General features: G+C 40.5%; 3 protein-coding genes across 6 annotated transcripts; 2 read left to right on the top strand and 1 right to left on the bottom strand.

Moving 5' to 3' along the window:
• The first annotated feature begins 23510 nt into the window (after positions 1–23510).
• Positions 23511–73993, top strand: CRMP1 (collapsin response mediator protein 1). The gene is made up of 14 exons (XM_061992432.1): positions 23511–23882; positions 40207–40295; positions 46084–46268; positions 47774–47938; positions 52937–52998; positions 54631–54711; positions 58040–58108; positions 60608–60728; positions 61992–62148; positions 66154–66295; positions 67846–68016; positions 69240–69419; positions 71995–72160; positions 73874–73993. The coding sequence occupies exons 1-14, from the start codon at positions 23511–23513 to the stop codon at positions 73963–73965; spliced, it is 2052 nt and encodes a 683-aa protein (XP_061848416.1). The 3' UTR covers positions 73966–73993.
• A 6054-nt stretch (positions 73994–80047) lies between these two features.
• On the bottom strand, positions 80048–136022 carry EVC (EvC ciliary complex subunit 1). Its single transcript, XM_061992912.1, has 21 exons — positions 135852–136022; positions 132159–132269; positions 129382–129465; positions 128636–128868; positions 127701–127785; positions 125361–125459; positions 123014–123151; positions 120941–121099; positions 119192–119408; positions 114098–114237; positions 111986–112084; positions 99349–99561; positions 93786–93895; positions 92296–92506; positions 89009–89215; positions 88081–88225; positions 86162–86270; positions 84074–84200; positions 83741–83834; positions 82107–82218; positions 80048–81092 (listed from the first exon to the last, which is right to left on the bottom strand). Exons 1-21 carry the CDS (start codon positions 136020–136022, stop codon positions 81071–81073), a joined length of 2886 nt encoding a protein of 961 aa, XP_061848896.1. The 3' UTR covers positions 80048–81070.
• Positions 136023–136122: 100 nt separating this feature from the next.
• EVC2 (EvC ciliary complex subunit 2) lies at positions 136123–216961 on the top strand. 4 transcript variants are annotated; one of them, XM_061992561.1, is made up of 22 exons: positions 136123–136366; positions 139177–139231; positions 146387–146544; positions 147069–147134; positions 152256–152442; positions 154793–154902; positions 155738–155800; positions 161994–162128; positions 163566–163717; positions 173817–174141; positions 177442–177681; positions 179779–179954; positions 188201–188360; positions 189619–190092; positions 192798–192998; positions 194290–194403; positions 200758–200985; positions 203943–204151; positions 205384–205471; positions 213164–213357; positions 214544–214645; positions 215123–216961. In XM_061992561.1, exons 1-22 carry the CDS (start codon positions 136130–136132, stop codon positions 215394–215396), a joined length of 3948 nt encoding a protein of 1315 aa, XP_061848545.1. In that variant the 5' UTR covers positions 136123–136129; the 3' UTR covers positions 215397–216961. The 4 variants fall into 4 exon arrangements, with proteins under 4 accessions (XP_061848545.1, XP_061848544.1, XP_061848546.1 ...); XM_061992560.1 differs by having other exon boundaries at positions 146384–146544; XM_061992563.1 differs by lacking the exon at positions 136123–136366 and adding an exon at positions 136435–136462 and having other exon boundaries at positions 146384–146544.
• The last annotated feature ends 36956 nt before the right edge of the window (positions 216962–253917 follow it).

Raw genomic sequence — 253917 nt, 5'->3', positions numbered from 1 at the left:
AAGTAGGTGTTTGAAGAGGCTAAAGTTAGCTTGCCTGAAGTCCAGGTCACGGTCCTGCTTGGTGTCCTGTTTTTTCCACACAGGATCTTGATCTCTGTCATCTCATGGTCACTGCAGCTGAGGTTGCCTCCAACCTTCACATCCTCAACCAGACCCTCCTTATTTGTCAGCACCAGGTCCAGCAGCACACCCCTCCTCATTGGTTCCTCAATCACCTGCGACAGGAAGTTGTCATCAACAATCTGTAGGAACCTCCTGGACTGCATGTGCTTGGCTGAGTGGCTTTGCCAGCAAATACCAGGGTGGTTGGTGTCTCCCATGAGGACCAGGGATGGTGCAGTATCTCTCGGCTATTTGTAGAAGGCTTCATCCACTTTCTGCTGCTGATCAGGTGGCCTATAGTAAACTCCCACAATAACATCACCCACACTACCCTGACCTTTAATTCTGACCCATAAACACTCAACTACCCCTCAACCCCACCCAGGCAGAGCTCTGTGTGAGAGAGCAACTCCACCCCTGCGCCTCATTTGCCTACCTTTCCTAGATAGCACATAGCCATTCACGGCTGTGATCCAGTTATGAGAGGTGTCCCGCCATGTCTCTGTAACTTCAATGAGATCATGGCCCTGCATCCTCATTCACATCTCCAGTTCCTCCTGCTTATTGCCCAGGCTGCATGTGATGCTGTACAAGCAACACAGGAGCTTACTCGAGTAGCTGGGTTTCCCTGGATGTGTGCAAGAGGATCTTCCCTCATTTGGTAGTCCCTCAGGGCAGTCAGCCTTCTGCATCTCATCTTGATATGGGGCTGAGGAGCACTCATCATTGCATTTCCTGCTCTGACCCATTTCCCTATTAGATAGGATGACATAGACTTTGCCATTTCACACCCTGCCTCCAAGTCCTTCAGTTTAAAGCCCTCTTAATCAAGTTGGCCAGCCTCCTGTCCATCTGATTGTCATCATCAGATGACTGAGTTCTTCAGTCCAAAAATCCCTGAAGCCACTGTATGCTTTATGAGGCTCCAAGGGCAAAAAAGATTCTGCTTGTGTCAAGACTGCAGTGATTCAAGATTCTTACAGCATATTTAGTTTATCCCCATCAGCTTCTCCACCAATACTGGTGGGATTTTTTATAGTGTATGGCTTTGAGGCACTGCATTTTGAAGCTCTATTTCTTTCCTTCCTGAAAATAGAAAAGTAATCCTCCTGCATTTGGGAGAAGGAATTTGTTCAGAGAAGAATTATCTTAGCATGACATATATTAAAAAAGAACAATAACAAAGAAACTTACCTGTGAGAAAACAATGAACATTTATTTACTGCTTCGTGGAGGCAGAATATCGTGACTGTGTAGAAGGTCACCAGATGACTTATGTGCTACTCAAGTCTCACTTGGCCTCCTGTTTTGTCTCTTTTGCTTGAATGGTTACTCAGAATTGAGAATTTCTTGCCTGCCCTGGACCTGAAGCAGTTAAAATCCAGAGTTACACATGCCTTTCTGATATATGGTCATGTGTGCACACAGGCAGATTGTGAAGTAGGAATGAAGGAAATGCAGACTAAAGCTATGCTTATTGCCTGATTTTCTCACAGTGTCTGAACCTGTATTTTAATGACACTCAAAAGAAAAGGGGAAAAAAGCAAAAGAAAAGGAAAAAAAGCAAAAGAGAAGTATCTCCCTCCACATACATCTCCTTCATGTCACCACCTTCGTTATGCTAGCAACTTTTATCCAGCTTGGATCCAGCATCAATGTCTTTTGTCTGCTGAAGAACTGTCAAGCAAACTTTTAAACTTATGTTGTTCTGTTACAAACTTGTAGTAGACTGTGAGAAAGCAAGTTTCTAGTTGGATGAAACTGTGACTTCTTAAAGAGAACCTGTTGACTAGAGAAAAATAAAAAACAAATTGAAGGAGGGATGTACTTAATATTCCTTAAGTTGGCTAACTAAATTTGCTTATTTTAAATATTGCAGAAATACCTATCACCTGCAAGTCTGGTTCAGAAATCTAGCTTCTACGAGATGCTAAAAAAATTGGTCATCCATATCATAAAATTTACATTATTCTTTGGACTTTATGAAGTAGTTTAATTGTGTGCTAAACTGAAAATAGAAAATAAACAGCAAGTTTAAATACTGTTGTCTTAATGTATTTTATCATATACTTTAGTTCAGCATTTAAAGAAAAATATCTTTAGAAAAGGAGATGAAATGGGATAAATGTTAACAACAAGAGTAGAATATATATGAATTTCATAGGCCATTAATCTTAAATCTTTAAAGTTTCCTGTTCAAGGCTACAAATACTTCAGCTATCACCTCTCCTCTAATATCTTGATTATGCAGGTCACAGAGGTTGCTATAGTAACCTTGCATTAGCAATGTAAAGACAGTGAAGGATCTGACTATCTAGATAAATAAAGTAATTGAAGGGTGCTTGCAACCAGCACCCTGATTAATGCAATGCCTAGGTCCACTGAATGAGTACTTAGTCCCATCTGGATTAGGAGTATGAGAAAGGCTGACACTGGAAGCCAATTTCCTGTGGATGAGTTTAGTAATTACAGAGGTGTTAGTTACTGGGAAAGCCCATGAATTATGGCAGATATGATGTTCATCTGTTGCAGTCTGCAATCAAACTGTCAGAAGACAGTCTGGTACGGATCTCATGTGTGAACCTGCTCTTAGGATGGCAGATGTACAGATAATTGGGAAACTCAGAAAAGGTGCTTTCTGTGAAGCTGAAGGCAGTCCACATTATTGAATATAGTCGTTGAAGCACACAGCCTGGTGCTACTGGGGACTAGGAACTTTATCTTATGGGAGAAAAGACTAGATTACTCAAGAGTTAGGTAATGGGCACCATTAAATGATAGTGCTGGTCTGTACATGTGGAGAAGCAGCAAATTCTTGTATCATGGGCAAAATAGCCTGTGAGTTTAATGTGTCTGACAGTCAATCCACAGGCTTGAGTCCCAGCTGAAGCTTTACAGTATTTTGGTGTGCAAAGGACACACATGAACCCTGTATGGGAAAAATCCTAACTTGTGTAGTTTTTTCTATAGTGAGGAAGCTTATTGTGATAACTGCTTTCTTTTACCAGACCTCTGAGTTCTTGGAAACTTGTAGGAATTTTGAGGCTTTTCCCCCAAGTTGTTTTTAGTTAAATACAGCCACTGAGTTCAAAAGTAATGCGGGAATGCGGGTACAGAGGCACAGTAGTGATGAATGCTCCGTTTCCATTGGAAACCAAGCCTAAAAATATCCCTGCAGCCACAGTTCAGCTGTGCTACCAATTGAAGTTGCTGGCTAAGCCTGTGAAATAACACTCAAGCTTGAACCAATGAAATAAGAGTTAAAGTTGTAGTCTCTCATGAGCCTTCGTTCAGCCTTCAGTGCTACAAAGGAAACTTCTCGTTGCTTTAGAAGGGTCTCAGCTTTTTTCCTTTTTATCTGGCCCTGAAAAGCCAGATCCGTTTTGTGACTTGCTTTCTTGAGACTGTCAGCGTGTTCCCTGCGAGAGGCTGCTGCTGTCCTGGCAGCTTTCTGCAAGCAGAGAAAAGGGGAAAAAAAGATTCTGCATCAGTAATTCCATTCGTATATCTTTCCTTCTCTCCTTCCAGCACAAAGGTGTTTTTGTTTGTGTGCAGGAACCAACTAAAAAGTTTGGCTGTGAAATGAGCTCTCCTCTGGAGAAAAGGGAAGGGATAAAAGATGTAGCACATGATTAAGAGATACAAACTTCTACCCACCCCTTCCTCCACGTCATGGGCTAGAGATGGCTTTTACATGAGCTGGTTGTTGCTATTTCACACAGCTGCAGAGCAGGTAATGAGACAGCAGTTGCTAATTTTGAATACTTGACAAAAGTAGTTTAGTAAATTGTAATATTTTATTCTTATTTTGTGACATAATTAGGCAGGAGAGAACTTGAAAGAACAGATGTTTCCTCCTTGTTGGTGGGTCATAAGGAATGGCTGGATATTTGGAATTTGCTACCATTGGGTGCTGCAGAAAGGTGTGAGAGAGACAGAGCAGTTAAATCTTGCAGTTGACATCCACTTATGCATCTCAAGGTAATCATTACACACCCATTCTCTTCCTCTTAGCTGCCTGCACACAGATGTGAGCCATGGAAGAGGCTGCAGACTGTGGAGCTACTCTCCATAGGAGGAGCACACCAGTTGAACTGGTTTGTCATGGTGCTGTTGATGAGTCTTCTGAAGACATCACATGAAAATTTTATTTATAGTGGAGTGAGGAAAGGTGGAAGGAGATAAGAGTAAATTATCCCCTTTCAAAAAAAATTGGTTCATGCTTTCAGTGAAGATCTATTTTTCCCTGTGAGCTTGCCAACATCCCTTAATTCAGATCACTTAAAATAAAATGACTTCTGGGTATAAGGAGAATTTGAATTGTCTTTTCTGTATTGCTAAATAATGATTACCTGGGGAGATACAAAATGTAAATTGGAAATGAATGAGGTATAGCTGGTAATATGTTAGATGCATTAGCTGCAGCCTGAGGCCATCAGTCAAAAGAGAAGGTCATCTGTTATTGTTAAACAGCACTGCAGAAGGTATTTCTATTTCCTTTTTATTTTATATTTTTAGTTTGATTTTCTCCTCATTCAACACTTTTCTAAGGAGTCATGTGCCATGACTTCTTAGACTTTCCCAATTATGTTACTTTGTGATATAATTTATGAGATCGAGGGTGCAGGGGATGTATACTTTGCTAAACGACTGATCTTCTCTAGTTTTCTGGAAATGTGTAATTTTCCCCTTTACTTTCTTTTCTGAACAACTTCTCTTTGTACAATTTCTGTGTGAATGTTTCAGACCATGAAAACAGTAAACCTCACTTCCAATAATATGTATTCCTGTGTTCAAACTGATTTTTTTACTTTTCTTTCAGGTACATCATTACAACTTATCTAACATTATCCTGAGTCATAAAGCGGTGTAGAAGAGGTACTAATTAGTCCCATGAAGTATCTTTCATGCTTTTCTGGACAGCTGAGGGAATGTTTCTTAAACTACAGACTTTATTTTTCACATTTAGAAAATAGGACTGGAATTAGTGTATAACATAGCAAATCCTAGTTAGTTGGGGAAGACTGTACTGGATAAATGTGCTGGAGAAAGAGGAGTATAGCCTGCCTTAAATTCCTCTCCAAATATACCCAAAGAGAACAATCAAACTGGATGCAGATGGAGACTTGTCTCTTCTCTCCTGTTTGCTGAAGTGAAATGGAACAGGCTGTAATTGATCTCCTTATAAACCTCTGTACTGAGTCTGATGTGGTGCCAATTTTCCACAACAGCCCTTGTAGTGCTGTGCCTTCTGTTGGTAGCTAAAACCATGTACTGACAATGCATCAGTGTTTTGGCTACTGCTCGCACAGCATCAAGGTTGTTCCTCCAACATTTTTCACCCATCTTCACCAGTAGCTGTGGCTGGGAAGGATCCTGGGAGGGGCCATGGCCAGGACAGCTGACCCAGGCTGACCAAGGAGATATTCCACATCATATGATGTCAGCTCAAGCTATATAAACTCGGGGAGAGGAGCAGGAAGGGTGATATGATTCATTTTGGCCTTCCAAAGCAACCCTTACGCGTACCACAGCCCTGCTTCTCAGGAGGTGGCCAGACATGGCTGCTGATGAGAAGTAGAGAGTAACAGCTTTATTTGCGTTGCCTCGCTTCTCACGTGCATGGCTTTGCTATTTTCTTATTAAACTGCTTCTATCTCAACCCACAAATCTCCCATCTTATTTTCTCCCCTCCCTGTCTTGCTGAGGAAAGGGATGATAGACCAGCATGGTGGACACCTGGCATTCAGCCAGGGTCAAACCACCACAACCTCTGGATTTGTCTTCCCATGGTGCAAGAGGGAATCTTTGAGCATATCCTGAGGCTAGAACAGTTCTGAACTGCTGAAGACTGGAGTTAGTTGTGTGGATCGTCCACCAATGAAGTGCATAAGCAATAGTGGAATTGCTGTTTAACTGAACTCTGTTTTTCTAGTTGTTAATTATGCTCCTTCTATAGTTTTTCATATTTAAGCTAGATCATTATGCCTAACAAAATGTTTGCTGTTACCTGCTGGGATTTTGAATAATTAATGGTATTAGCATAAATTTTGGACCATCATATCTTCTCCCTGGAGAAAAAAATGGTTGCTTGACTGTTCTTTTCATATTTGAAGATAAATGGAAGGCAGGTACTGGCTCCTGCAGTCTTTTATCAGAAAGTTAATTTTGAATCAACCAAGCAAATTAGAGAAGGTATAATGAGGGTATAGTATGAATGTTTGAAATACTTTTACGAAATCATTTGCTAAGATAAAAATAACCTGACTAAATCTGCCCAGGACCTCTGTAAACAACAGTGTCTCTTACTTTCAGTTAATTGTTTCCACAGATGTCGTCAATGTTAACGCTATGTTTATCCTGTGACAGTGTTACTGCAACTCTCAATTTCATTTGATTTCATTTCCCTTTTTTAATGGCTGGATTAACCCAATCTAAAAATAAAAATCTATTTTTTCAACTACGACAGCAATTTCCTTACATGAGTTTTGTGAGTTGCCCTGGAAACAAGAAAACAATGAAGTAAGGTCATGGTGTCATGCCAGCCGTTGGTCCCAGCTTAGTACTAGATAAATGACAGGGCTGAAAGGTCCAACTGTTAGCTGATACTGACAGGTAGCTTCTGAACAAAGGGAGATTTTGAACAATTTTACATAATTTTTAAACCATGTTTTTCTCTCCCAGCCTCGTATGTGCTCCGGAGTTGCTTCCCTCTGCCACTGCCTGTGCTTCATCGCAGTTTCAAGACTGCATTGATTCCATCTTTATGCAGTCTGATTCAGCCAAGATCTTTCAGAGTGCAAGGCTGAAATCTTTCTGTCTATCTTCTTAATTATTTATGGAATATTTTCTTATTTCTCCAAGTGATGAAAACACTGGCCCTCTGAACATAAAGTAGACTGGTTTAATGTTAAAACAAAGGTCATTTCCAAAGGTTAACTGCCTTATAAATAGACAGATTGTTCCCTCCACTCACTACGAGTTTGCAATCTGCTTAATATATGCACAGTCAGGGAAAAGCTGCAAATATAATGCTAAAGGCAGACACTTGGAAGTACTGCTCTTGCTTTTCTTCAGCTTATGCAACTGTTTGCAGTAGCTTATTGCCAATAAACTGTTGTGTCCTAGTACTTTGGGATTAATCTTTCCAACACTCTTGAACAGATCTATGTGAGGACAGTTTGCAAGACCAAGTAGTTAACTGAAAGCCACAAATACATCACCACCTGCTTAAGCCGTCAGTCTAGAACTGAGCTAACTTCTGAAGTTATGCCAGCTGAAGTCCTGGATACAAAACCCTTGTAGCCAAATGATTGAATTTCCCTGTCCCAGAGGTTTTCCAGAGTATCTTGATGATCTTTCAACTGCAGCTTTATGTCCACTGATAGCTGTTCTTTTCAACACAGAGCCTGAAAATGTAGAGGCTATCTGCATCCATAGCCTTGTTTCTGCAGACAGATCCAGATCTCTGACAGTAAATAGCATTCTCACTCCATATGCATGTCTGTCCATTGAAGGTGACAGATCCTCCAGGAAATTGCTGCCCTCATAAATTCCTAGAACTGTGTGCTCAAGGCATAATGTCATCTCTGATACCTGTCTGCCACTGGTAATCTCCTAGAACTCCTTATAAAATCACAGTCTAATGCATTAACAAGGTGTAGGAGGGAAGGTCGTATTTTATGTAAATTTAGTCAGGAAGTCTTTGAAATTAATTGCTTAAAGTGAGTGGGGAAAGCTGATGGAGTGTGATAGACATACAGAATTTTTTTCCTTCCTTTCAGAATAGATGGTGTTGATTAACTGGGCTTAGTATAGCACTGCATATATTAACTGAACATAAAATCGCTCAGTGGATGAGCCTGCTCTGTGAATGAACATAACAGGCCATGCTCTGGATATTATTACAGATGTAAATTCTGGAACTTTTAGAGCTATACTTCTGCAGATAAAACCACTGCTTTGGGTGAACTTGGTATCCAATTGTTGTCCTGGCCTAGTGTCAGTATTCTCATTTGTGGTAAAAATGGAATCAAATGAAACAAACAAACATGAAAAATGTGAAGCCATACCTATAGAATGGACCATTGAAAAGTCTCACAAGTAATGCTAGGCAAATCCTCCTTCACATATGCTACTCAGCATAGGTACTTCTGAGAGATATCAAAGGCTTGTCTGTCTATCAGCCTGCTAGTTTACATGCCAAATCCTGTTTACTCTTTTTGGTTTGTGATTGTTGGTCATGCTGATTTGTCTGCTAGAAAAGCCTCTGATCTTTCTTTAGTGCTGTTCTGGACATGAGCTATCATTCTGCAGGCATGGGCTGCAGGCCTTGCTCCTAGTGTGTCACCTTGCATTTAACCGTGTTAGAACATTTATAAAAAGCCAGTGATTTCATTTCCTCACTATCTGGAGTTAAAAGTTAGAGTTACCTTCTTGATCTAGAACTGGGATTTGCATAGATGTCTACCTGTATTTGACACCTGAATAGAACACATCATGGTGCTTACTGTAGTAGGTCAAATCTGTTATTCTCAAGTATGAGTATGTGTCATAGATCTATGCATGCATCTATTTCAGTGTGAGAAATGGGTACATGCTATTGGCTTGTGTTCCCTTCCCTTCACAATACTTTGACTTAGTTTTAATGCTAAAATGACTTAGTTTTAATGCTAGCCTAGTGAGCTAACAGAGACTGCATCCAAGTCTGGATAGACTCTCCTTCGTGCTGTGTCCTGTGGACATGGATGAAGTCCCTGAACATTTCTCAGAGGCAATTGATGGATGTGTGACAGAATGGGAAGAGGTGAAAAGAAAAGGCAGAGCAAGAAGATGCAGTGAGAACATGTGAAGGGATGAACTCACAAGTTAATAAGTGCACTCTAAAGCAGTATATTAAAATACAACTAACACGAATCAACTCAAAATCATTTGATTTTTGCAGAAACAAAGCTGCACTTAAATGGATGGACAGTAGTGAATTAAAAAACAAAAATAAAAAGCTTCATGAAAATGATCCGGGATGTCTGATTGCAAGCACCAGGCTGAGAACATGTAACATGTACAGGTCTTTGGAAAACTCAGGACTGAGATTTCAGCTGATCTCAATTGATAGGAAAAAAAAGATGGATGTGATGAACAGCTCATAAGGTTAGGTAGCAGGCACAGCATATTCTGCTTTACTTATTTGGGACAGAGAGACAGATGCATCACTGTTACATAAGCCTGCTGACCTGCATATAGAGCTTTGTGATAATAGGAGTTTCATTTAAAAAATCCTATTCAATTTAGCCAGGATGCAAATGTGAAATTAGTGTATTTTTAAGTTTCATTGTTTTCTACTTTCTTTCTTTGGAGTTGTATAGCTCTACATATATGTCTAAAGGGGAAAACCCCACAAAACATGTTCTTCCATAAAGGACTTGGTTTTGAAAACAAAATTAGGAGGGCATGAGTACCTGGGATAAAGAGGAAGGATGAGGAGGCAATGAATGTCATGAAAGTGCAGTCTGCTGAGTAATAGTACAATCTGTATGTTTAGGGAATGAGATCACAACATGTGTTGTACACCAGCCATAACAGCCTGTTATTTAAGTACCACAGTATGAAAAAAAAGATCATGCTATTTTGCAGAGAATTTTGATGGATCTGATTAATTTTATTTTCATCTGCTTTGAAATGAAAAGGAATATTTCTTCAATTCTTAATGAATAGAATATGTTATTTTCAGTTGAAAGAGACTTACAAGAATCACCTAGCCCAAAGTTACTGACACCTGGAACTGGAGGCATCAGAAGTTCTGGGGTCTCCAGGTTGAGGAATTCTATTTGGATCCTCTGGATGCCCAGGATGCTGAGGGGGATGCTGAGGAGTTGCACATTTCCAGAGCTTCCAGACTCTTGTTTCTTTTCTTTCTGCCTGGTGGGCTAACAGAGAGTTGGCAGCCTTGTAGTTTATGAGCAGGGATACTCTGCTCTGAGTTTCTTGGCATCCTGCCTAATGAGATCTGTAGAGGAGCCAGCAGCTTCGGAGTTCTGCAATCTCTGAGACAATCCTGGAGCAATAACTTCTTTCAAACTCCCACTCTCTGTCAACCTGCCAAGAGTACTGTTGAAGAACAGGGAAGGGGACCTGGTAGGAAATGAGGTGTGATTCCTGCAGCCTCATCAAAATCAGATGTTCCATTTGAAATGTTTTTGATCATTTTTAGTATCCTCACACAGAAACCCTAATGTGTTAGCACCTGATCCCAGAGGTCCTGTATCCCCTTGTTTTAGATATAATGGGTGCAAAGCTCAATGAGGCAGAAAAGAAGGTGAAGAGATATTTACACCATCCGAGTATCTCTGTAGGGTCAGCTGGGCTCTGCACATAGAACTGGCCTGCCTGTAGTCAGCCTACAAATCCCAGTTGTCCTAATAGTATTGGAGGACATGGTTATTCTAGGAGGGCTCTTGAGTGGGGTAGCAGCTAATATGATGGCACTGGAAAGGCAGATGAAATACATGTTGGCATGCTGTGCTTTTTACCAAGCTTGCTTTATCATTGACCTTGTGGTCTGTGTCTGAGTAGAGATATTGGTCCAAACACTGCAGACAGGAGAACTGCCCAGGCACACATTTGTCTCAATCCAATTAAAGTTGTGTAAGTTATAGACTACAGCTACAGAGTGATGTTTCAGCAGCTGGGTGTCTCTGGAAGGTGAGCATTCTCTCTCTTTTTCTAGCCATAGAGCAGGAGGGTGATAATACAACAGGCCTTGTGGCTTACTGTCATGACTATGGCCCCTGCAGGGTAAATGAGGACTAATGATGCAATACAAAATTGCCCAAATGACAGAGTGAATCTGGGCCACTGCATTCATCTTGTCTGATTTCCAAATTTTTCAGTGCTCAGGGGGACAGGATTATAACAAAGTTTGACTTGCTGCTATGTAGGTCATATGTTGTATGCTAAATCCTCCACCACAGTGGTAAAGCTGGACTGGGAAAACTTGCTTTGTCTCTGTAAATATTGATGGGAATACCAAATATTTTTCTTTTATTAATAATTTTCAACTAGTTAGAGTTTTGATACAGCCATTTAGACTTTTTTGTTGGTGGTGGTCATTAAAATATGTTGCGGTTGCGCCCTAGTGCTCCTGTGACTATGCCATACATCCACTGTCTTGGGCAGACAGGGCTGTCTGTGCAGGCTGACAGAAATCTACTGTAGGTTAATTTGGGAACAGGGTAAGGAAGTAACCACAATGATTTGCTCACAGACTTGCAATGATGCTTTGATTACTACTTAAAAAAAAAATAAATCAAATCTACTCCAATCAAAGAAAACAAACCAAAACAGAAACGCTCAAATATTTGTGTGCTCCTGTCTTCCTCATCTTTTGCTATGAGGTGCAGAGCATCCTCTTCCTCAGATGCTACTTAACGTGTTCTGGATGCACATACATCATTTTTCCCCGAGTAGCTGGAATGAGGTACAAAAAAGCTTTGCTGCAATGTGAATTCAGTTGTTCTGACAGCAGCAAGGCAAATCTGCTGATCAGTTACTTGTATGACTGTGCATTTTAGACAAAGATACTTTTTTTGTTACTGCTGCAGCTCTGTTGTAGCAATTAAAAAAATGTGTCTAAGAGGAGGCAATAACTCTGAAATTGTCTTTGGTGACTAAACATTATACTCTAAATATACAGTGTTGCTGCTGATTTTCCCAGTCTCCTGTGAGTTATAAACTCCTGTCTCCTATTGAGTAAGCCATTCTTAATGACCTTGACTTATTTAAAAAATGCCTGTAACTCTTCCTAAGTCAAATAATTTAAATAAATGGTTTTCTGTAGGACATTAATAGTGCTTTTCAGATCATTAAAATTCCTGAAGGACATTGGACATGTCTGCATTTGCAGGCATCATCCTGTCCTGAAGGACAAAGCCCCTCTGGCACAAAGGTTGCTGTGGCTTAGATTAATGCAACCTTTGGTCTTCTTCATAGCCTTTACCCATGCAAATGTGAATAGGACTGCCTGGGAAAATCATCTGCTAATGAGATAGAATCCACCAGAGACTGAAGGGCTCATATGGCCTCTACTTCCAAGAACCTTGCGTTATCCTGCTCACAATAGTGTTCTTCGGTCCTGGTAGGTCTGTCAGATTTTGGTTGTGCTTACCTGCTTTGGCTTCACCAGCACCTCCCACAGACCAAGGTGCTGCTCTGAGGCACAGACTTTTCCCTCATACTCTGTGATGCCTTGCTGCAAGGAGGTTGAATCCAATTCACCAAATGTAGCACATTTTTTTTCAAGATTCATGGCTGTGACCTACTGCACATATGTCTGTTCCAGTGGTGTTCTACAACAGGTCTATGACACTGATACTCTACATTACCAGCAAAACCTTATCACCAAGATTTCAATAATTAAAGATGCTTCTCTGAGAAACTGTAAGGGAAAGGAGTGGCCCAATAGCCCAAAAGATTTTGGAATAACCAAGGCAAACATGCTTCTGTCGCATATTGGGGGTTGGGAGGGTTTGTTGTGGGTCCACCTGACTGTTGCATATCCAGCACTGGAAGCAAATCTGTATGACTCAGTTATAACTGGATGTATTATGGTGTTAAATCATACAGTGAAGTACATTACATGTGAAGTATTTGTTGTGGTTCTTGCTACTGTCTGTTGCTGTTGGCAATTTTTTGATAATGCTCACTTCTTGAACTAACCTCAGCGAAATATGCACATGATAGGGATTGTCTCCAATTTTTACTTGACAAGATAATCCTTCTGGAATTTGCTTTTTTGTTGCACTGAGTTTCATCATTGTTTTGAGATGTTTCTCAGAAACAATATGTCCACTATATAGAAGGTACCACTCTGCCATCATATTTGGATGTGTCATGCTGCCGTTACCGTCTCTATACTGTAACCATTATAGTATTTAAATCCCTTATAGCTGTCTTAACAGGAGAAATGTAAATAGCACTAAGTTCATGTCCTTGATTTGCCTTAGCTCAAAAAAAGAGGCTATATCTATTAAGTGTCATTAGATTTTCATGGCTAGGAAGAGCTCTGGGATATATAAATGAGGTGCTGCCTATATAGGGAAATGGATTCCATAAAGTAAACAGAGTTCTGTGAAAGATAATTTGAATGTAAGGGTGTTTTAATTTTTCTTATTTTAAATTGGACTAGGGCCACTCTTCAATTAGGACTAGCACTGGGTGAACTCCATCATAAAAAAAACATAAAATATTCCAGCTGGTTTTTATTTTTTTTTTCTGTGTTCTCAACAATCTGTGATCAGACTTTGAGGTTTCCTAATTTGTCATTTTAAATTGTTGGACTGCTTCATATCAGTGTGTTTCACCCCAAGCTTCTTGGCAAGCTGTCTTGCTTTGGCTGCGTTTTCAAGATTTTGGGTTAGCAATTGATCTCATAAGTGTGTACGTTACTGCTGCCTGCCTGCAACGTTGTGGCATATTTCATGAGCAGGAGGTTAGACCTTGGGATTCTTCTGGAAGCATTTGCATCTCAAAGCTGCAAAGTTTTTTAAAGATATTACTCTAGAAGACATTTCTGTAAAGCAAATGTATTATTTCTATACATATTGATAGGCCATTAACAAGAGAAGTTAACTTCCAGAAAGATGCTCAGAACAGCAGTGAGTTCAACTGCCCATGCACATCTGTAAGGTTCACATTTGCAACTCCTGTTCCTTGAGGTTACCCAACCCTAATTAAGACTCTTAAATTGTTCTTCTCCAAACAGTATGAAAATAGGTGTCTGCATAACATCTTTCCAAAGGGTTCCAAAACATTAGAATGCAGCACTGCTTTTATGTTGTATATTGATTATATTCAACTGTTAATGGAAGTAATGCATTTTGCATAGAGTATGATTAAGACAAACCTCATTCATTGCTGCATGAATTCACTTTACCAGAGTTATACTATCGGCATAAAGCTAGAGCAATGATGTTGACCCTCTTAACTATATATATGACTATATTCATTAGTGTTGAAGCCTTTTCCAACCTAAATGAGTCTATGATTAATTAAAAAAGAGAGAACGGACTCTCTAAAGATGTCACAGAGACAAATCTGCAGCTGTCTGTTGGGGTTTTTTATCTTCCAGCTCTGCTATTGTTTGTCTTTAAAGTCTCTGTATTGGCTCATTTCTTTCTGACTTTGATGTATATTCTGAAACTTTTTGCAAAGCATTTACTACTGTACCTTCTTAAGAGGAGGAGGATGGCTTCCACACTGTGCTTTGCAAGAGACAGAGACCATGCTCTCTGGATGTGGACACAGAGCTCTGCTCTCCAGGGAACTGACTGAAGTGGAGGAGTTAAACAGGACAGTCCTCTTTAGGAGAAGATATTTTTGGTCAGCACTAGTTCTGTTCCACCAGTATGAGATGGGGTGTATGAGGTTGTGCAGACCAGTCAGTACTATTTTGATCATTGCATTCTTTGTCTTGTCTGTGTCTGAACAAGCTGAGCTGGCCAGGGCATAGCAATGGCCTTAGTTGGCAGTACTGCTGCTCTCTGAGCTTCTTAAATATGGGAGTTTAGATATTTGAGGGATCATACCAATTGCTCTGTGAGGAGAGGCCAAGGGATCTATGCATGTTCACATGAAAAGCCAGCTTTGGAGGGACCTCACAACAGCCATCATGAACCTGTGAAAAAGTAATTGGGAAGACAGAGCTGGATTCTTTAGAGTGGTGCATGGCAAGAGGATGAGACATAGTGGGCATAAGCTGAACCTAGAGAGGTTCAGACTGTATATAGGAAAAGTATTTCCCTTATGAGTTTAGACAAGCAATGGGACAGACTGTCCAGGGAGGTTGTGCTTTTTCCATCCCATAAGATTTTCAAGATTTTTCTAAGTAAGACCTGAGCAAACAAATCAGATTTCAGAACCAAGTCTGCTTTGAGTAGGTTGATTTAAATGACCTTCCGAGGTTTCTTCCTGTGATCATATAGTTTCCTGATACTTAGCAAACAATGAACAAGGATAGATGAAGAGGACTGGAAGCAGACAGGACAAATAAATACATAAAAAGACTGAAGAACACTAAGTGAAAATGGATCATTGAGCTTTCTTATATTGGAAAGGATTTGGATAGCAAAGTCTGTAAGTGTTTACTGTTGGGTCTTGTTTTGATTGCACTTAGACTACAAAAACATTAGTGTCCCACAATATCCTGTCTAGCTGCTTCGAAAATAATGGCCTCTCCTTTATTGCTCTGCCTTATTCTACAGGAGGGGTTTTTTTTTTCAGTTCTGTTCTTCACACCTGGAAAAAACTTTTCATCTTAAAGGCTTTCTTCTTTCCCAATTTTTAATTTTTCTCTTTTGGGTGCATGGCACTGAATGGGACAGGTTTTAGTAATGTAAATTTATTATCAGCAGTTGGTGATGATGATTATGATGATAATAATAATAATAATATACCATTTTAAAAAACTTGAATGTTGTAATATTTTCCTATATGCCCGATATACTAAGATGCATGTTTCTCCAGCAGTTTTAGCTAGTGTTAAATATGCAGGCAGTGCATCACGGTGATATTTAACAGTAATAATGACAGCCTTAGTGGAAATTGTAAGGCCAGATATAATATTTTTCAAGCTTTGAAACTTAATATCTGAGGAAGAATTCAAATGATGAATATTACTTTGAGAAGAGATATAGAAATATAACTTATTTCTAAGGTCAGATTTGTGACGGCTGTCATCCCTAGGATGACTTTTGTCCATGAGACTACTTCTGTCATCCCTGCCAAGGGGATTGTGAAATGGTGTTGGGAAGATGGCAAGGGAGTATTTATTCCCATATTGATATACGGATGACAGGAACTTGTTTACAAGAAGGAGTAGCAAAAGAGAAAAGTATGGAATGTGCTTATCATCTTAAATTCAGTAAAGCATGGGAGAATGTCTCAATGTGTTTTGAATGGTTTCTACAATGTGTTCTCTTAAGGACACCAATCTGTAATGTTGTGTTTGTATGGAAGCACAGTACTTCCAAAATACCTTGTTTTGAACTTGAATGAAAAACAAATGATTCCTTAAATTGTGAAAATCCAGATACTTATGCTTTTGTCTTTTCTTTTTCTTCCCTCTTATCCAGGAAAGAATGTATCAGTTACATAGAAGAAGCAGTACTGCTCTGAAGGAATGATAAAAGGTGCTTTGACCTGGTGGTAATTGCAGCTACTTCATTATGGGAAAAAATGAGAAGCTGGCCTGAGTTACCATCTGCCATGTTTTAGCCACCTCCTGGAGTGGCTTGGAGTGATCCTGAGGGCCAGACAACTGTGTGGTTTAAGTTCATTCTGTTTTGTTTTCTTAGGATCTCAGCATTTGCATTTTAAAGAAATTATCAAGTTAAGCACAGATCTCAGTATTCATGGGTCTGCTTGTGTGGGCATGTAATATCTTCAGCCTCATGTGGCTTTGAGCAATCCTGAAAGAGCCTTTGATCTGAGTTAGGATGTTCAGTATTTCTGACTCTGTGGTACTTGAGGGTACAAACTGTTTAGGAAATGAGACAGAAATGAATTTTTACAAGGGTAAGTAGGAGTTGGGAATGTGCACTTGATGTGCACTGAGAGGCACTTGGAACATCAAAGCGCTGTATCCTAATACACCAGATTGATTACTACAACAACTTGAATAGGCCATGTTGAATAGAACTTTCAGATAAGGTATTCACATGCATACACGTTTCTCCTGAAACAGATGGGTTTGTGCACCCTGGCAGGTAATAGTACACATAATTCAAACACATTTTGCAACCACATTGCACGAAACAGGTTTATGCACCCATAACCCCTACTATTCACATCTGAGTGCTCATTTGTGAAGTCAGAGAGATGTGAACAGAGGCACAAGACTTGTGCATAAGGGATCAGATGGGTGCATCCGTTCCTTCTTTAACTAAAGGCACACAGCACTATCAAAATCAGTGGCAATACTCATGTTGACCTGAACAGGAGCAGCTCTGGATATTGCTCTCTCAAACTGTCTCTTAGTGTTGTGCACTTTCAGTTTTGATAACTGCTTTATGACTTGTATTTCCTCCTTTTTAAAAAATAATCTTGAGCTAACTGTCAGACTATGCTGTCTTTACAATGCTTAGTCACCCAGTAATTCGAGATATCCTTTGGAAGGAGGCAGAAGGATAATAAACTGTAGAATCTCAAATGAGATTAATGTAACATACATTTCTAGGTTATGATTAGTAACAAGATGGCACGTTGGCATGGTAACACTCGACTTGAAGCTTAACTACAATTTCTTAAAATAAAGCAATGACATATGTGTAGGTTTTTATCCCTTTGCATAGCATCCACCTGCAAACATACATAATTTCCACAACACTCAGGCAATTAAACCTTACTTCTTACTTTTGAATTAAATGTCAAACTAAAACATCGTGCCTCTTTCCTAGAATTTCTACATAAATTCCCACCACAAATGATAAATGTTGATAATGAACCTGTCCATTTTGCAACATCTCAGGCTTTCTGCCTTTTGGTTTAATTTCAAATCAATTGGCATAAGGAATGTAGAATATACTTCTTTGTGGTTTATTGTTCTTCTTTAGATTCTCTTCTTTAAATTCTACCACCTCCTAATATGAAAATTGTCTCTCTGATATTAGAAAAGTCTGTTTGTTACTTAAATTGATAGATCAGTGAGTGCAGTTCATGTGTCTGAGGATCTGAAGTTAACATCCCAATTTTACCTCAAATCATTGTAAGAAAGCAGTAAAAATTTTAATGTGGGATTGCTATCTGAGAGAGAGTCTAGCTCTTATTTTCCAGTTGCTTTATGGTGAAGAGGCAAGCTTTCTTTCACTAAGCAGAAGTTAACTTTTTCTGTGGTAAACATGCCAGGGGATGCTTAACGTGCATCATTGTTTTGTGTTAAAACTTTCTCAGAATGCAAAATTAGGCACTTTGTTCTGATTGCTTTATATGCACAATATTGCTTTGGCCAAATTCCTTACTGCCAAAATTAGGATGCTCCAAAAGTAAATACAATTTTCTTCTGTCACCCTAAATAGACAAAATGTAACACTGGAAACATATGATTTCTTTGACAGTTCATTTATGTCTACTCTACTGTATAGAACATTGCAGCATCGAAAATATAGCTTATAGTATTTCCACATCTCCTTATGCAACCTTTAAATCCCAAATTCTGTTCTTCACACCACTATGGATGGCAGATGCTGGAAATCCAATGATTGACTCTAGCATGATAATCATGTTACGTTCAAAATAATACAATTGCCAGGAACTATTTCACATACATAGCTGAGTTCCCAGGATAAACCTGCTAAGTCATAGCTGACGTTTGTCCTTGTGGCCTTTTAAAAAGTGGAAACCCTGACCTATGTTTCATAAATCTACCTGAATTTCTCACTTGCAGACGAAGGATTGTAGTATTTGAATTTCCTGTGGTTGTGGGGTGGAGGAAGGGACATGTGCATGCTGGGTTTTGCCACTAATCCTTTGGAAATCCTTTAGTGCCTTAAGGAGGCAGAGGGGGAACAGACCTTAGGATTACAGAAACTTGTTCAAACCTCTTTCCTGCTCTAGCAGAATTCCTTTAAAATATATTGTGCCTTTGGCTCCAAATGTATTTGCATTAGAAATCAGTAGCCATGGGATTATGGACAGGAATCCTTATCCCTAAACAAATGCTTAGGAAATAGATTATTCTGTTTCTTATATAGGATGTGAATTAAAAATATAGCCAACTTAAATTCTACCATTGTGATCCATGCACACTGGGAAAGTTTTAAGTTGAAGGTAAAGGCAAGAAAAAAGGAAAAAAAAAAAGAGGAAAGTTTAAATGTACTGGATTAAATGCTTATATTGATTTCCACTGGCTTTCCTGGATTTCATGCTTGCTTCTACTTGGCTTAGGAAATGCTCACATATGATAAATATGATATGATAAATCATATTCTCTTTAATGTTGTCTATGCACATAGGAGAGGAAAAGGCAGATTAATAGTTTTAGAGACATGCTTTGGTTGGGAGTTGTTGGGATCTGTGGTATAAATCTCTGCTCTCTATTGTTTCTCTGTGTTACATAGACTCTTGCCTTGGGAATATGAATATGCAAATGTAAATTCCAATGTGAGAGGTTACTGTGCAGCGTGCACTAACCAATGCTGAACAACTACATCACTCTCTGAACCGTGGTCCTGTGAAAATGTAGTTAATAGGTGAAAATCACTCCCGTGCACAAACTGTCTGTGTGAGGCAATTAGTGCACTCACTGATGGTCCTAAGCAGGTGTTTGGAGAAGTCGAAGAAACTTTTAGTTTGTGAGTGAATTTTATTGTTTAGGAATTAAGATCAACTTTTGTACAGAGCTACCGAAAAAAAAAAAAGGAAGGGGGAAGGGAGGGCAAAAATGAAGGCCTGAAAATCAGAGTGGTGGCAGTCTTCTGATTTTTGTCCTGTGATGACAAGCAAGTTTTAAAGAATATGCAAATAGTTCAATGAAAATCATTACACAGCTCACAGGATGTAAGACAGGACACAGAACAGAACAGATTTTTATAGCTTGCTTATAAATTATGCTTCTGTCTTTTGTTTGGACTTAGAAAAAGAAACTATGTAAATTAAATAAGGAGTAAAGATTTACTGCACACTCTTGTTTGAAACAAAGATATTTCCCCAGCTCCTGAGTTATTAATGAGTGATCTGGGATGAATAATATATGGAGATCTTGCCTTTTGCTGTGCAGATATTTAACTCTTTTACATGGCCAACAGTGGGAAGGTAACAAGAAGCCATGAAGAGCAGTTGTTAGGGCCACAAATTGGGATCCATTTGAAGAAGCACTAAAAAATGCACAAAATAGCTGGGGTTTGTGGTGTGATACTTATTAAGTAGATGTACCAGCTAGAGGTGTTTGTAAATAAATGCAAAATGTTTAAGCTCCAACTGAGGACCAACCTGTAACTGGATGTCAAATCCGTCTTGGCTAAATAAGAAGATTCAATAATGTGAGAGGCCACTCTCATTTGAATATGTTCCATTAAAACCTTCTGGATACATTTTCTGCAAAGACTTCCACTCTAAGACATTTGTCATGGATATCAACTGTACATATGTATTGATTTTCAGTGTAACTAGGGAGGATACAGAATTGTAATGAAGTCACAAAGTCTACTTGATGATTATCACAAATTTGTAACTCTCAAATTATGTAAGATATGTTGACACTTTATCTTGTTACCAAGATGTATTTTTCTATGTTAGTTAAATGTATAATTTGTATAATTTTGTATATTAAATGTATGCATATTTTAAATTAAAAACTTTATAATTTTAATTATTTTAACTCTAAAATGGTGGCAGAGCTTCTGAATATACTTGTAAATACCACTGTATCCATGGATAGCAACCCAGGAAGTCTCCATTTTGAGGAAAAGGGGTCACCTGGTTTAACAGGGTAAGGAAACTGTTATGCCTGAACTCTTGCTCTTGGTGGAGTAGCTGCCATTGTGCTGTTGCTGATTTAGCAGAATTAATATGAGTTATAGAATGCTATGGGCTGGATCACTGCTCAAGGAAGTGGGAAACTTGAGTCTCCCCCAGCTTGTAGAGTTTTAGCTTGCAGGTTTTTCTTGCATGTCATGCTTATTTCTAAATTGAAAGTTTAATGCTGTTTTCCAAAACATTGATCTGATGTGTTCCCTGAGTCTTGTGGTGTCCTTATATATCAGCATTAAGATGAATATCCTAGCTTAATACTGGGGGGAAAAAGCATTATTTTTTGTTATTTAAAAAAACCCAAAAAGTGGAGTCCTAGAAATCATAACAATGTTATCTAACTAGATCTCAAGTGTAAATACAGCCCATCTTTCTTAGCCTTAAATAACAGATCTGTTAAATAACATATGCATGCACTATGTACAACACACTGGACCTACTATAGCACCACCAGAAGATTTTTTTCTAGAGGTTCAAATTAATCTCTTGATTGGAAAGAAATATCTCATTAAATGAATAATTTTTCCAATACTTCCTGGAAGAGAGGCAGATCACACATTGCACTCCATGTGCCACCTGCATATTTCACTAACTGTCAGGGGATGGTGTCCTGTGGAGGAACAAATTGACTTTTCTTTTTCCAGCATAATCAATAAATCTCAATGTTACTATCAGGAACAAAAAAAAAGAAATCAATATTTGTTCACAGAAGAGAGAAGAATTTAAGGAAGCAACAAAGCAATGTCCTATAAGCTATGTTTATATTTTCAAACACTGCTGAAATCTCCATATGATATTAATGTAGTATCACGGTTTATGAAGTGAGATGTACAATGCTGGGCAATATACACTCAGAAATGTCAGTCACGGTGCTGTAACTACTAAGATCAGTGTGTTAGTAACCAACGATCAGTGAATTTCTGACTAATTTCCTAACTCCCCTCATGTAAACAACACAGAGTGTTCAATGCACATACAGGATATTCAAGACAGGAGGTACCATTGCATTAAAACAAATGCAGAAAACAAAGATGTTTTCCAATGGTATATTTTGGCAATGCTCATGTGTTACATCACTCTTTCACTTGGGTTTGGTCCATGGGTAGTTGTTAAGAAGAAAGATGGTTATCTAGGCTTGCTTCTGATGAAATTCCTGGGACCTCTGTCTTTAACTTCTACTTTTCCTGATTAATTTATAATAATTTTTAAGCATTTTTTTTTTGTGCTGGGACCAGCAGGTATACCTGTGGGCCATAGATAGTGCTGTGTGACTGGGCTTGCATTCAAATGGCATGTCCATGTTGGAAGTGAGCAGTAAACAGACCTTGTGATTGATCCACTGCTTCAAATCTGCTTAGTCATTTAATCAGTCTCAGACCAGTTCCAATTTATTATTTCAGAGCAATAGAAAATGTCCCTTATGTAACTGCTAGCGCATCCAAAGCCTGCCAGGATTTTCTGAGATTGGTTGTGTGTGTGGGAGAGGAGTGTCCAAGGTTTCAGCAGATGATCTCCTCAGCAATTTTAAGACAGGTAGGAGTGTAAAGGTGGACTTTCTGAAGTGGGCTGTGCAGAGACCTGAGGGTAGTACATTCTCCACCCCTCCTTCTTTTAAAAGAAAACAACCCCGCGATGATTTCCGTAGCCGCGGTACGCAGCCCCCGCTCAGTGCGCGCCCAGGCGCAGGCCGGGCCGGCGCGGGGCAGCGCTCCCGCCGGGTGCTGAAGGGACAGCTCCACAGGGCTCCGCGCCGGGGCGGGCCGGGCCCCACACCTGCCCTGGGCGGCCGGCGCTGCGGGGCCCCGGGCTCCGGCGCTGTGGGCTGCGGGGCCCTGGGGCTGCGGCCTTTGGCGCTGGGGGCCGCAGGGCCGCCGCCCCCCCGGGCACAGCCCCGGCGGCGGCGCGGGCAGCACTCGGCGCGATCACTTCCGTGTCAGAGCCGCCGCCGCGCCCGCTGCCTGCCGGAGAGCTGCGGGACCGGGCGAGTGTGGGTGGCCGGGGGCGGCAGGGCGGAGCGGGGCCGCCGACACTCCCCCGGGCACCAGCTGCTGCGGCAGGCAGCGGGCGGGGCCAGCTCCCCCGCACCGGGAGCTTGGGGCTGGTTGTGCTTCCTGCTCCCACCGCGGCCACCCCTCCCTCTTCTCCCCGCCGTTGCCTCTCGCAGCCAAGGGCCGGCCCCAAGCGGCCCCGCACCGCGGGCAGCGCGGCCGCGCCCCGCGCCCGGGCTCCGCCGCAGCCTTCTCCTGCGAAGAGAGGCGTTGCGGGGAATTGTGAGTGTGCAAAGTGGCAGAAACTCCCTCTGGCTCGCTCGAAGGGTGCTGGGGAGATTTTTAGCTTCCCCCCCCCCCCCCGAAGCCACGTAGCAGCAGGTGACTGGCGCTCGCCCGCCGGGAACGACCCCGTTTGCACCGGCTGTGTGTGCATGTTGAGGGCTTCCTCCTCCCCCCGCCTCCCGCCCCCCGGACCATTCTTTACACTGGGGGAGCGTGTGCACTGCGGTCCTTGCTCTGGGAATTGCTGCCGCTCTTCCTATTCGTCAAGGGCTTTCCAATCACCTGCCTCTGCCACCCTCTCCTCTCCGCTCTTTGTACTTTATTTTCACGTGCTCTTTACTAACACGGCTATTTTTATATCCCGCTTGGATTTATTTCTTTCTCTCTCTTTCTCTCTTTTTTTTTTTCTTTTTTTCCCGGGGAGTGGGTGGGGGGAGATTAACGTTTACATCTTCCTAAGGGAAAGATCCCACCAGCCAACCCAGCTCCGTCACTGCTGCATCCATCCATTCATTTTTATGGTCACTAGCAGCTTATCCCGGTAGTAGAAGGTGCAGAGAAGTGGGAGGCAGAGAGATAGAGGGAGGAAGGGACGGAGATATCCGGACAGCGAGAATGGCCGAGAGAAAGAGGAACTGGAATAAAGAAGATGATCTGCCCGTGTATCTAGCTAGGCCGGGTACGACAGCCCAGACACCGCGGCAGAAATACGGGGGGATGTTCGCCTCCGTGGAGGGGGCCTACGAGAACAAAACCATCGACTTCGACGCCTACAGCGTGGGGAAGAAGGGGTCCCGGACCCCACGGAGCGGCAGCCGGCACGATATGCTGGACGGAGGGGACAACTACAGCGAGACCGCCAGCGACATCAGCGAGGTCTCTGGCTCCGTCATCAGCTCCCCGGGCGACCGGGAGGACAAGACCCCGGGCGTGGAGATCAGATACCCCGTGGGGAAAGAGCTGCTGCAGGGCCAGGACAATGGGCAGGTGAGCGGGGCCCCGGGCCGGGAGGCGGGGAGCCGCCGCCCCCCGCTCGCCGGGAGAGCCGTGCGGAGCTGAGCTTTGCCGCAGAGCCCCGCTCGCCGGCGCGAGGGGACGGGGGCTGCCTTCGCGGGGTAGTTCGGGCACTGAAGGTCGGAGAGGCACGGACCCATCCTCTCCGGCACCGCGATGCGATAGGAAGAGCCTGGCTGGCTCCTAAACTAACTCACTTGCCTGAGCTTAGTGGGGGCAGGGGGGAGGGAGGCGACCCCAGGAATCGTTTGCCTTTGTAAGTGATGGCGATGAGTTTTCTCCGTTTCCTTGCCTGCCGGTAAAACGCTGCCTGGTGGGCTGGAGGGCAGCCCGGGCCCCTTCGGCGCCTCTCCGCAGCCTTCCGGAACAAAGCAGCCTCCACTGCACTTCTCGGCAAGCCGGGCAAACTCCACGGAGCCTGTCCCAGGTACAGCCCCTGGCTCTGCCCCGTCCTCGGCTCTGCCCCTGCCTCCCTCCTGGCTCCCCAGGAGCCTTCATTGTCTCCCTGGCAGAGAGCGCGTGAGCCGGGAGGATCTGCTGAAACCTTTGCCGTGGGTTCCCCACCTCTGGTGCTGCAACTTAGACTTACAGTGTAGACTTCTGGAGAAGGTGAAGCAGCTGTGCTTTTCCATCCTTACCCCTGTCTGAGGCATGCAGACCGGAGGCGCAGACCCAGGGGCTGGCTCTTCTGGGAGCCAGGACTGTCATTGATTTCCCCTTAGAAGAAAGATGTGGCCTTGCACTTACCTCCTTGCACAGATGCATCCTTTCTCTTAGCACCCAGCCTGGAGGCTGTACGGCCTGTTCACTCTTAGCTCTTTCCACAGTCTAAACTGAGAGTTTCCACTTTTTTTCCCCCCCCCTTCTGTTCAACTGGAGCATGAATGGGGCGCTGGTCCTCTCTAGTGTAGGGGCTGGGTGCAGGAGCCACAAGGCAGCCTGATAGGTGCCTGCTGTGGTGGGACACTGCGCTTACAGTGGTGCTGCTTCACTGCAACCACCTGCAACCACTGCAGCACCTCAGGGCTGCCTTTGGAGACCAACAGCCAGCTGCAGTGCAGTTTTCTCTTTCCCGGCTCACCTGAACCCCTGTGTCTTTTCCATCAGGACAGAGAGGGCACAGCACACCCTAAAAGTCCCCCATCTTCTGGGACATCTTTGGTGCCTCCTCCCTATTTTCGCTGCTTCCTAGTTCAGCCTCTGACTCAGGGTAGTGGGCACATCGCACACTACTTCCCTGGATCTCGCTGTGCTTCTGAAGTTGTCTGGCTCTGGATTGGAGTTGGTGGGGGGGAGGAGGAAGAAGCTGGGGGTAAAGTAGGCAATATTTGGTTACTGGCTTAGGAAGGTGCACTGTAAGCAGCAGCCATGTGCCTGACCCCTGCACAGCGGCAGATGAAACTTCTTGCAAGCTCCAAATGGTTATTTTGGGGAGGATGTGTCAGGGCTGTGAGCTGGATGTGAAATCGCTTGTGTGTGTGTGTGTGTGTTGCAGGGGTGTGTGCACTAAGAGCCCCTGGCTGCTTATGGGGGGGATTAACTTGGGTGTAGATTTGCAGTTCCTTTTACCCTTCCTGAAGTTGTTCATGGAGCCTTAACAATCACAATAGGTGGAGGGAGGCACTCTGTGAATCAGAAAAACTGGAAAGGTATCAGTTTGCCACTTTTACACTTCAGCAGCTGTTGACATAGTATTTAACTAGCCTGGCCTGCTTGCACCAGCCCCCACCCTCTCCTGTGCCTGGGGCAGAGACGGGAGTGCCACTAGGACAGTGACAAGGAGGGCACAGCAGGGCAGTGCTGTTGAGGTCAGACATTGATGAGACAGAGCTGGCAGTGCCATTGGGGTCAGAGCAAGGCAGTGCTGTGGGGACAGCGCTGGGCAGCGCTATAGGGACGGTGCAGGGTAGTGCCGTCAGTGCCATGGGCACAGAGCAGGCAGTGGCATGGGGAAAGCGCAGGGTCAATGCCGTGGGGACAGAGCGGAAGGACACGCCACCGGGGGTTACTCCCCTGCCCCGGTGACCACCCTGCGGAAGCCCACGCGTGGGACCCAGCTGGTGTCCTCGGCGTGCGAGCGGGGCGGCGGCGGAGCTGGGGAGGGCGGCGTTTCCCAGCGCCGGTGCAGGAGGGAGGGAGGCTGCGGCTGGATTGATGGGCTGGGAAGGGGGGCTGAGGGGGTAGGGGTGGGGGACAGGAGGGAAGGAAACGCTTCCTGGGTTGAGCTGAGCGAATCCTGCTCCGACCTGCAGGCGGGAGGGCGCTGCTGCCGCCGGGAAAGGCAGCGCTCACCGAGCCCCCCCTCGGGAGCCGCGTCCCTGTTCTATTGCAGCCGGAAAAAAAGGTGCTGGGTTTGCCTGCCTCCCCCTTTCTTCGGGCGAGGAAACTTTGCCTCCATTGCACAGCTCTGCCGGGTCTCCCCCGCCCCGCCCCATCACCCGACCGGGCTCTGAATTTATTATTCCTCTTACTACCACCGCTATCTTTCTGCCGGGCTCAGCTCGCTTCTTGGGGTGTGTGGCGTGCGCCCGGCGCTAGCGGCAGCCGACATGTCTTACCAGGGCAAGAAGAGCATCCCGCACATAACGGTAAGCGGATCCCGAGGCCGCTGCCCTCGCTCCTTTGTTAGCGGGGCGCGGAAGAGCATGAGGAGGGAGCGCAGCGGCCGCGGCCGCGCAGAGCTCCGCGGATGGCGGCGGAGCCCGCAGGCTGCGGGGCCGCGGTTCCGCGGGGCGGGGTGGGTGCGGGCGCCGATGCCCTCTCCTTCTCCGCCTCCTGTTGCAGCTCCAGGCGAGGAGCGATTTCATTGTATTCTTTGTTTTAATGTTATATGTTTAGTTCTGTTTTTTTGTTTCATTTTCCCTTCCGCGCCGCTGGGGCTCGGCGCTGCGTGTTCTCCCGGCAGCCCGGAGCCGGCGGCGGTGGGTCGGGGCGGCGAGGGGAGGTTTGCCCCGGCACCGGCGGGCCGCGGGGGTCGGAGGCGGCGGGGCCGACCTCCCGAGGAGCAGGGCCCGGGGAGGCTCGGCCGCCGGGCGAGGCAGAACAAAAGAGGGAGGGGACGAGCCGCAGCACAACGTGCCCCCGGCGCCGCTGCCTCCCGGCGGGGGCAGGGGCAGCGCAGACCCCCGGCGGGAGCGGGGCGGCCGGCTGGGGCGGGCTGCGTACGCGGAGGCGCGGGAGATGGGGGAACGAGGGCTGTATGGTGGGGAGGGAAGCGTGGAAAATCAAAGAGCGCCATGATGCCGGCATCCACACCTCTGTGTGCTATTAATACACCAGACGTGGTGGGGATCAGGAGTCAAGGAGTTAATCATAACCATCCTCTTCCTATCCGTGCCTGTCTCCCGCTAGATGCTTTTATCCCCGAGCAAGAGTACAATAGAGCATGCTTTCCATGCCAGAAAGAAAGGATCTGGGTCTTTCCATTCAGTATATTGTTTCCCACAGATGCACTGGATCGACAGAGGCTAGGGATAAAGAACAGAGGGAGCTGGTGGGGAGAGGGGTTTCAGGTGAGATCTCCCCCGGAGTTTGGTCATGCAGAGGTTTTCTTCAGCACTGGTGTCAGGTCTCCAGGTTGGTGCCCTCTTTCCTCCTGGGGTCTGGATCAGTAGGTGATGAGGTCACTGCTGCTGTGGCATCTAGGGCAGAAATGAGTGGAGAAATGGGGTGAGCTCAAAGAAGCTTGGGTTTGAGGAGCTTTCCCAGGAAAGCTGGCACCATCGAGGTGCAAGGCAAGTTTCTGTAGCTGAGGAGAGGGCTGACTGGTGGGTGTGGCAGCTTCCCGAGCAAACCTGATGGTTAGCAGCATTATCAGAGCTAGTGCTACAAGGCTTTTAAGCACTTGGAGGTTTTCTTGAGAATTAAAAAGAAAAAATTCTTTAGCCAAAATGTTTGATCAGGATGGGAACAGCCTCCTTCTAAAAGCAGAGTTTTATGATACCAAAGTGCTGCATTTTTGTAGTTTACCTCTATCAACAGGCTGCAGTGCCTGGTGACTAAGGGTGTGCCTGGGTGTTGCAGTGGCTCTTCAGGTGATGGCTCCTCTCTCCTTGGTGTGACTTGCAGTTATGCAAGGTGCTTCTGGAATAGAGGATGCCCTGACTGATGACTGTCACCTTTGAGTGAGTGTCAGGTGCTTTGTTAGCAGCTTGACCTTCATTTGCAGCTGGAGTATAACAGGTTCCCACCCATAGTTGGTTGGTTGCTTTCCAGTTGGGAGCAAGAGAAGAAACTGGAAGAATTGCAAGTGTTTGTCTTGGAATCAACAGTTTGTTTTAATTTCTTCACTTCTCACAGATTTGCTTCTCTGTGCTGGGGAAAAGAAAGCCCAAACCTAAGCCTGTTTTCTTTGAAATGGGATGTGTTGAAGCTTCTACAAATGAATATTCATTAACGCTCTCATGTTGTGTGACCAAATCAAAGGCATAAATTAACATTAGTGAAGTTGACAGGCATTGGACTTGGACTGCCTTTTTTATTTGAATGTTTTACACTTCTGGCCCTTCTTTTCTTCCAGCAACAGCCAAAGAGGCACTCTGTATTATACCTTGTATGCACTGTCCATTCCCCAAGAGCCCACTGAATTTCTCTGCTTGTGTCTTCTGAAAGCCCCATTCCAGTATGGTAAATGAAATATTGCATCCTGCCACTAAAGAAATACCTTGGAGCTTCAAGCCTTCTGGGCTCTGAGATGTGATATCTCTGTAAAGTTACACAATGACAAAAGCAATGATGAAAATAAAAATGTCATTTTTTACTGTGCTTAAATTAAACATTTCCCCCCACACATACACTGCCTTTTGGACCTACTCCAGCTCTTGCATTTTTTAGAGTAGTGAGAAACTAATTTTTAGCAGTATCTTATGTGCTGATACTTTGCTGTGGATTTTCCTTGTACCAAGCCTCTGTTCCTTGTGTGTGGCACATAAGGGCAACAGCACCCAGCATCCTGCCACAGCATCCAGCCACAGGTGCTGCCTGCAGTGAGTTCCTGGCTGAAACAGACTTTGGGAGCTTACTGTGGGTCAGGTGTGTGCATCAGGGACTTTGTGAAGGAAGAGTCAGAGGCTGGGTTCAGCTCTGATCAGTGTGGGAGCAGATATCACTCTTGGAAGACAATTTAGTGGTGTCCCTATTCCACTTGGTGCATGAGCACGACTGTCTTCTCATTCTTTTTCTAACGGTGCCTTGGCTCCTGTCTCCATCAGACTATTAGCAGTATCTAACAGTACCCCTTTCACCACTTTTGCTCCAAAGCAGGTTTTTTCCTGCCTCCCTTTTCCTCTTTCTCCTGGAAGTATCTGGGACAGTAGATACACTGTGTTGCAGACAGACTCCTCTGGCATTGAGCATCTCCTTGCTCTCATTTACCAAGTTTGCCCATGCTTTTACAATTTATTTTCACCTGCCTTTTTTTTTCATTTCAGTCTCTGAAAATTCACATTTCTTGCAATTTATTCTGTTTGTGACTCTCCTGTTGCCCTTTATACATCCCACACAGCATCCAGGCTTGCTGTTGTTAGTCAAGCACCAGCACTGGCCCAGTGTAAGGTGCCATTTGGTTGTGAGTCAGACTGGAGAAACTGAGCCCCTTTCTCTGTAACTACTGTGGGAAGGACCACTGTATTTGAAGCACTAGTCCAGTCTGTGGGTGATGTAAAATAGAGATGCACTGAACCAGTAAGTAAGCACTTCAGTCACATCCTCTGCTATGGTCTGAAATCCTTGGGGCAGTCTCACTCCCCTGATTCAGGAGTGTTAGCTTGAAGTGCAGCAGGGTGTGCATATTGTGATGGTGGCCAAGAATGCATCTGCAGGAGCATATTTCTCAGGCTGTGTAGTACAGTGAGCCACCACATCCATGGCTGAGGTATTTTTCTGCAAGAGGTGGCAATCTGTTGTGCTTTAGTTGTGCAGGCATGCTGTCACACACACCAGATTTTCCAGGATCCATCCCACCCATTACTTTTAACATTGCTGTTAGTCTCCTCTTGAGCACCATATTACAGGGAGGCCATAACACTGAAAATGTTACAAATGGTTTGGGCTTGTGTTTTGGTAGTGCTGGGCATTTTTGAAGCAAGGCCTTAGCCCAGATGAACTCAAAATTGCAGTAAATACAGAGCACAGTTAAAAAAAAGGCATGTGGCATGTAAAAAAATGTCTGTTAGAGGACTTGTTTGTTCCAGTAGCAGTTGCAGCCATTAAAACATAACAGCATGAGCTCAGTGAAGAGGAGGTGTGAAGACAACTCTGCTGAGCAAAGGGAGAATAGTCACCAAAGCAAAGGCAAAGAGGGATGTGGGAGGGGTAAATGGTGCATAAATCTCTTAGAAAAGGGAATGATATTTCTGGGAATGGTCCAAGGGTTGGTATATGAATGGGGGAAGGAGATGTTGGTCCTGAGCTGGCAGACTGTAAGGCATGGAGAGACAAGAGACCTCAAACATGTGGTGTTACAGAGGGAGAATCTTACTATTGAGCTTTGCAAGTAAAGGGAAGAGCTGGCACAAAATGAGAGAGAAGCAGATGCAGAAAAATGAAGAGAGGCTGGAAAAAATCAGAGAAGTGGGTACAGAGAGTAATTTTAGTTGTAGCCTTTTGAATTGACACAGAGGGAACTGAGAAATGTAGGCTTCAGCTGAACATGGCAGAATACTTTGAGAGGGAAAAAATGCATTAATCTGGACTTCTGCTGTGTAATACTTTGGTCTCAAGCTAACTGTTGAGGATCAGGACAGAAACTTTCTGTTTGGCTAAGCAAAGTTCTAGGTTAATGTGAGGTGTTCTGGTGTGAGAGAACAGCAATGTGAGAGCTGCCAGCTAATTCACTTTGGACAGCAGATGAGACATGTCCTACATATACAAAGCATGATAAGTGCCTGGAATGGGGAACCAAAGTCCTCATCTAAGTTTGATTCTCTTCCATATCTCCCTAGGCTGTCCCTTTTTTCCCACCCACTGATGTGTAACAGTATGAAGCTACAAACAGATTGGTGTGTGACTTGTCAAAAGTGTTTGAAAAGCCTACTGAGTGCTGGGCATGGGAACAACGTCTCACATTATTATTCTGCTATTGGCACAAGATTTGGACTGATTTAGACAGCCTTTTTTGTCCTACTTTAAAACACCAAGGCCTGGGACTTCTGAATCCTCTTTTAAATACTTACTTAATACACAAAGTTATACTTTTCCATCTGTAGCTGTTTACCTGTCTGCCAATGAACTATTTGTGAATTCATATTGCATATTGCACTGAACTTGGACTTGGCAGCTGTAGAGATGCTTTAGCTGCTTCAGTAGAAGTTGCTAGACTTCAGCCACCTTTTCTGTTGCTCTGTGATAAGTCTTTTCCTTTTTTCTGCAGGAGAAAATGTGTCCATAGTGTTTAAGTCACTTCTATCTGATGTCATAAATTACACTCAGATTGAGTCTTTCTAGGAACATTTCTATGGAGACTGAAACCTTTGGCAGAGGGACATAAAAAAGGGTTTGAGGCAGTGATTCCTTTGAGTGCCACAGCAAGTTTGTCAGTCGGTGCCTTCAGCAGGGCATCAGGGTTTTCAGCATCATAGCTGGTGCCACCACAGGGAGCTGAGCTGCATTTTGCTGGAAGCTGGGCAGGTTTGGAAAGGGGACAGTGGCTGTCTGGGAAGACAACTGATGCAGTGAGGTGATTGTTCAGCAAGTTTGAATCTATGTCTTGCAAGTGCCGTGAGCAACCAGTGCCAATGAACCACTGCCTTGGCAAGAGATCAGGGTCTGTTTTCTTCTTTGCCGACATTTCTTTTCTAAGGGAGTTTCTAAATGTGGTAAAAGGGAAAGGTTTCATTTTCCTTTGTGGGATCCAGGAGATCCCACTGGCTTGTGAAGCACTTGGGCACTATGGGAGTTAGTTGGAAAAAAATTATTGCTGCTTTGGTGAGGAATGAGAAGGATGGAACAGAGATGAGCAGCAAAATCATTTTCAGATTTCTAATCTTACTACATGTAAAGATGATGGCATTGTCCCTTGGGACAGAGATGATTTGGGATCACACTTGCTTGTCACTTGATGTGTCATGGTTTAAGCCCAGCTGGCAACTAAGCACCATGCAGCCACTCACTCCCTCCTCCTCACCCCCAGCAGGACAGGGGGGCAGAGTTGGAAAGGAAAACTAGTAAAACTCATGAGTTGAGATAAGAATGGTTTAATAATTGATTTTTTTTTAAAGGAAGGTAACAAAAAGAGCAAGAAATAAACCCCAGGAAAGACAACTGATGCACAATGCAATTGCTCACCACCCACTGACCCAGCCAGTCCCTGTGCAGTGATTGACTCTTCTTGGTCAACTTCCCCCAGTTCTATGATATGGAATAGCCCTTTGGCTAGATTGGGTTGGCTTTCTTGGCTGTGCTCCCTCCCAGCTTCTTGTGCACCTCTTCGCTGTCAGAGCATGAGAAACTGAAAAGTCCTTTACTTAGGATAAGCACTAGTTCCCAACAACTAAAACATCAACTTTATTCCCATACTACAATCCGAAACAGCTACTAGGAAGAAAATTAACTGTCCCAGACAAAACCAGGACAACTTGTCACCAGACAGTTTTGATGTGTAGTGCATGTCCTGATGACTTTTAAGGCCCTGACTCGTGCTTAGGCGAATAATAAATGTCACTGAATAATAAACACCCCCACTGATTTCAGTAAAATCTACACTAAGTGTCTTTAAACCTGATCACTCTTGCCCACCTTGCATGTGGCTGGCTAAAGGAGTATGCAGTACTCCCAGCTAACAGGTTGTGGAAGGGTTCTTCATGGACTGGCACTAATATCCAGGGAGGTGGAGCAGCAAGCATTGCAACTTGCTGTGACTTGCAGGGGAAGTAGATGCATGAAGCAACATGAGAGCAAAAAGTATCTTAAGGGCAAACAGTGCACATCTGTGTCAACTGCATTTAGTCGATCATGAATTACTGTTGTTAACATCATATTAAAGGACATTTTCTACTGTTCTGCTTCCTTTGCATCCATCTCTGTGTCCAGAAAAGGGATTCCTTATGGTCTTAGCTGGATTTCGATTGTGAGTGGTGCCAAAGCTGACGTGTCCCAGTAATCTGGGACAAGTTTCTGACCAGAACTGAAATAAAACTCCTCTTCAGTGCAGTGGCACACAACAGCCAGCTGTGCTGTGAATTACTGTTATTTTTTTCCCCCAGTTTAACCTTTCCTAGCAATGGCTTGCTGACACTTTGAGCACTTTCAGCTCAAATTGATGTAACCTGTGAGTAACCCAAGACATGGCTATAACAACACACAATGCAATGGGTTTAACTCCCCAGCCCACACTTAGGTGAAATCGCTGCTGATGCCAGTGAATGTTGTCATCAATAAGATGTTTGTTGTGCTTCTCTTCTAAAAGCAAAACAAAGATGACATTTCCATTGAAGAAATCCCCATGGAGTTAGTAGCTGTAGGAGTATCCCTTTTAGACTGTGTAATTAAGGAGTGAAATTGCCAGCTGAATAAAAGTCAAGTCTCAAAAGGGGAAACAAAAGAACATCAGATCTTTTAAATGAATAAAGATGAATGAATATTTTGGCTACACACCAAGATACAGCATTACTACAATCAACATAATCCTTCCTAAATGAATTGCCATATAGTGGAGTGCACTTGTTAAGAAAATGACCTTAAAAGCACAATTCTCTGTTAGTGGCCTATTGGAAGTGATGCCTCAAGGATACAGTGTTTTACAAGCATTTCCCTGAGCGGATTCAGGGATCACTTTAGCTAAAAATGACTTCCTATGGAGCGTAACCTAGATGTGAAATTTAAAAAGAAGGACTGTGCTGATTAAAAGCAGATCTTCCATACGCAGACAGTACTTCATGAAATCCCATTTACAGCTCTTTGATCCTTATGAAAGGATTTTAAGCAAGCATTCCTTGTGGGAAGAATATCTTTCTTCTTTGCTATTAAGTTTAAAATTGTTCCTTGTTTGTTAGTACTTTGCTATAAGCAAGATAATGTAATGATACTGGTCTGAATCTGACTAGTGCTGATTGTAGACAACCAAATATATCTACTAAAAAGAAGATATTTAACTCTCTTCTATATTATGGGAAAAAACTGCAAGAAGAAATGCACAGAAAAGCTCTGAAGGTTTCCCTCCATTATTTGCCACTGGGATTTTTGCCTTTGAGAGACTGCTCCTTCAAATAGTCATTTTGTGGAGATAGGGGTAATCAAGGAGAATACAAACACCAGCCTGTGTCTTTTGAATCTTCTCTATAAATTGGGGGTGCAGTGTCTTTTCTAATTGTCAGTGGCATCTTTAAAGCCTTGTCAACAAAGGATTCTGCCTCTCAAATGCTAAAACAGGAAAGATGAATGCCTTGGCAGAAAGTGTGATAACATAGCCTAACATGCCTTCTTATGTCTATTTCATTTAATCTGATGGTTTTTAAACCACACAAGTTTATAGGCAGAGAACTGGAACTACAGGTGGATTTGGAATTTAAAGTGTTTTCAAATGACTATTTAGCATAAAATCCTTAATCATCTTCAGGGCCATCGACTAATCTGGATTTTAGAGAATACAACCATTGTTGCACTGGAGATGTAGGGACAATAGTATATTCTAGTAAGTCCTTAGAGTTACACAAAGGATGAAATCACGCTGAGTGTTTCTTCCTCTTTTAGGTTTGGAAGATCTGGGGCTATGAGTGTTGCAAAGACTTTTTCAGCTAGCAGTGGCTGCAGTACATAAATTGTAAAAGTCCAAATCCAAAGATGAAGCAGCACTTAGATCCATATGCTGGGCATGTCATATGAAGTGAATTGTAGATAAATTGTGAAGCAAATTGTAAATAATGGAAAAGATAAGATTTACTTGATTTAGGGGTGAGGATGTAATAGGTAGACATCCCATTTGTGGAAGAAGAGCAAGAATGTAACAGCATATATTGCAACTACAGTCTCAACAGATGCTGCTCTTTGATGAAAAGACCACTCTTGAAATCTCTGAATCTTTTTGTGTGTGGCTAGAATACATAATAGCAGAGTAAGACTTCCTTTTTTTTCCTTCCCAAACTCTATCTTGTACGATAAGAGGTGTGGTTTTCCCTGAAAGGTGCTTGCAGGGGCAACACTATGGGTATCGATACAGTCGAGAGGTGTGTGATTTGCTATAACTTGTGCAGCATTGTATTTTGACATACTGTGCCAGTTTGAAATAATTATTATTTAGCAAATCTTATGTCAGAAGATGACAGATTTATTTCTTCTGTTACTGTGGGTTTTTTCATAGTTCCAGAAGCCATTTGGGAACTGCGTGTGTAAAAGAGGAATTTGAATTTTATTGTATGTAGTATTTTTAGATAACTCTTGCTCTGAGTAGGTGGATGAAAAAAGGCTAGTTTTAAATTTCTTTGCATTGTTCCTATTCTGAGATTTGGATCATATTTTCAAATAAAGCAGGGTGATTCAGCGACCAAAAGAAATTGACTTCACTTGTGATTGTGTAGAGCCCACTGCAGAAGTGGGGACCGCAGCAGGGTGCGGGCTCATCATGTGGCAGGTTGGTGCAGACGCTGCTTGTGTCTGCTCGCCTTGTACCATTGGGAGTGTATGGCAATATGGACACGCTTCACGAGAGCTGAGCCAAGCTGATTTTTTAAAAAACCCAGTGAAACAGGCAATTTGTACAGATTGTACCAGTCACCAGTTCACAGATGTTTTGTGTTGCTGTTACTATAATGCAAACAATAGTTGTAAGGGAGCTGAAGCCACCGCCTTGTGTCTTAGCAGCCGGCCCCTCCTCCTGCAGCAAATGATACTGAACGTGTGGCGTTTCCTTTGACTGCCGTGTTCACATTTCTGTCATATCACAAACTAAAGCTCTGTGGCTTTGCTGTCAGATTAAGCAGAAGCTATACCACAGTTAGTAAAAAATCATCAGGAAAGCAGTGTGCAGGGTTTGAAAGTGAAGAGCTGTGATTAAAGGGAATGGTTGTATCATACTCAGCAGCGAGCTGAGCTGGGAGGTGCCGGAGTGCTTGTACAATGGAGCTGCAGGGAGGCAGAAGATAAGCATCATTGCATGCTGATGCTGTGTCATAGCCAGGCACAAACCTTGAAAGCAAACAGCATTGCATTCATGCGATCACATCGTCTCAGCAGCAATGGGTGGAGGAGAAACAGCTCAGCTCCCACACCCTGCAGTGGATGCTGAGCAGTGCCTGGATTTTCAGTGGTGCTTTCTGCATCTCTTATGTCAATGAGAACAGTTTTTTTTTTTCCCCTTGAATGTTGGCACCTAATGAATTGCTCAGTTTATACATTCAATATAATACCCGCTTTCTGTTTTACTGTGTTCCCTCTGTCTGCCCTTGGCAGACTGAAGGGAATAGGGGGTTCTGGGAGCTTTCCTCGGCTTGCACCTGGAGGAGCTGGGCTGACAGCTTCTTGTGGCAGGCAGCACACTGAAAATTTGGTACAGAGCCTTTAGGGCTCAGTACCCAGGGCAGCAGTGACTGACAGACAGTGACTGTTAGCTGAACAGAAAGGTGACAGCTACTCTATAAAGGCTTACACTGTTATCACCTCCTGAGCTGAGTAATGTCACCTCCTGAGCTGAGTAGTGTGTTGATTGTACTGTGAGAATGTGTAAAGGCCACCCGAGTGACTGAGGGTCCTTCTGGGAGCTAGGCAAAGTGTCCTGCCTGGAAGGATTTACAACTGGGAAGGGGAAATACAGGCCATGCAGTGTGATTAATTCATGAGCTTCAGGTCACTCCTCCCTCCATCTCCTTGGCCTTCCCCCGAGTGCTACAGAGTCTGTCTGTCCTCCCGCCTGGAATATTGTCCAGGTAGAAGAGGGCTTTGTCCCTTAGTTTTTTCTGGAAATTTGGCACTTGGTAAGAAAACTGTATCAGCCTGTGTGACATCAGGCCTCTCGTAAATAACAAATAGCTCCTGACCATGCACAGCCAGGCTGTGTACTCAAGGAGGGCAGTCTGCCTCAGGTTCCTACTTAGGCTATGTTTGGGGATGAATACTGACATGCTGACCAAGGGCATGTATGAAAGTTTAGTTCATTAAGTGTGCAGCAAATTGCTTGACCAACTCACACATCCCTGCTAGTCAGTTGTGTTTGTGTAATTTTTCCAGCATGTTCCTGGGAATGCATCTATACATACAGATGTACACAGACCTTTGGGACCACTGCTTTGGCTAAGGACAAGCTATTCCTGCTCTGGAGCACAGTGTATGAGGCAGCGCCTGTTTTCATGAGCACAGCATGCTGCTGGGTTATCCACATGGAACTGAAACCCCACCTGGGTTGCTTGTGCCCCCCAGCAGCATCTGTGTAAAGGTACCCTGCTTTACTCATGCTCCTGACTTGCAGTGATCTGTAACATATCAGGCAGACACGTTGACAGCTTGAGCTAGTTGGGACAAATTCCAGTAAAACCCTTTTTCCTCTGAATTTGCTGATTTGCTAGGAGGGAAATGTGTATCAGAGATGTTTTTACATCTATCAAGCCCTGATGAAAGCTGGGAAAGAGTCCACGATGCCCTCCCTGGTTGCTGCTATCCTCCCTGGTCGTTTGGCAGACTACCTGGGGAGCATCAAGATTGTGGCTTTTTGACAGTCTCGTCTCCCATGGCTTTCTGTTCCTGAATGGGAGAAAATTTAGCCACAAGCCTTAGCTCAGGTGCAGGACCTGCTCTATTTTGCAACAATTTTGAATGGTTTGTATTTTCTTCTGAGTAAGAAGATATCAAGAATTAAATGATTGGAAGTGCAGTTTTCTTTCTTCACCAGAGTTTCTGAGGGTCTCCAAAATTCTGAAGAAGGCGAGACTTTGTAGCAAAACATTCAATGATCCTTTATAAACTGTGAGATTTAATGTAATGGATGACCCACACAATTGAGTGCTTTCTTGAAATTACATTTATATCCTTTTTAGTTTCAGGTTATTCTAAAACCTAATTTTGCCATGTCTATTAATGTATATAAACATACAAAAATCCTTATATCTATAATTATTTTTCTGGGGTTGTACTTCCACTTTATTTTAATCTGTCTTATTTTCCTGGCCTCTTACATTTGTTTCCGTTTGTTATGCTCCTTCTCCTGTTTTAAAGGAAAGAGAATGTAGAACATCTTGATGAGTATGCTGATTTTTGAGTCATTAGCAGTGACAGATGCAATGCTCTGGTAACATTCCCTGCCAGTATCAATGAGCTTTTGCCTCTTGTAATTGGCCAGTATTAATGTTTAGGAAGGCAATTGAATGAGCTTAAAAAGATGGCTCACAAGATGATGGTCTCTGCAGGTCAGCAGGCAGTCTAGTAAATCGTCATGGTGAGGAGATGTAACCGCCAGCACAAGGCAAAATAACTTATTATTCTAACTTATTACCATTCAGGCTGCTGATTCACAAGTCCTGCAATTACAAGTGGCAGTACAGAGGCTGGGGAGAAAACGAGGAGACTGCTTTAGCAAGTTGCAGACTGAGAACCTTCATTCATCTCCATCCATTAATGAGAAAGTACCAACATCTGAGGCAGGTCCTAGGGACATACTTCATTGTAGTTCTGTGCCTCAGTTCTCTCTCAAGGTCATCTCTCTGTTGTGGCATTTGAAGAAAAGCCTTCTTTTAACATGCTCTATATTTAAAATGTCTTTTCCCCCTTTCTTTCTGCTCATAAAATGTTTGTTTCTCCCTTTTTGCTTTTATAGAATGATATGGAGGGCTATAGAGACTTTGAGCCAGCAAAATGTTCAAATACAAGCTGAAAAATAAATAAGCTGCTTATAACTGAGAAGTTTCACTGAGAAGGGGTTTTTATAATAGCCCTACTTCTGACTTAGCACTTTTTAATCAATACAGTTTCAAAAGATCTGTGTTGTTGCCCTGATTTTATAGATGAGGAAATATATCAGCTTGTTTAATTGTTTTCTAAACTAGGAACTTGGGATATGCATGGTTTATATGTGTGAGTCATCCTGTAGTTAAACTAAGAATTGAATCTGGAATGAAGAGTATAAAACATGGGCAAAATTGAGATTTTGAGTTATTATTTAGCGAGCCAGGGAAATAATTTACAATAAATGGCCTCTTTTTAGAAAAAAAATATATGTGAATGGGAAAATAAGGTTCTGACTGCTTTAGAGTTTTCCAGCATTCACAGTCACGTGGCAGAAAAGTCTTTTCAAAAGCATTATGTACTGAACTTACAGACTTGCTCTGTGTCTGAGTTGGTGACAGAGTGATGGCATTTCCAGTATGACTTCTCCAATGAAGGAATTAAAATACTGGTTCTCAGGAATATGCAGTGGTAAAATTTGCTTTCTGTAAAATGTATTTTTTGAGAACAGAGTGTTACCATTTGAATAGAGAAAAATAAAACCAGATGATTGCTATGAGCAGTGCCCCAGTAGCCTTGATATTTGAACACTTCTTCACAGGAAAAAGTGTTTGCTTCTGGGACTTTAGAAAACACTGGGAGGCAGTAGATTTCTCTGCTGTTCATATGATATTTCATGTAAACTAAACTTTGGAGGCTGCACTCTTGTTCACGGTGAGACTGAGATATGGCATGGAGAATCTCAATACAGTGTCTCCAACTCATCAGTAGCCTTTGACCTTCAGGAATCACAAGTTAGACAACAATTCATTCTTCATGCCCCATAGAAGTTAGATGTTCTGCTGTCAGTCTGTAGGCACAAGCTATGGGCCATGTCCCTTGACCACTTTGGTGGGGTAGCTGAGTTGATCCTACTGAGCTGACATTGCTTAAAGCAGCTTGGTGGGCAGGAATTTCTGCGTTACATAGCTCAGCAGCCTCTCCTGACCTTCTTTCTTTCCATTTCAAGCTCTGTTACTCTTCCAGGGGTGCCAGGAGTCCCAGATGAGCTCAACTTGGCCATTCCAGTGTTGGGCAGTTGCTCCTGGTGGTTCCTCTTTCCTTTTTGGCTTTTGTAAAGTGGTGACAGAAAGGAAATGTAGCAGGATTTCAAGTGTTTCCATGCACAATGAGTTCTGCTTTGAGGAAAAACGACTGTGATGAACATGAGGCCTCGTGTCCCAAAAGTCAGAAATAAACACTCAGTGAAACTATGGTTTTCCTCTCCACTGTCTATGTACCTACCTGAATCTACAAGCATAGACCTCTTTGTTGTATGAATGCTTTGATATTAATAGCTTTCTATATAATATATACCTATTTGATATCATCAATACATTACTATGTTTATTTATTCCAACAAACCCACATTTCTTCCTTCTTTTTCCCCCCCCAGAGTGATCGACTACTCATTAAAGGTGGAAGAATTATCAATGATGACCAGTCCTTCTATGCAGACATTTACCTTGAAGATGGACTTATAAAGTTGGTTTCTTTAAATATTGAACTTTTTTTGCATGCATACTGGTATAGACTACTGTGATTTCTTGATGGTACAGACCTGAAATTTAGCTGACAACATCTTAGTTATGTCTAAACGTTGGGCTGTAGTAGAGGGATGTTTAATTATAGAGTTGTGCCATTTTATCTTTACTAACATTAGATAAGTTGAAGATTTCTTTACTGTAAATTGAAGGTAATTTCTTTTCTAATAGTTCAGTCCCAATATCTTCCAAAATAGTCATGGCAAGTAGTCTCTCTTGACATGAGAAGTAATGGTAAGGACAATGGATATTATTTGAGCCCATGTATGACAGAAGGCTCACTGCAGCTTTTCCTCACCACAGCTAATCAGGGCAAATGCAGCCATGCTGTAAGGGATTGTATGGCACAGAAATATACCGAGTTGCACAGTGCCAATGGGGACCTATTCCTTCTCAGTCACCCTGTTCATTAATGCTGAAGCATAGCATGTGGTTGGCCAATTCTGTTGTGCATTGCTCATATGTCCCTTTTCTTGCTTAGAGAAGGTATATGATCTCAAATCTTCACACAGCGATTCTGACTGATTTGTTAGGGTATAAAATATAGGAACTGGGAAAGTATTCCTTAGGTGAAAAACATGAAATATATGTGACTGATAGCCTGTGAAACAAAGATGTTTATTCATGTAGCTCTTATCTTGACTCAATAGAGATGAGGTCTCTAGTTTTGCCAAGTTACGTAGTGTGTACAAGCACGCTGATGTACGCAAGTATCAAAGCCTTTTTCTTGACTTCACTGCTAAACATTTTCACTAGTGATGTAATGAATTTGGTCTCCAGAGGCTACAGTTTAGTGCACATAGATGTAATTATGGTTATCTGGTAAATAATTCATTACCTACTTGTTTTCAGAGCTCTTTTCTTGAGAGATTATCATCAAATTAAAAGTCTGATTCTTAATATATCTGTGGCTACTTATGTTATATATAATTCAGGTTGTGGTTTAACTCCAGCCAGCAACTAAGCACCATGCAGCCATTCTCTCAGTCCCCTCCTCCCAGTGGGATGAGGAAGAGAGTTAGAAAAAAAAAAAGTGAAGCTTAGGGGTTGAGATAAGAACAGTTTAATGACTAAAATGAGATAAAATAACAACAATAACAATAATAATATGATTGTAATGAAAAGGCATGTAACAAAAAGAGGTAAATAAAACCCAAGGGAAAAAAACCCAAAAAACCCCAAGTGATACACAATGCAATTGCTCACTACCTGCTGGCTGGTGCCTGAGCAGTCATCCACCCCTTTGGTCAGCTCTCCCAGTTTAAATACTCAGCATGACATTTGGCTAGTTCAAGTCAGCTGTCTTAGCCATGCTCCCTCCCAGATCCATGTGCACCTGCTTGCTGTCAGGTTTTGGGAAACTGAAACATCCTTGTCTTAAAATAAGTATTACTTAGCAACAACTAAAGCATCAGCGTGTTATCAACTTTATTCTCACACTACATCCAAGATACGGCACCGTACCTAGCAGCTGCTAGGTAGAAAATCAATTTTATCCCAGATGAAATCAGGACAAACAAAAAATTCTGAGTACTTTTACTCATGAACTATGCAGTTCTCTTAAATACTTCATCATGCCTTTCCAGTTGTAGTGTGACTTCCATTGCAAAAATGGCAAAAGGAGCATATTGTTTTAACTGCAGAAGGCACAAAATTTTGAACACTCATCTTTAATAGCAACAATCAACAAAGTTGTGCTCTCTTTGGTGGATATTTTAGTTGAGTTTTGCCTCTGCGTTTGTTTGTTGAGATGTAAATTTCCTAGTAACACTTTGAAGCATAAGAACTGATTTAACAACTAGACGCATGAGACGCTGAGAGTCTGAAACTGCTCTGAGTTTCTGGCCTGGATTCCAGAAATACAGTGGGCAGGTTAGCAGTGCCAACCTTTCAGTTGCCCTTGGTAAGTGCATAGTCTCTCTCTGAAATCAAGTGCATGGATCCATTCCTCCAGAAAGTATCTCAGATGCTCAAGAAAGCAGATTGGTAATGAATAGACAGGGAAGATCTTAATTTTAAAAATGCCTTTATCTTTGACCAAGGAAGCAAGTTTATTGTTCAGCACTCCAAGGCATACATCATTTTCTAGATTTAGATGACTGAAGATTTTTCTTTGTAAACTATGCAGTAAGTCTGGCTCTGAAATAGCAGCTAATTTGTGAGGGCAGCCTGGTGTGAGATGGGCTTGTGTCCTAACTGTGCTCAGATGGTAAGTCCTGCAGTCTAGGAAAGGGGTATGTTTTCTGGGATTGGTCTCTCTTGGTTTCTCCAGCAGGAACTGCCCATTGAGTCTGAGTATTTAATATAGTTGGAATCATAGAATAGTTTGAGTGGTAAGGGACCTTTAGAGGTTGTCTTTAACCCCCCTGCAGTAAGCAATGACATCTTCAACTAAAGCAGGTTGTTCAGAATCTTGCCCATCCTGACCTTGAATGTTTCCAGGGATGGGACGCCTCCCACCGCTCTCAGCAACATACTCCAGTGTTTCACCAACACTTAAATATTCCTCAAGATCCTTTGGAGTAGGACATTGAGCTTCAGGCATCCACTTTTCAGCTGGTGTTCTATCTCTCCAGCTGCAGATTCTGCTGATAATACAGAATTCTTTCCACGGAATGGAGCAGACATCAAACCACTCAGCCCAGAATAGGCAATAGTGTCCTGGTTTTGCTAGGATATAAAAGATCTGGGTTCATTTTCTTACTTTGCCGTGGAAACTAAATGGAAAATAGAGGGTTGGGTTTCTCTTGCAGACTAATGAAATGAAGTAAGGTCTTTTAAGGTTTGTGTCCCCGCAGAGTGTCTTGAAGAGAGGAATGTGGCTATAACCTTGAATGTGTTTGAAGATTAGTTATAATTTGGAGAATGGTAGATTTTTCTTCCTGCCTATGAATGCTCAAACTGCCTCCCAAGGTACAAAGATGCAATGGTGCAGTTGGGTTTTTCCAAAGTGAAACTTAAGGCCTGCACACTCGGGTGACAGCTGAGAGGTAGTTCCCTGGTGTCCAAATAGTAATTTAGATACTTAGTTATTTAAATTGCCATTGACATGTAAATAGTATCTTTTGCCTACATCTACCCTGTCTCTGTTATCCACAGGAGGAAATGAGTCCTGGTCTCTGTGCCAAGCAACAGGTCATGATCTGGTGGGGTTGGGTCCCTCCGGACTGGAGGCACTAACAAGTGTGGAGGATGGGTGGCTGGGGACTGGGGCTCCAGAGCTGGGCAGGTGAGGAACTGAGTTAGAGGGAACTTGGATGCCTAAAGGGGGTCTGGGCTTGATAACGTGAGAGATAACTCTGTGGAGTTCTGGGGGCAGTTTTCAGCTTTCTCACATTAAGCTTACGGAGGGATGAAGCCTGCTGTTTTCATTGTGCTTTAATCAGTTCATGTATGAAAGAATTTACCAGTGTTCAACTGAAGACTGCAGATAGCATCAGCTTTCTGTGAGTCCGAGTCTTCTAGTTGCTGGTGCCTCAGCAAACCAGATCAATCATTTATAGTGTCTGTAATATAGTTATCTGCACTATTGCATTTTTTTACCCACAAGTAACTGAATCCCTTTCTTATTAACATACACTTTGAATTAACCAGTGAACAACTGAGGAGTCCTGACACATTATCTCTTACTCAGTGTTCTAGTCAGTTAGAATAACCTTGAATACTGAAGATCAACGTTCTCCCAGCCTTAATCTTGACATCAGGGCAAGAGAGGAGACAGGCTCCTGACAGGTAACTGTGCAGCATTTATCCTATGTCACATCAGCATGGATGACTTCAGCCATTGCCAAACAGGCTGTTACTCAACCATACACTGAGAATAATGAGCAGTGAGTCATCAGTTCCACTTTAGACGTGTTTAAAGAGGGTTGGGCCATAGTAATTTTTTCCCCTTGTTCAGTTTTGTAGCCACACAAACACTCTACAGTGGTTGAAGATTGTTCTGACAAAAATCTTAGGAGTGGATTCAACTAAAGAAAATCAGTGCAACGTCGTTATTATATGTGGGGCTCCCTATCTTTATGCAAGTGCTGAGTCTGCTCATGGATTGGAGTGCCTTATGGTCAGATTTTAACAGCAGAGGAGCTTCTTCCAACTTGTTTGTGCAGTTGGATGCACTGGGACACACTGGCTTTTGCACACAGATCAATTCCCTGTTTGCCATGGTATCCTTAGTGCTCCTCACAGCTGTAAATGGGCTGTGACATGCCCCTAGTGCTACATGTGTTGATGAATGTTAGACACCGGGCACGGAGTTGTACGGATTCTCAGCTCTGGTGAGCAGAGCCCTCTGGGTTTGTCAGGGCTGTGGCTTGGGATGCTGCCGGGATGTTCATTGCTAATCGAACGTCTGGGCTTCCCTCCAGCCAAAACCCCAAGTGCTGGTGGAGCCAAGCTGCTGGAGGTGACATTTTTTGCATAGCATATGAAACAAATTCTTGACCTCTTGGGGGTATTTATTAACTCAGGCAATTTGGCCAGATTCCAATATGAATAATGATTCCTGGCTTTTTTTTCACTGGTTTTAATTAACAGTTATACTCATTTTCTGTTCTAGCTTGTTATGATTGGCTGCTAATCAGTTGTTGTGTTTTGCTCCATAGATAGGAGTTGCATTTTAATATGAGAGAAACAGATTCAGCAGCTCAGATGTCTGGATTATTTGTTTAGCTGTGGATAAATGTTATTTTATCCCAGACAAAAGGAAATTAAGACAAGGTCTGTGTATCTAATACAAGATAAACTTAGTGAACTTAAACTACCTTATAGTTCTATATCTGTAAGCCCAAAAATATTAGGTTTACCAATGCAGACACAGGGCTTCTACATAGAACCTTACCTCTTCCTGTTAGACACCATACAAAATTAACAATAAAAGTGTAATGTGACTTTCAAAGTTAAAGGTTAACCTACTCACAGTTGTGTCTGTGAACACTGAAAGTATTTTCATTGTAAATATTTGAGGGTTGGACTAGATGATCTCTAAAGATCCCTTCTAACCCCTAGCATTCTATGATTTGCAGTTTGCTTGATATTAGCATGTGGTACAATATTTTATTAGTGAGAAAAAAATTCCTTCTTCGAAGAATGAAAGGGGAAAGGAGAGCAGTGGTTAATTAACATTTTTTTATACACAGGCAGAATGCTTCACTAAGTTTTAACTGTAAGAGGAGGATGAAAGATAAGTGACACGTTAGATTAGAGGTGTTTGGGTCTCTTAAATATGTATGTCTGTATCAGCATATTTAGATTTCTTTTAAGGATAAATTTGCATTGCTTGGTTACAAGGTAATTGTAACTCCTTTCTGATGTGCTGTGTGCTTCTGCCATGTTACAGTTCTAGCTTGCTGTCATATTTGATCTACATTTTTGTGGTTTCATTTAAGAAACTAGTATACAAAACTGGAGTCTCCAAGAGACTATTAACTCTAGGTATTTGTAGTTGTTTAAAGAGAGGACAATTAAGTGTCATCCTGAATCATATTAAAAAATAATCAGTATCTAATGCTGTTGCATTACAGCTTCTTTATTGGCCACTGGAGCAGTGCAAAGCAACCTGAGCACATGGTCCAGCCAGGCAGGCTTGGGGATGCTTTGCACCTTCCCTTTGAGGTCCCAGTTCTCTCTATATGGCCCCAAGGTTCCTCTGCTCCCTGTGCCTCAAATGGCTTCTGTCCCCTGTGCTGCTTTGTTTAAGTAAAATAATATTGGCTTTCCTTGCTGCCTAGGCAAATAGGAGAGAATCTGATTGTTCCTGGAGGAGTCAAGACCATAGAGGCTAATGGGCGCATGGTTATTCCTGGGGGAATAGATGTCAACACTTACCTACAAAAGCCTTACCAAGGAATGACTGCTGTCGATGACTTCTATCAAGGCACAAAAGCAGCGCTAGCAGGGGGCACCACCATGATCAGTGAGTACTAGCAATGTTAACTCTCCCCACTCCAGGATAAATGAAGCTCGTGTACCGTAGGTGGGGATAGCTACAGGATGTTCCATACCAGTTTTCTGAGAGCTTCTGCAATGAATTGTCCCCCCCCAACATTTCTGGGCACTGTGTTGGAGATCCATTCATCATCGTCACCCAGGGCTGGCCTGAAAATGAACCTGCCCTCAGAAAGAAAGAGTCATACAGGGAGTTGTCTCTTGGATTTCCTCTGAAATACAGAGCAAGCACTGGGGGATAGTATACCTACTTTTGAGATTTTTGAAAAACAATGTAGTTAGTGCTGTAAATATATGGCACAGAAAATCTGACAAAGATCTGCTGTTCCCACCTGATGACTTTTCAGGGGCTTTGAAGATAGCGAAGTGCTTATTTACAAACTTGGAAGAACATCTTGGTGGAAGGGAGAAGTGTTTCTAGTTGTTAAAGGCCTTACTTCTGTCTACCAGACAGCAGGACAAGATTTAGGTCTTTCTTCCTAGCAGTGGCTTGGCCCTTGGTTAGACTTTGTGAGACAGTTATTCACGTGACATAAATTTTCTTAGCTTCCTTGTACAGAGGAACTGCCCAGTGGGGTTTTACTCCCACTGAATTGGAATGTGTTTTTTTTCTCCGAGTGCTGTCATTTATTACCTGTGTTCAGCAGCAAGTATCACCTGAAAGGATCTCTGGCAATAAGCACAAAATGCACATTACTTTTGTTAATAGATTTTTCAGTGTATGTTCTTCAGTTGAGGCTTCCTGTGCAGCATTAGGTTTGCAAATGACACTGGTAAGCCCATCTTGCTTTGTTTCCATACTGTGCTTAATTTGAGCTAGCCCTGCCAAGATAAGTAGATATGCCTAATTAGTCATGTCTTTATTTTATATCAGTAAAATGTGGCATCATGAGATGTAGAAAGCCTTGAGACAGTGAGGATGCATAGTTGCAGCACACTTGATCTGCCATATATAATCTGGTTGAGTGTGCTCTACATCATCTCTGTTCAGACCTTTGGCTGTATTCCCAATTCTGTCTGCTGAGAAAGCGTTCTCCATCTCTGTGGATATATTGGTAAGGCAGAGTGGGCCCATTCACTGGCTACGAGACAGTGCTTAATAGTAATGCCACAATGAAATACATAGAAACAGACACATCAGACAATAAACATGGGTAAGGTCAGAACTTGCAGTCTCTTACAAAACAGTAAAAGGAAAAACAAATGTTCCCTTAACTGGTATTTTTGGATCTCCCACTGCGTGCCTGTTGATGCTGCACCAAACAGGTTGCCAGACTCAGCTGTGATACAGGCTGTCCACAAAGTTTGTTATACCCAAGACAGCAGCATCTGACTAACGTCCCAAAGTTGTGATCCACACACAAAGTGCATCCAAGGCTGCCGTTTTGGCTGAGTTGCTGGAAGACTCACAGACACTGAGGAAATCCGAACAGTGCACAGCCTGGGTAACAGACATGGAATCTCTTTTTTCAGTTGACCACGTGTTTCCAGAACCTGGATCAAGTTTACTGACCTCCTTTGAGAAGTGGCATGAGGCAGCTGACACCAAATCCTGTTGTGATTACTCTCTCCATGTGGACATCACCAGCTGGTATGATGGGATTCGAGAAGAGCTGGAAATACTGGTGCAAGACAAAGGTTAGTGAGTGAAAATGAGCAGTATTGTTCTTCTATTGAAATATCATATGAAAGTGAAATTTTGAAGTATGTTAATTCATGCATCATCCAGAACAGAAATGCACAGGTGCTGGTTATGCTGCTCAAGGTTCCACACTACCTAGAGCTTTTGTATGCGTTTCCTGCTTTCTAAAATGGACCTAAAACTTTGTGCATTAGTGCTACTCAGCAGTAAGGCTAATGGAGGGGGAGGGTTTACCCCTATAGAGGCACAGAATATTAAGATGTGCATGTTGTCAGATACAAATATATCATTATATACTTGCTTTTCCATGTGGAAATGGGCTCAGGCTTTGCACACTTAGGTTGTATTTTATGATACACCTCAGAGATCAGCGTTTAAGGTCATCGGCCCAGTTACCTTATATACTCCCTTTCATAAATGGAGAGAATGAGACATCAGAAAGTTCAGATTTTAACTAGATTGCATTCTGCCTATTTAGCTGCCTCAAATTAAGCCCAAATAGGAAGGCTACGTGTGTCTGAAAAACAGTCATAATGGACTATTGTTCATTTCTCAGCAATGGCTTAGGATAATTTACTTACAAGACTAGATTACTTTTTACAAAATATGCCCATATATTTAGAATAGGTTGAAGTTATTTGAAAAAAAGCAATGCTAAACTTAGGTACCTAATATTGAAACAATGTCCTGATTTTCCCAAGTACTTGGTCTCCAGTGATTTTCCCTGAAGTTACTAGAAGAGCTTTGTTTCTGGACTTACAAAACCAGGTCAATTACTTGGGAATCTATTTAAGACGCTTATTGGCTTGATTCAGTTCAATTAACAGGTCTTCTGCCATGTGAGATGCTGTGGGATACCCTATATGAACTCCAGCTGCCACTGCAGAATAGCACAGATAAAACCTTTTATAAATCTATTTGCATACATGCCAGGCAGTTTCATATAAGGAGGGTATCATAGTGGCACCAGATATGTATATGTAGGCAATTGAATCTAGCCCTCAACAAATAGTAATTATGATCTAGTTCCTTAAAAATCTGCCTTAGAGAATGGATTTTTGTTTTTCCAGAAATATCTCTTATTCAAATATTTTTTCACTTGATACTTTCCTTCAAAATGCATGGATATTAATTAGGAAATACTTTCTGAAATGGTATTTAGTTACATGGGTAAATCAGAATGACCCTTGTGTTGAGAAGTCTAAGTAATGTGTGTATGCAGCATGCTTTGTAAGGTGCAGTGCTGGTGATGACTTAGATTGGAAAAAATCTTTATATAGAAACGTACTGGCAAAGCAGAAAAACAAAGGAAAATCCTATTTTGGAGTGAGCAATTGTTCACTGTGATATAATGGAGGTGCAGTCACACAGAGAAGTTTGCCTTGTATTGCTGCATGCTGGCAGTACACGTGCTGTATAACCACATTTTAGGCAACAAAACTGTTCAATCAGCAAGATTTCACCTAATTTAGAGAAACTGCAGCTGATCTTAGGTAGATCTTTATAACATAGGTGTTTTTTTACAAGGTGCTGACATCTGTCAATGCTGATGATGCCTAATCTGTGCTGTTTCCCTGCTATCAGCATTAACATGGATATGCTGGTGTGTGTTAGCAGACTGTACTCACAGACAAGTGTTCTGTGCCTGGTTTCAAAGGTCAGGTATTATTTTCCAGAGCTCCCAGATCACAGATGGCTCAACATTCCCAAATTTGCCTGAGGGCTTACATTAAAAGCCTAGTGCAGACAGTTAGCTTAATAGTTTTCTCCCAGTATTGAAATGTGAGATTTCAGTGTAAATCTGACCTGCCTTTCACTCTGCAGGGGAAGCAGGAGTCTGTTCATTGGTTCCTGAGTGGGGATGTGTGATGGGGCCCTTGATGGCCTCTTTGGTGACAATAGCATTAGGAGGTCACCTTTGTTCCCATGGATGCTGCAAGATGTCTCAGGCAGTCAATGTGAATTATTCTTACATGTTAGGGGACACAAAGGTAAGGGTGAGTAATGAAAGCACAAGCACAACAGGAAATAATTCAGCATGGCAAGGGCTTTCAAATTAATGGATAGTATCTGCTGGTAATTAGAAACATTTGAGCCTGCTGGTGCAAACAGACTTGATGTCAATGGAGTGACACGGGTTTTCATCAGCTGAGAATCTGGATTGGATTTGTTGTCTGGTGGGTGAGTTAGTAACAGGGCTCGACTAATCACGTTTCAATGCTGCATATGCCTAATACAGTCTCTGCATGAATAACAGGGGAGCTCACAGAGCTGCTGTTGAGGTGCCTTGTCATGAGGTGTAATTGGATAATTAATCAGTTTTAAATCAATACACAGCTAATTTAAGGAGACACAGGCTTTGGAAGGGCCTGGAGATTTCATAGAACCAAATGTTGATTATATGCTTGTAGCACTTTGTCAGCTAACTTGGTACTGGGCTTCTTCAGTGTATGCGAAGGAACAACAGCCTGAAAAGTGTTGGCAGATGCCTCACTTGTTCCTTTAACTACTGCAACTTGTCACTGTTCAAAACAACCCAAAACCTTGTAGCACTGTCTGAAATTTGGAGAGTATCCTGTTGAGCACTGCTGGTGTGAGAGCAAGGAGGACATTGAGTGTAGTATGTAGAAAATGTTAAGCATAAAAGTCAATAGGCCTTTTGAATCCTGTTTTCAATGAGTAGATCAAGACACCAGGCCAAGGCATTATGTAAAGAGTCTAATCTTGGATATCTGTATATATAAATTGCTGTTATTAGATATTCTCTTGGCAAGGATTCAAACAATCTCTCCTCTTAGCTGTAAAGGCAGCTTGTGAGATGCCTTTCAGGTTGTATGTATCTGATGCAGCAACTGAGGGCACGGATGTGCATTTAGATGAGAGAACTCTGCTTCTGTGCTGTGGGAGCTGTCAGTAAGAGTCAAGCTCAAGATCCCACAGCAGGATCCCTGCTGGGATCCCTTCTACTCTTATTGACTTCAGGGAGAACATTAACCTGAGTGGGAGCAAAACTCATAGGCATTTTACCAAGGTCAGAGAAGGGCTTAAGAAGGTACAAAGGCAATAAGAGAGAAATGACCAGTTATGTCTTCCAACCACATTACTCAGAGAAAACTGTCTTATCTGTTGTGGGTTTATGATTAAATGAATTACCTTTGGCTAGATCCCTGTGGATAAGGAAGAACAATAGCTAACCCAGCACTTTGCTTACAGAGAAATGTGTATGAGAAGATCTACTCATGTGCCACCACTGAAACTGGTTGGCGTGGCTCAGAGCAGCCTTGACACATCTCTCATTTCTTCACATGTGTATGGTTACCCATGCAGAAGGGTGGCCCCCAGGTGCAGCTGACATCTGTGGGTTTGTGAGGAGAAACAGCTTTTCCCCAAGGCAGGCTGGGCAGATGTGATCAGTCAGAGGGGAGCTGGTGCTGCAGGCATGAGGCTGTAAGCATTAGGCCCAGGGAAGGCATAGTCAAGCTTAATGTTTCAAAGCAGGGGTGTGCTGAGTACATGAAGCTGTGCGATGAGGAATAGGCTGAGGGATTACAGTTAGTAAAGCCCATACATGTTTTCTAGGAACTTGAGAAATACGAGAATAGGAAGAAAAGGGAAGCTGGCAGGCTGACGGCACTCCACAGTCCAGGCTGGATTTGCTCAGCGTGGAAGTCAGCAAGGAGAGGCTGTTTTCTCCTTTGTATTTACCTTTGAGCTGCCTGGATTTAGCAGGAAGACCTAACACCAGGGATCGCATCAAGGTTTTACCCTGCATGTATCCTGAGGTGTTTTAGTCTAGTAATGGTGAATAAACAAATTCTCTGAGCTTGAACAGCTGTACCCTCTGCCTGAGGATTTATCTGCGCTTTCTAGTCTCATGAAGGAGTTAAATTTTCGTTAGAGAGCCTTATTCATTTGATGTAACCAGCATGAATAACATAAACAGATCTCTTTTTCCTCTTGCCCCAGGGAGCACAGCTTTCATGACAGTTATTTTGAAATGCAGTATATAAAGCTTAAACATCTTAAAATTTACTTTTCTTATAAGCCAGAAATCTCTGATATCAGTCCCTGTACCAAACTGGGGCCATTGTCAGTAGGCTAAAGAGTAAAGCAAACTTACAAACTAATACGAATGCATATGTACCGAAACTTTTAACAGAAGGTGTTTGGAATTCCCATTTTATTCTGTTAGAGTAAGAAGTTGTGTAAATAATTGAACCTTTGAAATAAATAACTTGTAGAGGTTTGAATACAGTTATCTCTTTGCAACTGATGCTCAAGACTAGCGTTCTTACTGATTTCTAGAATTTGGAGCTGTCGTCTTTCATGGCTTTGTGTGTCTGCCAACATAAATCCTTCCATCTTTGAAGGATGGAAGGAGAGGTATAGTGAGCTGCCGTTGTAGCTGGTTTCAGTCTTTGCTTCCACTCCTTCCCAGTGTCTGCCATCAGCTAAGCTGGGCAGTAGGATCAAGAAAAAGTAAGTTTGGATACAAATTCGGTTACACAGTTTCTACAGCTTCTCAGCACTTCGGGGAAATTTAGCTAAGAAGTATATCTACTTAAAAGAACAGTTTCAGGTCAAGCTGAAATGTTTTCCTGATTAGTTAAAGAAAGATGAAAAGAAAACCAGGGATTCACAGAACCTCACACAAGTTCTTTTAAACTTCACAAACTTTGCAGGGTTGTTTGAGCCACCACCATCTGTCTGGAATTTGGCTACAGGCAATGTTGTTGGCCATGGTGGCTGGGTTGTGCCAGAGTGATCAGAGACAACCCACAGAGTCCAACAAATTCCCCCAGAGAAGAGGGGATTCACACTTCTAGTCCTAGCAGCTGCAGTGCAGTTGGGGAGCCATGCTTCATTTCTGGTGATCACTGGTGAAAAGCCTACTCTAGGCATATTCTATGACTTATTTTTCCTAAAGTTTTTGTTCAAATGTAGTTTAAGAATCCACTTACATGGCAGCACCTTTGAATTTTGTTTTGGAACAGGTGTGAACTCTTTTCAAGTCTACATGGCCTACAAAGATCTCTACCAGATGTCCGACAGCCAGGTATGGCTCTGAATGCTTTTCATTGCTGTGATCTTTCCTCTCTTCTGTCATCTCCCAGCACTTCAGGAGTTGCTAAGGTTGAATACTGAAGTATTCCACTGACTTGAGTGGTACTGAGGGAAATGTGCAGTGGGAGAATTCTCTCTGGAGAGTCAGTGCTGATCAATGCTGAACATTTGCATCTGCTCCTTCAAGCATATGACATGCATTTTCTGCAAAGATTTTTTGATATGTCCCAACACTGCAACCACTCAGCACTGCTCAGGGTTTTGCCCTCACTTTATTTTGCTGTTATCTTTCAAGAACTATATGTCAGAGAGGGAGGAAAAGATGAAGTGCTTGAGGCAGTGGCAGTTTTGAGGTTTCAAGAGTTTCTTGGTTGCAGCAAATGGCTAAATGGAGTTGCTCTTTGGGAGAGGTGGCCTTTTCTCATTAGGGCTGGAGATAACAATGAGCTTGTTTGTCCAGAGCTCATTACAGATTCCAAACTCTTCAGCTTTCCCGTTCATAAGTATCACATCATTGTAAATGGACAATGGCATCTGTTAGTAATAATAATGTTTGCTTATTCAGTTGAGAAAATGTTTCTTTCTTACTTATTCCCAAAGCTATAACACTCAGTCTCTTAAATATCTGTTGTTACAACTCCAATACATGTGGTTTTAATTGGAACTTTAGACATAATAATATATACATATTCTCTGAGAATCAGTGCCTGTTAAATTCAACTCCCTGTTGGAATTGCCAAGGGAAATAGATCAAAATGCTTAATATGTGGCGAGACTAATGCCTATTACCTTGTTTAAATGTGTATGTTGCAGACTGTGTATTCTCTCTGCTCAATGCTAGCTGAAGTACCCTAGTGCAAAAGTATTTGATCTGTGTTTGAAAACTGGGCTCACCTATTACTGAAGTTAGATTTAAACAGGAAACTCTTAACTGAAGACCTTTTGGAAAGGGAACTGAATTTCAGTAAATCTGTGATCAGAAATTCTCAGCAAGTGCAATAGGATCAGTTATTTCCCTTCTGTATGGATGGGATTTGAATTTTAGAAAAGAATTTTAAAAAGGATGCTCTGGAGAAAATACTGCAACTTTTAACTGCAGAATTAAAAATGTTGGTGAAAGCTTGTACTGTCTGCTCTAAGAAGATGCTACAAAATGCCTGTGCTTTAGAAAAGAGGTGTTCTAGCTGTGTTAAAAGTGCTGTAGTCCCTGGGAATAATCCCATTTTACATTTGCTAAAACTTAAGTAGAAGAGTCCACTGGATAAGCTTAGGCCTGCGTGGAGGGCGTGAAGAGGTAGCCCTACAGTACAAGGGGCTGGGGAAGGCACTGCATCTGAGGGAGATGCAGCCCTCCTCAGGGAGGGCTTTTGACCCTGTGTTAGTGCAGAAGGTCAGAAGCTTGTCCTGGGGCTGGCTGGTGTGTAAGGGGGTAAGTAAGTCAACACCCAGCTGTGAAGCTCAGGCTCTGTGTAGAAAGCTGAGAATGGAAAAGGAAGATAATTTGCTATTGATCTAGATAATTACCAGTGTAGAAGGTGCAAAACTGAGGTGAACATAGAGGTCTGTTTGTTAAGTAATGTGTTTTCCTTATTCAGCAGTGTTTCCTTCTTTGTACTACCTGCAGCTTTATGAAGCCTTTACCTTTCTAAAAAGTCTTGGGGCTGTTATCCTGGTCCATGCTGAAAATGGAGACTTGATAGCTCAGGTGAGTGAACTGTTGTTTTTGCTTCAGTTTGTGAGACTTGATAGCTCAGGTGAGTGAACTGTTGTTTTTGCTTCAGTTTGTGAGAAGATAGAAGTAAAACTCTCCAGTCAGAGTGTGGGTAGGAGGATGGGAAGTACCTAGTGGGTGCCCTAACTGAGCCTGATGCCTTACATGCTGCTGGTGTAAAGCCTGGAATCATAGAATCATTTCATTTGGAAAAGACCTTTAAGATCATCAAGTCGAGCCACTAACCTAACATTGCCAGGCCCACCACGTGGATGAGAGGATGGAGGCCCCTTTGCATGCTTTGGCAGAGCATCTCTGAGTTAGAGCAGTGATCCAGACAGTTCCTTACCTTGGCAGCAGATGAGGATTAGATGAGAGGGACAGAAGGAAGCAAGAAGATTTTGTCCTGTATTTGGCATAGACAAGTGAAGCAGACCACTGTAGCACCTTGCTCAGAGATTTTGGGGACGAAAAGTGGAGCTTTGTGTTAATGTCTGCAGCTATCAACATAAGCTGCATAATGAATGGTAAAGCTCTCAAACCTATTTCTTTTTGAGAATATTGTTATAAATCTCTGAAGTTTGAGAATAAGGACTCACTGTGATCTTCTAAACATTTCAATAGTATGTATTAAAGCATAAGTTATGCTCTTTGGAGATGCCTCTCAGAGCCAGGAAACTGGACCAAGTTCAGTATGCTCCATCAAGATGTCCTGGATAGCCCATGGAGTCCTTGCAGATCAGGTCCCCACGTAGATACTGTCCTCACACTGGCATGTGCTGTAGCTCTCATCTGTGCCATAGCTCCTCAAAAGAGATATCTCAAGGACAACAGTCTGTAGTAAACATCTGCTGGTTTTCAGAGAGCAGGATTCCCCTATAAACCAGCATGGGTGGGTTTGGGTGGCTGTTGTTGTGACTCTATACATACAGAAGTACAGATGAATCCTTTAAGGCTGTTGCAGAGATGTTTCCCTCCTCTGATCCCTTGTATGTACATTGAACCCCTCTGAGGTCCATGAGGCTTCAAGTGAGGTGACTGCTCTATCTGCTGAGCTCTTTATTTGCTTGCTTATCCGCTCAGGACTAGGGAGCAGAACTGACAGGGAAATTTCAGTAGTTGAAAACAAGTTATGTTTGATAACTGGAATAGGGAAGTCGCCTTGTCTCATAGGTAAGGGAGAACCTCAAGTGAATATTTGAGTGACTGAGGAATGTCTAAAGACTGTTGCCCACATGGGTTTATTTTGTTGTTTTTCCCTCTGTGGGATTCTGTCCTTTATCTGCCTGATAAGAATTTACTCCCTTTGAGAGCTTTTCTTTCCTTTTTCCCTTCAAATTTGAATGAAATAGCCACTGGACTGAAAAGTTACTAGTGAGGAGTCAGCAGGCTTATACAGTGCAGTTCTGTTCTTGCCTCACTGAAACCAGGTGTAAACCCTCATTTGGATTCAAGAGGGGGGAAAAAAAGCCTGATTTCTCCTGAAGTTTAGCATGATGTAAAGCTACAAAAATATATAGTTTATAGTTTTAATACAACATAAAATATCCACTAGAAGGAAACTGAATAATAGGAAACATAATAAGTCAATATTGCTGTAGGAATGGCAAAATGAATCAAATCAAATGGCACCCACGATGTTTTGGTATGTTCCCCGTTAAAATCAAGGCACACTCATGGAATTGCATTTCTGGTAGGGATTGGTTTCAGTTACATTTTTCTTTGATCAGCTTTAATATAGTGCCATGGTATATGAACATACAGGACAGAAAAACTACCAGGAAAAGAGGAAGTAGTAAAGAAATGTGAATTATGTTATACATCAACATGTTTCTTTACCATTGCCATGTCTCATCAGTCTTTGCTTGTGCTTTTATTTAGAAGGGTTATTTGAATAGAGAAAAGAATTCGGAACTCTTCTGTGTGAAAATAAAATTTGATCTTATGAAACAAATATTCTAGCTTATTAGCACTATCAAATCCTCTCACTGTGGGTAATTTAATCATGTGATATGATTTTATGGCTTCCTTCAAGGTGCAAATCCATCCTCCTTTGTGTAGCCATTCTTTGCTATCTTGATTTTTTTTTAATATGGGTGTAATTTTATTTTTTGGTGTATTTTAATTATCTGACATCTTTAAGTGGCACTATTCAGAGCTGTTACATGAATGATTTAGAGCAACCAGTTTTAAGAATGCCTATGAAACATAATGATTTTCTAACTAAAATATTCTTAATTTCACAGTCAGATAAATGCATTCCTATTAGTGCCTCTTCAGCCTTCATTGGTTGCAACAAAGAATATGTGTGAATATACACTTGCTCAGGTTTTGCTGGAGCGTGTTGGTAATATGTGATCTTTTCACCCTTGGAGACCTGGGATCAAATATTTATTAGATGGCACAGTAAAGCATGTTTGGTAACTTCATTCTGGTCTTTAGAGAGACATTCATCTCTATCAAAAAGTCATTACAGTTGTTGAACTTGGCTCATTAGAGACTCGTGGGCAGGTCAGGCTAGGGTCAGAGGTACATCAACAGCTCTGGTCCCACTTCTCCACTGTCAGACCTGCACCAGTCTCAGATGAGAAGTAGTTGACTGTCATTTTCTGCAAAAAGGGAAATTTATTCCAATACCACTGCTTTACCTAAAATCAAATGATAGATGAAGCTTTTTGTCCATCTTAGAAAAAATTACCTCAGTGCTGTGAAGCTGCATAGCACAGATTTTTTGTGACAAACCCCTATTGGTCTAAAGATGGGCTTTTTTGTGTGGATACAGTGCTCTGACAACTAGAGGGCTCTGTTTTGCTTTCATGAAAGCATAATCCTAGAGATCACTCTGTAGGAAAAAAGTGTTACAGAAAACTTGGGATGACAAAGACAAGACTTTATTTTTAAGTGATGCTTAAAAGTTTAAGGAAGGTAACAGGGCTTTGTGCATTGCAGCCAGAGAGGAAGTTGTGCAGGTGAAAGAAAGAATCTCAGACTGGAAATATCCATAATTATATGTCAAATAAGACTTTCAGGAATGCAGAGGAGATTTCTGAAGGTGCAGCTGAGCAGCTCGAGGCACAAATCCTCTCTATGGCACTGCAGGGACAAATCTTCCCCTGGAGTCTGTGCTGGCCGTGTGAAGCAGACACTGAGGGAACATGGAACCAGTGTAGAACAATGTTTTCAGTCCTTCTCTCCCAGCAGCATTCTGACACAACTGCATTTACACAGACAAAAAAGGATCAGTCAGATAACATGACTGTGAATCTACCCAAGGATGCCTGCATCCTGAAGCAGCTGTCAGCATTTCTCTCTCATGTTACAGGAACAAAAGCGTATCCTGGAGATGGGAATCACCGGACCTGAGGGACATGCCCTGAGCAGGCCTGAAGAGGTAAGAGGCTTCACTCTGTTGTTCATGGAAACATTTTGTTCAGCATGTAGCATCAGAACTTGGCTTCTGTGTGTGCAGATGATAGGTGGGTGAGTGGGGAAAGGCAATGGTCTGTTTCTCCCTCTGCCATAGAATCAGAGAATCATTTCAGTTGGAAAAGACCTTTGAGATCATTGAGTCCAACCACTAGCCTCACACTGCCAAGCCCATCACTAAACCAAGTCTCTCAGCACCTCATCTGTGTGTCTTCTGACTATCTCCAGGGATGGTGAGTCCACCACCTCCCTGGGCAGCCTGTTCCAATGCTTAATAACACTCTCGCTGGAAAAGTTCTTCCTGATCTCCAATCTAAACCTCCCCTGATGCAACTAGAGGCCATTTCCTTTTGTCCTGTCATTCATTACTGGGGAGAAGAGACTGACCTCCACTTGACTACAACCTCGTTTCAGGTATTTGCAGAAAGTGATCATGTCTCCTCTCAGCCTCCTCTTCTCCAGACTAAACAGCTCCAGCTCCCTCAGCAGCTCCTCATTAGACTTGTTCTGCACACCCTTCACGAGCTTCACTGCCTATCTCTGGACACGCTCCAGCACCTCAGTGTCTTTCAGTGTTACTCAAAACCTTGAAAAATCCAGGCCCCTTCAGCTTGTTGGTTTGTCTGAATACCTTTTTGCTACTGCAGAGGGTGCATTCCCTCAGCCTAGGAAGTCCCTTGTACACTCAGGAGTCACAGCACCTTGGTGCCCCAGGCACAGGCATGCATGCATATTTTGAGTATGATTTTTGTGATTTGATTTGTGATGTCAAAAAATGGGCTTTTCAGGGTAATAATCATCTGTGCAGCTTTGTTAGGCTTTGGAGTAACTGCATTCATTAAAATGCTTTGTCTGAAAGCCTCCTATTAGGTGCATGTGTATATATGATACTGTGCATATGCATACCCCCACAGATAAATCTGCATTTATGCCAGCAGATACACTTGTAGTAGAAACGCAGCCTGTGGAAATGGAAATATGTGAGAGTGGAAAGATGCTGCAAAGCAGCTCATTTTATGCAACTGTCATAATAAAACCCAGGCTCTGGCATGAATCATCTCAGGCATCTGGAAAGTGTTTCTTTAATGAGAGGGAAAAGGTGGAGACATGTGGATAGCCCTTAATGTACACAGTTCAGACAGTTAACTGAATGATGGAGGGTGGTAGTGGGAAGCAACTGCTTTCCTTGAAGACTAAAGAGACAAGGTTCTGGGGATTTGAGGCTAAACTTGAAGAGATCGTTGTGGTTTATAGATCTTTATATAACTCTCCCCAAGGCAAAGGAATCAGCTTAATTGGTTGCATACTTCTCTTGAACTGTTTATGTACTGTTTCATTTTGCTGTTTAACTTCCACCTAAATTATTCTAAAAGAATGGAGTAATTTCTTTTAAGGATAACAAAAGGCCTAGGGAAAATCTGCATTGGCAGTTTTCAGGAAGGAATTTTGAGTCTTTCTGACTGTCTTTTTGACCAACTCAGCCCTAACGCTGAAGTTCAGAGGTCCTGCCTCTTTCCTTATTCTTTTGTGGGTCTGTTTGGGCTTCCAGAGCAAATGTTGTGTTAAAAGTCCTTGGACAATCTTGAAGCAGTAGTCTGATTTAACAAAAAAATGTTTTACAAAACTAGGAAGAATGAAATCATGTGGATTTGGAAGGGATCCAGCTTCTCTGGCACACCTCTTGGAGAGAAATTTCAGTACCATAGAGTCAGTACCTTCAGTCATAGCAGAGTTTTAGGTATTAAAATGTTGGTACTGTGAGACTATTTGGGAGGGAAGTATAAAACTGATGACTGGGGAAAGGAGCCTCCAGAGCCACAGGGAAACATTGCTCCTCTGTCTGTAGATGACAGCTTTGAGGACCTACGTCCCAGATGGCTCCTCAGGAGGAGACTGCCTTTACGCATGGTGACAGAGGGGACTTCCTGGGCAATGCTTCAAAGGCTTTTATGGATTACGGACTAAACTCAGTTCATAGTGCTGAAGTTGCTGTTGAGAATTATTGACATTCATTGTCATCTTATCCTTATGTAAAGATTGCACAGGGTAAGCTGCTAGGGAGAGCTCAGAGGCTGTCTTGAGCTGGGGCATTGCTGCTTTTCTTTGTTCTTCTTCCAACTCTGGGGTAGAAATCTAAAGCAGAAAGATGGGAGGGAGGTAAGGAGGAGTCCCATCAACTGCTTGGATGTGATCTTTCCTGAAGTTCAGGGAACCAGGGAGCTGTGTCTGTGCTGAGGCAACTGTACCCTGTTAGCAGATACAGCCTTGCTGTGGTTACTCGTAATGTTAAGTATCTGAGGTTGGGTTGACTGTTCTCCAGCACTGTCTGTCTCTCTCAATGGAGAAAGTAGAATCAGCCCCTGAAGAGTTGTTGCTGAACAGTGAGAAATATGGCTCAGTCTTTCAGGTACTTTTTAATTCAGTCTACTTGGGCACTTAACTTCTTCTTCCTTGTTTTCCTCAGCTTGAGGCAGAAGCAGTTTTCCGTGCTATCACCATTGCCAGTCGAATAAACTGCCCTGTGTACATCACCAAGGTGATGAGCAAGAGTGCAGCTGATATCATTGCACTGGCCAGAAAGAGAGGTAAGACAATTTTCTCTCTGAAACTCTTTTCTTTCATTGTTGAATAGAAGCTCAGTGGAAAAATCTGTACCTCTTGACTCAAATTACAAGATATAGGGAGAGGTTACCAAAGAATGGTGACACCATCACAGATCCTAAATATTTATGGCTGGGAAAGATGAAGAGAAATCCTTCTACATTTTTCAGTTGAGAAACTCCCCACAAACTGTCTCCTTGAAGACTGTTTTGTAACTCTTCTTTATCCTGTCTTCTTGTTTACATTTCCTTTAGACTGCTGTATCTCTATGGAAGGGATATATTTTCTTCCTAACAGAATCTAGCACATCCTTTCTGCCTTTTGAGAGTATTTCAGGGTGTCACCCTCTGAGGGATGGTTTGGGCAGTGAACTTGCTGTTAGAGATGCCTTGCTGGTGGAGGCTGATCCCATCGGATGTGCCCTGGGGACATCCATGAGGCAACACTGCTTGCTGGGGCTATGGAAGGATGGATCATGGAATCATACAATGGTAGGGGTTGGAAGAAGCCTCTAGAGATCATCCAGTCCAAGCTCCCTGCTAAAGCAGGTCCCCTAGATCAGGTCACACAGGAACGTGTCCAGGTGGGTTTTGAAGACCTCCAGAGAAGGAGACTCCACACCCTCCCTGGGCAGCCTGTGCCAGGGCTCCCTCACCTGCAAAGTAAAAGGAATCCAGGTTACACTCACCCAAAAGGGACTTGTGAGCCTGGAGGCAGCTGCTTTTGTAGTTGCATTTCAGAGACTTTTCTGCTGTTTGGTGCTACAAAACATTTGAACAATATGGGAAAGGCAAAGGGCAAAATATCGTTTTGATATTTGTGTTCTTGGAGACCTGCGGTATGGTGCTGGGGACCATGTGCTGCTCTCTGCTGGTGCTGTGCCCAACTTGGGACTAGTAAAAAAGCATCTGTCTGCTGAAGCCCATCCTCCACTTAAATGCACTCCAAATGGGAGCAACAGAGAGAACACGGCTGTGATTAAAACATTACAAATGAAACCCAGATCTGAACTGTCTACTTCTGGTTTAGAAAGGGAGCTTTGTTAGTATACTGATCAAAAGCATGTGATGCTCCGAGAGCCTCCTGATTAATTTTTTATCATACAGACAAAGCCAGGGCTGCTTAATTTTCTGGGAGCTACACTGGCCACGTAACAATGTGTAAATTAGACATGGCTGCATGCAGCAAGCAGTGTAATGTGCTGAGTGTATTATAATCAGTTCTTGTATATTTTTGCTTTCCCCAAGGTCCTCTTGTTTTTGGAGAGCCGATCACTGCCAGCTTGGGGACAGATGGGACACATTACTGGAGCAAAAACTGGGCCAAGGCTGCAGCTTTTGTGACCTCACCACCTCTGAGCCCTGATCCTACCACTCCAGATCACTTAAATTCACTCTTAGCATGGTAAGGCCATGGTTTTATTTTTTACAGGCAGATGGCCAGGCAAGTGCAAAAGCCACATGGGATGCAGCACCTAGGGATCAGCTCAGTTTCCTTTAGACCAGTCTCATACACAAAGTAGCAGACGAGAGATGTAGAAAACCAGGGATGGTTCTATCATTATGTTTAGACTGTCAGTCAGGTGAGCAGGCATGAACTCTCCAGCTCCTGGTTAGCATGATAGGCAACTGCTGACTGATCAGGATTTTTTTGTTTTTCTTTTTCTTTCTGTTTTTCAAGTGATTTGTAGTTGTACAGCTGGATAGTCTTTAGCTCAGGACTTCAAACTGGCTTTCTCACAAGTTCTTTGTTTCCTTCTTTCACTGTTAATACATGACTGGATGGCATCCTCACTACCCAGCAACAGTTGGGTAGACAGAACCCCATCTATGACAATGGACTGAGTTTTAAGCACTGGTCATATCTGACAAGCACAGCTCCTGTCAGGGACTTGGGTGGAGACAGTCTGGTGACTGGAGGGCGCCACTTGACACGATAGGGATATGGGCTGATTGTCTTCAGGTTGGCAGAGAAAGGGTTGCCACTAGAGACTTGAAAGGAATGTGGACAGCAGAGGGAGGAGTGTTTTTCTTATGTAGAAAAGAAGACATCAGCAATACCTTGCCAGCAACCCAGACCATAAACAGCCCTGAAAGTATTTCCTGCCCGTAGCCAACTGTGGGTCTTCTCTAGCTTAAGCAAAAGACCATCTGCTTTGAAGTGATACAGAAATTCACAGCTCAAGTCCCACAGGGACAGATTGCTAATGCTGGAGTGAGGGAATCAACTTACCATTCAAAGCCTTATTGAACAGCACATGGTGACGCTCATCTCACCCCCTGCTGCCCCTTTCAAGTCCAGTGCTGTACACAGACAAGGAAAGTTTGAACCCTAAAAGTGACCAACTGGTCTTCAGAAAGCATTTCATCCTGAGGTTAGCTCTGCACATGGCTAACTGGCAGGCTGCAGGGCAAGCAGTGACCTTGAGGCTGGTAACAAAGCCTCTGCATGTGCAATTAAGTCTTGGGCAGAGCTGCCCTTGAGGTATGTGGGCACACAGGGATGATGGGAACTGCGCCCAGTCAGTGCCACTACTGCACCATGCACATCTCTGCTTGCACACAGTGGGTCAGGCTGTGCCACCCACCAAAGCAGGTTTTCCCTCAGCTGCCCTGAGGGTGCTGGATGGGCAGCGTGATTAATAAATCCACAGCTGAGCTCTGGGTTCCATGTGGTTCTGTAAGAATACACAAGGAGTTGGTTCTCCTGAGACAGTCTGATGGCAGAAAGTGTTTTCCATAATTGAGCTTTCTGTTCCTTAAAATAAGAACAACGAAGAAAAATGACTTCTCGGGTCTGATCCATCACTATCAGCACTGTAAAGAGTGAAACTCACTGCTTGAGCCAACATGTTTGGCTTTTTACTATCAGACACAGCTACACATTTTCTAGAAGAGAGTCCCAAAATAATAGTATGTAGGTCAAAACGATTATCTAAAATAGCAAGAGAATTTTTAGAACTGGAATCCAAATAATGACTTTTTTTAACACTAACATCAGGAAGACAAACTGAGGAGTCTCAGAAGTTTTCATTATCCTCCAAGCATGCTAAAAAGACATGGTTTTTTTTTTCTAGTGGCTTAAAGTCCTAGATCTTAAATGACAGGAGCTTAGCCTGCTTTCAGTTTTAATACTTTCAATCTATACTGTGAAACTAAAAAAAGAACTGTGTATTTTATCTGTCTGCCATGTATTTGTGGGGAATTTTATGCAAGGATGATGTTAAAGATAGTATCACACTTTTCTGTCTCATTGTTCATTAGGAGACAGATATCTTCCATTCATTAAAAACTCTTTGCAGCATTCTTCCTCTGCAAGTACACAGGGTGCTGCTTGTGCTATTTGCCATGGAAAGTGTTGGTTTTTCACTGAAAAGCTGAATGCATAAAAATCCAATTGGGTTTGCCTCATGAGATTTGGTCCTTGCTTCATCCATGAGCCATGTACCTGAAACAGCTTTAATCTTCCATGGCATCCTGTGTGTTGTTGCCACTGTGCTGTGCCATTTCTTCTGAGCTAGAGATGTGAGGTCTCAGTGCTCTGTGGAAGATGTAACCTCCCATTAAAGTCTTGCTTATGCTGAAGAATAAGATGATGAGGTATTGATGTGGCATTTAAAGATATGTCCATTGTTAATTCCCACCACTCCCTCTTTTGACGATGTTTTCTATGGTGATCTCCTCTTGTCAGTCAGTTTTTTAGCTGATGTGATGCTCATCTCCCATTTGACAGTGGAGTGTATCTAGACAGTAGGAGTGCCCATGTGGTTAGTCAGGAGGTGTTGGACATCTCTTGAGTGATGTGATTCAGCTTCAAAAGTCTTCTATTGATTGGATTGGGGAGTGCAGTGCATGTCATTAAATGTCATGAAATTTATCTTTCAGGTGTAGGAATTAATAGCGTGGTGTAAGAAGCTCAACATAACCTCAGGGAAGTGGGCAGTGATACAGGGCCTGGCTGTGACATTCATGTTTTCATGGTTGTATTCATCAGAGTGCAGAAAAGAGAGAGGGTAAGCCACAAGAAGCTTAGCTGACAGAAGAGCAAGAAAGAGGAAGAGTGGCATTTCAGTCTTCTGACTTTATTGTATTAGAATAAATGAATATTTCACTGGTGGATTTGATTTAATCCTATGCAGTAACAGCAGTCATTAATAATCAGGAATAGCTAAAACAGAGCTGCCTTTTCACTGTTAGATCCATGGGTTTGGCTTCTGCTGAAATCTGGATGGATGGAAGTGAGCATGGTGAAGAACAGAAAAGAAGCGAGACGTTCTCTGCCTGTCAGCAATCATTAAGGCTAGCAGCACAGAAAACTGTGTTAGAATTACTGATGACAGTTAGAATTACTGTGACACTTTTTTCCTTTATACTTGGCTTTTTGTTAGCTTGCTGGAATCTAGACTTGTGGACCAGAATAATTCAGATGTTTCAGAGCTGGACCTTACATAATCAGTTAAAGAAAAGGATGGCCGGCTCTTGAGGACATCACCCTTCTGGATTGATGGCAGAGAAAGCACAGCATGTTTTAACATGCTTGCCTCCTGTAAGCCTAATCAAGACCTAAACATATCACTGGTTGCCTGTGGATATTGAAGAACCTATCTTCTTTCTTTGTCTGTTTTTAAAAGATTCTGTATATTGGCTCTGTTCTTCCTCCTTGTTACTGAGAGCAGTTGTGATCCAGTTCTGGTCTCTCAAAAAAAATTTTCTCTAGGCTGAAAAAAATGATTTCTTAAATAAAAGCATTATTATTAGTTGCTGTTTTTGTGCTTTACTCTGTGCCTTTTTGTAAATAAGATCTTTAGGTTAGATAAATCCAGAGCACCTGTTTGACATGTACTATGCCTGCCTTTGTTTAATTGGAAGACTACCTGATAAAAAAGTTCCCTTTTGTTTTTATTTTCATGGTTCTGTTTTGGAAGGTCAGACAAGGAATACTTGTGTAAGAATTGCAAGAAACATGCATCTGCAGAGGAGAAAGAGAGGGAAACAAGCTTGATTGATGGTCATGACTTTGCATTTTTAAATTTGCCATTATTGTTTAACATGGTTGTGAATTAATTTATGTTAGTAGCAGACATTTCATACAAGCTTCTCATCATTTCTTTAATCCCAGAGCAATCCTTTGTCCTGGTTAGTGGACTCCTGCCTGATCTCTGTTGATAAGCAGCCTGAAACCCGAGAGCTGTAATCGGGGAATTCAGGGGGCTCCTGGGGGAAAGTGGAGATGTCCAATGCCATTGTTGCTCATCAGTGATCTGTAGCCAACATGTAAAGGCTGCTGATGGGATTTACAGCCTGTGCCTTTGTTGTGTAGGCTCGAAAGATCCATTTGCAGCTGATCTGAGAGCAAAATAACCTTGGCAGGGCAATTCCTGGTCTAAACCTCTGTCTGTTCCCTCCCCAGTGGGGACCTGCAGGTGACGGGGAGCGGACATTGCCCCTATAGCACTGCCCAGAAAGCCATTGGAAAGGACAACTTCACTATGATTCCCGAAGGAGTCAATGGAATTGAGGAGAGAATGACTGTTGTCTGGGACAAGGCTGTAGTAAGTAATTACTTGCTTTTATGGACTAAAAAGAAATTGAGTGTTGGCTGAGTAATGAAAACCATGAGATTCTTGGTCGGTACTTAAGTGACTTTATAATATATTTCTGAGAATTTCCTGAGAGAGTGCTACTAAGAGGTAAATTGTTTATTTCAAAAACCTTCTCCAGTTTTATAAACAGGGCTGTGTTTCACTTTTGACACTGCAATGCCATCATGTCTTATTAGACCTGAGGCTTCACAGACTCCACTGCTCCGTTTTCCAGCTGTGTCAGAGTGGAGGCTTCTCGGAGGTGTAGGATCTGGAGCAATTTAATGGTTTTGAAGTGGACCCCATATAAACATGATGAATGGATTGTTTGAATTTGGGAAGTGTCTCATCGTTTCTGAGAAATAACAAATGGGTGGCAGCTGAGCCTGAGGCTAGACAATGAAATGCTTTGAAGAGGAACATTGCATGTTATTGGTACTGGCATATTTTGTGGTGAGGTGCTGGTATAAGTTAGCAATTTTGTGATGGTTTCGTGGATCTTAAAGTATAATGATGTTCTTCCTCCATTGTCTTCATATACACATTCATGCACACACACTCTTTTACTCTCTCACACACATGCTCGTTACCTTACATTGCATTGTGCTCAAATCCGTATCTGAGTGGGAAGTGGTAGTGCTTACAATTCTCTCAGCACTTCTCCCAGACTGTGTTTAATAACCACTTTCTTCAGGGACCACTACTGAGATTCCAGGCACAGAAGCAGCTTCACATATCTGCCATAAAGGAGCAAAGCAGGGAAGCAAGCAAAGTGCAGCCAGACAGTGATATTAATCTTTTGTTGCTCTCACAAAGGGAAGGAGCTGCAGCAAGGACTGGAAATGGGATTTACAGGTGGTACCAATTCAGTCCTGCACCATGGAGTAGCTTATATTTTGCAAATCTCATGTTTTACCAGGCAGAAAGTGTTTATTTAGTGTTCAAAAGTTTGGCACTATTTAATACTAAAAAGTTTGGCACTGTTATTCTTCCTTGGAATATTGTTCTTGCTTATTGCCAGGGGAGAACCCAAAATATTCTACATCTATTGGGAGTTGTGTTACTTAGATGTATAGGTTTGGTAATACTAGTAGAGTGGACTTAAGTGGCAAGGAATGTTTCTAAAAGAGTCTGAATCTCAATCTTTTATTTAATCTCATAATACTCATAGAACTCTCTCTATTTTGAAACTGTTAAATGGAAATTACTAGGATTAGCAACAAAACACACTTAGGCATCAGTGTGTTGAGAAAGGAATCTTAGATAATGGAGCAACTTGTTGATAGTGTCTGCATTCATTGGCTGTTCTTTGGGATGCCAGGAGTAACACATTCATTTATGTGAAACTCCCAAGTAATGTGCCTTCTATGAAGTGCTGCTTGATAAAAATCTCTGTTTCATGAAGCATCACCATACATAGGCAATCTGTGTGCTTTCTAGTATACCTCTGATTGTTCAGTACTCCCAGTAGCAACTCCCCAGTTCCTAAGTGTGCTTTGTTCAAATCACCTTGTTTTTAGGCCACAGGCAAGATGGACGAGAGCCAGTTTGTAGCTGTGACCAGCACCAATGCTGCCAAAATCTTTAATCTGTATCCAAGGAAAGGCCGGATTGCTGTAGGTTCGGATGCTGATGTTGTTATTTGGGACCCTGATAAGGTGAAGACTATAACAGCTAAAAGCCATAAATCGGTAAGGGGAGAAGGAAAACTGAATGTCACTGTTGCTTTTCATCTGTTGATCTAGTTCATGTGAACACCAAATGCACAAGATACAGAGGAGTGGGGTAGCTGCTTAATCCTATTCTGAAATGGGTAAATGTTTCAAGAAATAAGTACTGAAGTCTTGCATTAGGAAGATTTACTTTTCTCTCTGCATATTGCTTTGCATTATTTTCTGTATGCTTGCAGCAGATCTGTAAATAAGTGTGAATCAGCAGCTCTGCAGCTGAGGTTAGTAAAGCTGTGATGATAAACTTAAAATCAGGTCACTTTTTTTTTTTTTTGCTTACCAGAAAAGCACCTGGTATTGTAAACTGCACAATTAAATCAACAATATTCTAAACTCTGAGAGATGATTAAATATTTTGATAATACAGATGTGATCAGCTTCATGGCTGGGATTTTCTGTTTAATTCCAAAGCTTTGCTGCATACTTCTCTGCCCCTAATGCAGAGTACCAGTGGCTCACAGTCACATTGGTTTTGAATGAGGCAGTTTTTATCTTATGTGTTGTCTGTCTCAAAGTTGCTACAGTTCTGTGCTTTTGTCTTTTGTATTGGGGAATTTTACAAAAGTTTTACTGGAAATCCAGTAATAATTTATATTGAAAAGGCAAAAACCTATAGAAACCTTTAAAAAGTAGGTTTAGGTGATTCAGTTGGTATTTCTATATCTTAGGATCTCTCTTTATTTCAAGGAAGAAAGTACCAATCACCTGCCCTTTGACAGTTATTCCCATTTAGATTCAGGCTTTACTGGTCCTTTGAGGGCTTTTTTCAGACAGAAATATGTGTGCTGGCCCCTTGGAAATTCCCTTACACAGTCACAGTAGGTGCATGGTGGGACCATATCATCTGGGTGTGTGGCAACTGACTCAACATTTCCCTTCTTATTAAGGCTTACTCCTTGATCTGGATGAATACAGAAAGTCCTCAAAAACAAAAGAGGTAACACCTTGATGGCAAGTGAGGAATGGAAAGGAGAAGTCTGATTCAGGAAAGTCTGATGAGAGAGATTCTTTTAAATAATTTGTTTTCCTTTAGCAAAATCATTGAGTTTTGTTTAGACAAAACATTTTGATACACCTCTTAATGACAGTTACCTAAAACTGTGACTCCAAAGACCGATTAGAAGTTACTAAACTGAACGAGATCTTGTACCAGACTTGCAGTGAATATGTTGGTTGATCCTCAGGCCGTTGAGTACAACATCTTTGAAGGAATGGAGTGCCATGGTGCCCCACTCGTGGTCATAAGCCAAGGGAAGATTGTGTTTGAAGATGGAAATCTGCACGTAAATAAGGGAATGGGCCGCTTCATCCCTCGCAAAGCTTTCCCTGAATATCTCTACCAGCGCGTCAAAATCAGGAATAAGGTAATGTCACATATTATTTAATCTTCTTTATAGCCATACACTCTTGGAACCACAGTAGCACATGGGAGGGGTTATTATTGTGCTAATACAAGTCCATGTCAGATGAACTATATATGGTTGGATGGGGCTTTGAGCCACCTGATTTAGTGGAAGGTCTCCCTGCCCATGACAGGGGGATTGTAATTAGATCACCTTTAAGGTCCTTTCCAACCCAAACCCTTCTATGATTGTATGACTTGTTAAAAACGTGACAAAAAAACTTGTTCTTCTGCAAGTGTGAACTGGTGTTACTTAATTAACATCATGAGCTTCAGTGGGTAGAGCATATAATTGCCAATTGGGCTTAATTACTTTATGTCCAGCTGTGTGGGCTTTTGAAGGGAGATGGAGCAGTTGTGGAATTTACTTTTGATTATAATTCAGGGAAAAAAATAAAATAAAGCTTCATTGGGAAGAAGGTTAGCTAGAAGAAAAACCAGAATTTTAAACTGTTTCTGAGCTTTGAATACTGAACAACCACACTGCAGAGAAGAAAAGCGTGTGAGCCAGAGATACTCATTGTATTTGGCATCTCTGATCTGTTGCTGCTGCATCTGCTGAACTATTTGTAGCATTCACAGCTCAGAAAGCTTTTCTCTTCTATATAATGAGAAGGTTGGGAAGTGACCAAGATTAAGACTGGGTCACATGTGGTTTTGAATTATGTCAGTACTCCTGTGTTGAAAACCAATGGTCTGGGCTCTAGTTAAGGGTTAGTTCAAAATTGCTTCTGGACATTGAGAAGAAAGTAATTGTGTGAGGACAGGTAACAGGACAAATTGACTAAGCCCTATATTTTCTTCAGCCAATCATATATCATAGCCTGTGAGGATGGCAGCTGAAATGAAGTCCATGAGCAGCTTAAGAGGTTTTATCTTTTATCAGTTGTTACACAAATCCTGTCAAGCTGTGGGAAACAAAAGGTCTGCACTTCTAATGAGAAGGGGCACTATAAAAGTCAAATGTATCTGCAAAGAGTTTTGCAAGACAGTGATGGGTTACAAATTTTTTCACTTTCTCCACTTAGATGACATGGGCCTTCTCTTCACAGCTGCCTCTCAAAGGCTCCCTGCATGGCAGTGCTATATAAATTAGTAAAGGTGTCATGTAAATACTGAAAAGAACCCTTTAAAAACAAGTATCAGGGGGTGGTGGGTTACAGCAGCAGTTTGCACAAAAGAAACTGGGCTAAGTAACCTGTGCCTTCCTAGTGAGCCTGGATTTTGGGAAAGACTTTTGATGTTAGATACTTGAGAAATTCTTACCTTTAGATACTTTGGTGAGCAAAAGGACCCAGAGAAGGACTGGTATTTTTGCACTTGCAGCTCCCTCTGCTGCTGACTCAGAGGAAGGGAGAGCAGATTCATGTCCTTTTCCCACTATGAAATTTTATCAATTGGAGATAATGCAGAAAAAAGCCAATGATGGTCACATCAGCCACCATTTGAGTCTGTCAGTGCATGACAAAGGAACAGAGAAAAAGACATGTCAAACAAGGAGCTGCAAAACTGTAACTGCCACAGGATAGCAGTATAAATGTATCCCTGGAACAAGGACTGCAGGATAAATTCCTGTCCTGGAAGATGGATTCATTGCGGTGATGGGCAGCTGCTCTTTTCTGGGCTTTAGTTTTGGCTCAGGCTGTGAGACAGGGGCTCTTTTGATCTTGATGTCCTCATCACTGAAAGCAAGGAAGATACACTGATTTCTGTAGAGCTGGATTAAACCTCTGTGTCTTTCTTTTATGGGATTTTAATTTCACTGTTAACCTCTTGGCTCTGAAACAATAATCTTTCAAGCCACAGATTTCTGATCTTTTTGATGAGCCTTGGATTCTGCAATTCAATGGCTTCAGGCTCTTCCTGAAAATTGGAACTGTTGTTTTAAACTAGTATTTCCTAGCTTGCTGTGATTTTAAAGCCAGTCAGGCTGTTTTGATTGTTGTTTCTCACATTCCCTATAGGAACTGTATCTGGATAAAATCTAGAGACTTCAAACTGAAATCAGAGCTCAGACGAAACTCTGTTCACAAATAATGAAGGATGGGTCCCATTCCACAGTCTAGTGTATAATTGTCTTTCTAGTAGATGACAAGAAGGGGAAACTTTTGAAATCTTAATTAAAAAAATGTTACCACTTTTCAATGAGTTCTGATAAAGATAATGAGATATGTGAAGGGGAGGAGCAGAGGAAACACAGGTAGGAGTGAAATTGCTGCAGTCAGTGTAGTGGGTATGAGAGAGGTGATGGGGAGGGACTTGATGTTACTTAAAATCAAGATCTTAAGTCAGATCTGTTCTTTTGTACCTAATGATGCCTAATAAGGGCATCTTATAATTTAGATATATTATAAAAAGGGATGAGGAGGCTTTATAATTTCTATATAAAGCAGACTGTAGCTTTGATGAGAACACAGATCTCAGCTAATGCAGACTGTAGCTGTGTGCTCAGTGGCCTCTGTGTATAGGCATGACTGCCATTAGTAAGCATTAGCAGAGCATTCAGTGTCTGGGTTTTTGTTCTCCTCTTGATGTAGGTGGGAGGACTGCAAGGAGTCTCCAGAGGAATGTATGATGGGCCTGTGTATGAAATCCCAGCTACGCCAAAATATGCAACTCCTGCACCCTCAACTAAATCCTCCCCTGCCAAAAACCAGCCCCCACCCATCAGAAACCTCCATCAATCCAATTTTAGCTTATCAGGTAAGTCAGCCTGACTCAGCAGAAATGTTTAAAGCCGTGAGTATGGCTTATTGGCGATGTATCTCAATTATAATTACCTCTCTTATCAGATGTGATAGGATCACATAGACTCGTACATATGCATGTACTTACATATGTTTGTATGTGTCTGTTTTATACATTCTTTCTCTAGGAATATTTTACAAATTGACAAATACTCAGAATGTTTACAATCTAATCTTTTCTGTGCATGCAGCCTTTTAGGGTTATTTACCTGAGCCACTGCAGTTAGCTGAGGTCTCTGGTTGATGTGGCTGAGGCCCCTTGGTAGTATATATGGCTGATGGGACTTGGGCCTGGTGCAACTCAATGTGGCTCATATATCTGAGATTTCTTCCTTGCTGCATCCCCAGAAACTGCTACACGTGGAAACCTCAACTGTCCTTGTCCATGGCCAGAAATCGACATGCAGAATCTATTAATGTTCAGATCAGCGTATTTCTTGTCCTCTTTGCTCTTGGTGCCCAATATATTTTCCATGACACGTTAGAAGTAGTCTGGAAAATCACCCTTTGGGGTTTTTGGAAATATTTCCTGTCATTTGAAGATAATTACAAGTGTGTCAAATCCTTATCCTTCAAAAGTCTACAGCCCAATGGGTAAATAAGAAACTCCTTATGTTGTTATGAAAGTCTCTGGATTTTCTCCCCTGTGACAGCCACTGGTGGAATTTTCCTCCCTGACAGATCCTGTCTTTAGAAACTAAATACAACATGTAGAAGAAAGCCCAAGGAGAACTAATACTTTAACAATATTGGAGTGTAGTTTTTCCCCACACCTGAGGCCATGGTGAGCACATACAGATATGTAATTGTCCATAAAGCATAAAACGTGCTTACAGATTTGACCTCTAACTATAGTAACTGACAAGTGAGATTTTCAGCAGCACCAGAAACTGTGGTTTCAGCTGCTGGATCTGGGTATTACCAGGACATCTACTGGTATCGGTTTGATGTGAATTGGACAAATGCACATTATTGTGCTCCTGTGAAATGAAGCAGCACTGGAGACCGTGATAGCATTTAAAGTAGCTTTTAGGGTAGTTTTATATTGTCTTTGGAAAGCTGAGTGTGATCAGGCATTATTTAGCCTGGCAGAAAGCTTGCTCTCACCTTAACCTTTCCACATTTTAAAGTGCAGTTTGAACTGGGTGTGAGTTTACATCAGCTCAATGCTCCTTTCCTCACGGATTTATGATCATTGACATCAGATTTGCTGTACTGTTGATGGGTGGACTCAGCAGGGACAGGTATTCTAAATTTATGAGGCAGGTTAGAAATTTCCTCCTGCACATAATGTGTTTTGGTGTCTTTTCTGTTATTGTGACAGTGATATTTCCTGTCAGGGTTTGATCTTGTGAAGGGAACCCCGTCTGTAGGCTGTCAGTCCTGTATGGGCTTTTCTTCAAGTCAGTGGAAAACAATTCCCCATGTAGGGTGAGCATCAATATGACACCAAACATGTAGTGGTACATTTCTCATTGAAGGCAACTGCTGCTAGGCACTGAGATGTGCCTTGAAGGTCTGTTTAGCACTTCAGTCAGCGGTCTGGCTCAAGGGAAGCCAGGTGACAGTGGTGCAAAGGAAGCAGAGCCAGAACTAGCCAGGTAACAACCTGACTGCTGATGCTTTATTCCTTTTCATAGCTTTGTTTCCTGCTTTCCTGTTGTTGCAGGAGCTCAGATAGATGACAATAACCCACGCCGCACTGGCCACCGCATCGTTGCACCTCCAGGTGGTCGCTCGAATATTACCAGTCTTGGCTGAAAAATGCTGATGGACAGAAACACGAGGATGAAGGATCATGGGAATAATGTCCATTCCCTTCAATATCTGTGTTATGGAACCCACAGTTTTATTTGGTACTAATGGAAATAAAGAACAAAACGTCTTTCTTTCTTTTTTTTGTATAGGAAGAGGTGATAATAGTGTGGTGTGTTTGCTTGGAACTACTTGCCTCACAATTGTGCTTTCATGCCATAGTCACCTTGAAGCATGGTGCTTCCATTGCCCCTTTAGTGACTACAGGTTTTAGCTTCGTCTCGTAACTGAATGATGGTTCCTTTGCACCCTTTCGCTGTATTAGAGTAGTTAATGCATGTTACTGAGTTATTTATGCAAGTTGCATTCTGTGAGTGAGTCCCTTTAGCACACGTTGCCAACGATTGACTAGACACGATGCCAAGATTAATGTCTGTATTTGAGAAACGTCACCAAAAACACCCGTGAAGGAAGAAAATGGCCATCTTGAAAGTATGCAGTAGAGTAGTATAGGCAGCTTCTGTTTCATCTTTAATTTATTATAAACCCAAGAAGCACTTCTCTCAGACACAGAAAATCACTGGGACACGTAGTGAGAACTGGTCTCCGTAGCACCTGTCTGTCCCCACTCAGTACGTTCCAAGTCTGTGTCCTTCTCGTTTCCATTTTAGACAGAGCCATAATTTCTCCATGCCAATGCCGTTGCCACCCCTGCAGGGATTCCTCCACCTGGGCAGTAGTGCTCTCCTTCTGCATGAGATTTTTGGTACTTACAGATAAGCCAGGTTGCTGTCAGGTTTTTAAAGTTTTTTGTACAAAGTTTTTCCTTTGTAATCACATGCATTTTTACTTACTCTACCGTATCAAGATCTACTAGTCGTGGTTCAATTTCTGAATTCAAAGCTTGTGAAATAAAGGAAATGAATTGCTGGGTGAGTGTCTCCCTCTGCTTTTCAGTGCTGCTGCTCCATGACACAGAAAAATGAGAATGGAGAAACTCACGTGTTTCTGTGAGTGAAGGAAATGCTTTTTCCTTCTCTTTCTGTTTCTCTCTCACAAACTATGTAAAGAAACCTTTTCTGTTGCTTTTTACTTGTCTTATTGTGTTGTGGGAGGTGTGGCCGGTGGTGGAGGTGGGGGTGCTAGGAAATCAAGCTTAAGTTGGCAAAACACCTCCCTGCAGCACTGGGCCACTTTGCCCTGGCCTACACTACAAAGCTGCACCTGGAAGCCTTAGAAATGCGGTGCCAGTGGAATGGTTTCATCAGCCTGTGATACTTGACTGCTTAGAATCCATCCATCTTTTCCCTGCAGCAACAAATTGTGTTGGCACAGGGCATGTAGTGCACTCCAGATGTGTGTGGGACACAAAAGTGTTGGAAAGTAGCCTACCTGAAGCCTGACATGTTCCTCTGAAGCCAGTGTGCTGTCACCTCCAGCCTGCCAAGGAAAGGAACCGCTACCTTGGAAAACCCCATTTCAGCCAGCTTGCTCTGAAAACTTGGCAGCAGAGCTGGGCTGATTAAATAACCAGCTTTTCTTTTTGCTTTGGCTTTACTCAGAACCGGTGAAGAGACACTGCAGTTCAGCCTGCAATGAAGTGATTGCTCCCAAAATAAAAATAAAGCCTTTAATGAGCAATCCCTTCCACAAAGGATTCAAATTCATGTTTCCTCTTGCCTGGAGAGTGCCCTCATCCCTAGGGTTGCTCACTTGATGGTTCAGGTATTTGATATGATATGAAGTAACATCATTTGCTCACTTGGTGGTTCAGGTGGTTTTCGGTGAAGTAACTGGCAGAGAAGCCTGAGGACAACCTGCCCTGGGATAACCCACAGCCTAGCAGGTAAGGCAACCTTGAAAAATGCCAAGTTTCTATCTCCACTGTCCTATTCCAACTCATTTGCTGTGAGTGTTGACAGAGACAGCAACAGTTCTGGCAGTCTAACCCTGCAGTAGAAATAAAGCCACTTTGTGAAACGAGGCAGCACATTTGACATAGTGTGAAAATTTTGGAACTGCTGGCTACAATTCCCTTACTGTTTTTCTTGTGTATGTTTGTGCAAGTAGCAAGAGTTGCACACCTCTAAGTAAAACTTTACTCCATCTCCAAGGCTTGTCATGCTTGAGGGGACAGAACTGATTGTTGTGTGAATAGTACTGACAGATTCCACTTTTCCTACATGCTGAGCGGCATCCCAAATCAAAGGAGCCTTTGCTCACGAGGTAGTCAAGATCCACTGTTGCTTCCATGCATTTCTTTTTTGAACGTGCAATGTCTGTGAATAAATACACATGTGGGTGTTTGTGAGGCACTTCATGGTTCAGTGCTTCTGTGCTAACAAGATTGTACTTGTCAGGTCAATGTAACTCTGCTATGATTTCTCTGAGGAGAAACAAGCTAATGTGCCCACACTGGTCATGAGCCCCCAGCCCAACTGCTGCTGCCAGAGGACAGCCTGAAGGAAGCCTGTGGATCCTGTACTGTGCCTGTGTCTTTCCACTCTGGACATGCAATACTACCTGGATGTGACTGAAGCAATGGTTTTTTGGAGCAGAGTTACCTTACTTGCAGGGTCACCAGATGAGGTGAGGGATGGTTACTGTGATACAGCATCAGAGATATGGCATATGCCATTGCTCATTGAGGATTTGAGCAAAGCAAGGTAAGTGGTGTTTCTCTTACCACCTAGAGGTCTATTCACAGGAATGCCCCTGCCCCTACATCACTTACCCACCCTTAACAAAATTAAACAGTAACAGTAAACGTGGATCAGCTGGTAATCCTGAATACATCCTTCCTGAATAGGAAACAGTACTTGAGTTTGCTCCCTTACAGGAGCACCAAGCTGGGAGATGTTAAAATTACACAGAACCAGAGAATTGTAAGGGTTGGAAGGGACCTCTAGAGATCATCTAGTCCAACCCCTTGCTAAAGCACAGTCACCTAGATCAGGTCACACAGGAATGTGTCCAAGCGGGTTTTGAAGACCTCTAGAGAAGGAGACTCCATATTCTCCCTGGGCAGCCTGTGCCAGGGCTTCCTTACCTGAACAGGGAGGAAGTTTCTCCTCATGTTCAAGTGGAGCTTCCTGTGTTGCAGCTTGTGTCTGTTACTTCTTATCCTGACACTGAGCACTACAGAAAAAAGACTAGCCCCATCCTTTCAACACCTTGCCCTTTGGGTATTTATGTGTTGATGAGATTCCCCCGAGTCTCCTCCAGGCTAAACAGCCCCAGGTCCCACAGCCTCTCCTCACAGGAAAGACATCCCTTCATCACCTTGGTAGCCCTCCACAGGACTCCCTCCCGAAGTTCTCTGTCACTCTTGAACTGGTGAACTTCTGTGTGGGGAGCTGCTGTTATATCCACTATGAGAAGAAAGCAGTGCAAAGCTTTCATGCTTTTTGAATCCTCCAGCTTCTGAAAATTGGCAGCAGGGCTATGACCTCTTGATACCCAGTGATCTAAAACTGGCTCTTCACTGTTGCTGTTTGCAGACCCCTTAAAATGAGTCCCTCTAACTGGTCTGATGACTTTGTCAAGCAAGTGATGTGGAAGTGAAGGCTGGATCCATGGACTGTTTCCTGAGTGATAGTTTGGACTGGTTTGTTTTGTGTGACAGTTTGTCTGTCACCAGAGCAATGCAGCTACATGTTTGAAATCCAAGACTGTACCAAAACTGACACCTGTCCCAGCCATTGAATGTTTCTCTTAGCAATACACTGATCTTCATCCTTAAGAAACAAACACACAGATTGGATTGGCCAGGTGACCATCTACTCTGAGTTCCAGTACCCAACAACACAAGCCTAAGGAGAGGCCAGAAGAACAGAGCAAATATATTATGCTGGTACTCCTGAGAGTTTCCCTTACTTCCAGTGCTTTGTAATTTCTTGAGAAGCAGCATCATCTTTGTAGGTCTCAGTGATATTTTTCTTCCATGAATTTGCCAAGATGCTTTTAAACCTAGGAAAAAATCTTGGCTTTTATGGCTACCTGGAGCAAGGAGTTGCACAGTTTAGCACATTATGATGAAGTGTCAAGCTAGTCCTCATGGCAACAGCTAATTCTTGCTATTTAGACCTGGCCAGTACTGAATTCTCAGTGACCTGAATAAACTGATTTGAGGATAGTTTTTCATCATGGTTGTGGTGACCTTTGCACAAGCTTTCCAGGTATCTTTCAGTGATAACAGTTTTTTTATCTTACATCATCACCATCATCGTTGTTATTGTACTTATTAATCTGTTATATATAACATATATGCGATATATATTAAACTGTTCTTATCTCAACCCATGAGTTTGACTTTTTTCCCTGACTTTCCTCCCCCTCCCACTGCAGGGGGAGTGAGTGAGCAGCTGCCTGGTGCTCAGTTGCTGACTGGGCTTAAACCACAACACTGCCCATATCACACAGCAACTGTCACCAGCTCGAAGGTCCCCAGTACAAGTTTTTTAAATTGCACACCTCTTCAGTGTGCTCCTAGGCAGCCTTACAGCAGGGCATCTGCCCCGTGAGGCTTTCCAGAGTTGTTTACAGCAGAAGGACCATTGTGGGCAATACTGTCACGTGGTACCCAAGGAAGGACTCCAGCACCATGCTGAGATGTTTGAGTTACATGCTTGTCACAAGGCTGTGAATGAGGCTAAGTACAATGAGAAATGACTGTAATAATTGTTACCCTTGATGTTAAAGAAAGGGGAAAGAAGGCATGACATTTTTTCCCTAAACTTCTATAGTGAGTGGTTTTGGTATGTACCTGTAAAGCGTGATCAAAGCTCCTCATTAACCTCTCTTGAATAAAGAAAGGATAATTTATAGGTCTACACTATAAAGCAAGTGTTTTGAGCTGTGACTGGCACCTGGGTATCACATTTTCACCCATCTGACAGCCACTACACTGCAGACCTCTCAGCTGGCAGACTGCTTAGCTGTTTACCCCCCAGGGACTCTCTAGGCACAATCCCTGGCTTGCAAGCAATTTCTACCATCCCTTAAAACACAGGAAGAATATAAAGGTGGGCTGGAAGAGAAGCACCAAACATTTTGGTAGCACATCAGCAGGAAGGAATACTAAAATCATGGAAAGATTTAGGTTGGAATAGGTACCATCTGGAGTCCAGTCTCCTACTCAAAGCAGGACTGATTTAAAAGTTAGGTTGATCAGGACAGTGCCAAGCTGAGAGCTGAAAGTCTCCCAGAATGAATGTTCTACACTCTCTGAATTTTCTGTTCTAGTGATTCACCCATTTCATGGCAAACAATTTTTTCTTCCTGATGAGTAACTGGAATGTCTGTGCTGAAACTTGATGCAATAAACTGCACCCATCTGGCTGGTGATAAAGCATTTCACAGCAAACAGAAATGTCTGTTTGTAGAAACCCCATAGCAGGGCTGTGGGAGCTGCCGTAGCGCCAGGCAGGGACCTGCTACAGCTCCTTCCCTGCTCCTCATCACCCGCTGCAAGGGGATGGAAACCTGCCAGCTGCCCGGGAGAGGGCACTGCTGTCCTGCTGCTGGGATAATCCCAACCTTCCCGTTTGGTAACAGAGAGAAGAGGCCATTTCAGGCGTGCCTAGGCAAAGGAGGGACAGTGCACCATCTGTGGAGGCCTCGCTGGGGTAATTACAGACACGGTTTCTGTGATTAGAGACCCGGTGTGTGTGATTAGAGACCCTTTTCAGGAGATCAGAGACCTGGCCTGGGTGATTAGAGACCCTGCTCAGGTGATTAGGGTATATCCTGACTGTGACAGGAGCTGCTGCAGTGGCAGGGTGGTTTAAAACATCAGCAACTCTCATATGAAAAGCTTCCTTCTTGCTATCTACCCAGAGCCCACTGTAGAATTAAGACATTCAAACAGAGGTAAATGGGCTGCATCTGTTTAACAAAAAGCACAGCAAGCAGCAACTAAAATGTCCAGATAAGGAAGGCAGATAGACCATAGAGCCCAAGTACTGAAACACCAGAATGAAATGCTTCAAGTGGTACAATGTAGAAACAGTGTAGGGAAAAACCAAAGAATCTTTATGATGACTGAAGTAAAAATTAACCAATTAACAACTGTATTTAACAGGCCTGGTACAGTCATTTGGGTGACAGCGCTTTTGTGTGAGGTAAGTGATGTCCATTTTCCATCCTGGGCCAAAGGATGGCCTTTCATTAGCAAAATGTATGTTCAATTTTAAAAAGGCAAAACATTTTCATTTCATGAAAGCTGTAGCATTGCTTAAGTGGGGCAATTTATTAGACAATACAGGTGCTCTATACAGCCAGTAAGAACTAGCTGCTTTGCATGACAGGAAGAATTTCCATAGGAGATGTAATGAGCATAACAAAGTGCGTTGCAAACAAAAAGAGTGTACTTCAGACTAGAAACTGAAATATAAAAAACAAACCAGTATTTTGTCTCATTCTTCTTAAAAATACTAATTGTAAATCTAGGACAAATGCAGAGAAACGCATTTATAAAACTCTTTGTACAAATGTAAAAAAGCACAGGCAGCCTTGGCAGCACTCAAATATAAACACAGACCAAATGTAAGCTGTTAACGTAGCAATACCAAATAGAGTCTGTTTACATATTTGTTTACATTTCTGGTTTTGTTACTCCAAAGCAGCCATCACAAAACTTTAATACCAAATCTACCACATTCAGTGCTCCAAGAGATAGTACATCAGTATGACAATGAAACCTCACTGAGATACACGGACCTGGGCAACCAGGATCTGTGCTTCTACAAGTACACTTTCCTCATGTATAGTCCTCATCTAAAACCATCTCCCCTCCGCATTCCCCAAGAGATCTGGAAGAGCTCATGTTAAAGACTTCCTTGTTCCCCTGTATCCAAACCAAGTGGGAATCATTTTATTAAGAGCTAAAGGAAGTTGGGATTGATTCTTTGTAGCTAAAGATTTCTCAGTTATTAGCAATGTTCGTCATTGTTCGTCAGCAAGGCAGCTCATTAAGTATTTATAGCTGCTGAGGCTCCCCAGCAGAATGCTTTGGTACACGGTGTTCCAACAGCTTGGATAAATGCTTTTACTACCTGTTGCCTGTTTTTTTTAGCATCTTTGAGTTTTTCCTTGGTTCAGGCTCCCCTTCTTATGGACTCTGTAACCTCTCTCTGAAAGAAATAAACAAGAAAAATAAAAAAAAGTTGCAGCCAGTCTTTAAAATGCTACAATTTTCTCTTCCACTAAATTAACTTTGATTTTAAAAAAGGGAGGTACATGCTATATAATTGTAGCTTCTGCACTTGCTGGTTTCAGCTGCCTCTGTTGAGGCTGCCAAAACAAAGTTGCATAAAGATAAACGTCCCTTTGTTGGGTTTCTGTTCTCTACACACATATCCCTTGTTGGCTGTGGGAAAGAAATGTGTGAAAAGGGTTGATGGCATCAGGGAAAGGAGCCATCTCCTGAAGTCAGTCCCAGGCTGAGGTCACTCAGGGGATAAATACTTTTCCCCAAAGGCCTGTGGCTCCTGAGAACCAACTGTTTGCTTTGCCTGTCAACAGGATTTTCTCTGCTCAATATATCAAGCCCCCAGTGACCAGCTGGCTGGTTTGATCTGCCCGTAGTAATCAGCTGGCATCTTTCAGGTTTGTAGCCGTTTCTTCTTCTCTAGTTAGTGCCCCAGCATAAGTCAACTGAAACATCTATCAAGAAAATAATTGTGCTGCTACCCTCATCAGCCAAAGACTGGCGCTTGCCTTTGTTCCTGAAATAAAGGTGGAAGTTGAAAGCCTAAATACCAGAGTATATATTTTGGTTGCTACATGTCAGCCCAGTTCCATTGGATTCACTTGTCGCTGCTGATTTATGCTGTCTGTGGCTCAGGTTTTTAAAAACCTAATTAAAGGAAATTTGGAAACAATATTTCTCATCTCGCTACCTCAAATCAAAGTTATTTATAAAATATCTGGCAGCACAGACAAAATCAGATCATTTCCCTAAATTTAAGAAATAATATGAGGAAAATCAAATTCAAATACCTGTGAGAAATAATGATTAAGGAAGAAGATCAGCTGCTGTAGGCATTATATTTTGGGTTTGATTGATGTATCTGCTTATGAAGTAGACTTTGTACTGCTCTTTATAAATAGTTTTTCACATACCATTTTTTTAGCTTCTACAGTACCTGCTTAAACCAGAAGTCAGTCCAGGGGGTTCTTGAATATTTTCATGAGAATCATCTTTGTCTGCTGATTCTGGTGACTGAAAGGTCTTTCTTTTCGAGTTGTTTTTTTTCCCTGAATTGCAAAATGCAAATGGATTAAATAAAAAAAAATAACTAAAAAATAATTACATACAGTAGAGTTTCACAGAATCATAGAATGGTAGGGGTTGGAAGAGACCTCTAAAGATCATCTAGTCCAACCCCGCTGCTAAAGCAGGTTCCCCTAGATCAGGTCACACAGGAACGTGTCCAGGTACAACTGGAAACCTCCAGAGAATGAGACTCCACATCCTCCCTGGGCAGCTGTGACAGGGCTCCCTCATCCTCACAGGAAAGTAGTTTTTCCTTGTGTTTTAGTGGAACTAACGACAACTAGCAGTTGTTCCTCCCCAGGTACAGGACTCTGCACTTGTCCTTGTTGAATCTCATGAGGTTCCTCTCTGCCCAATTCTCAAGTGGGTCGAGATCTCACTGATTGGCAGCAAAAGTTTCTTTGGGTTTGACTAGGCCAAGGTCAAAAAAAAATACACTCTCAACACTTAATACACACACTTTTTTACTCCAAGGAAACCACTCCATTTGACATTAGCCTACAATACTGTTTTTTCACCATCATGCTCACAGAGCAGCCCCTGAATTTTCACACTTGCTGCACCCTGAAGTTTCCATGAGGTGCAAGAGTTGAAAGTTCTATCATATATTTTCAAGGCAAGTAATTGAAAATGTCTTTTTACTGCCAGCAAACAAACATCAATTCATAATTTTGTGTGATTTGAATCAGAACAATTTGATGTGAAGAAGTCACTGGTTTAGGGCCCAGAGCTAAGCTTCCACACATGACATCTGGGGTCACGGTGTCTACCAGGACAAACAGCTTTGCACGCTTGAGGAACAACCAACTGGGCAGATTTCCAAATTGTGCATGTGAGTGAGGTTTTTTTCCCTTCAGGCACCCACCTCACTTTTCAGCATCTTTCAAATATAATGCCAAACATCTCATTCTGATAATGACAGAAGCACTGCACAGCTCAAAGGATGAGAATTTGCACACTCCTGCCGAATTCTGATCAGGAAACACAACTGCGATTCTGACAATTAGGCCCCAGGTGTCTCTTGAATAACAAATTTACCTAATTTGTTAAAATACAAATATTTTGAGTTTCCTGATTCAGTAAAATTTTACTTTTGATCACATGGCTGGGAAGGCATTCCTTCCATTCCACCAGGAGAATGAAAGCTGGGTGATTCAGCCCTGCTGTCTTCCAAAGGACTGACTGATTCAGGTAAACAGGCTCATTTCTAAAGAACATGATAAAGATACTAAAAATATTTTTAGGTGCAGCAAGGCAAAGCCTTACCTCTGTGTTCCTTGGCTGAAGGAATGCTCTGGAACGAGGAATGGTCATACTTATTTGTGGCTGTGCTACTGGTGAGCTGGGTGACCGTGGAAGGTCACCTTACATTTCTACATCCTAATCAGGGAGATGGCATGGACGAAAAAACTTATTCTCAAACTCCATTGTGTTATATTGCAAAATATACACTGATTTGTGGAATGAGGAGGGGTTTAAAACATAATTTGGGATTGTTCCAACCTGCTTGCTTGCTCCTTTTGGAAGACTGCTTCTTCAAAGCCACTGGAACTCGGGCCAGCGCAGCCAACTCACTCACAAAGGCCTGCTCTGCTTCCTGCACACAAAGATAAACCAGAAGCCAGCTAACACAACACAGCTCAGTGCTGGGTTATGTTATCCTACATGTGGCATGAGAAAAAGGAAACAGAGGAAACAATATGACTAGCATCGGGGAAGCATTTCCTACAGGACAGTGGTTAATCTTAGCACGGATTTCAACTAGGACCCTTACAACCTGTATGATGGTTTGCCTTGGACTGCTTTGTATTTGTAAGTCACTTTACCCTGATTTACCTTTAGCTGATTCTCCAGCTCAGTTTCTATCTGATGCAATCCCAGCAGTTTCTGTTTCAGAGACTCCAGACGAATTTGCTGCTGGAGTTCAAACTGAGACAAGACCTTCTTCTGCTGCAGCACCATTCTGGTCAGAGAAATTTCAAAATACAGATGTTCAGTTCAAGGGAGGAATGTGATCCTGGAAAAATGTAGTTATATTTTGTAGGGAGAAAAGCTCATTAACAATATTGGCCCATCCAGTTTCTGCTGGGACAAAAATAGAAGTGGCATACTTTTAAACTGATAGATTTACTTACTTTAACAACCAGCCTTGGTTCTTTATGGAATACGAGCCCCTTTTGGAGGGAGGAATTGCAGCAGGAGTTTGGGTTGTTCATGCCTGGACTTTGGGAGCTGGAATTCAGCTCTAATGTTGAAGTCTGCCTTTAAAACCATTGTGTGTTTCTAAAGTTGGCTTCACTGTCTGCTGCCAGAGTCAAGCCATTAGAAGATGAGGTGTGATGATAAGGAATTAAGACTCAGGCATTTCACTGAGAGCTCTTCAGCACCAGGTTGAGACTCGGCCAGAAACACAGTAACTCAAAACTTGGCAACTGGGAGCATTGACAAGTATATTCTTTGCTTTATTTTGCTGCTTAAAGATTTATATTAACACAGTAGAATCTCAAGGACTGCAAACTATGCTGATTCTGTTTTTGTTCTGCTCTCTTGCCTGATCTACCTTGAAGCAATGCTGTCAATCAGCCATCAGATTCCTCGGGGAAGGAGATAACACAAATTGTTTCTGACATCTACACATAATGAAATTGGTATTGTAATGGCCAATGCTCACAGAAGGTTAGCTTTCAAAATTTGCTCTTTGAACTCAAACTCATAACCTTGCAACAAAGGCAACAGGAAATATCGATTCTAAAATTGAAAAATGGATTCTATGATTTTAAATAAAACATCCTAGGTTGAGTTTAATAAGAATTAGACAAAACTACGGAAATGTTGTCATTAATTTACACAGGACTGGGATTTGAGTGTAAAAGAAATCACAATGACAATAGGAAAACAGGTTTGATTACTAATGGTTATGAGACCAGCTTAGATACTGAATAGTAACATTATTCAATACCATATTTCTGTTTGCATGAAGGCCAGGCTAGTTTGTCTGTATTTTGTTTGAAAACACTACAAAAGATTATGGGAGAAAACACTCGAAACAACACCTAGAAGTGAATTTACATGTCAGAAGAAATTATAAACTTGACAATGAAGAACTAACAGTTCTTTTACATAGCCCTGTATTACATGAATCCATTTCTATGTTAATTCAATCAAGGATGAAAAACAGGAAGTGGGCAACAATTTCTTTCCATTTAGAAGTAACAGAATGTCAACATTGCAGATGCCATATTGTTTTGGGTAATAAACCAAGAGCAAAGAAATAAAATTAATACAAAATTGTATCATGTACATGCCAAGTCATATAGCTTTTTATGACAACTTTTTCCTTTGGAACTGTGGTGCTTTTGGCCTGGACTCATACTCAGTGATGAATTAAATATAATTTTTAATTGACATTTGAAGAATTCCACTTTAAATTTAGTGCAAGTAATCTTGATTGTCCAAGGCATTCACTGAAATCTTCTTGCCATTTAGAGTATTATTTACGTTTCAAACATTTCCTCTTCATTAAGGCATATGTTTACTCAACAGTAAAATAACAAACACTTTTAATGTTCAAAGCAGAAAAAATGGAATGTAATGAATTAGACAGCATCAGTTCCCATCCTACATTTATGTTCAATTTCCTTTAAAATCTGGCATATATTTTAGCATTGTTTTTCATTCTCTTTTCAAATTGTCTATATACAGTTCTTCAGTCTGTAATTAATGAGCATCAAAAAGTCTATTTAATAAGAAATAATTCTCTAAGATCAAAGGGTAGATGTAATTTGGCAATGAATACTTCTTTTCCATCAAAGACAACTATAAAATACAAACCCAAGACATTTATTCAGCTTGACTTTTATGTAGATCTGCAAACACTCACAACATTATTTAAACAGAGTCAGCAGTGCTGCTGCCTGCTCTTACCTTTGATGGACTGCAGATGATACGTTCAGGAGGCCTTTGGTCTGTTTTTCTTTCAATGCCAGTTCATTCTCTTGTTTCCTCCTAAGTCTGCTCTTGTCACCTCTTTCTGCTGAGATAATGTTTTTGTAAAATCTTCTGCTGAACTGCTTGTTGTGGCAAACTTACACACTATGGTTTACAAACTAATCTTTGTTCTGGGTAGTCTTTCCAAAGTCACTGCTCCTTAGAGGTATCAAGCACTTTTTACACACTCCTGCTCTGCCACTGTAATCTGCTGCACAGACAACACTTCGTGCATCATTTATCTGAGATGGTAATGTCACTGAGTTCCTATTCTTATATACATCTCCCATTAGGCTCACTGCTTAACATAGAGTTCAAAGAAGAAATTTTACAAAAAGACCTTGATGCCCTAAGCTTCAGATCAGAGAAGCATTCTGCAACAGGGATCAGGTTGAGCTCCTGTTTAAAGAAACTCAAACCAAAGGGATTTTAGACACTATAGTTGACTGAACCAGGGCTAAAGAGGTCTTTAGAGGGACTTTGTGAGAACTTAAGTAGCTGACTGCCTTGCTAGCTGCCAATGTCTAAAATACAGACTGTCAAAAATCCCTGTACAGGTCTTGCCTTACCCTAGCACTTCAGCTTCCAATATTAAATTCTTTAAGGTTCACAACAGGGCAGTGCAGAACAGATTGGTTCTGTCTTATAACCAACAAGCACATCTAGCTAGTACTGATGCTCACAAATCCTTCCTATCAACTCATCTCTGGATCTCAGCCTTGAATGGATTTGCCTGTTTTTCTTCAAAGACTTTCTTTTGTGATTAAATAATCTTTTCTACTTAAAATTTCTAACTCTATTTTTAGAAAAAAATATTATCCATTCCATATGTCTCAAATATTTAGCTTCTGATGCTATGGCCATTTTACTAACTTCCTAACTTCTTTTCATGCCAACAGTCTTCATCCAGAGGAGGGGAAAGGGTTTGCAAAAGAAATCAATAATCACAGCTTGCTTTTATTCTCCTGTCTTGAAAGAACTGAACAATTAAAAATAATTTCAGGAGAAACTGCCCGTGTTTATGTGAGATCCAACAGTTATAAACCTCTTCAGCACTTTTGCAGCCACTGAGAGTCATGGTTGACAGCTAAGAAACAATGCAGCAGCTCACAGAGCATTCTAGGATGGGCATGCTTGGCTTTTCGGTGTCTGCTGGAATGCACTTCAGAGACAACTTTTCACTGAGAAAAAAAAAGGAATGAATATAAGGATCTACTCCCCAAAGCTGAGGGTAGCTGTCTCAGGGGAAGCAGACTGCCTGTTATTATGTTTATGTTTTCTACGATGGGAGCAGGGATTGTAAACCAACATCTCCTCCTTTCTAGGGAAAATAGTCAATTTGTAGGCACCTATCATATGCTCTCCCATATGAATATTTGACTCACTGATTCTTTTTATTTGCATATATTAATGTGCAAAGCTGAACAGTGTTTATGGCAGGCATTGGCTGTACAACCTAATACCTGTACTCTTCTGCCTTGTGTTGAGGTTTAGAGCACCAGAATATCAACTGCTGGTGGTTGTGACTATGGTGGTATCTCTGATCTTAAGTTTGGTGAACAGAAGTTCATGGTTAAACTATAATCTCCAACACTGGGTCATCACTCTGTGTGTATCTGTACCAAACTTTGACTAACAGGGTCCTAAATCTCTGACTGTAATTCAAGTAATTATTAATAATAGCAGTTCTACCACTTCTTCAAAGACAGAAATGGACTTACAGATTGATTTTACTTTGTTGCTTACTTTAAATAACAGATTCTGTTATCTTTAAAAGCAGTCTTCACACTGATAAGAAAAGTATTTTATCTGTTAAAAAAACAGAATTAACTTAAAGTTGTCAGTATCATACATACCTTGTAAGGATCTCAACTGTTGAAGCTTTTTCCCTTCATAAGCTTCTGTTATTTTTCCTAATTGCTGATAGTAGTTTTGCACCAGTCGATTGATATTATTGCTGGTCCCATACACACTTTCTACTGCAGCTTCCACCAATCTCTCCTGTATTACACAGTACAAGTCACAATTCATTTTCTAAGCCCAAAACCAAAGTGGTTTTTTGGGTCTGAGGACCCAATGTAATTTTGTATGTGCACACAAAATTGTGAATTTTGTGCTTTAAAAATGTAGCAGTTTGAGAAGATGGAAAACAGGTATTCCTCTTCATCCATGGAATACTCCAACACGAAAAATTACAGTAAAGTCTTTCTAACGTGTCTCACCTCTATCTGAGAAGGGGACATTCCTCTACCTGTTCGATCTCTGTAACTCATTTTACCTGTCAACCTAACTGCCAGTGAAGTAAATCAATATATGTGTAGCTCTACTTTTCCACTACAGAAAATCCAAATGTCTACTTTGGAAAAATTTTATTAACCTATGAAAAAAGTTTTGCTTTTATTTTGCTATTAACCTAGGAATTAATAAGAAGATTTTAATGCACACATCCTGTTAATTAATCACAAAATCTCCATCATTACATAACCATCTTCAATTTTCTTCATTTCTGTTATTCTCTGTCACCAAGAAGTCTCTCAATTTTTTTATCTTCCAGTGTTTTGCTTGACAGAACCTGTTTTGGCTGTTACAGCAAGTCACTAGAAAACACTGTATTTCTACGTAAGCATTAGTCTGTAAACACTTTACAAAGTATCTTCAGATTTAACATAGGTTGCAACGGTCTCCTGCTGCCAGGCATAGGGTAACTCATAAATCAAATTGCCTTCCATTTTAGTAAAACAGCATCCCTTTTGTTTGGAAAACTGCTATTGAACATTTCCATACCTTGAGGTCCTGTCCATCATCCCAACTCTTGTTTCCAGCTTTCCGTCGGGCGTGCTGCAGGAGTGTCTGCCCAATCACCTGCTCCATGTGCTGCTGAAGAAACTGAAGAGCTTCTTGGATTTCTGTGACTAGCTGCTGGTGAAATTCTAAATGGGTTTGCTGCGTTTCTTCCTCAAGCTTCTCCTCCTCTTCCAGAATGTGGGACTCCTGACAATCACACACATAAAAAAGCACTGCTGTTTAAAAACAGTTGACAAACTTAGTCAGCTTCACTTTAAAAGAAAGTGCTACAGCCATTCAGAATGTTACTATTTTGATATTCAGAATAATCCCATTTCCAGTACAAGTTTATTCACAGTCATTAAACACATCTATCTTTTCAACAAAACTATTTCCTCTGTCATAATACAAACCATAACAGCTGCATTCTGTCCCATTAGTCAATTCTAAGGGTGGTGTGCCCATCTTTGTATTCTTTACTGTTGAATTTTTTCTTATTAGGGATATGAACAAAACAGGTCAAATATCCTGAGCCCAGTAAGTGAATATTGCTGATGCCTTGACAAAATGCACAGGAAAAAGGCATGTAAAAGTCTACCTGAGAAAAAGTTGGTATACTGGTACTTAAAGCTCCTGGGAGATGTCACGAATATGTTTAATAGTGCTTAGAAACCATCTACAGCATCTTGTGGTGGTGAATGCTACAGCTTATCCACACATTTTAAAATTTTGAACCTCCTATCTCATAGCTAGAAACTAGAAACAAGGTTCAACAAGGACAAGTGCAGAGTCCTGCATCTGGGAAGGAACAACCCCATGCACCAGTACAGGCTGGGGGTTGACCTGCTGGAGAGCAGCTCTGCAGAGAGAGACCTGGGAGTCCTGGTTGACAATAAACTAAACAGGAGCCAGCAATGTGCCCTTGTGGCCAAGAAGGCCAATGGCATTCTGGAATGCATCAAGAAGAGTGTGGCCAGTAAGTCAAGGGAGATTCTCCTCCCCCTCTACTCTGCCCTGGTGAGGCCTCATCTGGAGTACTGTGTCCAGTTCTGGGCTCCCCAGCTCAAAAGTGACAGAGAACTTCTGGAGAGAGTCCAGTGCAGGGCCACCAGGATGATCAGGGGACTGGAACATCTTTCACACATGGAGAGGCTGCGGGAACTGGGGCTGTTTAGTCTGGAGAAGAGGAGATTGAGGGGAGATCTCATTAACATTTATAAATATCTAAAGGATGGGTGTCAGGAGGTTGGGACATCCCTTTTTTCTACTGTTATCTAGCAACAGGACAAGGGGTAATGGGATGAAGCTGGAAAACAAAAAGATCCATTTCAATATAAGAAAAAACTATTTTAATGTTGAGGTGAGGAAGCCCTGGCACAGGCTGCCCAGGGAGGGTGTGGAGGCTCCTTCCTTGGAGGTCTTCAAGACCCACCTGGACATGTTCCTGTGTGATCTGATCTAGGTTGACCTGCTTCTGCAGTGGGATTAGACTAGATAATCTCTAAAGGTCTCTTCCAACCCCTACTCTACTATTCTATAATTCTATGATTTAAGGCTAAATAACATTATTCTAGGGAATTCAACAGTACCCCTATTTAATGCCCTATTGCAAGTAAGAAACACAAGTAGAAGAAGCAGCTGTTCTGCCCATATTCATCTGTGGAAAAGAATAATGTCCTTATTGGCATTGGGTTATTCTGACATGTCTTTATTTAGAGCTCGGACATGTTTTTGATGGGCTTTTTTTAGAGAGTTGGAATGTCATTAAACCATTTCTCTTTTTTTTTTTTCAGAGAGCCAACGTCCTGTTGTCATGTCCAAGTGAGGAGTCTTTAGTGCTTTACATTTTATATGAAATCAACAGATGGATGTGACACTATCTACCAGTCTAAAATTGGCACAAGGTAAAATTAAGTTTAGTTCAAACAAAACAGTATCTCTAAAACTGGTGCAGTGTCTGTAAATTTCTTTTACTTAACTCCTTATACATTGGTTCTAGTTTTGGAGGTTGTTCAGAAGATTTTTTTGCTCTCTGACTTTCTACAGTTTCACACTTAGGGCCTATTTCTTTGTCAGCAAGCATCTTATGTGTGTATTTTTAGGCAATTTCTTGTGAGATGGGTTTGAGCTGACCTTGGAAAGAGGCTGTAACGGAGAGAGGCCAAAGGAACAGTAATACCTGGGAACATTTCGTTTTTGTTAGGGAACATGGTGATTGCATCAACTAACATCCCTGTGGGAGCTCAGTGAGAGTAGTGGAAAGCACAGAATGAGAGGAATGCAATCCTATGCATTTGTATTTTATTATTTTGTATTTTATTTCTTCTGAAGGTTAATGAGGTTTTCACACTGAACAGGAAGTACTTGAGCAGCGGCATCAAATATGAAAGAGGCAGCAGATAATTTCCTTATTCCTCTTCCCAGTGGAAAATCAGGGTTTGTATTATGCAAATCAAGACTGGAGTGACATAAAATATTAACTCCTAGCTAATTACACAGCAACAGCATGGAACGCAGAGCTGCAAAGTGCTGCATGGGTTTAACACATATGTGCAGCAGCAGTGGGCTGGGCAGGAGCTAACACTAACTCCTGCTAGGAGAGTCCTCTGGGGTTCAAACTGAAATTCGGTGTTGTTCTAAGTAAATATGCAATGCAGGTAAGTAAATAACCAACAACACTGAATGGATATAACCCTAAAAAACAGAGTCACAAACAGATCTGAAAGCAATCTGTGAGAACATCAAGTCTCTAAGTTTTCTCATATCTCCTTGTCCTACAGGAGCCAGATTATTTGGAAAGATGCCAGGGGAATGGATGATGAACATCATTTTGACAGAGGAGAAAGAAAAAAGAATGAAAAATGGTGACAACATAGAAGAAATTCCTAGGTCTGGCAGAGGGAAGAAGTTCTTCTGATGCTTAAGCAAGAACTTTTCAAGTGCATATTATGATCCCTAGCAGGATTAGTAGTTTATAGAGATGCTGGAATACCTTCTTTCACTAGTACTTTCATATAAAATAAATAGCTATATAAGCTTGCTATGATAACACAAATCTCAGATAGCTAGGCAGTACATCAAGTATTAGGGAATTTAAAATGTCTGCACAATCTAACCCAGGCACTCTCAGGGACCTCATATTCCAGTACTGGTTGCATTTTTGCCAGAGAATATTTTACTTTCTATGTGGAACTTGAACATTTTTATGTTTTGAGATCTTCTACAGCTGATTCTAATGCCTGACATCATAGCATACAAGACCGCTGGAGAAAATCCACTGTACCTACCACTGCCTTCTGTAACTGCCACTGATCCTCATCTTGGCAAGGGGAGGATCCCTTCTGCAGGGTCTGTTGCTCTCTCAGTTCCTGAAGCAAGCTCTTCTTTCTGGACAGTCTCATGCGGGCCAGGGCTGCCATTCCAAGTCTTCGGAGGGTTAACCTTCTGAGTACCGAACATAGCAGAAGTCGGTGTTTTTGCAATATATAGCTAATAGACCTGTAAAAAGGACCATTAAAAAAAGAATCAATCAGCTAAGCTGCTCACTGATTTGGCACATCTGTGTTAGCAAAACTATCGCTCAAAGATGATAAGAGTTACTCTGTGTAATGTCTTCTTGTACAATGCGTGCCTTGGAAAGCTGCTCAGGTGTAAAGAATAGGTATTGCTGTGACAGACTTACAGTTCTGTCACACTGAAGATAAATGTAAATAAAATTAGGAAGAAAACAGATTAATAATAATCTGTAATTACTTTTTGTTTTTTTAATATGAGTCTCAAGATGAAAAGCGAATGTAAACAGAACTATAGGAAAGTTATTTCAAGAAAATGCATGACTGTATCTTGGATTAATAACAAGGAGGCACACTGAAGAGACATAGAAGAGGCTAGCATTGGCTAGCAGGGCAGACACAGCTGAAGCAAGTTTGTGATGAATTTCAAACAGGAGAGCAAATTTTGAAGTTGATTCTGGACAAGGTGACTGAAATCTGTGTGCACATTTGTCATGATATTGTTTGTGCCTGTATCTAACCTGTGTGTATGTGTAAGGCATTATGAGCTCTCAAGAGAACAGATGTTGGGAAATACTGAAGTAAGAGAACATGGAAATGTAAGTCTAAAGTGAAAAGAAAGAAGTGCAATGGCAATAATAATATCAATATTCCAAATAGACAAGTCTTCAATGCTTTGATCTTTGGTAATGTGAAGACCACGGTAAATGAAGTAATTTGATATCTTAATCAAAATAAAGAAGATAACACAAAATTGTGGTGTTTTTGGAGAATTATCTCAGTCAAAGAGACAGTTAGCTGTACAAAGATTAGATAAAAACAGAAGCTTCCTTGGCAAATACAGACAGAATGCAAGAGATGACTCATGCAAAGCTATAGTCAGTGGTATTGGAACAGCAGAAAGCAAAGGGAGAGCTGAATGGTGTTGGACTGAATATTTTATCTTGAAGAATATCCAACTTCAATGTGACATACACATGCAAAGAGAGGCTGCTTTGAGATTAGAAATCACTCACTAACATAGGAGTAGACACGCAGAAAGCACATAACAAACCACAGAAGACTATTTTTCCTTCTTACCAAGCATTATGATATCTCTGGATTTTTTTCATTTTGATACTCAGATAAAAAAACTAGAATAACTGCCTCTGAAGATACTCAGAATCCCTCAACACTGCTTTCCAAAATGTAATGTACACAAGTTTTTATCTGTGCATGCAGCAGTGCAGTTTTACCCCACTGCTTACTAACAAAAGCATGCTTACTCATCACTGAGGCATCCCAGTCTGCTTACGACACCTTGAATTATCTTCTCTTGTTTCTCAGACAAGTGCTTTTTCATCACAGAAGACAGAGCATATTCCTTTATCCATAGCTAAAAGCAGAGGGAAAAAAATTACAATCATAAGATACTCTGATTTCAGTGATGCAATCATCACATTAAGAAAGAGAGGTTTATTTGATGTTATTTTACTAAAAACAATCATCCCCCTCTTTCAAGCAACAAACTCATGCTGAATTAAAATTATTCTACTTAGGAATATTTTTTTTTTCAATGTTACAATTCTTAAGCAACACTCACTGAAAAGAAAGAGAGGCTTTGCACTGGTTTGGATCAGTCCTGAGCTGTCTCCTACAGATGTTCTGGTTTCAGCAACAGAGGAACAAGAGAAAAAGAACAATATTGCATCGATTCTTATCAGCAGGCTGCAGTGGGATTTTTGTTTGGGTTTTTTTCACTAGTAGAGAATGTAGTTTTATTGTCACTGAACAAAATGAAGATATCATCTTCCATCACACTTTTGTATCTAGTACACAGCGCTAATAGTCAGAAATGGAGATTGTGTGATTAGGTTTACTGACTGCAAGTTTGTGACTCCTTCAGGGTGACATTTAGATCAAAAGATTTAATCTTTAAATGTTTCGGTAGATTTGCCATTAGACTGCAAAGTTTTGGAGATGTGGACTTTGTTTAGTGTATTGCTGGAATTTAAGGAATACTAAGCCATAAGATGAAACAGTTTTAAGGTCCAAACGCTGTTACTGTGGGATGAAGAGTATATTTTAGGCCACGCTGGCAGTTGGATCAATGCAGGCTGCCTGCAGATGTATGCAGAGCCCTAAATTAAATACAATACCCAGGCTCTCTGAGAGTTTCACTTCATGTTCTAGCTTCATTTAGAACACAAGGGACTAAATTTTCTATTATTGCAGACAGCAAGGTTTCCCTAGATCAGCATGTCTATCAATAATTAGATGTGTAATTTCATAACTTGAAAACCCACCTGGATGTGCTCCTGTGTGACCTGATCTAAGTGGACCCGTTTCTGCATGGAGGTTGGACTAGATGACCTCTAAAGGTCTCTTCCAACCCCTACCATTCCATGATTCTATGACTATGATTCTAACAGTGTCAGGAATTAGGAATGCTACTGGACTTGATAGCCTTCCTTGGGATGTGCAGGAGAGAGGCTTTACCTGTGAGCACAGAATGAATTCCCCCAGGAAGTTCGGAGCATCAGAAAAAATATCATCTTTGGCTTTAAAATAAAAAGATATTTCTTTCAGAAAACTTTACCACAACACATGCTTCTGAGCAGGATGCCTGAGAGGGAAGGGCAGGCAGTGAACAACAGGTGACAGATGGGAAGTGCGCAGCTGAGCTCAAGAAGCAGAACCCAACAGAACGTTTTGTGCCAGGTTGCCCACCGGGCTGCTCATGGAAAGAGCCGCCAGACGTGCCACTGCAGCCAGAACTCAACTGATCCAGGTGGCTCTTAGAAGTACAGAACATAGCTGAGCTCAGCGTCTTCTTTGGTTGCATGTTTCAGATGTCAAATAAGGTCTACCAGGTCTCCAGGTGTCATTGTGACTGACAGCAAATACTTGCTTGAAGTAATAACTGTATCAGTATTTCCCTTTAGCAGCTCTGCAGATATAAGCTTCCCAGTGTTTCACGTTCCTCTGCATACACCTCATAGATCCACCACATTGTGTGTTACAACTCTTTCAGCAGTTAAAAGAAGGGCTGTAAATGACCTTTTACTTCTAGAAGTATTTTCATTTTTAATGAGACTGGCTGTGGCTCAGATGTGGCTTCCCATCACTTTGGGAGACCTGTTTATTCACTGAGAAGTTGCTCTTCAAGGGCCTGTCTCCACAGTTGCTGTCATGAGGGTATAGATCACCAGGACACAGAAAACAGGAGATATTTTCTGAATTACAATTGGAAAGGTAAATGGTATTGGACAGGGATTTAGTTGTTGCTTACTTCTGTTTATGAACAAATAGGTTAGTTCTGTAGTGAGCTGAGTTTCTTTTAAAGGAAAAGAATGAGTCATCTTTTCACTGGAGACTGCATTTAACATAAGCTGTATGCAAAATCTATAAAAGGTCTCCTGTGTGAAATGATCTAGGTGACCCTGCTTCTGCAAGGGGGTTGGACTGGATGATCTCTAAATGTCCCAACCCCTACCATTCTATAATTCTATGATTCTCTTCATCTCCCCGAGACCAATGGAAAGCTGTGAATTTAGGAGAAAATCCCCCCAGCGCAGTTATTAAACTGAACAGTAGAAGTACATCAGCCATATAAGCAGTAAGAGAACAAAGAGGAACAGAGGGGGATTATTATGCATTTAAGATGAGATAGTAAAAAGATTGAGATTTGGCCCAAATACTAAACCAGTGTTTTCTCTTAAAAAGGCCATTAGCAAGATGATCACCTGGGCATAAAGAGAATTTTGTATGTTGTATTGGAAGCAGCACTTCAGCAGCTCACAAAGATGGGCTGGGAAGGCTGAAATACTAGAAGAACTCAGACATACAGGTACAAATGCAACAGCAAACATCGTCTACAAATCTTAATTTAAGGCTGCTGGCATACAGCTGAAATCCAGCAAAACAGAGAACTGTTTCATCAACCCAGGTCAGGCTTTTTGCTGCAATCCTGGGTCAAGTTGCCAGTTAAACTTCCAAAATTTCCTGTTCTTGGGAATGGCCTTATTTTTCTCAGAGACAGGTCATATGGAATAGAGAAAATCAAGATGCTTCACAGATTCAAGTGTCTGGAACAGAGCTCAGGCTCTCTGATTCCTGAATGTAACCAGTAAAAACAGTGACAAAAGCATGGTAGACAGGGAAGTAAAGTTTCAAGGAATGTCTAGCTTCTCAAGAATCATTCCAGTCGCTTTAGTTATAAACCAAAGAGAAAGCAATAAAATAGACACCATCTCAATATTGGTAAAGAAATGTCAGTTCAGTTTTCTGGATGTCAAGCAACTGATGTTGGATTGGAAGGAAATTTCCTCACCCCGTTTTAACTCTGTGAGCTTCTCAGTGTTTTGCTCTGTGGGAACAGGTCCATTACAAGACCTTCTGGAGGACTATTACCATCATCATTCTCTGGCAGTGAAAGTGAGGAACATGACTTTTTTAGGTAATGAAACCCATGAAATATTTTGATTTAGACCTCATATACAGCAGTAAATGAGATCCAAGTAAGCCCACTCTTTTTTTTTTTTTTCTCATGGCTCTCAGTTTGACGTTTTTAGCTCAGATTGTTCAGGAAACTGAAGGAAAGCAAGTTCTCCCTACAGCCTGTAGATGGGGTGCGATGTACACTGAATGCCAAGTCTTGGTGCAGCACTCTACTCCCAGTAACCCGTGCCAGGGCAGGAGAGCTTGTCTGCAGAAATAATGAGGCAAGGAGCTATGTGGGAAAATGCTCAAAATTTAGTCATTTATTCCCATTCACCTCACTCCCATCCTCAAGTGTATAAGGCAAAGTTAAACATGAAACTGATTTGTTATTTTCAATTGTAAAAGAGATTCTGTTCTCCCAAAGGACATCATATTCCAGATATGTATAAATGCTAGGAAAGACAAATCTACAAAAAAAGCAGTTTAAGTAAATAGGAAAAATGTCTTTTTGACACACATAAACAGCTTGGTGAAAAGCCTTCTGGTGTTAGACTTCCCATGTCTGTACAGCAGGTGACTATGTAACTCTTAGTATAGTACACTTATCAAGAGGCATATGAAAGATGTATCTCCTGCTAGAAAATGCCTATTAAATTAAAAGGGCTGTCAATACGAATGTTGAAGACTCAGGGGGGAACCTTATCCACACTCATAAACACCTAAATGGTGGGTGTTGAGAGGACAGGGCCAGTATCAGGATAAGGAGTAACAGGCACAAGCTGGAACACAGGAAGTTCCACTTGAACATGAGGAGAAATTTCTTTCCTGTGAGGGTGAGAGTGCCCTGGCACAGGCTGCCCAGGGAGGGTGTGGAGTCTCCTTCTCTGGAAATTTTCAAAACCCTCCATGACATATTCCTTAATGACCTGCTCTAGGTGAAACTGCTTTAGCAAGGAGTTGGACAGGATGATCTCTAGAGGGCCCTTACAACCCCTACCATTCTGTCAAAAATGTCTGGTATCTCTTCTTCTAGATTACTACCTCTTCTACTAGAGGAGGCTGCTCAGGTCATTCACATAAAGACAGGCAATTTGTGAAACCTCAGTAAATATGAAAAGAAACAGCCACACAGAGATTTAAGCTTGCCAAGTCAGGTATTGAATCTAATCCTTGATCAAAAGGGGGAAAATGAAAAAAAAAAAAAGTTGAGGTCAGATACTGTTCCATTAATCTCTTAAGTTATAGGTTTGCCAAACTCCAATACTAAATACCAGCCAGCAGTTCTAGGAAACACAGCCCTAACTTAAAGCATGTAAGCTACAGGTGAGTTAACAATGAAATAAACATAAATTGATCAGAGAAGTGCTTGTTTTAGAATTCCAGATTAAAGAAAATAGAGAAAAAAATAAGGAAATGGCTAAGAATTTCCAAGAAACACTTTTCTATTCCTAAGTGTCTTCTAAAACCACTGGTCAGCAAACCACTCATTTAGTATGAAGCCCACAGTTTTCTGAATCACAGAGTTTTATGAAAGAATCTTCCATGAATGGGTGGAAAAGCTAAACACCAGATTATCCAGGTACTTTGCACAATGAGGGTAGGGAAAAGTATGATTTTATCAGTATTGAAGAACTCAATATTTTATTTAAGAAGCTCCAATTACTCTATATGTTGCAGCACACATTTAACATTTGGGAAAGGGCACATCATTGTGTAGAGAAGGTATTTCTTTGACAAAGCTTTCCTAGTCTTCAAGCAGTGTTAATAGAGATACAGCACTGCATGAATAAATTGAAGGTATATCTGAGTTCTAGCCTAGTACTGAAGATACCTGCCTCTGCGTTTATTGTTGTTGCTTTTCTCCCCTGGTGTTAATGCTGGGTGCAAACAGCAGGAAAGCTGGATGTGTGTTCACCTTGTCAGAGTGAAGAATAAGTCTTCTATAAAGCTTGTATCTTATGTTTCCAATTATTATAGCATTAATACATAAAAATAGTCACCTATTTATCACTGTAAGGCCTCCTCTCCTCAAAACTGTACTCATATGTATCCCCTCCAGACAGACCAGATAGAAGGGTTTTTTAAACTGTTTCTGTAGATACTCAAGAGTTGAGGACATCAGAGAGTAGCCTTGACAAAATATGTTTATGTGCTGACAAAGCCACTAAACCATGTGGACATATGTTCAGTGATTACTCTGCAACTCCTCTATGCAAGTCTACACGCACACCACATATATTCACTCCATACTGCATGTCAGACTGCCTATCCTAGGTCTGAACCTGTGTCTGGACCTGGGCTCTGCATTTATACACAAAAATACACCCCACAGTTAAGTATGCTGATTTTTTTTTCCATATCTGTATTTCCAGACACTGAGGTTCCAGAACAAAATATGGGACTTACGTTTTTTTCTTGCAACAGCTGTTCCTGAAAAAGCTTCCAGCGTCTCTGGTGGTGGGTCTCCCATCTCTCCAGTTGCGGAACCAAGCTCTGCTGCCATTCCTCTTTCAGAAGCTCACATTCTTTTACAGAGAGGCCAGTTACAAGAGGCAGGGTCTGAAGAAACAGCTTTGTCACCAATTCTGCTAAAGCATGGCAAGCTTTAGAGTACAACTCCTAACAGAGGGATAAAGAAGGACAGAAAGAGGTGAGAAAGTGAATCCCTTGGCCCTTTGGAGCTGTTTCCTGTCATATCACCAAGCTGGGTGGAAGTATCGATTTGCTCATGGGTAGGGACGCTTTACAGAGATATCTCAATAAGCTGGATGGCTGGGCCAAGGCCAGTGTCATGAGTTTCAATAAGGCCAAGTGCCAGGTCCTGCCCTTGGGCCACAACAACCCCCAGCAGCGCTATAGGCTTGGGAAGGAGTGGCTGGAAACTGCCAGGCAGAGAGGGATCTGGGAGTGTTGGTTGACAGTGGCTGAACATGAGCCAGCCGTGTGCCCAGGTGACCAGGAAGGCCAATGCCAACCTGGCCTGTATCAGGAACAGTGTTGTCAGCAGGAGCAGGGAGGTGATCATTCCCCTGTACTCGGCTTTGCTGAGGCCACACCTCGAATACTGTGTCCAGTTTTGGGCCCCTCTCTACAAGGACATTGAGATGCTGGAGAGAATACAGAGGGAGGCTGCCAAGCCAGTAAATGATTTGGAGCACGTCTCCTATTACGAACGGCTGAGGGGTCTGGGGCTGTTTAGTGTGGAGAAAAGAAGGCTCAGGAGAGACCTTATCACTCTCTATAACTACCTGAAAGGAAGTTGTAGTAAGGTGGGTGTCGGTCTGTAACAAGCAATAGAACAAGAAGAAATGGCCTCAAGTTGCACCAGGGGAGGTTCAGGCTGGATATGAGGAAGAATTTCTTTCCTGAAACGATTGTCAGGCATTGGAATGGGCTGCCCAGGGCACTGTTCCTGGAGATGTTTAAGAGACAGGTGGATGTTGCACTTAGGGAAATGGTTTAGTGGTTGCTGGGGCTCGGATAAAGGCTGGGCTCAATGATCTTAAAGGTCTCCTCCTTTTCATGTATTATCAACCCACTTACTTTGCATGCTGCTGCAGAAATAAACTTCTGTAGCACAACACCTCATAGACATATTCTCAAAGGTGTGGCTACAAGGTGCAGGCAAAAAAGAAGGAAGAATTAAAAGGGATGGTATGGCTTTCAGTTAGGCAAAATTGGCATTATTCATATTAATAGTTGGTGCTCCAAAATATGACATGCCTCAATGTCTGAAGGACCTTGATGCAGAAGAGGTTCAAGCCTAGGAAAATAAACATCTTCTGGTAGTTCTACTAAAACTGGTCCTGTAAGATTGAGTTTCAATTGCTGAGGCTCTTTCATTCATGAGATGAGTTTGGGTGACTTAGTCAGGTGGCATTCAAGCTAAAAAGTCTGTTCAAAACACATAATTTCACTGTCAAATACATATATTTGATAGGAGTTGTGCTTGTGAACTTGCTAGTATTTGAGATAATCCCTGAGAAAAAGGAATGAGGGCAGGTAGCTTTCTGCAACAGAAGAGAAAACAAAAACACACTGGAAAAGTCACATGGACTCTAGCAGTACAAAGAGGTACTTCTGTGTGAGTTCCACACGATTTCAGCAGGCCAAAAAGCTTTATTGTCTTCTTGGTTTCATTGTAAATCAGTTAGCCCCTTGAAAAAGTTTTTCTTTCTTTTCCTTAAAATACAGTTAATAATTTTAAAGCTCTTTTCAGCATTCCTGTTGCAAGCACAAGTCAAGTTTAATTACAGGTTTAATTACAATCTCTTAAGTGATAAAAATATAGAATCTCTCAATAGAAACAGAGATCAGGATGCCAAAAAATATTTGTTTGCAGATCACAGATAGGAAAAGTTCTCATGGATTTCTCTTTTCAGGGAGATACACTGGTATAATGTACTGTTGTTATACTGTACTGCCTATTCCAACTGCTAAATTTATCATTGTAAAAAAGAAAATAAGAAGTCAAGAACTCAGAAATAAAGGATGACCAGAACTTAGGCTGCATGGGAAGTCTAGTTCTGTGCCCCTCTAGAATGATAAATTTGAGGCTCAAGTACTGTTTCCACAGGACCTTTGTCTGTTCTGTATTTAGGTTTATCGATACCCACTGACTGATTTATTAAAAATCTTTACTTTCTATTTCTCATTTATTATAAAACATCCAAACTGTGCACCAAATACTAAATGATTGTTCTCCTCCTAGGATCCCTCTAGGATGCTAATCACCATATTAATTAGCTCTTTCATAAACAATAAGTAACTCATCTTAACAGCTCCCTGCAGTAACCTTTTCTTATAGATAAAATTGAGACAAAACATTATCAAAAGTGTTCACTACACCTTGGAGTTGAATTGTCATGATTTTTTCCACACCTGTTTAAAGCAGGCAGGATTTTCAGAATCCAGCTCCCACTGGCTTTGTTTAAAGTGTTCTGAATTCCCGTAAATTGGACTATAGGTTTCTGAAACTAGGTACTGGGCCTAGATATGAGAATTAGTAGCCAAAGACCCAACGATCAGATACCTCATTTCTGGTGACACTTCTCCCATTTCTAGCAATTGCTCATGATCTGGACAGGACAGTATCATTAGAGTAACATTTGCTACAGAGGTACATCCTGTGCTGAATGTACGATCTCTCCTGCTTCTTAATTATTATAGTTGCCAGTTCCTGTTACAGAGGTGGGACTTATACCACCTTAATTATCTATGTCATTGTGGGCCAGGCTTAGCTTGCCAAAACTAATGCAAAATAGTTTGTTCAAATTCTGTCTTCTGCTGCTATTTATTTTAAAACTGAAGCCTCCAAATTCTGAGACTTAACATAAGCTCAAAGATCCTACATTTCTAATCTCCATATCCCACACAACATTTAAAGAACAAACATTCTGTATCTGTAAACCTTTTCCTTCCTGAGCTTTCCTAGCCTTTCAAGAGGAGTTAACCTCCTGCCTTTACTGGGTGTTCAGGGACGTAAGAATTTCTCTTGGGTCAGAGATAGTTCAGAAACAACCTAGAGGAGTCTGTGGCATTTCTAATGCAATCTCAAAAGATCTCAGGTAGGGTGCTAAGGAACTCTATTCCTAAAAAAAACCCAGAGTTTCAGCTATGGCAGCTAAATCACATTTTGCTACTTAACTGATAGCATTCCCCTGGCATGCTGACAGCTATTATTATTTACTAGGAAATCTTTGTCGCAGAATACAAAGAAGGTATTTTGTTACCTGCCTTTGTGCCATTCTGTTAAAGAAGAGGTGAAGAGAGTTCTGCTTGCTCTCCCTGCAGCTACAAATCATGCTGTATACTTACCTTTGGCCCTACCAGAGTGGGTACACAGTCCATGAAAAATGTGACTAGATTCTGTCATGGTTTTGCATGGAGCCGTTTCTGATAGTGGGGAAGGGTCTGCAAAGATGCCTCCTGTAAGAAGTTGCTCAAAACTCTCCCCAGCCAGAACTACTTCTGGGGCTAAGCCAATTAGGTACCTCCACAATCACTTTTTAAGAAGAAGAAGCTGGAATAGGAGGGTTCTTTCTGTTCTTCTTTTTTATCTTTTTTGCTTTTCTTCCTTCTTTTCTGGCTGGTGGTGGTGCAAGGAGTTGTAGGAGAGAGAAGTGACCATGCAGACCCCAAGGTCACTGAGGGAAGAGAGGAGGAGATGTGCTGGAGCAGAAACCCTCCTGCATCCCGTGGAGAGGAGTCATGAAGCAGAGATTTGTTTGCAGTTCATAACAGACTGCATGTCAGGGGTAGTGACTGTGCTCAAAGGAGGCCGTGTCCCGTGTGAGGGACCCTGTATCGGCAGAAGCCACAGCTGTTGGGAAGAACCCACACCAGAGAAGTTCGTTAAGGACTGTGTCCTGGGGGAGGAACCCTGTATCAGAGCAGGGGAAGAATGCCAGGAGTCATCCTCATCTGAGAAGAGAGAAACAGCAGAGCCCATCTGTGAGAGAATGACCACATCCCCCATTCCTTGCCCCTCTGAGCTGTTGAGGGGGGAGGAGGTAGAGATATCAGGAGCAGAGAGCTGGGCCTGGGAAGAAAGGAGGGATGGAGAAGAGAGATGTTAAAGTGATGGCTGTATTTTTCTCATCATCCTGCCCTGTATTTGCTTTTGTTCTGTTCTGCTTCTTGTAGGTAGTAGAATAAACTTTCCTACTTTCCTCTCTAAGTGAAGTACTGGGGTCTGTTTTGCCAAGAACTGTAATTGGCAGTGAACCCTCTCTGTCCTTGTCTTAATCCACAACATCCTTGGTTATCTCTTTCCTGCCATTTTGCTGGAGCCTCCATTATCCTAATGAGGGTGGGGGTGAATGGGGGGCACCAAGCAAGAGATTGTCGTGGTGCTTCGTTGCTGGCTGGACCAAATCACGACAGGTTCCCACAAAATTTCTTACTTATATTAACTCACTGATCTGATGGGCCAAGTTATTGTTAGATCAAAGATGCTGAACTATATGTTTACACAATACTTCATGGCCCTTTGCTGAAATTGGTGTAATGAAAGGACAAGAAAGTGGGATTAGAATCCCAGGATCAGATTTTCATATCGACAGTCCCTTTAAAAATGAAAAAGTCAAATGAATACATGGAGGGGAAGTAAAACTAAGCAGTATGTTCTTTATGCCTCATGAATGTTGCAGACTGGCATACAAAGCCACAGGAAGCCTGATCAGGTGCTGTAAATCCCTGGGACAGAGATTCTTAACAGGACTGAACACATTCCCTTTAAGTTCTGTTAGAAATTCTCCATTGTGCAGGATATAAATCTTGCACTTATTGGTCTCATCTGCGATCCAGGATCACAAGATAAATCACTATCTGTGATGACCATCAAAATACTTCCTTCTCTTCAGTGTTCAACGAACCACTGTCTGCTGATTTCTTTAAATCTGTACAAATAATCATACGGACATTAGAGCACAGGCAGTTCTTGCAGCTCAGACCCTAATAGGGCATGATATGATGGCCACAATGTTTAATGCAGCACTTGGAAAAAAAACCACAGAATAGACTTTTAAAATTTGAAAGGGGAAATAACATTTAAGTCCACATTTGGGACTGGAGATATGATTGAGTTCCACCAAAGTGACTCAAGCCAACAAAACTGTTCAAAGCTATTTGTACTCTAAGGAATGTGCTTGTTCTGAAACAGCAATAAAGTCTATCTGTGAACAGGGACAGTATTATGTATTATAAAACTTATTTTCTATAGGAAAGAAAGAAAATCCTTAAAAAATCTATTGCTTCCAGGACTAGAACCCCAACAAAATAGTTCTTACAAGCTTCCTGATATGCTGTCTCTTGTTTTTAGAATTTTTACTTAATGAAATTTATTCAAATTGACTCCATTAATAGAACAGCTGATTGCAGCATTGAATGAACTTGTTTGTAGTACCTGGCAGTCAATCTCAAAGCTTTTCAAAAAATCTCCAGAGAAATTCATCAAGCATAAAGAAATACCACGAGGTATATGCAGAAATAAAATGGGCCATATTAAAATGCTGACTGCATCTCCATTTCAAACCAGGCAATAAATATACAATTTTGTCAAAACCCAGCTTATATACACAGCTTATCAGATTTCACTACAAAACCAAAGAACAATATTCATGCTCCCCTGTAAACCCAAATGATTAAAAGGTTCCTACATGCAGATGCCAATAAAGTGAATAGAGAAATTGTGAAGCAGGAAAATGTATTTATAAAGGCTGGTTGTACTGTATTTTATACGCCAGACATTGACTAGTATGTATTATCTCCAGGAGGCAACTGTACAGCTATTTGTTAACTTGCGATGGCTATTCGTTACCTTAGAATCATAGAACGCTTTGGGTTTGAAGGGACCTTAAAGACCATCTAATTACAATTCCTCTTCAATGGGCAGGGACACCTTTCACTAGAAAAAGTTGCTCAAACTTGTTATACAACACCATTTCATGAAAATAATTAAAAGCTGTGTTCAAAGCTGCAGAATGGTCTCACATATATCTACAGAGGCTCAAAGTCTATGACACTTGTTTAGGAAGCAAGAGATTTATTTCCCAACTGATATTGTATCTTATTAAGGAAAGACTCAGTACTCAGATAAATATTCCAAAAATTCTTGGGACACCATTGGCCACTAGAAGATACTTCACATGATAAACTCAAACTGAATGGTTCCCAGTCACAAACTCACTGCATGTACTGCTTCCTCTCTTCCACGTGAAATATTCTGGAATGTTAATTGGCAAATGAAAACATTACCCTGCTTTCAAGCATCCTAACACCAATAAAACACAGTGTCACTGAAGTCATCCTTAGCTCAAGCTAATTAAAAAAAAAAAGTTTCATTTTAATACATTTAATGTGGAGGTTTCATTGAAATTCCAGTCTGGCCCCCTTCACTGCTCCTTGATTTATTCAGGAGGCAGTTTCAATCTTCTCTTTCTGTATTCCCTTTTTAGAAATGTGCCTCTGAAGATAAGGTTATGTCCTTTACTAAATCTAACTCTTAACAAATTGTGAATCCATATGCACGTAAAATACATTTCTTATACAATAAGGCAAGAAGCAAACTTCAGAATGAAGGATTTCCAGATCAGACATCTTGTACCAGCTTTCATTGAAATCACCAGATCAAATTTAATCAGCACGTAAACCCAGATCTAGATTGAGCTTGCATGGGAAGAGTTCACAAATTTCATCTTTTAGATCACATAGACTGTCTTTCAGCCATTTTCAGACAAATCACAGGGTAAAATTTTCTGAAGTGAGCATTTGAGGTGGAGGTCTCTTGATATGGATTTCCACTTGAGACAAGTTGTGTCTGATTCACTTTGAAAAGAATAATTCTTGGTACAAAAAAAAAGAAATCAACTCTATGAAATCAACCCAAACCATATCCATATATATATAACTCATGTTAATGGATTTGCATAAAGAAACTACTGAAAGAGTTAAGTCTCTGAGAATCTGTACTTTTTATTTTGACAAAAGTAAACTTTCCCCTGTTATTAACAAAGGAAAAAAAAATCAAGTACTTTGCTTCAATCTCACATTCATGTTTACTCAATCATAAAATGTTTATTGCTTTGCCTGTTGATAATACTACTAAATAGCTTTTAGTCTAAATTCCTGTGCATTTCTGTGTTCTGACAAATTAAATGAAATAACATTCTGGTGAACTGCTATCAGCAAAGGGGAATTATAAATAACACTAAATTGTGTGTTTTTATGGTTTTGATGTTCAGACTGAGGAAAAACAATTATCTTGCCACAGACTGTGTAATTCCTAGCTATTAATTGATTTCCTTTGTGCAATCTGCATGTCTGTTTTCTTAATAATGAACTGTTAACCACCAGCCTCTTTTCACTTCTATTGAATTAAGCAGGTAGCTCAACAAAAAAAAGAGAAAGCAAAGATTAAAAGTTCGTGAACATCTGATATGCTTCTGAGATAGACTTCCAAAGTAGCTAGCCACTAATTTTTTTTCAAGAGATCAAGAGAAATGAGAAACAGAATAAGACATACTGGGGGAAGGGGGTGCTTTTGCTACCACATAAAAGAAAATGATGGTAAAAAGTCTGCAGTTAAAAAGCTCCCCAAGCCAATACAAAACTGTTATTGCAGAACAATATCCCTTGTGTATGGGATAACTCTGCAGACTGTTTATGAAAATATTAGGTTGAGTCATTCAATTACCTCTGACACAATTCCTCCTTCAGTTATGATATACTGTGATAACATCACTTGCCTCCATTCCTCAAATTGCACTTCAAAGATTAGTTACGGAGTCTGTGTCTAGACACAGGCTATTCAGCTACAGTGCACTATGTTAATCCACTCCTATGGCTGAAAAGTCCTACACTATCCTCCAGATACAACTCATTCACTCACTTCAGGCATCAACAGATTCCATTGACCTTGGTTAAATCATTTTAATTGATTTATTCATGTGTACACAAAACAAACCTACTCAATTATTCTATGCAAACGCATTCAGCTTCCAGATCATTGCATTTTTACATATTTATTCAGCAATTTGGATAAGTCTTTGAGGTACTGTAGCACTACAGGCCATAGTTATGCTAGAGGGTTATACAAATCTATCTTGATGAGCTCACAAACTGTTTAAAAGGAGGGAAAAATGAAAAAATCAGAAAAGCATGGAAATTTGAGAAGTGCTTAGAAGAACACTGTGAGAACATGGAAAGATCTTCTGCCACAAGTGAGTGGCACTTACAGGTAAATGACATCTTTTCTTCAGTCCCCGGGATACTAATTTGTTCTCTATTTGGTCACATGTTGACCTTTTATTATCTTTCTATTTATAGATGAAATCACATGTCAGGCTTGCTTCCCTGCTTGCTTGTACAAGGACAAACCAAGGTAACTTGAAATAAGTCATTCTAGCACACGACTGACAGAGGAATGGAGACTTCTTATCTCATATAAGATCTTGCCAGGTCCTTTCCCTTGTTAAAAAAAAAAAAAGGTACAATGGTCTTTATATATAGCAGCTAAAGACCATGAGCTTAGGGTAATGGCTGGGCACTTGGGCTTCTGAGCTTGGTCAAGTGAATGTCAGAGAACAACCCTTGAGAACTTTGTACTTGGCTGCTTTCCTTGAGGATCTATTCTGGTTTGTCATCTACGGTGCAAGTTTTGACACGGTACTTAAATGGGAGTGGATGGTTTAGAGAGCTGCTAGAGGATGGAGGCAATTGTATACTCTAAGACAATCACTTTGAAAGCTGCTAGTAACTGCTCTTGGCTGAAGATATGCCTGAACATGAGACCTAACTAGCTCATTGGAAATATGCATCTGTCTTAACACTGGTGCTATTACAGTACATGAACTTATTGGATATAACTCCAAATGGTCATTTATCTGAATCTGTAATAGGACAGATATAAATCTGATGAATTGCAATAGTGATGATGCCTCAAGGACCATGAAACCAATTTAAGAAAAGAGAGGGCTTGGATGTGGGGAAAAAAAGCCAACCCACTATGGCTTGGGTTCTGCTGCCATCTTCAAAGTGTGGTATGACTCATTCCAGCTCTGGGGGTTTCCAACTAAAGTCAAGATGGGAACAAGCGCATAAGCAGGAACTTGTCTGGAATCCTAAATCCTGTGAGTACTGGAAAATATCAAATCCAGAAGAAATATGTGACATTTCTTTAATCCTGGGCCAGTAGAAAGTATGAGCTGGGCCAGTAGCGTATGAACTACTTGGATGAGGTGGCATATAGGATGCTACTGCTAAATCTTGGTTATACAAAAATTACAATTTAGATGACACTTCACATACTTTTGGATTTAGGTAATTAGCTCCTAATAAGACATTTCAGTTTTATTTCCCTTAAATGTAACAGCTATTTAACTTCTGTGTGTGGGAAAGCATAACTATTTTGTCTGGTTTTGCAAAGCAAATTTTAATTTGCAAAAAAATAAAATCTGGGCTGAATTCTTAAATATTTAATTATTTCTAGTTCTTTCTCCTCTGTGCTGACAAATGTATGAATGCACCCTTTTTAATTGTCTTGCTGTCTATCTTTGGATGTCTTATGGACCACAGGCTGAGGAAAATTCATCTAAATATCTGTGCAGCATGTTAGGGTGACTTTGGAGAGTTTCACTCCGTTTTTTCAGTAATATCATTAGGTTTCTGTTTCTACTGGAATGATAAAAAAGCAACAGAACAGAACTCTCTAGAGGTGAACTTTTTGTCTAACTTACTTAGCAACACAAGCCTGCAGTTATGAAAATACAGAGATGAAGAGAACAACAGAATGTTTAATCAAATCTTTAATTTAATCTTTTCATTGCTTATGGTAGAACAGAAACAGCAGAGTCTAAACCTTCCAAATGAGTGTGAGGCAAATGGCTACCAGTTAAACTTCAAGAGTACAGACTTTTTGGAATAACAATACAGAGCTTTGTAGTGTTTGCAGATGTGCCCAAACTAGCTGGCTCTACAACTTAGCTTGGTCAAACCCAACTGGCACAGTGCTGACTGTTGCCATATGAGTGTTGCTGGTGCCCAGCTGGTTAGTCTACTGTTTGCTTGCTTGCTTAGGTCTACCTGAGCTGCAGTCACACCACTGTACTTTAGAGTATGTCAAATCCCTGTCACCTTCCCATGAGTATCTTGTCTTCCCTATTGGTAGCAGTAGCTTCTTTGTAGGAGAAACATAAAGAAAATAAGTGAAGGGGCAAAGGTCTACTGCTCACAGAAAGTCTTCTGCTTGCCCAGGGTGTGCTTCTGCTTGGAAAGCGTGATGGAGCAGAGAGAAGCAAAGGTGTTTTGGTTTTAAAATTCAGCTCCTTCCTTTAATGACAAATCTACTTTTGGTTTTATTCCTTAAGTAATGAACACATGGAACTACTGTACTTCTCTCAGCTGTAGAAGTCAGAACAGCTCCCTTTACCTACAGTGGGGCTATGCTCATTTGTACTTTCTCTTCTTTCTAGCTTATGCTGCTTACAAGGTACAAGTAGTCTGCTCTGCTAAAAGAGTCTGTAGTATTTGTATTTAGGGTTAGGGCGAGAAAGCACAGCTGTTCTTTATGTTAAATGTCACAATAAAAATCTTTTATTATAGAAAAAAAAAGTGGAAATTAAGATTTGTGAACCCTCATTCAACAGATGCCAGCTGGATCACAGTGTCTGCAGTTTTTCATGTCTGGCAGTGTTTGTTTGGGTCTACGAATAAGAGAGCAGATGTAATATGGAGTATAATGGCTTAGAGCTGGGTGAATTGGCAGAGTTCAGGTTTGTGTAGCTCTCCTGGCAACCTGGCAATTCTAGAAACGCTTAAGTCACCCAAACCAATTTTTCTTTAATAGAAAAAACCTTAGCTAATAGTGCTGAAAGAAACAGGATTTACAGTCTGATCTTAGTGTCACTAAAGCAGAGTACATAATAAAAGAAAGCAATATAATTTCACAAATGATGTGGAACTGTGCAGGGTAAAAAAATATGGTTTGGTCTCCAGAGACTTCATGTGAATTCAGGAAGGAGGTAGAGAAGTCAGTAGCCCCAGAGAATGCACTGTATGCAGTAATATCAGCAGACATATTGGCTTTTCTTAAACTAAATAGCTTTGTACAATTAATCATAGAATCATTTCAGCTGGAAGAGACCTTTAAGGTCCTCAAGTCCAGCAACCACTAGACCATTTCCCTAAGTGAAATATCCACTCGTCTTTTAAACACCTCCAGGGACACTGACTCTACCACCTCCCTGGCCTGCCCCTTCCAATGCCTGACAACTCCTTCAGGAAAGAGATTCCTCCTCATATCCATCCTAAACCTCTCCTGGTGCAACTTGAAGCGATTTCCTCTTGTTCTATTGCTTGTTACTACGGAGAACAGACTGACCCCCACCTTGCTACAACTTGTTTTCAGGTAGTTGTAGAGAGTGATAAAGTCTCCCCTGAGCCTTTTTTTCTCCAGGCTAAACAGCCCCAGATCCCTTAGCTATTCCTCATATGAGACATGCTCCAAATCCTTTACTGGTTTGGCAGCTCACCTCTGTATCCTCTCCAGCAACTCAATGTCCTTCTTGCAGAGAGGGGCAGTGAACCTCCTCTGATTAACTAGCACAGCCCTCCAAGCACACTTTTCCTTTCTACAAAGCAGTAGCTCCTCTCAGAATGTCCTGTTGCTCCCACTATTACATAAAACCATGGCAACACTATTTGTTCTAAATACAGTGGCTTTATCTTTTTAAAATCAGTTGAATTTGAAAAAGTGCATAGGACTGGCTATAATTAAGGTTTTGTGGGTATCTTATCCTAATGTGATAGAGACTATAAGTTTCCATAACACCCTAATCTGGACATGATTAATCATGATAAGGATCCTGTTGAGTTGAAAGTGATTACTTCTAGTCTATTTAAAGGTCACTGCTGGCTACAGTTTTGGGCTTAATCAGAAACATCATGTTAGACTATTTTTTTGATGCAGATAGAAAGTAATTAATGATGACACAAAAGCATGAAGCATCTACATATTTTCTACATAAGTAACATAACTGTAAAAATGTTACTTATACCAAAGACCTGAACTTATTTCAGGAAAGTAACTAGTGTCAAAACAATATCTCTGAGAGTAAGAGATCAGAAAAATATTTTTGGAGATGTAGGAAGGTTAACTAAGTATAGTATCATCCCACCATGGTGCAGAGGAGATAATCCTGCTACCTAAACGAAGTCTCTCTCCTGTTAGTAATGTCAGACATCATATGCTCTCAATGTTATTACAGCCCTGTCAGCCCTGCAGGCAGCACGTTTTAGCAGATCATGTAGGCATTATCTAACTTCACATGAGGTTAGGAAGCATAGTGTGTTGGGAAGATAATGGAAAAGACAAGCTAACGTAGAAGACTGTCCAATCTCCATCTCCTGGTCTGCCAGCCCAGCTTCCTGGAGCTGGCATGATGTCTCCTGCAATTCCTCAGTCCTGAGGCCTGATATTGTGTAGTGAGATTAGAAGATCTTCAGAATTATTTTAGTAAATAACATATATCACTAGAGGTGGTACCTTATAGAGATCTGTGACTGCCTCTGTGCTCTCGCAGTCATCCTCCTCCTCCAGCTCCCACTGTGCCTGTCGATGTTTCTCTAACAGCTCATGGTAAGCCTAAAAGAAACACAACAGGTATATTTAAATAGATGAAAAGGTTTTGATAGTTTCTTGTGTATCCTCTCATTCCCTTCCCTGATCCCCTTCCCATGTACCATCAAAACAGTGTTTATCTGGACTCTGTCACTCACAGAAAGAAATGTAACAAAACAAAAACGCTCCCTTTCCAGTGGAAAAACACAGATAAGTGATAAAGAATGATATAGGGACTCGAAGTTTTACTATCTAGGTCATTCTGTCATAATTAATAATCAAAATTGCAGCAACTAAACCATTACCATCCAACTTGTGGTCAGAAGAAACTAATGTGAAGTAAGTTCATTGGAAAATCCACCTTGTTAATTGGCAATCACTTAAAATTCAGCAGAAAGGTCAGTTACTGATGAGGCTGCTGATGAGGTGGTGTCAGTCCTTTGATGAGGTGAAGGGGTGAAGACAGAGAAAAAAAGTGCTTTTGATGGGTATAACTCTGGGCTTATGATGAGGATTCAGAACCAATCCCTTAACTGCTGGGCTGGCTGTGAAACCATGAAACAGGGTCAAAATAGCTCTTCAACACTCAGGAGATCGTTTGTACAAAATAATTACTGGACTATTTGAGTCATATAATGGGAGCCACAAATAAATATATTTTTTTCTTATTCTTCAAAGAGTTTCTGGATTCAAGACCGTTCTGGGACAAAAGCTTTTATTATTTGCACACAGGCATTTTGCAGTCCTAAGACTCAATCGTGACCTGCCTTGCAGCATGAAGTATGAGCTGCCCATTCTTTCTCAGCCTTTCATAAGCAGATTGTTAGTCTACAGTTTAACTAAGTGTACTTGTTAGCTAAGGTGTACAGAATAGAGCATCTCTTGCACACAGCTGTGTGCCTCTCACTTTATAGCGGTGAGTTCATAATACAAAATTTCTGAGATTTGTTTATTGAATTTGGGATGTGTCTAAGAGTTATGAATTATGTGTATAAGGAAAATACATTCACAGGTACTCAAAGGCTACAAAAACATGTGATGGAATTCTTTCTCTCAAGTTATAAAAAGTCAAATGTGCTCTACTGTGCTAAAGAGCCCAAACCCTTTTGTTCTGAAGTGAGGTGTTGCCAGAGGGGTGCTGCATACAAGAACAGTAACTGCATTATCCAATTTATACAATGTAAATAAAGAACTTGGCCCTGTAGGACAAAGTTGCACTGTTGAGATCAATAAATTTTGACTGTTTGGTACAGATGGATTTTGGGTCTTCTCATACGGTAATTTATCTAAGTTATTAGATTTAATCAAAAGTTTAATGCTGCTGGATGTAATCAATAGAACTGTAAATTATTTCTTTCCATGAAAATTGAGGATTGATTTATTTTTTTTATTTCTTAATAACTTGGCTCTGTAGCTCTCAGTGGTCCTAAGAGTTTTGCAGCTCTCAGGACTTACAGCTAATAACTCTGATTTCCTATATATATTCTGAACAATAACAATAGAGCTCTACAGAAAATACGGCCAAGAAAACATTACACTCTCCATTATAAACCATATTAAATTATCTGTCGCAAACTTTCTCTAAGGTACCCTGCCAGCAATCATGAGTTTTCCCTCAAATTTTATGTGAAATTTGATAAGTCTTTTGAGCCTGAGTAATCTCACTCATAGACAAGCAATTAAATCAGTGCAGTCTCCTTTCTTCTGTAATGCAGGCCAGATACTTTCCTACAGAGACTTCCTATATGGAACCACATAGTATCTAAATTAAAGATGCTTTCTACAAAACATGCAATCTAGCATCAACAACCTTAGGTGTTTTGCTGCGGTGTGACAAAACCAACAGCAGAAGAAAAGTCTGTAGGCAACAGGAGTCTGCCCCTGTCCGGCCTGTGCTGCTGTACACAATTCTCAGGAGGAATCAAAAATCCCAATTTTATGGAACTGGGAAAAACATGGAATATATTTGTCCTTAAAAACTAATGAAACAATGATAAAATAATAAATTATATAAAAAACAAGCTTTTACATGCTCACCTTAAGAAAATCGTCAGTATTTAAAGCTTTACTGAGGATATTCCCTTGTTCAGTTTTCAGTCTCTGTTTGAACTCATCTCTCTTCTTGGCACGGCACTCCAGTCGTTGCAAGATAAGGTCTTTACTTTGCTGGATACATTCTGGAACATAAACCACTGATGATTAGGTACCACAACCCCACAGGAAGAAAGTAGCATCTGCTACTGTCACACAACATAAGCTCATAGAAATCTGTTAGTGAGTGAAATAGGCAAGTTATTGCCATGCAGGATTTCAAATTTGTTTCTTATCATGATGGTCTTTTTAAACATGAACATTTGGGTTGTTAGTTGGCACTCAGATCTACAAAGGCTTTGGATCATTGCTATCTGTACTCCCCCTTTCACTGATGCTGCTGTTCATGTAAAGGTGGTATGTTATTTCAAGAAACAGATTCCCACTAGCAGCATCCCAAGCCTGCCCGTCTTTCTGTAAGAAGCCGCTCATTACCTAAATGTAGATATGCAAAGGATGCTGCAAGGACAGAGGCAGCAACATATGGTAGGGAGAAAAGGTCTAGAGCAGTGCTAGTACGAGTCTTCCAAAGAGACTCATCCAGGTACTTGCAGCAAAAGTTGTCAAGGTCCCTCTGATTTCGTGCTAGTACTGTGAAATATTTGGGATCGAGTTCTTCTGCCCTATAGCTCCATATGATTTATAAATTCATGTGTCTATCTGGACCCTGTACTGCCAGAGTGGAATATGTGCTTTTGATGTTCTGCCACAATCACATCTCATTTCCTGTCCACCTAAGAACTTTATTCATTTCCCCCCACTTGTCCTGTTCCAGATCAGTACTTCAACCCTAGCACAGGCAGCTAAAGGGGAATGCAAAAGAACAGTTATCTGTGGCTACTGTTCTGCCATCACATCAAGCTGCCTTAACTATGAGAAACCATTTTGTGAAGAAATAAAAGAGTACAGCACTGTAGCATCGAGCATGTTACTTATTCTCCATGCTAATTTACAGTGCCTTTCCACAGGCTGATGATGCACTGACAAAACACTTGAAAGTGCATTGAAAGTACAGGAAAGCCTGTAATAAACATGTCACCTGAACAAATGTAGCAATTGGGTTTTTTTAAAAACACTACTTGATTCTTCACTACTTCCTTGTTTGTTTCCTAGGAGCACAGTCCTGCTGGCTTTGTGTTCTGTTTGTAAAGGATGGGTGAAGTTTACCTTATGTATTTAAGAGCTCATAAGTGTGGTGAACAGACCTTTTTTGGCTTTTTCAAAGTACATTTAACTTCTATCTAAAATGAGGAGGTTGATAATGCCCTTCTGTACAGGTTGTGCTAACTGTAATATATAGATATATATAATTATAAACACTTACTTTACATAAAATCAAGGGCTTTACAAGAAGTATTTTTGCTTTGAAACAAGGGAAACTTGACAAAAAGGAGGAAAATCACCCACAGATGTACATTTGTGCTTAAAGAATGTTAATTGCTGAACCTATGCAAAGACTACAAGCTAGGCATGCCACTTTCAGGAGCAAACACCCATGAAATAATCTGTAGGACAATACACCTTAATTCATGTGTATCAGCAAACTGTTGACATGCCTAATTGGTGTTTTCAAAGTGGAGAAAATCTGGTGCACAGGAATTGCAATCATCTTCGATGATGAAATGACTCACTCAGTGGATGAGGGAAGAGCAGTGAATATTGTCTACCTTGACTTCAGCAGTGTTTTTGACACTGTCTCCCATCAGATCCTCAAAGAGAAGAGAATGAAGTACAGGCTGGATGAGCAGACAGTGAGATGGATTGAAAATCTGCACAAAGTCCACCTGGAAGCCAGTAACGAGTGATGTTCCAGAGGGGCAATACTGGGTCCAATCGTGCTCAGTATCTTCATTAATGAGTTGGACAATGGGGCAGAGTGCATCTTCAGCAATTTTGCAGAGGTCACGAAAAATGGGAGGAGAGGCTGATATATCAGAGCGTCATGCTGATATCCACAGAGCTCTTGAAAAGCTGGAAGAATTCGCTAACAGAAATCTCATAAAGCTCAACAACAGGAAGTACAATGTCGTGCACCTGTGGAGGAACACCACCAGACAGCAGCACATGCTGGTGGCCACCCAGCTGGAAAGCAGCTTTGCAGGAAAGGACCTGGGAGCTCTGGTGGACACCAGGTTGAGCACGAGGCAGCAACACGCCCTTGTTACAAAGAAGGTTACTGGTGTCCTCCTCTGCATTGAATAAAGTGTTGCTAGCAGGTGGGGGCAAGTGATCCTTCCCTCTAGTCAGTACTGGTGAGGCCACACTTGCAGTGTGTTGTGCCAGTGCTGGGCTCCCTAGCACACGAGAGAGGTGGAGACACTGGAGAGAGTCCAATGAAAGGTCATGAAAATGGAACTGGAATGATGGACTGGAAAATCTCTCCTATGAAAAAAACGCTGAGAGAGCTGGGGCTGTGTAGCCTGGAAAAGAGAAGGTTCAGGGTGATCTTATCAACACACCTTATGAAAACCTGGAGGGAGGGTGCAAAGAGGATGGAGCCAGGCCCTTCTGCAGTGCCCAGTGACAGGACCAGAGGCAGTGGCCAAAAATTAGAATACAGAAGGTTCCCTCTGAACATCAGGAAACACTTTTTCAATATGAGGGTGACTAAGCCCTGGCACAGGTTGCCCAGGTAGGTTGTGGAGTCTCCATCTTTGGAGATAATTCAAAAGCCATCTGGAAGTGGCCCTGGGAAATCATCTGTAGCTCATCCTGCTTGAGCAAGGGGGGTGGACTATCTGACCTTCAGAGGCTCCTTCCAACCTCAACCATTCTGTGAATCTATGAATTGCTGACAATGAGATATGGCACAATTTGTCAACATGAAGCCTGCAAGTTGAGTAAGTAGCACTGCTGCAAGAATATACAGCAACAAGACTACCTTCATTTGAACTATTTACTTCACTGAACTCTAACGTTAATGTTGTTTTGTTAGAACAATTTTCTTGAAATATGCCCACAAGTAGCAGAAATGGTTTTGGAAAATGAATGAGAATAAAACACTTCCCAATGTTTTCCTCCTGTCTGAATGTGTACTTTGATTATCCATGAGTGCTGATGTGAACCACTGAGCCCTTGATGTAACACTTAGCATAAAAGTTGGAGACATTTCTCTCAACATGTTAGGCATTAGGTAACATGTACACTGACATGGGGTCAACAGTGGGGCAGACAGCTTAGACTTTGTTCAAACAGTTTTCTTTATAGATAGGCAACATGAAGTGGTGTAAGAGAATGAGGAAAAAACTTCATTTTTGAAGTATTTTACTCTGACATAGTAAAAAAAGAGGTTTATCTGAAGATCATAAGGCTCAAAATTAGCTGAGTGATATGCCAGCTGTTTTGTTTGGAGCATCTTCTGGCTCCATATACTAGCAGTAGATGATAAGATATATAATACATATACAGCTCTAACTGTCCCTAATGTCAGCCAGTATCACCAACAATATCATGTAAACAGTAAATGGAGAAATCTCATAAATACTTGTAAGAAATGTGACTCTTCAAGCTTCAAATTGATGAAATAAGGTATAAATTATGGGAACTGTTCATAGTAATATCTGGAACAAGACCTAAAAAGCTTAAAGCCAAAGTTGCCATTCTAACAATCCACCTTTCATAATAGCGTTCTTCAAACAATTCATAGAATGGTAGGGGTTGGAAGAAACCTTTAGAGATCAACCAGTACAATCATTCTGCTAAAGCAGGTCAACCTAGATCAGGTCACATAGGAACATGTCCAGATGGGTCTTGCAGACCTCCGAGGGAGGAGACTCCACACCCTCCCAGGGCAGCCTGTGCCAGGGCTTCCTCACCTGAACAGTGAAATAGTTTTTCCTTATGTTTAAATGAAACTTTGTGTTCCAGCTTCATCCCATTAGCCCTTGTCCTATCACTGGACACTACAGAAAAAAAGTCATGCCCCAACCTCCTGATATTCACCATTTAGATACGTATAAATATTAATGAGATCCCCCGCTCAGTCTCCTTTACTCCAGGCTGAACAGTCCCAGGTCCTGTAGCCTTTCTTATTAAGGAAGACCAGTCCCCTGATCATCTTGGTGGCCCTGCACTGGACTCTGTCCAGAAGTGCTCTGTCCCTCTTAAGCTGGGGAGCCCAGAACTGGACACAGGACTCGAGATGAGGCCTCACCAGGGCAGAGTAGAGGGGGAGAAGAACTTCCCTCCACCTGCTGGACACACTGTTCATGATGCATCCCAGGATGCCATTGGCCTTCTTGGCCACAAGGGCACATTGCTGGCTCATGATCAGTTTATTACCAACCAGGACTCCCAGGTCTCTCTTTGCAGAGCTGCTCTCCAGCAGGTCAATCCCCAGCCTGTACTGGTGTGTGGGGTTGTTCCTTCCCAGGTGCAGGACTCTGCACTTGTCCTTGTTGAACCTCATGAGGTGCCTCTCTGCCCAATTCTTAAGCCGGTTGAGATCCTGCTAAATGGCAGCACAGCCTTCTGGGGAATCAGCCAGTCCTCCCAGTTTGGTTTCATCAGCCAACTTGCTGAGGGTACACTCTGTCCCCTCATCCAGGTCGTTGATGAAAACGTTGAACAAAACAGTCCTCCAACTTTATTCTGTGCCATTGATCACCACCCTCAGGGCTCTGTCATTCAGCCAGCTCTTGATCCACCTCACTGTCCACTCATCCAAGCCACATTGTTTGAGCTTTCTGATGAGGATGTTATGGGAGACAGTGTCAAAAGCCTTGCTGAGGTCAAGGTAGATGACATCCGCTGCTCTCCCCTCATCTAGCCAGCCAGTTATGCCCTCACAAAAGGCCATCAGTTTGGTCAAACAGGATTTCCCCTTGGTGAATCCATGTTGACTGCCCCTGATAACCATCTTTTCCTTCATATGTGTATTAATAACATTGAGGACAAGTTGTTCCATCATCTTAATGCCTTTGTTCCATCACCTTAATGCCTTTTTAAAACACAAGGGTACAGGGCTGAAGCTGTGATTTTTTTACTGTTTAATACAATTATAAGAACTCATACCCTATGAGCTCTAGTCTAAGTACTCACCATTACTGAAATGTGCCAGATGCTCCCAGAAGGTCTTGTGCAGATCTGTTAAAAGTTCTTCCTTTTGTCGGACTGAGAGATTATTCTTTACAGTTAAATGGTCCAGAATATTTGATACTATATTTAATCGACACTTGCACACTTCTGGTATATAGGACTTCAGTGAATCAATCATCCTCAACATAAGCTCCCAGTTAAACAATCTTTCCTGAATGTCCTAAAACAAACATTAACAAGTCATGGTTAGAAACCTAGAATAGCTCTTTGGTTGTGCTTGTTCTTTCATTGAATTATTCATTTCCAAAGTACTTGGAAAACTTGAAGGCTTCTGAAGATCTCATGAATAACAATCTTCATGTACTTAAGTACTGCCGAAAATCGTGACCAGTATAGGACAGCAGACAGATATTGCATCTTCAGTTACAAGAGCTAATCTACAACTACTGGTGACTTGTAGCTGTCAGGAAGATGATAAGGTGGGAAAATACCAATAAACTTGCAGAACAAACTTAAATACTCAAAGGGGAAAGACGGACAGAAGGGTAACATGAAGTCCTGTAACTCTTTTCAAGATACTATAAAGCACAGCAGTAGGGGCCTTCATTTTGAAATAAGACACATCTGATTTTGATACTGCTGGGATTCTTTTAAGAATGTGGTCAGCTACAGCTCAGTAAATAGGGTAAAAATCTGTACAACTGCCTACAGCCTAGAAGCTTTCATTGCACATTTTAGAGAGGAAGCCCAGGATTACAATAGGGAGTAAGATTTCCTGGATGAAACTGAAACTTAGACATTTAAACAACAGAGCAAGATTGGAAAGAATGTGACAACTACTGTAGGTAACAGAGATACATAATGACCTTTACAATGCGATGCAAGCATCACAGCAATGACTCCAGGTAGGAATATTTCCTTTATCTGTATCCAAACACTTCATTTGAAGTCTGCGCATCAGAGGAACTTACTGTACAGTAGCCCAGTAAAGTTGTCAAGTGTCATCTGCTGCAAGGATTATTTTCATACTTGGCTAGCTCAGCTTACTTAGCTGCTCCAATGTAAAGATAAAAAGCTAATAATTACTGCATCTATTTATTGGTAAGCCAAATAATGCCAGCTATCTATTTATTCTCCAAATTACTAATAAATGCAGAGTACTATTTATTTATAAATTCCAAGCATTTCTTTCAGTATGTCCTGCACAAAGCAAATAAAGGATTTGTTAGATATAACACAACATAAATCACAGTGCTGATGCATTTAGAAACACATTTGTCCCTCTTAGGACCATATCACCAGAGACGTTAAAGAGTTTTCAATTCCAGTTAAAGACACTGGACACACAGAACCACTCTCAAATTTAAATTAAGATTTCTCAGTAAAAATGGAATAAATACTTAGAAAATAATATCCTAATGCACAGGGTAATGATTCTCCTTCATCATTAGATCTGGTGCTCTTGCTCTTGATTCACAGAGTGCATTAATATCACATTTTCCTAACAGCACTGCCTAAAAGGTAGAATCAGAATCAGAGAATCAGAACTCTTATTCAGAGAATTTACCCTCCTGTGAGCCTTCATATACCACAAAGGAAGTTAAACTTGTTGCAACAAAGCTAAAAAAGACAACTGGAGTAAACAGTCTACATGATCCTAAGGCAGGACTGACAGACTCTGTACACCTGAATGACTCTTTGTGTTCAGATTGACTAAATCTCTCTCAACTTCTGTTTCTTTTTGCACTTTACCATTGCCCGCAAATCTTGAGATTCACTTAATAAGCTTTCTACTGCAATCATCTTCTCGGTCAGACCCATCATTATCTTTGTTGCTTTGGCACTTGAGTATTTTGATTGGTCCAAAAAAGCCTGCTGGGCTTTGTCAGTCTGCTTCCAGAAAGCTTCCATCTGTGGAATATGAATCAAAGAACAAGCCACGTTCCCTCATTAATCATCCAGTATTTCATTACAGCGAGAAGCATGTGAGTCTACTGAGATACAAGTCACTGACACTACCGACAGCTTTCAATCTTGGTTATAGTGAACATTTTCCAAAGCTAAAGCGCTCATTTTCTATATGATGATAAACATGCTGGTGGCACATAACCAGTAGGTCAATTCTGACCTTTTAAAATGTCATCATTCTACACAACTCACTACGAATTTGCTGTTAGTTCTCTACATATTGCATCTATAAAAGCCTATTACACTGTTTGTATTAGTGCGAAAACTAAAAAAACAACAAACTGCAGCCTTTTTTTTTTCTGGGAAGTTTAATTAAGTGTAGGAGTAGGCATTTCAGGCAAACAAAATTTTTCTTAAAAAAGAAAACTGAAAATTGCTACTGTTTTACATCACCAAAGCCTTTCATAGCCACATGCTACATAAGCACTTCATTAACTGTATTGGAATGTAGTACTTTATGCAGTATCAGCCCATTCTGATACAGCATCGTATGACTAATCTCTAGTTTTAGGCTTTGATCTAACACACAGTCATGACTCTGCACAACTGTGAATATTCTGTCATCTTCAATGGGATTACTAACATACATAAAGATAAGAAAATATATCCATTGCCAAGAGTTGCAGTAAGTATCTGTGAGTTTTGAAAAAAAAAACCCTGCAACTATGGCAGCTATGAGCAGAGCAAAAAAATCCTTTAGATTAGTGAGGGATGGCTGGATTAGTTCAAGGTCCTGATCTGTAAGAATCTGTGTACAGGGAAATCATTTTTAATATGGATGAAAAGCATCTGCTGGCGTAAGAGTGACAGACCTACTGAAGGATGACTGCTGCTGGTGAGTAACTGCCTCATGTTGCCCAGTAAGGCTGCCAGCGACTTTTTAATGTAGCTAACCCTGGAGAACTCTAAACAATCAATTTTTCACAGAATAATGTTAAATTGCAAAAGAAACTAGACACACATGTACTATAGTTTCCAGGACTTCCAATATAAAGTAAAAAGCACAGAGATTCAAGAGAGAGCCAAGAAAATTCCCAGTGAAGCACTTCACCATCAGACAGTTAAAAATGTTAACTCCTCTATGAAATATGCCCAAGGCTGAGATGATGAGCTGTTCAGTTCAGGGCTGAAATGCCACAGTCAATCAGTGCAGGCAGCTAACAGAGCCATCAGTCTGACTAGTCAGTCTCTCATTTTCATCAGCAGTGAATTTACTCAAACCTCAAAAACAGCACTGAGAAGGAGAATATCTTCTAGATTACTCAGTTTACTGGAAAATAATATGCAGAATATTATTAACCTTTAATTTTTTAGTCTTCAAGCTATTAAGACACAGTGACTGCTAAAAAAAACCAAAAAACCTTTACTTTGAGAATCAAATGCTTGCTATTTTTACATGAAAAACTAATGTGGAAAGTCGCTAAAGAAAAACGTTTTGCTAAGTAAATGTGCAAAGGATAGTAAAAGGTTGTACTGTAATTACTTTCTTAGTACTTACTTCAAATGAAACCCCTCTATAGTCTTTTATTACTCTCTTACTCAATTATGGAGGGGAGTGCTAGGATTCAATTCCTAAAAGTCAGGTTATACATAGGCTTGAAATAAATCTAACCAGCAATAGACATTTCCCAGTTCTAAAACCAGTGAGACAAAACAGTGTTTGTATAAAAACTATACTGGCATACAAAGGGAGTTGGAAATACTTTGCTGGAATGACATCAAAATTTTTTCACGACTCATGTGCATCTGAACTACCAACTGTAGACTAGTTAACACAACAGTTAAAAAAAATTAAAAAGCATTCCCCATTAAAAGTAAAATATTAAATCAACATTTTTGAAAAAGAAAAAAAGTTACATTATCTATTATGTGCTCAGAATACTCCCTTTCTTTCCTTTCCAAGTCTTCTAAAGTCTGGTACTCTGAATTATGGGCTCCTGACATTTCAGTATTCTGCAGTCTAGAGTCAAGTTGTTTCTGTAATTCTTCAAAATCCTGGGAAAAAAAGCAAGTGATTTGTTAAACAGAAACAACGATATAATTTCTACATTCAGGAGTGAATATCTACGTCAGTTCTGGTTAATGGCTAAGAAAGCTGAACAAGAGCATTCATAAAGTTCTGTCTCTGGATAATGCTTCTCATGACGCAAGCAAAGAAAACTCAAGGTATATGGCAGCTCTGAACTATAGTTAATTCAAATATATACATTTCCACTAGCATGCAAGTAGAATCATGACTGCTGTCCGTTTCCACTGAATTCAAGTTTTAGTAAACACTGCTTCATGAGGTTTCATACTAATAATCCTTTCAATCTATTAACAAATATTTTTAATGCACGAGACATCTTAAATGACAGCTTTGAGTTTACATATTGTGTTTAAAAGTACAGATAAGCACCTAGACACAAAAACACAGAGTGTTTCCTGCAGAGTGCTAGCACGATACAGATGAACACACCTGTAATGTTCATTGGAGAGAAATTACAGGCTACATGATTATATGGGTTTTTAAGTTTTTCAGACCTTTGAAATCAGGATGATACTGACAAATACTAGTCTGCTGTCATTACTTAGTAGGTTGGACAATTCTTCAGTTGCTGAAACGTGTCTTACATAATAAGTCTTTACTTTTAGTAACTCCCAATTTTGGGTGTCAATGCATTAACTTGATATCCTTATGCCTTAAAGAAACATAATCAGATTTCGATACAGACATAATTTCATCAAAATCTCATGATTTTTTCTCACAATGCAGAATTAAGAGGAGATATTACTTTATGCAATAAATCATATAATCCTCCACCTTGCCAATGCAGTATTACAGTAAATAGTTTCCAGTGCTAACACATTTGCATATTACCAACATCGCTTATACATGATGTTCAGAACCAGTCTCATCCCTCATGTACTATCTCAACTTGAAGGCTGTCACATTTCCAAGATCTCTCTCTGTAATATAGGACATGGAAATCCCATATTGACACTTAAACAACTGGACTACTCTGGCAATTATTGCATGTAATAAATGAGATTTAGTCTTTCTCTTGCAGCAGCTTGGTTAGCTGCGTGAAGATACCAATGATGTCAAGCCTCATTAAGAGTTAGGCTATACTGGAACACATCTCTAATCTAGATTACCTCTGTGTTTATGATTTGAAGTCATTATCAGAAAAAAAAAGGATTTGCACACCAAATCTCACTTCTCATTTAGTAAATACAATCAATCTCATATAGCAACACTGAGGTTTTTAGGCAGAAAAGTGATATTAAGGAAAATGTATTCTGATATAAATTATAAGGTAGAACTACAGAGATTCCTGATAGTGATTCACAGATTGTGGACTGCAGGAAATCTCGACAACTAGAGCTGACAAGCTGATAGACTAATGCCTAAATGTGAAATTCCATATGTATGGAAGAAAACAAAAAATACTGTGAGAAAATTAAACACTAGTCTAAGGTGCTCTGACAAATGGTGGAGTGTCTTTCAGTGCAAATAACCCAGACTTGGATTAGCAGGGCACTGCATAACCTTACTTAAGGCCCTGCTTCCTACAGGATGTTGGAGCACATTGTGTCCAGATGTGCCTCTCAATCCAGACTTCTCTATGACTCTTATTTGGAAAACAAAGTAGAACCATTAGCTGTCTCGTTTTGTTTAATTTTTTAATCCCTATAATAATCTTTAAAAATAGTACTGTGACTCCACATGAAATGCATATGGACCGTTAATGTATGCCTTCCAGTTGAGAAGTGGCATATGGATTTTGATACTAATATATGGAAGACAAAAGGACAGTGAGGAAAAAAAGGTATATTTTCCCTTGATTAAAACCTTGGTTTTCTTTCTGGTATTCTACTTCTTGCTATTTTATTATCAGTAATGGTACATGGGACCAGACAAAGACTGAGTGATTAGAAACTATTAAATTTCACACAATGTTTTGTGTGTTTGAATGGTTTTCAACTACAAAACACTTTTGTCTTTATTGCTGTCCTGACCAACTCATACAGTAACAAAGTGGAATTGCATACAAAGTTATGGAGAGAAACAACAGAGCTTCTTTACATTTCTTCTGAAATAAATTACAGATGACATTATTTTTTGAGTAGGTGAGACAGCCTGCTGTGGTAGCTTGCACCAACTGCAGAGATTAACTCTGATTTTCCATGGTCTTAAATATTAATCAACAAAATCACTTACATTTTCCTGAATTAAAAGGATCTTCTTGAACAAATCATCAGTAACCTTCTTTTTATGACAAAAGTCTGTGAGGCATATTTTGAGAATCTGAAGAAACATCTATTTAAAAGGAAGGAAACAAATTTGGGGGTAAATGCCCGTTCAACATCATAAGGACATCTCTGTGATAACTTTTGTTGACTTAAATCAATCAGTGAGACTGCAGTGAAACACAAGCAAAATAATAGCAAAATCAGCAGCAGAGCTGTAGTACTTCCATTGTGAAAAATTCTTTGGCTCTGACATAAATATGATCCAGGAAGATGGTGTTACATTCTAGTAAGGACAGGTATATATAATTCCATGTATCCTTGTAACCAGAGTGACACATTTGAAACAGTCTTTTACTGGAGAAAATGCAGATCACTTAAAAATTAAAAGCTCATTTTTCTAAAGGTTAATGGACATTACTATTTCAATGGTAGTTGGCCAAATTCAGTATCAAAAACTATTTTCCTCTGAGGGTGAGGGAGCCCTGGCACAGGCTGCTCAGGGAGAGAGTGTGGGGTCTCCTTTTCTGGAGGTTTTCAAAACCTACCTGGACACATTCCTGTGTGAGCTGATCGAGAAGCACCTGCTTTAGCAAGGGGGTTGAACTGGATGGTCTCTAAAGGTCACTTCCTGCCCCTACCATTCTATGATCTCAGTTCCAGTTACCTTCTTTTACAAAATATACTTATTTTCCAGTTGTGTGTTTATTTTTTTAAAGACTGTAATACTACTGTCTTCAAAAAGATATTTTTGAACACTGTAATTTTTGCTTAATGTCTTTGTCTATTGCCTCCATTAGAGTGTCAGTGTAAAGACAATGCATTTCATTACTAACTGCTGCTGCAGCATTTTCCAGTGTGACGATAAGAACATGTGAAATTTAACAGCCTGTTGCTCATGTACTTGAAAACAGAGGATGTAAAAGTTGCCCAATTTAAATACCTGAAAATATAAATAAAATAATATTTACAGATAAAAACACTTATTAAAGCCAATATTTCAGCTGAGTAAAACCTGGAAAATATGTTCTAATTAGAGTTCAGTTGAAGAGAGAACCATAAAGCAGCAGTCTCACTTGCCAATGTTTTAGATAGGAGTTTGGCAAGTTTTGAACACACACTACCAAGACACCACATACTGTAAAAAGGCAAAAAGAAAAATATATTCTGTAGACTGAAATATTTTTTCCTTTTCTCCTGCTAGAGAAAGTATAAAACTATGAAAGCTTCTGCTAAAGGTCAAAGACAGCTGCCTTTTGTGGCAATTTCTGGTGGAACACAAAGTGTTAAATGCAGATTTTCTCAGTTTTCAGTGATCACATCACCATGCTGTTACCTTACCTTCATTTACAAATTGATGATTAACTCTAAGGTCAAGTTCAACCTTCCCTAGTCAAGCTGAACCTCCTTCTGGCATCTGATCTCAAGTTCTCTTTCTCATCTACTTAGACGGGAATAACCCATCAGAAGAGAAGCTGTTTTCCACATTTACTTTCATATCTCCTCCTCCGGGTTTTGCAGAAACTTGTTTAGAAAATCCCACCCCTTGAAATACTCTCAGCACATTTAATAAATTATATCAGAAATGACCAATCTATTTAAATACGGGTCAGGAAAGAGGGTAAGGAGAAATCTATATACTTTATGTCCATATTTATATTAACTAAGATAAAACTCAGTAGTAGCAATGATTGTGTACCTGATCATAACTAGTCACTATAAAAAAAAAAAATCTCCTGAGTATTCTGTGGCTTTACTTGTATACATCCATTTTGGTTTGGTTTGTTTTTTTTTTATCCTGTCAGCTTTAGAAGCTGTGATTTAATGTAGGTAGCTATGTATGATTTAAATGGCTACCTTAATTCTTCTGTCCTACAAAACCATGACTATTGTATTTATCATAATGGAAAAGACTCAGCTGAACTGCATTTCCAATTTTATTCAAAGACCTTGGAGTCCTTGAAGTTGCAATGCAAAAGCAATGTCCTTAAGACATAAACTTATCTATTCAGTATATTTTCCTCTTCTTACAAACTTCAAGTGCTGTATTATTCACTGGAGTAAAATTTAAAACCAAATTTTCATATTATCCAGCCTGACTCTCTGTATTTCACAGCCCAATATATTTCATTGTATCTTATTCCTTTATGAAGGTCATACATATGTGGAATAGAAGAAAAAATAAAGACAACATTGTGGAAATGCAACGCTGTTACAGTGCTTCCCAGCTAGCATGCTGTTTATGTTACTTCTTAAACCAGTATTCACCCAAGATGTTCAAAATCAATAGCTATGAGACGTAAGTACCTACCTCATGTTTTTCTTTTCTGAGTTCAGTATCAAGAAGCATGAGATCTTTTAAAATAAGACTGCAAAGGCAGAGCTTAACATCAAAACTAAAAGAAAGATTAAAAAAGCATTATTATTAATCTAAATGATGGTTACATAAAAAGGTAACACTGTGTCATAGTTTTATTTAAACATAGTTTTATTTAAGTATTCTTCTAAAAGTACTGCCCTGAAACAACAGTCAAGTCACTTTACTTCCACATTACCTTCTCTTTCAGATTTAATACCTCTACAGAAAAGTAAGCAAAAAGTAATAGTGCTTTAAAAAAACCCAAAATTGCATTTCTTTTTAGAAAAAGGCAAAGTAAATACAGGCTTGAGCAGCTACAACAAAGGGAAAGGCTTTAAACTAAACCAGCTAAAACAGCTATAAAAGCATAGATATTTTCAAAATATTCTTCATTGCTAGTACCTTCTCCAGTCCCAACAATGACCTATATATGATTTTTATTCTTGCTAATGAGAAAAAAAAGATACAAGTGTGTTCATCTAGGGATATGGTACAGCTGAAAGAAAATCAGAACATTTTGATTAGCTGTACCTGCTCATCAGCGGTGCTTTTGAGAAGGGAACAGTTTTCCCCACAGTAAGACATGAGCAGTTCTCACTAAAATGGAAAGAATAGGGCATTGCCACTTGCTGTTCTCAGGGCACTTGTGTGACATGATGTTGTAGAGCACAGAGGACCGCATCCCCAGCCGAGCATGCCACTGCACGTGTGAAGTAACAAAACAAAGGGATGTCCTAGTCCTAACAGTGATATACCTATACCTTGATATGGTGACTGTATGCATTCAAGCCCAGACTCTCATCTACACCAGACCTTTAGTGATTGTCCTGAAAATCACTAAGGCATGCTAGGAAATGACTGAACAGGAGGGCAGGTTTACTGCTTACCTCTCACAGGTCAGCACTTCAGGGAAACTGGTCACTTTGAGGAAGGCTCGAGCTTGAAATCTGTCATCACTTGTTGTGGAATGTATTGTTGTGGAGGAACTGCAGTCCTCTTTGTCTCCCTGGCTCAGGGATCCCAGGCTGCCTGATGCAGAGGTCTCCATGACCTGATTAGGCAGAACTGCCTGCTTTGGATTCTCATGCAAAGATGGATTGGATGAGCCATCTGCCAAAGGCTATAGTCAAAGAAAACTCACAAGGTCAGTCAGTATAAGACAAGGTAAACATCTCATCAATTTGCAGTGCTTGCTTTCAAGCAAAAAAAAAAAATAATACACACAGCAAAAGTGTTTCCACATGAATTAAGATTCATCATATTGACAGGTTTCTGCATTGTCCAGAAAACCTTTCTTCTGTTCTGGTTATCTGGTGCCCATTTTCTTACTGAAGGGCAGATCCTTGTGGGGTTTTTCTCGTCTCCGTGGGCACACACAACTTCCATTAATGTTAATGAGAAGGTCTCTTGACTACAGTGAAAAGTGATCCAATGCCATGTAAAGCACTTCAGGTGTCAGAGTGAGCTGAAAGCAGCTGAGGCCTTACAGAAAAAGCTCTGAGTCAGTGGACTGGAAACAAAGACAGATTCCTACAAAGTAGATTGGCAGTAAGTTTTTCTCCATTGACACTGCATTTCACTCTGACAAAGAATAATTATCATTAATTTTTAAAAGTAGATTTAAAAACCTTACCCTAAATTTCTGATTGATGGGGTAGATCACTTTTGCCTTTAGTGCAAATGCCGTGACGTTACTGTTCAGAGGAGACTCATGTTCCTGTATGAAAAAGAACAGAAAATCATTTGGGAACAGTAGTAGATCTGATGGTTGTTCACTGTAAGTATGGTATGTCCCTTTTGGTTACACAACTTAGCAATTCCTACTGATAACTATTTATTTATTGTTTCTGCTTTAGCACAAGGTCTTCTTCTGGGACTCGTTTAGAGTACAAAACTCAGAAAAACAGGGAACTCTGTTATTACTACTGCTCCAAAACGATTTTACTCCTGCAAGGAAAAACAGATGACACTTGGTATTCACATGTTATTTTCATTTCCTTTTTTCCTCCTGCCCTTTAGCAACAACTAAAGATTTCACACGAGAATGAAATTATCTTAATAATAGAAACTTCTAAAGGATAAGCTCCACAGATATCATCATGGCTATAAATTCTTTCAATTTAAACAAAGAAACAATAGCTTAAATAAAACTAGTCATCATTTTTTCCAGTAAGTTTTATAGTACAACCCTTACCTATAATCTGGAGAAAATAACAATGTTCTTCCAAAGAACTTTTTTATAGATAATGTATTCTTTTTATACAATCTGCTATATCACGTAATCTGACTTCCTGCTCCTTGTGTTTCATAGCCACTGCTTTATGCACTGGAACAATGAGATAATCAGCTCTGCTTTGTGAGGTTATATATGGCTTAATAAAAGGTTGACTATAAGCAACAGATAGAATGTTTAAATTCAAGCTTTAGATTTCCTACTCTCACTTTTTTTGGTTTGTCACATGAAATTAAAGAATCTGATTTGTCACATTATTTTCTTTATACAGATTTTTTAGGAGATATCAAAGCAGTAATAGAATCTTAAGACAGAAATGGGAAGAGCAAACTACGTCATTCATTAGACTCTTTTATCATTGTACCTTTTCATCTCCATTTCATCTATTTTCAGAAGCAATTTTTGGATTTACTGATAAAGTTGGAAGCATAGAGTCAGCACGTAAAACACTTGCTCATACTGAGCAGCCTCATTGCTGCAGTACATATTCAGAGACAGAAGCTAACAAAGCTATTGCTCCACAGTGGCTGTAGCCAGAGCAGCTCCAGTCCAAAGCCATAAAGCCATATCACAATGTGCTAGAACTAACATACCCTGCTTTTCAGCAGGCATGAGTTGTTACTACTAATATGGTAATTATGGTACTACTGTAATGTGGACGGTCCCAAAATGAAAACAGCTTTTTTCCTGAAGTGCTCTAACCTAACTAAAAGTATTTTCCAACTACACTTCTTCATGAACTGTGAATTTGATACTAGTAACAGCAAAAGTCTATGGGAATTGGAACAAATTAATAGGAAAAAATCCAGCATTTTAACATAAAGGTGAGATCAAGTCCCTTCAAATAACAAAGTTACTTCTTAATGGGATGAAACTGGAACACAAAAAGTTCCATTTGAACATAAGAAAAAACTATTTCACTGTTCAAGTGAGGGAGCCCTGGCACAGGCTGCCCAGGGAGGGTGTGGAGTCTCCTTCCTTGGAGGTCTTCAAGACCCACCTGGACACATTCCTGTGTGACCTGATCTAGGTGGACTTGCTTCTGCAGGGGGGTTGGACTAGATGATCTCTAAAGGTCCCTTCCAACCCCTACCATTCTATGATTCTTAACCTGCTACAAATGAGCTAACATGTTTGGAAAATATATTTAGTTGTGAACGGTCACCTCTAAAAGACCATGATCTCATTTCAAAAGGACAGGTAATATGCATAAAGTTGTATCATTGCACAAGTTCTCCCACAGTATTTGCACTCCAAAAGGGAATCTAATCCATGCTCACTTGTTATGCTGTACTTTAACTCAAGCAAAATGACCAACCATGGTTTGTCACCACTCCTGATCACAAAGCTGAAATGAACACTAATTACCTGTCAGAATTTAAACCAACAGTATATGTTACAATAATGTCTACCTTCCCTTTCTCTTGAAAGGGTTTTTGTTATAAGCTAAGAACCAGACCAGATGGCCTTAACTGACACTTTCTGCGTGTATTTATGTATGATAGATCAAATTGAGTTAGCTGCATTGCACATTTCTTAAAATATGCAGTTTAACTTACAACCTTTAGCTTCACCAAGAGCAGTCAAATCAGCTTCGGATGAATGGCAGTGATCTAACAGCCACTGATGATGTTGCTGTTCACAAACCTACTCATTTTAATTCATTTATTCCTTCTTTCTCCATTGATCTACTCAGTCCACCTGAGAGCTGGAGCCTCTAAGAAGGCTCTAGAAAAAAATAATTGTTCCAAATTGGACCTCATGAGGGAAGTTTGCTAAAATTTCTGTAATAAATCTCCATGAAGGAATCTACTATGACCTATCAGCACTGGAATTTCTTCTTATGTCAATAGTGTTAACTTTTCTCATCAGTCTTTTGAAATTAAGGACAACATAGGAGACAAAATGAAAGAAGCTTCTGTCCAAAAAGAACTTGGGATCTTGATTATTAAAAAAAAAAAAAGCTCCCTAGGAGAAATAGAATTCTCAAGGGGAACGAGTGTCTTAAATGGATCCACTCATAAGCAGGCAGCAACTCCCACTCCCTTATGCTTTTCTTAACAATTTCTAATGTCTCAACTCCAAACCCAATAAAATTAAGGCAGTTTTGAGCAGGCCCTGAATGTGCTCACTGCTACATGCAGCAAAATGGACATCCACCAAGAGCAAAGTTTTACCTCCAGCACCATTTCCTCCTTTGATGTATAGGGTTCTGCTTTACTTTTTGCGATTGTGTGGTCTTTTTCATCAGAGTTGAAGCTTTCCAGAAGTCTCTGGGAATCATCCTTCTGAAATTCCGAGAGAAAACAGATAAAATGTAACACTGAGATCATGCAGGTTTGCTGGAAACATATTTTGACAGCAGCCTGGATAAACTGATGTCTCCATCCTGCAAATTATTTCAGTATTACTTGAAAATTTTGGAAATATACAATCTGAAAATGAATGAGATTTTTACACATTCAGAAAGGAATAATTAAAATGCATGAACTTCAAGAATTTGTCAGTCCAGAAGTAGAATTTTAATCTGCAAAGGTGTAAGAGGCTGTAAACATGTCAAATCAATCCATGTGCCCTCAAAACATCTTACTACAGACTATGGAGTCAAGCTCAAGCTCTGAGACTAAACTTCTCAATTAAAGCAAGTTAACTGAAATTGGCTACAACTGGCTGCAATGAAGAGAACAATGAGTATTTTTTTGTCTCCTACTATAAGAAAAAATTCCTAAATGAAGTTTTATGTGTGGGGCAAGTTCTTATCAGGAAGAAATAACCATTAGTAAATGTTCACCATCATCTTTCCCCAAAAGCAACCTGAAACATTGGCTTTTATTTCGCTAACAAATATATAGAGCCACTGGTGTAGACACAGACTATGTGTGAACAAAACCTGCTGCTGTGCACGTCCTTCCCTGCGCACTGAATAGACCAAAAGTAATACTAATGTTAGTTAATGCATCCAAAGACAGCACTGCAAGGCATTTTTCTTTAGTGAGCAAAAAGAGGGCAGCCACTGCACCTTTACTGCTTTCTAAATTATTTTTCAGGTTTTCAATTCACTGACTGCTTTTTGATGCAGTCTAATGATCTGGCTGCAGCCACTGTGTTATGTGGCTGTCTTATGGAAAGATTCTCCTTGAATTATTTGGCCACATAGTATATAAATCATTTCAGTTTCTCAGAATATAGAGAACTGCCCAGCTTTTAAACACATTTCATTCCTTATGACTTGCCTCTATAACCTCTCTGGAACTTACATGCTCTATAAAACAGATCGTATTAATAATATAAAATGTGGTGAATTGCAGGTGTTGGTTCCTAAAACCTGCTTACGACAAAAAAACAGGAACAAGTGTCCCTCAGCAATCTTGGCACTTATTTGTACCAAATCAGAAGTTCACAAAATGTCAGTCATTGAAACTTGTGAAAGTAGCCATGCTAAGCTCACTGCTGTACCTTATACCGAAGCCACTCCAAATTAAGACTTTTCTCAACCTGTTTCTCCAATTGTTCATATTTACCCTGTATTTGTTTTCACTCTTTTATATCCTCAACACTATAATTTTAAAAACATTTTAATTTCTCCAGGATTCATTATTTTCCTGCTAACATTTCTAGTCTTAATGCCTTACCCTCCATTTGTTTTTTCCCCTCTGTTATTTTTGCAACTGAAATGCTACTGAGCTCCCATTTTGGAGCATTAAGAAGTTGAATAAAACTAACTGTAATTACTGCAACATTTAATCAAGCTAATCTACCAGAATATCACCATGAGACAAGCTCCAATTCAAAGGGCCACAAGAATCTCCAGGCAATGTTGGACTCTAACAGGAATATTATCCATAGAAATGTATTACAGTATACTACATTGTCTGAAGTTACCATGATAAAGGTTTCTTCTTAAAACTATTCCAGTGCATCCTATGCACAGGTCATCAAACCAACAAGACATTTAAATGTACATATTCAAGTACCACAGATTCAGGCTGAGATCTACAGAACTGTGATTAATTACAGATGAGTAACAAATGACAGTGGCTTAGCACAATGCCTACAGCTGCTCAGACTCAGGTACTTGCCACGTTCCTGTTGCAGGGCTAACAGCTGCTTAGAAAGGAACATGGCACACTCGGGTAAACTCTCCCTGCTTTTCCTGTGGATACAGAAGGCTGTACTACATGCAGTTCAGTACCAACTATACACACAACTAGTGAGGCAGAGAGAATGAAGAAGGAAGGCATGGACAACCTATGGTAGCCCTGTTCAGTTAGGGAAATCAGATCCATAGGATACAACCTGCCCATCCTGCAATATGCTCTGTATGTGCCAGCGATTAGTTTATTTTTCTTTCAAAATAAACAACATTTTTTACAGCAGTAGCATTGATTTTAATAGCATTTAAGCACCTAAATGCATCTGAAGATCTGGACCAGTGAGAACTGACAGCTTCTGTTCCTTATTGACAAAAATGACATAAAGGACAAAATTGTACATGACTGTATTTCAGTTGCTAGTGGCAGCACAATACAGATACTACCTATTAAGTTAGGGAAATTGAGCAACTGAATCAGAGAGGCTTGCACTCGCACAGGATGCATTGATTCAGCATTTGAAGTGCCTCCATTACTAGCCTAAAGCATGGCTTCAAACAGAGTTTCAAACCTCCTACTTGAAAGCAGCTGGGAGCAAGAGGATTCTTCTCTTATGTCTTTTTTAATGAGGATCAATTCTAGCAGAGCTAGAATACACACATACAGCAGAGCTGTCACAGCTGAAAAAAGGTGTGGTTAAAAATGAAGCCAAACTAGATCCCCTCTGCAGTCTGTCAGAATGCTCAGCAGAGCTGCGCCAGTGCCAACCGCTGCTACCTCCAATCAATCCAGCTTGTCTTGGGACTAAAAGCAATGGGAGAAAGAAGTAGAAGCCGATAACAATTCTCAGAAAATACATTTGCCTGGTAGTAATTCCATAGGTATGTGCTACCTCTGCAATCCTCATGTCTGAACATTCTATGGTTCTAAGGTGAACCATATGGATATGAACCATCCATCCACCACAATCCTTAAAACAGCAAGGCAGGTATGTTATTAATAAAATCTCATACTTTAGGAAACCCTGTTAGTTTTCCATCAAGCACACTGTCAGATGTGTCCTGCCTCCTTTATTTCTCGAGCATGTCTTTGCATATCCTCAGTGCAAACTCAGTGCTGTGGGTTGTTGTGCTGTTTGTAAAACGAACTTTGGGAAAGTTCGTAAAAGACTTTCAAAACTGGATTATTCTTACTGGCTTAAGACGTAAATTAATGTTTACTTTGAGTTATCTCACAAAGTCTGCAAGATGGGCACATCTTCCATTATCCCCCAAAGGCAACATAGCCTCATACAAGAAATTATGGCTGCAAGAGGCACTTGGTGTGTCACTTAAGTTGAAAACAACAAGCCAGTAAGGCAATATTCAGAACCCATACTAAACCCGTCATCTCTTTTGAGTCAGTTTGCGTGTTTCAGTAAGTTTCTACATGAAGAAAGTAGTGAAATGCTTCCCAGGGGAGGTGCGTCAGGAACCGCGGGGCTCCCCATCTACCGCTGAGGTCCCCCCCAGCCCGCAGCCACCGCTGCAGAGTACGCGCTGCTCGCTTCCCGCCGCCGGGCCGGCCGGGGGCCCCCGGCCCAGCTCGGGTGGTCCCGGCTGCCCCGCGCACAGCCATGCCTGCGGCACTTCCCGGGCCCTTTGCGGCGCGGCCGCCGCCCCTCACAAACCAGTTCTGGCTCCTGCAAGCTGCCTCCCGCGAAACAGGCCCGAGCCGCCCCGCGGCGAGAGGCAGAGGAGAAGGCGGGCTGCCAGTCCCCCGTCCGCCGGCCTCGCGTACCTCTCTCCGCCGGCGCGGCCCGAGCGCGCAGCGGCAGAGCAGAGCGGCGGCGGCGGCACCCAGCAGCAGCCCCAGCAGGATGGCAGGGGCCAGCAGCGCGGGCAGCGCCGGCAGCGAGCGCGCCCAGAACTGTAGTTCCACCGCCTGCAAGCAGCCTCCGGCCACCGCCATCGGGCCCGGCCCGCAGAGAGTGGAGCGGAGGAGATGGGAGGTCCCACCGGCTGGGGCCCCTCCGCCCCCCGCCCTCGCCGCGGTGGGAGGAGACCGATGGCGGATGGATGCGGCGGCTGAGGCCCGGCCTGGATCGAGGGCAGCTTCTGCAAAGTGCCGCCGCACTTTGTGCGCCTTCGGAAGGGTCACCTGCCGCCATGTGGCCGCCGCTGGCCGGCCTGCTGCTGGCGCTGCTGTCCTGCAGACCCCTCCGAGCGGTTGGGGGCCGACCCCTGCCGAGCCCCGCGGAGGGGGCCGGGGCGCCGGGCCTGCCCCCGGAGCGCTGCGGTCAGACGGCGGCTGGGGTAAGGCAGTAGCCCCGCGGGGTGCTGCGCGGGTAGCGGCTCAGCCCCTCAGCGGAGCGAATCCGCGGGCCCGGGGAGGCTGATGGCGGGCTGAAGGTGAGGCCCTGTCCGAGGGCGCAGCGGTGGCGACCGCTCCCCAGGCACTTGGATTAGGGGCAGCGGCCGGAAAAGTTGATGAGGGTTAGCGTGGTGGGGCCAATACAACGTGCCATATGCAGAGGGCGGCTCTGCTTGGCCCTTCTTCCTCCAGTGTAGAGGCATTTGGTGTTTCTTTTTACCTACTCACCCTTGCCCCCCAGAGTAGGGCCACTATTGGGAATGCCATTAGCGATTTAGAATAAAGCTCTCGTTTTCCATTCTTTATCAACATGTCTCAAAATGTGTCATCGTAGTTTTATTTTGCCGTTGTGGAAGGTAGCAGAGACTGCAGTAGGGAATTGAGCGAGCTGTGAGTAATTAGTCTGTGGTGTGATTACAAGAAAACTAATCAGCAGAAAACAGTATTTCAAGTCCAAACCAACTTAATTTTTTTTTTCTGCCAGAATGGTAAATTAATGTAAAACTTGGGAAAATGTCTGCTGGCAATATTAGTGCATTACATTTATTACCGTTGAAGCATGATGGGAGTGCTGGCCTGTAGAATTGTTGCTATTTGCTGATGCAGAGCCACTGGTGATACTCTATGGTCTGGTAGACACACTCTGCAGCAGAATGGAGGAACTTATCCAGACTATATTTTCCAAAGCAGACTACTGAAAACTAAATGTCAGAAGAAACAAAGAGTGCTGTAATGTCATTTGTAGTTGACACACATGCACAAACATTGTAGATTTTTGTGCATGAGCTGTAGTAAAACCACAGATGAATGAGTGCCTGAGGCCTGTGGAAGTCAGGAGCCATTTGTACACTGATTTCCTAGGAAAGGGGAAATAAAGCTTTTGTTTTCTGCTATGCCTTATAGCATTCTCAGACCACCATCTACTTTTGTTGCAGGTTCATTTACAAAGGAACTGTTGACAAATACAATCATAGCCATCCGATGACAGGACAAGGGGTAATGAAAAGAAGCTGGAACAAAAAAAGTTCCATTTAAACATAAGGAAAAACTATTTTACTTCAAGGATGAGGGAGCCCTGGCACAGGCTATGATTCATAGAATGGTAGGGGTTGGAAGAGACCTTTAGAGATCATCTAGTCCAACCCCCCTGCAGAAGCAGGTTTACTTAGATCAGGTCACATAGGAACATGACTATGATGTATGTGCTGTTATAATGCGTAATAGTCATATTGGATTTACATTTATAAACAAGACTTACATCAACATTTAAGATAGTAGATCATCATATTGATGTTTTCTATTTTCATCGGTGTTTTACACTGGTATCGTTACATTCATTTGCTCTACTGGTACATATTTCCTTAATGCAGACAGGGCTCTAGACTACTCTAGAAATATCTGGTAAGGGTTAATTCCCTTCTAACTGCTGCTACTGGAGATCCCTGTTATTATCTTTCTGTGTTCTTGAGATGCTTAGCTACTCAAAATTCAGGATCATATAGATTGTTTAACCAGTGAAAAGAAATTAATAATGGCATTAGAGAACTTTTGTCATAACTCAATTTTAGTGCAGGGAGAGCTGTGCTACAATTTGCAAATAGCTCCCAGTGAAGAGCTCAATACTTGGGGTTTCCCAGACCTGCATCCCAGGGCTGACCTCTGTGCTACATGTTTGTTTCTCTGTCCTTTCTTTCTGCTCCACAAGAGCTGCCTCCAGTCCGTATGTACTTGTTTTCCAGAGCTGTGTCCATTCAAAACCCGGGGCTCCTCATGCATCCAAGTTTGTGAGATGTCTTGCATTTTCTGTTGAGAAAAAGTTGCCTATCTGAAATGACAACTATTTTCATTCAAGATTAACTAAAGTACAGCTCTAGCAATAATCAAAGTGATGGCTTCCCTGAGCAGACAAAGAAGTAAATTGCTCCTAACTTGCTGTACGACAACAGTGGTGTTGATATAAGTCAGTATTTAATATTACTCACATGCAGTGCTTGGGAGCAAACAGAAACAGCAAGAGCGGGTCATGTCACTCAGCAGACTTAGAGGATGGCTGTTAATCAGATGACGTTCCTAACTCAATTATTATGCCTGCAAGGAAGCATTTTTATTAAATGAAAACGTGCTTATAGGACTACTATGTCCTGATCAAAACACTGGGCATTAACAATCCTGAAAAACACTGGTTTCTTTTACTAACGTGTAGAGTGATTCTCTGTGATTTCTGCAGCAATCGCTGTGGTCTGGGCACAGGCAAAAGGCTGTCATGATGGCTTATAAGCTGCAGATTTTAGCCTGTGGTTCCTTTCAAATGTTCCATGTAATGCTTTGAGCCAAGAATGAGCATGACGTCAGTAGCCCTCATTCCAATATGGACACACTCCTGCTGACTCCCAGTGATTATATATTCCTCTGTCCTCAAGTCTGCCTTTGAAAATGGCAAAGAAAGATTATTTTATAAGAACAAATTAATAACAAACTCTCCTGCTCCACTGTTGCACAGAGGCTTAGCCTCATAATGTGAAGAGTACAGTTTAAACCCCAAGCTTATAGCCATACAGCAGAGCCACATACTGCTTATCAAGTTGTGGGAGACCTCTAGAGCATGTTGTGTCTCTTCTAGTAGTTAATTTTGCTAAACTCAAGACTTGATGGAACAGAGTTCTGTCTGTTTGTGAAGCATAAATTCAGCATAAGAATTTAGTATTATTTATGAAAACAGTTCTTTTTTATAATTGCTCTGTGTTAACTTTAGGTTATCAGAGAGAATTTGGAGCTTCAAAAAGAGAAGGGATGTCTGGGTATGACAGGTATGTAACTATTTTCTTTTTGGCACTATGAGAGTCCGGGACAAGGGTGTGAAGGTGGGCCGAGGCCTAGAACTCTGCTTTGGTGGCCCATTATCATCAGCAGGACTTTTGAGCCTGGACCAGAGAGGAGTGTTTGTTCAGAAGTTAGGAACAAGGATGCTCTAGGCTCCAACACAGCTTATCTAGAATGGAACTCTTGTTAGAAGTCACGTGTTCATGTCTTGCTCTGAATCTTTTCCAGGAGGAGCTCTTATTCTTCATTAAACGTAGTAATGTAGGGGATCACCTTCTGATGCCCAGCATCCCCAGTGTTGTGGAAAACCCATATTACTTAAAGTTGATCAAGATCTTACTCCTTTTTATAAGCTAACTTAACCTCTGTGCATTTAGTAACATTGTTGTAGTACCTATTACTGAAGCTATTTTGAGAGACCTCTGTAATTGGTATAGTATACTTTGCCCTGGACCAAATTGTTAAAGACTCATAGATGTAGGGGGTCTGGAAGTGTTGCTGGGTTGCTGGTACCCTACAGCTTGTCACTGGTCTCGTATACACAGAGTATCTCCAGTGGTAATCTGATGGAAGTAGAGTACCCTGATACTTAGAGAAGTTCCTTGCAGCTTGGAGGAACTGCATTTGACGGCTGACTGCCACAGGCTCTTTGTGTATGTTTGAACAAATCACTTAGTTTCTCTGAGTCTCTGGTCTTTATTTTCATTATCTAAGTATAATAAATAGTGTGTTACCTGACCCAAGCATAGTGCAGATGACTACCCTCAGAGGTTACAACATCCTCATACAGTGCATTAACAGAGGCAATGCTCTGTCTGAAAAACAGACACCCCTTCTATGGCTGCAGCTCCCCAAGAGATGATTTTGTGACATGCATTTGCCAAGAAATTACATGCTCTGAAGCAGTCATCGTACTCTAATTTCTTTGCCCTGTGCCGTGACTAATTCACAAATTAGTTTATTAATTTAAATATGAAAGCAAATAATTCAGATTTGCTGAGCTTCCTGGTTTGTGTTTTTTTCCTGTATTTATTCAATGTCATATTTGCTGCTTGAGTCTTGCTTTCAGATGGGGGGCAAATTATTAATGTACCATCCACTGAGAGAGGAAATGCATGTGGTTTTTTAGTTCTTCTGGTGCTAAAGAAAAAAGATGATTGAAGGATTTTGACATACAATTTGTTTTAGTTAGTGATTTAAAGTAGTGTGGCAAGCAGGACTAGGAAAGTGACCATCCCCTTGAGCTTCACATTGGTGACACCTCAAATACTGGGTTCAGTTTGAGCCCTTCACAGCCAGAAAGACATGGAGGTGCTGGAATGTGTTCAAAGAAGGACAATGAAGCTAGTAATGGGTCTAGAGAACAAGTCTGATGAGAAGTGACTGAGGGACCTGGGGTTCTTTAGTCTGAAGAAGAGGAGGCTGAGGGGAGACATGATCACTCTCTGAAACTACCAGAAAAGAGGTTGTAGTGAGGTATTAGGCTCTTCTCTCAAGTAACAGGTGATAGGGCAAAAGGAAATGGCCCTAAGTTGTGCCAGGCAAGGTTTAGGTTGTATATGAGGAATAAATTATTCACTGAAAGGATTGTCAAGTCCTGAACAGGCTGCTCAGGGAAGTGGTTGAGTCACCATCCCTGAAGGTATTTAAAAGACGCGTAGATGTGGCTTTTAGGGACACGGTTTAGTGATGGACTTGGCTGTGTTAGGTGAATGGACGGAATCAATGATATTAAGGGTCTTTTCCAGTCTAAATGATTCTATGAAACTGTTGTTAGTACATAAATATACATGTTAAATGAGGGGCTGCTACAAGCATTGAATCGTAGTTTTGATTTTATAATTGAGTATTGTCCCATTCTAATACACACACATTTTTAATATATGTAAAGCTTCGTTTTTAGTGGTTTGCTTAATCAAATTACTAGACTCTCTATTCCTTACTGAAGAAATTCTCAAAGAGGAAGATCGGAACTTCTGCATAAATCCTTTATCATTGAAAATGGCAGCATGCTAAAGCAAAATAGTTTGTGGCAGCACAGTGATCTCAAGGTTTCTGTTGGAAGCTTTTTCGAGTTGTTTCTGGGTGAGAAAAAGCAATCCTAGAATAGCTCTGTGATTGGGGAACACAATGGATTTTTGAGAGTTATATTTGTGTTTTCTCCGACATACTCAAAGCAGGCCTAGAAGGTAGATTTGTCTTGTCTTCTTGATGCCCATAGTTTCTTTGACTTTGTAACAAGAAAAGGTGATGGCAACATTGAAAACTGAAATACAATAAATTGCTACCTTTGCCTGTTCATTGTTGTGTGTAATTGAAAGGACTTCAAATTGGATCTTGTATTATGGATGGTTTTCAGGGTAGGGAATAATTCACAACAACAACAAAAATAGAGTAAGCAAGTATAACTCTTTTCTTCCCCACTGATACAAAGCAAGATTATACAAAGCTTTGATGATAAATTCTAGGGGAAGGCAAATCAGACTACAGATGTGGGACTTGAAATATGCAGCTTTCAAGAGCTAAGAGTTAGAATGTCTTAGTTAAATTGCTTTTTTCCCTCTCCGTGTCAGGTAATTTTTAATTCTGAGCTTGACATTTCACAAACTTGTCAGAGATTTCACTTCCACACTGTAGTTTGGCAGGTTATGATGTGTTGTAAAGGTACGGGAGCCTTGAGGACATATGAGAGTCTTTGCTGCAAACCAGTTGTGAGACTATTTTAATTTCATGTCATCCTATTTAATTGCTATGGCCAAGAATAACCTTCACCTTAACTTCTGTCAAGAACAAGTAAGGCATGAGGATCTGCTTTTCTAAAGGCAGCCCATCTTTGCCACAAATGTGTTCAGGACTCATTTTGCTTAGTCCAATGGTAAAGGCTTGTGCTTCAGCACGGAAGGCCTCTGTTATGCAAACTAATTTCTTAGCAAAGAACAGTATGCTTGCCACAGAGGACAGTTTCTTTTCTTAGATATCCATCCTTCCACCCACACCCCCTGTGAACATAGACCTACTGACTCCACAAGTATATGCATTTTGTACCAGGTCAGATCCTGTCTGTATTTGCACACCCTGAGCAGCAAGCAAATGCTGTGAGAGCTGTGAGTGAGTGGGAAAGTCTCCTTCCTAAGTGTATTTATTGGCTTGAATGTGGGTGCTGGAAGTGCAAAAGAGCAGAAGATCATCACTCAAAGCAACAGTGCACAAAGCTGAGGAGAGGCAGATGACTGGGGAAAATAGCAAAGAAAACTGAACAACATTAGATAGCAGAGACTATTCTGATCAACCATGTGTTTGTTATTTCATATTATTGTGGCACTGTGCATTTGTGGGACTGAGTGCCATAGTAGCATGAATGGTAAAATGTTACATCAGTCTTCCAGCTGTTTGAGCTATATTAATATTTATTTTCAAAAATAGCCCACCTACCAGCATGTGTAATTAGCTATGAATATGCAGTTTAATACAGGGTTTTGGCATTTGTTTATATTGGATTTATGGAGGATTAAATCATGGGAAAATGTGCTAATTAATAGTAAGGTGAAATATTTAACAACTCGATAATACCTTATAAAGATGTGGAATGTTTAACTAAGGAAAACAAAACAAAGAAAATTTCATCTTAAAGACAGTGATATTCTCTCACATGTCAAAGAAAGTGAAATTACTGCCTTCGTCTGATGAACTGTTTGACTTGGTATCTTTGGAGATACTTGCAGGAAAGCCCCAGTTTAAGCCTCATGATCTGCTGGCTTGCTTCCTGGGAAGTGTTTTGGCCTGAAGCATACTCAGGGAGTGCCTGGTGGCAGCCTAGCAAGCCCACTCGAGAGGGGGCTGTTTGGGCTGTGTGTGAATATGAAACTTTTCCCATGCTTTGCAGAGTTTTCCTTTCAAAAAAGAATGGGAATATTTTCCATTTAGAAACTAATGCAAGTTGAATACAGTGCAGCTCTCATAATGGCTTTGCTGAAAAAAGACAGAAAAATTACAAAGACTGAAGCTGTAAGAAGAAAAGAGAAGAGAAGGCACAAGGAGACTGCAGAGTTGATGTCAGAATTGGGATGCACGTCTGAAGAAGCACTGACAATGGTGTACTTGCACATCTGAGTAGCAGGGTAACCAAAAGAAAGCTCAATGCTTGCTACTGAAAGTCCTTAGGAGTCATATATTAGTATTTTCCAACCTCAGATGAAGCTATTTGTTAAAAAAAGCAATGAATTTCAGAACAGAAATCTGGAAGGGGTGTGAAAACTACAGAATGTGTTATGCCTCTACCATTCTTTCTCAGATATTCAGTCTTCAGCTTTTCAAGCAGTCATAGCCATCTACAATCTATCTAGGACCTTAACTGAAAAGAGACAGCAAGTCAATTGATAAATGCAATTATATTGTCTTGCTGTTAAAAGAATGCAGCAGATAATGTGGAAAAGCAGTTATATTCTGGTAGGTCAACTGGACTGAGCTATATAATGTTCTAGTGACGGTTAAAGATATGTGAATCAGGAGGAAAGTTTTTTTTATTTAACTGACAGTTGGTACTACATAAAGTAATGAGATAGAAAAGTGCTGCTTTACTGGCAAGGGAAACCAGGGTATTGTAAAACAGCCTATATTGTTAAAAATTAATAGATAGGATGAGAAAAAGTCTGGAGGAAGGCAGTGGCACATATTGCTGTATGGGCATGCGTCACACTGAATCTATTTAGGCAAAACCTTCCACTAAGTGCTGGGAAGATACAAGTGAATTTGCAGAAGTATCCTTGTAATCATCATCAGCATTGAGGCTGCTTAACATAATGTCGAGAACCTGCAAAAGTCCCAGCCTCCAATTACTGATGATGGAGCAGCCAAATAACATGCCTGGAGACTTTTACTGGGAGCTGGGCACATTATCTAGGGATGACAAAGCACAACTTGAAAACAGACTCATCTATGTAATTAGTAATCCAGGGATTTATTCAGAGTCAAAGAACATGATCAGTTTAATTAAATTGGTTACTGTGGACTTGATCTCTCCAGAGGGGAGTGTCAGGATTTGCTTTCACATGAAAAATGCTGCTAGGTTTGCTGATGGAGATGTCATGCTGCACGGGGCACAAGAACAAAAGGTATTTTATGAAGTGATTACGCCTTTCTTGTTGGCTGACCTCCCTCATCCAAAATACAGCAGGAAACAATCTGCTAAATAATAAGAGCTTTCAAGGCAGTAGTTGCTTTACCCAGCAAATGCATTTTAGCATTTTGACTTCTGACTCCTGACTCTTACAAGGCCCTACAAAGAAGTTCCATGTCTCCAGTCAAGATTTCTTTTTACTAAAGGGGGAAGTGTATCTCCTGCAGTCTGGCAAGAAAAGAGAACTGGGGCTCCACCTCTATAGGAATGAGGTGGAAGTTGCATTAATATATGGAAGACAAGACAAATGTAAAATTAATCTTTTTCACTGTTTGGATGTATCTATATAAAATTTTGAAGAGACCTGATTCAGCAGTCAGATTTATAGCCATTGGTAGTGGCGTATAGTATAATGCTTGGATCTGCTGGGAAGTGCCATCGTGAGCAGACTCAGACTAGTAGCCAGCAGATCTATACCGTGCCAGTTTAGCACTGGTGTTATCGTGAGGAACTTGGGCTGTTGCCTGGTTTTGAGACAGAAATATGCCATGCATGATTACCATGAAAAAAGACCAAAGATGTGCAGACACTCGATATTGTAATTGTACATATTACTGTTCTCATCAAGTTTACCATGTTATTTCTACAGTCCCTAAATTAGTCTGTCACATTGTTTAACAATGGTTTAAGCATTTAAATAAAACTTAAAAGAAGTGAATGAAAACTGACTGTAAAATATAAACAATCTTTTCCTGGCTTACATATCCAGTGTTTTGTCCAATATAAACCACTCCTTCCCAAATGAGAAAGCGTGCTATTCCAGCATGGGAAGACAGGGAAGCTCCCCAAGGTGGACATGTCCATCTGTATTCTATAAGCAGCAGAACTGCATCTCATTGCTTATGTTAAGAGTCCAGTTCGGAATGCTTTGTGCATGTCTTTTCCATGTGCAGTTAACAGTATTTCTCTCTGTTGTTCTTCCAACAAAGCAGTATCTCTTTAAAAAAATACTGCTTCTCATATTAATGAGATTTTAATATCTTCAACTTTTCATATTTCATTAACACTTTTTTAAAAAAAAAGAAAAAGTTATAGAAGAATGTCATATACCAAAAACTTTGGCTTTTCAGTGAAAGTTTTTGTTCAACAGAGTATATATTGTTAATGATTAAAATATGGGAATTAAAAATTTTTAAGCCATAAGTGAGAACTACTATGCAAAGAATGAAAAAGGTATCTTCTTTAATCATAGACAGCCAACTATAATTTTGAAATGTTCATATTTTTTTCTCTTCATTCAGCAGCTTTACCTTTTGAGAATTTAGTATATTACAAATTTTTAATTTGAACTCCTTTTGTTAATGTCATAGATGCTTTTACTTTAGTAGATGAAAGGGCTATGATTTCAAAACTGTTCTTTGAATTCTGTGTGATATCATGGACTAATCTTTCATAAAAATACAAGAGTGTAAGCTACGTACTAAATTAAGGAGTGTTTGATTTGATGACACTCCAGCTGAAAAATAAACCCTTACTCAACTGAGAAGTATTTTTGTTCTGAATATGTATTGACTTGGTTAATGGTTGGTTGACAGACTGTATCTTTGAAGGGGAATACCCTTAACACTGAGGCCACTCACATTGTAGAGTGCTTCAATTGTTTATGCTTTGCTGAAAATATTAACACATGATTTAAGGCTGAAACCTTTTAATTCATGATGCTTTACATTGGAATGGCAAGAAATTTTTAGTGGGGTATATGTGAATTCCATAGATAGGAAGCAGTTTTGTTCTAACTCCTACTGGGTTTTGTGGGGCAAATCACATCTCTATTTTCTGTCTGGCCCCATGTCTCTGTTACCTGTACTGTTTTTTTTGTGCTTTGAGAGGGAGGATGCTGCTTGCTGTGTGGACACAGAGCACCAGGTACCACGAGCCTCAGCCCTGGCTTGAATCTGCAGCAAGCAGTTCCTGCCCAGGAAACGGCTTTATCTCTAATATAGAGTGTTGCCTTGGTTTTCAGCAGTGCCTTTACCTCTGCTCATTCAAGCAAATGAAGCCCCTCACCAGCTCTTGACTTCTGCAGCCTCGGATGATCAGTGGAGCCATTCAGTGTTTACTTTGATACCCTCATGGACAAAGAAGATTTTGTTCAGACGAGAGTCTTCTGTTAACCACCAACTGGTCAGTAAAAGATCATTTGCCACTTTCAATGTTTGTAAGGATTGTAGCAATTATATCAAAAGTGAACATTGCTGAGAATTTACTACCCAGTTAGTACATTTCTAATTCTGTTTTAGGTGATTATATTCACTTGAGATGGCTTTGACAACACCAACTAGTTGTGAGGATTCCAAAGAATTACTGTGACAGATACAGCTATGTGATTGCTGCTTATATTCTGGTAGATAGTTGCGAAGTGAATCTGTATACTCTGATGAACTTTGTGCATAGTGTAGTTTGTTAGGGAATTGTGGTAGCCAAAAGATGAATATATTAATTAAGATACTAGTAGTTACTTGTGGGAATAAGTAGTTTGTACAAATTTAGACTATAAAAACAGATTAACTGTTGGGATAAGAAAACTCTTAAATTTGAACTCAACTTATTTTTTCTCTTTTCATTATTTACATACTTTAAGTTGTGCTGCAGTTGATGAATTGTGATATTTTCATATACTATGTAGTCTTTTTCCACTTCCTCCACAGCCTGAAGATGTGTCTAGTATGTCAGTGTCTTCTGAATTTGGAATAACCTTTCAGAAATGTGGTGTGGTAAGTTTTCTCACGTTTGTCTTGTTGATTAGGTAGGAACTTTATATTCAAATGTCCTTTAAAAAGTGGGAACAGAATTGTACCCATGGTGAATATTTGGAAGAACAGCCATTTTGATGTTAAGATTGTTGCACCCTCTGTAAGAGGCACAGTTTTGCCGTGTGAAAATCTTCTCTCAGACTTAAAGGGGTTTTGGATTCTAGGAAAAGAAAATACTTCAGTGTGAATTTGTAAAACTAGAAATGGGCAAAGCCCAGTGAGCTCCAGAAATCAGCTATGAGGCTGGGTAGAGATAGAGAAAAACTTCTTTAGAGAATGAGGTAAGCCTTCTGAGATACTGTCCTGGTTCAACCAGGAGTACCCTGCCTGTGACAAGTACGAACTCTTTTCAAAAGATGGCACACTGAGCCCTTTGATGCCCGCTGTGTCTTTGGGCATCCTACCACACAGCCATACCACAGCCAATGTGTCATAGTCTGTGTATCCAGTGGAATGTAGCTGCAGCACGATATTTCATGAAAAAAAGATTTCATTTGTCTTGTGCAAAGTACTTAAAAGGACCAAAGACCTCCCTACTATAAGGAAATTTTAAACCTTCCATTTTATTTTAATTTTAGGTAGCACAGGATGATAGATTTATCTAGACTGTTACTTTTCCTGTCCTTTTTTTTTCCACTACATGAAGCGAGTCTGAATTTTAATAATTAGAGACAGTTTATCTTGCCTGTCTCTTGGTAAGGAAGTTCATCCAACTTCAAGACAAATCTGATTTCAGCCACTGAAATGCTCAGTATAAAGGTAGAGGATTCAGTAGCCAGTACAGAAGAGGTGACATTATAACCTGCACCAGATCATTTGCACAGAGAAGAATATAAACATCACATCTCGTCATCACACCTATAATATTGTTATTGATACAGTGGCATATCATAATTAATGAGATTGAATAGTGAGCATTTCAGGAATCATGAGCAGTAACACAATCTGCTTTCCCAGCTGTAGATTCCCAATTTTTATATCAGAGCCTCTCACAGAGTTTGAGACAGTTACGTGTTGGCTTTTTCTGCCATTCATAACATAACCTCACATAGGCTTACTAGAAATTGTGAAATCCTACTGTACAAGATCAAAGTTAATCTGTAGTAGATGGTAGGATTATCATAAAATAATGCTGAAATGATATTAGTTGTAAATTACTGAAAACTATGCAATTGTATCTAATTGTCTTCCACCTTCACATACAGTTCACCTTTTAGTTTCCTTTGCTTGTCATGTACTTCAATCCTAATTCATCTGAACAGATGCTTTCCTGCTAAGAGACAGATTGACCATATGGTTGTCTTTAGCCATTCTAAATGGAAAAAAGTGAATTTTGCACATTTTCCTCCTGCTACCATGAGTGGCTCTTCAGAGCATGGAGATGACATATGTTTCCTTCTTGGAGGGAGGATTTTCCAGACACTTTATCACAGAAATGCTGTTATTGAAATTGGGGTGTTAAATTTCACTTCCAGCACCCAGTCTCTTCTTTCTTTCCAGAAATGTGCTCCTTTAAGAGCTTAATTCAATAATATGACATGAACTTTTCTGCAATAATGCTCCATAAAGACAGTAATCTTTAGCAGAGCTGAAGTAAATCTTTAAATTTAACTGTTTGTCTTTAAGTGTCTCATTCCTCAGTCTCTAAGAGTTCTTCCATCATCTGTGATACCTCATTTTTTTCCCTCTTTTCCTCTTTGTAGTTTTTATAACTTAATCCTGAAGATTTTCCATTCCATTCACTTCCTTGGCAATTCCTTCCTCTTCTCTTTTCTGTGAGCCTGTCCTTGCTTTTGCTGGGATTCTCTCCCACATATCACAGAATCACAGAAGTGTACCTGAAGTGACATTGCTTGCAGGGGTTGATGACACATACAGTATGCTTCAGCAGCAGAGAGAAAGTGTAGTACACACTTAGGCATCGTTGGTGGCTGCTGTTGGGTTTGGTTTTCTGTACATGGTTGGCAACATCATCATCTACTCTGAAAGGAAGGAAAAACTTCTTCAGGCAAATTAGAGGAGCGACTTAAAGGAGATATCCAGTGGCTGCTGATCCCAATGGAGGAGGTTCTTTTTAGGAAAGGTTAAACCCAAGAACTTCCCTACTGCTTGATTCTCATCTGTTGCTTTCTCTAGTGCTATCAGGAAAAAAAAATCCAGATTTCAGCACCTCTGCAGTTTCCCTTAACACTGACTGCCAGTCAAGAGCAAGGCGTACAAGCCATGTACTTAATGTTCATCAGAAATGCAACAAATGCAGCCTTTTGACCACCTGAGAAAGATTGTGGTAGGAGCTATCTCCTACCAACTGTTACAGTTGGGATATCTCTGAAGAGTTGCTCTCTTTAGTCACTGAATTAAGAATTTTATTAAATGAGATAAAATTAAGAGAAGGTGCAAAATTGGTTGGAGAAATAGAATGAACAGTGTGGGGGAGTATAGATTAAACCTCCTGTCTGGATAAAGGAGAAGACTAATGCTGTCATATTCCCCCACCTGCCTGTGAATATACACATGCTACTTTCTCTGTCTGTTTTATTGTAGGAATTTGTCTAAATTGCTGTTTACATCCCCTCTTCCCAAATCTAACGGAATGTGTTTGTGCCTGATTAGCAGAATAAGAGGAGACTCTGAAATCCTCATTTTTTGCCTTTATCTCACAGAAGAGGAAGGGAAAGGTATGGGAAAACAAAGGGAGGATGTAGTGGGTCTGGGATGGTAGTGATTTTCCACAGCAGCTCCTGCAGTGCTGTGCTTACTGTTGATATCAATATTATGACTACCGCTCGCACAGCATCAGGGCTGTCCCTCCAGCATTCCTTCCCCCACCTTCACCAATAGCTGTGGGTGGGCATGATCTTGGGAAGGACTATGGCCAGGACAGCTGACCCAGGCTGACCAAGGAGATATTCCATACCATATGACGTCAGCTCAGGAATATAAACTGGGGGAGAGGAGCAGGAAGGGGAGGCGAGATTCATTTCTGGCCTTCCCAAAGCAACCGCTACGCGTACTGAAGCCCTGCTTCTCGGGAGGTGGCTGGACATCGCTGCTGATGGGAAGTAGAGAGTAACAGCTTTATCTGCTTTTGCTTTGCTTCCCGCGCGCGCGGCTTTGCTGCTTATTTATTAAACTGCTTTTATCTCAACCCACAAGACTCCCATCTTATTTTCTCCCCTTCCCTGGCTTGCTGAGGAGGTGGGGGATAAAGCGGTGTGGTGGGCACCTGGCATCCAGCCAGGCTCAAACTACCACAGAGGAAAAGGTTGTTTTGTTTCCACCTGTTTCCTCAGCTCCTTCTTTTGCTTGTCTACACAAGCATATCCACTTACTGTGGAGCATAATACAGTATTGACAATTCATGCAGTTTGAACATTGAATCTCTTGAGATGTGTTTTCTTGTGTTGGTGATTGGGTCAGGATCTCTTTGTGGCTTTGGATTTTCTTTATGTGGTTTTGCAGCTTTTTTCCTGTTTCATTTGTGCTTTTTAGAGAAAGTTTCTAGCCTTTGTGACCACACAGGGAAGGTTGAAAGGCATTTTGACTGCATGATGCCTGTTTATCACCAAGAGAGAAAAAGTCTGCCCAAAATCTATCACATATTTATTATTTGCTGATAAATATTGGTCATAAATGTTGGGATGTGATTGATTGTACACAAATGTAGGAAATTGGTAATGCTTTCATAGAATCATAGAATGGTAGGAGTTAGAAGGGACCTTCAGAGATCATCTAGTCCAACCCCTGACATTTATTTGCACAACCTAGTACAACAAACAATTTTATTTTTTTCTCCATAAGGTTTGTTTAATTCAACTGAGATTGAACTTGCTGTAATGAGTTCAGAAAAATTAGTGTAGCATAACCAAAGAGAGTTAGTTATATAAACAGATTTATTCAAATGTAATTATTGTTACTTAAAAAGAAAAATGTAAACTAATCAGTAATATTTTCAAGGTACCAGTTCTTCTTGAGTCATAGGATATCCTAAACCTGTAATCTGGTTCTATACTGAGATAGTACAAAATGCAGAGATCAGTGGTGCACAGTGAAATCATAACTATGTATGTTGAAAGCTGTGGCTATATGAACTCTGGCCTGATTTTTTAGGTCTGTTACAATTCATATTTTTGGAATTCATATCTGTGAGGGCTGCTTGTTATTTATATTTGCTGATGTCTAGATACAGAGTAGGCATTTCCTAAAAAGAAGGAGCAAAAAAGATAAAGGCTCGGCCTGATTCATCCTTTGGTGAATTAAATGCACGTCAATTTGATATCATTACTAGAAAGCCTGATACTCCATCATGGCTGTGCTATAGGCCAGCATCTTTTGATAAAGTTTTAGATAGTTCTGGTTTAATGTGAGTTATAGGAGAAAGCAAATTGGAAGGTGAGAGGTTAGTAAGCAATTCTGTGCTCAAAGTAATTTCATTTAGAAGGTATAATTATTTGATAAGAATTAACAGCCAAATGGACTAAATAAATAAAATCACATGAGTTCATTTTGCTAGAGATCAGCAATTGCTTTATGAACTTCACCACTAAATGGAAGCAGAGCTGTGAAGGCGGCTTCATTAGACCTCTATGGGAAGGGTGAATTGTAGCCAGCACCCTTTGGAGAGTGTGGTTGCTGTGAAAGTGAAAAAGAGGCCAAAACTACACTGAGAGAAAGAATTTTCAGCATGAGCAGCTTGCAAAGGAAACATCCTTGTACTACAGAAGTGCAAAGATAAGAATTTTCTGGAATCTGCATATAAAGGTATGATCCTGTTTTGTGTTGTATGAGCTATCATGGGGGTATTCAGATTCTTGTTTTCACTTCTGCCTCTGCATGAGCTAGGTTTCCAACTTCTGGCTCTCTGTTCTGTCCCTTTGTCTCCAAGCAACAGCTTGACATACCAAATCTCCTTGGGAGTTTGAGATTGAACTGGTTGTAGGGCCATTTGCAGGGAACTCAGAATGCCTTCAGGAAATAAATTTACACATATAATGAATTTTTTAGTAATCAAGACTATGAATTTTCCTGTTAAGATGCACACACAGCTATTTTGCACCATTAATACTAATTTTTCTGTTTCAGGTGGATGCTGAGCATGACCCTCAAACAGCATACATTACACTTCTGATTAATAACACCAACACACTGCTTTCAACAAACATTACAGATCTTACGCTTCTCGACAATATCACTGGTCTACATGTTGAAAAAAGCAATGGTAATAAGACCACAGATGGCATACAGATTTACGGGAAAGGATTCTTGCAAGGTAACAAAATCTGCAGGGAAATACCCCTGGTTAGACAAATAGAAGAGCATCTGTTTAAATCGCAATAAGTACTTATTTAGCTGTGGTGGTATAAATTCTCTGATTATCAGTTAATACAGGTGAAAAACTCTGGAAAATGTTTTGTGCTGCAGTTTGCAATTCTATTAACTCTCATTTTGGCTCAATTTTAAACTGTTTCTGATCTCCCAGGCACAGAAGTCAGCTCCTGTACTCTGTGAAAGTCACTGCCATCAAAATGAACCAAAATCTTTCATTATAGTATTTGTTCATTGTGGATATTTTTAAAAGCTGCTGCAGAAGCCATTTTAATATCTGATGAGTCTTCCTTCTTTACCCAAGTGTGGCAGATTTGACGTGCAGAGATATTGAGGTGCATTGGAGTTGCAAGAGGCACAATGCTTCATCAGAAATAAGGAGCTCTTCTCAGTATCCATTCTCCCCAAACTGAGCAAATTATAAAATCCAAGCAAGTAATAGAGAGATAAACGTGATTCACTCTTGGAGTCAGTCTGTTCCTTTGGTAGCAGTTGAGTCACTGGGCATTCATAAAATTTTACCTTTCTTGATTTCCTTTTACTTATAACAAGCACATGGAAGATTAGCAGCTTGCTTCTGAGAGTCATGGTATTTCTCTTGGAGCTTTGAAAGTGTTCAGTGATATCTGTTATGGTTGAAGCATCTAGGGATATGATAGTTTTACTGGTGAAAGTTTTCCAAATAGGAAGGGGAAATAAGTAGACCTGGGGCTGCTGTCTTGATTTCAGACGGATTGCCAGTCTCCATTTCTAATAACAGCAGTGTGAGTAGTGGTACTGATTACAGGGCTGTTTTTTTGGAAAATGACATGGAGTAGCTGGCTCTCAACAGAAAAATGCCTTGCAGAGCTGATTTAATAAACCAAGTTGGAGCTGCTATTTATTTGTAATTACTGAATGTGGAACTGAACTAAATTTGGAATCTGGAACTTCTCCAGTCTACACATGTTGCATGAATTCGTGTGAAGAATGAAGTGGAAGAAAATACAGCAAGACAGATTTCTGTATAGTTTAAAGTTTGGTCATTACTATTTTAGTCCTAGACTGAGTCCATACCTTGCCACTAGGGCTAGACAAGAAGCCTGTGCGTACACTGGCCTATGTACTGTCAAGCTGCATGTTAGCCATAATAATTTTTCAGTGTTATAGTGCACTGTGAATCAAAGTTCAGCTGAAATCTCAGTCTGATTTTTCTTTGGCTTCAATGGGAAAAGAATCAGAAGAATTAGTGGTTATAATGTAAGCTATCTATTTAAAAAAAAAATAATTTCAAATATCTCATGTAGAGTTAAAACATAGATTCATAGAATGGTAGAGTTGGAAGGGACCTTTAGAGAGTCCAACCCCCTGCATCAGCAGGTCCACCTAGATCAGGTCACATAGGAACATGTCCAGACGGGTCTTGCAGACCTCCGAGGGAGGAGACTCCACACCCTCCCAGGGCAGCCTGTGCCAGGGCTCCCTCACCTGAACAGTGAAATAGTTTTTTCTTATATTTAAATGGAACTTTTTGTGTTCCAGCTTCATCCCATTACCCTCTGTCCTTTTGCTAGATACAATAGAAAAAAGGGATGCCCCAACCTCCTGACATGCACTATTTGGATATATGTAAATATTAGTAAGATCTCCCCTTAGTCTTCAGTAGCTTGAGACGTCATTTAATGCAGTTTCCAGATCACAGGCCAAACTTACTTGAGTTCTTAGAGGCAGCAGACAGAAAAGGTATTGCTGGGCTCATGTGGCCAGTAACTGTCTACTCTGGGTATGGGACATTTGCAGTGTCAGAAAGTAAAAGGTCTAAAAAGTGCTGTCCCAAGCCTTTCCTATAGTTCTGTGAGAAATTTTCCTGGACAGAGCAAATCTATCCATATCCCTTGTCTCTGAGATATGCTGGTAGGCTCTGACTGCCTTCTCTACTCAATTCCCTTAAAGTTGGTTTTGTGAGCTTATTGCAGGATGGTTCCTGTGAGAGCACTTGTGCTGGTGAGGAAGCACAGTCTAAAGAGGAACCTAAAAAGCTCCTCAGATATTTATATTGAACATGCTTTTCAAATTGTGCAAACTTCTGTAACTGCACCTGAGCTCAGCTGGGTCCTCAGCTCTTCAGAGACTCACACCCAGTCTTCTTGCATAAAAATAGGTGTGCAGCTGTACTGAGTTGTTTTCCAAGTCAGCATAGGTACTGTTTTGTGTAAGTTAATGCAGACGCCATTACTTAAAGGCCATTATTGCAGTGGCATATGTACCTCATCTGCTTAGTCCACACAGTTGGTTCTTTTTCTCTGTTTTAACAGGTGGAGAGCATTTTACAATCAACTACTCTGCACTTCTTGATGGAAAAGAAATGTGGGATGGCAGAGTCTTGATACTGCCTGCAAAGCTAACTTTCAGGAGTTCATCACAGGTATTTCCTGTACAGTTTTCTTTTGCTCTTCATGAATTTTATCTAATTTTATTGCTCTTCATGTTTTTATGAGAAAATAAATTATTTTAACTGAAAGAAAACCTTCTTGCTCATAACGAAGACACTTTTTTAGTATAAGAATTGTGAAGTTCTGAAAGAGCTTTTCAGAGAAGCTGAGGGATCTCCATCCTTACTGGTTTTTGAGAACCCAGTAGCATTAGCCTCTGAGACAACTGTTCTAACTTTGGAGTTAGCCTGGCTTTGAGTAGAAGGCAGAACTGCAGAGGCAGGACAAGTAGTTTCTTCCAAAGTAAAATTTTCCAGATCTTAAAGATGGCTTGATATTTTTTGTGTGTGTGTTTTTAATAATTGCATGTAATTAGAACCTGCAGATGCATTTTCATTTCAACTATTATATCTTGCTTGTTTTGGAGAACATGTTTAATGTGCATGAGAAGGGTACTAGAGTGGTAGAGACCAAGACTACAGAAACCAGACAACTCTGAGAGTAGCAACATACTCACTGGCTATGGCTCCTGTCCTGTGCATTTTCAATCAACCCAGGTTTTATAGGCACAGAAAAATGTAATTCTGGGAGCACGGGAATATGCCTCTGTGATTAGAAGGTGAGTGTATCTCACAGAGCAGCTGCTTTCACGGCTGTTCACATTACCCCTAAGAACACTGCATTTCCTGTCAGGTCGAGTTCTGCTCTAAGCTTAATGAGAAGTATAGCTTATATTCTAAGGAAAAGCCTTTCTAGAGACTCGGGGCTGTTTGCCAGTGGATTCTGCTCATGATTTAAATACATGTAATATTTTTATATCTCTCTCAGAATAAAACACACCTTGTGTCATTGACAGCATTGTTCACCATAACTGAAGAAGAAAAGACCAAGGTAAATTCTGTGTTTTGGTACTATATTGTCTCTCCTGTTTAATTTTACGGACAATCTAAACTAAATGCTAAGAATGTACTTCTATGTTTATATCTGTCTCATCACTCAGCTATTGGCCATTAATCATACAATAATTCTACCTTCTCTGATTTTTAAGAGGAAGTAAACAGAAGTCAAGATAGTGGGTCTTTGTTGTCTTAAGGCAACCATATTTAGTATGGAAAATTATGGACTTCCATTATGTCCCTAGTCATGTTTTTTTTCATTGGAAGAACTGTCCAGGCACAGAGAACTATGATGGGGAATTGCCTAGCCACTATGAGAAGGCTTTTTGCCTTTCCAAAAGGATTGAGTTATCCTCCACCTCTTGAGAAAAGATTTCTGTGTCATGAGATGGTAGACAAATCAAAATATAACTATGTGGGGAGCCTGAGAAATAAAACTGCAATAAAAAAGGCAAAGTTTATTTTTGCCTTTCATTTTTTAACTAGTTATCCTTCCAACAAGACTTTCTGTTCTTGGCTTCTGAGTTAACATGGTTTCTAAGAGCCCAAATAAACCTTCAAAATTACATTGATTGCAGCAAACTGTTATTCTTCTAGATGTTTTTTTATTAGAGATCTCCCCTCAGTTTCCTTACTAGAGTAATCTCTTCACCAAACTTGTTTTTCTCCCCCAACCCCTCATTACCTTGCTAGGCTGGTGTTCTTACGGCACTGTGGTATGGTATGGTTAGCTAGAACACAATGATTATTTGTATCCAGGCAGAAATAAGTAGTTTATTTCACCTCAGAATTTTTTTTTTGCCATGTTTCTATTAATTGAAATCTTAAGTTCATATGGATTAAGTTCACAGTTCTATTGAGAACTACACTGCTCATTCCCTCCATGGGCCTGTCCCCTGAGTTCCTCTCTACCTTTAAAATGAGTAGTCTGTTTGGAAATTGGGCACAGCAGCCCCTTGTTCAATAATTCTCTTTTTGTGGGGATTTCTTGCCCTCTTAGCTTGTATTAGTGTAATAGATGTAAGTTGACACTTGGCTTTCTCATAATTATGGATCAAATGTCCATTCTGTTAAAATGAAAGCCAAAATTAAAAATGATATCAAGTAAAACTGTACGTGAGCTAGAGAACTTGTTATTCCTGGATAAAGATCTAGTAAGATTTTAAAGGATTGGATGTTTTTATTGCTAAAAGTTGTGTTGGAAACTCTTATTCTTAAAGGTGTGAGCCACGCAGTAGCTGACTGGGTTAGAAAAATAGCTTCATGAAGGGTTTTCTCTAGAGTTCAGTGTGATCTACAGTCTCAGCCCACCATGAAAATTCCTGCAATCTGTTACTATACTTAAAACCTTTATAGCTTGGGTTCTTTCCAGCTTTAACTTGGTAGTTACAACTCAACAAGTTCTTGGGGCTGTTCCATAGTGAGGTAAAATTGGCTCAGCTGCACCTGAACTTACTAAATGAACAGGTTTTGTAATTAAATTGTGGTAAAGGTGTGTGGAGAATAGTGTTAATTTTTAAAAAAAATAAAGCTTAGAAATTGTGGAACACATCATGTTACACATGCATAATATTTGCCTTTGGGTTGAGGCCAAGCATAAGGTGATTCAGAATGAAATCAACTTGTGCAAGGAAATTACGATCAGCTGAAAAAGGTGCAATGTATTGTATTTCATCCATATCTTCAGCCATCATAAATGCTCTTAATCTTGGATTTTATGTATTCAAAATCCTTATTTAAACCTGTTTTTAGTCATGGTAAAGCAAACACACATATGTAATTAAGTGGATAGTAAATGTTGACTTTGGGGACAGAAAAGAGAGGAATTAATTATGTAGTAATATGTTGTGGTTTAGGCCCATCAGGGGACAAAAGACCATGATTAGCCTCAAGTATCAAAGACCTGAGAATTGTCAGAGGGCAGAGAGGGCTTAATTGCCACTTATGGTCCAGGATAAAACAGACAAGGATATTCAGCTTGAGGAAGAAAACAGAAAATAACTTAATCCAATGCCAAGCAAAGCATAACCATAAAACCCCAAAACGTAACCAACACAAAACAACACAGAGTGGTACAATGATGAAGAGCACAACCTGCCCTTTAAAACCACCTTCTCCCCACTCCTCCCCTCTCCGTGGGCTCAGAGCCCTGATCCCAGCGTCTTTATCTTCTCTCCCAGCTGAACGGCTCCAGGGGGCAGAGAATTGGGGTTTCAGTCAGTCTGTTCCTGATGGCTTCTGCTGTTTATCTCTGCTCAGGGCAGGCGGGCTCCGCACCAGTCCTCCCTGCTCCTCCGTGGGGTACCTCACACACACGGCAGCCCTGCTCGGGCTGCTCTGATGTGCATTTATCCCAAGGGCTGCTGCGTCGTGCATTCATCCCAAAGGCTGCAGCTCCTCTCTGCCTCTCATGTGGGGCTGCTCTGCGGCCCGCAGGCTCTCCAGCATGGCTTGTGCCATGGCTGCCTCCTCACACAGTCCCTCGCCCATCCAGGTGCACTCATACGGAGCTATTCGTGGCTCTCAGTCCTGCCATGGCCCTGCATGGGTTGCAGGGGCACAGCCTGCGTTCTCACCACGGCTTGCAGTGGGGTCTCTGGTCTGGTGCTCCTCCTTCCTTCCTCCTTTTCTAACTGTGAGGTCCACATGGTCGCCTCCATCTTGTATGACTCTTACACCTCCTGCCAAGCACTTAAAATTCCTGTCCTTAAGTAGTGATGGCAGAGGTGCCAGATTGGCTCAGTCAGGCCAGAGGTGGATCTGAACCCAAGAGTTGTGGGAAAGTCTATCTTTACCAGGTCTTCACTGCAACCTGCTCCCCCTGTTACCAAGCAAAAGGGGCTCCTTGCTAAACCATGACATCATGGCATTGCCATGCTGAGTTGGCCCTGTTAGCTTTCATGTGCTTTGCCTGCACACTTGCCTACTGTGCTGTTCTTTAGAGTTTCACAAACCCTGTGAATTTTCTGTGTCAGTGGAAGAAGGTACTTGGTTGCCTGTGACAAGGTAATTCTCTGGGTTATGAAAACCTAGAAGTGCTGCTCCTCTAAATGTCTGTGCCAGATGTTTTCCTAAAGTGCTTCAGGGACTGTGTGTACTGTGTGCAGAGGCACTTGGCTGCACTTGGCTGGGTGGTTTTGAGGCTGAATGGGAAGCCATAATGAAATGGACAAAAAGACGTTCTCCCATCTAAGCACTTTGCATAGGATAATAATTACTTTGATTTGATTTTTACCAGGCTTGCTTTCCTCAGCATCCTTCAAATCAGTGGGACCTCAACAGTTTTTGAAGGAAACTTGGGCCTGGAATGTCTCTTAAGAAGATGACTTAAGAAGTTAGCTTTCTGGGGCTCAGTGGTGTATCTGAAGTTTGGAGGTCGGCCTAGAGTGCCAACACCGGTCCTATGCCATACGCCTATGCCCTACTCAGGGGGTCTGGCACCTGCCCTGCACCATCTGTTGTGATGCTTTCAGATGCCATTTGGCACCTACTGTGTCCTCCTGCTTGGGTTTACAGCCACCCAATGACAGGGACTGTCCTTCCAGAACCCATTTTCTTCATGTATAAAAGCTCAGATAATTCGCTGTCCATTTTTCTCCTTTTGAGTTTAGTCTCTGACAGAACCACTTGCCCTGATGCAGACTGACAGTCCTGCCGTAGGTCTCAACTTTTACTTAGGAAGCACAGAATCATTCCCTAGCTAGCATTCTGTCAGCCAACTTTATTTCAGCTTCACTGAACCCATAGCTTCACCAGATTCTTGCTTTCTTCAGAGCCTAAAGATCTCTAAATTTCAGAGTGTTTGGAAGCTAGATAAATGCAAGTGAATTCTGGGATGCATCAAAAAGAGTGTGGCCAGCAGGTTGAGGGAGGTTCTTCGCCACCTCTACTCTGCCCTGGTGAGGCCTCATCTGGAGTACTGTGTCCAGTTCTGGGCTCCTCAGCTCAAGAAGGACAGGGAACTGCTGGAGAGAGTCCAGCGCAGGGCCACCAAGATGATCAAGGATATAGAACATCTTTCATACGAGGAAAGACTGTGGGAACTGGGGCTGTTTAATCTGGAGAAGAGGAGATTGAGGGGTGATCTTATTAACATTTATAAATATCTAAAGGGTGGGTGTCAGGAGGTTGGGACATCTCTGTTTTCTATAGTAGATAGTAACAGGACAAGGGGTAATGGGATGAAGCTGGAACACAAAAAGCTCTACTTAAACATAAGAAAAAGCTATTTCACTGTGAGAGTGATGGAGCAGTGGAACAGGCTGCCCAGAGGGGTTGTGGAGTCTCCTTCCTTGGAGGTCTTCAAGACCCGCCTGGACGCGTTCCTATGTGACCTGATCTAGATGAACCTGCTTCTGCAGGGGGGTTGGACTAGATGATCTCTAAAGGTCCCTTCAACCCCTACCATTCTATGATTCTGTGAATTCAAACAAAATGTCAAAGTGGTTCCAAAGCAGCATTTTTCTTCCAAAGTATTATCCCCAGCATCTCTAGTTCCGTGAAAGCGATGCGACTTCAGACAGAGGGACCTCAGTGGGGCAGAACTCAAGGAGAACCCTTCTCCAATTCTCTCTTGGCAACCTGTTAAAACTGTAGAATCTGGGGACAGCAGGTTGACTGAAGAGGAATTTGACTTTTTCAAAGTCACAGACAGACATGTTTTGTCTCTGTGGCTGTTCAAGGGGTATAGGCTAAACCATAGCCTGTTTTTTCCTTATGAAAGCAGTAAACACTGTGTTGGGGAAAGGAGTTGTTTAATATTTACATGTTTGTCTTTTAAGATGAAGATGTTTTGATGCAAAGAGGTGCAGCTTTAACTGAGCTTATGGCAGGGAGCTGTGGGGCAGTGAGGGCGGGAGAGATCTGATACTGACATTGATGTAGATGTGCTGGTTATCCTTAGTGGTTAGCTATGGTTCAGAGCAGAGTGCAATTACAAAATAGTTCATATAAATGTCCTGATGATCTCCTTGAATTAGGCAATGATGTCATATCACCTGAAATCATGCCGAAATCAGTGAGCGTCGAACATCTCCAGCAGCTTTGAGGAGCTGAGCCTTTGAAACAAGTCTGAGGTGAAGCAGTTCCTTTTGGTTAGAGATGACAGATTTTCAGTGTACAGAAACATACCAGTGACAGAAAAACTAGGCAGTAAAAGAATAAAATCCTGCTGTTAAATTCCTTTCAATTTAAGGATCATGTTTGGTTATCACTTCCTACGCAAAATTACCATTGACTCCATGGAATGCTCTCAGGTTTCTGCTCCCAAGAGATCACCAAGCCCAGCTTGCAAGCAGCATGTTAATTATTTACACTTTGTAGCCCCAGCAGAGTGATTAGTTTGTGGTGAAATATTATACTAATAGCTGTGCTAGGTTTTTCGTCCACAGATCTCAAAGAACTAAACAAACATTGAATTAACTTTTGCTACATGGAGCATGAAGTAAAAATTAATTTTTAATGCAATTCAATTTAAAGATTAAATTAAGAGCTGGAGTGAAAGACCTGCAAAGTTGTTAGCTGCCTTGCAGTTCTGGTACTCCTACTGTTCTTTTCTGACTCTGACTCCTGCAGAAACTGCAAGGGTGCACACAAATTGGGTGGTTTTGTTAATTGTCACTTACTTGTTCCGGACCCATATTGGTGTGTTTTCCCTGTGGTGATTACTCAGTTTTACTGTATCAAGAAATGAGCATTCATGAAAGTTTTTTTAGATGCTATGATCAATGTCAAATGCCATCAGTTTCAACTATACTCAGGAGAGTTTGATGACACTGGAAAACATGAAGTATTATTATTTAGGTGGACCTGCTTCTGCATGGGGATTGGACTAGATGACCTCTAAAGGTCCTTTCCAACCCCTACCATTCTATGATTCTATGATTGATGTTATTAAGTACAGGACACCCAAAAGTTGCAGTGGGAGTTCTGTTGCTCGGAGTTACACAGGAATTTGGACTAGGTGAACATAACAAACAATGCTGACTGGAAAACCTATCGAAAATAGACACCTTCTTGGAAATATTAATAAAAATGTAGGTATAATAACTTAAAGCTGAGAAGCCCTGAAGTTGTGTGAAGCCATTTTGAAAGAATTTACTATGTTGCTTACAGTTAAAATCTTTGAGTCTCATTTATATATATATTTAAAATGATGTAGTTTTAATAATATTGTCTTTTCATTTCAGAGTTTGTCCAACCATGCCATCCATGCTTCAGGGTTCTTCATTGCTTTTTTTGTTTCCCTCGTATTGACATGTGCCCTTTTTTTCATTGTTTACCGAACCCAAATATCAAAATGGAGTTTCTGTAGTCAAAACCAGGTGGGTCATATTGTCTGTCATGGTACTTCATTGACTTTTTTTTGTTGATCATATCTGGTGGTATGACTTCATAAGTAATACAGATTGTCTAAGATAAATAAAAAGCCACTAGGTGATGAATTGGATTTGTGGGTAATGTAATCTTTACAGTCTCTAATCTTTAGCACAGTCAGGTCTAGAGGGGGGTGTAGAATGATAATCTGATCAAAAGAACTGCTGTCAATACCTGGTTATTAGCTGCAGACTGGAAGGAGATTTCCCTTTCGCCATTTGTTTCTTTCCATATTCCTTCCTTCCTTCTCCTCTCTTTGTCCCTGACAATGAGAGACATTATGTCTGTGTTATAAGCAGTTGCCCAGGGAGAAGGCCTCAAGTACAGCAACTTAGATACAAATTTTATTTCTGATTATCAGGAATAGGGATTTGAATTTACGTCTCTTAGTTCCTTGAATGTGCCTTAGTCTCTTGAGTGGTGATGCAAGCAGTTGAGTTTGGGGATGAAGCATTTTCAGTGTTCTTTATCCAAGCTGTGCCAGTTTGGAGAAAGTATTTCAGTACATACTGGGATACACAGAGGAAACAGAGAGTCTGATAAATATTCATCAAGTTGGCCCAAGAAGCCCTTGCTTCTATTACTTATTTATGTAAAGTGGAGCAACTTCACTAGGAGGGAGCTAGAGACCTCAATATTGCAGTGATTGGAGCAGTCTTCTGAGAGAGGTGTGCTTAAACGTCTGATTCCCATGTCTGTTTGGATAGTGGTGGGTCTCCCATCCCTATGGACTGACCAGAGGAGCTCACAAATCACTTTTCAGCAACAATTTTTATTTCTTTTAGGTCTGAAAAAATAATCCCCTTAAATGAAAAGGATATACCTTGTTTATTTTTACAGAGAAAAACCCCTGTGATAATGAAACCAGCAAAAAGGGACAGTTTTGTCCTGGTGTCAGATATTTGTAGTGGGTTTTTGTGCAGGAATTTTATTAGCCCTCAGGCTCAATGGAGTCTCACTGAACTGTGAACTGAGTCACTTTCATCATTCATAGAATTAGTTTTCATCTTATAATACTGTAATCCTGTCGTGTATAATTTGTATACCATAGTAATTTAAAAAAACAATGGCCTAGAAAGTTTGTAGTGAAAGATAACTGCTTAGAAGGCTTTCACAAGCCTGCTGAAGTCAATGGACAGTCTTGTGTCTTCTCATTCCTTTCTCCACTTACATTCCAAATCAGTTATATACAAAAAGCTCAGCCTGAAACAAAAGTAGTATGTTACCAAATACATATCTGAATTGCATAATCTCTTTGTACGCTTTCCAGCTGTACAATTTCATGATAGATAGGAACCTTCTCACCCAGGTTTACCTGCAGATCAGGTGCTGAGTCTAAACTTCTTTTAGAGTCTGAATCTTAATTTATTTTATTTTTTTTATAGGAAATACAGCACGAACTCGGCCAAAATCACAAACTGGAGCATTCTCAGTTTACTTCAGGTGATCTCTTTAGTGAAGATATAATTATGAGTGACCAGATAATCGATATTTTGTCTTTTGAAGAATCTGGGAACATGCTTCAGGCTTTGGAAGAGTAAGAATTCACTGTCATTACATCACATTTATTATGTTTATCATCAACCAAATCTTTGACTGTATTTTGAATATCTGCTTTTCAGGTTTTTTTCAGTGTCTGTTTGCACATACCACTGCACTACCTTAGGTTTTTGAACTTCACTAAATAGCTGTCTGTGGGATCTGAAAATTGTTGTATTCCACAATTCTTCCCCTAGAGAAGTCACAGCTCCATCTAGGCCTTAGGCATGCAAGTTTTCCAATTCAAATGAATGTCTTGTTTTGCTTCTGTGTGGTTCACTAAGTAAAGGGAAACTTTACTTAGGCAGAAAATGTTGAAAGAGTGTATTCTACTATTGGTGAACATATTCTACTTTCAAAAGGGTGGCTTTTGTCCTGGAAGTGAGAGCACCTGCAAGGTGCCAGCATTGCTGTTTAGCAGCATATTTTGGAAACAGCTGGGTCAGACTCTAATGAGTGAGAGTTCTTAGTGCTGCCAGAAAGATCCTACGTAGCTACAATTGGAGTGACTGCAGGGTAGAGCAGAGAAACTTTCCTGGTGTTGGAAGACCAATCTGGGCTGTTTGACTGAAACTTTTAAAGGTCCTCTGTTCTTTGGCTGAGTTTGATAAAAAGGTCTGAGGTGAGGACAGAGCAGATTTTGTTTGTTCAGTCTTGCCATTAAGTTCTGGCAAGTCAAGTTACAGGCACTATCATGCTGAAAAGGACTAGTCACAGGACCATGGAAGTAATTTTCTTTCTTAAAGGGTGCCTGACAGCGTTATTATTTCCTACGTTTTGTGATAATTTGGATACTTGCCTTGTAAATTGCACATTGGTCCTTGCTTTTATGTAGTAACTCAGGCTTTAAGAAGACTTATCCTGAAAATCTTTATGTGAATATTAAGAAGAATGGGATCAAACATTTTTTTAGACTCACTTTAGTCTTAATTTCTTTCAGGGATAGTGAATATAGCTAGCTTGAATTAAAAAAACCCCTGAACTATTTTGACAAACATTGGGGTTTAGAAGGTAAATATTCTTGCAAACCTTGGGATAGGATTATTTTCATAACTGGATTATATCTAAACCCATAAAACAGGATTCATTTTTTAGTTTGAGTATGTATCCAAGGGTTAAAGTTTTTAAAATATCCTTACACAGCACAAATGTCATTCTTGCTTTCACTTTTTTCCTTACGGTTTCTATTTTCTCTAAGGAGATTAGGGCACTGCAGTGAATAAAATACATTCCCATTAGCAAACATTCACTCACCTTCTTCACCTTCTGAGTTATCTTCACCCTGGAAAAAGGAAAATATAGTACATGGACCACAAAGGTATCCAGCGTTACAGTGGTTCCTGTTACAAAAGTGATTAAAAGAATGATAGACATGACTGTGAAGGGCTTAAATCAGCCTCTACCTGTTAGGGTGCTTCTTAACCCTTATTTACATTATATCAGTTCTTCTCATTTCTTGTAGTTTTAAACTGGACATTGTGATTGATTTCCTGTTAGGAGGTGACACATGGGTGCACTTTTTTTTTTTTCCCATTCTTTCCCTCCTTTTACTGGGACACGTAAAGTATGTGTATTCAGTTACTACATGTCTGTAACTGCAGCTTGTCTGACTGGGGGAGGATCTCTACAATGTGAACTCCTACACCAAGTTTTCTTGACTTCCCTTTTTTACGCAGGGTGACAAAGGGCACCTCTAAGGATATCGTTATTCTCCTAAAGTAGATTACCAAAAAATGATTTGTGTGGCTACTGCATCCACTGACCCTAAAGCCTGGAGCTTGAGCTGATTAGCTCAGCTGTAGGGGTCTGAAAGTGGGTGAAATGAATCCCAGTCTTGTAGGCTGTTTGGTAAAAAAGCTTACAGTGTCACTTCAATGGCCATATTAGACACATACAATACTGTTTCTGCTTGCTTCAGTAGCTGTAATAGACCACTTGTTTTATCTCTCTTTGATAACAATTTTATATGATATTTAGCTTAGGCTGCTTCCTCATCTCCTAATGTTGATTCCTTATTCACTCTGCAAGTTGAGGCAGAACAGTCCTTTAATTTCTGATCTATATTCTTTAAAGGATTCATTTGAGTCTTGTGCTTTATAAACTGTTGTACATTATCCATGTTTTTAGCTGATGTCAAAGTTAAAATACTGTACTATTGCCTTAGGAGCAATGACAGATATCTAAGCTAAAACCAAGATGGAGTAATCATTTTTTTAACTGAATTAGCTGCTTTTAGGATAGTAATTAGCAAAACATAATATGGAAAAGAAAGATTGTGCGTTTGTAAATTATTAAGGGATGATTGGAGTTGAGTGGATTTTGTGCTTGAATGAAATGTTGTAATTTTACTAATCGTGGTTACAATTAGTGTCTCAACAAGGTTGCATTTTGGTTTATTACATCTAATGTTTTGCAATAGAATAGTTAGATTTTCTGTAAGGAACTGAGATAAGAGGTTTGTATTATAAGATTGGCAATATACTAAGAACTGGGCTTGTATTTTGAGCACAATTTTGTCATGTCATATGTCATGCCAATATGAATTTTAGCACCATACTCCTGCTTTTTATCGTTTAGGGAGGTAAAAGTATATGGGCTAGTATTAAGATAGTTTTTGTTACTTTAAGTATTTTCGACAACCAACATCTTGCTTGTATGCTAGTTTGATCATTCCTTCTGTGTGCATTGGTGCAGTTATGTGTGATTTTCTCTACATGACATGTATATAAGCTTGACACTATAATTGAAATATTCTTTCCAAATTGCGCTATGATGGTAAACGTGGTCGGAATCGTTCTGGCCTTTGCTTTTTTTTCCGGTCACAAATGAGAAAATTACTCAGAAAATTAAGAGCCACAGAATTTTTTTGTCCTTTTTATGACATAAAGCTATGTTAGTAGTTAGTGTCTTTTATGAAGTGACTATGCCAAGTTATTTAACAAATACATACGGGGCATATGTTCAATATTTATGGACAGGGACCTCTTTGGAGTGTAGACGGTTTGTAATGTCAGGAGGGCTGGGTAGAGAACAAAACATACTTTTAATATTTCATAAGGAAGTTTCTTAGTTACTCATTTTATGAGTTTTGTCATAGTAAGTCATATCCTTGATGTACATTATGCAGCAAAATAGCTTGGCTTTTATTCTCAGTAGGTTCCTTACTTGTATATTCCTGAATATTGGCCCATTGGCAAAGAATGCTAATGGGAAGAAGCTGTGTGTCTTGAATATTTGACGTGGGCACTATAGAAGATCATGTTCCAAAATGTTGTGAGTCTGTTTTTCTCTGTGTTTAGAACAGAATATGAAGAGACCTGAGCAGTTTGGGTTTGTGTCCAATGGGATGAAATCTGACCATACTCATAGTCTCAAAAGATACAGATATGTTAAAGACAACTTCTTTAAACACCTTTCCACTACTGCAATTTTCCCTTTCTTATCTTCATTTTGTACAGCTATACTTTCTTGAGGTTGTCAAAATTCTAGCTGAATTTGAAGCTGTTTGTTGATATACAATGCATACTGCCAATTATTTTGGGAAATCGCTTTATAATATGTATGCATTGCAGCTGATACTTTTCTGATTGTAGAGGTCATTTAGGCCAGTGTACTAGAGAACAGGATTAAGCTGTCTCCAGAAAGCCTTGAAAAGTCAAAAGCAATTTCCGACTATATTGGAAGTTAACTTTTTCTTTCTAAATGTAAATTTCTTGCTGTACATCTTAATTTAATTCGCTAAGGAGCAAATATGAGGGAGCTTTAACCCTGAATTCAAATGGTAAGTAAGAATAAAAGATCACATTGTCATAGCAGCTAGGCCTGAATATTCCTACATAGAAAATAGTTAGTACTGAAAAAAAAAAAGAGTTGCTGAATTTCTGTATTTCATAACTTTTTAAAATTGTAATTGAAATTTTTGAAGGGAAGGCATATTTATTGCTCTGTTTATATACAACATGTACAGTGCAGGAATACAACAAGAAACACTAATCACATGGATACAAAAATAAGATACAGTGAATTCACAGGGTGAACTCCAAATCCTGCATTTGTAGTTTTGTATTATGAATGCTGTTACAAACTTGACAAGTTTGTAAACTATAAAAAGTGTAAACTATACATTTTTTCATTAGTGGAGCTCAAATGCTTAATAGGTGATAGGAGTCCACAAGACAGGGGCAGGAACTGAAGAAAACAAGACATTTCAAATGAATGAATACATATCTTTTTTCACCTAAGGAATGGCACTTCTCTTTGATGTTGACTAACTGTGAAGAAATCATTTTCAGAATTATATGGGTCAATTCAGCTGTCCACACAGAACTATTTATCTCATCCAGAAAACAAGTCTGCTTTTGAGAGTGGTGCTGTTAGTGATGCTTTATTCCACAGCATTTTGAAAGATTGATATCTTTTTCTGTCACCTGAATACTCACCCTGTCTGAGCAGATGAGAAGAATCTGAGAAGATCACAGCATAGTTGGAAGCAACTCACATGTTAATGCATATATCCATAATATTTATTTATGCTTTTGTTAGCATCCAGGCTGAAGCTGGTGCTTTTAAAGTCAGTGGTAAAATGTGTGATGACTTCACTGGAAGCAGGACTGGAGTCTTTTTTATGTTCTTTTTGTTTAGTGGTTTTTCAGTGATATACCATTGTCTGAGCTCTGTTATAACAGCTGTATTGTAGCTAGCTGTATTTTTAAAATTGGTTTGCTGAAGATCACTGATTTATCAGTTTTGATACTTCCTGCAATCAAGGTAGAGGTTCTCAGTCTCTTCAATACAGCACTTTTTTAAGTGGATAAATTTAAGATTTTAAATACCTTTGCTCTCTTTGTATTTCTGTGAAGAGTTAAAGGAATTAGGTAGTGAAACTGCTGCCAAATCTTAGACTTTTGGCAGGTTTTCATTAGTTGTTTTTAGTTTGTTTGGTTGTGGTTTTTTTTCTGAAGAGGCACTGGTTTCTTAGCTCAATTTATCTTCTTTTTCAGTTTTGTCATTTAAAACAAAATGTGGCTATGTATCATGAGAATCTTATTTCTGATTTTGTCAGCATCTTGGCTTTTTTCTGGATTGGTAAACTTAACCCATGACTCATCCATGTGAAATCATCCTTAGATCGTCATCACATACCTTTCTTAGCAATTGTATTTACTGATGTGCTGTATTCTGTATAAGCTCCCAATTCAGATACGCTGAGTTTACACTTACCTGTGTAACCAGGTCTCAGGACTGGTGGATGAACCAGTACTGCAGGCTAGTACAGTAACTGGTGTAGCATGGAACATCTTGACCTCCTCTAATAGAAGCAGGCTGTGCCTAGCCTGGCAGCAGGCAGAGATCGGGGAAAGGCAACACCTCCCACTCTGGTATGGGAGGGCTGTTGAGGAGTAAGTAACTATCAATGGCTGTTCAGACCTCATGTCATTACCTCTGCTCTTTCTTCAGCAGTTTTGGTTTCCTGCAGAGATTTGCACCTCCTCATGCTGCTGTTGTGACTGGACCCAGCAGGAGAGTGTGGGAAGCAGAGGTGGGGGAAAAAAGGAGAAAGCGAAGGGAGGAAGATATGGTAGTGAACACAGGGTCTGCACTGACATAGCAATTAAAACCAAAACACCACCCCCCCCTCCCCCCCCCCCGCAAACAGAATCAAAACAAGAAAGAAAACAAAACACAACCCTGCTTATTGATGTTATATTACTAACGCCTCAGTAAATGGATGATTTAGGAAACTAGTGACATCTGCAGCTGAACACCTTTGATGCCTTTTACACTTGAATTGGCTCTCTTTACTTGCTGTGACTAAAGCCAGCACTGGCACATTCTGTTTCATGTCTCATCTGTGTGATTTCTCCCTGTCCAACCCTCTCTCTGTCTTCACGTCTCTGAAGTGTGACAAGGAAACACAGACTGTAATACATCTTTTTCCTTCTCCTTTTCCCTTCTTCAACTGACCTCTTGGCATTGTGCCCAGGGTTGCAGGAGACATGCTGCTGTGGCTCAGGCAGCAGCAGTGGGTGCCACCAGGCTGGGGACAGTCATCTGTCTGTCCATTCCTGCCCTGCAGCCACTGTGTTGCCATGCTCCAGGTGGCAGCTGCAGTGGGCTGTCTGGGATACAAACTGTCCACAAATGACGGTTCTCAGCAACATTGTGTGTCAGGAAGGAATGCTTTTGTAGCAACAGTCCCATCTGGATGCTGTTGTAATATGTGTGCTACTAATTGGCTACCATTTGCAGATGAGAGATGAGTCTCTGGAAATGATGGGATTTTCTGTGTTGGTGAGAAAAAGTCACCAAAGGGGAGTTTGCTTGATGTTTCTCTCCTCTTTATACTTCAGAAAGTTGTGTCACAGTAGTTTCTTATCTTTGTGAACTCTCAATTAACTTTTAAAATATGTCAGAAAACCATTAGTTCATTTTAGAACTGTTACATTCAGCTGCCACTATATTCTCCTGTTCAAAAATTCCCTCTGTGGGCCTCCATTTTTAATGGGACTTAGAGACACAATTATTTTGTAGTTAGTGAGAGAATTCTTTTTGGTTTTGTGAATGAGGTTATTTTAATTATATGTAGTTGTTTCTTTTTTGTATTCCTTTATTAGGTCTGTGGAAGACACCATGCTCAGACATTTTCTCTGCTTCTCTGTGTTTGACATCTGGGATTCTCACCTCTCAGATCTTCTCTGACAGATCTTTAAATCCTCTTCCTCTTCAAGTGAGTGAAAAAGCTTTACACTTGCTGTTTGCAGCTTCATTTACTATGTGTCTGTTCACCTTTCCTCCTCCCCAACTTGTACCACCTGCCTTCTGTACTGTCCTCATGCTTTCTCTTGCATGCTCTGTCCAACAGAAGTTTTGATCTTTTTTGATCAACAGATTGCCATAGGCTACCTGCAATTTATTATCTTTCATGTTTTTATTATGTTGAATATACTCAGGAAGAGATGCAAGACCCTTTAAACATGAATTGCTGTAACAAGCAAGAGTGCAGAGCATTTTAAAGCAACTTACTAAATCTACCTTGTAGTCAGAGCTTGAAACAAGGTTTATAGTGCATGTGATGTTCTTGTCTCACTCCTGGTGGCTGCTCTGTGGAGGAGACAGGCCAGAAACGGCATATTATGTGGAAGGTAGATTTCAGGTTTTTACAGATGCAGCCTTTCTTCAGCTGCCACTGAAAAAAGGTTCTGATCTGGCTATTCTCTCCCAGGATGTGACCTGGGAAAGCTGTGACATGTAATTACTTTGTCTCCATGCTATTACTCTTGGATTGGTGGAACAGTTACATGCCTCTGCTTCATTGCCGCCTTCACAAATGTTCTGTCAAGAAAACGGAGGGTGGGAATTGCAGATTTTAACAGCCTCATCACTCTCCACAGATGAGTGTTAGGTGCACTTCTTGCTCCTCCTGCATTTGACATCACGAGGGGTTATCATGAGGAGTGGAGTTAATTGGGTACTTCTGTTCTCTCTTGAGAGTAAGAGGGAATATGGGAATCTTGTTCAAAAGGAAATCAAGTGACCTGAAGTACATAGGAAGAAATACTGTGGAAGACTGAAGGAAAGATGACAATAGGAAATGTTGTGGTGTTCAGTTTTGCCTTTTTTTTCTTGGAATTGCTGCTGAAGAAGACTGAAAAAGTAACAAGTAAGGAGATGGGTGAGGAATGACTTAATCTTTTTTCAAAGCATGCTGAAAAAAGTCCTGCATTTCTGTTGAGAAATACATGTGTTACAAGCTATGTGTCAATGCTGTGGAGCTGTGAAGTGTTGCCTTCTAGGGAGAGAGACAAGGAATTCAGTCTTTCACGCCTCAGTAAGAAAGGGTTAGTAGGTGCTGTGACCACCATCAATCAGTGCACACATGAAGAATAGAAAAATAATGACTAAGGAACTTGTTTTTTCAGCAAATAGAGCTGGTAGTTGAAACTAGTAAAATTCAAGCTGAGGGTAAGGTGGCCGTTTTTAGGTGTTCACCGAATTATCAAGTGGAATGATTAACTGGTGTTAGTTAGTTCTCTATTAGGGAGTGCTTGAAAACAAAGCTGAGATGTTTCTCACAAAAGACAGAGATGCCTCAGTTAAATCCTGAACTTGAAGCAGGAATTAACCAGTGGCTGGATTCTAGAGGCTAAAATGAGTTAGGGAGTCTATGGAGGAGAGCCTCCTACCACTACCTGACAATCATTAGGGAAATCTTATAGGGTAAAGCTCCAGTTTTCTGGATCTTTATTTAAGTGTATTTTCATGTAACTGGAACACTTATTCTTTTGAAGTTAATTGTCATAATTAAACAGCTTATTACTAGCTGGCTATATCAGTAGAACTCTGTAAACAGACAAAGATAGAAAGTACCTGTCTGCACTGGCCATTTCAAGTGCTGGCTTGTTGCTTCAGGATTCTGTTTCCTTGATCCTTCCATAATCCATATGCTGTGTCTGTCCCACTGTCCTGGAGCAAGAAAGACTTTCCCCATGGTTTTGTAGCTGGAAGCAGTCAGCCCTGGAGCAGATCACCAAGATGAATATAGACTGCAACGGAAAAGCCTCTCTGCCTCTTTGTGATGGAGACATTAGCTTATACTGTGATAATCTTAAACACTTCGTGGCTTTGAGTCACTGTAAAAAAACAACTTAATTCCATCCCATTGATTTCTAAGTAAGGAAAATACAGCTTTTGTGTTTCCCAGAGGGACAGTGATGATAATATATGGCTCATTTCCTTTTGGTTAAACTTTATTTTCTTACATAAGGAGAGGAAAGTTTGTTTGGCAAAATGGTGACGTGTTTACAGATTTAGATGCTTTGCTATATACTAGAATTATACTACAACCAGAATAGTGTCTTGCAGATCTTGCCAAGACCATTGCTGTGGATTTGAAATTTATTCTAAGATTTGACTGTGGAACAAATCAAACCACTAATTTGGCTTGACTGGGGAAAAGAATGGATTTAAACTCTTAAAAGTGCATTTTGTAGGTTACAGAGATTCTTGTTTACTTAAGCCACACAATGCTCTATGTTCATGTAAATTGACATGTGGGGCAAAAGACACCAAATTTTCCAATCCTGAATTTAGTGTGGAATACACAAAACTATAGAATCTATAGTAGTTAAATACTACATGAAATAAGAAAAAATGTCATTCCAATTTAATTAAATATAATATTTACCAATATCTAAATGGTGGATGTCAGGAGATGGGGTCATCCCGTTTCTCTGTTGTATCTAGTGACAGGAAAAGGAGTAATGGGATGAAGCTGGAACACAAAAAGTTCCATTTAAACATAAGAATGAACTATTTCACTGTTCAGGTGAGGGAGCCCTGGCAGAGGCTGCCCAGGGAGGATGTGGAGTCTTCTTCCTTGGAGGTTTTCAAAACCTGCCTGGACACGTTCCTGTGTGACCTGATCTAGATGAACCTGCTTCTGCAGTGGGATTGGACTAGATGATCTCTAAAGGTCCCTTCCAACCCCTACCATTCTGTGATAAATGGGAATGTAGTCGTATGGAAAATGACATTTATTGCATTTTGTAAAAAATCTTGTATTTCTGGTTTTAATCTTTTTTCTAGAACTCTTATCAAGATTCGTGAATTTGTATTGCACATAATCAAAACACTCTCCCCTCTTCCCTGCAGAGAAGGGAATACACGAGCATAGAACATGAAACAGTGTTATGTTAGTGTAGATGGCTCAGGGAGTTTAGAGCTGTTTTACAAAGTCAGTGAAACTTGTAGTGTATTCAGATACTCGTTTTATCTGCTTACCAACAGAGGTGGTGTTTTTGTGTCACGATTTTGTTTGCTTTTAAATCAAGGGAATGTTTTGAGTTTTAACTAAAAGCTTCTCTCTTCTCTGTGTAAAATGGAAATGCGAGAATGGGCATAATTCACTAAAGTAACTGTAGTAAAAGTTGGTTTATCCTTCTTTTTAGTGAAGGATTAAACACATATGCTATAATATCCCTGCATTGCTTTCACTGCCATTCAGTTACTCAATGTTGAGTGAATCCAGATATCCTTGTTTTTTGATAGAATTTTACAGTAATCTGTGATTTCAGACAGTCCTAATTGTGTTTCTGCAGCTTGGAGATTGCCAGCCTGACACGGGCAGATGCTGATTTAGAGGCATATCGAATGCAAATATGTAAAGAAGTGATTGCTATGATGCTTAAGAACATGGTCTTAAGTCACAGCCTCTTTCCTCATGTGGAGAAGAGAATGAGTTCAGTTTTCAAAAAGCAGTTTCTTGCAATGGAGAAAGAGATTCAAGAGGAGTATGAAAGGAAGAAAGTGGCTTTAACAGCTGAAAGTAATCTAGAGACAAGGAAGAAAATGGAGGCTCAACATCAGAGAGAGAGAAATGCAAATGAAGAGGCTGAAGAATTAATGAAGAAAATGAATGAAAAGGTAAATCTGGTATAAGATAAAGACATTTTGCATGATAAGTGGTTTCATGTAGATGGTTTCTCTCTTAAACTAGAATGGCAGAGTTGTCCTTTTAAAGAGTTCTGGAGCCCTCAGCAAACGAAAGACATGGACCTGTCAGAGTGAGTCCAGAGGAGACCCAAAAAAGTAAACAGAGGGAAGGAACGCCTCTCTTATGGAGAGAGGCCGAGAGTTGGGATTGTTCAATCTGGAGAAGAAAAGGCTCTGGGGAGATTTTATCGGCAATACTAAAAGGCAGTGTATAAGAAAGATGTGGACAGACTCTTTAGCAGGGCTTGTAGTGATGGAAGGGGCAATGGTTTTAAACTAAAAAAGGGTAGATAGAAGCAAGAAATGTTATGGTGAGAGTTAGTGAACAGATTGCCCAGAGAGATCTTAGATATCCCTGGAAATATTCAAGGCCAGGTTGGACAGGTCTTTGAGCAACCTGATCTGGTTTACGTCTCTTCTCACTTCAGGGTGGTTGGACTAGGTGACCTTTAAAGATCCCTTCCAACCCAAACTATTCTGTGGTTCTAAGAGAAAAGCTGTACAATTTAAATATGTCAAAATTCCAGATGTCTTAATTAGATTAGTTGATATTAAGAAAATGTGTATTACTTCACCAGAATATGAATTTATCTCAAGACAATATATGACACTTGAAAACAAAAGGTCATCATTACTCTGCCTTTTTTTTTTATACTCACTTAAACCCTTGCAAAGTGGTGTAGTTTTATTTACTGTATTTCATTGCAGCTGTTCCTAAGACCTCCACTCAGACACTATTTAAGCTATTTTGCACATTCAGAGCAGAACAAACTGTCTGCATCATAAACCTTACAAGCTAAGTAAAAAGCCCCAAGTATTTATATATTTATTTCGAAGAAAATGGGAATGTAAGCACAACCAAAGGCTGACTTCCTCCAAGACAACTGATGGCAAGCAGAACAATTCTGTTTTACTGAGGGAGGGGAATGGGCTAATTTTGGAACAATCTCTGTATAATAACAAGATAAATAATTTAAGGCAAAGTATTATTATTTACAAGTTTAGAGTCTCCCTTTAAGTAAAAGCTTAGTGCTTATGTGTGTCATTTTCATTTAAAGATCTCTGTCCAAATGGGCAAGTACCATAACACAGGATTTCATAGGCAGTCACTATCTTGAAATAGAACCTGGGGTCACCAGTCCAACATCCTGTGTACAAAATGATGCTTGAGTAGTCCCATGTCTTTTTTTTTTTTTCAAGTGTATTAAATGTTTGTAATAAAACTGATTTCCACCCTGTGGGTTTTTTTGTTTATTTGTTTGTTGGGGTTTTTTTACTTCATATGTCTGGAGAAGATTCTGTTAAGTTTTGAATGTTTCACCTCTGTAAGCTTAAAATGCTTAAATACCCAAGTCAGTGTTATAATTCATGTTTATAGGATGACTTGGTGGGAATAAATAGTGCAGTTTGTTACTTACCAGTGGGACTTTGATTCTGGAGCACAAGTAGATATGTGAGTATTGAATGTGATTCTATTGAGTGGTTCTAGATGTCTGTTTCAGTTCATATGTGTCTATACAGACAAAATAAGTTACCTTAGGAAGATAATCCTTTAGACCAGTATATTCCCTTATATGTGCGTGTGTCTTTGTAGACATTACTTAAGTTTTTGGCCTTCTGTGTTGTTTGTTTGAGTTTTTTTTTAAAGTATTTTTATTTGCATATCATATACCTAGAGTTTTTCAGGATTTTTCCAACTATTCATGATTGCAGTTTTGACAAAAGAATTTTTTTTTTTTGCTGATCTGACCCATCAAAGATGAGGCTCTCAGGAAGAACTTTGGCTTGTCAAGCTTTTGTGTGGAGAAGGTGGATGGCACAAAGCTAGTGACGGTTGAATTTCTTAGGTGTTTCCAGGTGAATTTTAAATTGGGACTTTAGGGAGCTTTCAGATGTTTAGTATGTGAACATCTGGAACTAGTGCTAAAAAATCAAAGGAGATAGCAGGGAAGGGATACTTGTGGGCATCTTTTTAAGGAAGAGGTGGATTGTACTTTGGAGAAGTATTTTCCTTCTGTTGGTTATACGAGGAACCTAGACTAGATATCTGCTTGTGACCTCTCTGAAATAAATCCCACTTTCGCATAGAGGGGTCTATCTGAAACTCAGTATGCGAATTCTTACTAAATATGCTCTCAGCAAAGTAAGTTTTCTTTGCACAAAATACATTACTGTTGGTTCTGTGATTTGTGTTGGAAATCCTGAATCATAGGCATCAAAGGATGAAGGCCAATCCAGTACTTGTCCTGATTTATTTATGTATTAATATCTTGCTTTTGACTTTCCTGTCTGTGAAAGGGCCAGTTTTTGTTCTTGCCATGGAACCTGGTCTGAGCTTGTGCTCTTGGCAGCAGGTGTACTGACAACCAAGTGAAGAACAGCTGGAGCAATAACCCCTCACCCTTCTCAGCAAAACACAGATTGTATATTCCCTGTGTTTTCAATTAATTATTTACTATCTGCTGTGTGTCTCTTGGGAATGAGGGATTTTAGGGGGTGATAGTGAAGAGTATGGTTCTCCCCAGATAAATAATAGGAAATTTAGAACAAGGCAGCATGACAGTTTAAATAGCTCTGCCTGCATAAGAAGCATTCTTTAGTCTGTGGGACAGGTGGGTTTTGGTTCTATGAGTTATAATGAGTTTATGCCATCAAAACTATGAATATGTAAGTCTAACTGGAGAACTGTAAGAAAGTGTTTCTTGTAGAGAAGCTTTAAAATTAATTGCCATTTAATTCTGCTCCATTATTGTGTCTCTAAAATGATGCTCTTGGATTAATTTGTAGAAACCAATAAAGTAGGTCAGCATTAACAAGAACTTCTACAGTTTTGTAGTAGAATATTTTTTTCTAATTGATATTGTTTTAAAAATGTGTGCTTGTTGTTATTTCATTGTTCGGACTTAAGTGGTATTTCACATATAGTCTTTGTGTTGAATTTCATGGAGTTTTGTATAATTTGTGTTAACTAATGCTTCCAAGTTCTAAAAAGACTTGCTTATGCCTTGGAAGTGTTGTTTGAATTATAGATTGAACCTGTAAAACCCCTGTCATTCCAAACAGGTGAAAACCATCGAAAGTGTACACTGGTTTAGTATTAGCCTCCATTCAAACCCCAAATTAAGGTAATCAGAGTATACGTTAAATGTGTAGACTAGTAGCACTGATATTTTAAAATATGTTGAATATTGAAAATCACTTCAGATCTATTAATTTCTTTCTTCTCCACAGCCTGCTGTAGAATACAGAAGTCTTCTGGATAGACTTCACAGACTGGAGCAGGACCACCTGAAGAGATTCCTTCTGGTAAAGCAAGAGGAACATTTTGCAAATGCTTATAGACAACTGGCTGTTACCCAGAGAAAGGAGCTCCATAATATCTTTTTTACGCAGCTAACAAATGCTACATTCAAGGGAGAACTGAAATTGGAAGCAGCTAAAACATTAATGGAAGATTACTCTAAAATACAGGTAATAGGATGATAACTCCATTCCTTACCTAATAACAGAATACAAACTCACAGTAACTTTTGAGAAATGTTTCAGGAAAGAGCTGCATTAATAGAACTCTTAAAGAAATGATTCATTTTCATATTCATTACTTATTAATATTTGTAACTAATTTTCATAAGAATTTTTCAAAGTATAATGCACATCTAGACATCTGCACAACTGTATATTGATGGATATGCACAGCCTTTTTCTACAACATTATGTGCTTAGCTCTGACTTTTGTTTTCATTGGTAATATTTCCAAAGTCCCCAAGTGCTTAAAACTTATCTTTACTGCTCAGGGAAAATAAGACTGCTAGCTCACCTGTATCATGCAGAATAAAGAAGTTTGAAAACATGTCCATGCTAGACAGTGAGAAAGTGTAATATAAATTCCCAGCTTTGCAGCCAATATTTTGATATATCTGCACCTCTTGGGTCTCTGCTTAGCTCCTGAAAGCTCTGTTGGTGCAACTCTACCCCTAAGACCTTCCCCACAGGATGGTCTGAGACCACATTTGTGCTGGTGCAGCAGACTTCTGTTGCTTATGTTAATGGGGCCCTCAGTGTGGTACAGAAGTACCAGAGAACCATTTTCAAAAGTAATTTCAGCCCAAATAAAGGGACTTTGGGAATTACAGGAACAGTTGAGTACCAAAATTTGTTTTATGAATGGCATTTCCTGAAACATACCATATGCTGTCTAATGAATGAAAGGAGCGTTGGAGGCCTGTCTATGTAGGCATTTTCAAATCCCCCTAGGCATAGAATACTTTTCTGTGCTTCAGAAGAGGTACTGATCCCTCCAATCCAAATATGTATGTTAATGAAACTGTGGTATGTCTGAAATGCTGTGGTTTTGTACTTTGAGGCTGAGTAGCTTATGTGATCAGGGACACTGATGAAGAGCATGTTCAGGACTTTATTTTGATTCCAGTTACATTTTAAGCCACTTGCAGCAAGCTAGCTTTAGTTGTTTCCTCAAGGGTTGTTTTTTTTACTCCATGGGTGTTGAAAGTTACTGTTCTAGATTCCAAAACTTCTGGAAATTCTTCTGAGAGCTTCTTGAGGAAGAATATGATTGTTATGGCCCTAGAGGTTGAGGGCCTGGAGGTTAAAAACACCATCTAGAAAGTAGGTGTCAAAATATGTGTGGCCCGCTCCTAAAACTAGATGCACTGACAGATCTCACTACAGAAAAGCCACACATGAGCCACTGTCAGATATAGATGCAGTAAGCACTTGTGCACAAGACAGCTGAGCAGCCAGCAAACGGTAAGGTGAGTGAAAGAAGTTTTGATGATATTTTGGCTGTTCAGACATGGATTATGTAAGTATCAGATGTTATCGTGGGTGTCTGATGATAGCAGAATGTTAGCTATAGATTATCCTGTGTCTACCTCTATTTTTTAGTCAGACCCACTTGTAGGTACCTAAAGCCTTCCTATTCCCCACTGTTAGAAGCAAGAGCTCCTGAGCCAGCCCATGTACAGCAGCTGTGGTGTTCCCCATGCTGTACTGAACACAAGTGGAAGAGTTACCTTTGAAGTCAGTGTAGATACGAAGATACCTATGAAAATGTTACCCTTTATTTAGTCACACAATACATAGTATAGGGGACAAAGCAAAAAGGACTTGATGCTACTTACTGCTGTTGTTGAACACATGCTGTCATTGGATCACAGTACAAGATCTTTCAGCCTGTGGGTAGCTTGAAGCAGGAACAGTTCTACTGAAGGTGATAAGAGTTGCATGTGTATTTAATGTTGGGTACCTGATCAAATTACTTGTTAAATCAGGGCTCTGAGGAGATGCACTAAATATTCACAGGCATGTACAAGATATTAAGGTATTCAGGCCAAAAGCTCAACACGTTACATTCTTGTTGTGTTGAAGTAACAGTAATAATTTGAAATGCTTATTAGACTTAAGTTGATAAAATCTTACTGGTTTTTACTTGTAAGAGCTTTCTAACTTTGCCCTGTTAATGAACAGTTCTGTTCTAATACTTAAAGGTGTCAGCTGAAATTAACTTTTCATCTAATTAAATATATTTGTTCACATTATTTCCTGTAGGGAGACATTGAAGAGCTAATGGATTTTTTGCAGGCTAACAAGAAATATCATCTGAATAGAAGATTTGCTTACAGATTATATCTTATAAGTAACATACAGTTAAGGAATTCTCAAGCCTCTGCTCTTATAAATGCAGCAGCAACCCAGATATCAAGTCTCATTAATAAGATGGAAAGGTAAATATCTTGATTGTTTTCTTGGCAGTCATTTGGCTATGTTATCTCAAAGACAACACAGATAGTCTTCAAAAGTCTTTTTGTCAGCATTGCTTAGCAGGAAAGATGCATAAAAATGTTATTGTTTAATTCTAAGAAAATACTTCATAGCTCATAACTTTGTTATTTAATATCCTAGCAAATATTAAGGTGAGGCTTTGTTGTCTGTTCACTTTGTACAGCACAGAGATTAATTGCTGGGAACACTATAGTACCTTCAGTGGGAACCAGACTCATGTAGAGAGTCTGTTTCTTCATACATCCATTATTTGTGTAAATAGTCCTCAGTCATGTGAAGAGTCTTACCAGAGTCCAACCTAACATGTACCAGTTGAGACCACTTGTCTGAGTTCTTTACATGCACGTATTTGGATTCAATAGAGGAGGAAAATTTTGATTAACCTATAACTGAATGTGTTTGAAAAGTTAGCTGTACAGTCTTGAACTGGAAAGCATTAATATTTTCTAAAGAAAATTGACTAAGTTTATAAGTAATATCAGAATTATATATTATAAGGGAAGGATCTTGACTAGCAGAAAATATACCTCTTGTAGGGAATATTAGAAAGTAAAGGTCAGGTGAAGTAAAAAGTGGACCTAGAAGTAGATTGCTGTAATACACTCATTAACTGATTTGGGATACCATACCAGATCCAGGCTGATGCACATACTGAGGATGCTCACAGTCAGTATATAGAGATAGAAATAGTGACTTACCAGACACACAGTTCTTTAAAATTCAGAGCGATGTGGAACACTGAGAGAGATCTCTTGCTGCTGCCCGAAAACTCTGGCATATTTTAATTTGATGTACAGAGATTATTGAGGATCATGCCAGTACAGTCAAATACATTAGTGGGGAGGAAAACAAGCTAGCACTGTTGCTGTTGATCTGTGCATGCAGATTTATTTGTTTATTTTAGATGTATATATTGACGTCAGTCACTGACATGTGGAACATGCATTAAGAGAACTAGTATAAATATCAGTCTTTACATTGTAGTTGTTTTTTTTCATAATCATAGAATCATTTCAGTTAGAAAAGACCTTTAAGATCATTGAGTCTAACCACTAACCTCGTACTGCCAAGCCTGCCATTAAACTATGTCCCTCAGCACCTCATCTACGTATTTTTTAAATATCTCTGAGGATGGGGACTCCACCACCTTCCTGGGCAGCCTGTGCCAGTGTCTAACAATCCTCTCAGTGAAAAGGTTCTTCCTAATGTCCAATAGAAACCTCCCCTGCTGTAACTTGAGGCCATTTCCTCTTGTCCTACCATTCATTACCAGACAGAAGAGATCAACATCCACCTCGCTACAACTCCCTTTCAGGTACTTAAAGAATGATTGTGTCTCCCCTCAGCCTTCTCTTCTCCAGACTAAATATCCCCAGCTCTCTCAGCTGCTCATCAAACTTGTCCTCCAGACCGTTCACCAACTTAATTTCTCATCTCTGCATATAATCCAGCACCTCAGTGTCCTTCTTGTAGTGAGGGGCCCAAAACTGAACACAATATTCCAGGTGCGGCCTCACCAGCACCCAGTACAGGAGAACAATCCCTCCTCTGGTCCTGTTGGTCACACTGTTTCTGATACAAGCCAGGATGCTGTTGATCTTCTTGGCCACCTGGGCCCACTGCTGGTTTATGTTCATCTGGCTGTTGATTAACACCTCCAGGTCCTTTTCCTTTGGATACCTTTCCAGCCATTCTGCCTAAAGCCTGTGGCATTGCCTGGGGTTGTTGTGGCTGAAGTGCAGGACCTTGCCCTTGGCCTTGTTGATCCTCATGCAATTGGCCTCAGCCCATAGATTCAGCGTGACCAAGTCCCTCTGAAGAGTCTTTTGCCACTCAAGCATATCAACACTTCCACCCAGCTTAGTGTCATCAGCAAACTCACTGAGGGTGCAGCCAATCCCCTCATCCAGATCCTTGATAAAGATGTTAAACAGAACAGGCATCACTGGTGACGGGCTGGGATGCCCCAGCTGTCCAGCCAGTTTTCCACCCATTGCAGAGTCGGCCCATCCAAGGCATGGTGGGCAGCCAGTTTCTTCAGGAAGATGCTGTGGGAGACTGTGTCAAAGGCCTCATTAAAGTTGAGGTAGACCACATTCACAACCTTTCCCTCATCCACTAAATGGATCACCTTATTGTAGAAGGAAGTCAGGTTGTTCACTTAATTTAAAGGTAATTTAATATTAGGAAGCAGGAAGCCTTTTAAAAGCTACTGAAGATTGTATCTGTTGACATGATAAAATTATTTACCTGGATGTTTTTGTGACCTTTCCTTGCTCTTCTTTTTTATGGACCTATGTGCTGCCTCACTGGAATCATAACCCTAAGTTTAGCCTTGGGATTGTTGATCAGAGACAGGTTCTTGCACTGCTTTGTCTCTTTTGCTGACATCTGCAGCTGTGTGGCTCAAAAACAAAAATAAATTTCTTGTCTGATTTAGATTTCCTGTGCCATATCTTTCATAAAGAGCTCTCTTCCGTCAGTTCATGTCTGCCTTTGGAATAAGGTTTAGGAGAAGTATTCAGAGGTATTTTCACAGATGTTGTGGTTATGTGAAAAGCCTTTTTGAGAAATTCACATATATGACTACTGGATACGTGATTTAAATCATTGCAAGGAAAAACTGACTTGTCAAGCTGGAACAATAGATTCCATTCATTATTTACTGCTTGTTACTGCACCTAACAGTATCGAAACAGATCAACTGCAAAACAGAGAGCAAATGTTCAGCATTAGTAATCCAAGACCTTGTAGATTTCATCCCTAAAAAAGTATGACTACTCCCCAAAAATCCAAAATCTTCCAAATCCAAGAGCCATCGTTACCGAGATGAGAAAATATTTTTTCTAGCACTTCTCCATTAAACCTATCAGAGTTTGCTGTTGTAGAGAGAAGTAGCAATCTGTTTATTGATGTAAAGTCGCCATTTAACAAAGTGTGATAGCAAATATGACAATGATTTGCAAGATTCAACAGCACAAGTCACTTGATAGTTACTGCCTAGAGAACAGGGACAGACAAAACTCAGGGAGACCCTCGCAGTGAGCCACAAGGTTCAGAAAGGGTCCCTTTGCATTCTAATCTCTTTCTCAGCAGGGAGCCTCAGTGTAGCTGGATCCACACTTTGTTTCAGATTTCATCAGGGGTTTATGTCCAAAGGATTATATGTACTCAATCAATACTTTGAAATCTTAGGTAAGTGATATAAAGTTTAACATGCTGTTAATCACTTACCGAGAATCTGTTGCAGCAAGGAATCTCTCAACCTTGAGGAATAGCTCAGAGAGGTATCTCCACTCAAGGGAGAGGCATCTCCACTGGCGTTCAGCCCACTGCTCTGCAGGAGAGCCCAGTGAGCCCTGGGCTATCCACTCTTTATGGAGTAAGACAATTGCCTCATAGTCATGGTTACATACTGACTACAGAAGGTAGTTTTTTCCCAGTTTGGCTTGAGTCATTGGCTGGCACTGTGGTTATGTGGGCACAGTGTTCAATTTAGCTCCTTGGTATTGTGTTGTTATCTATCTCCCCCAAGTCCATTTTGGCCAGACCATTACAACCGTTACTGGTGGTTCTCTCTTGAGTAGGGTTACAGGAAACACTGGTCAGGTTGGGAAGTGAAGAACACATCACCACATATGCAGTGGTCTTAGAGCTCTGCAAGACAAAGGAAACGTGTCCTTGATTGGAGATAGTGTTTGTAGAGAAGCAATCCCCTCTGATTTTGTGGGACTAAAACTAGTTAGTTTCCTGTAACTTCCCACACTTGCTGCAGCAGAAATTTCTTTCAGGCAAAAATTGGCCAAACTGTAAAGTCTTTATTAATTCTTTAGCTGTTGAGATTATAAAACTTGAGAATGTAGTATTTCAGGCTATTTGCTGGTCTCTTTTCTAAAGGCAAACTGAAATACCCTCCTATAAAGCCTGAGGAAGTTACAGTCTGTGGTAGGTAGGTCTGTATTGCAGTTTCTAATTATGAAGTGATCTGGGAAATATTTACAAACTGGAGCATTAAAATTAGAGCAGCAAGAGGTTGGAATGCCTGGCACTTTAAAATTCAGTTCCTAATATCCTCTTATTTGTCACTTTAGCATTGAGTTTGCTTGTCTAAATATAAATACAGGTCTGTCTTAATCTATTGTCTCTAGCTTTAATAGCATGCTCTAAAGTTACTGTTATATATGGAATTTTAAAATGTAGAACTGTTTGTACGGAGAAGAGAAACTAAGAAACTATGTAGATTAGATGTACCACAGATAAACAGATTCAGGGATACATAAATGATGAGGGGAGAGGTTGTTTTAAAATGAAGCTTGATAGGATATGTAAAATGTATCAGATAGCAAGGCAATTTTAAATTAACATTAAACTGATTCTGTATGGCTAGAAGTAAAGGTTATAAAAAGCAAAATAAAACCAAACCAGTTCTAGGAAGGGTTATGAACATTTAAAATAAAATAGAGCAGCCAGTTTTCAAGGTGGACATTCTAAAGATCGTATCTAAATAAGATGACCTATTTGTCAGGACTGGCGGTGGGTACTTGGTGCCTTTGGAATCCAAGTCCATGGATTGCAGTGCCAAAAAGCAGGAAAGCAAGTTGTAAAATGCAATCTGTCATGATCTCAGATATGTCTGGGTAGGCTTTTTGTATTTTCCCTTAAGTAGGCAGGAGAGCAATGCTTGAGGCAGTATTTATCCTGGGTTGTTCTGGCTATCCCCAGAGGCTAGAGGTTCTCAGTGTTTCTGAACTACAGCAACTGTAACATGTTGCATTGTTCTTTTCCCAGTATCTGCTCATTCACAAGAACTTTCCTTCCTTCATTGATCTTGTAAAACCTTAATCCAGTTCTACTGACTCACTGAGTACAAACAGCTCAAGCTTCTTTATAAATTTCTCACAAAATTTTAATTTGTATTAGACCTCAGGCATTTCTTTTGAACCGTTTTTTTAAGGTAGGCAATTAATTATCTTTGATGTAAAAGTTCAAAGCAAAAATCTCATATTGGTCTCTTACTTACTCTTCTGAATAATCTCAATTTATATGGACCTTGTTATAGGCAAACTAATTTTCTTAACAGTGTCCTGCTGGACCTTTCAGTGAGTTGGTATTGGAAAGTGAGTGCCTCCAGTAATGATTAGTATAAAGTTTTCAAATAATCTTTTAAAACCTGTTCTGGTTGTAACCCTTTATGTGTAGAGCATTTGTTGCTCTGAGTTATGTATATAAATTTTATTCTGGACACTTTCAAGAAGCCAGTTTGCAGGTGAAATCCTGAAGTAGATTAACATGGCCCTGTCTTACAAATTCTGTTTGTACAGTGTTAGGATTCAGCCTTACTGTACATCCAGGCTGGTACCACTTTTTTGCTTCCTGTCTTATGCTTTAGTGAGGCTCCTGTGCCTTCTCTAAGCTTTCACAATCTTCATTTGCTATGATAGTTACCCTATAGCATCAAATACAAACTACGTTTTATTTCTAGTGACCTCACTTTATGTTTTCTCCTAATTTTGTTGACTCTCATTCAGTACACGGAAATCAAAGTCTGCCCCTGATTGACCTATGACAGTGCTGCTGTTGGCCACACATTTCATCTCTGTTGCCTCCATGGCACTTAGTGCATGGAGTGTTTACAGGGAATATCTCTCTGTAAACATCCTTGTTGTTACTGCAGTGTTCCCCTTCATTACAATTCTCCTTGTCCAAAGACATTAAACATGTGTCTGTGTATTTCTTCAGTGATTAAATGTCTGCTGTGCTGATACCAGGAAGTTTATCATACAGTCTCTACTGTCTCATTATCTTTCTCTTCTCTTATTTTATGTTTCAGTTCATAGTCATTTGGGAACAAGACATTTTTTTAATTCCAATAGTGTAATTGTTTTTACACTGTATTTGTACAAAATCAGAAATTAAGATCTCTTGGCAGGAATAAGCCTTCTAGGAATTACTGTAATACTGATTAATGCAGGTTGCTACATAAACTCCCATAGGCTTCTGTGGTGGTAGATGTTTTGCCCATTCTTTTGTCATCTGGGATTTTTAATAAGTAGATTCCAAAAAAAAAAAAATCCCAATAGATTTTGCAATGCTGTATCACCTCAGTTCAAGCTGTGGACATACTGTATCTCGAAATAAATCAACAACCTGAAACTGAAATAATGTAGGCTTGGATTTTTTCACTCTAAGAATAGATACATATATATCATCTTCAGTCATTCTATGTTGCATGGCATTTTCTATGTCTTTATTTGCTGGATAGTTGCAGCACGTATCTTTCCCTATTGCAGCTCCTTTTGTCTGTTCTGGACAGGGATTTTATTTGAATACAGAAAGACTCTATTTATGTCCTTACTACAAGAAGGATGAAGATGTTAAAAATAATGTGGTTATTACCTTGCCTAACTTGCTCACTGTAATAAATCTACCTTTTATTCACTAATTTTTTTGCCTTAGGTTTGATCAAAAAGGGGAGAAAGATTTAGCAAGCATAGATAGCAAATTTGGTGCCATTGATTGGGTTTTTTAACGTAACACTAAAATTTAACATTGCTTTCAAGGCAAAAATGACTTGGCCAAAAGATCCAACAGTGATTCTTGGTGGATTGCTCTCAAGAAAATGAGAGGTATTTAATCCGCTTTGCAGAATCTTAAAGAAATACAATGGATAGACATTGGAATAGCTTTGCAAAAGGAGCCTCCCTCTGGTTGACATAACTGTATGATAAAACAGATCTGAGTTTCTATCCAGTGTGTTCATTATGTAGGGGATTATGTTTTGTGGGTTGCTCAGATACTTGTGGATGCTTGAGTAGTAGGTGGAAAGGTGTGGATTATAAAATCTGCCCACAACACTCACAGTGCAATGGCTGCAAACAAGCTAATACATTAATATCCTGATTTATTTCTTTTACCTTTTATTTTGAGGATTTTATTTGGAATTAAGCTGTTACAGTATGAACAAATCCTAATAAAGGACCCTGGCTTTCTAAAGGGATCTCTAAAGGTCCCTTCCAACCCCTACCATTCTATGATTCAATGATAATAAACCAGAATGAGAAATTGTCCTTTCAGGTGAAGGGCTTGTATTGTTGAGCTGCTGCTCTAGTTTATGAACTGGGAAAGGTGTCATAGTGGAGTAGGAACTTTGAAGCTCTGAATTCATCTGAGTCGAGGCTCCGTGCATAATATTCAAGTCTTCTGAAAAATGAGGATTTGAAAAATAAACCAGAAAGTGGACAACATCTAGGTTCAGGTCAGAAATTGATTATTTGTACTTAAAGTTCCCTGTTGACCTTTCAATGCCATGTTTTGGAAGTGCACAGTATTTCATATTAGAATTCACCAATACCCAATAGCCTAGTCTGAATTCAGATGTTCTTAATCTTTATTCTTCTGTTATCTGAGAAAGATTTCAGAATTTCTGGTGCAAATATAATAGCAGATGATTTTTGAAGTTCAATTTGAGTTTCTGGGGAGGGAAGTTTTTCTAACTATTGCGGGCATAGTTAAGATCTTGCTTACTTGTTGATGTTAAATACCGTAGCAACCAGAGATAGACCATAGCCTTAAACTTCCATTTGAAGGCACTGTGTGCTTAAGACTGAGAATTTGCTCTGTTAGATTACTATAATTCACTGTTAATTTGAAATCTTTATAATTTTTCTGATTATGTAAGGATAATAGGAAATGTGAATAGAAGTCTTTTCATGGAGATGATTGCTTTGCGTCTTTAAAATCATTTTTAATAGTTTTTACTTGATTAGATTATATCCTCTGAAGAGAAAATTGTTTCAAATGAGGAGAACGAATTATAAAAGACATCTAAATTGCATTCCAAGGGCATTAAATGAAAAATGTAAATATTATGAATAATATATAAGGTTTAAAATCTCATTTGAATATCACTTACCTTACTAAGTTACATATAATTGCTTTTGCATTTGCCTTCTCTTCTTTCTCATTCCTTCTTCACGCACCTTCATTCTACCTCCAAACTGCCTCAATTCCATGCTTGTCTCTGAGATTATCTTCTGATAACCACTGATTTCCTCTGCATAATGATGCCAAAGAAACAAAGCTCATTCATGTGTCTACTTTGTCGATCCTTATTTTGCTACTAATTGCCTTAAATATCCTTTTACTCTTAAGAATTTGGGATAACAGGCTTCAAACATTGTTACTATAGAGCAGGTCATCTACCTGAAAGTCATTTGGAAGTGCTACTGGACCGAGCTGAGGCTGAAATTAATTCTGTTAAACAGAAATTCAATCATGATTTAAAACAAGAAAAGCAAAAGCTTCGCCAGAAACTCATTACCAAGCGAAGGCGGGAAATGCTAGAAAAGGTAATTATTTCCAGTATATTTATTTTCACTGGGCTTATCGTGAATTAAAAATTGAATGAATTGAAAAATAAAGTGTAGGACAAGGTCAACACTGCCAGGGGCAGAGTTGAAAATAAGGGTCTGTTGTTTTTAGCTGTGTACTACCATGTGCTGTATTAATTATGCTGTAGCTAATAGCTTTTCTTTTAGAAAAAGCTGCAAGTAATATAACTGGAGAAACTTGTGAAGCCCCTCTACTGAGTCTAACTTGTCCATGAGGGTTATGACAAGCCTCTTCTATGTGCAAACAGGCAAAAATCAACTGAGTTTCTGGAGTCATTGATGGAAATGGCACAGATCTGTGACAGTCATTTTCTATGTGTTTCCTAGCAGTGTGTGACTTGAATGACTTCTACAGCATAATTAAAATTCAGCAATGAACCAGAACTATTTAAAAGATGCTGTACCTGTGGTTGCTTGTGGTAGGACTCAAGTCACTTAACCTTAACCATCTAATAGTCAAGGCTGACTCCAAGAGTTCCAAATCATCTCACAAGAGATGATGACTTGCAGGTGATCTGAGATGAACAGCAGGAAGTTGGTATCCAAAGGTCCCCATCTTTATCTGCCTAATGAATGTAAAGTGGCTTGAGTTAGGTAATATTTCTTTATATAACCAAAATTAGATGACATTATTTTTACCTTTTGTGGAGTATGTGTTTCAGTGTTTTCTGCTCTGTAACATATATTGATGCAAGTATAACCTTAATGGAGACTTCATTTGTTGTATTTGTTCTCAGTATAAGTAGCTTTGGTTTAGCTTTCCAGTGACACCGATATGTGTTCCACGATGGGGAAATTAAAATCTCAGTCACAACTGATTTTTTTGTGTCTTTTTCCTCCTTTTTCTTAATCGATGTTTGATCCAGATTGTCTTTTGGAATGCTACCAGATCAATGCAGTTCAGCCACTTGGGATTATGTCAAACCAGAAGATGATGGCGTTTGTTTAGGTGTTAGCTCTACTATCTAGCATAAATCCAATTTATCACAGGCCTGTCTTAACCCTTCTGTCTCTAACAATACTCTGAGTTATCACAGACCTGCTCGATGCACACAAAGCCGTTAGGCTGATGGTGAGGTAGGTCTCTGGACACTGAACAGCAGTTTTGAAAGAACTTAGAACCAAGTGTATGAAATGTTGCTTTGCAATAAAATGCATAATAAAAGAGTTGGAATTTAAGCTTTCTTTCTCTTAACCTTGTTCCATCTTTTGTTAGATGAATCAGCAGAAAGAGCAGTGGAAGGAGCAGCTGTCACATGGAGACCCCTTCAAATTTACTAAGGAGGTCACTCACTACCTGAACCACTGGAAAAGTCTTCTGAGTGATCACACCATTGATTTTGAAGAACTTATTGAAAAGCTTGACAATGAGGCCACTGAGGAGCTGAAAGAGCTCCTATTTAGTCTAACAGAGAAAACCGTTGAAGAGCTTAAACGTTTTCAATATGGAGTATTCGTGCAAGAACTGGTAAAGCTCAGTGTGCCAAAGATGTTCCTACTGGAAGCTGTGGAGGAGCATAAAAAAGAGATGGTTGTTAAACGTGGACAGCTTGAAAGGGAAGAGTGTGACAAGAGCACGACTGCTGAAGAGCTGCTTCAGCTCACCAGACAGAACCTGAGCCAAGAACTGGAAGCGAGCCTTTTGGAACAAAAAAAATTAAGGAGCTGGGAACAATCAGTATTTATGCAAGTATCTCTCTCTGTATGCTTTTCTTAGCTCATCTTGCAAATAGAGATGAACCAGGAGTTCCCATACAGGTCTGGTATAATTCCTAATGATAAGTTCTCTGTTGTGCACTTGGGGAATTATTTTTCACAAGCTCTCTGTTCCTGTGATGCTTGGGGTGACCTGTTTCTCCACAGGTTGTAAACACACAGCACAGTAGTTTATTTTTTCCAGCTCATTGTCTCCATACATCTGACCTTCTGACAAAGGGCCCCTGACACTAAGACTCGAGCCAGATAGGTTTAGTTGCACAAGCTGTTTTGCAGAGAAGTTTGCTGATTGGGGCACATATTTTGGCCATCGCTTCCTGCTACGATGTGACCCTATGGAGGTGGGAAAGCTAGCAGTGGCCTTGCCACACCTTGCTTAGGAAGAGACTAGGTTTGCAGATGAGAGTCCATGTGTGTGGTTCCTCTCAGGCTGGGCAGCAAGGTCCCTGAGAGGTTTGCACTGTTTGTTGTTATTTTTTCTTAGCTTTCAGGTACATTTATTACCTGTTGTTTTACTTGAATATTTACACTACTATATTTCCTATACAATGTCCTTTTAATAACAGACATTGTTAGAGATGCAAGAACATGAAAAAATAGTCTTCTACCAAAATTTCAGCTTTAGGGGAAGCAACTGGAACAGACAAACCTGTATTAGACTGCCCCTGAAGCAAAGGTACTGGGCATGAGAAATGGAACAGGGCGGGGAGGGGGGAGGAAGCATTAGTTATGGTTTCTCTTTCATATCTCTTCTTTAAAGCAAAAAATATTTGCCTGGGCAGTTTTGTCCAGAGGGTATCTTTTTAAGTTTGTGTGCTGTGGAGTGTCAAACCACAGGAAAGAAACAGGAAACAAAATGTTGCCCATTGCATGTTTATTTTGTTAAGGGAAAAAAAAATTCCATTCGTCTTGTTTTCATTCTGATTTCAAGGCCTTTATATTTTATTCAGCATTTTTAAAACTTTCCTATAAGCCAAGTCAATGTTTTGTTTTGTCTTTTTTCTCTAGCTTGTCTTATTATCTTATTTATATTGCTGTGAGCAGACCTGCAGGAGCAAGGAAGTAGATTGTATGACCCAGCAGGTCACTTCTATTTCTAACTTGTAATTCCATGATAATTGTATTCCAGTCTGTATGTCACCTGTTTTATTTGTTAAATGCTATCTTTATCTACAGCAACAGTCAGCTGTTTGGTTTTTTTCTGGTAAAGTACTGGAAAACACATATAAAAAATGCATCATTTGCATCATTTACACAACTGTTCTATCAAAAGCCCCTTAGAATCTGTCACCGTCTTTATGTTCAGTCCACTGTCTGTCAGTTTTGATATTTCAACAACAGATGCCAGCTCTCACATTTATGTTCTCATCTGACATCTAGTTTTCACAAATAATTATGTTGAATGATAGCAGCCATGAGTTAGTTCAAAATATTCATGAATATTCTTATAGTCCTTTTTTTACACATGGGCATGACAAAACTGTGATTTGCTGTATATTAGCTCTCTATCATAGAGCTGTATATGGATATATCTAGTATGGATTTTTTTCTAAAAGTCCAAGACAACATGAGAAGTGGTTAAGTATGCTGTAAATGCTTGCTTGGAGTAATATTGCTTTAAAGTAAGTAATTTTTGAAAGAGGAAAAACTATGCATTAAAATATTTTAATTTAGCATTTAACTGTACTTTGCTGAATCATAAACAGAAATAGGGGTTTCTAAACTCAGAAAGATTTTATTGAAATGATGAGGTAATATAGGCCTGTCAGACACTGAATATAAACATCAGTCCTAATGGAACATACAGTATAATATAGTTTTAAAAGATAACTACATTTAAAAGATAAACTGTTCATGCTTTAAATACAAAGATATTTGATGGGAAATAGAGAAAATTTCCAAACAAAAAAATTACACTATTTTTTAAGAAATACTCCTAAAGGAAATGTTTCAGTCACAAAGGGATGAATGTAGCCGAAGATTAGTCACAACTGGAAGGTGAATTCAGGCTTTAGCATGCTTTATTTTTAAGTCAATTTCGGCTTGACCTGAGAATCAGTTCCCCAGACTGCGATGTTGAAAACTTTCTTTCTACAAAATGGGAACTTTGAGTGATTCAAATTGCTGCTAAAATATATTCCGTGTTATTCAGACTGCTAAAAGCTTTTTTTTATAAAGAATAGCTAGAACCCTTGTGACTTGGTGATGGGAAGGATGACATATATGAGTTTATAATAAAGAGATTCTTTTTTTATTTTATTTTTTTCTTCTCTCAGTAGCTGTAACTGCTAAGTTCTGGACACCAGCACAGGGAGGCTTTACAGGAAGCTTTTATCTTGATTTCAGCCCTAAGTTCAGGTTTTGTATTGTCTGAAGACATGGAAAGATTCTGTGAATAGCAAATGTGCTATTTTTTTTTTTTTTTTTTTAATATTCAAAAACTGTTTCCCCTTGAAAATGAAGTTTTGCAGTCCAGGGAGTTCTGTATGCAGAATTTTAAGTATACTCAGAGATATTTTTTACATGCTGAACAGCTCAGTCCTGTGTGTGGAATCATTAACTGGTGCCTGAATAAGACAAAGAAAAAAAAGGGTGATTATTGTCATGTAAAGTATTTGTGTGCATGTCCCTTACATTTTCTGTAAAATTGCCATTATCATTTTGATTTTTAACAGGCAGCTTCTAAGTTTACCCCTCTCACTATCAGAAGAGGAATTGCTTAGAATGAGGCAAGAGCTGCACTGCTGCTTCTCTCAGGTGGACAGCAGCTTGGCTTGGCCCAAGATAAGAGCAAGAACCTTGCTTCAGGATTTTGAGGTAGAATGGAGGGACACAGAACTGCTGAAGGTTGATCAAAATCTAGCCCTGACCAATAAACAGGTGGGAACAATGTGGGATCAGTGTGGGAATGTGCAAGGAAGGGGTTCAGGGGTGTGTTTGCAAGTGGTTGGCTTTGCCTGCAGATATGGGTCTGTAGCTTCTCCATAGGTGTAATGGTGCTGTGCACTTCTGTCTGTGTGGATCTGGGAACCTTAAAGGTAGCTTGGGTAGTAGTTGAATAAATAGTTTCTTCACGTATACCTGCATGTTTCTGCTGCTTTCATGTCCTCCAGCTTTCCCAAGGAGAAGGCACAGGTATAAGGAAGCAGATGGGTAGCCAAAATGGGCTTTGTCTCTGAGGACTGTCAAATGAAATGCCAGAAACTGCAGTGGTACTGAGCTTGACTCTGGATGTCAGGGACAAGTTTGGTCCTTTACAGCCCAAGTAGAGGTTTTTTTGACTGCCTCTAACCAGTGCTAAATTTGACACTAAATCAAGGGAAGATTTAGGGAGGATTTTTAGTGGAATGTTCTACACTGCCTTGTCCATGTAGGAAATGGGTGTCAGGTGTTAATTCCTTCAGTAAAATGGAATGTAATGTTACTTTCAGTTCTTAAATAAGAGGAAAAAAATTGTTTCCTGTATGCATTGTATCTGATAGCATCATAAAAGGAGGACTTTCCCTTGCCTTGTTTTGGTTCAGTTATGTGTTCTAAATCTGTAAACTAACTTGGATTAACCATATTAGAAATTAGCCAGGTTCAAACCCTTAATAATTTCTAAAGTACTAAAGAAAGGAAATGACTTTGCAAAGCTTTATAGTTGAACAGATGTTATCATTTCCCCAAGAGTACATTATACTTAGTTGATATTCTTGTAAAGAAATATAAAGGTCAAGAATAATTTGATTACATGGAACGGTGCCCCGTAATACTATCATGGTTCATTTGTGATTCATATACTGTGTCTCAAAAACAATGTAGTTCTCAAATTAATATTCTGTGTTCATTTTTAACCATACTGCGGAGACAATATATCAGTTAAAATCTTCTCCTATTATCACTGCTAAAGCTTGCTTAAAATCAAATTTATGTGCTAGTGGTTTTCAGGGAAAGGATGAATATATAATTCCTGTTGAAAGAAAACCAAAATTTCTAACTTTGAATGTCTGAAAAGAATTTTCTGAATCAGTAGGCAGCACCTTAGTTTCAGAAATACTTTCTCGGTGAAAGTTGTCCTTGCCAAGTGTTTCATTAATTGGTGGATCTGCCAGAAATAGCAAATAATAATCTTAATGTTCTCATCCTGATATAACTCTTAGAAATAAAACATTTTGTACCTTTCTTACAGCTGCATTCTAAAGCAGGATCCAGGAATAGAAATAAGATAGATATTCTGAAAAAATCTTTACAAGACAAAATTTTAATTTATGAAGACTCAGTGAAAGGTGAAAATTTGGATAAGGTAAGTCTTCAGTAGTTAAAGAATGACAATTTTCTATCAGTGTGAATAAGAACCAGATAAAAAAGGTACTGGATGGAGTGGCATCATGCACCTCTCTGCTCTTGCCTGTGTTTATCAAGCTTAGTTTTGTCAGGCTTTAATTTTTGCACCTTAGTTACAGAACTGATTCCACATCTCAGCAGTGTTTCCTCCAGTGGTTCTGAGGCTTGATGCGTGTATGGTTGCAAGACTCCCTTAGATCCTGTTGTTTTCTTACTAAGGCTTTCAAAACATAGAATCATAGGGTACTTTAGGTTGGAAGATATCTTAAAGATCACCTAGTCCAACCCCATTGCAGTGAGGAGGGATATCTTCAACTACATCAGATTGCTCAGAGCTTTGTCCAGCCTAGATGGATATGATCTCTAGAGGTCTTTTCCAACCCCTACTATTCTGTGATTATGTGATTCTGTGGAAGTACAGGGGAGTGTGATCTTAGCTCTTCTGTCACAGAAAACACTAAATACTTGCTTGGTATGAATATTGCCTTAGATATTTGTTAGAATCTTGTTTTAAAATAGGAAAATTAGCTTTCCTAAGCCTCATTGTTTCAGTTTTATATGCACCATCTGGTATACCTGTTGTCATTCTAATCGTATGGCTGCACATTAGTTATTAAAAGCCAAACGCTTTGGGCTTTTCCCAATAAGGAAGCTAAACTATTGTTAGGGAAAATCATTAGTTCTCATATTATCATTAGAACACAGAAGTATTGCAATAAACCTTATGCTGATCACAGAATTAGAATTTCTTTCTTTTGGCTATTGCAATGTGTTACCTTGTTCCTCATTAAGAATCTTACACCTAAATTTTGCGTTAATGTGAACACTTTTATCATCTAACTCAAAAGTACTCATCTGAAGTTGCACCAGATAGGGGAAAAAGGACAATGGAGCAATATAGCTCAGCTCTATTTCTGCTTTCACTGCTGCTGTTCTGCAGGCTTCTCATGCTGTTGTGGGTTCTGTCTCACTGCAGGATGACTGTAAAATGGTTTCCAGCTAATGCCTGTGAAAACAACAGCAGGATGTGTTTTGTAACACTGTAAAACAGACATGAAAGAGAACAACTCCTCAGACAGGAGGTAGTGAGAAGGGAGGCTATGACATGAAGTTTGAAGTCCAGTCTTGGAGCACCTGAGATTGTCATTGACCTTGCTGTGAAGTGTTCAAAGCAGGGGTATATCTACCTCTTTTGTGTTTCATAGATATTTTGAGCTTTCTTATGTGTGAGGAAGTAGCTGTTATTTTTTGGAATAGCAGTTAACAATCTCAGGGGGAACACAGTAGTAAAATAATTACCTTCTTTAGTCTGTTTTGCGTGGTGGGCTTAAAAAACCCAGTAATAAGACTTACATGAGAAATGATTTTGTTACAGCTAATCGAGTACATTTTCAGATTATTCACTTTATTTGTAATATTTAGGACTGAGACACACTAGTTAACAATTAGACTGAACTAAATATGGAATTTAGAAGTCAGTGCTTTCAAGTAATGAACTAATCATGGTGCATTTACAGTATTCATGGGTCTTTTTGTGTAGTTTGGATTCTTAAGGTGGAATTAGCAGCAGATGGTCAGACCTATGGGAGCTGATTCATCATAACCAAAGTAGTTTGACACTCTTTAACAATATTATGTCAAATTGTGAAATACTGCTTGACATTGTACTGACTTCTGTTTGATATGATAAAAGGCGTCAAGAATGGCCAGGGGGTATTAGTTTTATTTAGGTATCTAGTTTATAAGTTGTTTTGTAATCAGTATTTGATCCAGCTCCTACTGAAGTCACCTTCTATTTCACACTGAAGCGAGATCTACTTGCAAGCTCTGATTTTCACAAATGTATTTCTGTTTGCAGAGCAGTGATTTCAGAGCTGACAAGAGGCAGAAAGAAACTCAGATGGTAGATAGTACCAGATAAATAATGCCACATTTATTTTTTGTTAATTTTCTGTGTAATGTTGAATAGATGCTGAATGATAAAGCTGAACATCATTGCCATGCACAGACCAGTCAGCCTCACCTCCACCCCTGGAAAGGTGTGAAATGACTTATCCTGGGTGCTGTCTCCAGGCATATAAAGGACAAGACAGTCATTAGAAGCAGTCAACATGGCTTTACCAAAGGGGAGTCACGTTTGACCAACCTGTGAGCCTTTTATGAAGATGTAACCAAGTGGAGAGATGGTACTGGTGCAATGGATGTGGTTTATCTTGATTTCAGTAAAGCATTTGACACTGTCTCCCACAGCATTCTCACAGCAAAACTCAGAAGATGTGGGCTGGGTGATCAGGTAGTGAGGTGGATTGTTAACTGATTGAAGGAAAGAAGGCAGAGATTGGTGATCAATGGGACAGGGTCTAGCTGGAGACCTGTGTCAAGTGGAGTCTCCCAGGGGTTGGTGCTGGGGCTGGTACTGTTCAGTATGTTCATTAATGACCTTGATGAGGGAACAGAGGGCACTGTCAACAAGTTTGCTGATGATACTAAACTGAGGAGAGTGGGTAACACACCAGAAGGCTGTGCTGCCATTCAACGAGACCTGGACAGGCTGGATAGTTGGGCAGGAGAAATCTAATGAAATTCAACAAGGGCAAGTAGAGAATCTTGAACATTGACATATTTACTTACAGTCAAGTAGATCTGCTTGGATTTTTTTTTGTGATATTCCTTGAATAAGTGCTGTTGTAATGAAAATCATAATATAAATCATTTAGTCTCTTACAACAGAAACATTGGTTGTTCTCATCCATTGTTTTCCTGCTTTTATATAACTCAAAAATCAACATTGACAAAGTTTTGAAAGGTAACTTTTGGCATCGGTTGTCCAACCTATTTCATTTCTAATATGGATTCCCACTTAAAAAGATGTCTGCTGTAGCAATGAATGTCCCTGAACACCTTGCTAGACAGAAGCTCTTGTTAGAGAAGTGTTTTATGTCTGACTGAGTCAGATACAAATTCCTGGCCTTCGTTTAGAAGCTATTTCTTCTGGTGATTGTTAACATGTCTGTTTTGCTGTTAAGGACTCACTTCCATTCCATTCCTCCTTTGAGAATCGGGTAAGAGTGCAACAACTTCCACCACCAAAAAGAGGGGTGAGGACAAGTCAATGGCAATTCACAACTGAGAGCTTTAAAAATTGAGTAGTCAGACAATACAGCTCTGGAAATGTCTAATTGATTTTGAGAACATTGTCTTGTGTCACACTGGTCAGTAGTATAACAATTATTTCAACATGCCTTTCAGAACAAAAACTTGACTCTTATTTAAGGAACTTGTCTGTACACAAGCTTTTGAAGAAAGATTTTTTTTAATTGTTCTTTTTGTTTTAAATATTTGCCTTGGCACCGAGGTGTTGAATGGTCTTGCTGCCAGACCTTAGTCCATGTCACTGACTCATAAGTGTATCTTCAAATAACACTTTGGCTTTTGAAAATAAACTTTCTTTTACAAAATAAATACACCAAAACAAACTCACACAAAAAAGTTAATATAGGATTGGCTGTCTTGTGCAATCTGCAAAGTTGTGACTTTTAAGATATTCTGTGGAAGTTTTTTACTCTAATTTCTGATCAGTGCTGCTGGAATACTGCATACTGCAGTCTGTGAGCTGCTGGACTTTGAACTTAAATGGGAAATGTCAAAGTTCACTGCTTTTCAGTAAGAAGCATTCTACAGAAAGCAAAAGGCCTCAAATTCACTTTTATAGGTTTTTTCTCTGCCTGCAAATAACATAGAAGATAGACATAAAAACCTGCTATTGCTATTCATTTTATCTTCCTGCTGAAACATAGAAACTAGCAATGGATATTTCTGAAACTGTCCTAAGGTAAATGTCATCTACTTTTTTTTGGACAAGTACTGGACAGTAACTCAGCTCTTTTTCTGTAAACTCTCAATTTTGGCCATTACTTTTTCCTTTTCACTGGAGATCTCTGCCTCCTGTGTTGAAAAAGAGCAGCTCAGATTTTAGCATTTTGGTTACTGTGTTTCTAGTATGATCTCTAAGTTGAATTCTTCTAACTCAAACATTCCATATGTTTATTTGTAATCCATATGTTTACTCTTTATTTAGTGTCATGCACCTACATTATTCGACTTCAATTTCTTCAATTAAGTGTACTGTTGAGCGATGATGTCTGTCTTTTAAGGTGGAGGTTTGTTAGAGATATCAAGAAAATGAATATTGCCTCTACTCTGTGTCTGTAGGATGATTTCTTATTCTTGTGATATTGGCTTTATTCACATTAGTAGAAAGCATTTCCTGAAGGTAACCTTCCATCTCTTGCATCCAGGGACATTCCAGATGATGTAATAGAAACTTTGGAGAATAACATAAGAGCATGAATGAGTCTTTCACAAGCCTGTATGGTTCCAAATCACATTTTGTACTTAGCTTTTTCTACTGGATAATAGAATTTGTATGATAACGTAATCACTCTGAGCAGATCTTTTATCAGTATATTTCCAGAGAAAATTCATGGGCATCATGTTACATATTTATGATCTTAATGATCTAAAAACTTGGTAGAAGTGCCCTTAAATTCTTCTATAAAGCTAATCATTAATAGAGCCAGTAACACAGAATTCTGAGTAGCATAAATAGAATGCTGATGAAGTTTTACTGTCTTTGTGCAAAGATATTCCGAGGGGCAGAATCAGATCTTGTGCCAATGGGAAGTCAATGTCTAAAGACTGCAGTTAGCCTTTACAGTGCTGTAATTCACTCTGGCAGGGCAAATACTATCAATCTTCATTATTCTTATTTTATAGACTAGGGAAACTGTAGGGAGAATAAGACTGCATGTATAAAGCTATGCCAAAACGTGCCTACCATGCTGCCCCAGGGGAGTGGTGGGTTGCCATCCCAGAACATACTTAACAGACGTGTAGATGTGGTGCTGAGGGACGTGGTTTAGTGGTGGAACTGACAGTGCTGGGTTTATGTTTGGACTCAATAATCTTAAGGGTCGTTTCCAAACAAAATGATTCCATGTTTCTATGCTAAGATACTGTGTAAGTATCTCTAATTGATGGAATAAATACTTTTCCATAGAATGCAAATGTGAGTACCTGCTCTCAGGTGCCTCATTTTTTGGTATCCTGTGAAACCTGTCAGATAAGATTTGTCAGGACCAAAAGAGAATTTAGAGGTGGAGTGAGGAAAAGTCCTGCGCTCTGATATCCATGAGTGTGCAGATGGACTGCTTCTGTGCTTAGCTTTATTCTAAATTCATTGTGTGGGGCAGTTATCAATGCCAAGTAGTGGAGTTGAAGCTCTCATAGATGCATGTGCTTTCTTTCTCTGTGTTTTCTCTCTTACTGTCTAGCTTCTGGGTCCAAGTGGATAATACAGGGAAAGAGAATAAAACCAAACTGATAATTATTTACTGACTTTTGAGGATTCAGCTACCCAAATGTTAGATGTGCAGTGTAGCCATGTAGTCTAACCTAGACATCCACACATATATCGGTGGAAAAACATTTTTTAGGATACAATACATAGTGAGACGTAGCTTTCCCTTTTTTTTGACTATAAAAGGAGATTTGAATGGCAAGTTCAGATGGAAGCATCTACAGAGTAATTGCAGTTGGCTACTGTCCACATTGTCCTGCAGAAAAATGTTCACAGTGGCAATATCACTGTCCCTCATTGTCAAAGGTATAGCATGAAGTGCTCGTTTCATTGCGGGCTTGTCTTTCAAACCTTGTGTAATTTCTGTGGATGTCGTGTCAAACGTGTGGCAGCAAGTCAGTTGTGAGTTAAGTCATTTTGATTTAATCCTGTCTTACGTCCATTCAGTGCAGTTTTAGTCTTGTTTGAAATCCATTATCAGTGGACTCCTAATTTTCAATTTCACTTTGTTTTATGTCTGATGATTTTTGGTTATTTGTTAAATGATAGTTGGTTAAATTTCATTGGGCAATATTAATTTGATTGGAAACTAAACACAACCTTTCCGTAAATTGTGGATTTTTGTTAGAAGACTGTATTTTATGTTCTCATTTAACCAGTCACATAGGTAAGCATAGATTTATTTATATTTTTAGTTTTTACTTTTATTAAAAAATATATAGACCTTCTAATTTAGGTTAGTATGTTACATTACATTTATGACTATCCTAAAATAAAACTCACCTTCTTAGAATTTAATCTTAAAAGCACTTTTTAAAACGTTTCATTACATTGTAAGATAACAGTATTGATTGGTTCCTTAATCCTACTTTTTAATTACAGAGTAGCAAAATCATGAATATACATGTAAGATTTTCTGTTAATCTTGTTACTTTTTATGTTTGGCTTTTTCAGGTTAAGGACCAGTTGCTGCTTGAGAAGGAGGGTCAGCTGTGCAACCTGGAAAATAAACTTGGAGAGTATATCACTTCTTTAGCCTTTCAAAAGACACTTAAAAAATCCAAAATATTGGAGCTGTATACGGCTGTTATAAGTGTACAAGCTTTGCTCTTTGAACAACTGAGCACATCAAAAACCCTGTCAAAATTGGAATGTATTCAGATTCTAGAAGCACATAGTCCTGTAAGTAATGAAGTTGTGAAAAGGAGTAATTCTTATTCAGAGACAGCAACTATCACAGTAGCTTGTTTGACTTGGATTTATCTGTGCTGGTTTGCAACTCCTGGTGGTGTGGCCTTTCATTTCTGTGATATGTGCCCGTTAATGCACTCAGTAAAAGAAATAAAGAGAAGGGAGGTATTAGAGCCAGGGAAGACTTTGTAGTATTATTCATTCTTTTTCTTATAGTAGCATCCAGAAATTTACAGACAGAAAGACAGGTCATTTGGTGACTAATTAATATTAAAGTCTTAACGATTGCAGGGAAGACAGTTGGGAAGTAATTGTCAGTCATGACTGGGATAGCATGTGAATTTCCATGTTCTGAAATTGTTCATGTTGTAGAGGTATCCCTGGGGTAAAATACATAACCACACAATATGCTTCAATCATCAAGTTTTTAAAGATCATATATGTAGCCTCATAGAATCATAGAATGGTAGGGATTGGAAGGGACCTTTAGAGATCATCTAGTCCAACCCCCCTGCAGAAGCAGGTTCATCTAGATCAGGTCACGTAGGAACATGTCCAGACAGGTCTTGAAGAGCTCCAAGGAAGGAGACTCCACAACCCCTCTGGGCAGTCTGTGCCAGGGCTCCCTCACCCTCACAGTGAAATAATTTTTTCTTATGTTTAAGTGGAACTTTTTGTGTTCCAGCTTCATCCCATTACCCCTTGTCCTGTTACTAGCTACTGTAGAAAAAAGGGATGTCCCAACCCCCTGACACCCATGCTTTAGATATTTATAAATGTTAATAAGATCTCCCTTCAATCTCCTCCAGACTAAACAGCCCCAGTTCCTGCAGCCTTTCCTCGTATGAAAGATGTTCCATACCCCTGATCATCTTGGTGGCCCTGCGCTGGACTCTCTCCAGCATTTCCCTGTCCCTCGAGCTGAGGAGCCCAGAACTGGACACAGGACTCCAGATGAGGCCTCACCAGGGCAGAGTAGAGAAGAACCTCCCTTGACCTGCTGGGCACATTCTTCTTGATGCATCCCAGGATGCCATTGGCCTTCTTGGCCACAAGGGCACATTGCTGGCTCACGTTCAGTTTATTACCAGCCAGGACTCCCAGGTCTCTCTCTGCAGAGCTGCTCTTCAGCAGTTCGACCCCCAGCCTGTACTGGTGCATGGGGTTGTTCCTTCCCAGATGCAGGACTCTTCACTTTTCCTTTTTGAACCTCATGAGGAGCCTCATGAGCCTCCTACCTGACTATCTCCCTCCAAGCACACCCATGCAGTTTAAATAGTAAAAACTTTGAAAAATCCTCTTCCCTTCATTGTATATATTACATACTCAGTAGGTGCCAGTTTTCTAATCCTTTTTTAATACTTCACTGCCCAGTATTCATAAGGATTTTTATTTTTTTTACATCTGTTATTTGCAACCATCCAAGCTGGGCTTGGGAAAGCACTGGAGTAGAACAAACAAAATGGGTTTTTAAGAGCAAAACCTCTTTGCTAGAGGGCATTATTAGACAGCTATTGCTGTGAAAACTCTTGGTTAAATTTTAATACTGTCATCTCTACAGAGTTTAACTTAGAATGGCACTTAGAATGTTCATGTGCTTCCAGTTTCACTTAAGTTTGTATTGAATCTTTAGGAAATGGCAGAATTTGTATATAGCTGAAGTATTAAAAACAATTTAATCTGGAATTACTGCCTTTTATGCAGTAAGTGCAGTAACCTCTGCAAAGATACTGCTTTTAGCTTCTCTGTCCTTGAACAGATGAAGAAAAAGAGTTGAAGGAGAGGTAACAGAGAGATCTAGAGTTGCAAACACTGGATTCTTTATCCAGTGTGAAGAAACTGAGTTGAGCCCTGTTTTGGGGGAAAAAAAAAAAGGTATTTTGGACATTGTTTAAAATGCCTGTTAGGCTTGGTTTACAGGGACTGTTTCCTGGTGATCAAACGTGTGTCTCTTGCTGTGTTTTTGCCCAACTCCTTTGTCCCACTAGCAGTCAGGTTTTAACACCTGCCATTTTAAAACAAATACATCAGATTACACAAGATTCTCTAATGCAGACAACCTTATGGATAGTTTTGCCAGTCACTGAAACAGATATGTCTGGCTATATGTGACTTGACTTCATCCTCTTTAAAGGATAACAAGTTAATACTCAGTTTTGCTGTTAGGAGAGTGGATCTAAGCTGCAGCATCAAATCTTGCAGACCAGGGAGCTGACACCTAGAAACACCATGCTCCAATATATCCATAGTCTGATTACAACTGAGGTATAAGAATAGACTAAAGTTCAGCATTTTCTCCAAGGCACAGATTGAGAAGCGGGACACAGAGATATTAAGCAACTCAAAGCTCAAGGTTAGATAATGACAGTGGGAAACAGATGGCTAGTTCTGACATCTAGTTTGACCAAAGAGAAATCTTTAGCATGAGGGATCCAATCCACTTAAGACTTTGGATTTTAAACCTTTGCGTTTTAGAGCATTCTATTTTAACCCTGATTTTATCACACTTAATGTAAAGTACTGGCTTTTAACTTCAAAACTCTTTGATGTTTGCAGTTGAATCAGTATAACTAGTCAGTCTCAAGTTGTGTCAGTGGCTTTATGCAGCTAATAAATGAATTTTCGTGGTGCTTTTCTTTTGTTTGGTAGTGTACTTTCTAGATGTCCTCTACAGTGGAAGGTTTCAGAGAGCATTGGCCTTTAACCCAATGAAAATTGTCTCATATCATTTGGCATGGTTCTGATATCCATAGCGTGCAAGTCATGTTTACTGGACCCGTGCAATGTGTAATGATTGGAAAGTGTAATGACTGCAAGTGGCTGGGTAGAATGACAAATGAGTAAACTGATATCAGAAATTCTGATACCATGTTTCCTTCACTCCAAATAAAATTTCTTCTTCAAAGTTGAATTATGACTTTTTATTGTTACATGTTTTCTGTCTCTAGGAGATTGAAGAACTTGACAGGAAGCTGGAGTATGAGGTGTTGCGGAAGGAGTCAGCTCAGCAGCATCTAATGAGTAGACAGAGATGGACTCTGGATGGATTGGGACTTCCAAGTGAAGCTCTGGAAATGGATGTAGACAGACAGATGACAGCTCTGCTAAAACAGGCCATGAATAAATGTAGGCAATTTATAAATCTGCACCAGCAAAGGTAAGTGCATTGGTCTCAAGTTTTACTAACTTACTGCAGTCCTTATGGACCATAAAATACACTGAGAAAGAACAGGCTAAGTGTTCTGTGTTGGGGAGGGACTGTACATCTGTGTTTGAAGTTTTGTCCGTTTTTGTGATGTGGTCCAAAGCATAACTTTGATTAAAGCTGATCTGCTGGGATCAGAGGAAGTAGCTGAGAGAATTTAAATTGAATGCCCATCTCCATTGTCAAACTGTAGACTGAATTCCCTGTCACACAGTCATTTTTGATGGGATATATAAACTCTTCTTGAGAGACAGGCTCAATTTCATTTTTCCCTGGCCAGTTTTTAAGATATCAGAGACAAAAAAAAATACCTGTCAGGAGCCAGGCCTTGTCATGAAGATCACCTAGCAAAAACAAGTGCTAATTTTCAAAATCACTGAGTATTCTGTAATGTTCATTAGAGTTACAAGACACGGAAATTACATTTCCATGTCCATTGCACAGTATTAAAAGCCTACCACATTTCAAGGTTCATGTAAGAGGATGCTTGCCATTACAGAGGACTTTCTGTGAAACCATATATTAAAAGTGTCATTGATAAATTTTGAGTGGAGTTACTGCACTCAACACTGGTTTAATTCTGAAGGACTAGAGCTCTGCTTGATGTAGATTAATGACTCTCCTGTTGCAGAAGTAAAGAGTCACTGGAAGAGCAGATAGACTGCTAGCTTGTGGATACTACTGTAGAGGTATATCGGTGAAGCTGTCAAAGAAACTGCAACTAGTCTATTATTATGTGAAAACATAATGGAAGAAACAAGTTTTGTACTTTTACCTAATGACATAAGAACGACTTCGTGATTTGGTCCAGAACCTGAAAAATCACCAGTAGTGGAGCAGTTAATTGTTTACTGTTACACTTCAGGAACAAAAATATCCAGAACTTGAGATAAAGTCTGGTAATTAAATTCAAAGAGTGTGGAGATGGGTGGAATCATGTGGCTTTGGAACAATTGCAGATTTGAATTGTATGCAAGAGTATAGCTTTAGATTTTGCTCTGACGTTTGCATGGTGGTTCAGGGGAGAAAGCAGGACAAGCTGACATTTTTTAGAAGGTACGCTGCTCACCCAACGTGGCTGAAAGAAAGTTATGCTTCCTGAATGGATGACTTTCAGATGCTATTTCCTATAATAAAGTGATTGCACCTGGGAAGATTTCAATGTTAATTCTGTCTCACTTCAGCTTGAGAGATGAGCAATGGAATTGTGCAGTGCTTGAAGATCTCCTGGAAAATATAGAAATGGATGCATTTTTGGCACTTTATAGTCAGGTAAGCGTGAAATTGAACAAAGCTTCCATGCCTAAATTTTATCTGTATCCAGAAATCAGCTTTTCTGGCTTTTTTGGGAACATTACAGATGTATTTGGACCCAGTTCTGCTGTCACTACCAGTCCTGGTGTTTGTAGCCTATGTTATCATTAAGTTTATTCTGACCTACTTTTAGCCTTTTGCATTTTACTGAGTTATACTTTTTTTTGTTCACGTACAGATCCTTTCTGGGGTTTGTCCTGTGGCTTTTCATTGTGTGGAGAGAATGAAATTGCCTGAGTTTCTGGTTTACAGATTTACAGTCTGATTTTCATGTAGTGAGACGAGGACTTTGTTTAGGCTTTAGTCAGTGTTGGAAAGGATTTGCATTGATTGTTTTGCAAAACTAAGTGGTAGAAGGTCTGCTAATTAATTTTCTAGTGTCATTGCTCATATTGTTTTCAAAAAGAGCGTCACCTCTTCAGGTAATTTGCTATCTATTGACTGTCTCTTGGTGCCACAAAAATGCACTAAAAATGAATGACTGTTGTCCCCAAATGTTATTTGTGGGCCTTGGCTGAGATACGTAGCTAGCATCAGAAGAGAGACTCAGTGTTGCAGCTTTTCACATCCAATTATCTTGCCTGTCAGAGACAAGAGTGGTTGCAGTCACCTGTATTGTAAATTGGGAGCTTCAGAGGCCAGCAAGCCAGGGAGAGACCACATAGGCCTCTCAGCTTATTTTTGCTTAGTTTTCTGAACTCTCTCCTCTCCTTAGTTAGATGTCTATTTGAGATCAGCTGCTCTGATGAAGAACTGGAGTGATACTCTTGTATGTAATACCTGGAAGGTAGCACATGTTTTCAGATCCCTACTCTGCTTTGGATATGGAATTGGCATCACAACCTCTGAAAGCTCACAGGAGCATGATAATGACCTCACTCTGACTCTCATGGTGACACTTGTGCTCTATTCAGAGCCGAGTTCTTCCATGAGCCTTGCTGGAAGAGAGTTGCCTCTGATATCTGACAGCCTGATGACTGAGCCTTACCAGGAATGGAAGATCCCATGTTGTGATATGAATTAAATTAAGCAGATTGGGAATTCAAACCTTGTCTTAGACTTTCCAAGAGCATCCCATCCTCTGGGCATAATAGTATAAATACCAAAACCCCATTCTGACATGTCTTGCAGTGTGGCATTTTGAAGATGTTTGCTGAGTGTGTGATTACCAGCCTTCTACTTTTAAGTCCAAGATATGTGTTCCCTTAATTTGAGGGTTTTAAGATAGTATTATTTTCCTCTGTGTGATTTTGTTTTGTTTGTTTGTTGTATTTTCCTGGAGGTTTCATTTCCTGTTGCAACCACTTTTTTTTCAAACCATCTTGTCCTCATGTTGGCCTTGACAGGCTGGTGTATTTTAAGTCAATATGGCTGTCAGGAGTTGCTGAGTTCAGTTCCAGCCTTCAGATCCTTCTTACTGTGTTTTCTGTCCCCATGGCCTGCCTGAACATAGGGCTCCTAACATTTTACTGGGACTTCTCAGAAATAGCACCCTCCTGACACTACTAAACACTTCTGATGCAGGGCTTTGTAGGATGTGTGTGACATAAATATTGACACAATGGTGAGCCTTAAACTTAACCTTAGTATCTATTCATTTATTCTTCTTTAAAATAACTTACATAATGCTGATGAGGGAGTCACCCACTATTTTAAGTTGTTCTTTCAGTTGCGGAATGGTGAAATTGGGCGGTGAAAGCTATAACTCTTCAGAGGTGATATTAGATTTGAGGTTTTATTTGCCCACTAGCAGTTGCAGTTTGTCTAATCAAGATTTCAGAAAAAAAAATTGTTAGGAGAAAAAATTACCTTTTTTCTTCTCTGGTGTTTTGTTGGGGGTTTTTTTGTAGTACACATAAGGAGTTGAGGCTTCTGTGATTACTTTGCTGAAGCATAAAGTGCTTCAGGTATGTTTTCAATATGATAAATATAAGGTAAGTCTTAGAATAAATTACATTCAATGTCAGTGGAAAATAAACATCAAAACAGATATAAAAATTGAAAATACTCTGAAAGATTCTATAGCCTTGCTGATCTTTCTTTGTACTACTCTGATTTAAGTCATAAAATTTGGTGGACTGTATTATCTATTTATCTGACAAAATATGCTGCATCCAGAAATGCCGAACAGTATAGAGGCTTTCAACAACACAGACCAACTTCCCCAGTTTAGCACTACTGAAACCATTTTCATAGTTTAATTTCGGTGCTTTTCAGTCAGCTATAGCCTTGCAATCTTGGACTAATTGAAGGAATAGCAGGGACCTTGTACAGTGTTTATTGAGCAATTTCATGGGCTGGCAAAAACAGTCATCCTTAAGTGGGAACTGTTAAAAGAGAGCATGAACGTTATCTCCTGCTATAGTTAGCTGGCTGTATCTCTGGGCATGGAAAGATAGGAAGAAGATATATCAAGCCAGCCAGCTGCTCAGCAGAAGAGGTCTTCTTTTGCAAAGGATATTGTGATTTGTTTTTCTGCTGCTCTAGAGTTTAGTTGTCTCTGATAGAGCCTCACCATCTACCTCTTTCATGAAGTCACGATTTCAAGATACATGGCACGTTAAGATGAATGCTGAAGCAACTCTGTAGGACTTGGTGGAAGGGAAGAGAGACAAACCTGGTGGGGAACCCTTTCCCAAGAGATCTTGGCTCTTATTTCAGTTCAAAGATGGTGCTGTCTTCCGTTCAGAAAAGTTAATCAGATTTATCATCAGACTGTGCAGGACTAACCAGGAATGTGATGGTTTTGCATGTTGTTGTACCTTATTTCCATACTAGAAAGTTCAATAATGCTGCTGCTCCTTGTCCTGCATTTCCAGAGATGATACCACTTGGCTGTAGGGAAGATGGATATTGCTTTTCCACAGCATAAGTAGAAGTTGCTCAAGTTGCAGTCAGTTTGTCTTCTTGTGATGGTCATTAGGTGTGTTTTGCACAGATATATTGTGGAAGTGTGAACAGCATGGCATGTATTGTGCAAGTTGAGAGATTACTGTTGTATGCAAACAGAGTATATCATAATTTTTACAGCATCCAGTCCTCTTTAGCACCCTAGCAGGTAAACAATGACCCTTGATAATAGCAGATTTATGACATCTTGAAGACAGAAATTTAAGAGTATGCCTGTCCCCTCACTGCGCTTGAAAACATTATGTACTTGGAGAACTGTGCTTTATGTTTTGTTCATAAGATTCCCTGAAGAAATAATTAATTTGTGTAAATATGCATAATATACACTGTTGGGGTTTTTGTATTTATATTTATTCATATATAGTGTAGCCCAGAGATACTCTGACATATACTTTATTGAAATTCCATAAAACCTATACACATTTACCCTGCAGATAGATACACAAAAAAATTCTGTTCTCAGCAAGTGTAATAGTATAATAACTCCCAACTGTAATTCCAAACCTGACTACTCTTGATTCAAATGTAAAGTGTATGCTTAGAAGAATTGGAGTTTATTAATTTATTAAGGCTCACAGAGTTATATGTTCCTACTTTTGGATGTGTTTTTCCTGTGAGCTGTTATGGGATTTGATTTTTAAATCTTCCCCACCCCCCCATTTTCTTAACAATTTTTCAAATATTATATTGGCCAGTGTTAGGAAAATGAAGCTATTGTACTTATGTATCTTATTCATTCTTTTAAGAGGATTTTCCCCTTTAGACTACTTTTCAGAACTGCAGATGCAGCCCTCCCTAGAAAAAACAGGTAAATTTTACTTTCCTACATTTTGCATTCCGGCTGACACACAGAATCTCAAGGACTGGAAGGGACCTTGAAAGGTCATCTAGTCCAACCCCCCTGCCAGAGCAGGACCACCTAGAGTAGGTCACACAGGAACTCATCCAGGTGGGTTTTGAATGTCTTCAGAGGAGACTCCACAACACATCTGAGCAGGCTGTTCCAATGCTCCCTCACCTGCACAGTGAAGAAATTCGTCCTTGTATATCCTTATTGGAGGCAGATCTAGGTCAATAAGAGATTTGTTTGAATGATAGTGAGTTCAAGATCATAAGCCTCAGACTGAGAAGTTACTTTTAAATAAGCTCATAGGGATAGCCCTAGGTGCAATAGTTGCATTTTAGAGACAACAGATGATGCAGGCAGACTTTCATGTGGAAACAGCACTGTAAGCCTGAAACAGCAAGGATCAAGTTCATTGGTTCTTCCATTAGTTCTTTAAATACACCTTACTCAGTCCAAATAATTAAAAGTAATTCTGCTGTTCGTAAACTACCGTTCATTTGTATTTTATTTTGACCAAATTCAGAGAACACAAATGAGGTGTTTGGTCGTGCAAGTAGCAATTGTATCCATTAGATGTTATGGAAAAAAAAAAAATTCTACTTTTGGTGGTACCTTACCATATAATATGAATAATCCAGTTCATCCCCTGCTGGTGGGCTTTTAGTCTGACTAGCGTGACCATTCCTGTGTTTGCATGCACGTTTCACTTCTCTGCTTCTGCAGGTTGCTCTGAGTAGCTGTGAGCATCTGCAAGTCCTGCTCACTGGTGGTGTCTGTTCACACCTCAGCACTCCCTTTGCTGTACACGTGTTCGATGCACCTGGCTGGTGGGCAGCTGTGCCGCTTCTGGTACTGTTGACAGCATCATGGCACCTTGCAGAATTAATTAGTTGTGAATTCTGTTGTGTTAGCAAAGCATTAAGTCCAAGTCATAATTGACACACAAAGGTAAGAGAACATTTTCAAGAGGAAACTATTACAAGGAAATCAGTACTGAAGTCATATTTCAATCATCCACATATAAATTAATGAGTTAAAGTTCCTAAGAGCATTTAGCTAGAAGGGACAGAACAGGCCACAGAGATCTGTCATTTTTATTCTCACTTAATGTTGTTTTTTAAGTTTCTTGAACAGTTTTAAAGACCAAAAGTACAACACAGTCTGTAATACAACTATAGGAATTAAACTTAGGTGTCTGTATTCATATTAAAGTTCTTATTTGCATTCCTCTTCAGAGAAGAATTAAATAATTTATTGCTCTAGGTAGCCTGAATGGGCACCTCCTTTATCTGACTTTGGTGCCTGTTACAGGTTCTTTAAATACTGTGTGAATTCATTAATCTTAGAATTTTTTCTTGTTCATTCTAATATCTCAGTGGTTTCCATGGAAAACCTGTAACAATGCTGCAGAGCCCAGGAAACTTTGGAAGTGGTTAGTTTTTCTGCCTACTGGAGAGGAGTTCTCTGCCTGGTTAGGGGATGGTAGAAGTGCCCAAGAGAGCTGGTCAGTCTTCAAGCACCACTTCTTCCAAGCTCAGGATCAGTGTGTACCCACATTTAGGAGAGCAGGAAAAGGAGGTGAGAGGCCTCCATGGATGAGCAAGGATCTGCTGGGACAACTCACGCAGAAAGCAGCCATCTATGAGAGGTGGAAACAGGGGCTACTTTCTTGGGAAGAGTATAGGAACATGGCCAGGGCATGCAGGGGTGCAGCTAGGAAGGCTAGAGCCCTTCTAGAATTAAACCTAGTCAGGAAACTTAAGGAAAATAAGAAGGGATTTTTCAAGTACATCAGCGGCAGAAGGATGGTGAGGGGGAATGTGGACCCGCTACTGAACACAGACGGTACCCCAGTGACTGAGGATGCAGAGAAGGCTGAAGTACTGAATGCCTTCTTTGCTTCAGTCTTTACAGCCAAGGCTGATGCTCAGGAAGCCTGGTTCTGGCAAGGATAACAGGATGGCCAGGACAGCAGAGGACTTGCCCTGAGTGGAAGCTTGTTGGCCAAGCTTAAGACTCGTAAGTCAATGGGTCCTGATGGGATGCATCTTAAGAGTGCTGAGGGAGCTGGCTGATGTTGTTGTTAAGCTGCTCTCCATCATTTTTGAACAATCATGGAGGACAGGTGAGGTGCCTGAGGACTGGAGAAAGGCCAGAGTCACTCCAGTCTTAAAAAAGGACAAGAAGGATGACCGAGGAGACTACAGGCCGGTCAGCCTCACCTCAGTCCCTGGAAAGGTGATGGAACAACTCGTCCTGAATGTTATCACTGAACATATGAAGGAAAAGATGGTTATCAGGGGGAGTCAGCATGGCTTCACCAAGGGGAAATCCCGTTTGACCAACCTGATAGCCTTCTATGAGGGCGTAACTGGCTGGCTAGGTGAGAGGAGAGCAGCAGATGTGATCTGCCTTGACTTCAGCAAGGCTTTTGACACTGTCCCCACAACATCCTCATCAGAAAGCTCAGGCAGTGTGGCTTGGATGAGTGGACAGTGAGGTGGATCGAGAGCTGGCTGAATGACAGAGCCCAGAGGGTGGTGATCAATGGCACAGAATCAAGTTGGAGGCCTGTGGCCAGTGGAGTTCCACAGGGATGGTTTCTGGGGCCACTCTTGTTCAACGTCTTCATCAACAACCTGGATGAGGGGACAGAGGGTACTCTCAGCAAGTTGGCTGATGACACCAAACTGGGAGGACTGGCTGATTCCTCAGAAAGCTGTGCTGCCATTCAGAGGCAGAATTCAGACACTTGCTGTGACATTTTGAATTCATTTTGGGCAAAGGTACTGTCTGTCTTCCTGCATGGTGGAACCTTGTGGGGTTTTTGTGGGATGTGGGCTTTGCAGTTTCCTCCCCCATTGATGTTTATAGAAGGGTCTACAGAGCAGAGGTGATTAAGCTGTCATGAGTCGACTCAAAAAGTTGGCACATTTTACCTAACTTCAGCTACCCAAGTTACATGTGTGGTTGGAATAGACTAAAACAATCTTTGAGGCATTTAACTTGCTTTAATATTATTTTCTTTACATATAATTCTCAGTGTATTATTGACTTTTCATATTCAACACGTGAGAAATCTGCAGAACCAGTCCTGGGGACACAGTAGTTTTAAGAGCAGAGCAGAAGATAACAACAGGGTTTTGGGGTTTGGAGCAGTGTGGGAAATGGGACTGACTGATGAGGGAACAACTAAACATTGAGTCAGTCTGTTCAAACACTCTGTGAATATACTTAACTACTGATCTTTGGACCAAAAAAAAAGAGAGGACATTTTTAAAATAAAAACCCACAACACCAAAATAAAACCAGATGTTTCCTTCACTTCTTAGCAATTGTTGCAACAAGTTCTCTGAGCTTATTACAGAATCTGGTGTTAAGAAAGGATGAAAAACAGAGTGCTCAGACATGATTACATATAAATGCTGTCATTGGGTTTTGGAGGCTGTTTTTTCCCCCTGATATTACAGACCAAGGAATACCATATTGCTTCCTCACTGCCTTGAAAGAATTTCTTTATGGTAGTACAATCCATAGGTTAACTAAACCTTATGTGCTAGAATATGATTGCTTTGTGATTTTTTTTCTCAGACCAAGGGCATTGAGTACATCCCCTAAGCAGGTATGCTAATATCAACTGGTTGTTTAATATTTGTATTGCCTATATCCAGAATGAAATGGATAACCCTAATATGTATGGACCACCTGTAATGTATATCAGCCAGTGTGAGCTTGGGGCTCTGACCACTTGACACCAAAGCTGTCATCATGTGCTTTTTCAGTAATGTGGGTTTTTTTCTGTGATGAATAATTAATGATAGTAATTGAAATTCACTTACACATTTTTATTTTCCATGCTAAATTTATCTGTATTCTGTTCCTTAATGCTCCAGGAGCTTCGACTGGCAGGTTATTTGGCCACATTGACGAGGGTACCAATGGGGACATTGCACAGGATCCTGAACATGTTGCTGCCCTCCAGCTCACAAAGTGAGGTTCTTTCTGTCCTGGATTCCATCAGTAAATATTCAGGTGACATTGCTGAAAGTGACAGTAATGCAGACGAGTCTGGCAGCTGTAAGAAAAGGTAAGTGTGATACATTTTGGGAGACCATTGCAAGAGGTTATTGCTTTGTATGTAAATGTATTTGCTGGACAAGCAGATTGACAAAAATAGAAAAAAAAAATCACAGGTTCCTAAGTTTCCTTTTTGAAATATTGTTGTGGGTAGAAAGACTTTAAAACTACTACTTTATTTTGTGAAATATTTTAGCTATAATAATTTGATGGTGAATACATTTTGAAGTATGAATTAAAACAGTTATTTTATACATTTATAAATCTTGCTGTGTCATTTTCTTCCTGTTGATTTTAAGTGGAGTTTATTACCATCCAGCTTTTGGTGTTTATAATATTGATAGCACACCAGATGTTTTTCTGTAGTTTATGAAGAAACACAGGTGTCTGTAGTTACTAAAGGTATAAAGGAAGTCGTCCATTCTGATAATAGAAGTTTGCAGCTGCCTTTCCCTTTGTAGTTCATTACTAAGGTCCCAAGTAGCCACTGTTTATTCCTTTACTCATAGAGACAGGTAGTTTCCCAGAGCCTTGGTCATTTCAGTTTGTCCTCAGTAACACCTGCTGAATAGCCATGCAGCTAAGAAGTGTTGTCCCAGCTCCCTGCCATGACATGGGAAGGGGAGAAAAGCAGATGTTGTGGCACTGGGCCCTCTAGTTGTTAGATACAAGTTAAGGAACATGTCAATGACCATGCCTTGAGATGTGATCTTAGCTGATTTAAGTGTTTTGTGGCAGGGCAACAAAAATCACAGAATCTTAAGGGTTGGAAGGGACCTCAAAAGGTCATCTTGTCCATCCCCCCTGCCAGAGCAGGACCACCTAGAGTAGATCACACAGGAACTCGTCCCTGGTGGGTTTTTAATGTCTCCAGAGAAGGAGGCTCCACAACCCATCTGGGCAGCCTGTTCCAGTGCTCCCTCACCCTCACAGTTAAGTTTTTCCTTACTTTTCTTTGAAACCTCTTATGTTTCAGCTTGTGTCTGTTGCTCCTTGTCCTATCATTGGACATCACTGAGAAGAGCCTGGCTTCGTTCTCCTGGCACCCACCCTTCATGTATTTGTAAACATTATTGTTAACTCCATTCACAGTATTACTGTCAAGGGTTGGGTGGCTAAAGTCAGAAAGGGGAGGAAAGTGTATATTTGAGGATTTATTGCTGAGACTGTTTTTTCTTTTTTTCCCGCTCCTTCAGGAAGAACCAAGAGTTGTGGCAAGCAGTGGAGAACAAAGTAAGGCAAGATCTGATAAGTGGAAGTTTGGAAGATATTCCTTCTCTAAACAAGAGAAAAGACAGGTGAGGAGAAAATGGGAAGAAACATATGGGTGTTTTATCTTTCATTTTATCTCCAAAAGATCTTCTTATATCTGTTAGAAATCAGAAAATTAGTTTGGAAATATGCATTTTCTCACACTGTTCTGCTGTTTGGCTCTTGTGTTTCCTACAACATATTTGCTCATGTTAAGCAGTAGTAGTAGATGCCTAAAAAGATTTTCATGTAGATAGCCACAAAATTGACACATTTTTCGTATATGCTGCCCATCTTCCCTACAGTTATTTATTAGAAGGTTACTTTTCCTTAGGCAATTTTATATCTCATAGAATGATACATAAATTATTTGGGATTGGAATGGAAATTACAGTTCTGTCTGTTGAATTGATTTTCTTTAGCTTCCAAAGCCACCACTTCAATGTCAGGATGTGAAATTGGAAGTTATTTGCTTTTTTTCTCAAATTTTTCAATTTTCAATTTCATTTTTTTCATTAATCCAGCGTGATAAAGAAGAAGCAACTTGCATTCTTGGAAAAAGCATCATTCATGCATCTTGAATGTTTGCCTACATGTCTTCCTATGGAACGGTCTGATCCACCTGACCCTTTGAGCACTGCAGCTGCTGAAGCCATAGAGCTGTTAGACACTGGGGAGAAGGTATTTTTGTTCCGTGAGCTGAGTGTCCCAGCACATCCATGGCATAATTCTCCAAGGAAGAAGAAAAAGAACTTTCTTAATTCCAAAAAGGCTGCTCGTGCAAATATGGACTTGTGAGGGCAACTTCCATTCCAAGGATCAGTTGGGGAAGAGGAAGTTATTTAAAGTATCAGTAAAATGATAGCATGAAGCACACAGTTTAAACAACACACGTGTTACTTTCCTCTCTTTCGTCTGAGGTTTTAAATAGCTGCAATTTTAGAAGGGTGCAGTTGGCCACGTGCATTGTGCATTTTGTTGTGCCTGTCAGCCTGTGAGGCAGAAGTTGAATTATGGGTATTTTATGATGCATATTCTGGCAGACAGGACTCGCTGTTCTTTCAGTACATTTTGATTACTTTTGCACTGATTTTCCTGTAGCTATTTTTTCATAATTTATATAGAAAGATTATTTATTCTATAAAGTAAATACTGATTTACTACTCTTGTATTTATATATCCTTGTAATAAACTGTGGTATAGCAGATGAAATGAAGAGATGAAGTGGATGACCCACAAGTCCTCAGTTCTCTGATTTTCTGTTATTCTAGCTAATGTACTATTTAATGTTGTGTTCTTAATAGGCTTTGAATGTTACTTCTGTAGTCTGTGTTCTACAGTGATAGCTGGTAGTTCCAGATCTTGCAGTGTAAATGTATGTCCTTAGCCTAATATTCTGGAGTGACTTCAGCTTTTCTCCATTTTTTCTAAATTTAACTTCGGTTGAACTATGACTGTGGCTACAGTTCACAAATATGTTAAATACTTGCAAACTGTTGCAGTCTTTGTCTTCATAGAATCACAGAATGGTAGAAGTTGGAAAGGACATTTAGAGAGCATCCCTGCTACAACAGTTCCACCTAGATCAGGTCACACAGGAACACATCCAGGTGGGTTTTGAAAACCTCCAGAGAAGGAGACTCCACACCCTCCCTGGGCAGCCTGTGCCAGGGCTCCCTCACCTGAACAGTCAAATAGTTTTTTCTTATATTTAAATGGAACTTTTTGTGTTCCAGTTTCATCCCATTACCCCTTGTCTTGTTGGTAGCTACTATAGAAAAAAGGGATGTCCCAACCTCCTGACACCCACCGTTTAGATATTTGTAAATGTTAGTGAGATCCACCGTCAATCTCCTCTTCTCCAGACTAAACAGCCCCAGTTACCACAGTCTTTCCTCATAAGGAAGATGAGGAACTGGAAAGATATCTTAGTGAGCCACTACTGTCACACTTGCTCAGTAGAAAAGAAGAAAACATAAATGGACACATAATACCTTCAAAAGCTTTTTGATTGCAATGTTGCCAACTGTCACAGTTTTAGGTGTGTATTTTTGAAGTTCTTGGTGCTGGATTTCTCTAAATTGATGGGAATATCACTTTACATTTTTAAAAGAGTTAATTTTTAAACTTTTCTAGTTGACAGAATGCACTCTGTAAATATGAACCCTAAAAACAGAAAAAGGCTAATTAAAATAAATACATGCATTTGTATCACATATTTCATGATATTCATGCATTTTTATCATATATTTCATGATATTCAAGCCTGTTTTGAGGGGTTTTGAACTGTTTGCTATTCTCTGAGAGTACTGTGACCATGTATTTTGCAGTTTTTTGTGTATGGAGTTGCTGTGTCTTTGTACCAATAGGCAGCCAATTTAATTTTAAAAATTAAAAGGTTATTCTGTGTGTGTGTTTGGGCAGTTGGCATCTATTCCCTCCACTTCTCTTGACAAGTTTAAATATTCATCCCACAGTAAACAACAATTACTGTTTCATATCCCTATTAGCATTAGAAAATGTATGCAGTAATTTACCTCATAATCATTTTTTTGATTGTGTTCTTCAGTCTTTCCACAGAAAGGGGAGTCTGTCAGGGCTCTGGGAATCCAGAGTCTCTGGGTCTTAATGAGTCTGAGATGTTGTCCCCAGGGTGTTGGGTGGTTAGAGGTAGGGTCTGCACTCCTCAGAGGTGGATCAGAGCTTAGGTGTTTTGGAAAGCAGTTTGGCCTTGTGCAAGGTAAAACCCCGAGCTGTGCTCAGGGCTGCAAGGAGAGCTTGAAAGGTGAAGTACGCTGTCTTGAATGTGAGTCTCTTTCAATGTTTCTTCACAAGCTCAGACTCTAGACTGTTAAAATATAAAGGTGAAATGACAGTACTGATCACAGATAAGACAATGGGGCCAGTAGCTTTAATCAGTTACAGTAATACAGTGCAATGTCTCAATAAGGATTGCAATATCAATTTATTATCCTTAACAGATAATCTGTATGTCTAATAATAGAAAGCTGATTTGTAACTCTCCCACACCTTATCACAAATTTGAAGCAGCTCAGTGATTCTAACTGTTCTAGCAGGGAAAGTCATGCCCTGCTCTGAATCAGTTTCATATCATGTAATAGATATTCAAAGAGATGTCCAAATCTTACCATCTCTGTGCCTTATGAAAGAAGTATTACATAGGTAATGACTCACTTCAATGAAGAGTTGACTTACATTCAGAGGACACAGGAGAGCCAACTGTGTGTACAACATGAGTATGTACCGTAGGGATTGGCATCATTGTTTCGCAGGTGAAGTCTTCCAAGGAACGTAGGCTTTGACTTAAGCCCATTTCATAGAATCATAGAATGGTAGGGGTTGGAAGAGACCTCTAGAGATCATCTAGTCCAACCCCCCTGTAGAAGCAGGTTCACCTAGGTCAGGTTGCAAAAGCCCATTTGGCTTCATAGTCATCAATAAAGTAAGTATTATAAAGCCAAATTCTTCAGGATTTTGAACATCATCCACACAGAGCAAATTATTCTTCATTCTCCAATTTTAACATCATCACCTTACAGTCTGGCTGAACCTCCTATTTTAAACAGGTATAGCCTAACTAAAAGGATAAAATTATCTGGTGAGGGTGTTAATACCCTGTCATTGTAGAACTGGGACTTCAAAGAAATGCCTCACTGGTTTAGTAACTCTTCCTGTTGGTTGCTACATGGCTATATAATGCATTTTACTGAGACTGAAAATACTGGAGAAATTAAGGACATTCTAATTAATCCTGCAATCAGTAATTTTCCCCTATGTTATATTACTTTTAATCTTGTCCCAGACTGTTGAAGATGCATTCCATCTCCATTGTGGCTGTTGTCTCACTTCAACCTGAAGCCACTGACCATTAAGGCAAACCATTCAAAGAACAGGTAAAAGTAACTGTCCTTGGGCAGTGGTATTTAATCCATATAGTGAAAACTGACTTACTGGCAGTGGTAAAATTTATTGAAGAAATTATTCTTTTTACTGGACTGATAAACTTTTTCTTATCATTTCTTCAATGTGCACTTCAGTAATGTCACAGAATCACACATTCATAGAATGGTAGGAGTTGGAAGTGTCCTCTAGAGATTGTCCAGTCCAACCCTTGCTAAAGCAAGTTCACCTCAATCAGATCCCACAGGAGCATGTCCAGGTGGGTTTGAGAATCTCCAGAGGAGCCTCCACACCCTGGGCAGCCTGTTATCAGGGCTCCCTCACAGGAAATGAGTTTCTTTCTACCCGTGTTCTAGGGGAATTTACTGTGTTCTAGCTTGTGCCAGTTACTCCTTGTCCTGTTAGTGGGCACTACAGAAAAAAGACTGACCACATGCTCTTGACACCGACTCTCCTTTAGGTGTTTATAAGTGTTGATAAGATCTCCCCTCAGTCTTCTCGAGGATAAACAGTCCCAATGTCCCACAGCCATTGCTCATAAGATGCGTCAGTCATCTTGGTGGCCCCCTTACTGGACTCTCTTCAGAAATTCCCTGTCCCTCTTGAGCTGAGGAGCCCAAAACTGGACACAGGACTCCAGATGAGGTATCACCAGCACGGAGCAGAACCTCCCTCAACCTGCTGGCCACTCTTCTTAATGCATCCCAGGATGCTATTGGCCTTCTTGGCCATGAGGGCACATTGCTGGCTCATATTTAGCTTATTATCAACCAGCACTCCCAGGTGTCTCTCTGCAGAGCTGCTCTTCAGCAGTTTGACCCCCAGCCTGTACTGGTGCGTGGGGTTGTTCCTTCCCAGATGCAGGACTCTGCACTTGTCCTTGTTGAGCCTCATGAGATTCCTCTCTGCCCAACTCTCAAGACTGGCCCCAGAACTGACCCCTGTGGAACCCCACTAGTTAGTTTGCAGTCTGCACCCACTGCACAGCACATCCCATGTGCCCATAGCACTGCCTGTGCACAACATGACTCGATTTTCAGAGGGTTTATTATGCATAGGCTTCTCAGTGTTAGCATTAGCATAGCTTTAGTGTGATCCCTCATGAAGGACCAAGGACCACATAGTGTTTGTCAAAGCAGATGTATACATTGGTAGGGGACAAAATGGTAGTGCCATTCAAAGACACAAAATTATTTTAAGATACTTACTGCTTTTAATGGGGTGCTCACTGGACTGTTTAAAATTGTCAAGGTCCTCAGGGTCCATGGATTTAAACAGAATCAATATTCTGGAGCTGTGCTCCCATCTGCAGTGGGATAAGTAATTTTTCACCAGACTTTCTGCTGTGTCATTTTATGATCTTCTTGTTCATGTATGCTGCAGTTTCCTTATGAATGCATTTACTGGTCTAATTAATTTGACTAATGAAGTTCTTTACTCTGTCTCTTAGTAGAGGCTGAAAGAAACATCACCGTGTCATAGATAAGAGCGTGAAGCCTACGTAATTCCCTTTGCAAAGAATAAGACTTTAAAAGATCGTTTCTTCTGCTTGCCATATTTCTGGCTTGGCATATCAGAGATACCAATAGAGGATTGGCATGCAAGACATTGGTCACTCAGTGTTGCATTAAAAGGGAACAGAGTGGTTTGCAGAAAATAAACCCCTTGCATTATAACTCTCCTCACCGAGGTGGGAGTTTAGGTGCAGCTAGGTTTAAATTCTAACTGATGCCCAATTTGCCACAATCAGTCCAGGTGTGTTCACCCCCTGTGAACCATCACGACTCTGGATTCACTGATAGTGGACTGCACCTTCAGTTCAGTTGTGCTCATAAACTAGCATGGCCACACTCCAGGGTCTGTTCACATTCAGTGAGAAACTCTGATGACTGGCTACTTCAACAGTGCAGTTTGATTCATGCAACAGATACACAGGTTCTTATGGATTGCCTGTGATAGTGACTGTCTGCAAAAGAATGCACATGCAGGAAATAGATACATAATACAGAACGCGAAGTTACAAAGTGCAGCCTGACTATAGAAACTTAAAGAATCATTCTCTATAGAGATTTCTAAGTTTCCCACAGAAATACTTAGTTTTAGTCTCACTCAGGGTGTCCTAAGGCAGGGAGGAAGAGAGGTTCAGTCCATCAGCTGATCCCAGGAGTCAGAGTTTGCGAGCAAGCTTCCCTGACTTGTTTGTGATGGTGTCTTCCCCCCAGTACCTCACTTTTCTTTAATCCTTTTATACCTTTTTTCACCTTCAAGATGGACTTTGAGTGACTGTCATAAATATCTTTATTATGACTGGTGTAAAATTCTCCTGCCTTGCATTTAAAGGTATAGCTTACAAACAATTCAGGGTGCAGACTCAAGGAGTGGTCACACCTTGGAGACAGGTTGCCTTTGGGATGGAGGTGTGTTTTAGTATTAAAATGACATTAAAATGAGCAAAGTTCACACCAGGAAGGCCTTTTGTCAAGATTTGACAGACCACTGTCTCAGGGTACCAAAACTGCTAGTTATCAGTTCTAGAGGACCATCTCCTTCCCATGTATTGTCACAGAGTCTGACCACAGAGCCCCCACTCTGCTCCACACTCCATGATATTTGCATGGCATTGCTGTGTTGTGGATTCCTCACATAGCAGCAGCAGCTGTACCCACCCTGTGAGCTCTCTTGATTTTATACCTTTCCTTAATTGGTGAATAATGCTGATTTTTAATATAAGTTGTAATATAAGTTTTAATTTCTAGGCCAGTTAAGTAGTAATGCCACACTCAGTTCTTCAGATCAAGCTTTCATTTAAAGATTTCATTTTAAAAGGGTTTTTTTTTAATAAAAAAGATTGCATGTGGTGAAAACCACGTTGGGGAAGATGTGTACAAAATGTTGTTCTGCAGTGATTGAGCTGAAAGTGTTTCCTTGAAACAACTTGAGATTTCCTACACTAAGTTTGTGTTTCACTTCCCTGTCCTAGGTATTATGTGTTATTACAAAGCAGAATACACATGCTAAGCCTAAAGCAGAATAATTAATGTTAATGATGAATGACTGGATACTCTGGTAGACACTTTGAATGTTGTATCAAAAAGTGAATCAATCGTAAAGAAGAGAAAAAATACGTATCTATACCTAGCACTTCACTACTTCAAAGATTGGCATTTTTGTGGAATTATTATATTGAATGGATAACTTTATCTTCACTTATTGCTAGAGCAGGTTTGTTTTCAGATAAATTTTTAAAGTGACAACGTCTCTTTAATAATGTGAGTTCTGCAGAATACTCGCTTGATCGGTCTGAACCTGGGGAAATCATGCTGCTTTCTTTCATTATCTTGTATTTACCCAACTGCTATTTTAACACCTCTTTTTCTTCTGGGGAACATTACATTTTTATGCCGTTATCTTAATATAACCCAGTGCCAGTCATTACACTGCCTTTCAGCAGCAGCTCTGGCTTCCTGAGAGACTGACAGCAGGATTTTCAAAGCACCAAACCCCAAGTCCGCTCTCTCAGCTGACCCAGTTCCCCTCTGCCCTTTGCTGAAGCGTTTCACTGCTGTGCTGATGTGAGTGATGCAGAAATAGGTGTGCCAGCATAAAGGTTATTTTCCTAGCTGAATTATAAAAAGCTAGATCGTCACAAACTATTGAGAGCTGTGTGAGGGTTCATATGAGCTCTTGTACCACCTGAGCAGTATCGTGCAAGTGCTGAACATTATCCTCCTAGCCATAGTGCTGCATGCAGGGTCCAGCCTTTGCCACCCTCTTCTTCTCCACTCCTCTTCTGCAACAGGGCTGGCAAAGGCCACCAGCTCAAGTCTTCAGTGCTCACCTGCCATCTGTTTCCTCGTCACTCCCAGGGAGCAAGACAGGGAAAGTCAGCCTCAACACTTGTGAAAGACTGTCCAGTGTGTTGACTGTTTGCCTTTGTGTGGCAAAGAAGCTATGACACAAACAGCCTGTTTAACAAGAACTGGTAATAGCTATCTCTGTGCTTGAGCAATCCTTGCTTGATATACAAAACCACTAGTTCTTTTTCCCTCCTCATCTGTATCAAGAAGCTTAAGAGCCATGTTCACTGAAAGCAATTTGTTTTCCCTGAGGTTCAGAAATTCCTCTGAAGAGCACAAGACAGACATTTGGTTTCATATATGGGAAACTGAATTGTATTTTACACAAATCATCTGCTTTGGAGCATTTTCTTCAGTTATGCCAAAGAAGCTAGCTGCAGGAAAGTGGCTGTGGATTTTCAGCCACTTTTTTGAAGGAAGATAGCTGAATAAGAAAATAAAAAAAAGCCTGGAAATGGTAGGTGTCATTCCAAGCCAAAATAGTACTCAGAATCTGAGGACAGAACTTAGTAAGTTTGAGTGTTGGTGTTAGGCTTTAGTCCTTGATTTTGTGTAGTTTGAGAATGACATCTGGTTACAGTATGTGAATGGTTTTGTAGTTATTCAGCTGAACAAAAATATCCCTATGCAGAATGTTTCAAAAGAAATAAAAAATTACTTTCAGGAGTATAAATTGAAAGGCCACTAGAAAATAATTTGAAGAGATAAACATGTAATGGCTGTATTAATTAGAATAACTGCATAATTATTTGACAAATTTTCCCAATATATTGTTCTGCTTATGGCTTAACTATTACCAGTAATTAAACCTGGTCCTGTCTGCCTGCAGGTTTTTATTCATTTGCTTTTGATCACTGGTTATTCTTCACTCCAAAATTACCATCTTGACTGTATCTGCAAATTAGCCTTCATGAATATGGCACACACAGAAGTATGTTTGTCATTGCTCTTTGTATACTGTAGAAAACAGGGTAATTCAGGGTTGAACTGTTGAAAGTGATCTCTTTCGAAGGAATCGCTGCTTTCTCATCCCTGTGACTTGGAGAATATTGGGGAGATATAAAGGATTGGAAGCTATCCTTGAAAGATTACTGGTTTAGGTCTTCAAACTATCTAATAAAATAGGAATGCCCTGTATTCTTTCTTGTAACCAATTATCTGTTCTGCTAATGAGCAAAGATTCTGAAAATCTTCAATAGATGGTGTCTTATATTTTACCAATCCTGAATAACGATTAAGTGTTCCCATGCTCTCAGTTTTTCAAATGAGAAGGAACGGAGTAATTCAGTGACAGTTGTAAGAAAAATAGTTCTTTTCACAGTCTTTTTTTTCTAAAAATGTGAGATATGTTTTTCTCACAGAAAAATTTACTTGTTTCTCTGTGAAAAGATTTGTCTATTTGATATCTGCTTTTCACCAGGGAACAGAGAAAAAGCTGTATTTCTATCCTCAAAGCTGGGAAGTCAGACTCATGTCTTTGTTCCAGGTTTCCTTGCTCAACGTCCTTTTTTCCCCAGGTATGTTAGATTTTGGTGCTCCCTGACTGGTTCAAACCTACACCAAGACCTACCTTTTAATTTTTATTAATACCTTCTGTCGTGGTTTAGGCCCATCAGGGAACAAAGACCACGATTAGCCTCGAGTACCGAAGAGGCTGAGAATTGCTCAAGGGCAGGGAGGGCTTAATTGCCGCTTAAGGTTCAGGACAAAACAGACCAGGCTATTCGGTTTGGGGAAGAAAACAGAAAATAATTTAATGCAACATCAACTAAAACATACCCCCAAAAAACCCAAAACATAACCAAAACGAAACAACACAGAGTAATACATCAATGAAGAGTCCAACCAGCCTTTTTAAGAACACCTTCTTGCCACCCCTCCCCTCTTCCCGGGCTCAGAGCCCTGATCCCGGGGTTTTTACCTTGCCCCCCCCTGAAGGGTTCGGGGGGGCAGGCAGTGGAGGTCTCAGTCTGCTCCCCATAGCTTCTGCCGTTTGTCCCTCCTCAGGACGGGTGAACTGCACACCAGTCCTCCCTGCAAGTCCGTGGGGTAACTCACACGCATGGCAGCCCTGCACGGGCTGCTCCAACGTGCACCCATTCCAAAGGCTGCAGCTCCTCTCTGCCTCTCGTGTGGGGCTGCTCTGGGCCTGCAGGCTCTCCAGCACGGCCTGGGCCATGGCCGTCTCCCCACACAGTCCCTCACCCGTCCGGGCTCACTCACATGGAGCTGCTGGTAACTCTCGGTCCTGCCATGGATCTCCATAGGTTGCAGGGGCACAGTTTGCATTCTCGCCATGGCTTGCAGAAGGGTCTCCGGTCTACTGCTTCTCCTTCCTTCCTCCTTCTCTGGCTGAAGGGTCCGCGTGGCCGCCTCCATCTTGTATCACTCTTACACCTCCTGACTCGCATTCCAATTCCCGTCCCCTAAATAGTGATGGCAGAGGCGCCAGATTGGCCCAGCAGGGCCGGAGGTGGGGCTGAATCCAGGAGCCGGGGGAGAGTCCACAAACTCTTTACCGGGTCTTCACTGCAACCCGCTCCCCCTGTTACTAAGCCAAAAGCTGCTCCTTGCTAAACCAGAACACCTTCCCTTTAGTTGTGTGTTTAGATGATGGGTTGCTGAAGAGAGGAGCTTTGTGGTTATCTGGTGAGCTGCCAGTGGCAGTCTGTCTTGGTGGGGTACTGCATGTTGTCTTTCTGCACACATCTTTCAGGAAAAGTGCTGCACAGTCCCATCAGCTATAGAGAAATACCAGAGGTATTGAGTCTTTAGAAGAGTCTTTCCCATACTGATAGATTTCATCAACTTCATGTAAATAGTGCAAAATATTTTCCCCCTTGCCCATAGTTTTTTTTGCAGCAAGGTAGCATTGCTAACCATGCTGATTTGTCATCTGTGCCGTCTTCAGTACTACACAGCATTAGAATCTGTTCTCTTCAGACCATTCATTTGACTGGTTACAGCTCCTTCAAATTTTGATCTTGCCCTTCAGTGTGCTTGTTGCCTTTCCTCATTTGATATTGTTCACAACTGAATAAGAATGCTCTTCATCTTTCAGGTCATTAGTAAAAAGAAATGGAACATCTCCATAATTCTATGAAATAATTCATAGTTGTTAAGCAGTAATAATAAAGTAGAAGGGAAATCAGAAGTAATCCAAGATCTGAATTCCTATCTTCAGCTCATATCTGCAGAGGCAAATTCTAGACAGAGATTACCAAACCTTCGTCCTGACGGGTATGTGATGGCCCATTTTACGGCAATGGTACTACTGCATAAACCAAGTCATGGTGTTCTGTGGGGAGGGAGGCAAGAGATGCTTACAGCTTTCAAGTACTATATAAAATACTTAGTGTGCTATAGTTAAAAAAAACCCCAACAAACCAAACAAGCCAAGATTAATGCAGAATCTATCAGCATCACTTTATAGAGGTACAAGCCTTCGAGCAAGTTCTAGGATAGTGCAGCTCTTTCACAGTAGGGGAAAAGCCCATTTAGCCAATTCAATTGATATCAGTGTTAGATTCACTTTTCTGTTTACAAACCTTTGACCTCATTTGTGTATTAAGTCATCACACTGTTAGTGGGATTGTCTTTCTGAAGGGACATCATACTTTTCATAGATGTTCATTGATTGCAGAGGTACCAGAACAAGTGAGATGCTGAGGCGCTGCTCAGGCAGTGATGGCATGAAGAGCTGTTTCTGCAGTTAGAACCTTTCAGCACCAACAGTATGATACTGATCTTGAAGAATGCAAGCCCACTCAGCTAGCAACAGCAGAGCTGAAGTTACAAGGTGTGAAAGGAGTGGCTCTGTGCAGCAGTTAGTGATAGTTACACTGTCCTAGAAACTCCCTGTGTGCTGCTTGAGGAAGATAATCCTTGGAGAGGTCAACCAGAGATGTTAACTAAATATAGGCTTACTTTTCAATGTCATTCTTACTTCTGCACATAGTCCAAATTATATGAATGGTAAGAAGCATTGGGTTCATATCCTCAGTCTCGAAGCACATATAATCATTCTATGTCCAGTGAGGATATCAGTTCTCAGATCCCCTTTTTCTCTTCCTTTTCTACTCAATACCCTCAGGAAGAACTGGTGCTGAACTGATTCCTTACAGATCAGCTCCTACCTTACCCCTTTGCCTTGTTGCATGGAGAGGTGACAATTTGTCACATGTGCTGGGAGACAAACACCTAAGGAACGCTCTGGGCTTTTTTGTCAGCTACATTCCATCCACATTTGGTTTTCTGTCATGAGTGAGTTAAACTGAGAAGCCTTTGTGAGTCCCAGCAGTAGATGAATAAAGATCTGGAAACTGAGGTCACAGTGCACTTCATTTCATTTGTGAATAAAACAAGAAGTGAAAAACCGTGGCAACACTGGAAGAAGGCAGTTTGCAGTCAACTGTTGAATATGCAACATGATTTCTTGTGTGAAGTGGCTCCTGCATCAGAAGAAGAGGGTTCATGAGCTGTCCATCTCCTCCAGAACAGGAACAGAAGAGCTGGGGGTTCAGCAAATTTCCTGAAGGCTTTTGATACAAGGCAGGAAGCTGTAACACTAATGGGGCATGTGCTGACAAAGGTGTTTAAAACCATCTTGCATGCTGCTGTCAAGAGTGAAGTTAATTTCTGATTCCAAGCCTAGAGTATGGAATGAATAAAAGGAGCTTATGAAATTACTTTACTCTGAGAACAATTGTATTACTGTCTTTGTGTGTGAGTTTGAGAGGTTTTCTTCCTGATTGAAGCATATGAAGAGAGCACTTCTAGCTTTTGGAAATAATATTTGCCAAGTATATGTGATAAGTGAATTCTGATAAGAAAAGCTCTATCAATTTGAGGGAGAAAAAACCCTGCAGACATGACCAGGCATCTTCTCAACACCTGCAGTTTTTATGCATAGGAATAGTTCCTTAAATGCAAGAATACTATATACATGAATAAAGACGTCAGGGTTTGGTAAATGTAACCTCTGTACACAGTGATTCAGTGTCCTATCAGACTATAGACTGATGCAGTGTGGCACAAAATCCTGCTAGCAAGTTCTGGCTGTCAAAGCATGCTCTGTGCACAGGGTACATGCTGCAATTTGACTTGCTTTATTTTGACCATCTAAATGTCACGGTGTCTAATCAAAGCTAAATGTGGCTTTCCTCATAAGTGAGAGACAGGCACAGACACTAGCCCTGGATGGTTCATCTAACACCTACAACGGGTGGCATAGGTTGTGTTTTGAATAACTCTCTTAACTGCTTTGTTACTAAACGAAAGTAGGGAAGAATAAGAACTGAGAAAATTGACTCCATGCTACCAAATACAGAAAAAAGTATTCAGATAAAAATTTATTTCTCCTCTTAGACTTTTCTGCTATCTGTGTCCTCTACAAAGCAGAGTTACATTTTCATTGTGAGTCTCAGAACTTCTTTGTAGAAAACACACTGAGTGCCAGACATCATGGTTAGAAGAGAGAAGAACTATATTTTATTATACTAGCAAGTATACTTGGGCAAAGTAGAGGAGCTTTTCAGCATTGAAGTCCTGCCGCGAAGTTTTCGGCTCTTGGCCTGAAAAACCCAGGCTCAAAGCCTGAAACCCAGGCTCAAAGCCTGAAACCCAGGCACGAAGCCTGAAAAACCCAGGCACGAAGGCCTGAAACCCAGGCACGAAGGCCTGAAACCCAGGCACAAAGCCTGAAACCCAGGCACGAAGGCCTGAAACCCAGGCACAAAGGCCTGAAACCCAGGCACAAAGGCTGAAACCCAGGCACGAAGGCCTGAAACCCAGGCACGAAGCCTGAAACCCAGGCACGAAGCCTGAAAAACCCAGGCACGAAGCCTGAAACCCAGGCACGAAGCCTGAAACCCAGGCACGAAGCCTGAAACCCAGGCTCGAAGCCTACTTCATGCGGCGATCAACCCAGGGTCCGATTCTCAGCTGGGTGGGAAGAAATCAGTCCTACTCAATGTGAGTGATAGCAGAAATCTTCTCCTTTATTGAAAGCAGGCTCTAACTTTATATACACAGCAGCTTCAAAGCTAGCTCAGCAACAGCAGCTAATAGATTACATTCTCATGTTCATCCTACTTGCAGTTTCTGCGATAAGCAAGCTCCCTCACATTTTCCCATCTTGTTTTTCCCCTGTAGTTGTTTTCCACCTTGAGCTGTTAGCTCGTTAGCTGAAAACAGCCCGACCTTGAAGGAAGAGAAAGCGGCCTGCTGTCTGCGTGACAGCAACTGCTTTAACCATGGCTCTGACTCGGGTCTTGATTGTGCATTAAATTCATATAACTAGAACTCAGATTGCCTTGCCCCAACAGGCCTAACATTATACCCTGGGATCCATGTCCATTCTCCCTTAACCACTCCTCCACAAAGTCCTTCTTCAAAAAAAAAAAAAAACTGAGCTTTTGAGCTTCTGGCTGTAGTTGCTGATTTCAAACAACGATGTGATTAGAGCTGGTCATTATTTTTCAGGAAGGAATGGCTTTCATTTCAAAACAAAATTTGTTTAGCCCAGGATAAACAAAATTGTAAATAAAAACATTTAGTCTGGTTTACTTCCACTTTCCTTTCCCTCTTTTGGTTAATTATTTTAAATGGTTGAAAAATCTCATTTTCCCTATTTCCTTGAATTTATGAAAACAAGCCTTTTTTTATTAGAGGTAAAATATGTTACAAAATATTTTGATAGAAGACTTAGTCATTTTTAAACCAATCTTTGTAGGACTAAATTCACACTCTTGGGACCTTGCATTGCTACTAATAATAGGGTGTGTATTTAACTATCTAATATCCAAGATGCAATCTTCAATGAATTTGTCTCCATGACAGCCTAACTATAAAGGCATTTACATTTCAGAAGCCTTGAACCTTTATTTTCCAGAGTTTACCTAAATTTTTATTAGAAGTATGTGACAGTGGTCCCAAAGTAGTCCAGTCTCAATAGGACTGCATAGCTTTATGTCTTACTTATGTTGAAACATGTTTGTCATCTAGAAATTAGATGAGAGTGGCTCATTTGAGGCTCCCAGACTCACCTATCATAGGTGATCAGTTGTGGGACTGACAGGGAGGTAGCAACTGACACAAATCACACTTGCTAGAGGAATCAAGATGTATAGGTGCTTTTTTAGTTGTTTAACAGGGTGTTGCTTTCTTTCTAATTCCTTCCTAATGAGTCATCTTGGCTTTACAAGATAGGAATGTTTTTTAAAAAAGATGTTTCAATCACAGAATCATGGAACTGTTTCAGCTGGAAGAGATATTTAAGATCCTCAAGTCCAGCCTTTGTCCCAGCCCTATCAACCACTAGACTCTTTCCCTAAATGCAACATTCACCTCTCTGAAACACCTCCAGGGATGGTGACTCCAGCACCTCCCTGGGCAGCCGGTTCCAATGGCCGACAAGCCTTTGTAAAGAAATTCTTCCTCATATCCACCCTCCCTTGGTGCAAATTGAGGTCATTTCCTCTTCTTCTATTGCTTGTCACTGGGGAGAACAGACTCACTCCCACCTTACTACAACTTCCTTTCCTTTCAGGTAGTTGTAGAGAGCAATAACATCTCCCCTGAGCCTTCTTTTCTCCAGGCTAAACAGCCCCAGATCCCTCAGTCGTTCCTCCCAGGAGACGTGCTCCAAATCCTTTCCTAGCTTGGCACCCTGCCTCTGTATCCTCTCCAGCACCTCAGTGTCCTTCTTGTAGAGAGGGGTCCAAAAGTTAACACAGTGTTCAAGGTGCAGCCTCACCAATAGATGAGTACAGCGGAATGATCACCTCCCTCCTCCTGCTGACAACACTGTTCCTGATCCAGACCAGGATGCCATTGGCCTTCTTGGCCACCTGGGCACACGGCTGGCTCATGTTCAACTGCTGTAATCCAACACTCTCAGGTCCCTCTCTGCCTGGCAGCTTTCCAGCCACTCCTCCCCAAACCTGTAGTGCTGCTGGGGGTTGTTTCAGTCTCAAGGAACAGTCAAATGTACAAAAGATAGCCTTTGAAATCATGTGAAGATGTAACTTGAGAGCCTTTCCCTACCTGTATGAATGGAGATGTTGTAAGCTTGAAGGCAGAGGTTTTCCCTTGTGCCAAGCTGACTTGAGGTGCTGTTATGGCCATAGAGGTGGCCTTTACACTGTCGGAATTCTCCAAAACTCTTACTGTAATTATCTGAAGTCTTAATATAATTATCTGAAACTGCATTAATTTCAGGGACTAAAATGGGTACTGCACCTTAGTAGATGAAGAAATGTGAGGCAACAAAGTCATTGAGGCTCTTTGTTGGACTTGTTCCTGGTGCAGGCAGTCTGAAGGGAATCTTTATCTGTTGATGTTAAACAACACTTTAGCCTATCACTTTATAACTATAAGATTTTTTTTAATGAACAAAAGACTTCTAACATTACTTAATGCCAGTTTAATTCTGGCACTGTCACACTAAGAAATACATCTTTGCTGAAGGCAATCCACTTACTGCATTGAGCAACTACCACCAGTGTCTACATCTCCTCTTTCTCCAGCTTCTGTAAGCAAGGACTGCGGTTGAGCCCTGCAGAGAGGTGAGTTGCAGACCCTTTGCAGGAGACCAAAGGATATTATGAGGCCAATATGGTCAGATGCTGTCATGCTCAGCTGTAGAATACTGTGCTGCAGGAGAGAGCCTTCCTTCTATCACTGCAGATTGTGTTAATCAAAAAAGAGCACCAACAAGTCTTTAGACTCCTTTAATGACAGTTAATAATAAAAGGCTATCTTGGAGATATATTTGCCTGGAAGTGCATGGCTGTGTTGCTGACATAAGAAATCTGCTAATTCTTGTTATTGAAGATGATGCCATTTTGCCCAGGAACTGCTGCAGCAGTGGGCTGAAACACAAGTAGTTACTCATGTGCCATGCAATTGCGTTACAGAAATTAAAAGTGTTGATCATATCTTTCCGTCAGTCCCAAGAGGAAATGTTATGGTTTGTTTTTTCCTTAGTTCTTCCCGAGGCTTGAATTAAATAACCATCAAGCTAAGTATGCACATGTACTTTGGGAAACTGCGGTGTTATATTAGACATCTGTGAAAATTTCACTTGGAGCCAGATCTTGAGCACAGACCCATTGATGTTAACAGATGTATCCTAATTGATACCCGTTGAAGCTCTGTTGATGATTCATATGTTTCTCCTCTGCTGGTTGGCTTTTTAAAATTTCTTTTTGCTTTAGCATAAACATATAAACACAAGAAATAAATACATCTGTGCATAATTTCTGTGTTGTAACTGTAATTTGCTGAAACAAATCCTTAGACCTGAAATCCATTTCTGCTCTATTCATCTTTGTATACCCTCCAATTGAGTAGGGAATTTCCATTTCATTTAATTCCCAGTTAAACTGAGTAATTCTAACCGCTGCTTTGTGTTGGGGCTGTCTGGTAATATCGAACAGCCATGCAGGGTATAAACTGCAGGTGGACTTACAATTACCAATCTGACACTGCAGACTGTGGGCATGTAAATCGTAGCATAATTTGCATCACTTCCTTTTACTCACTTCGAGTGATTTTTATTCTTTATGAAAGCAATTATTTGTGTTTCAGTAATACGGGCTTCATGTTGCTTCTGTTCCTCTAGTATTTGTTTTGAATAAAGGTAGTAAAGAAGTATTGCTACCACTATTTAGCAGAGGGGGAAATGAGGCACAGAATAAATAGATTCAAGGAAAGAGAGAGTGTGGTCTTTCGAGCAGGTGCTATCATGTAGCATTTATCCCTCAAACCTTGGTTCTGCATAGGTGATGCCATCCCCTCCCAATGAGGAGTGAACAACAGCTGATGCTATTTCATAGATGCCCTGAACATGAGGGCCTGTGAGAGTAGCTGAGTTAAAAAAGAAAGCAATAAGAAAAGTATTTCTTGAGCATACAATGATTTGAATGAAGGACCGTATTGCTTTCACTTCAGATAACGCAGACTCGTCATTAAAAAGAACATCTTTACTACTGGGCATTATTTCAGGTATTCCTTGAGAATATCACACATTTCAAAAGTGCTCTGGTTTGCACTCCTTTTTGAAATTAATACCTTTTAAAAAAAGATGATTGCAAAGAAGTTAGTGTGGATATCAGATCTATCATGCCAATTCTACCACCACTCTTACAGCAAAACATGTAGAAAATGAGAGAGGGACGGGATGTGAGTTTCTTTTCAGAGAGTGTAAACTTGTTTATGCTGTCATGAGGTTAAATGAACATAATATCAGCTCTAAAATTCACTGATATGGATAGACTCATCAAGAAGGGATGCAATCAGCATGCAGAGAGTACAAGGCTGTCTGGATACAGCCTTCCTGAAGCTCTGAAGTTTCAGGTGGCAGTTCTCAAATACCAATGAATTTTCTGGTCTAGCAGATTAAGCACTGAGTCAGGAGTAAGCACTGGGATCAGAGTTATTCCCTACATTGTCTTGGATTAGTCACTTCATGTTTTGTCTGAAGTGCTGATGTTATTAATAGCATGGAATAATGCTATTTAAATTACTGTAATCATAACTGTTGATTGTAGTTGATTGAAAAATAGCTATTCTGGTTGCTTTTCCTTGAATAAAATTTTGATTTGTTACCACAAAGATCAGAAAAGTAGCATTTTGCTCAAACTCCAAGTGTTTTGATTAAAAATAGGTCTCCTTATCCCGCTGGGACTGTCGTTCAGGGCTGTATTACTCATCCTATGCCACAGGTAGGGCTTACTAACCAGGCAATTGGGGAAGGTATGTACTTTAATTATTCTCTTTATGCTTCAGACCGCGGCTTCTGGGCTGTGTATTGAATGGCAGGGGTTGGAAGGGAACTTAGAGATCATCCAATCCAACCCCCCCCGCAGAAGCAGGTTCACCTAGATCAGGTCACATAGGAACATGTCCAGGTGGATCTTGAAGATCTCCAAGGAAGGAGACTCCACAACCCCTCAGGCCCACCTGTTCCACTGCTCTGTCAACCACAGAGTAAAGCAGATTTTTCTTATATTTAAGTGGAACTTTTTGTGTTCCAGCTTCATCCCATTACCCCTTGTCCTGTTGCTAGCTACTACAGAAAAGAGGGATGTCCCAATCTCCCCACCATTTAGATATTTGGAAATGTTAATAAGATTTCCCCTCAGACCCCTCTTCTCCAGATTAAACAGCCCCAGTTCCCACAGTCTTTCCTCTTATGAAAGATGTTCCATACCCCTGATCATCTTCGTGGCCCCCTGCTGGACTCTCTCCTGTCCCTCTTGAGCTGAGGAGCCCAAAACTGGACACAGGAATCCAGATGAGGCCTCACAAGGTCAGAGGAGAAGGGGAGAAGAACCTCCCTCGACCTGCTGGCCACTCTCTTCTTGATGCATCCCAGGATGCCATTGGCCTTCTTGGCCACGAGGGCACATTGCTGGCTCGTGGTTAGTTTATTATCATTCAGGACTCCCAGATCTCTCTCTGCAGAGCTGCTCTCTGGCAGTTTGACCCCCAGCCTGTACTGGTGCATGGGATTGTTCCTTCCCAGATGCAGGACTCTGCACCTCTCCTTGTTGAACCTCAGGAGGTTCCTCTGTGCCCACCTCTCAAGCCGGCTGAGATCCCGCTGAATGGCAGCACAGCCTTCTGGGGAATCAGACAGTCCTCCCAGTTTGGTGTCATCAGCCAACTTGCTGAGGGTTCACTCTGTCTCCTCATCCAGGCCGTTGATGAAGATGTTGAACAAGACTGGCCCAAGAACCGATCCCTGTGGAACTCCACAGGCCACAGGCCTCCAACTCGACTCTGTGCCATTGATCACCACCCTCTGGGCTCTGTCATTCAGCCAGCTCTCGATCCACCTCACTGTCCACTCATCCAAGCCACGCTGCCTGAGTTTTCTGATAAGGATCTTATGGGAGACAGTGTCAAAAGCCTTGCTGAAGTCAAGGTAGATGACATCCGCTGCTCTCCCCTTGTCTAGCCAGCCGGTTATGCCCTCATAGAAGGCTATCAGGTTGGTCAAACAGGATTTCCCCTTTCGTGAAGCCATGTTAACTCCCCCTGATAACCATCTTTTCCTTTTTATGTCTAGTGATAACATTCAGATTGAGTCGTTCCATCACCTTTCCAAGGATGGAAAGGGAGATTACATGGAGTTACTGGGAAGTGGAGACTTACAGGGGCTTAAAACCCACGTTGGCCAAAGAATAACTCTGTTACAGAAATGTTTTTGCAAGCAGCATAAAACTCTGAACTTGTCAAAACAAAACAAGAGACCTACTGCTACTAACAAGATCAAAAGTTACCTGGAAGATCACATGAAAAAGAAATCAAGCTTTGCTATAGGCTTATATGCTAGAAAAATTGAGAAAACAGGTCATTCCCTGTCTCAGTTCCTTCCCACTTTCCGTAAGTTTTTAGATGATGTGAAGAAGGCTGCTGGACTGACAGAAGCAAGCCCTTCTCTAGGAGCTGTTTGGAGACCCTAACTGTCCTACATCCCCATATCATTACTCTGCTCCTCAGTGGAGACCGGGAGAGAACATCTGAGGCTATGCCTGCCATGACCTGCATCCTACCCCCCACCCAGGAATCTTTTGGACTGTATCATCCCTCTTCCGTGCCCTGTTACTTCCCTGCACTGTTCCCTGACTGCAGCATCTGTCTCCTTTTGAGTACTTCCAAGGGAAGGGGAAAAATAAAAAAAGGAGGGAAAGAGGAAGAAGGGAAAGGAAGGGAAAAAAAGAAGGAAGGAAGGAAGGAAGGAGGTTAAAAAAGTTGAAGGAAAATTTAGGAGAAAAAACAGTGAAAAAGAGGAAGCCCAGGTGCCTTTAGCAACAGCACAGAGAGGCAGTGAATGCAATTCTCCATGTAGTGGTCCCCTAGTCTCAGATAAATCAAATCATCTCTGTTATCCTTTTGTCTGCTCCTATTTTGCCTTTTGGGAAGCAGAAACAGTCTCAAAGAGCAGCAACAATTGTAGTTCTCCTCTTTTTCGCACAGACAGCTAAATATGTTAATGCCATTAAAAAGACTGACAAATCAATGCATTTTTCATTTAACAAAATTCATCTCTACTGGTGAAGGGAAAGAGGCAAACAACATTGTTAAATTGAATTTCACTTTGTCTTTCACTCTTCAAATGGTTTAACAGTTTTCCTCTCCTTCTTTATATCCTTAAGATAGGGTTAGAAACATTTAATGGAGTTTGTTGCCATGGTGCTCATACCAAAGTGTCTGCATTCATTCTGCTGAACCTTGGTTAGTGCTTGTACATGTTTACAGCTTTGTCCATCTGGATCTATTTGCTCTTCCAAAATTAACACCGTGCACTCCAGCTAGATAAAGAATGTGTGCTTGATTTTGCCTTGAAAAGATGTGGAGTAAATGCAATGTGAAAGAAAGGTCTGCAGGCCTTCCTTAAACACTTCTCATGCATTTTCACAGACTTGGGATGTGCATGTGCAGAGACAGACATGAGATGATATATTAGACAATGTTTGCAAATCAAGGATGAATTATTTAGGGTTTTTTTTAATATAGATTTACAAAACATTACAACTCTTTGGCACTCCTCATCACAAAGAGATATTCCAGGATGATATCATCATTGAAGCCTTTTAGGGGAAAAAACAACAACAAACCCCAAGGCAATGTGAATCTGATCTGTGTCATAACTCCCTATTCTGACATTAATGGTCACCTGTTTTTAATAATGATTTAACTTCTTTGGTATGCAGACATCACGTAGGCATTTAGCTCTAAAAGATCAGAATGCCTCTCATCCTTTCTCTGGACAAAGAGCAGAGGAGGAGGTCTAAGGAATGCATAGCCCTTCACTCCTCACACCTAAGCCCTTACCAGAGGGAAAAGACTGAGCTCCAAGTCCAGTCTTTGTGCTAAGGAGCTGGCCATGCTGCTGAGCTCCATTTGTGTCCCAGGCGGACTTTCCCTCTGGAGATTTTGCCCTGTCCAAGCTCTCTCCTGCCCTCACACACACCAGTGCCTGCACACACACAGTGTCATGCAGGTCCTCCTGAAGACAGAGTGTAAGACTAATAGCTTAACTGAAAATACCATCCAGTCAAGGCCTGAATGTAGTCCACTATGAAATATTGTATAATGAAACTATATCATTTATCTGTAGCAAATATCTCCTATTAAAATGTTCAGCTTGGAGTTGACGTATATTTCAATACAAAGTTGCTACTGTTTCTGACTGAAAAGTGCAGTTTTTTATATAAGACATGCTGAACTACACTAATATATGGGACTCCAAGAGCTTACGTTTCTAATGGCTATACAGTTTTTTCCTTGTAGTTCTCTACTCTTGCTGCATTTGTGAGCTGACAGCAATATCTGTTATTTGTTTAGTAACTAAAATCAGTGGGTTTAAGTCATTTTTTTGTTATCCACCCTCCTGAGGTAAATCTGATACAATTCAGCAGTTGTGAGATGTGTGGTTCTGATTTAACATGGCAGTGGTTTTCTCTGTGACATGAAGATTTTCATCACTCGATGATCATACAAAGGGCTGTTTCCTATTGATTAAAAGAAAACCCAACATAAAAGTGTCCTCATTTCTAAGGAGAGGATGCCTTCAGAAATGTGGATTGTCTGTATTAGAGGAGAAAGAGTAGAACACCAGTCAGTGGGAATGAAAGTATCTGCTGAAGCTCCTGGTCTTGGTTCATACCACCCTGAAATGCATTTCTTGGAGCCAGGTGTGGTCTGGCACCTGGTAAGAAGAAATTGTGGATGTCCTAGAAAGTTTTTCTGGAATGCCCTACGGAAAGTTTTAACTGGTCCATACAAAAGCCTTTAAAAGTCAGTACCATGTCCCCAGTGGAACTGTAAGTTAATGGCAAGGGAAAAAACAAGAACTGAGCAAGCAGGTATCATCCTCTCTCAGTGTGTAACAATTTCAGCTCACTGACATTTGGATGTGTTTTCCATATTTTCAGTAGAGTTGTCTTTTATCTATATCTCCATCCTTGTGCCCATGTAACTTTAGTACTCACAGCACACTTTGGCAAGGAGTTCCACAGGTCTCTTTGCTAAGTAGCACATAATTTTGTTTGTTTTGCATAAACAGAAGTTGATGTAGGACATAAATAGTAATGTACCACATCCCTTCAAAGTGAGTCTTTTCTGCAGTCTGTTCATCTTCATCCAGCTCTGGCAAGACCTCATCTCTTGGAGCTATACTCCCCCTCAGCACAAGCAGATGCCAAAGGAAGAGTTCTGAATGTGAACCTTAGCACCACATGGCATCACTCAGAGTTTACATATTTACTCTTAATTGTCTTATTTCTAAGCTATTGTACTAGGTTTGTGTGGCCAGGTTTTGGTAGTGGGGACTACAGGGGTGGCTGCTAGAAGTTTCCCCTGTATCTGACAGGTCCAGTGCCAGTTGGCTCTAAAATGGACCCACCACTGACCAAGGCCTGGCCAATTAGTGATTGAGGTAATGCCTCTGTGGTTAACATTCTCAGTTCTTAGTTCTCTGAACTGAGAAGGGGAAGAAGTTGCTGTGCAGTTGCTAAACTGCAGCTGCAGTGGGGAGTGAGAATGTGAAAACATCTCCACAGACACCAAGGTCAGGTGGAGAAGGAGGGGAAGGAGGGTGCTTAGGCCCTGGAAGATAGACTCCCCTGTGACCTGTGGTACATGCTATGGTGAGGCTGCTGTGCCCCTGCAGTCCATGGAGGCCACTGAGGAGCAGAGATACACTCGCAGCCTGTGGAGGACCCCACACCAGAGAGAGTGGATGCCTGAAGGAGGCTGTGACTCCATGGGAAGCCTACGCTGGAGCAAGTCTCTGGTGGGACCTGAGAAGTCCACGCCAGAGCAAATTTACTGTCAGGACTTGTGATCCTGTGGGAGCCCTGTGCTGGAGCAGTCTGTCCCTGAAGGATTGTTCCCCACATTAGGGCAGTTTGTGAAGAACTGCACCCCATGGAAGGGACCCACACAGGAGCAGTTCATGAGGGACTATTTCCTCTGGGAGAGACCTCACACTGTAGCAGCAAAGAAGACGCAGCAGCAAAGTCCATCTGTAATGAACTGATCATAACCCCCATCGCCCATCCCACTGACTGTTGTTCTGCTCTTTCTCCTCTAATACAGATATCCCATTCCCATGCCACTAGGTGGGAGAAGGGAGAAACTCAGGAAGAAGGGAGAGGTGGGGGGAGATGTTTTAAATTTTGGAGTTTATTTCTCATTCCCATACTCTGTTTTGATTGTTAATAAAACAAACCATTTCTCCCCAAGCTGAGTCTGTTTTGCCAGTGATGGTAATTGCTGAGTGATTTCCCTGTTCTTATGTCAACCCACAAGCCCTTTGTTACATTTCTTTCTCTGCTATGCAACTGAGGAGGGGGAGTGATAGAACGACTTGGTAGACACCTGGCACACAGCCAGGGCTAAACCATCACAGCTGTCTATGCTTATTGCATTTTCTGTATTACATTCATCCATGCTAACTTAAAAGAGAAGTAAAAAATTCCCTTCTTTATACGAAGTAATATGAAAATGTCACTTTGAAAAATTCCTCGTAGCAGTCTTGTGACTGGCAGTACAAGCTTTAACTCACCATAGTTTGTGTTTGCATGGTGTTTATTACCACAGTGTCTAAACCATTCACAGTGCATCATCACAATTGCTTTCATATGAAGGGTTATCTTTCTTTTATGAAGGGTCAGCTGGGGCATTTGAAGTCTACTATAGCACCTGGGAAAGCTTCTGACAAACCTGTATGTGAAAGGTCCAACCAGAAATCTGTGACAGAGTAGCAGCTCAAGTACTTTAACCTCTGGATCATTTTCTCCCTCTTTTTCATTATCTTACCAGGTTTTTTTTAGTGTTTTCACTTTTCAGAATTGACTCATTCATCTATATCTCTAAGATGATGCATTATTAAAATATTTTGGCACCTGTCATGTATTTTCTGCTTAATATTTGCAATCAATTGGAAAGTGCAGTTTCCAAAATGATAGACCACTGAGTGGGTGAAGAGTTATTCATAAAATTTCATTTCCTCCGGGGATTTAAAGCATTGACAACAGCAAACTCTTATTTTCTTCTCTTGAAGTAGATCTAATAGAGTAAGTTGTTCTATTTTGCTTAGGATGCTATACATCCTAAGTTTGTTAAAGGTTTTCTCCAGTGATAAACAATCCTCTAATAATTCATTTTCTCTGACAACAGACAATGTAACGCTGAGTTTTCTATGTGACCAAGGGATGTCATGCAATAATTGTCCTCCCATTTCTGTTTTAACTCTTGCTTTGATTTTGCAAATGACAGAGAAAAGTATATTCTCAAAGAACTTCTTCTGATATTCTCTGCAGGGCAATCAACTTATTTTTTCTATGGTACTGAGATGTCATTTTTAAAGTGTTATGATCTTCCCCCAAAATATCCTACAACATTACTGTGATTTTTTTCTTGATTCAATGGAATAACTTCGTTACTCTATTTATATTCAGTAAAAAAAAATAAAACCAAACCAAAACCAGTAGCACAGTCATTTTTCTGAATCTCTTTTAAAGATTTGGTAGAGTTCCAAAGGAACAGAAATAATGTGAATATGAGAAAGGGTGATGGATTCCTGGATGAATATTACTGAAACAGTAAAGAAAAATTCTCAAAAATTGCTAGCAACAATAGCAATCATGGAAAGGCAGATGGTAACTCTCAGCAGAGCAGCTCTTACTGTTAAATAGTACTGTGGATTTAGATATTACTCATTTATTTGCTAACCAGTAGGAAAGTAGGACAGAACTAATTTAACTAAAACTGTGTTTTTGACTAACTACTAGTTGATTGTGCTAAAATCTGGGGAGAGTGTATCCCAAACAGAAATGGTCCCAATGACTTCAAGTCAGAGTTTACTGTCAGAGACTTACTGTCTCGTGAAATGTGATAGACCATAATCATTGCCTGAAATCTAATGGTGAAAAAAGACTCCAATTCAAAACTTCTCAATGACATTGGGAGGGGTTTAATTCACCTTTGAGAATTTTGGGTCTGGTCATGAGTTATCTTTTCAAAGCATGTGTCTCCTAACTGCTATCAGTGCTCTTGGAAAGATGCTAGCACCTGCATTTATATAACTCAGACAAGCAACTGCCAGCAATTGAAACACGATGTTTTTCTGTCTTTTTTGGTCTCATAGTAAATTAGCACTTAGTACTTTGGCCATTAAATCATACAGGCCCCTATTGATACTTGCTATTAAACTGCAAAAACTGTTCACTAATCAATCAACTGCATAAAAGCCTCAAACAGAGAAAATAAATTGTTCAGGTGAAACTATTACAAAATCTAGTAGAGCAGGAAGTTCATTTCAGAACTTCATTTCATTAAGTGACTATTTCAATAAGTTTAGGCTTATTTCAAAACACTGACCTAAGGACTGATTTTTTGGATCTATATTTTTTATTTCTGTCATTCTTTACTTCTTTCAGGTCCCCATATCCTAAATGTCTCATTTCAATGCCCCATTTAGTTTTGACAGAGACTACTGAGTGTGAGCCTCGCATACATTATTTTTTCTGATTATTCCTTACAGGCTTAAGTTCCTGGGCTGAACAATCAAGAGACTTTCTGATTTGCTCTACAACTAAAGGTTAATTTTTTTTCTGCTCTTACTCTGATATCCCCGGTAACTAAGTCACAGAAGAAATAGGAAGGAGTTTAAAAGAATCAAATAGATTCCTAAATAGCTTTTAATAGGATGACAATAGGAGTTCCTTTCTGTGTCAGGTCAGCTTCTGCTGCAGCTGTATTCATCTAAGGCCAACAGTGTGGCAGATTTGGGTGTGTGTCTAGCAGATACCTTACAGAAAACAAAACACAACACAAACACCAGACACAGTACTCCAGATGAGGCCTCACCAGGGCAGATTAGAGAGGGAGAAGAACCTCCCTTGTGCTGGCCACACTTTTCTTGATGCATCCCAGGATGCCATTGGCCTTCTTGGCCATGAGGGCACACTGCATGTTTAGTTTATTATCAGTCAGGACTCCCAGGTCTCTCTCTGCAGAGCTGCTCTCCAGCAGTTCAACTCCCAGCCTGTACTGGTGCATGGGGTTGTTCCTTCGCAAATGTAGGGCTCTGCACTTGTCCTTGTTGAACCTCAGGAGGTTCCTCTGTGCCCAACTCTCAAGCCGGCTGAGATCCCGTTGAATGGCAGCACAGCCTTCTGGGGAATCAGCCAGTCCTCCCAGTTTGGTGTCATCAGGGAACTTGCTGAGGGTACGCTCTGTCCCCTCATCCAGGTTGTTGATGAAGATGTTGAACAAGACTGGCCCCAGAACTGATCCCTGTGGAACTCCACTGGCCACAGGCCTCCAACTCAACTCTGTGCCATGGATCACCACCCTCTGGGCTCTGTCGTTCAGCCAGCTCTCGATCCACCTCATTTTCCTCTCATCCAAGCCACACTGCCTGAGCACCCATAGAAGACTATCAGTTTTGTTAAACAGTATTTCCCCTTGGTGAATCCATGTTGACTCCCCCTGATAACCATCTTTTCCTTCATATATCTAGTGATAACATTCAGGATGAGTTCTTCCATCACTTTTCCAGGGGTGGAGGTGAGGTTGACCGGCCTGTAGTTTCCTGGATCATCCTTCCTGCCCTTTTTGAAGACTGCAGTGACATTGGCCTTTCTGCAGTCCTCAGGGTTTGAAGATGAGCCTTTGTCCTTTTTTTTGTTACCAGGGTCCAAGGCCATGATGCTTTCTTTTGTTGCAAATATCAAAAGATCTTCAATGACAGATGAATTTTAATTATCTCTAAAAGATGGCAGCTGTATTACTGGGAGAGGGTCAAGGAGCAAAGCTATTTTCTTCTTCTAATGTAATTCAAGAGAGAAAATTGTCCATGATGCCTAGCTTATATCAGAGTTAAAAATCCCCATATTCATGTTTCTGAGCACTGCTGGCTACAATTAGCATATATGAGATGAAAAACATAAAAAAAATTAAAAAAGAAGAGGATATATAACAAAAACAATAAAGTGAAAAGGGTAAGATCTTAAAAGGGAGAATAAAAAAATAGTAAACACAGTGACTTGACTTTAACGATGCAGGAGAATAAAACATTTTTCATCATTACTTTTCAGTTTCCATTTATACACCTCGGATGAAAGCCAAAGACTAGAAATATTGTCTAATCTAGGCATGTCTGACAGACCTAGGAGGGCATAGAAGGATATGGGAATTGTATCTGTGTGCACTGAAAACCTAGATAGCTGAGAGTTCACTACTCCACCATTTTTTTTTTCTGAGCTTAGCAGAAATTTGTGATTCTGACAAAACAATCTATACTGTCTTAAATGCTGATTCCAGCAAAATATTACAAATCGAAAATTACTCCCCATCATTAACCTTTTTACAAAGAACTTAAAAGTTCCTTTGCAGCTGAATTTCAAAGTGACAATATAACTGAACACAAGACAAAAATGAATGCACGGTAACTTGGGAAATTAGAACAATTCATTCTCAGGTGCACAGTTTAGAAAGGGTTGTTAATATTGGCTTACAGTGACAGTATAATGTCAGAGTAAGAAATTAGTGGTCAGGTCCAAGATGCCTGGCTTTGCAGAGGCATTCATCTCGATTCCATGGGTAGTTCAGGGACTGGGGAGGAAGTGTCCTCCAGCCCATGTGTGCTGGTGGAGTACAGCACCATGTGGGAGATGAGGACCTCAGAAACCCTGTATCTCTTCTCAGCTTTGGTTCTCTGGCCCTTCTGGACTGCAGTCCCTGCATTTTTTTTTTTTTTTTATGAAAAGTGAGTTCATTTTTTTTATGTCAAACCATAGCCTGAACAGAAGACACATCTCACCTTTCATTAAATACCATTCTCTCGGTAAGTTCAAAACCTCCCTTAGACTCAGGCACACACATTTTCATGCCTCAGGAGACAGAACTCTAACCACCAGACTGCTGGATGATGTAAAATGAGGGCACACTCCAAGTCTCCTTTCACATACAGTGCTGTTGTGTGTAAAAGCAATTGATAATTTCATCAGCTATAGGCAAAGGGATTTGATTTTTATTCCTACCCTTAGCTTTTCCCTACACGTTTATGTGCAAAATCTGCTGCATACTGGTAGATAGGTGTTTGTGTGCTTGTTGGTGGGGCTCCTGTTATGAACTACCATAATGTGTTCAGAAACAAGGATCTTTAATGCTTGCTCCTAAAGTGCACGTCAGAATCCATTAAAATTACCTGGTCACGCACTTGAATGTATAGTGTCCACTGGGGCACTGGCAGTGCCCAGGAATCTTTCTTCCTTGTGGATTACTTTCCATGTGAATACCTAAGCTTTGATGAAACTGTATAGTAAAGCAAGATGAAAAGATGAAATAGCTCTTCAGAAAAAGAATCACAATTAGAGACAGGTGACAAATACTTGCATAAAATACAAGACTGTAGAAAGTTAATCTTTACATGTACATGTTTAAAAGACCATCAATATTTATTCATTAAACTTCATGAGATCACCATGAAGGAAGATTAGAAAAATGGGATTTCTTTCACTTCCCTTCCTGCTGAATCTAGACTTTGCCTAAAAGAGCACGAGACCAGAAACACTCCACACTCCTATTTTACTTGGGGCCTGGCAGCATCAACCAGTACAGTGCTCATTTGCTTTAGACCAAAGCTGGATGCCTGGTCTTTTTGCTGAGCCACTCAAGCTCAGTCACTTCTCTCTGAGCAGGAGACACAGGAGCAGTCTAACTGTTTGGTTAAATGGCTGCTGATTACTCGCAGAAAAATTGTTCCAAATCACTATCAACTGTTCATTTTCACAAGATGCAGGACTGTCATACCTTATCAGACAGTATGTTTGTGGGATTTTGCAAGTGTAGTTTTGTTGTTCCATCTTCTGCCTTGGGAGGGACCTAGAGCTCTGCTCTTGCCCACTGCTTCTCATCAGTATATTTTAATGATCCGGAACATTTTTCTGTTGCAGAGTTCCAAGGTCTCATGACACATACAGTCTGGGAATTGCTTTTGTAAATGCTTTCTGTTGGGCTTTTGAAACCAGATGCTGACTGCTGAAATAATACATGATATTAAAGAAATAAAAGAAACACTAAGAACATCCAATCTTCACAGAAAATGGAATCAAAGATGAGCAAGCCTCATTTGTTCTTTTGGGTTTTTTTGTATCAAAAATTAATGCTACCCATGAGATTTCTGAGGTAATCTATTCACAATGCTTAGCCTGTGCAATGAGTACCTTCAACAGACTTCTTGCAGGATTGCAACAATCAACAGATTGCTTTAGAGTCCCAGAAACACATGTTTCTCTTTCAGGGTCTATAGCACTGGACTGAAAACAAGCAAGGGCAGGTCTTTCCCCTACATTGGTGAGACCTTTCCTTTTAAAACTTTTCTTCCAAGATGAAGGTGGTTCTTCCTTTTCAACAAATTGATGATCAGGGAGCTCACACAAAGAGACTGGGGATAAATACTTGTTTGGTGTTCTCCTCTGGCCGAGGACAGTCTAATCCAGGATTAAAGAAAAGGCCATTAACCATGGACAGAAGACAATTTTCTCTGTGGATGCATTTCCCAGGACTCTTGCTGAAGCCTCACTGCTGATGAACAAATGAGTAAAGAGAATGCTGACAGTGGAAAAGGACTTTACCACATCCTGCTTCCATCTAAATTGCTATTGCTATAAATCTGGGCTGCTGCTTTTCTCATTACCTGAATAATAGAAACACTGACCATAATTGCTGGCCAGTAAACAATCCCCTGTAGAAGAAACAAAACCTTTCTGAAAAATACTGCTGATTTTTTAGAAAAAGAAAATTACAAGTTTTCCACAGAGTCTGCTAAACTGCCTTTAGACTCTCAATTTGGGGTTTTTTTGTGGGCTTTGGTGCTGATCCCCTCTTTTCAGGCACTCTTAACTTTTCCTTGTTTTTCCATAACCATTTCTTAGTAATATTTTTGGCCAGAAAATTCTCATTTTATTTTCAGATGGTAGAAATTTTTCAAGAGAGTATGTTCTGTCAGATAATGAAGACTTGCAGAAATCAGCAGGTTTCAAGGGAAGATAGTGGTTTCCATGAAATGTGAGCCTCTCCTGCAAGCCTCTCAGAGTTCTGGTAGCCCATAGATGTCAGCTTTCCTTCCTTCTAGTTTTGGAAGCACCACAAGGCCCTACTGTGAGAGTGCTTCAACTGTTTCAAAGTGAACAAGTGTATTTTTTGGACCCAAAATGACGTTTTAGGAAAAATAACAGATTTGAGTGGCATCTCATGGGAAATGGTAAGATCTAAACATACAGCACCTCATTCCTCAGCAAGTAGCTGCATTTTCCCTTATTTCTCTTTATTTCTCATTGGGAACTAGAGAGAGGCGAGATGTACTTTGCTGGAGGATTCACAGTGTTTTCTGACACCAGAGGGACAGTGAGAAATCTGGTCTCCAGAAGGGAATATGACTGGGAGACAACTCTTCCATCTGCTCCTCTCGTGTCTGCTTTGTACTGCCCTTTCACATCTACCTTCATCCCAGGTCTTTCCCCGACTTTGCTCCTTGTGCTTCTTCTCCCCTTCTCATCTACTCATCCCTGGGCTCTTTCATCTGTGCTGCCTCTCCCTGCCTGAGCTCTGCCAGCAATCCCAGGCTCCTGGTCTTGTCCATGTGTTGGCTGTGTCCCCAGTCCTAATCTCCAACTCAGTCTCCTTGTATAGTCTCAGTCTGTAGCCTCTTTTCTTGGTTATCTTTTCTCCTAGACTCAGCTTTTCTGCACAGACATTTTCAATTCTTCTTCTGTCTCACCACCAGCACCTTTGCTCCTTCTCTTCCACAAGTGGCAATCCAGCTTCCTTGGTTCACAAACATAAAGTGGCAGCATTGATTGAACCACAACCACAGAAGGTTTTGATATGATACATCATTTTGTGTTTAGGTTTCTTAGCATTTTACTGAATCTGATGCAACACATACTACTGTGTTTTGTTATCACAGAAAGCATCTGTGACCTGTATCCCTTCTGCCCAGATTACTGATGGTAACTCGGTTTTAATTTGGTACAGAGCGGCTATCACAGGAATGGGTTAAACTGAGAACCTGAGAGCTGTTTGTGGCTGAAGCTGTAAAACACTTGGCTTTGATTTTACCCAGTTGTTTAGAAAGCATGAACTTGGGATTATGCTCAAAGAGAAGCCCAAACTTTGGGCTGTGATGATTTCTCTACATAGCCTTGCAGGTGTGCAGTGGGAACAGTGGGTGAGAAAGGTGTTAGAGGTGAAGGCAGCAGAAGTATGACTAAAGCACCATACAGCTCTTTATCTTCATTCTCAGAAAGGGAAGAATGGCGAAAGCTAAAGTTCTTTTGAAAGTAAATCAACTTGAGCCAAATGTACCATGTACCAAACTTGGATAGAAAATAATCACTGGGTGCTTAAAATTAGAAAAAGAAATAAGCTATGGAAAATACAAAGTGGTAGGCAAGGGACCAAAACTTATGTTTGTCTATACATCTGCTTGTGTTTACTAGTCAGTAAAAGACTTGACTTCATTAATTGCCATGTTTTCTTTAGATTGGTTGTGAGGAGGGATTCCATTCTACACTTTTCTGGTAGACATGGATGGCTATTTAACAAGGTTAATATCAGTCATGATAATTACCATCAACATGTCAGAAGAAAACATTTTGACAGATTTCCATTCAGGAGCTTTTACCTTGAAAGTAAGAGAAAATGATTCAGCTGACACTTGCTTTTATGTTGCTGCTTTGATCTTCCAATGGAAATGGATTTATAATAGCACTAGGTACCTTTCCTTGCATCCTTTACATTGAAGAGACCTTTTCAGGTAACATGATTTTTTGATAAAAGAACAAGGGACGGAGTCCTCCTTACTTTGTGCCCATTGCACCTTCCTCTCCTTCCTTTACATTTTGCTGTTGATGGACTACCTTACAGGATGGATGAATGGTGTTCACTTGCCAGATGGGTTTTGCAGCAAATTGAATGATTTTTCTGAGGTTTATGGGCCTCATCTTGCCCTGTGGTACAAGCTATGTCCTCTCAACAAAATAAAACTCTGCAAGAGTGTTAATGAAGAGCTCTTGCCAATTGCGTTTCGGGTTAAAAAACATTACCCCTCTCACCCCATACACTGTGCCCAAGTCTCCGTGCAACAAAAGGGATCAATCAATATAATAGTGTTTTGAATAATGTAAATTAAAAGGAAAGTCTCATTTCTTTTGTATCTTAAACCAGTGAGATAAATTTTTTTAAGTATGGCTTCATACAATGGTTGGACTTTCCTAAAAAAAGTTTGTCATCTAAGAAACAGTGTAGTGAAGGACAAAACCCAAAGCATACAAACATTAAAGTCTACTGGAGCCAAAAATTTTCTTCCAATTGATGTGAAAAAAAATGCCTGAAATACATCAAAGCTAACACTGAAATAGAATTAATTCTCATTTTTAAAAGATGGATCTGAGAAACATTACAGTCTCTGAGGATCCTGAATTACAGTTTGAACACTTTCATATGAATACCGATTAGAGAGCAATAACCTTTTGTCCTGTAGCTCATTTTGAGAACAAGTAACATAGATGTGGAACTTGAACAGCATGTATTTATAGGTTTTTAAATTTTATGTTGAGCGTACTGAATGCATTGTTCTCTTCTTTACAGCCCTCTAGATAACGGTATCTTGTTTTCTTTCATAGCTGCTTTCCCCACCTAGTTGAAAATTTATAAGGTGGTCATGTTAATCTTGAATTCTTCAGAGACTAGGAAAAAAGAGAGATATATTCCCTTCAACTCAGTCACTCTCCTGGAAGAATGTACCTTAAGCTTCTTGAGCCATGGAAAGTTTGAAACTCATGTTTTCCATTTTCTGGATTGATTTTCTCTGTGTTAAGCTGTCACTGGTATTGTTAATCTAGGAGTATACTACCTCTAGGACAAATGTAGATCTGAGCTAGATGGAGGCCCCAATGCCTCAAGAAAGACGCGACTTTTTGACATACCCCAGTGCTTAGGACATTTTACTGGTGACAACTGTGTGTCTGACACAGCTATTCTGCTCCCTGAGGTGCCTGTGAGGTCTCCCCCTCCCTGTGAAGTAAAAGAGTAAGCTCTAAACACACAGTTCTGGATTTTCCTGGGCTCTAAGGATCAGGCATCTAAATTTACAGCAGCTGAACATTTTAGCTAGTCAATCTCTTATTAGAGCAACTTCACAATTCTGAATACAGAAGATCCAGTGAAGCTTGGATCCAGAAGGGACTACCAAAGAAGTGATTTCATGCCTCCATTGCAGAAATGGCTTCCATTATGGGTAAAGAAAACTCTTCCTGAATTACTGTCACTAAATCTAACAAAAAACCCCAACTTTTCCTTGGAGATCAGACTTGAGGAAAGCAGAGGAAATTCTTGAGAGAGGAAGGGGTTCCTCGACACATGGCCATCGAAAGCTGGCAAAAATGGAGAGATGTAGAAGAAAAGTTCAGAAAGTTTCAGAAAATTCTGATGAAAACAGACAGAAACTTATCTGTCTATAATAACTCATGGTAATATGTGTCATAGAATCATAGAATCATAGAATGGTAGGGATTGGAAGGGACCTTTAGAGATTATCTAGTCCAACTCCCCTGCAGAAGCAGGGTCCCTAGATCAGTTTGCATAGGAACGTGTCTAGGAGGGTCTTGAAGACCTCCAAAGAAGGAGACTCCACAACCCCTCTGGGCAGCCTGTGCCACTGCTCCATCATCCATAGAATAAAGCAGTTTTTTCTTATGTTTAAATGGAACTTTTTGTGTTCCAGCTTCATCCCATTACCCCTTGTCCTGTTACTAGCTACTATAGAAAAAAGGGACATCCCAACCTCCTGACACCCACCCTTTAGATATTTGTAAATATTAATGAGAGCACCTCTCAATCTCTTCTCCAGACTAAACAGCCCCAGTTCCCGCAGCCTTTCCTCGTATGAAAGATGCTCCATTCCCCTGATCATCTTGGTGGCTCTGTGCTGGACTCTCTCCAGCACTTCCCTGTCCCTCTTGAGCTGAGGAGCCCAGAAAAACCTTTCCCTAATAATATCTACATCCAGGTAACATCCAATAAGCTATAGCTGGAGCAACACAATTATATTTCCACGTTTGGTTTATGCCTTGTCTTGCCTAGTTATGTCAAGGAAAGTTCTCTTATTCAGGAAGACACACCATTTAACAAAACATTCCAAATATTGGGCCAGAGTGTTCTGCCTCCTAGAAGCATTCCCTTCTCTCTAGACTACTCTAAATCAATTTCTGTCTTTTCTGCCAGGAAGTCTGCACACCACAAATTACTGGAGATAAAGCAAGAAAGGTTTGCAAATGGGGCTGCATTATGTTTAGGCACGATATTTAGCTTGGAAGATTGAGGCTTCTGCCACTCCTTGGCAGGACAAATGTTTTCCTATACATATGATTCTATCCATGTTTTGACTTGTCACTTGTACAGGATTATACATTCTGAAGCTGCCGGTGAAAATGAGGTAGATGAACTAAGAAGTTCATCATTGTCTAAGAAGACAATCCTTTTAATTACAGATTAATATGTATATGCCACATACTGAACACATTAAAATATAAAAGATCCCAGGATTGGCTGCATTATTTCTATGGAAAGAGTTTTGGAATAAATATCTTCAAGAAAAATACAGGCATGTTCTCAGCAGGTAATACATTTTACATCTTGTAATGCTTGTTTGTGAACTGACTTAAACTGTTAATGGGAAGTGAAAAAAGTTTTTCTTTGAAGCATGCTAAATAGAAAAAGTTTTATTTGTTATTCTCAGCTAGTAGAAAAAAAGTAAATATATCTCTTTTCAAGGAGAAAAATGCAGTCAATTAATCTGTTCATACATATGTATGTCCTTCAAGAAAAGCAGGGATATGTCCCTGTACAGATACTGTCTCAGTAAACCAATCATTTGGGTCCTACCAATAAGAGACAGCAGTACAGCAGGGTAGAAGAGGAAAATCAATATTGATGCAGTCAAAGCTGGAAGGAGCAAGTTCAGGGAGTTAAATACTTTGCTGTAGTAGAAATGCGCTAAAACCATGTAATAAAACAATCCAGCGCTTTGTTGTGTGCGTAGCTGCTCAGTGCATGCTGATACTCCAAAAAGAATTGTCTTTAACTCCTTAAAAAACCTATTTCCTGAGACCATGCAGTAGTACAAAACATGACAGTATGAAATACTAGCAACTTCTTGCATTTTAAGAATGATAATGCAGCCAAACAACTTAAAATCCTGGTGAGGCAATTGCGGACAGTGCAGTTCACAGAGAAGATTTTCCAGAGAGGGACAGCACGATGTCTCAGAGACACAGAAAGCTTTATTTGTGTGGAAAGATTGAAAACTCCATGAGGTGAAAACACGGGATGGTGTTTGTGTTGTGTGTTGCCAGGGGAATGTTTGTGTAGCTAAAGAGGAGACAAGTAACAGTGAGGATAACGTGAAGCAATGAAGGATCCAGAAATGGCTGCTTGTGTGGTCCTGCTAGTCTTTAAAACAGAAAAAAAAAGAAGAAAAGAAAAAGAAAGAAAGAAAGAAAGAAAGAAAGAAAGAAAGAAAGAAAGAGAAAGAAAGAGAGAAAGAGAGAAAGAAAGAAAGAAAGAAAGAAAGAAAGAAAGAAAGAAAGAAAGAGAAAGAAAGAAAAGAAAGAAAGAAAGATTAAAAATGGAATAAAATGAAACATACTGATAATATGAAATGGTATTCTTTTCTTTAAATATAGTTCACATAGTTTGACCTGAGGGATTCAATGTCACTACTACAAGCTTTAGCAGATACTTTATCTTGGAGAAAATAATGAGAAGCTAATGAACGTTGCTGTTATAATATGAGAGCACACTATCAGTTACATACATTTAGAAGCATTTGTCTGCCGAGATTGAGTGGCTATGCCTCTCATTTGCACAAAAGCTATGCTGCTTAATCAAATAGCTGTGCCTATAAGACTCACATTTCAGATATTTCTTTAAAATACATATTACTTTGCTGGCTGTCTTGCTCAGTTTAATGTTCTTTCTTTTTTATTAGCTGTTCATTATTAATGTGTACCTCTGTAAAACGTAAAATTAAGGCCAGTACTGCAGTAAGAGAAATGCTGGCTATGTCAAAAACCTTCTGAAACACTCTGACCAGTGAACTTAGTGGAGTTTCATCAGGCTTTAAGCATTTCCAAGGTCTTTAATTCCTGAAGTTTGTGACTCAACAGTAACAGTGTAGATGGAAAACTGGGTCTTTTGTCTGAGGGGTCCATTGCTGAGAGGAGGAGGTGGGGATGTATGTCTGTGGGTGGTGCTTGGCAGGACTTTGGGAGGGCAGTGACAGATTCATGTCAGTCAAAAAGGTGTTCATCAGGTATCCATAGCTATGCTACTGCATTCACATTAAGAGATTTGCCCTCCACAGACCCATGGAGTGAATGCTCCTGACAGACCATAGAGAAGGCGGAATTTAAAGGCAACTGTAACAATGCTCACGAGGGTCTGCATAAGCAACAAGCCAGCTGCGATTACAGCTCTCATCCTCTTTGCATACTTCTTTATTTCAACTCTTCACTGCATAAGCAACAAGCCAGCTGCGATTACAGCTCTCATCCTCTTTGCATACTTCTTTATTTCAACTCTTCACAATTCTCCTTGGTTTGATTCTCCAGTTACAGAGATCTGCTCAGTGAAACTGGCCTCCTGTATTCTAGCTGGCCTAAGTTGGATATAGGACAAGGCACTGATGACAGCTACCAGTCACTTGTGAGATATATATGGCCTTGAAGAGATGTTGCAAAGAATTTAATGCACAAAAACTCCATAAATCTGCATTATATTATTGCTCATTACATTTAATAAGCTGTTACCTGCGTTTCTGAATACTTCTCCAGTTTATCTCTGGCTTCAAGTTATACCCTATAAAGCTAGTTCAGGCTACAGATTCCTTGCAGGAGTGTCTGACTTACCTTAATGTGTGGATACCGTGTTCATCATGAGAGGGCCAAAAAACTTGAAGTATTATCTCATTACTAATCAACCACAGTGAAATTGCTTCAGTTTCTTAGCACATTGACTGGAGAATACTATCCTCAATACAGACCCGTATGGAAAAGTTACAACTGCTAATTAAATCGCATAGTACTCTTCCAAAAGGGATTTTCCAAGTACTAAATAATCACTGGGAAAATTCCCTGGGAAAAGTCCAGGGATATAGTGTGAACACATCAGTGAAAAGGTAAGATGCAAAAAATTCTCCAATGTACTTGTTCCAAAGTATTTTTGCCCATGGAAGTTTCTAGGACTCAATACAATTCCATTTAAAGGACACTGATTTTACTTAGTTCATAAACAAGAGGTTTTAGAAGGACTTGCATTATAGGATTGTTCTCAGTCTTATTTCTCTTAATAGTATTGAAAGCTACAGAGGTTTTTTACATGCTTACTCCGTATATCCTTTTACATGCTTACTCCTTACTCCTTTATAATGGACTTAAAGAAAACACTAAACACTGAACAACCAAGCTTTCTGCCCTGTGTTAGGATTTTGAGTCTCTGGGAAGACTCATGAGGACTGACTTGAAGAAAACCCCAAACACTGAACAACCAAGCTTTCTGCTGTGTTATGATTTTGAGTTTCTGGGAAGACTCATGAGGATTCTTTGGCTATTTTGTAGAAAATGGTTTAATTGATTAGAAGTAATCCTCCTTCCCAATTAAGAGTGACAAAAAAAAGGAGTTTGTGACTCCGAGCCAAGTTCATTGATGTATACAGCATAGCTAATATCTGTCATTATTAAGGTCCTGATTGTGCTGTGTGTTTTCTCACAAACATGATTATAGCAAGCTAATTTGCATTGCTAAACGAATGCTAAAAATATCAAACCATTTTCCCCTGCTGGCCAGAGCGTAGTTGATTCAATCATTAACATACTGATAAACACAAGTAGCTACTCTGATGGAAGCTAAGATGATTAAGCACAATATGCAAAATAAATTAATGAACTACTAGTATGCTCTCCAGAAGAAGACCTGCAAAGCTCTTGTTTAAAAGTCACACCAATCTATCACAGAGATTTTTGTGTGGCACCAGAAGGGTTTATAAAGGCTTTACGTTATTCCTCATTCAAAATTTACCACAGGGCCTGTTGGCAGCCTGTGCTAAGGGACTGAATTCCAACTGCTGTGTAGGAAAATACGGTTTCTACTTTTCCTAGCAAGACTGATGACTTTTGCTCCAATGGCTGCTAGAAGTTGTTCCTTTTGCTGTAAGGGAAGGCAGAGTCTTTGCAGGCCAGCACTGCAAACAGGTCTTGCCCTTGCTTATCTTGCTTTGCTTGCCTGTTATTTGAGCCTGCAAAGCTGAACTTATTTAGCCACAGATGGAAACTGCACCAGATACAGAAATAATGGTGATTATTCACAGGACAGTGGTCTCTCTCGAGATAGGTGCTAGAGCTGTGGAGGTTCAAAAGGATATGTGTGGCTGTGTAATTAAATGCACTTTTAATATC

This window comes from Colius striatus, chromosome 3, assembly GCF_028858725.1.
Source record: "Colius striatus isolate bColStr4 chromosome 3, bColStr4.1.hap1, whole genome shotgun sequence".
Classification (NCBI taxonomy): domain Eukaryota; kingdom Metazoa; phylum Chordata; class Aves; order Coliiformes; family Coliidae; genus Colius; species Colius striatus.
This window is presented reverse-complemented; position numbering and strand designations above follow the sequence as displayed.

Coding starts and splice junctions, on each gene's coding strand:
- EVC2 (XM_061992560.1), top strand. CDS start 136,130: ATGCGGCGGCTGAGGCCCGGCCTGGATCGAGGGCAGCTTCTGCAAAGT. Junction 147,135..152,255: donor CCTTTCAGAAATGTGGTGTG/GTAAGTTTTCTC, acceptor TTTCTGTTTCAG/GTGGATGCTGAGCATGACCC. Junction 190,093..192,797: donor AACAATCAGTATTTATGCAA/GTATCTCTCTCT, acceptor TTTAACAGGCAG/CTTCTAAGTTTACCCCTCTC.
- EVC (XM_061992912.1), bottom strand. CDS start 136,022: ATGGCGGTGGCCGGAGGCTGCTTGCAGGCGGTGGAACTACAGTTCTGG. Junction 127,786..128,635: donor GAAGTGCTGACCTGTGAGAG/GTAAGCAGTAAA, acceptor TCTTTCTTTTAG/TTTTGATGTTAAGCTCTGCC. Junction 89,216..92,295: donor GGCAGTTACAGAAGGCAGTG/GTAGGTACAGTG, acceptor TGTGATTGTCAG/GAGTCCCACATTCTGGAAGA.
- CRMP1 (XM_061992432.1), top strand. CDS start 23,511: ATGGCCGAGAGAAAGAGGAACTGGAATAAAGAAGATGATCTGCCCGTG. Junction 23,883..40,206: donor AGGGCCAGGACAATGGGCAG/GTGAGCGGGGCC, acceptor TTCCCCCCCCAG/AGTGATCGACTACTCATTAA. Junction 69,420..71,994: donor GCGTCAAAATCAGGAATAAG/GTAATGTCACAT, acceptor CTCTTGATGTAG/GTGGGAGGACTGCAAGGAGT.